The following is a 288,358-nucleotide window of genomic DNA, read 5'->3' as shown; positions in this document are numbered from 1 at the left end:
GAAGAAGAAATAGAGGGAGTTGGGCAGAAAGCTGAAAAGCAGGACCTCCAGAGTAGTAATCTCTGGATTGCTGCCTGTGCCACGTGCCAGTGAGGGTAAGAATAGCAGATGAATGTGTGGCTGAGGAATCAGAGCAGAGGGTTGGGTTTCAGATTTCCAGATCATTGGGATCCTTTCTGGGTAAGGAATGACCTGTACAAAAAGTTTAGGTTACACCTGAATATGAGGCAGACTTGTGGATATGAGAACCCTTGTGGACAGGTTTGCGGTGGGTTTGAACTAATTTGGTAGTGGAATGGGAACTGGAGTGATAGGGCTGAGAATGGGACAGTTAGTGTACAAGCAGATGCAATGTGTAGTGAGACTGTAAGGAAGGAAAGTCAAATGGTAGGAAAAAATTGCAGTCAGTGGGATTAAAGTGCAATGGGGGTCAAAATCAAAAAGGGTGATGAATACAGGACTGAAGGTGCTATATTTGAATGCACACTGTATACGGAATAAGGTAGATGATCTTGTGGCACAGTTAGAGATTGGCAGGTATGATGTCGTGGGCATCACTGAGTCATGGCTGAGAGAAGATCATAGTTGGGAGCTTAACATCCAAGGATACACATTGTATAGACAGGTAGGCAGAGGAAGTGGGGTTGATAGAAAATGAAATCATATCCTTAGAAAGAGGTGACATAGGATTGGAAGATGTAGTATTCTTGTGTGTAGAGTTAAGAAACTGTAAGACACTGATTGAAATTATAAATAGGGCCCAGAACAGTAGCCTGGATGTGGGCTACAAATTACAATGGGAGATAGAAAAGGCATATGAGAAGGGCAATGTTGTGATAATCATTCGGGATTTCAATATGCAGGTAGATTGTGAAAATCAGGTTGGTGCTGGATGCTAAGAGCATGCCCTCTAGGTGGCTTTTTAGAGTAGCTTGTGGTTCAGTCCACCAGTGCAACAGCAACTCTGGATGGATTGAGTGTTATGTAATAATTTGATTTGATTAGGAAGCTTAAAATAAAGGAACCCTTAGGAGGCAGTGATCATAATATTATAGAATTTACCTTGCAGTTTGAGAAGGAGAATCTAAAATCGGATGTAACAGTATTAAAGTGGAATAAAGGGAATTACAGTGGCCTGAAAGTGGAGCTGGCTGGAGTTGTTTGGAAGGGGCCATAAGCAGGGATGATGGCAGAACAGCAATAGCTGGAGTTTCTGGGCGAAATTCCAAAGATGCAGGAAAGATACATCCTAAAGATGAAGAGTTATGCTAAAGGAAAGATGAGGCAACCGTGGCTGAAAGGGGAAATCAAAGAGAGCATAAAAGCATAAGAAAGGGCATACAATGCAAAAATTTGTGGGAATATAGAGGATTGGGAAGCTTTTAAAAATCAACAAAAGGCAACTAAAAACCCAAAAAGAGAGAAAAGATGAAATATGAAGGGAATCTTGCTCATAATATAAAAAAAAGATACAAAAAAGTTTTCTCAGATATATAATGTGTAAAAGAGAGGTGAGAGTGGATATCGGACACCTGGAAAATGATGCTGGAGAGGTCGTAATGGGGGACAAAAAAATGGCAGACAATTTAACGAGTATTTTGTGTTCGTCTTTACTGTGGAAGATACTAACAAAATGCCAGAAATGCGTGATTGTCAGGGGGCAGAAGTAAGAGTCATTGTTATTACTAAGGAGAAGGTGCTTGAGAAGCTGCAAAGCCTAAAGGTAGAAAAGAGACTTGGATCAGATGGATCCAGGGTTCCGAAAGATGTAGCTGAAATAGACATTACTATAGACCTTTTGAGTATCAATAGATTCCGGGATGGTCCTAAGGACTGGGACAATGCAAATGTCACTCCAACCTTTAAGAAGGGACGCAAGCAGAAGAAAGGAAATTATAGGCCAGTTAGCCTGACTTCAGTGGTTGGAAAGATAGAGTCTACTTTTGAGAATGAAGCTTTGGTGTACTTAGAGGCACATGATAAAATAGGCCAAAGTCAGCATGTTTTTCTAAAGAGAAATCTAGTCTGACAAATCTACTGGAATTCTTTGAAATAACAAGCAGGATAGTCAGTGAATGTTGCTTTTTTGGATTTTCAGAAGGTGACATGCATGAAGCTACTTAACAAGGTAAGAGCCCATGGTATCACAGGAAAGGTACTACAATGGATAGAAGATTGCCGACTGGCAGGAGGCAAAGAGTGGGAATAATGGGGGCCCTTTCTGATGGCTGCCAGTGACTAGTTGTGTGCTGCAAGGGTCGGTGTTGGGACTGTTTTTTTCACGTAGTATGTCAATTATTTGAATGAAGGAATTGATAGCATTGTGGCCAAGTTTGCAGACAATGTGAAGACAGGTGGAGGGGCAGTTGCTGCTAAGGAAGCAGGGTGTCTACAGAAGGACTTAGACAGACTGGGGGAATGAGCAAAGAAGTGGCAGATGGAATATAATGTAGGGAAGTGTACGGTCATGCACTTTGGCAAAAGGAGTAAGGACATGGACTATTTCCTAAATGGGGAGAACATTCAAAAAACCAGATGTGCAGAGGAACTTTTGAGTCCTTGTGCAAGATTCCTTTAAGGTTAACATGCAGGTTGAGTCGTTGGTAAGGAAGGCAAATGCAATGTTAGCATTCATTTTGAGAGGACTGGAATATAAAAGCAAGGACGTAATGCTTAAGCTTTATAAGGCACTGGTCAAGCCATTCTTGGAGTATTGTGAGCAGTTTTGGATCTCTTATCTAAGAAATGACTGATCTAGAGGAAGTTCATGAAAATGATCCCATGAATTAAATGCTTAAAATATGAGGATCGCTTGATAGCTCTGGGCCTGTACTCGCTAGAATTTACAAGAATGAGGGGGGATGCTAAAGGCAATATGCTTACTAGACACAAAGTTACACAAAATGCTGGAGGAACTCAGCAGGGCAGGCAGCATCTAGAAAAAGAGTACAGTTGAGGGAACACTTTGCATCGAGTCACAAACGAGAGAAAATTTGCAGATGCTGGAAATCCAAGGAACACACACAAAATGCTGGAGGAATTTGCAGGCCAGGCAGCATCTAGGAAAAGAGTACAGTTGATGCTTTGGGCCAAAACCCTTCAGCAGGACTGGAGGGAAAAGCTGAGGAGTAGATTTAAAAGGTGGTGGGGGGTTGGAGAGAGAAATGCAAGGTGATAGGTGAAACCTGGAGGCGGAAGGACGAAGTAAGGAGCTGGGAAGTTGATTGGTGAAAGAGACAGAGGGCCATGGAAGAAAGAAAAGGGGGGAAGAGCACTAGAGGAAGGTGATGGTGGGCAAGGAGATAAGGTGAGAAAGGGAAAAGGGGATGGGAAATGGTGAAGGAGATCCGTCACGATAGCGGAGGAGACCAAGGATTTCACCCTACGCGACTCTTTTGTCCATTTGTCCCTCCCCACTGATCTCTCTCCTGGCACTACACCTCCTCGCTCACAACCATTCAGGGCCCTAAACAGTCCTTCCAGGTGAGGTGACTCTTCACCTGTGAGCCTGTTGGGGTCATACATTGTGCCCCCGGTGTGGTCTCCTGTATATCGGTGAAACTCGATGTAGATTGGGAGACTGCTTCGCCGAGCACCTATGCTCCATCAAGCAGAAAAACGAGATCTCCCAGTGGCCATCTATTTTAATTCCACTTCCCATTCCCATTCCGATATGTCCATCCTTGGCCTCCTCCACCGTTGTGATGAGGCCACACTTATTTGAGGGAACAGTACCTTATATTCCATTTTGGTAACCTCCAGCCTTATGGCCTGAACATTGATTTCTCAAACTACCGGTAATGCCCACAATCCCCCACTTCACCATTGCCTATCCCCTTTTCCCTCTCTTACCTTATCACCTTGCCCACCCATCGCCTCCCTCCGGTGCTCCTCCCCCCTTTTCTTTTTTCCAGGGCCCTCTGTCTCTTTCACCAATCACCTTCCCAGCTCCTTACTTCGTCCTTCCGCCTCCAGGTTTCACCTATCACCTTGCATTTCTCTCTCCACCCCCCCCCCCCCCACCACCTTTTAAATCTACTCCTCAGCTTTTCCCTCCAGTCCTGCTGAAGGGTTTTGGCCAAAGCATCAACTGTACTCTTTTCCTAGATGCTGCCTGGCCTGCAAATTCCTCCAGCATTTTGTGTGTGTTCCTTGGATTTCCAGCATCTGCAAATTTTCTCTTGTTTGTGACTCGATGCAAAGTGTTCCGTCATACAAACTTCGGTCAACTGCCTAGTCTCATACCCTAATAGAAGATCTAGTAGCACACACTCTCTAGCTGGGACTTCAATGTACTGATCAAGGAAGCTTTCCTGAACACATCTGGCAAACACCTGAACACATTTGGAGTATTGTGTGCTGTTTTGGATGAATTATCTAAGAAGGGACATGCTGGCATTGGAAAGGATCCAGAGGAGGTTCACGAGAATGACCCCAGGAATGAAAGGATTAATATATGAGGAGTATTTGATGGCTCAGGGCCTATACTCACTGGAGTTTAGAAGAATGCGGGTGGAATCTTGCTGAAAACTATCAAATATTGAAAGGCCGAGATAGAGTGGGTGGGGAGTGTATGTTTCCTATTATGGGGGAGTCTAGGGTCAAAGGGCACAGCTTCAGAATACAAGGACACCTCTTAGAACAGAGATGAGGAGGAATTTCTTTAGTCAGAGGGTGGTGAATCTGTGGAATTCGTTGTCACAGATGGCTGGGGAGGCCAATTCATTGGGGTTATTTAAAGTGGAGATTGATAGGTTTTTGATTAGTTAGGGTGTCAAAGGTTATGGGAGAAGGCAGAAGAATGAGATTGAAAAGGATAATGACTGAGCCATGATTGAATGGCGGAATAGACTCAATAGGCTGAATGGCCTAATTCTGCTCCTATGATATTATGGTGCAAAGAATCTTAGCCTGCTTGCTACTGCATGTTGGTAAAGTTATTAAATGCTGCTTCATTCTGCTACTATTAGTGATATCCAGAGTATTAGTTATATTCCTGGTGAAGCATCTTGGCACAAAATGGTCTTGACTGTTCAGTTTCCTTGTGGAGGGGTGGTGCTCGAGAGGAGGTTGATTCTACAGTTGTGTGGTCTGTGAGGCAGCAGGATGCTGGCTAACCTCTTACTGAAGGCAATGGCTAAGTTGTGAGAGTTTGGTGGGGTTGAGAGTTTCCCCTGTCACCATGGATGTACAGGGTGAGGTCTGAGGTTGTAGGCAGGTGGGCGCCCAACTCAGTGGTGAGCCAGATGACCAGGTGAAGTAAGGCTGTGAGTGGAGATCAAAGGATAACCCAAGATGAGAGCCGTGTTGGGTGAGTCAATCAAGAGGAATTGGATGGACTGACGGTGCTCTCCGATGCTTATGTGCACAGGCCATGTGCATGCTCTGGCCGTCCCAGACCCCAAGGGACAGCTGTCACTGGCCGTGATGCTGAAGGCATGAGAAATAGTCTCTGTATGGAGTCCAAGCTGCACCCACAGAGTCCAGACTAGAAAGTTGTCCGCTGCGCCAGAATCCATCGGCGCCTCCAGTGTACGTAGAGCCTTCGGGGTGTGGAGGAAGACAGAGAGAGTGAATCGGGCTGTGATGTTGGAATGAGAGGCCGGAGGAAAGCCTACCAGATAGAAAGCTCTTCATCTCTAGCCGGTGTCAGCATTTCCCCAGACGCAGAAGGCATTTACTGAGTGAGTGATCAGCTGCTCTGCAGTAAGTTATTTCTCCAGTGATGCTCCTGCTCCGGGGGGGGGGAGGGGGGGAGGTTGTTCAGGAAGCTATCCCTGGCAGCATGGGTTGTGGACGTGTTCATGATGAAGGTCGTGTGCAGCCTGAAGTGGTCCTGGGAATCGAACTGGGGCTCCAGCTGATGACCTGGAGGGTCAGTTCATATGACACCTGCCAATTCGGAGGGCCAGAGTGATGAGGCTTTCAAGGCCGGTGGGCACCTCCCGGGTAGACAGGTCATTTTTCAAGTGCTCTGAGAGTAATGGGCTAGCAGCATTTCTGCGTTCCAGCTACACTTCGGCACGAAGGTCCTGGATTCCACGATGCAATCCAACACTAAGCATGAGCCTTCAGGCATCCGACCCACTTCCCAGGTGTTCAGAAACCTGATGCATCTCAGTGCTAAGTTCTTCATATTTTTTGCAAATGGTGGTTTTATTGTCTCTGTTATCAGTGGCCGGGGTCAGAGCCTCCCTAGTCGGGAGAGCGATGATGAAGGCTCCTTTGGCTCAGAGAAGGTTCAGCTCAAAGTGTAAGACATTTGGGGATCCGTAGAAGTGTTCAGGCACCAGAATCCGGGGCTCCAAGTGAGGAGCAGGGTTGCTGAATTGAGACAAAGAGCCGGTTGAGAGCGGGAGCAGATGGTTTCTTGTACTTGTATCAGTGGATAACTTCCTTTTGGTGAGAAAACTCTTCTGGGTCACCCATCCTATCAGGAAATGTAGAAGAGGCTTAACCCAAAAGCTGAGCAGCAGAGATGAATCAGCGATGAACAATAACTTTAATAATAGACTGCAAAAATAACACAGACCACAAGGGGCCACAGGACAAGAGAGAACAGGTACTAAACACAACAGAAAACAAGATAACTGAAGGCTAGGAGCAACTGGTTGAGGTTGGCTGGATTGATGGCTGAACAAAGGACTGTGGATGAGGCAAACATGTCCTGACGAAGGGTCTCAGCCCGAAACATCGACAGCGCTTCTCCCTATAGATGCTGCCTGGCCTGCTGCATTCCACCAGCATTTTGTGTGTGTTGACTGTGGATGAGGGCTGGGTTGAAATAGGCTGCAGGTGATGAGCTGCAAGTGGGTGGTAGGTGAGTGCTGTTAGCTGGGAGGAAACTAGGAGGTGCCTGCGTGTGCAGACCTGACATGTACTTTGGTGATAAATTTACTTTGACTTTGAATCAGCTGTGATCAAATGACAGAGCAGACTCAATGGACTGAGTGGCCTAATTCTGTTCCTGCCTCTTATGGTCCTCTTTGAAGAGCAACCTGAGATTTCTTATATCCATCTAATTTGAAAGTCATTATTTCAAGCCTTATATTTTGCTGTGTGTTATGAGCGCTTTTATCAAACATCGCCCAAGTTTTCTATTCTTGTTAATCTCAAAAAGAATTCAAAGGCAATCATCTACCAATAATTAAAATACTGTATAAGTAAATTAGCATTAGCTTCTGAATATAAAGTCATGGAGTTACAGATTAAGAAGTCATACAGCACAGAAACAGGAGCTTCAGCCCAAATTGTCCATGCCGAACAAATGCCCACCAAAGCTTCTCCCATTTGCCTCCCTCTCTCCATGTGTTCATCCAAATGTCTTTTAAATGTTGCCTACCTTCTACTTCTTCCTCTTCTTCTAGCATCTCATTCCATGTGCTGTACACACCACACCCTCTGTGTGAAAAGGTTGCATGTCAGTTTTCTACAGGTACATGGAAACTTACAGTGAAATGCATAGTTTATGTTAAAAACCAACACACCGAAGAGGACGAATTTCAGGTTGTGTATTGGACACATACTCTGATGTTAAATGTACTTCGAAACCTTTGAAACCTAAGGTTGTGCTGAGGGCAGCCCGCAAGTGCCACCACTCATTCCATCGCCAACACAGCTCGGCAGAATAACGCAGGACACAACCAGTGAGAAAACAGCAACAGCAAAACAAGCCATCATGAAGCACCCCTTCACCTTGAACTTCCGCACTCTAGTTCTTGATCCCCCAATCCAGGGAATAAAGACTGTGTGTATTCACCCCATCTTGATTTTATCCTTCATGTTTTTCTGCACCTGAGATCACCTCACAATATCTTACGCTCCAAAGAATAAAGCACTAGCCTATTCAACATTTCCCTATAACCCAGTCCCTCAAGTATTGGTAAAACCTTCTAAATTTTGTCTGCAGTTTTTCCAGCTTAGAGGTAATTTTCCTATAGCAGGGTGACCAAAACTGAGCACAATATTTCACATGTTGTCTCATCAGCAACATAACATCCAAATTCTTTGTTCCGTGCTCTGACTGATGAAGGCCAGCGTGCCAAAAGCCTTCTTCACCTCCCCATTTACCTATGTTGCTGCTTTCAGTAATTATGTGATTGTGTTCCTAGGTACCTCCTTTCTACAACACTTCCAGAACCCTAACACTCACTCGCTGTGAGTTTTCTACCCAGGGTTGACTTCCCAAAATGCAACACTTCACATTTATCTGAATTCCGTTTGCCATTCCTCAGCCCACTTACCCAGCTGGTCAAAATTCCTCTGTAATTATTGATAACCTTCTTCATTGTTTACAATGTCACCTAGTTTACTGTCATCTGCAAACTTATTAATCATGCCTTGTACATCCTCACCCAAACTGTTCAGCGCTGACAAATAACAATGGGCACACCACCAACTCCTGAGGCACATCACTAGTCACTGTCTGAAAAACAAGCTTCCACCATCACTGTATGTGAGTCTGAGAGCCTGAATCTGCTGGAGCAGTGGTTCTCAGCTATTTTCTGTTTGTGGCCCACATGTGACCTTCATTTACATCTGTGGCCCCCACCCTCCATAGTCTCCATTAGTTGCCAAAGTTTTTTTGGTCAGCTGTACTAATTATTCTAATATACAGTAATATTTATGTTTTTAAAAGGTTATAGGTATTATATGTCAGATATAATGTTACATATGTATATGAACAATAAAACTATTTCAAAGCTCTGAATGGGATACTTTATTTATAATATACATAATATTCTGCAAACCAGCAATGAAAAAGTGTTTAATATTGTTACTTTGGGTATTTAGTGTGATCCTTGCAACTGATGCAAACTAGTGAGCTTTTAAATATCTGGTAGCAACTTGGTTAAATCGAAGATCACCTCATCTCACAACGTCAAGACAGTTACGAGTTTTTGATAGCAGTTGAAGAGCTTGACTACAACTACCTTCAACTAGATAAGAGGTGGGAAATCAAATGCAAAACAACTTTGCTTTCTCCCAGAGCTGTGCAAATTTATTTTGAATATTAATAGTTTGAAGATTCAAAGTACATGTGCCGAATACAGTCCTGAGATTCATCTTCCCCACAGCCACAAAAGAACTATGGAACCCGTTCAAAGAAAAACTTCAACTCTCCCCCGCCACAGGCAAAAAAAAACAAATCAAGCAAATGATAACAAAAAAAGAGTGGAATATAAAACACAAAATTGAAAGAATCCAGGCATATTCATTTCAGCTCAGTGTTCATTATCTGCAGGCTGCACCATTTCAAAATTGCCCAAAAAAAAAGGGACAACTGGATCCAGGAGCTTTTCATAATGTGATGTACACAGTCCAATCTACAGACCGCGTTAATTAGCGGTAGAGATTTTGCTGCCTCATTCACATCATCTAGCAGATTTTTCCATTCATTTCATTCAGGGTTCCAATTAAAATACATGTATATAATTCATTTATTTATTTAAGTAACATTTCATTAAAACAGTAAACTTTTCATGGCCATTAGAAACTCCAATGGCCCCCAGTTTCTCGTTTTTAGCTTGTGGCCCCCATGAAATCCGGCAAGGCCCCTGTGAGGCCATATGGCCTACATTGAGAACCTCTGTGCTGGAGCATGAAGACAGCCTGTCCTGGGGTCAGAGGAACGTGTGTGTGAATGGGTGGATGGGTCTTGATTTGCTGCTGTTGGTTTGTCACTTGTTGTGCTCTGTGTTCTTCTGCTGAGCATTGTGGGCATGCCATGTTGGTGCCGGAATGTGTGACAACACTTGGGGCTGCCCCCAGCCCCCAGCGCATCTTTAAGTGTGCTTGCTATTAACATAAATGACAGATTTCACCACATAGTTCAACATACATTTGATAAATAAATCTGAATTACTCTTTCCTTCCTACCATCAAGCCATTTCTGTAACCAGTTAACTCTCCTGCAAGTGGAGCATTCTAACAACCCAAATCATTGTTGTGCTGATAATTTCACAAAGCAGATGAAATGGGAATAAACACAAGAGATTTTAACCAACGGGTGGTGTAGTGGCATCTGCACCAAACTTCAAAGCGCATGGTGTTGGGTTCGAATCCAGCAGGCTCCTCGTATGCTTTCAGTCCATGCTGGGTTGAACGTCGAGCTAGCAACTCGGCCTCGTAAAAGGCAGACAAATTGCCTCGTAAAATGCAGACAAAAAATGCTAAAGAAGCATTAAGGTTGCCACCTGATGCACCACAAGCCGCAGAGAGGAACAAAGACAATTCTGGAGCTGCTGGAAATGCAGAGCAACACACACGAAAAATACTGGAGGGATTCAGCAGATCAGGCAGAACCTATGGAAAGGAATAAACAGTTGACGTTTCAGGACTGACAAAGTATCCCTCGGGCTGAAATGTCGACTATTTTCCCCTCACCATGGATGCTGCCAGAACTGCTGAGTTCCTCCAGCATTTTTAATAGAAATATAGAAATATAGAGATAGAAATAATCGCAAATTTTATATTTTTCATGAAGAAAAACATTAAATAATCTGCATATTCTGAAAAAGCCACAGAAGGTGCAGAGGCATCTATTTTTTTCACCGCTATATGTGAAGCTGAATGAGGAAAATACTTTGATTTCCCAGAAACCTGTTAAAAATTATGGTTAATACTTCATCGTTATGTGCCTGTCATCCCCTTCTACAATTTAAGTGGTTCATAGAGCCCATATGTCTAAAGATAAGCTGTCTCATTTTTATTTGGATATATCTCCGTATTGTGAAAGCGGTAATAATGGAGAAGCTTCACTAATCCATATGTTTTGGACTTGTCCGAGTCTTGAAAAATATTTGAGGGAAGTATTTCAAAATTTTTCCATGCTTTTTAAAGTAAATTTTAAAACTAATCCTTTGACTACCTTATTTGGTATTGTGGGAGGAAATTATATTATTTTGGAGACACACAATTTGCATATTTTGGCCTTTATTGCTCTTATAGCCAGGAGGGCATTGTTGCTTAAGTGGAAGGATGCCACTCCGCCTACTCATGCTCATTGGTTACATGATGTTATGCCTTGCTTAAATTTAGAGATTTGCAGTTCAACTTCTGAACCTAGACAAGATTTTTTAACATTGTTGGGATCTTTTTTTGAATTACTTTCAAAATCTTTGATTTGCTATTAAGCACAGATGTTGGCTAATAATATGCTTTACAATATGTTAAGGATATTTTCCTTTTCTTTTTTTTTAACCAAACAGCATTTTTTTTCTGGTAGTGGGTTTAGATTTTTTTGTATAATAAAATTATTTCTTTTCAATTTTATGTTTAAATTTAATCTATATGGATAGGGGTAATTACATTTCATCTGTGATTTCAATATATTGTAATCGATATATATTATATATCTTACTGTATCCTGTATTCTTTTATGTAAGAAATTAATAAAAATATTTTTAAAATTTACTTATTTCATTGCTTCTCAGTAATTTTTAACCAATTTCATGTTCCTTCTTTATAACTATATCATTCATCCAGTTTCCAGAGAGTTATTTGTTGCTTGTACCAGCATAATCATTAAGTCACTATGAGTAGTATTTAAAAAGATTTTCTGGAAAGCTTTAAAAAATTAAATAACTATTATTTCTCATAATAGGTTTGGAATAGCATCACCAATCAAATTAAATTAAGTGCAAATAGGTGCCTTTATTTTGACCCATCAAAGAAGAATGATCTGGAGATCTGATTAAGCTCTTCCTGGAACAAATCATGTTGTACATCTGAAGTCATTTTTCTTTGGAGCATTGTGGAGAAAGCTATCTCACAATTATTTGAGAGCATTCATCTTTAGTCACCCCTGGGACACCCATATTTTCACAACAAAGTGCCATTTGGGACCCTGTTAAGGTTAGTACTAGTAACCTTCTACCTTTGGGAGACTTTAACCCCAGAGATTATTCTTATCATTCTCTGTCCTGGACTGTGCTTGACCCCCAACAATCATTTCCCAGCTCCCAGATGGCCTTAACTCTCATTCACCACCACCCCATCCCCAAGACTCTATTGACTCTCTGATACTTTGATGGCCTTGACAAACAGTAGTGGATGCAGCCCAGTCCATCACAGGCAGAGTCCTCCCAGCCACTGGGATATCAACAAGGCATGCTGCTACGAAAAAAGCAGCATTCATCGTCACGGATCCCCATTATCCAGACCATACTCTCTCCTCACTACTACCAAGTAGGAGCCTTAGGTCCTACACCAACAGATTCAGCAACAGTTACTACCCTACAACCACCAGGCTCCCAAACTAGTGTGGATAACTTCACTCACCTCAACACTGAACTGATTCCACAACCTACAGGCACACTTTCAAGGATTTTATGACTCGTGTTCTCAGTATTGTTTATTTATTTGTGTTTGTTTATTTATTTATGTACTGTATTTTTTGTATTTGACCAGATTGTCTTCTTTTGCACATGATTGTCAGGTTTTGTTTATGTGTGGTTTTTATGTGTGGTAGAATATTGATAATATTCTACTTCTTTGGTCTATTGAGAATGTCTGCAAGAAAATGGATCTTAGGGATTTTATATGGTGACATATGTATTTTGATAATAAATTTACTTTGAATCTTTGAATTTTGACACTCCCGTTTTCTGAAACTGCTGGACCATACTCCCCAGAATCCTCGAACTTGGATGGCCTTCCCCCGTGGTACCTTCAATAGAGACTCTAACTGTCTTTGTACTGAATGAGGGTTCCGAATCACACCACCACCAACTCTCCCTCCCCGTCCCCCAAACCATGAATAGATCTCCAATCGCTGACCTGACCCAAATTACCCTCCAACCACAGACTATTTCAAAGTTTAAAGTTCAAACTTCAAAGGAAATTTATTATCAAAGTACATGTATGTCATTATCTACAAACCTGAGATTCATTTTCTTGTGGGCAATCACAGTTAGTACAATAGAATCAATGAAGGACCGTACCCAACAAGACGGGCAACAACCAATGTGAGAAAAACAACAAACTGTGCAAATACAAAAATGAAAGAGAAAAGTATGATCATTGTAATAAATAAATGAGGAATAATTATCAAGAACATGAAATGAAGAGTCCTTGAGAGGGAGTCCATAGGTTGTGGGAACAGTCAGTGATGTGGCGAGTGAAGTTGAGGGAAGTTATCCCATCTGGTTTAAGAGCTTGATCGTTGAGAGGTATTAACTGTACTTGAACCTGATGGTGTGGGTCCTCAGGTTTCTTTATCTTCTTCCTGATGGCAGCAACAAGAAGAGAGCATGGCCTGGATAGGGGGGGCGGGGGGGGGGGGGGGGTCCTTGATGATGGCTGCTGCTTTCCTGCGACAGTGTTCTGTGCAGATGTGCTCAGTGGTGGGGAGGGCTTTACTCATGATGGACTTGTTTGTATCCACTACTTTTTGTAGGCTTTTCCGTAAAAGGGCATTGGTGTTTCCATACCAGGCTGTGATGGAACCAGTCAATATACTCTCCACCACACCTCTATAGAAGATTGCCAAAGTTTTAGATGACATGTAGAATCTTCACAAACTTCTTGGAAAGTACAGGCGCTGCCATGCTTTCTTCTTAATGGCGCTTATTTGCTGGATCCAGGATAGATCCTCGGAAAAGATGACGCTGAGGAATTTGAAGTTGCTGACCCTATCCATCTCTGATCCTCCAATGAGGACTGGCTCATGGATCCCTGGTTCTTTCCTCCTGAAGCCAATAATCAGCTCCTTGGTCTTGCCGACATTGAGTGAGAGGTTGTTTTGTGGCACCGCTCAGCCAGATTTTCAGTCTCTCTCCTGTTTAGTAATTCAGCACCACCTTTGATTTGGCCTACAAAAGTGATATTGTCAGCAAACTTAAGTATAGCGTTGGAGCTGTGCTTAGCCTCACAGTCATAAGTGAGTAGAGCAGGGTGCTAGGCACACAGCATTGCCACGCGCCTATGCTGATGGAGATTGTGGAGGAGATGTTGTTGCCAATCCAAACTGACTGGGGTTTGCAAGTGAAGAAATCGAGGATCCAGTTGCATAGAGGTACTGAGGCCTAGGATTTGAAGCTTGAATGATAGCATTGAACACTGGGTTGTGGTCAGGATACACCAAGATGCATCCTGGTGTATGTATCTTCACCGTCCAGGTGCTCCAGGATGGAGTGACCAGCCGATGAAGCAGCCTCTGCTTTTGACCTTTTGTGATGATAGGCAACTTGGAGCAGGTACACGTCGCTTTTAGGCAGGAGTTGATATGTTTCATCACCAACCTCTCAAAGCACTTTATCATAGTGGATGTGAGTACCACTGCATGACAGTCTTTAAGGAAGGTTACAACATTCTTCTTGGGCACTGGTATAATTAAAGTCTGCTTGAAGCGGAGGTGGGGGGGAGGGGGCTATTATTCCTCTCAACCACATCCTCCACGTAACCTTTGAAACCCTTACTAATCAAGAATCCAACATCCTGTGCTCTAAACATATCCAATGACTTGGTCTCCACAGCTATCTGTGGTAATAAATTCACCAGATTCACCATCCTCTGGATAAAGAAATTCCTCCTCACCTCTGTCCTAAAAGGATGTCCTTCTATTCTGAGGCTGTGCCCTCTAGCCATAGTCTCCTTGACTCTAGGAAACATGCTCTGCACATCGAGGAATTTCAAGCACATGTTCTCTATGTTCTCAATCGGTAAACAACTGCGTGCGCTGTTCAACAAGGAGTGGCATGTCAAGAAAATGTCAGGAGACTGACCTTTCAATGTCAAATGCAGAGTAAATTGGCAAATCATGTTAACATATGGAGCTCAGTATTACACCGTTACTAGCAAAGAAGTAAAAATTGTTGGATCATAGTGGTCCAATCATCCTCCTTCCTGGATAAAGATGTAGCAATACAGCTATGATCACCCATGATTGGACACTTAATTACATTTTAATCATCACTGGAGATGAGTAACCTCCAGAGGAGGTTTTCGAGAATGATTCCAGGTATGATTCAGAGGCCGATGAGCAGAGAACAGCTTTCATAAGGGTGAGCCCTCGCAAGACGTCAGGCCCTTATGGAGTACCTGGAAAATTTGTGCCAGCCAAATGGAAGGAGTGAGCAAAGACATCTTCAATATCTCACTGCTGTGGGTGGAGGTTCTCGCCAGCTTCAAAAGGGCGACAATCATACCAGTTCCCAAAAAGATTAGGTGAGCTGCCTCAATAACTATCACTCTGTGGCACTTGCAGCTACTGCGATGAAGTGCTTTGAAAGGTTGGTCATGACCAGGGTCATCTCCTGCCTAAGCAAGGACCTGGACCTGCTGCAATTTGCCTATTACACAATAGGTCTACAGTGGATGCAATCTCATTGGCTCTCCACTCGGCCTTGAATCACCTGGACAATAGTAAAACACACCTCAGGCTGTTGTTTATTGATTACAGCTTGGTGTTTAAAACCATCATACCCTCAGTTCTAATCTATAACCCTGTGCCTCTGTACCTCACTCTGCAAATGGATACTTGACTTCCTCATCAGAAGACCACAATCAGTGCAGATCAGGAATAACATCTCCTCCTCACTGAAACCCAGCGCTGGTGCACCTCAAGAATATGTGCTTAGCCCACTGATCTACTCACTCTACACCCACGACCGTGTGGCTAGGCACCTCAAACGCCACCTATAAATTTCAGACGACACAACAATTGCTGGCAGAATTTCAGACAGTGATGAGGAGGCACACAGGAGTGGAGTCAACCAGCTGGTTGAGTGGTGTCACAACAACAACCTTGCTCTCAACATCAGTAAGACCAAGGAATTCATTGTGAGCATCAGGAAGGGGAACACACCGTTCCTCATCGAGAGATCAGTTGGAGAAAGCGTGAGTCAGTTTCAAGTCCTGAGCATCAGCATCTCTGAAGATCTATCCTGGGCCTAACATAGTGAAGCAATTACAAAGAAGGCACCACAGTTGCTATGCTTTATTAAGAGTTTGAAGAAACTTGATCTGTCATCAAAGACGCTCACAAATTTGTACAGATGTACTGTGGGGAGCATTCAAACTGGTTGCATCAATGTCTGGTATGGAGGGTCCACTGCACAGGATTGGAAAAAGCTGCAGAAAGTTGCAAAAGTCCAGCTACATGGGCACTAGCCTCCCGACCATCAAGGACAGTCTCAAAAGGCGATGCCTCAAAAAGTCGGCCTCCGTTATTAAGGATACTCATCGCCTAAGACATGCTCTCTTCTTATTGCTACCATCAGCAAGGAGGCACAGGAGAAGACACACACTCAGTACATTAAGCAGTAGTAAATCAAGGCAACTGGATTTTCTGTGTTGCCTGGAAGACCTTTTGCCACTCATCTAAGAGGCTTCTTCAGTCCTAATCCCTGGTGGCTCATTTTCTGGCTTATAAACTCTGTGAGTTGTTTAAAGGTATGGCAATCACATAAGAAATAGGAGCCTATCGAGCCTGTTCCACACTTCAGTAAGATCATGGCTGACCTGGCCATTGACTCATCTCCACTTACCTGCCTTTTCCCCAGAACCCTTAATTCTCCTACTATGCAAAAATATATCCACCTTGTCTTAAATATATTGGGTTGTTAAGAGTCATAGAGGCAATGAGAGGGTTATTAGTCTTGTCTTTGCCTGAATGGAGATGTGAACTGTTGTGGAGATGCTGGGGTAGAGATGTTAGGGCTGTATTGTAAGTAGCTGATAGGTGGTATTGTACCCACCCCCTCTGTTCGGGGATGGGTTTTCCAGTTTGACAAAGATGGCTTCTTTAACCCTCTTTCAAACCACTTGCCCTCCCTGTCCAAAATGTGCACATTGTTATCATCAAAGGAGTGTCCCTTGTTTAGGTGTAGATATACAGCCCAGACTTGACCAGAGGTGTTAGCCCTCTGATGCTGGGCCGACCGTTTCTGAAGTGGTTGTTTTGTCTCACCAATAGACAACACACCAATCAGTTTCTTACAATGCAGTCCCAACATCTCTACCCCATCGTCTCCACAGCAGTTCACACCTCCATTCATGCAAAGATGAGACTAATGACCCTCTCATTACCTCTACAACTCTTAACAACCCTCATGTGATTGTTATACCTTTAAACAACTCACAGAGTTTATAAGCTGGAAAATACCCCTCGGGGATCAGAACTGAAGAAACCTCTTGGATGAGTGGCGAAATGTCTTCCAGACAACACAGCAAGTCCAGTTGCCTTGATTTACTACTGCTTGATATATAATGACCTGGATGACCGAGAACCTTCATAGACACACACACTTAGTGTTTTAGGAACAACTTCTTCCCTCTGTGATCAGATTTCTGAATGGAAAATGAACCCAATACTTTTTTCTTTTTTTACTCTTTTTAATTTTATTTTATTTAATTTTTATATATATTATTGTAATTTATATATTTTTGATTATATATTGCGATGTACTGCTGCCTCAAAAGTAACAAAGTTCATGACATATGCCAATGATATTAAACCCGATTCTGATTTTGTATTCACTGGAGGTTAGAAAAATGAGGAGGGATCTCATTGAAACTTATCGAATATTGAAAGAACTAGACATAGTGGCTATGTAGAGGAGTCTCCTATAATGGGGAGTCTAGGACCAGAATGCACAGCCTCAGAATAGGAGGATGTCCATTTAGAACAGAGATGAGGAGGAACTTGTTTAGGCAGGAGGTGGTGAATCCGTGGAATTCATTGTCACAGACGCCTGTGAAGACAAAGTCATTCAGTATATTTAAAGTGGCTGTTGATTAGTCAGGACATCAAAGGTTACAGGGAGGTAGCAGGATGATGGGGTTGAGAGGGATAGTAAGTCAGCCATGATGGAATGGTGGAGCTAACTCAATGAGCCAAAATGGCCTAACTCTGATCCTATTTCATATGGTCTGCTCCATTCTCAGATTGAGATCAGAAATGGGTTGGGTTTGAAAGGCAGCGGGACGTAGAAGGAATTTCAGAAGGTCCGAATGACCATGAAACCACAAGACACAGGATCAGAATTAGGCCATTCAGCTTATTAGATAAAGGGTCCAAAACGTCTCACAATACTCCAGGTTTGGCCTGATCAATGCTTTAGAAAGCGTCGGTATTATATTCTAGTCCTCTCGAAATGGATGCTAACATTGTATTTGCCTTCCTTACCACCAACTCAAGCTGCAGGTTAACCTTCAGGGAATCCTGTGCAAGGACTCCCAAGTCTCTTTACACCACTGAGTTCTGAATTTTCTCTTCATTTAGAAAATAGTCTACACCTTTATTCCTTCTACCAAAGTCCATGACCATACACGTCCCCACACTGTAATCCATCTGCCACTTCTTCGCCCATCCTCCTAACCTGACAAAGTGCTTCTGCAGACTCCCTGCTTCCTCAACACAATCTCTCTCCTCCCCTCCCACTTATCTTTGTATCATCTGCAAGTTTGGCCACAAAGCCATCAATTCCTTCATCCAAATCATTGACACGTCGAATGAAAATAAGCGGTCTCAACGTGGACCCTTACAGAACAGCACTAGTCACTGGCAGGCAACCAGAAAAGGCATCCTTTATTTCCACTCGCTGCCTCCTGCCGGTCAGCCACTGCTCGCATCCTTCCTGTAATGTCATGGGCTCTTATCTTGTCTTCAGCCTCATCTGTGATATCTTAACAAAGGCCTTCTGAAAGTCCAAGTAAACAAAATCCACTGGGATCCTTTGTCTATCCCGCCTGTCGATTCCTCAAAGAATTCCAAAAGATTTATCAGGCAAGATTTTCCCTTTAAGGATTGAGAAGGTGAAATCTGCCTCTTTGGAGGTAGGACATGTTTTAAGTTTTAGTAGAATGTGTTTTCTGAATGTCATACAGAATTAAAGTCTAGTGGAATTTGTGCTGCAGGAATCCAAGTGACAGGCCGGTTGAGTGATAGCTTGAAGGTCACATGTAGAATCTACACAAACTTCTAAGGAAGTAGAGGGAGTGTTGTGCCTCCTTTGTGATGGCACTTCTGTGCTGGACCCAGGACCAATCCTCTGATATGATAACGCCAATTAATTAGTAGGAGTTTTCACTGTTGAAATGAACAGCATTTAGATCATGTGGTCAGATAGGGGTGACTGTTCATAAGCTGTCTGGGCCCAAAGGAAGCAGGCACCAAACCCTGGTGTATAAGCAGTGCTGCCCTGCATACAGTGCGATAGTTCATAGAGTGTTCTACAGTGTTATGGTGTAACGATGCTTATAGTATCACAGTGCATACAGTACAACAGTAATACAGTTCATACAGTGCTACAGCACGACAGTAATACAGTGCTAAAGTGCTTACAATGTTACAGTGCATACAATACTACAGTGCACAGTTCTATATCGCACACAGCGCTACAGTGTGCAAGTGCATACAGAGATGCAGTACTACTGTGCTACGGGGGGGTCCAGTCATACAGTGCATAGTGTATTTAGTTCATACAGTGCTGCATTGCATTTAGTGCTATAGTACATACAGTGATGTGGGGTTAACAGTGCTACTGTGACACAGGGTAACAGTGATATAGTTCTTTCAGCGCTACAGTGCAATGCTGCATAGAGTTTTTTTAACAAACAGAATATCAAAATAAAAGCAGGCAGCCTGCTTCCTCTGCATAAATCATCTTTATCTTCTTCTAACCCTTGCCTCACCTTAATTAAAACCTCCCTGAATTCAATTCAGTTCCTATTTCAGCAATTTTAGCAATTTACCCTTCAACATTGTCTCAAACCCATTAATTTTTGGAAGCCACAGTTCAAGCCTAGGTAACAGAAGGCATGGTAACTAATAATGAGGCTTAGGTGAAAAGAGATGCCGAGGGCAGTCAGGTTAATGGAGAGCTAGCGGGATGGATTGTGGTTGTGAAGGAATTTACACAGATTTGTGGAGTGTAATTAAGTAAAATATTAAATGAAGAGAAGAGAATTTTAAAAAGGAATCACAAGCCAGCATTGATGAGCAAAGAAAAACATGATATGTGAGCAAGACTCAGTCTTGAATAGACACAGGCAGGACAGTGTATGGAAGAATGGGAGTTTGGTCAGGAGAACGTTATACTAATGAGTCACAAGATGATTGATTGGTTGTTTGTCAGATTCAACAATGAAAGGAAATCTCTGCAGAAGAGTTTTTAAAGTGGAAAAGCTGTTTCACTGGAGCATTTCCACTCTCTCGACCTCAGATGTCCAGGTCCAGTAGAATGAGTAGTTGTCACAACTGGGATCTTCTTTGGTTGTAGTGGACGTCCATGACTTCTTGTGTGCTTTGTCATGCCCCTTGCTCTCTGCAGACCCACCTTCTTGGATCTCACCCTCGATCTCATCTGCCCAGTCTGCTTTGTATAATAATAGAACATAGAACATAGAACATAGAATAGTCCAGCACATTACAGGCCCTTTGGCCCACAATGTAATGCCGACCCTAATACCCTGCCTCCCGTATAACCCCCCCACCTTAAATTCCTCCATATACCTGTCTAGTAGTCTCTTAAACTTCACTAGTGTATCTGCCTCCACCACAGACTCGGGCAGTGCATTCCACACACCAACCACTCTCTGAGTGAAAAACCTTCCTCTAATATCCCCCTTGAACTTCCCACCCCTTACCTTAAAGCCATGTCCTCTTGTATTGAGCAGTGGTGCCCTGGGGAAGAGGCACTGGCTGTCCATTCTATCTATTCCTCTTAATACCTTATATACCTCTATCATGTCTCCTCTCATCCTCCTTCTCTCCAGAGAGTAAAGCCCTAGCTCCCTTAATCTCTGATCATAATCCATACTCTGTAAACCAGGCAGCATATTGGTAAATCTCCTCTGTACCCTTTCCAATGCTTCCAAATCTTTCCTATAGTGAAGCAACCAGAACTGAACACAGTACTCCAAGTGTGGACTAACCAGAGTTTTATAGAGCTGCATCATTACCCTGCGACTCTTAAACTCTATCCCTCAACTTATGAAAGCTAACACTCCATAAGCTTCCTTAACTACACTATCTACCTGTGAGGCAACTTTCAGGGATCCGTGGACATGTACCCCCAGATCCCTCTACTCCTCCACACTACCAAATATCCTGCCATGTTTATAATGTTCTCAATAAACATAAAATATAAGAGTAATTTAATAAAACATCCTGTATAATTAACCGTTTGAGTGTGGGTGTATATACATAAGATTGCCTTATATACATGGACTGATTGTTAGGGGGCTGCAATCAGCATGACATAGCTCAAGGTTTGAGAAGAGCTGTGGTGTTTTGGATCTTTTCAGGGGGCTGTAATCAGAGCGAGAGATGGTTCATTGGTGGTGCAGCGTGAGCTTTAAAAGGAGCTCCAGAGCTTTCAGCACTTTTCGGCAACCTACAACTAGCAGGGGGCCAATAAGAAAAAGGGAGGTCACTGTGTGAGTGGACGATGATAGAGTGGCCAGGCTTTGACCTAGCGTTCTGAGGTGAGAACAGATTTGCGCCAGTGCAGGTGGAGGTTCTCAGTAAGTAAGTAAGTTTCTAGTAAGTTTTTTGGGTATGACATAGCTGATGTGCTGAGAATGGGTCCAGACTTTGTGTCATGTTCCTTGTGTGAGATGTGGGAACTCTGAGTGACCTCCAGTCTCCCTGGAAACTACATCTGGCTGAAGTGCAGCTCCTTAGACACCGTGTTAAGGAAATGAAGCTGTAGGAAGAGGACCTCCGACCCATATGGGAAAATGAGGAGGTGATAGACAGGAGCTACATGGATATAGTCACCTGGGTGACAGTCAGGAGAGGGAAAGGGAATAGGCAACCAATGCAGAGTACTCCTGTGACTATTCCCCTCAACAACAAGTGTATCACTTTGGATTCAGTAGGGGGAGGGACGGATAACCTACTGGAGGAAGCTACACAACCAGATCTGGCACTGAGTCTGACCGTGTGGCTCAGAAGGGAAGGGAGGAGAAGGGGAGTGCAGTAGTGATGGGAGATGCCCTAAATTAGACAAACAGAAAGCAGATTCTGTGGATGTGTAAGAGACACCTGGGTGGCATATGATGCATCCCAGGACCCAGGGCCAGGAATTTTTAAGCTAGGGTCCACAGCATTCTAAAGGGGAAGGGTGAAAAGCTGGACACTGTGATACATATTGGAACCAATGAGATCAGCAGGAAAAAGGAGTTGGTCCTGAAGAGAGAACTTAGGGAATTAGGCAGTAAACTGAAAAGTAGGATCTCCAGGGTAGTAATCTCTGCATTCTCGATTAATCAGGGCATAAAGGTTACAGGGTGAATGCGGTTGAGAGCAATAACAAATCAGCCAGGATGGAATGACAGAGCAAACTTGATGGGCCAAAATGGCCTACTTCTTATGGTCTTTTGGTCTATATGTATGTACATAAAGTGATACTAGATCCAGGAGTATCTGAACAAAAGGTGACTCTGACAGGAAATGTTAAAAGTTCCGAAGTGATTATTGGCAAGAGGAACTCTTCTAGGTAGCAACAGAGCTATGAAGCACAGTAGGTCTGTGAGCGTGTAGGTATGAGGTGTGGAGTGTAAAGTGGCAGCGTAATGGGAGGAGCTGGTGAAGAGCGGCTCATTTGAACGTAGTGGTGATGAGGTGGGTTATTTGGTGGAGGTGTTGATCAGTCTGATGGCTTGGGGGAAGTAAGGCAGGGTGGGAGGGATTCTTCATGATATTGCTGGCCATTTAATGGGACATTTCGGTATATAGGTCCTTGATGGCAAGTGGGCATCGGGTGGTTTTGACTACCCGTTGTACAGCCTTCCTGTCTGCTGCAGTGCAGTTCCCATACCATTCAGTGATTGTCCGCGGCCCATGAGAGACTGTGTGAGATATGCACTCCCAGGAGCTTGAAACTGCTCTCAGTTTCCACTGCTGTGCTGGCATTGGAGAGAGGGGGGATGAGGATGCAAGTTCTCCCAAAGTCAATAACATCTCCTTTGTCTTGCTCACATTGAGGAAGAGGTTAACCCAAGACCAAAACCAAACTCCTGCAGGAACTCAAAAGATCAGGCAACATCTGTGGAGGGAAATATTCAGTCATTGTTCTGGGTACAGACCCTGCATCTGGGCTGAGAGACAGAGGGGAGGTACCCAGTATAAAATGGTGGAGGGAAGGGGGTGGAGCAAAAACTGGCAGGTGATAGATCGATCCAGACAAGGAGGTGTGATAGGCAGATGGAGGAGGGAAGAGTGGAAATAGTGAGAGAGTCTGGGAGGTGATAGGTGGAGAGAACAAAGGGCTGCAGATGATGGAATCTGATAGGAATGGAAGGGGAAGCACAGAACCAAATAAGGGAAGTAAACATAATATATTCTACAGATGCTGGAAATCCAGAATGATACACAAGAAATGCTGGAGGATCTCAGCAGGTCAGGCAGCATCTATGCAAAGGAATACACTGTCAACATTTCGGACCAAAACCCATCAGCCCCGATGAAGGGTTTTAATCCGAAACATTGACAGTTCATTCTTCTCCATGGATGCAAAAAAGGGAGGTCGGGTGAGCAGCTGTGTGTAGTAGGGGTAGGAGAGCCAGTGGCAGGAGTGTGTGGGTGATGGACAGTTGGATTCAGTAGAGAGTGGGGTGCAGAAAAAGAGGCCAGGGAACCGACGTGGGGTGAATAAAGGAGGAATAAATAGATCAAGAAGAGACAGAAAGGAGACAGAGGAGAAGAAGGTTACCTGAAATTGATTCTACAGACTCTTCACTTTCCACAGGCTGTCAGGCTGATCAACAACTCCACCCATGAACCCACCTCACCACACCCACCCCAACACCGCAACTTTATCATTTCCTGTCAGTTACCTTATGTACAGATACTCCTGTGTCAAGTGTTACTCTATCTACATACAATCAGTCTGTGTATATTAGCCTGTCTTATGAGTTCTTTATTATATTTATGCTTACTGTGTTTTTTTATGCTGTGTTGGATCTGGAGTAACAATTATTTCACTCTCCTTTACACTTGTGTACTGAAGAATGACAAACAATCTCGAATCTTGAATATAAAGAATGTTTTTTACAGTCTCACTGTGATATTTGCATTTCCTCACAATATTTACAGAAAAAAATTATCTTGAAACGATAGATTGGGACTGTTAATTGAACCAAGTGAGATTCATATTTACTAAAATGTCATAAAGCGGAGGAGCAGGTGCGTAAGCAGAGGTTTTGGCTCATTGGCCTTCATAAATTAAAGTTTTGAGTGCAGGAGTTGGGATGTTATGTTGAAGTTGTACAAGACATTGGTGAGGTCTAATTTGGAGTATTGTATGCGGTTCTGGTCACCTACCTACAGGAAAGGTAGCAAAAAAAACTGAAAGATTACAGAGAAAAAATATAAGAACCTGAGTTAAAGGAAAAGCTTGAATAGATTAGGACTTTATTTCCTGGTGTGAGGGAGAATGAGGGAGGTTTGATAGGTTTACAAGCTCAAATTCAATTTTATTGTCTTTCAACACCGTACATGTACACTATCAGATGAAACAATGTTCCTCTGGACCAAAGTGCACAACACAGAGCATATAACTGACACACAACATATAAAGTAATATTACCACAAATAATAAAATGTAATCCAGCAGAATGGCATTTATGTCACAAGATAAAAAGTAAACAAAAGCTATTGGTGCTTCCTAAGTGTTGAGGCCTACAGTAAGTGGTGGCAAGGAGTTCAGTAGTCTCACAATCTGGGGAAGAAACTGTTTCCCATCCTAACAGTCCTTGTCCAAATGCTGTGGTACTTCCTGCCTGATGGTAGGAAGAGATTGTGGGATGGATGGGAGGGATCCTTGACAATGCCTAGTGCCTGTGTAGGTAACACTCCTGATAAATATCTCAGATAGGTGGAAGAGATATCGATGATCCTCTCAGCAGTCCTAGCAATCCTTTGTAGGGTCTTGTGTCAGATAACTTGTAAATCCCGTGGCAGACGGTGATGCAGCTGGTCAGGACATTCTCGATGGTGCTCTTGTAAAAATTGATTAAAATGGAGGGGGAGGGTTCCTCACTCTCCTCAGAAAGTGGAGACGCTGCTTGACTAAAGGTAGTGTTGTGGGACCAAGTGAGGTTGTCTGTTATGTGCACTCCCAGAAACCTGGTACTCCTGACTCTCTCACCAAAGGAGTCCCTGTATGTGCAATGAGGAGTGGTCAACCTGCACCTTCCTAAAGTCCACTATCATCTCTTAGGGCTTGTCCACTCTGAGACTCAAGTTCTTATGCCACGCCATTCTACCAGCCGCTCTACCTCCTCTCTGCATGCTCTCTCATTATCATCGTGAATGAGGCAAACCACTGCTGTGTCATCAACGAACTTGATGGTTCACTTTGATGTATATCTAGCAGTGCAGTCATGTGTCAGCAGAGTGAACAGTGGTGAGATCAGCACACAGGACGACAGTGGTTGCCTTGAGGGGTATAGACAGGGTAAATACAAGCAGGTTTTTCCCGCTGAGGCTGGGTGAAACTAGAACTAGATCACTAGGGTAAGGGTGGAATGTGAACTGTTTACAAGAAATATGAAGGGGAACTTCTTCACTGTGAGTGTGGAATGGACTGCCGGTGTAAGTGGTGGATGTGGGTTTGATTTCAACTTTAAGAGAAATTTTAAAAAAAATACATGGATGAGAGGAGTATGGAGGGCTAAAGCCCAGGTGCAGGTTGATGGGATTAGACAGAATGGGCCAAGGGGTCTCTTTCTTTGCTGCAGGGTCCTGTATGACACTAAAGCGTTTGTATCAGAGATCAGGACAGATGTGATAGGAAATAAGTTGCCTGGATTGCTCCAGGATGAGATGATCCATAATTTCTACACACAATGGGAATGAGGCAGCATACACAAGCTTCTTTGGATGCTGGAAATCCAGGGAAACACATACAAAATGCTGGGGTAACTGAGCAGGTCAGGCAGCATCTATGGGCAGGAATAAAGAGTTGGCATTTTGGGCCGAGATTCTTCATCAGGATTCTGTTTAAACAGGAGTTAGAAACAAGGAGTGCAGGGTCAGGGAATGAGATCTCCAGAGCTGATGAGTTTGGTCAGGTCCTGACATTGAATTAATTTCTGTCTGGGTCACCAGAAAGTAAACCGCAAAGTCTCCCTGACCTGCTGAATTCAGTGTTTTGTGTGGATACCATTACGTATGTGATAAATATATTTCTTATTGTCACATGAGCAGAGGTACTGTGGAAAAAGTTCACTGTGCACGTTGTCCATACATACCATTTCATTACAGCAGTTCATTGAAAACAATAACAGAAAGCAGAATGAAAGTTGCAGCTACAGAGAAAGTGCAGTGCAGGCCCTAACGAGGTCGATTATCCATTTTATCTTACTAGAGGATCGTTCAATGCTTTTATAGCCCCAGGATCGAAGCCGTCCCTGTGCCTGGTAATAGGTGCTCTCAGGCCCAACGGGAAGCAGGAGAAGAGGGGATGTCCAGATTGGGCGGGGCCTCTTTTAGCGAGGCAGTGAGAAGTGTGGACAAAGTCCACAGAGGGGAGGCTGGTTTCTGTGATGTGCTGAGCTGGGTCCTCAACTCTCTGCAGTTTCTTGTGGTCATGTGCAGAGCAGTTGGCATACCAGGCTGTTATGCATCTGAATAGTATGGTTTCTGTGGTGCATTCATCAGTATCGGAGATGGTCAAAGGGAACGTGCCACATTTCATTAGCCTCCTGAAGAAGTAGAGACACTGGTGAGCGTTTCTGGTGACGGACAGACTTTCCCTCCTCAGACCTCAAAGCTCTGAGCCTCCTTGACCTCAGCACCATTGATTTAAACAGGAGCATGTGCACCACCCCCCCCCCCCACCCCAAAATCAATGAGTCAAACCAGCTCTTGTTTTGGTGGTATTGAGAAAAAGGTTGTGGTGTCAGTAGACTCTTTCTGTCCTATATTCCAACTCCTTGTTATTGAGACGCGGCCGACTGCAAGAGTATCATCTGCAAAGTGGGAAATGAAATTAGAACAGAATCTGGCCGCGCAGTCTTGATTGTATAGGGAAACACTCACAAAATGCTGGAGGGACTCTGCAGGTCCGGCAACATCTGTAGAGAGGAATGAACTGTCAATGTTTTGGGCTGAGGTCCTTCATCAGGACTGGAAAGGAAGAGGGAAGAAGCCAGAATAAGAAGATGGGGGCAGGGGAAGGTGTACAAGATGGCAGGTGATCGGTGAAACCAGGTGAGAGAGAAGGTAGGTAGGTGGGGGAAGGTGGATAAAGTGAGAAGCTGGGAGGTGATAGGTGGAAAAGGTAAAGGGATGAAGAAGGAGGAATCTGATAGGAGAGCAGTGTGGACTTTGGGAGAAAGAGAAGGAGAAAGGGCACCAGAGTGAGGTGGTGGGCAGGTGAGGTGAAGTGAAGAGGGAAGAGGAGAATCAGAATGAGGAATGGAAAAAGAGAGAAAGAGGAAGGGAGAAATTACCAGAAGTTAGAGGCATTGATGTTCATGCCGTCAGATCAGAGGCTACCCATACAGAATATGAGGTGTTGCTCCTCCAACCTGAGAGTGTCCTCATTGTGGCAGTAGAGGAGGCTATGGACCGACATGTTAAAATGGCAATGGGAAATACAATTAAAATGTGTGGCCACTGGGAAATCACGGTATTCCTCTGATCCTGGATGTTACATCATTATAACACATTTTGGAAAATTATTTAAAAGGCACGAAAGGTTTTACTTTACCCATTGATTTCACAGTGACTACTTGGTATAACAGCACACTATTCAGCTTGTCTATTTGTACAGTTATCCTCATCACTGAGGCTGTTACCCGCATTTGCCAGAGCACCTACTTGATGATAACTCTCAGGAACATAAATTGGTATTGAAGTGACCATGGACAAGTCACTTAGATCACATTTCTTCCTCCATTCTCTTGTTTAGTCTGAACAACAACTGAATCTCTTCACCATGTCTGCATGCTCGTATGCATTGAGACGCTGCGCATAGTTGGCTGTTTAGATATTTGCATTAAGAAGTCGGTGTACAAGTGTACCTAATAAAGTGGTCACCGAGCGTATTGTTCCACCATTGTACTCTGCTGTAGAACAGGTCATAGAGCACTATGGCACAGAAACAAACCCTTTGGCCCATCTAGTCCATGCCAAACTGTTGTTTTGCCTAGTACCATCTGACACGTTTAACATAGCCTTCCATATCCCTCCCATTCATGTTCCAATCCAAATTTCCCTTGAATGTTGAAATGGAACCACCATCCACCACTTCCATTAGCAGTTCAATTGACAGTTGCGCCACCCCGAGTGAAGAAGCTCCTCTCAGCTTCCCCTTAAATATTTCACCTTTCACCCTTAACCTATGATATCTAATTCTAGTCTCACTCAGCCTCAGTGGAAAAAGCCTGCTTGCATTAACCCTATCTATGCCCCTCATAATTTTGTATACCTTTTTCAAATCTCCTCCAGTCTCCTGTGCTCCAGGGAATAAACTCCTAACTATTCAACCTTCCCCTATAACTCAGGTCCTCATGTCCTGGCAACCTCCTTTTAAAATTTCTCTGTACCCTTTCAATCTTATTGACACCTTTCTTGTAGGTAGGTGACCAGAACTGTACACGGTAATCCAAATTTGGCCTCACCAATGTGAGGTCTTACAGCTTTAACGTAACATCTCAAATCCTGTACTTAAGTACTTACAGATATCTCTCCATTTCTCTGCCACTATTGAAAAAGGCACTTTAAATTCACATTTTTACCTAGGAGGTTCTCTGTTGGGCATCTTGCTTCATTTATAGCCCCTTCAAATTTGTTTTTGCCCTCAGTCAATGTTCTCATTGACATATTGTCCCTCCTTTGTACTCGCTGGAGATGAGGGGGAATCTCACTTGAAACCTATTGAAAATTGAAAGGCCTAGAAAGAGTGGAGGTGGAGAAGATATTTCTTCTGGGAGTGGGGGAATCTAGATCAAGAGGGCACAGTCTGAGAATAGAAGGATGTCCCTTTTGAATCTGAGGAGGCATTTCTTTAGCCAGAAGGTAATGAAAATGTGAAATTCATTGCTGTGGAGGTCAAGTCATTGGGTATATTTAAAACCGAGGTTGATAGGTTCTTGATTGGTAGGGGTGTCAACAGTTAAGGGGAGAGGGCAGGAGAATGGATTGCGAGGGTTAGGGTTAGGGTTTAGGATAATAAATCAGCCATGATGGAATGGCGGAGAAGACTCGATGGACCAAATGGCCCAAGTCTGTTCCTATGTCTTATGGTCTTTCTACTCTTTGATTCTGTACAAATTGACTCCTCATTGTAGCATATTTCAATTTTATTTCTTGCTTTTGTCCTCCCTCTTAACTATGCTCCATTTCCTTCTGCTCTCACTAATTTCAAATCCATTAAAAAAAACCCTTGTCTCTATATTCCTGTCCCACCCTTGTCCCCTTTCAGCCCTACTTCTTTCTACTTCACCTTCCAAAATAAGCTCTCCTCTGGGTTATTTATGCTGGTACACAATGACTCATGCTATCTAACCCTGGCTATCCAATTACCAAAATATATCTGCAGAGATATATCAATGTGCTTAACTGCACCTCAGCTCGGTATTTGTTGCCATCACCCCTACAAATCCCCGCTTCTTTCCAAGTCATTCTTATTGATTGGACCCCTATTCACCTCTGTCCTTCTATTCTCCCAGATTATCCCCACCACTAAGCACATCTATAAGCAACATCCATCATTAGGGGCCACGGCCATCCAGGCCATGCTCTCTTCTCACTGCTGCCATCAGGAAGGAGGTACAGGAGCCTTAGGCCCAACACCACCAAGTTCAGGAACAGTTATTACTTTTCAACCATCAGGCTCCTGAACCAGCATGGATAACTTCACTCACCTCAACACTGATTCCACAATCTAGGGACTCATTTTCAAGGACTCTACAACTTCTGTTCTCAATATTACTTATGTATTTATTTTTCTACATAATTATTATTTTTTGTTTTACTTTTTGCATTTACAGTTTGTCATCTTTTGTATATTAGTTGTGTGTCCATCTTTGTGTGTAGTTCTTCATTGATTCTATGGGTTTATTTTGTATCTACTGTGAATGCCTGCAAGAAAATTAATCTTGGGGTAGTATATAGTAACATGCAAGTACTTTAATAATAAATTTACTTTGACTTTGGTGGTGACTAATTCCACCCCTCTCATAAATCTTTGTTTGAATACCTACAACCTAGTTTCCACCTTTGTCTGAGTTATTACGTAAATCCATAGAATCCATAGTTCAACATCTTATCTAAACCTGCACTTCAGATAAAATCCTACTTCCTTAAAATCACATTAAAACATCAGCCAAAATTCTGGTTCAAATTCCACACAGAGCTTTGCCCTTCATTGCCCTGTGATGAGATTGCATTGTGAAGGATTTAAACACTCAGTGGCCACTTTATTAGGTACACCTGCTCGTTAACACAAATATCTAATCAGCCAATCATGTGGCAGCAACTCTGTGCATAAAAGCCTGCAGACATGGTCAAGAGGTTCAGTTGCTGCACCCAAAAGTGACTGGGAAGGATGTAGCTGCCACTATCTTTATATCTGTCTTCTCTCTATAACTGCAGCCCAGCCTCTCCTGCACTCCATCGGTACTATCAATCCATGGTGTCAACCTTGAGTAACACACACAAAACACTGGAGCAACTCAGCAGGCCGGGCAGCATCTATGGAGAGAAATGTACAGTCGACGTTTCTGGCTGAGACCCCTTGTCGGGTCTGTTTATTCCTCTCCATATGCACTGCCCGACCTGCTGAGCCTCTCTGGCATTTTGTAGGTGTTACTCTGCAGAATCTCGTGTTCACACAATATAGAACCAGCCCATCAGCCCACTACATCCATCCTGACTATCATGCACTCTCATCACTGAAATGACACCATTGCTCTTGGTCCATAGCCTTTGTACAGCATCCTCAAACCTAATCTAAACCTTTGACCCCCACCACCCCCCTATACCCCTCACCCTAAACATATGCCCTCTAGCTTTAGATATTTCTGCTACAGGAGAGACTCTCCTTGGTGTGAAGGCAGTACATGGTCACGTACACATACTTGATAATAATACTTACTTTGACTCAGAGGGCTTGGTGTTGGACACTGATTAAGAAAGTGGTGAGAAAGAACTTCTTCTCTCAGAGGATATGACTCTTGGGCCCTCCTGTCCACCGAAAGCTTGTGTATAGTTAAGGAAATGGAGGATTACAGGGAAAGTGCAAAGATAGCTTCATGGTTGTTTCTAACAATGCGATCGACACCAGACACGTTGATGTGAACAATATGTTATTGATGTTGCTTCCCTCACTGACAGTAACCTTCTTCCTTGGTCACATTTGGGTACATTTCAAGCAGAGTTTGATAGCTTCCTGATTAGAAGGGGCATCAATCGTTACGGGGAGAAGGCAGAGGAACGCGATTGAGAGGGATGATAAATCAACCACAATTGAATGGTGGAGCAGACTCATTCGGCTGAATGGCCTAATTCTGCTCCTCTGTGGTCTTAGAGGAGAAGAGCTTTTTTCAAAAATGAGGTCTCTTGTAATTCTGTAGACATCTAACAGTCTGTTCTCAGCCTCCTCTGTTCAAAGGGAAACAACCCCAGTGTTTCTAATCTCTCTGAGCGCGCGAGATTCTAGAGATGCTGAAAGTCCAGAGTATCACACACAAAATGCTAGACAAACTCAGCAGATCAGGGAGCATCTATGGAAAGGAATAACGAGTCGACCATTTGGGCTGAAAACCCTCATCAGGGCTCAGTGCAGATGACGGATGTGGCTATGGGGCTATTTAAAAAAAAACAGACCTTCTTAAAAATTTCACACACTTCACACCATAAGCACATTCACCCTGAAATTTGAGAAGGAGAAGCTAAAGTCAGATGTATCAGTATTGCAGTAGAGTAAAAGGAATTATGGAGGCATGAGAGAGGAGTTGGCCAGAATTGACTGGAAAAGAACACTGGCAGGGATGACGGCAGAGTGGCAATGGCTGGAATTTCTGGAAGCAAATTGGAAGGCACAGGATATATATATATATATATATATATATATATATATATATATATATATATATACACACACACCAAAGAGGAAGAAGTATTCTAAATGCAAGATGATTGAACGGTGACTAACAAGAGAAGTCAAAGTCAGCATAAAAGCCAAAGAGAGGGCATATAATAGAGCAAAGAATAATGGGAAGTTTGAAGATTGGGCGGCTTTTATAAACCAACAGAAGGCAACTAAAAGGTCATTAAGAAGGTAAAGATGGTGTGACAGAACAGGTTGGCAATGCTATTTCTCCTGCTAACCTTGCTTAAGTTAGGAAGGCAGTTAAGAAGAAGGACCGCAAAGGTAGTAATCTCGGGATTACTGCCTGTACCACGCGACAGTGAGAGTAGGAATGGAATTAGGTGGAGGTTGAATGCGTGGCTGAGGGATTGGAGCAGGGGGCAGGGATTCAAGTTTCTGGATCATTGGGACCTCTTCTGGGGCAGGCGTGACTTGTTCAAGAAGGACGGGTTACACTTGAATCCTGGGGGGAACCAATATCCTAGCAGGGAGGTTTGCTAGGGCTACAGGGCAGACTTTAAACTAGTAAGATGGGGGGGCGGAAATCAATTTGAGGAAACTATGGGAGAGGAGGTTAGTTCACCAGTAGAGCAAGTAAGTAGACAGTGTGTGAGGGAGGAAAGGCAGGTGATGGAGAAGGGATGCGCTCAGCCCGAAGATGTAGGGGAGAAGAAAGAAAAGGATAATAAATTTGAATGCATTGTTAGGGATGAAAAGAGAGGAGGAGGTGGAGAGTATCTTAAATGTATCTATTTTAATGCTAGGAGCATTGTAAGAAAGGTGGATGAGCTTAAAGCGTGGATTGATACCTGGAATTATGATGTTGTAGCTATTAGTGAAACATGGTTGCAGGAAGGGTGTGATTGGCAACTAAATATTCCTGGATTTAGTTGCTTCAGGTGTGATAGAGTAGGAGGGGCCAGAGGAGGAGGTGTTGCATTGCTTGTCCGAGAAAATCTTATGGCGGTGCTTTGGAAGGATAGATTAGAGAGCTCCTCTAGGGAGGCTATTTGGGTGGAATTGAGGAATGGGAAAGGTGTAGTAACACTGATAGGAGTGTATTATAGGCCACCTAATGGGGAGCGTGAGTTGGAAGAGCAAATGTGTAAGGAGATAACAGATATTTGTAGTAAACACAAAGTGGTGATTGTGGGAGATTTTAGTTTTCCACACATAGATTGGGAAGCTCATTCTGTAAAAGGGCTGGATGGTTTAGAGTTTGTGAAATGTGTGCAGGATAGTTTTTTGCAACAATACATAGAAGTACCGACTAGAGATGGGGCAGTGTTGGATCTCCTGTTAGGGAATGCGATAGGTCAGCTGACAGATGTATGTGTTGGGGAGCACTTCAGGTCCAGTGATCACAATAGCATTAGCTTCAATATAATTATGGTGAAGGACAGGACTGGACCTAGAGTTGAGATTTTTGATTGGAGAAAGGCTAACTTTGAGAAGGTGCGCAGGGATTTAGAGAGAGTGGATTGGGTCAAGTTGTTTTATGGGAAGGATGTAATAGAGAAATGGAGGTCATTTAAGGGTGAAATTATGAGGGTACAGAATCTTTATGTTCCTGTTAGGTTGAAAGGAAAGGTTAAAGGTTTGAAAGCACCATGGTTTTCAAGGGATATTAGAAACTTGGTTCGGAAAAAGAGGGATGTCTACAATAGATATAGGCAGCATGGAGTAAAGGAATTGCTCGAGGAATATAAAGAATGTAAAAGGAATCTTAAGAAAGAGATTAGAAAAGCTAAAAGAAGATACGAGTTTGGTTTGGCAAATAAGGTGGAAGTAAATCCGAAAGGTTTCTACAGTTATATAAAAAGCAAGAGGATAGTGAGGGATAAAATTGGTCCCTTAGAGAATCAGGGTGGTCAGCTATGTGTGGAGCCGAGGGAGATGGGAGAGATTTTGAACGATTTCTTCTCTTCGGTATTCACTAAGGAGAAGGATATTGAATTGTGTAAGGTGTGGGAAACAAGTAAGGAAGTTATGGAACCTATGACAATTAAAGAGGTGGAAGTACTGGCGCTTTTAAGAAATTTAAAAGTGGATAAATCTCCGGGTCCTGACAGGATATTCCCCAAGACGTTGAGGGAAGTTTGTGTAGAGATAGCAGGAGCTCTGACGGAGATCTTTCAGATGTCATTAGAAACAAGGATTGTGCCGGAGGATTGGCGTATTGCTCATGTGGTTCCATTGTTTAAAAAGGGTTCTAGAAGTAAGCCTGGCAATTATAGACCTGTCAGTTTGACATCAGTGGTGGGTAAATTAATGGAAAGTATTCTTAGAGATAGTATTTATAATGATCTGGATAGACAGGATCTGATTAGGAGTAGCCAGCATGGATTTGTGCGTGGAAGGTCATGTTTGACAAACCTTATTGAATTTTTTGAAGAAGTTACGAGGAATGTTGATGAGGGTAAGGCAGTGGATGTAGTCTATATGGACTTCAGCAAGGCCTTTGACAAAGTTCCACATGGAAGGTTAGTTAAGAAGGTTCAGTCGTTAGGTATTAATGCTGGAGTAATAAAATGGATTCAACAGTGGCTAGGTGGGAGATGCCAGAGAGTAGTGGTGGTTAATTGTTTATCAGGATGGAGGCCGGTGACTAGCGGGGTGCCTCAGGGATCTGTTTTGAGCCCAATGTTGTTTGTAATATACATAAATGATCTGGATGATGGGGTGGTAAATTGGATTAGTAAGTATGCCGATGATACTAAGGTAGGAGGTGTTGTGGATAATGAGATGGGTTTTCAAAGCTTGCAGGGAGATTTATGCCAGTTAGAAGAGTGGGCTGAACGTTGGCAGATGGAGTTTAATGCTGAGAAGTGTGAGGTACTACATTTTGGCAGGAATAATCCAAATAGAACATACAGGGTAAATGGTAGGGCATTGAGGAATGCAGTGGAACAGAGAGATCTAGGAATAACAGTGCATAGTTCCCTGAAGGTGGAGTCTCATGTAGATAGGGTGGTGAAGAAGGCTTTTGGAACGCTGGCCTTTATAAATCAGAGCATTGAGTACAGAAGTTGGGAGGTAATGTTAAAATTGTACAAGGCATTGGTAAGGCCAAATTTGGAATATTGTGTACAGTTCTGGTCACCGAATTATAGGAAAGATATCAATAAATTAGAGAGAGTGCAGAGACGATTTACTAGGATGTTACCTGGGTTTCAGCACTTAAGTTACAGAGAAAGGTTGAACAAGTTAGGTCTCTATTCACTGGAGTGTAGAAGGTTGAGGGGGGATTTGATCGAGGTATTTAAAATGTTGAGAGGGATAGATAGAGTTGACGTGAATAGGCTGTTTCCATTGAGAGTAGGGGAGATTCAAACGAGAGGACATGATTTGAGAGTTAGGGGGCAAAAGTTTAAGGGAAACATGAGGGGGTATTTCTTTACTCAGAGAGTGATAGCTGTGTGGAATGAGCTTCCTGTAGAAATAGTAGAGGCCAGTTCAGTTGTGTCATTTAAGGTAAAATTGGATAGGTATATGGACAGGAAAGGAGTGGAGGGTTATGGGCTGAGTGCGGGTAGGTGGGACTAGGTGAGATTAAGAGTTCGGCACGGACTAGAAGGGCCGGAATGGCCTGTTTCTGTGCTGTGATTGTTATATGGTTATATAGTCACCTGTACCAGATTGTGTACACCCCAGAACTCTGAAAGTGGTGGCTGACAAGATTATAGAGGAACTAGTAATGATCTTTCAAGAATCACTAGATTCTGGAATGGTTCCAGAAGACTGGAAAATTGCAAATGTCACTCCACTCTTCAAGCAGGGAGAAGCAGAAAAAAGCAAATCATAGGCCAGTTAGTCTGACCACAGTGATTGGGAAGACGTTGGAGTCGATTATTAAGGATGAGTTCTCAGAGTACTTGGAGGCACATGATAAAATAGGCCATAGTCAGCATGGTTTCCTCAAGGGAAGATCTTGCCTGACAAATCTGTTGCAATTCTTTGAAGACATGACAAGCAGGAGAATTGGCTGATGTTGTGTATTTGGATTTTCAGAAGGCCTTTGACACGGTTCCATACATGAGACTGCTTGACAAGCTACAAACCCATGTTATTACACGAAAGATTCTCGCATGGATAAAGCAGTGACTGTTTGGCAGGAGACAAAGAGTGGGAATAAAGGGAGCCTTTTCTGACTGGCTGCTGGTGACTAGTGGTGTTCCACAGCGGTCTCTGTTGGGACCAATTCTTTTTACGTTATATATTAATGATTTGGCTGATGGAATTGATGGCTTTTTTGCTAAGTTTGCAGATGATATGAAGATAGGTGGAGGGGCAGGTAGTTATGAGGAAGTAGAGAGGCTAAAGAAGAACTTAGACAGATTAGACGAATGGGCAAAGAAATGGCAGATAGAATACAATGTCGGGTAATGTATAAATAGACATGCATTTTGGTAGAAGAAATGAAAGAGTTGACTATTTTCTAAATAAAGAGAGAATACAAAAAAATTAGATGCAAAAGGACTTGGGAGTCCTTGTGCAGGATTCCCTGAAGGTTAATTTGCAGCTTGAGTCAGTGCTGAGGAAGGCAAATGCAATGTTAGCATTATTTAAAGAGGACTAGAATATAAAAGCAAGGATATAATGTTGAAACTTTATAAAGCACTAGTCAGGTCTCACTTGGAGTATTGTAAGCAGTTTTGGGCACCTTATCTTAGAAAGGATGTGCTGAATCTGGAGAGGATTCAAAAGAGGTTCAAAATATGATTCCAGGATTGAATGGCTTGTCATTTGAAGAGTGTCTGACAGCTCTGGGGCTGCATTCACTGGAATTCAGAAGAATGAGGGGTGACCTCATTGAAACCTATCGAATGGTGAAAGGCCTTGACAGTGGATGTGGAGAGGATGTTTCCTGTGGTGGGAGAGTCTAAGACCAGAGGGGACAACCTCAGAATAGAGGGGCTTCTGTTTAGAACAGATGAGGAGGAATGTCTTCAGCCAGCAGGAGGTAAACCTGTGGAATTCTTTGCCACAGGCAGCTGTGGAGGCCAAGTCTTTATGTATATTTAAAGCAGAGGTTGATAGATTCTTGATTGGTCAGGGCATGAAGGGATACAAGGAAAAGGTAGGAGATTCAGGCTGAGAGGAAAATTGGATCGGCCATGATGAAATGGCAGAGGAGACTCGATGAGCCAAATGGCATAATTCTAGTCTTATACCTTATGGCCTGTTGGTCTTAAATGTTTCTTCCCCCCCCCCCCAGCAGTTAATCTGATCAATCATTCTAGTTTGCTATCATACCTCTCTATCTATTACCCAATCACTGCAATGCACCACAATCATTTTAAACCCCTCTTTGTTTACATTGTAGATAAATATTGGTATTTATGTATTTATGGACATTTTATTCCATATCCATCTGTTATCACCTAGCTTTATTAGCTTTATTTATTTATATATATTTATATAGTTCTTTATTCTTTATAATTGTTAATGCTGTTGTCCTTTATTGCATGTTGCACCCTGACAAACACACCACAGCAAATTCCTAATACGTATAAATGTACAGAATATGATGAACACAGTTGATCCTTTATCCTTGATATGAAGTATTTTGTCCAAATGCCCAGTCCTCACCCAGGAAAAGTGTGGCAAATGCCGGGCAGTCACAAGATGGTTGAGGTATACTGTCATGCCTAATTCACACTAATCACTAGATGAAGGAGGCTACTGTATCATAACCAAAGTCATTTTTAGCACAAATTATGTATACATAGGAGTAACACAGCACAGGCTAAAGAATGGTGTCGAGTTTTTGATTTGTTGTGCCTTTTGATTTTGTGTTTTATATTCTGTGTTTTCACTCGCTTTTTTGTTGCCACTTGCGTGATTTTTTTGCATGCGGGGGAGGTGGGGTTTGACATTTGATGTTTTTCTCTGAATGCGTTGGTTCCATGGTTCTTTGTTTCGTGACTATCTGTGGGGAAGACGAACTTTGGGGTCATATACTACAAATGTACTTTGATAATAAATGTACTTTGAATCTTGAGTTTTGTCATGAGCACCCTCTCTTTTACCTCTGCAGCTCATTAAGACTGTCAGACATAATGGCACAAATGGACTTGGTATACAACTCTGCTCTTTTTTCTTATAATGTCTTTGTATGCTCTCAAAATACTGTGAGAAGCATCGATGCTCTGGTATCAGGCTTCTTCACAGATAAGATCAGCACTTTTCCAGTCTGACCCTTGGTCATTAAACTTTCAGTACTTACCCACGCACAATTAAACTCCTGAGTCATAACCATCCGTCTTCCCCCACAACTAATAGCATCTTCTGACGTTAAAATAATGGATACGCCTATAAATAATTGATGCAGATCATGGGTTAAGGGTGAAAGGTGAAATGCCTGAGGGGAACATTAGAGGGAACTTCTTCACTCAGAGGGTGGTGAGAGTGTGGAATGAGCTGACAGTGGAAGTGATGAATGTGGGGTCAATTTTAACATTTAAGAGAAATTTAAATGTACATGGATGGGAGGGGTATGGAGGGCTATGTTTTGCGTGCAGGTTGATGGGACTATGCAGAATAATAGTTCGGTACAGTCTAGATGAGCTGAATGGTCTGTTTTTGTGGTCTAATGCTTCATAACTATGGCTCTAGGTGTCAAGAACATAGAATATTACAACACAGTAAGGACCTTCGGCCCATGATGTTGTGCTAACCCTTTAACCCACTCCAAGATCAATCTTACCCTTCCCTTCCAGCCTTCAATTTTTCTACTATCCAGGTGGCAAAGAGTTTGTTAAATATCTCTAATGCATCTTCCTCAACCACCACCCCAGCAGGATGTTCCACACACCCACCACTCTCTGTGTAGAAACTTACCTCTGACATCCCCGCTATTCTTTTCTCCAATCACCTTAAAATTATGCTCCCTTATATTTGTGACTTCCGCCCTGGGAGAAAGTCACTGGCTATCCACTCATTGAGTTGTGACATAATGTATGCCAGTGTTAGTGACTGACCTAGACAGACATAGGGGACTGAGTGAATTCATATACAGGGTGTCATGGCAGCATAGCACTTCGTACAACGCCTGCTGTCACTGATCAGGGTTCAATTCCCACCGTAGTCTGTAAGGTGCTTGTATGTTCTCCCCGTGACTGCCTGGGTTTCCTCTGTGTGCTCTGGTTTCCTCCCACAGTCCAAACACACACGGTCCGGGTTAGGACAAGTAAGTTGGCATGCCAGGAGCATGGCAATACTTGTGGGTTGCCCCCCAGAACACAAGACCATAAGATATGGGAGCAGAAGTAGGCCATTTTGCCATCGAGTCTGCTCCGCCATTTCATCATGGGCTGATCCAATTCTTCCAGCCATCCCCACTCTCCTGCCTTCTCCCCCATACCCTTTGATCCCCTGGCTAATCAAGAACCTAAATCTAAACAAGAACAATCCTTGTCAGTGTTGCTTGTTGACACAAGATGACACATTTCACTGTTTGTTTCAAAGTACATGTGACAAATAAAGCCAATCTTTATCTTTTAACTTTGTACTATATATGACCTTGGGTAAACAAAACTATCCTCTCTTATACCATCCTATCTTCCTTCAGGCAGTGTGGCAAACAGCATATAGAGAGCTTTCACTTCATACCTCATCTGTAGCCAAAAGTTGACATGGTCAACAGGCTCAGTTCTTGTTCAGACAAACATCTAAGTGATTTTGACCCTGGAATGATTGTTGGTGCCAGACAGGGTGGTTTGAGTATCTTAGAAACTGCTGATCTCCTGGGATTTTCACGCACAGCAGTCTTTAGAGTTTACAGAGAATGGTGTGGAAAACAAACAAAAACATCCAGTGAGCAGCAGTTCTGGGGGCAAAAACACCTTGTTAATGAGACAGGTCAGAGGAGAATGGCCAGACTGGTTCAAGCTGACAGGAGGGTAACAGCAACTGAAATAACCATGCATTACAATAGCAGTGTACAGAAGAGCATCTCTGAATGCACAACACATCGAACCTTGAAGTGGATGGGCTGCACACAGTATATATGTTACATACAGCACTCTGCAAAAGTCCTAGGCACATATATATAGCTAGGGTGCTTAAGGCTTTTGCACAGATCGGTATTTGTCAATGTGCAGTGGACAGCGAGTTTGTAAATCTGGCAGGGATTGGGGATTGGCAAGTGTTGTGTGCTGCGGGAGGGGTGTGGGACAGGTGGCAGTGAAGGAGTGCCTGGGGAGGGGGGGTCGTTGGCACAGCCTTGAGACACCAGGAAAGGCCTTTTGATTCTAAACAATTGATTTATTGATCATTGCAGAATGTCTCTCTGGTGCTTCCCACTCCCTCACCTCTCCGTTCCCCTTTTCCCTACCATGATTGCCCTCTCCCTGCTCCCTTCCCAATCTCAGTCCACAACAGAAACCCATATCAGAATCAGGTTTATCATCACTCAGGTTTATCTTCCTAACCAGAAGACCATAGTTTGGAAACAACATCTTTATCTCACTGACAATCAGCACTTGTACACCTCAGGGTTCTATGCTTAGCCCACTGCTCTACTGTCTCTACACCTATGACTGTGTGGCTAGGCATATCTCAAATGCTATCTGTAAATTTGCTGACAATACAACTATTGTTGGCAAGTATTTCAGATGGTGATGAGAGGGCATACTGGAGTGAGATACATCAGCTAGTTGAGTGGTGTCATAGCAACAACCTTGCACTCAATGTCAGTATGACCAAATAACTGATTGTGGACTGCAGAAAGGGTAAGATGAGGAAACACATACCAGGCCTCATAGAGGGATCAGAAGTGGAAAGAATGAGCAAATTCAAGTTCCTGGGTGTCAATATCTCTGAGGATTTATCCTGGACCAAACATATCAATGCAGCTACAAAGAAGGCACAATAGTGGCTACATTTCATCAGGAGTTTGAGAAGCTTTTGGTATGTCACCAACAACACTCAAAAATTTCTACAGATATACCATGGAGAGCATTCTAACTGGCTGCTTCATTGTCTTGTATGGGGGAGCTACTGGACAAAATTGAAGTAAGCTGCAGAATTGTAAACTTAGCTCCATCATGAGCACTAGCCTCCGTAGTATCCAAGACATGCTCAATGATCAATGCCTCCAAAAGGCGGCACCCATTATTAAGGACCCGCAAAATCTAAGTCATGCCTTGTTCCTGTTGCTACCATCAGGTAGGAGGTACAGAAGCCTGAAGGCACACACTCAGCGATTCAGAAACAGCTTCTTCCCCTCTGCTGTCCGATCTCTGAATGGACATTGAACCCATGAACACTATCTCATTTTTTTTTATTTCTAAAATCATGTAATTCAGTTTTTTTTACCTCTATTATTACATATTGCTGCTGCAAAGTCAACAAATTTCATGGGTAAATGCCGGTGATATTAAACCTGATTCTGAAATGTCACGAAATGTGGGTTTTTTTGCAGCAGTACTGTGCAATACATAAAATCACTACAGTCCTGTGCAATAGTCTTAGGCTCCCTAGCAATATATATGTGGCTCAGACCTTTGCACAGAACTGTATATCAAAACAATGACAGATCAGGAATGGTTCTGAGTAGCAAGCCACATTGAGTGAATCGATGAACATGCTGTGTAGTTTTTGTGGCAGTGAACTTGATAGTCCTAGCTTGTAGGATTTAAATGTACCATTTGAAACAAATTTTGCATCAGTAATAACGTGCATGAGAACAGTTCTTGAACAAAACAGGCATGAAATGTTCCAAGTGGTTGAAAAGTTGTCATAGTACTTTGCACAATGTTTCAGAGTAGGTGAGAGTGAGTTTGGCTACCAGTCATCAGAAGGTACATGGAACAAGATAACACAGCAATTTATTTTTTATTCCCAAAAAGTGTGACGTTTACAGAACCTCTACAGAACTCCTATTCAGCCACAAAACAGAGAACAGGAAAGGGGCCAAGGACCTTGAATGGATGTGGAGTTGATATAACACAAATTCAAAGTCTAAGTAAATTTGTTGTCAAAGTACATACATACTACCTTGAGATTCATTTTCCTTCAGTTATTCTCAAGAAAATAAAGAAATACAATAGAAGTTATGAAAAACTTGACATAAACAGACTGACAAACAACCAATGTGAAAAAATTTGTGCAAACAAAAAATACTGAGAACATGAGTTGTTGAGTCCTTGAAAGTGAGTCTGTAGGTTGTGGAATCAGTTCAGAGTTGAGGTGAGTGACGTTATCCACGCTAGTTCAGGAGCCTGATGTTGTAGGCTAATAACTGCTACTGTGAGCCAAGTTGTGGAGAGAGAATCTGGGATTGTTTTCCTTAGAACAGAGGAATTTCGAGGGAAGATTTGACAGGCATGATGTTTAGAAAAGGTAGACAAAGGAATGCTGTTCCCATTATTTTTGTTTAAAATGATGTTAATAAGATCAGATAAGGGGGACTTTGAACACCATGCACATGAACCACTTAAAATTGATATGCACATATTGAATGCAATTGTGTACATCTTTATTTTATGGGTATGAGATGCCTTGCTCCATTTATATAGTAGTATAAAGTACCCCTTATCCAAAATGCTTGCGGCCAGAAGGGTTTTGGATTTTGGAATATATAATGAGGTAGCTTGAGATCACCATCATTTCTGGCTCTGAATTTATGTGCTACCAGTAAGCAATCTTTGTCTCACACTTATTCATCACACATATGCACTTAACAGTAAAAATTCTTATATGCCATTAATATAATGAAAATATATTGTGTACAGGGTAACACAAGTAGTGCAGCAGCATTGGGAGAATCAACCTGAATCAGCTGCTGAACGACAAACAATGACAGGCTTTCAGTCTCCACCTACGATGCCATGGTTTGATTAAAATGTTTCAGTACACAGTATTTGTATTTTACTTTTTTTTAAGGTTTTAAATAAGGTATAAAAACAATCAGCTTAGTGTTAAGGCCAAATACTCATATCTGACCACAAGACCTTCATCCACATCTTCACAGGGAATGGATTTTTTTACTAGTCCATTTGGCACAATCTAACACTGTGCATCACCCAGGTAACACCATCCCTACTGTAAAGTATGGTGGAGGTAGCATCATGCTATGGGGATGCCTTTCAGCAGCAAGCACTGGTCAGGAATGAAGGGAAGATGAATGCTGCTAAATACAGAGAGACCTTGGATAAAACCTGCTAGCCTCGGCCAGAAAGCTTAAACTGTCTTTCAGCCATACAACGACCTAAAGCATACTGCCAGAGCAAACATGGAATGGCTTCAAATGAAGAAAACTGATTTCCTTGAGTGGCCCAGTTAGAGTGCTGACCTTAACCCAATTGAATATCTCTGGCAAGACCTCAAGATTGCTGTCCAGTGCTGGTCCCCAACTAACCTGCCACAGCGTAAGCAATTTCACAAGGAGGAATAAGTAAATCTTGCTTCATCACATTTTGCAAAGTTAATAGAGACTTATCCAAAAAGAAGACTAGCTGCAATAACTGCAAGAGGTGGTTCTACCAAGTACTGACCAAAGGGAGATGAATACTTCTGAACTGCTGGCATTTCAGTTTTTGAAGCTTTAGTTTCTCATGCTTTACAATTTTCCCTGTTTTTTGGGCTCTTCTCTTCCTATAATGTGATGACTAACTGCACACAATACTGCAAGTGTGGTCTAACCATAATTTTTGTACAGTTACAACATGAATTCCCTACTTCAATACTCACCAGCCCGACTGATGAAGGCAGGTATGCTGTCTTCCTTCTTTATCACCCTATCTACTTGTGTTGCCACTCTCACAGAGCTAAGGATTTGCACTCTAAGATCCCTCAATTCTCCCAAGAGTCCTGCCACTGACTATATACTTCCTTCTTGAATTTGACCTCCTAAAATGTAACTATTCACCCTTCCCTTGATAAAGAGCCACCTGCAACTTATCTGTCCATATTTCTAGCTGGTCTATATCCCACTGAATCCTTGTTTAACCTTCCTCACTATCCACAAATCTGCAAAATGTTGTGTCATCTGCAAACTTAATAATTGGCCTAGCAACATTTTTATCCAAATCGTGATCCCTACATGATACCACTGATTCTAGATCTTCAATCAGAATAACGCACCTTCACCCTGTGTCTTCTATAGACAAGCCAATTTTGAATCCATCTACCAAGTCACTACAGCACAGAAACAGGCAGTTTGGCCCATCTATTCAGTGCTTGAACTACTATTGTCTATGAGTCTCCATGGATCTCCTGTACCTTAATCTTCTGGGCCGGTCATCCATGAGAGGGTCATGTTGAAGATATATACTGGATCCATTGGCCTGCTATAATTAATTCATTTTTTCCTCAAAAAACTCAAGTTTGTAAGATATAAACTCCCTCAAACATAGCTATGCTAATTATCCTCACAACTCTCCATTTTCTGATAAGAGTAGATGCTACTCCTAAGAATCTTCTCCAGTAGTTTTCCAAATATTGTTCTAAAGCACATGGGCCAATAACTTCCTGTACTTTTTCCTCTTTTACCCTTCTTAAACAGAGAAACAACATTGACTCATAGACAACAATCTCATAGATTTCTGGTAACGATAATTGTTGCATGGTTTCTTAAGAAAGATAAGAAATAGGAGCAGAAGTAGGCCAACCGGTCCGTCAAGCCATTGATTCGATAAGATCATGGCTGATCCAGCCAGGGACACAGCTCCACTCATCTCCTTTCTTCCATAACCTTTAATTCCTCTGCTATGCATAAACCTATCTACCTGTGTCTTAAATGTATTTAATGAGGTGGCTTCCATGACTTCCCTGAGTAGATGCATTACTCTCTGGGAAATGCAGTTCCTCCTCATCTCCATCCTAAATCTATTCCGCCAAATCTTAAGGCTATGCCCCCTAGTTCTAGTCTCATCACCAGAGGAAGCAACTTTGCTGCCGCTATCTTACATATCCCATTCATAATTTTATATGTTTCTATTACAGCATTCTCATTCTTCTGAATTCCAGCAACTATAGTCCCAGGTGCCTCAATCTCTCCTCTTAGGTTAACTCAACTTAACTTAACTTAGGTTAAGCCCAAGATCTTAAGGCACAAACTAACGGAGATGGGAGTAGACTCTCACATGGTGGATTGGATAGTGGACTACTTGACAGATAGACCTCAGTATGTGCGGTTGGGAGGCTGTAGGTCTGACACGGTGGTCAGCAGCACAGGAGAACCACAGGGAACCGTACTCTCTCCGGTCCTGTTCACCCTGTACACATCAGACTTCCAATATAACTCGGAGTCCTGCCATGTGCAGAAGTTCGCTGATGACACGGCCATAGTGGGGTGTGTCAGGAATGGACAGGAGGAGGAGTATAGGAAACTGATACAGGACTTTGTGATATGGTGCAACTCAAACTACCTGCGTCTCAATATCACCAAGACCAAGGAGATGGTGGTGGACTTTAGGAGATCTAGGCCTCATATGGAGCCAGTGATCATTAATGGAGAATGTGTGGAGCAGGTTAAGACCTACAAGTATCTGGGAGTACAGTTAGACGAGAAGCTAGACTGGACTGCCAACACAGATGCCTTGTGCAGGAAGGCACAGAGTCGACTGTACTTCCTTAGAAGGTTGGCGTCATTCAATGTCTGTAGTGAGATGCTGAAGATGTTCTATAGGTCAGTTGTGGAGAGCGCCCTCTTCTTTGTGGTGGCTTGGGGAGGAAGCATTAAGAAGAGGGACGCCTCACGTCTTAATAAGCTGGTAAGGAAGGCGGGCTCTGTCGTGGGCAAAGTACTGGAGAGTTTAACATCGGTAGCTGAGCGAAGGGCGCTGAGTAGGCTATGGTCAATTATGGAAAACTCTGAACATCCTCTACATAGCACCATCCAGAGACAGAGAAGCAGTTTCAGCAACAGGTTACTATCGATGCAATGCTCCTCAGACAGGATGAAGAGGTCAATACTCCCCAATGCCATTAGGCTTTACAATTCAACCGCCAGGACTTAAGAACTTTTTAAAAGCTATTATTAATGCTTTTTGAGATAGTGATTTAGATGCATATCATATTTTTTTTACTGAGTTAAGTATTGTATGTAATTAGTTTTGCTACAACAAGTGTATGGGACATTGGAAAAAAAAGTTGAATTTCCCCATGGGGATGAATAAAGTATCTATCTATCTATCTATCTAACTAACTCTTTCATCTCTAGAATTAACCTTGTGAGCCTTTCTAATTTTACTTACATGAATTTAAATGTCAAAAAGATTCATGTTATAATGGCAGTCTGGTGATTTCATCCAGGTGAAGCCTGGATTAGAGAGCATGTCTTATGAGGATAGGCTGAGCGAGCTAAGGCTTTTCACTATGGAGCGAAGGAGGATGAGAGGTGACTTGATAGAGGTGTACAAGATGATAAAAGGCATGGATTGAGTGAAGAACCAGCGACTTTAGCCCAGGGCTCTTTTAAGGGGGAATAATTTCAATGTGACTGAAAGAAAGTACATGTCCGAGTTAAGTTTTATTCCAGAGAGTGGTGGGTTCATGCAACATCTACCAAGGGATGCAGTAGAGGGAGACACATTAGGGATGTTGCTTAGATAGGCAAATGGATGACAGAAAAATGGAGGGAAGGGTTAGAATGATCTTAGAATACGTTAAAAGATTGGCACAACATCGTGAATTGAATGGTCCGTACTGTGCTGTGTTCTATGTTCTGAAATCAAAATTTTAAAAATTACAAGAATAAACTATGTAATGCCTTTCATTCTTACATTCATAGAAAATACATTAAGCAGTGCTCAGTAACATTTCTTAACACTAATAGTTCTGTTGCCACTCATGTGGTTTCCTGGGGCGGTACTCTATTTGAGAGGCTTCCTCAGCCAGCCCCTGTCCACTCGAGGAAGATCTTCCCCCACTGAGCCCTTGAGGTGCTTACGCTGACCTGCAAGTATAACTGCATCTCCAGGAGAAGAATGGCTTCTTGCCATCGTTGAGTTGCGACAGCTAAACTTGAGACCCATAAGATACGAGGCATCTTTAATTAGAGATGGCAGCCCTTTACGAGCTGCTGACTCACGAGAAAGCACTGTGCTTTCAGCATGCCTGAACGTCTGCCAACTGTGGATAGTTCACAGAAGTAAAGAGCACAGGGTCAGCCGGGCCTACGCGCACATCAAGTGCACAAGCCCTGCCAGTATGTGAGGAATATCAACTCCACTGACCGCCCTCTGAGGCGTTTGCGAAACAGAAACAATGAAACATTTAAATGCAAATTGTTTTAGGGGGCGTTGCATGAGTGAAGAGGTCTTTATAATACCCCTTTGTACACCCAGTGGCCACTTTATTAGGTACAACTGCTCGTTAATCTAATCACCCAATCATGTGACAGCATATATGAGGAGAATGGCCAGACTGGCTCAAACTGATGGGAAGACAACAGCAACTCAAACAACCAAGAAGCAAGAATAAGAAGGTGGGAGGAGGGGAGGGAGTACAAGCTGGAAGGTGATAGGTGAAGCCATTTGGTGGGGAAGGGGCAATGAAGTAAGAAGGTGGGTGGGAAAGGCAAAGGGCTAGGGGGATGGGGGATGAGAGTGGACGATGGGGGTGTCATAAGGTGTGTGTTGGGAATGGACCCAAACGCAAGACACAGACACCGAAGTACTAGGGACAGGACTAGGTGTGTCAAGAAAGCAAGGGAAGTGGGGAAGAAACAACGCTGGACAAGACACAGGCCCTGGGCTAGGACTCGACTAGGAAAGCAGGACCTGGACGAGGAACTTGGAACCTAGACAAGGACTCCGAGCCAGAGACTGGACAGAGACCCAGAACCTGGGTCTTGACTCAGGCTCGGACCCCGGATCTAGGCGAGGACAAGACGTGGTAAGGCAACAGGACTGGCCTTGGGAGAAAGGAACGTGGAACACAGAGCCGGGACCCCTCCTTGGGAACAGGACGTAGGGCCGGGACTCATACACAGAAAGCTGAACACAACGAGACAGTTCCCAACACTAGGTAGCAGCAGACAGCCCGACCTACCTAGCGAAGGTGAGGACACAAAGAGACAGTTCCAAACAACGAAAAATGGTTCCTTATCTGGACACGGCAAGGCTCCAGTCTTGCACCAGCAGTAGAACTTGATGGTGAGAGTAGGCGAGGACACAGGCGAGGCTCCAGGCAAAAGGGAGAAGGCAAGGCCCCAAGCAAAAGGTAGCAGGTAAGGCTTCAGTCAAGGGCTACCAAAAGAAGGGGAAGGGAAGGGAACAGTCAGGGTAACGGCAAAGATGGCCTGGCTTACCCAACAGAGGCAAAGACAGAAAGGGACAGATCCAACCATAGGGTAACAGCAAAGACAGCCTGACTTGCCCCCACAGAGGCGAGGACAAGATACTGACAAGACAAACCAGCCCCCCACACTCTGCCCCAGGGCCACTTATATTCCCAGCCCCAAGACGAACATCAGGTCCCTACGATTAAGCCCAACTGAAGCAAGGAACAGCCGGAAGACCCGGAGTCCAGAATCCACGGACCGGACCGTGAACCGGAACACAGGCTTCACGGACCGGATGATGACATGGGGACAGTAGGACAGGAGTGACATGTAGATGAGGAGAAAGGGTAAGAGGGGGTCCAGAGTGGTGAATAGAAAGAGAGGGAAGGGAATGAGGAAGAATTACTGAAAGGAAACAAAATCAATATTCATGTCATCAGTTTGGAGACTACCCAGACGGACTAGGAGGTGTTGCTCTTCCAACCTGAGAGCAGCTTCATCATGGTAGTAATGGAGGCCATGGACCAACATGTTGGAATGGGATGAGGAGGTTAGCCACCGAGAAATTCTGCTTTTAGCAAATGGAGTGAAGGTGCTTGACGAAGCTGTCCTCCAACCGATGTTGGGTCTCACCAGTGTAGAAGAGGCCACATCAGGGGCATCAGATACACTAGGTGGCCCCAACAGAGTCCCAGGTGAGGCCCTGAATGGAGGTGAGGGAGGAGGTGAATGGGCAGGTGTAGCACTTCTTCCACTTGCAGGGAAAAGTGCCAGGAGGGAGATTAGTGTGGAGGGACAATGGAATCATGCAGGTAGTGATCCCTGCGGAAAATGGAAAGTTGAGGTGGGGAGGTAAAAATCTGTTTGATGGTAGGATCCCATCGAAGATGGTGGAAGTTGCAGAGAATGATATGCTGGGTGTGGAGGTTCATGAGGTCACAGGTGAGGACAAGAGGGGCTCTATCTCTGTTAAGGTGGCGGGAAAGTGGGATGAGGGTGTATGTCTGGGAAATAGGGGAGATGCTGGGGTTGTCTATTGTATCTGGCACTCCCAATGTAGCCCCCTCTCCATTGGTGAGACCCTCCAGCATGCTGCGTGTGTTGAACCATTGTCTGTGCAACCTTAAGGAGATTTCTTTTTTGTAGAAATGGAAAGAGGACGTATTCAATGGTTACAATGAGTTTCATTTCTACTGAGCAATACTCAGTTGAATCAACTCTACTCAATCGGCTTTTGTCTAGAATGAGCAACATAAAACTGCCTAATTTGTAATTCAAAGTGCATTCCAAATTTACTGTAAGAACCAGCCTTGTTTGGAATTTCGAGCATATTCTATTACACAATAAATACATTCAGTGACCACTTTATTAGGTACCCCCAGTTCATGGTCTTCTGCTGCTGTAGCCTGTCCCACTTCAAGATCCGACTTGCTGTACATTTAGGGATGCTCTTCTGCACACCGCTGTTGTAATGGGTGGTTATTTGAGTTACTGTCGCCTTCCTGTCAGCTTGAACTATTCCTCTCTGACCTCTCTCATTAATAAGGCATTTTTGCCTACAAAACTGCCACTCACTGGATTTTTTTTTTGCTTTTCGCACCATTTTCTGTTGTCACTGGGGACTTCTGTGCATGAAACTCCCAGGAGATCAACAATTTCTGAGATACTCAAACCACCCTCTCTGGCACCAACAATCATTCCACACTCAAAATCACTTAGATCTCATTCCTTTCCCTTTCTGATGTTCGGTCTGAACAACAACTGAACCTCTTGACTATGTCTGCATGATTTAACACACTGGGGCTGTTGTCACATTAGACAGAGCAGCTAATTAGATATTTACACTAATGAGCAGGTGTACAGGTGTACCTAAGTGGCCTCTCTGTGTAAGTCTGGCAAATGTATAGAAACAGTATCACTGTGGTTTGGAAGTCATGGTTCATATTAAAATTTTATGCTGTTGTTTGATAATCATGTCATAACAGGATGATTTATTGATGTCAAATTCTAGAAGGAAAATGTTACCATGTGTATGTCATTGGTAATTTTTACCAGATGAATGCGGTGCCCTATCAGGCATGAAATATCCAGAGGTCCTTACGACCATTAGACTGTAAGACATAGAAGCAGAATTAGGCCATTTGGCCCATCGAAAATGCAATTCCATTATAACAGAGTGAGATAATTGAGTTTCTTTTGTTAACCATCCCCTTTTTCTTACAATGCCTGAGCAAGCTTAGTTAGGATCTTGGATCACAGGTTGTCATCACCCAACCTGCTTTTCTTCATGGGTGGAATTCCAGAAGAGCAATCGCCTGTGGAGGAATCATAAAGATTATAAAATCATAAAATCATTTAAAAATCATAAAAATCATAATCATAAAGTAAGTTTATGATCAAAGTACATAGACTGTATGTCACCATACCCTACCCTGAGATTAATTTTCTTACAAGCATTTATAAGAAATACAATAGAATAAATGATAAACTACGCACAAATAAAGACTGATAAAAACCATGTGTAAAGAAAGGCAAATACAAAAAGAACTGAATAATAATAATAATGATAATAAATAATTAAGTAGATATATAGTATTGAGAACATGAATTGAGTTCCTGATGGTGTGGGCCCTAAGGTTCCTGCGCCTTCTTTCAGAGAGAAGAGAGCATGACCTGGGTGGTAGGGATCCCTGATAATGGATGCTGCTTTCCTGTGACAGGGCTCCTTGTAGATCATTAGCATAGTGTGTTACAGCACCAGTGATCCAGGTTCAATTCCCATCACTGTCCTGTAAGGACTTTGTACATTCTCCCCATGTCCGCACGGGTTTCCTCTCACGTTCCAAAAATGTATGGGTCATAGTTAATTAGCCATGTGGATGCAATTGGGCTCATTTGACAGGAAGAGCCTGTTACTGTAAACACAAAGTACACTGCAGATGCTGTGGTCAAATCAACACGTACAAACAAGCTGGATGAACTCAGCAGGTCGGGCAGTCAACGTTTCGGGCCGAGACCCTTCGTCAGGACTGAAGAAGGAGGGGACAGGGGCCCTATAAAGAATGTGGGGGGAGGGTGGAAGGTGCAGGTGAAAAACCAATCAGAGGAAAGATCAAGGGGTGGGGGAGGGGAAGCAGGGAGGGGATAGGCTGGAGAGGTGAAGAAGGAATGTAAGGGGAAAGTACTATGGGTAGGTGAAGAAGGCAGAATCATGAGAGAGGTGATAGGCAGCTGGAAGAGGAGGCAGAGTGAAAGTGGGATGGTGGAAGGGAGAGGGAGGGAATTACCGAAAGTTGGAGAATTCGATGTCCATACCAAGGGGCTGGAGACTACCCAGACGGTATATGAGGTGTTGCTCCTCCAACCTGAGTTTGGCCTCATCATGGCAGTAGAGGAGGCCATGTATGGACATATCTGAATGGGAATGTGAAGCAGAGTTGAAGTGGGTGGCAACTGGGAGATCCTGTCTGTTGTGGCAGACGGAACAGAGGTGCTCGATGAAGCGGCCCCCCAATCTGCGTCAGGTCTCGCCGATGTAGAGGAGGCTGCACCGGGAGCTCCCTCCCCCCACCTTCTTTATAGGGCCCCTGCCCCCTCCTTCTTCAGTCCTGACGAAGGGTCTCAGCCCGAAACGTTGACTGCTCGTTTCAACGGATGCTGCCTGACCTGCTGAGTTCATCCAGCTTGTTTGTATGTGTTGGCCTGTTACTGTGCTGTATCTCCAACAAATGAATGAGTTATTTATTTAATGCTGAGAACATGAGTTGTAGAGTAATTGAAAGTGCGTCCGCAAGTTGTGGAATCAATTCAGATTTGAGGTGAGTGAAGTTATCTGCATTGGTTCAGAAGCCTGATGATTGTAGGGTAATAACTGTCCCTGCACCTGGTGGTGTGGGACCTAAGGCACCTGTACCTCCTGCCAGATGGCAGCAATGAGAAGAGAGCATGGCCTGGATGGTGGGGGCATTTGATGACAGGTGCTACTTTCTTGCAGCAACACTCGTTCGTAAATGTGCTTAATAGTGGTGGGGAGGGTTTCTTTCTGTGATGGACCTGGGTGCATCCACTGCTACCTTCTATTACTTCAAATCTCCGAACATGAAGAATAGTCACTTAATCAATGACTGGCCAAGAGAGACTTGATCATGAAGAAGGACCTGGTTAGTTTATCAAGACCCATAAATCTGTTTAGGAAGTAAATGGAACAAAAATGTGATGTGAAAACAATTGTGAAATGGGAAGAGGGCAGAGGAGGAACTGTAAAGTAAACACATACTATAAATTATGAGAATTGGTGCATTTTATGAAGTGTCTAACAGTACAGTAATTTCTGCAGAATGAGGAACAAGTTATTTACACCCTAAATTTAAAAAAATGCAAAAGGTGAAGTAAACGTATTTTCATTGGCCGCTGAATGTATGGTAATGGTCTTCTGCTGGTGTAGCCCATCCACTTCAAGGTTCGACATGATGTGTGTTCAGAGATGCTCTTCTGCACGCCACTGTTGTTATGTGTGGTTATTTGAGTTATTGTTGCCTTCCTGTCAGCTTGAACTATCCTGGCCATTTTCCTCTGACCTCTCTCATTAACAAGTTGTTCTTGCCCATGGAACTGCCGCTCACTAGATCATTTTTATTTTCACACCATTCTCTGTAAACTCTAGAGAGTGTTATGCATGAAAATCCCAAGAGTTTCTGAGATACTCAAACCACCATGTCTGGCACCAACAGTCATTCCATGGTTAATGTAATCAAGATCACATTTCTCCCCCGTGCCTACATTTGATCTGAACAACAACTGAATATCTTAACCATGTCTGCATGCTTTTATGCATTGATTTGCTTGCCACAAGATTGGCTGATAAGATATTTACATTAATGGGCAGGGGTACCCAATAAAGTGGCCACTGAGTGTATGTACCAGTAAAGGAATACTTTCATTAGGCATTTGACCAAAAGAGGACATTGAACAAGAGCAGATAAAAGATATATAATCCCTTGGATCCATTCCAACATTCAATAATATCTTTGCTGACCTTATCTTGACCGTTCCTGCCCAATCCCATAATCTTTGACATCCCTGTAATCCAGCAATATGTATATATTTGAATGTATATTCAGAGACTCAGGTATGTAACTCTCAAGGATAAAAGGTTCACAGGTTTATTAATTCTTCTCCAACTCAATCTCAAATGGGCAGCCACTAACTATGGCATTTAGCTACAGATTGCCCACGAGCACCAACATCCCCATACCATCAACCCTGCCAGTCCCCCACCGAGCAAAATCAATGATCATTCTTCTAAACTCTGAAGAGTCTAGGCCAAGCCTCTTCACCTTTCCTCATGAGGTAACCACCTGATGTGAGAAGTTAAACTTGTGAGCTTTCTTCCGGCTGACTCCAAGGGAGGGAAATGCCTCCTTAAGTTCAGAAGTATGCACTGAAGGATTGGTTTGGGTCTCCTGCTTTTGTGCTCAATGCCCTTTGTAATACAGGCCAACATTTTGTTTACCTTCTTAATTACTCACTGCGTCTGTGTGATAACTCATTGTGTCTCACTCATGAGGATGTACAGATCTCCTTGTACAGTGGCATCCTGGATTCACTGTCCATTTAAACAAACTCTTGTGGCGACCCACTTTCTGCGCAGGCGAACCGGCTCACAAATAGCCAGCGCGGGGGGGGAGACTTTGGTAATGCACCTCTGATGTCACTTCCGCCCAGAGAAGGCGGGCACTAGAGATTTAAATGCCAGCGCCGCGAAGTTTGAATAAACTAGTCTCGAAACGACTTACCGACTGCGTGTCGTTATTTCAGCGCTGTGTGTAGCACATCGCTACATCGGTGACCCCGACGGTCCAAACGTGATTTGGACCGAAGATGACCGACTCTTCATCTGTTCACGCAGTTTCGCTAAAACTGCCGACTTTCTGGACGCTGCGACCACGCGTGTGGTTTAGCCAAGCAGAAGCCCAGTTCCAGATTCGGCAGGTATCCTCTGATTCCACGCGTTACTACCACGTGGTGAGCGCCCTTGACCAGGAGACGGCCGCCCAGGTTGCGGATTTCATACAGTCGCCCCCGGAAGAAGGCAAGTATGAAGCATTCAAAGCGCTGCTCATTGGGACCTTTGGCCTCTCACGGCGTGAGCGAGGTGCCCGCCTGCTTCACCTGAACGGTTTGGGAGACAGACTGCCGTCAGCATTGATGAACGAGATGCTGTCCCTGGCTGACGGACACAAGCCCTGCCTCATGTTCGAGCAAGCGTTCCTAGAGTGACTGCCCGAGGACATACATCTGCTGTTGGCTGACGCAGATTTCAGCGACCCCCGGAAGGTGGCGGCCCGGGCAGATGTGCTGTGGAAAGCCAAGAGGGAGAGCTTGGCTTCCGACGGTCAGATTACCAGGCCACGCGCCCAACAGCAGACCAGACCGGGCCCGGCAGGGGGGCGCACACAACACAGAGGCAGGAGTGAGGAGGCCAGTGAACAGTGGTGTTTCTACCACCAGCGGTGGGGCACAAAAGCCCGCCATTGTTGCCCACCCTGCAAAGGCCAGGGCCAGCTGGTACTAATGACTATGACGGCTGGCCACCAGGACAGCCTCTTGTACGTCTGGGACAAACAGTCGGGATGCCGCTTCTTGGTCGACACCGGAGCGGAGATCAGTGTCTTGCCCCTGACGGGGTATGACACCCGCAACAGGAAGCCAGGACCCACCCTGAGGGCTGCAAACGGCAGCACGATACGGACCTACGGCACCCGCACAGTGCAGCTGCAGTTCGGCACCAGCCGGTTCACGTGGGACTTCACACTGGCCACCGTGGCCCAACCACTCCTGGGGGCGGACTTCTTGCGAGCTCACAGACTGCTGGTCGACTTGCAAGGGAAAAGACTGGTACATGCCGAGACTTTCCAGACGTTCTCCCTGGGTGAAGCCAAGTTGCCGGCCCCACACCTGGACTCCATCACGCTGTCAGACAACGAATTCACCAGAAACCTGGTGGACTTTCCATCGATTCTGGCACCGCAGTTCACGGCAGCCATGCCCAGACACGGGGTTCAGCACCACATCCCAACCAAGGGACTACCCCTCCACGCCCGCGCACGAAGGCTCCCCCCGGAATAGCTCCGCCTGGCGAAGGAGGAGTTCAAGAGGATGGAGGAATTGGAGATCGTACGGAGGTCTGACAGCCCATGGGCCTCCCCCCTGCACACGGTGCCCAAAGCAGCTGGGGGTTGGGGACCATGCGGCGACTACCACAGACTGAATGAGGCTACAACTCCAGACCGCTACCCCGTGCCGCACATACAGAACTTTGCAGCAAACCTGCACGGAGCAAGAATCTTTTCCAAAGTAGACCATGTCCGGGGATACCATCAAATCCCGGTGCACCCTGAAGACATCCCCAAAACAGCACTCATCACCCCGTTCGGCCTGTTCGAGTTCCTCCGAATGCCGTTCGGCCTGAAGAATGCCGCACAGACGTTCCAGTGGCTAATGGACGCGACCTGGACTTTGCGTTCATCTATTTGGACGACATCCTTATAGCCAGCAGTAGTCGTCAGGAACATCTGTCCCACCTCCACCAGCTCTACTCCCGTCTGCGTGATTTTGGCCTCATGATCAACCCGGCCAAATGCCAGTTCGGGCTTGACACCATCGACTTCCTGGGCCACAGGCACTGTTCGCAACCTGGGTAGCACGCTTCGGGGTACTGGCCCACATTATCTCCGACAGAGGCGACCAGTTCACCTCCAGCCTGTGGTCGGCTGTGGCCAGCCTGTTGGGAACGCAGATACACCACACAACTGCCTACCACCCACAGTCGAACGGACTAGTGGAATGCTTCCACCGTCACTTGAAGTCAGCTCTCATGGCTCACCTGAGAGGACCTAACTGGGTGGACGAGCTTCCCTGGGTCCTGCTTGGAATTCGCACAGCGCCCAAAGAGGATCTGCACACCTCATCAGCTGAGTTGGTGTACAGCGCACCCCCGGCTGTCCCGGGAGAGTTCATACCAGCCCCAAGGGGGCAAGAGGAAGAACTCGCAGCAGTCCTGGACAGACTACGCAAAATGCTCAGCAACCTAACCCCCGTACTGACTTCACAGCACGGACGGACCCTGACCCATGTACCCAAAGACCTGCAGAACTGTAAGTTTGTGTTTGTACGAAGGGGCGGACACCGCTACAGCAGCCGTACGAGGGGCCGTTCAAGGTGATCAACAACAACGGGTCCACGTACGTTCTGGACATTGGGGGGAAAGAGGAGGTTTTCATGGTGGACCAACTCAAACCAGCCCATGTGGACTTGGCGCAGCCGGTCAAGGTTCAGGCACCGCAGCGTAGAGGCAGACCTCCCAAACAGGGGCTGATCCAGACTGTCAACATTGGGGGGTGTAGCGCCGGTTCTGGGGGGGAGGGGTTATGTGGCAACCCACTTTTTGCGCAGGTGAACCGGCTCACAAATAGCCAGCGTGCGGGGGGAGACTTTGGTAATGCACCTCTGATGTCATTTCCGCCCGGAGAGGGCGGGCACTAAGGATTAAATGCCAGCGCCGCGAAGTTTGAATAAACTAGTCTTGAAATGACTTACCAACTGTGTGTCGTTATTTCAGCGCTGTGTGTAGCACATCGCTACACTCTATTGATTTATTTAGAGATTTAAAGTGACAGGACTTTCCAACCCATGAGCCAACCCAATTACACCCATGTGACCAACTAATTTACTAACCTGTGTGTCTTAGGCCAGAGCACTGTGGGAAACCCACGAGTCACGGGGAGAACATACAAATTCCTTACAGATAGCAGCAGAATTGGATCCCGATCGCAGGAGCTGTATTGCATTACATTAACCTTTACGCACTGTGCCTCTCAGGTATACCATATTATTGCACAATTCCATGCATTGTACTCTATCTGTGATTTTCTTTAGCCCTATTTATTTAACCTAAATGTATCCTACTGCAAACTCAGTTGTCAATATATTGAACGGCTGCATTTTGTTTCACTGCCCAGCAATGGTCAAATTCTGGTTTGTGATAATGTTCTGATTTACACCTGGAAACGAAGATTAGCTTTATTGATTTACATTGAACATAGAACATAGAAATTTACAGCACATTACAGGCCCACAATGTTGTGCCGACCATGTAACTACTCTAGAAACTGCCTAGAATTTCCCTGGCGCATAGCCCTCTATTTTACTAAGCTCCATGTACCTATCTAAGAGGCTCTTAAAGGATCCTATTGTATCCGCTTCCACCATCGCCACCAGCAGTGCATTCCACGCACCCACCACTCTCTGTGTGAAAAACTTACCCCTGACATTCCCTCGGTACCTATTTCCAAGCACCTTAAAACTATGCCCCCTCGTGTTAGCCATTTCAGCCCTGGGAAAAGCTTCTGACTATCCACAGGATTAATGCCTCTTATCATCTTGTATACCCCATATCAGGTCACTTCTCATCTTCCGTCACTCCAAGGAGAAAAGGCCAAGTTCTCTCAACCTATTCTCATAAGGTATGCCCTACAATCCAGGCAACATCCTTGTAAATCTCCTCTGCACCCTCTCTATAGCATCCACATCCTTCCTGTGGTGAGGTGACCAGAACTGAACACAGTACTCCAAGTGGGGTCCGACCAAGGTCTTATATAGCCGTAACATTACCTCACAGTTCTTAAACTCAACTGACTTATTTGTCAGATGCACATTGAAATGTAGAGTGGAAAGAGTCATTTTTGTGTCAAATCAAATCAGCGAGGATTGTGCTGGGCTGCCCACAAGTTCTGCAATGCATCCAGTGCCAACATAGCATGCTTACAGCTCACTAACCCAAATGCATACACCTTTTGGAATGTGGGAGGAAACCAAAGCACCCAGAGGAAACCCCGCACACTGTTCCTTCTGAGCTGCGTAGTTGTGCGACGCTACAGTGACTGAAACGCTTCCGTGCACACCGCCTTCGTTGCCGTGCAGCTGGAATTTTATTTTATAAACCGTCAATATAGTTTTGTAATTAAACTAAGATAATTTTGAAATCTATGCTAGTATAATTGTGAAATAACCTGTAATTAATTATGTGTTAATGAATATAATCCATAAATTTTCTCAATAATATTTTATTTTGAAACATTTTAGAGGTTCAACGTATTTACATTGTCCATGTTTCAAGTTACAACACGGTTACAAATTGTGACAATAAACACAGAGTGGAAATCGGTAGCTCATTGTTAATCGACCGCTGGCCTGCTGAACGCCAACGCTGTCTAAATTTACGAAACTTGAAAGGTTTTCTTTGTTGTACTGCATTTCATCATACCCTTCAGTTAATAAATTATAACAAAAGTATGGGAGTTTTCAACTTTCATTCTAATGTTCATAGTATGCATATTACCAAAACCACTCTTTTAAGTGCCATATCACAAAAAAGAGAAAATTTTAGGATGCTGGAAATCAAAGTAATACACACAAAATGGAGGAACTCAGCAGGCCAGGCAGCATCTAGGGAAAAAAGTAAACAGTTGAGATTTTGGGCTGAAACCCTTTATCAGGACTAGGAAAAAGAGATTAGAATTCAGAGTAAGAAGGTTAGAGGGGAAGAGGGAGAGGTATAAGGTAGTAGGTGATAGGTGAAACCGGGAGAGGGGGAGGGGTGAATTAAAGAGCTGGGAAGTCAATTGGTGAAAGAAATACAGGGCCGGAGAAGGGAGAATCTGATAGGAGAGGACAGAAGGTGAGGGAGGGTCAATTTCTGGAAGTATGAGAAATCGATGCTCATACCATGAGGTTGGAGGTTACCCAGATGGAATATATGGCGTTGCTCCTCCAGCCTGGGTGTGGCCTCATTGCAGCAGTAGAGGAGGCCGTGGACTCACATGTCGGAATGGGAATGGGAGGTAGAGTTGAAATGGGTGGCCACCAGGAAATCCGGCTTTTTCTAGCAGACAGAGCATAGGTGCACATCAGCCCTCATTCCATGTAGCTGGCATAGTTAGGACCCATGCAAGTGCCCACGGCTACACCTTTTGCTTGAAGGAAGTGTGAGGAGCCAAAGGAGAAATGATTGAGAGTGAGGACCAGTTCTGCCAGACGGAGGAGAGTGGTGGTGGAGGGGAACTGGTTGGGTCTGGTGTCTAGAAAGAAGTGGAGAGATTTGAGTGTTTCCTGATGGGGGATGGAGGTATATAGGGACTGGACCTCCAGTGCCATGCAGTTTCCAGGCTGTGTAAAAATTTCTTGCTCAGAGCAATGTTTGGCCGATGAAGCTATAAAAAAAATTAGATAGAATGTTGCCCTATGGGTTCATGAGGAGAATGTACAAACTCCTTACAGATAGCAGCAGGAATTGAACCCTGATCTTACAGCTGGCTGCTGTAGAGCATTGCACTAACTGCTACGCTACCATGCTGAAACACGACCTCTGTGATTCCCAATAGGACCTCACCCTAGTTCACGCAATTCCTGGCAACCTGTTGCACACCATTTAGAGAGAGCATTTTGGCCCTTAGAAGGATGCCCGCAAGGCAACCATACAACAGCAGTGCACTGTGTGGCGATCATGGGGAGGCAGGAGAGAGAGAGAGAGAGAGAACTCCCACACACTCTCAAAGGGACATGAGAGAGTTGGTCATTGAGATCTGTCACAGGGCCCAGGCCAAAAACGTCAGCTGTTTCTCCTTCCACAGAAGCTGCCTGGCAGGTTGAGTGCTTCCAGGATATTCTATTTCAGATTTCCCATGTGTGCAGTTTGTTTTTAATTTCTTTGTAATTTAATTCACAGAACACTGCTGTTGCAGTTTGAAAAGGGAGGAAGAGGAGAGCCAATATAAAGTAAACGTTGCATTTTTAAGGGAGATGGAAAATGAAGACGACCCAGCAATTTGCAAATATAATTTTTGCGATGACAGGATAAGTTGAAGCAGCTGCTTAAAAATTAAATGGTGCCTTGGGCTTTCTGAAAAGATGTTCAGAAAAGAAAAGCAAAGATGTCATGCTGAGTTTTGAAAATCATTGACATGTCTTGTACACTCAGAGACTACTTTAGTAAGTACATTTGTACATCTTGTTAACGCTAATATCTAATCGGCCAGTCATGTGGCAGCAACTCAACGTATAAAGGCATACAGACATGGTCAAAAGGTTCAGTTGTTGTTTAGACCAAACATCAGAAAAGAGAAGAATGAGACCTCAGTGACTTTGACCCATCAAATAATCGTTGGTGCCAGACAGGGTGGTTTGAGTATCTCAGAAACTGCTGATCTCCTGGGATTTTCATGTTCAACAGTCTCTAGAGTTGACAGAGAATGGTGTGATAAACAAAGAACTGTAGGCCAAAATGTCTTGTTAATGAGAGAGGTCAGAGGAGAATAGGCAGACTGGTTCAAACTGACAGGAAGGCAACAGTAACTCAAATAACCACACATTACAACAGTGGTGTGCAGAAGAGCATCTCTGAATGCACAACATGTTAAACTTCGAAGTGGATGGGCTACAGCAGCAGAATACCACGTAAAAGCGAGGTATCGGCTTTTATTGACTCAGAGTGAGTTATTGATGGTGCATCAGTACTGCTGCCGCAAAACAGATTTCCCGACGTATGCCAGTGATAATGAAACTGATTCTGATTTTGATTATACATTGAGTTCAGCTTCTCAGGTAACCAACAGTAGCCCCTGAGTTCTATTTGCTCAGACACCTGATTCTTTGTGCGCTGTGGAATTACTTGACCTGCTTTGGTAAGACTGCCATGGAAACAAATAAATCATGCAGTTTCTTATCATAAGTTGTTTAATTTACAAGACAATTGTCTCAAACATACTATTTCAGCTTTAATGACCTGTTCTCAATGGAATAACAAAGAATATACTAGTGGAACATAGTTTGCCTTTACCTTTATTAAGCTTCACAGTCTTATCATGTTTTCTTTCAAAGTATGTCTGAGTGGCACAGACACCCAGGGTGCCAGAGCAAAACGTATCGCAAGCAATTGTCTGCATTATTGCTGAAAACCACAGCAGCCTGTCGATGTAACCACTCCCCGTCTTCTGCTTTGTTCTTGGCTTGTTTGGTGTAAAGCAAGTCTCACAGCATCTGATCGTCTTGTTTTGGTTGACATGACATTCGTATCTAAAGGCCAGACTTGGACTCACACAAGTGAGGCCAATAAATATATTACATAATGTTTAAAGTATTAGCATTGCCTTTTCAAGAACAGAATGGCCTGGATTTGATTATCAACACCTAATGTGCTTGCACACACACTTTGCATGATTTAGATTCAGGTATACTTATCACGTGTACATTGGAGGATATAGTGGAATGCGTTGTTTGTGTTAACAATCAACACACCTAAAGATGTGCTAAGGGCAGCCTGCAAAGGTCGCCACGGATTCCGGCACCAACCTAGCATGCCCTCAAAGTTCACTGAACAAGAGCAAAACTAACACCTTACCTCCTTCCCACCCTTGCATACATACACACAGACAATTGCCTAACCCCAGGAAAGGCCATCTCCAGCAGACTCATGAACCCACAGACACTGGACCTTCGACTTCCCCAGCGGACTTACAGACCTCAGGCTTTGGCCATCGGCCTCGACCTCTGAGCGTCTGATTTACTTCGGGCTTTGATCTTTGATATCAACCCCAGGATCTTCCTCCTGCATTCTAAAGATGCATGGTTAGAGTTAAAGTGTTGTAGCACACTATGTGGGTGCTGGAAATGTGGTCACACTTGAAGGCTGCTTTGCACAATCGGTGCTGATTTGATCTGGTGCAGAAAGTGCAGTTCACTGTATGTTTTGTGTTACAATGTACATGTCACAAGTAAAGATAATCTCTTAATCTCAACTAGATTAAACTTAATCTCAAATTGCCAAAGTGGGACTTGAACACATGTCCTCTGGACCTGTAGTGTGCTATGCATGAATCCTGTACTGGATCTGGCTAGTGGGATAATTCCATCTTGACCACCCCCTCTCTGCATTCTTTTCAGCAATTGTAAATTAATTCCCGCAGGCCATTATGCACTGCAGACTCATACTTTCCACTACAATTATTCTGAGAGTGTATTACAGTAAATCTGAGTCAGATTGAAAAGTCATAATGCTAGGTGAAACCAGGTGACAATGGGAACTGAGGAGATAACCGATTCTTAGTAGGTTGACAACTAGAGAAAGGTTATAGTTTCCTCATTGAATGAATTAATGGTATCAGGAGGGGACTTTGACAGAGTTAGAGATACACAGCATGGAGCCAAGTTCTTCAGCTCACAGAGTCCATGCTGGTCATCAAACTGCCCACCGTTTACATTCCATTTCATTCCTCCCACTTTCTCATCAACTCTCCTGCGATACTTCCACTCACCTACACCAGGGAGAACTTACAGCAACCAACTAATTTGCATGTATTTGTTGGGAGCACCCATGGGAGATCCACGCGGCCACAAGGAGAACATGCAAGCTCCGCCCAGACGCAGCAAGAGGTTAGGATTGAACCAGGACGGCTGGAATTGTGGGGCATCATTGTCAGAGGACCGGCACAGATAATAACCATGGGAATAGACTTTTATTGACAGTTTAACTAATCCTGTTAAACACAGAGAAGCTGAAACATCAGCTATGCAGAAGTGTCAGTCGCCTGTTGTATCTCACACAGGCCCCTTGAACATCCAAGCTAGTTGTAAATGGGCAGTTAGACTATGTTGTTCAAGAGCCAGGAACTTGGAGCCTCTCAGAAAATTCACGTCTTTGCGCAATTCTACTTTACTCTACCCTCTGAGGAAGATGAAGAGAGCTGGTCTGTGCACATCAATATTTATGACCTTCTACAAATGTGCATTTGGGAGCATCCTAACTGCTGCATAATTGTGAGGTACGGAAACTGCACTGGAGCGGACAGGAGGACTCTATAATCAGTAGTTAACCTGCCCAACGCATCAATGGCTCCAGCTAACCTGCCATCAAGAACATACAATATATGAAGAAAAGTGCCAGGAAAGGACATCATTATTACAAAGGATCCCACCCACCCTGCTCATGGACTGTTTGCCCCACTCCCATCAGGGAAGAGTTAGAAATGCGCCAGTATCACCAGACTCAAAAACAGTTACCTCTCCCACGCTGTCAGGCTGATCAACACCTCCACCCATTAACCGCACCCTCCTACCACAACTACTTTATCATTTCCTGCAAATACTGCTGTACCTAATGTCACCTTATGGACATACAATCAGTCTATGTGTAGTATACGCTAATCTTATGTATTTGTATTGTGCTTTTTAAAACGGTGTTCTTTATGCTGCATTAAATTCAGAATAACAATTATTTCAATCTCCTTTACACTCGTATATGGAAAAGTGACAAAAAATAATCTTGCATCTTGAATCCTGAAATGGGCGCTCAGAGTATGTTGTTCAAGTGGCAAGAACTTGGAGCCTCTCAGAAAATCCCGCTCTTGTTCAATTGCATGAGTGGCCCTCTAAAGCGTAAATTGTAAATCCGCCTCTTCCCGTAAAAACACTTCTACAACAATGCTATAGATTCAGATTCATTTATTTAACACATGTACATTGAAACTTACAGTGAAATCCTTGCTTTCACAACCAACACAACCCAAGGATGTGCTGGGGACAGCCTGCAAGTATCACCATAGCATGTCCACAATGTTCAGCAGAATAACCTAAGCAAGAGCACGACAGAACAACAGCAAAACAAGTCCGTAGCCTTCCTATCAGCCACCCACCCAATCACACACAGACCGTAGGCCAGGCTGTTTCTGGGCCCCTGGCCTCCATTAGACTCAGACTCAGAAACACTGGGCCTCTGACTTCTCCAGTACACTCGCATAAATTTGCAGACCCAGGCTCCAGCATTTGGCCCTTGAGTTCCGGACATCTGATTCACCCTCAAGCTTTGTTCTTCGGTATCAACCTCAGGATTCATCGATGACGATGAATGTGGGCCCTGGATAAGGACTCCAAGCTCCAGGCCTTGAACTACGGCCTTGCTGACTTGCACCACCTGCCCACACGGAACTCTGATCCCGGAACACGCCGACATTCGCTGAACTGTGGGGGCAGTGGCCACCAGCCCGCATCCTCACTTGTCTGCCAGCCCAACATCCGACCGTAGATGTCCCACGTCATATGCCCCAAGTTGCTGGTCTTTGAGCATGGAGCAGTGGCCTAGACTCCGGCTTGACCTCTAACTCCTCCACAGACCTGTCCCTAAACCCTATCATGACCCCTAAAGTTGTTTAATATTTCAATAATATTTGAATAATCTTGCGTTAATTGCATTACTCTACCACATAATACATGTGTGTCTCTCTTAAAATAACATCCGCATTCCCAGACTCCCATATTTTCCATTGAATTAGTTTAATGTTTTGAAGTTACAAAACATAATATTGACGACTAGTTATTTTTAAAATGAACTTGAGACAGCTACACACACAAAATGCTGGTGGAACACAGCAGGCCAGGCAGCATCTATAGGGAGAAGCGCTGTCGACGTTTCGGGCCGAGACCCTTCGTCAGGACTAACCGAAAGGAAAGATAGTAAGAGATTTGAAAGTAGTGGGGGGAGGGAGAAATGCGAAATGATAGGAGAAGACCGGAGGGGGTGGGATGAAGCTAAGAGCTAGAAAGGTGATTGGCGAAAGTGATACAGAGCTGGAGAAGGGAAAGGATCATGGGACGGGAGGCCTCAGGAGAAAGAAAGGGGGGGGGGGGGGAGCACCAGAGGGAGATGGAGAACAGGCAAACAACTAAATATGTCAGGGATGGGGTAAGAAGGGGAGGAGGGGCATTAATGGAAGTTAGAGAAGTCAATGTTCATGCCATCAGGTTGGAGGCTACCCAGCCGGTATATAAGGTGTTGTTCCTCCAACCTGAGTTTGGATTCATTTTGACAATAGAGGAGGCCATGGATAGACATATCAGAGTGGGAATGGGACGTGGAATTAAAATGTGTGGCCACTGGGAGATCCTGCTTTTTCTGGCAGACCGAGCGTAGGTGTTCAGCGAAACGGTCTCCCAGTCTGCGTCGGGTCTCACCAATATATAAAAGGCCACACCAGGAGTTCCAGACGCAGTATACCACACCAGCTGACTCACAGGTGAAGTGTCGCCTCACCTGGAAGGACTGTCTGGGGCCCTGAATGGTGGTGAGGGAGGAAGTGTAAGGGCAGGTGTAGCACTTGTTCCGTTTACAAGGATAAGTGCCAGGAGGGAGATCGGTGGGAAGGGATGGGGGGGACGAGTGGACAAGGGAGTCGCGTAGGGAGCGATCCCTGTGAAAAGCAGAACGGCGGGGGGGGAGGGAAAAATGTGTTTGGTAGTGGGATCCCGTTGGAGGTGGCAGAAGTTACGGAGAATTATATGTTGGACCTGGAGGCTGGTGGGGTGGTCGGTAAGGACAAGGGGAACCCTATCCCGAGTGGGGTGGCGGGTGGATGGGGTGAGGGCAGATGTGCGGGAAATGGGAGAGATGCATTTGAGAGCAGAGTTGATGGTGGACGAAGGGAAGCCCCTTTGTTTAAAAAAGGAAGACATCTCCTTCGTCCTGGAAAGAAAAGCCTCATCCTGAGAGCAGATGTGGCGGAGACGGAGGAATTGTGAGAAGGGGATAGCCTTTTTGCAAGAGACAGGGTAGGAAGCGGAATAGTCCAGGTAGCTGTGAGAGTCTGTAGGCTTATAGTAGACATCAGTAGATAGGCCGTCTCCAGAGATGGAGACAGAAAGATCAAGAAAGGGGAGGGAGGTGTCGGAAATGGACCAGGTAAATTTGAGGGCAGGGTGAAAGTTGGAGGCAAAGTTAATGAAGTCGACGAGCTCAGCATGCGTGCAAGAGGCAGCGCCAATGCAGTCGTCGATGTAGCGAAGGAAAAGAGGGGGATGGACTGTTCCAAGACAGCTACTGGCTTGTTAGAGCACAGCAAGATGCTTGAACTAAAAAGAAAACTTAGTGAGGAACAGCAAAGCAGAGTAGCACGTGTTCTTTAGAAGGGAAGACATGATCGAGTAAATGGAAAAATTCACAGGTTCCAGGTGATAATAATCATTTTTTAAAAAATCAGAAATGGCTGGCTGCACTGTAAAGATTGATGAGTTTGATTACACAATGGATAATTGGCTCACTCGCATTGAGCTATTGGAACAGTATTTTGAAACAAATGAAATAGCCAATGAGAAACGAGTGCCAATGTTGCTAAGTGTGTTGGGTTTAAAGGTATACATTTTGCTTCAAAGTTTAACTGCTCCAACCAACCCAACTAAAATGAGCTTTCCTGATATTGTCAAAGTGATGTAGGAACATTTAGAAGCGAAACCATTGTTGATTTCAGAATGCTCTAGGCTTCATAAGCAGGATCAAAAAGAATGGGAGTCCATCTTCAGCTTAATTGAAGAGATGGTCTGAGTGTTGTCAGTTCAGTAATGAGCTGAATGATGCAATGAGATATTGTTTAGTTTGTGAAGAAAGCATGCCAAAATGGCTACTAATTGAAGTACAACTTACATTCAAAAGAGTGGAAAATGCTGTGTAACTGGAAACCGCAGACAGATGAAAGTGAAAGGGAATAAAATTGCAGTGTCTAAACAGAAACTGCCCTGGCCAGATAAATTGTATTGCTGTTGTGGAAGGGGCTCACATACACTAAACAAATGCAGGTTTAAAGGAGAAACTTGCAGCAAATACAACAAATTAGGACATGTAGAAAGAGCATTTTTGGCAGACAATAATAAATGGTCTGCACAGGGAAGAGAAAATGCTAGTAGGTCAAGATGCAGTTTCATAAAGTGCACTAATCTGCATGCTGTTGATAAAAAATCTGATAATGATGAGAGTGATGCAGGAGTGGGTACACTTGAGATTTACAATGTGAAAGCTAACAATAGACAAGCAAAATGGCTTGTACCAGAAGTGAACAGCAAATAAAATAGAATTAGACACATTCAGTTGTTTCAGTCATTCTACAAAATGAGTTTGAACAGCATTTCAAAGATACTGAACCGAAGCCTGAAGATATCCAATTAAGAACTTATACTGGAGAAACAATAGCTCCTGTGTGAATGAACAGTGAAATATAACAAACACCAAGACACATGTGGCAAAAACAAGAGGGGGTGTGATTGGCTGAGACAGCTACAACTTGATTGGAGATCCATTCATCATTTGCATGTCACATCCCCTGCAATGGAGCCAACTGAAAGTGAATTAAGAAAGGTACCAGATGGTGCCACAACTGTCTCCATGCCAAACACCATGAACCGTTGCCCAACAGAAGACAACAGGTGTTGATGCCAACCTCTGTGCCTCTGGTTGGAAAGCAATATTGGAGCTAGGAAGAACCATGCTGCTCAGGGGATTTGTGAAAGTGATGAGAGCTGTGGTCCGACTACAACAGTTTTTGTAGGTAACATATCTGAGAAAGCTTCTGATATGTTAATCAGGCAGTTATTTGCAAAATATGTCTTGGTTTTAAGCTGGAAGTGAGTTCAACAAGCTTTGGGAAAGTTGCAAGTATTTGGTTTTTGTGAGTATGAAGAACCAGGATCTATTCTGTGTGCTTTAAGGTTATTTCATGAACTTCAAGTGGGAGACAAACAGCTGCTTGTAAAAGTAGATGCAAAGACCAAAGGACAAAAATAAAGGAGTCAACGGAGATACAAAAACAGAGGATTCATCAGATGCTGTTGTGGATGAGGAAACGAAGAGTAGAGATCATATTGAAAAGGGAGCAATAGAGGGATTAATAAGAGAATACTCCCGTGAATTAAATGCACATTCCCAAGATCAAGATGCACAAACTAGAAGACAGAGGAAGATGAAGAAAGGTGGCTACCATGGTCAGAACCACTTCTTGCATTCTCAGAGTCAACTCCAACAACCACCACGGAGGAGTCCCATGTTGAAAATGCTTTCACTGTCACAAGACTCACCTGCCAAGCAGAGTGATCCCCCTTGTCAGGAAAGACGTAATCCCACAGGAGTAAGAAATTCTCCACAGCAATTAAATCTTTAAGCCTGAATGGGACAATTTAACAGTTTAATATTATGGCGTTCTGGATGGGGGCATGGTCGACAGCCCACCCCTGTATTTCTAATGACCAGTACTGTTTATTGTTCTTATGTTAAAATGCTTTTGTGGGATTATGGTGGGAAGTTCCAGTTCATTTATTGCTACACTTTAGCTTGGGTTATACAGTTATTTGCTTGTGTATTTGTGCGTCACCCTAACTGTAACCAGGGTGTGTGATGGTCACCTCCCCTGTCGGTGTGAGACTGTTCGGGTTCACTCTCCGAGTCATGGTGCCCGATCTGTTTTGTGTTTATCACAATAAAACTGTTGATGAGTTAAAGAGCTTCCCCATTTGTCATAATAGACCAAAGGCTGATGATGTCTGTATATAGTAGTTGTATTATATCTTATACTGTGTATATAGTTGAGATGCATTCTATATTGAGTTGGAGTTTATAGCTGATTAGGGAGGAGTGTTGTGTATTTAATATTTCAATAATATTTGACTAATCTTGTGTATATACATATTGGTTGATTAAGCATTCTTGTTCATTTAAATAATTCATTACCGGTTATATGCAAAAATATGTTAATTGCTTACATCAATTAACTACCATGTGATACGTATGAGCCTCACTTAAAGTAAAGACAAAACTACATTTGCATTCCTAGACTCCCTGTCTTCCTTTGAATTAATTTAAAGTTTTGAAATTACAAAACATAGCACCTAGCTTCCCAGTCTTTCTCCAAATTCATTCCTATGGACCTAAAGAAACAACTATGTCTGAACTATGACCTCAACAGAGACTGTGGCTCGGTGCCACCTTCATAGGAAGATTGCTTTTAATAGACTACTGATTCATGCTACCTTTCCAGGATGGCAGGTGGCACTGTCTGACACCAGACCTTGGACCGCAGTTTTCATGAGGACAGGGAAACTGTTTTAAGGAGATTCTCAGAGTCTCTCAACGACTTGTGGGAATCGCTGACTCATGGAAACGTCTCAAAGAGGTGAGAAGCATCCGGAAGAACACAGCATGCTTTCAATGGGAGCAGATGGAGGCCAAGAACAAAATGAGTCATGTATATCGCCTGGGAGACATTAGCTACATCAGTACACAAAGAACTGTAGTGGAACAAGTTATCCCCACACCCGAGGGACCTTCGTCATGGAAGTAGAACAAGAGTCTAATCCATGCAAGGCTGTCAAACTAAAATGCAAAAACATGAGATTCTGCAGATGCTGGAGATCCAGATCAACACAAAATGCTGGAAGAACTTATCAGGTCAGGCAGCAGCTATGGAGGGGAGTAAATAATCATCATTTCGAGACCCTTCATCGGAACGGGGATGTAAGGAGGAAGGAACAACAACAAGAAGGTTGGAGGAGGGGCACCAGAGGGAGGTGATGGCAGGTGAGTAGAGAAGAGGTAAGAGGGGAGCCAGAATGGGGAATGGAAAAAGAGAGAAAGGGGAGATTATCTTTCTCTCTTTCTGAGGTGTTAATTCACAACCAAAATATTAAATGTACTTATACAGTTCCGTTGTCGCATGTTTTTCTGGGCTTCCTGCCTCTTTTTCAAAGTGTCTGGACCTTTGAATTCATGGCAGTAAATCTTATTGATGATGCTAAAATTCTCACAATGCATGAGAGTTACTGCTGTCCCTGAACGAAGTTTGACAAAACCTGTCAAATTTGAATGGAATAAAGACATGCAAATTTTGAAGTGAGGCTCATAGGAGCAAAACAAATAATAAATTCTACATGGTTTTGAAAATGTGGAATTGTACTTATGTAACTTCCTTCCAGTAAAAGATTGAGAAGAGAGATTAAAACCACAGAATTCCATTATTGGAATTCATGAATTTCTATTGAAGGGAGAAAAGATAATGTTGAGGCTTTAAATAATAAAAGGAAAGAACGTAAAGCCAAAAATCTCTGGCTATTCTCAGCCTCGAGGAGCAACACTTCATATTCTGTCTGGGTAGCCTCCAATCTGACAGCATGAAAATCGATTTCCTTAACTTCTAATAATCTCTCCCCTCCTCCTCCTCTTTTTCCCATTCCCCACTTTGGCTCTCCTCTTACCATTTCTTTTCTCATCACCTTCCTCTGGTGCCCCTCCTCCTTCCCTTCCTCCCACGGTCCACTTCCCTCTCCTATCAGATCCTTTGCCTCTTCCACCTGCAGCATCACCTCCCAGCTTCTCACTTCATACACTTTCCCCCCACCCACCCATCACACCCCTCACCTGGCTTTACCTATCACCTACAGCTTGCACTCCTTCCCCTTCCCCCACCTTCTTCACCTTTTCCTTTCCAGTCCCGATGAAGGGCCTCAGGCTGAAATGTCAACTGCTTATGGAAATGGCTGCTACTGGTCTCTGCCATGTCTCATGTTTTGTAGCTCATTGTCCTCAAGGAGATGAGACTTCAGTCCCTTTAATGCAGCCCAGAAGATGCAAGGAGAATGGAAGAGGACATTTGGTAGTGTTCCCTTAGTTGCAGAAATTCATTGTCTACAATCGTGTCTTTACAGAGACTACTCTGGCAACCTCGTGCTGGGAGTACCAATCTCTAAGTTCTCTCCAGCACACAAAATTCTGGAGGAACTCAGCAGGTCAGGCAGCATCGAGGGGGAGGAATAAACAGTCGACGTTTCAGTCTGAGGCCCTTCGTCAGGACTGAAAAGGAATTGGGGGTGTGGGATAGAAGCAGGAATAAGAAGGGAGAGGAAGGGGAAGGTGATGAGTGAGACCAAGTGCGGGGGGATGGTAGATGGGTGGGGGGGGGTTTGAAGTGAGAAGCTGGGAGGTGAAAGGTGGAAAAGGTAAAGGGTTAAGTAGAAGGAATCTGATAGGACAAGAGAGTGGACCATGGGAGAAAGGGAAGGAGGAGGGGCACCAGAGGGAGATAATGAGCAGTATGTAGAAAATGAGGGGTAAGGAAAGGAAAAAAGGGGGAGGGGAGAGTAATTACAGAAGGCTAGAGAAATTGATGTTCAAGCCGCCAGGTTGGAAGCTGCCCAGACATGCTGCTCCCCCAGCCTGAGAGTGGCCTCGTCGTGGCAGTGGAGGAGGCCATGGACCAACACGTTGGAATGGGAATGAGAAGTAGAATTCAAATGGGTGGAAATCAAAACTCTAGATTCTTTATGGCCCCTTTGCACCACCTACACCCCTCTAATCCCTGGGAGCACTGTCCTGCACCTTTGCAGCAATTCGTGGCAACATTACCTACAGTTGGAAGAATGGTGCTTGAATTGTGGTATGCTCCCCCGAGACCTGGCTTGCCTCTGTTGAGCTATGCACAGACAACTCACTGTAAAAAATACCAAACCCTGGTTAGACTGCACTTGGAATATTGTGTTCAGTTCTGATCAATGCATTACAGGAGCATGTAGAAGCTTTAGAGAGGGTGCAGAGGTGATTTACCAAGATACTGTCTGGAATAGAGAGTGTGTCTTACGAGAAATGGCTGAGTGAGCTACGGCTTTTTTCTTTGAAGTGACGTACGATGAGAAGCGACATGGCACCGGAGGGAGGCAATGGGCAGGTGAGACAGTTCGAGCAGATTGGGGAATGAAAAGAGTGAGGGGTGGGGGGGGGGGTGTTGAAAAATTATCAGAAGTTAAATAAATCAATGCTCATGCCTTCGGGTTGGAGGCTACCTAGATGGAATATGAGGTGTGATTTTTGTACTTGAGAGGTGTACAAGATAATACGAGGCATAGACTGAGTGGATAACCAGACTTTTGCCTGGATGGAGATGGATAATACCAAAGGTCACAACGTTAAAGTGATTGGAGGAAAGTATGGGGGGGGGGGGCGTTACCCGAGGTAAGTTATTTACACAGAGAGAGAGGTGGATATGTGGAACATGCTGCCAGAGATGGTGGTAAAGGCAGATACTTTAGGAACATTTAAGAAACTCTTAGATGAGCACATGGATAACAAAAAAAATAGAGGCTTATGAAGGAGGAAGGGTTAGATTGATCTTGGAGTAGGTTAAAAGGTCAGCACAACATCATGGGCTGAAAGGACTGTACTGTGTTGACTGGTCTATATCTTATGTAACTACTAAAGCTTGCAGAACATCAAAAGGGAATGTCAGTGTTGGTTCTAGTGTGGTATGTATAACATGGAGAAACTCAACGTTATTCTGGAAGCTCACAACTTTAATCTCCTGCTCTTTACCCATCGATCACAAATAGCAATCGAGTGACCCACTATCCTCTTTTAACACAAACAGTGTACACATTTATTTCTGGCCCACCTCCTACTGTGACGCATCGTTTATGAATTTTTAGCCAAGATTTTTGTGCTTGGGTCTCTTGAATCCTCTGACTCAAAGATGAGAGTCACAACTGACCCACGGCTGACACAGGTGGCCCTTTTGAATACAGAGTCATATGTTAATGCAGTACGGACACAGGCCCTTCAACCCACTGGTCCATGCTAACCACTCTCCCTGCTGGTCCCAGTTGCCTGCATTCAGCATGTAACCTTCCAAATCCCTCCCCTTCATGTACCTATCCAACTGCATCTTATATCGTACCCATCTAGTCACTTGCTTTGACAACTCATCCCAGGTCCTCACTAACCTTTGCGTAACAAAGTTACCCATCAGGTCTCTTTTAAATATCACCTCTCTCATCCCGTACCCATTCCCTCTAGTTTTGGACTCCCCAACCCTGGGGAAAGAGTATGACCATTCACCTTATCCATTCCCCTCCTGACTTTATAAACTTCTATGAGGTTATCCCTCATTCTCCTGCAGTCCAGGGAATAAAGATCCAGTGTGGCAAATCTTTCCCGATAATGCAGGAAACCCAGTCCAGGCAGCATTCTCATAAATCTCTTCTGTACCCTCTCCAGCTTGACAATGGCTTTCCTGTAACAGGGTGACCAGAAGTGTACAGAGCACTCCAAGTGTTTCCTCACCACTTCTATAACTGCAGCGTAGTATCCTTACTCCTAAACTTGCTGCACTGACTGACAAAGGCCAGCATGCTAAATGCTTTCTTCACCATCCTGTCAACTTACACAGCCGCTTTCTGCATACTATATACTCCTACTCCCAGGTCACTCTGTTCCACAACTCCCACAGTTATCCTGCCAATCACTTTATAAGTACTACCCTGGTTTAACTATCCAAAATGCATCAGCTCACACTTACCTAAGTTGAAATCCATTTGCTATTCCTCAGTCATTTCCCTAACTAAATAAGATCTCTTGGCAATTCATTGTAACCTGCTTCACCATTATCAAGACCCCTTAATTCTCATCAGCAAACTTGTTAATTGTGCTATGTTCATTTATGTCCAAATCACTTACATAAATATTGGATAACAGAGGTCCCAGCATAATTCCTTGGGTATCCCCACTAGTCATCAGTCTCCAGTCAGAGAGTCGATCTTCAACCATCACCTTCTGCTTCCTGGTGTTGAGCCATTTCTGAATCCACCTCTCCAGGTCTCCCTGAATTCCAGATGAGCTAATCTTCCAGATCAGACTACCACATGGGACCTTGTCAAAGGCCTTGCTAAAGACTATATACTGTAGACAGCATCCACTGTCCTATCTTCATCTATCCCCTTAGTTACATCTTCAAAAAACTACAAAAGTTTGATCAGACATGACCTCTCATACAACTGGGCTTGACTATCCAAGTGATGGTAGATCTTGTCCCTTAGAATTCCCTCCAGTAACTTCCCTACAACTGAAGTCAGGCTCACTGGCCTATAATTCCCCAGCCTGTCCTTGCTACCCTTCTTGAACAATGGAACAACATCAGTCACCCCAATCTTCTGGAACCTTGCCAGTGGCTAATGAAGAAAATATCTCTACAATAGCCTACAATTTATTTTCTCGTCTCCATAAGGGTCGGTAGTACACTTGGTCAGACTCTTGTTATGACCCTTTTAAAAGCCTCCATCTTATCAACTGTCCCTTTGCCTATAAATAGAGTTACACATCAACCCCAGCTAAATCCTGCCTATTGCCTACCAAATTGGCCTTGCTTCAGCTCAGGACTTCAACTTGTGGACCTGTTCTATCTTTTTCCATAATGCTGCAGTCATCAAACTCAAGGTGGTCCTTAACTGTCACTTCAGTTACTTGGCCTGCATTGTTTCCCAAGAGGAGGTCCAGTATTGCTTATTCCCAAGGACTGCTCTGGATCCCATGCAAATTCCACCCCATCCAGGCTTCAACACTCTGGGTGAGAGAGAGTCACAAGGGTTGGTGCTGATCCTGTAACTATTCACGATCTAGAATCACAGTGTAGAAGAGGACAGAGTGTAAAGTATCTAAGTTTGCTGATGGAACTAAATAGAGTAGAAAAACAAAATGTGCAGAGGATGTGGAGGGTCTTTGGAGGGATTTAGATAGGTTACATGAGTGGGCAAATGTCTGGCAGATGGAGTACAACATTGATAAATACAAGATTATCCACTTTGGAAGCAAATATAGAGGATGAGGTTATTATTTAAATAAGACCATAATATATAGGAGCAGAAGTAGACTGATCAGCCCTTTGAGTCTGCTCCACTATTCCATCACAGTTGATTTAGTATCCCTCTTGACCTCATTCTCCTGCCTTCTCTCTGTAACCTTTGACATCCTTACTAATCAAAAACCTATCAACCTCCGCTTTAAATATACCCCATGACTTGGCTTCCACAGCATCTGTGGCAATGAATTCCACAGATTCACCACCCTTTGGTTAAAGGAGTTCCTCGTCATCTCTGTTCTAAAATGACGTCCTTCTATTCTGAGGCTCTGCCCTCTGGTGCTAGACAGGAAACATCCTCTCCATGTCCACTCTGTCTAGGCCTTTCAATATTTAATAAATTTCAATGGGAGCCCCTCTCACTTTTCTAATCTCCAGCAAGTACAGACACAGAACCATCAAATGCATCAAACTTAACTGGTAAATGATGGCAGCATTCTGTGCAGAGGGACTTGGGAATGCAGGAACATGAATCACAAAAGGTTGGCTTGCCAGTGCAACAGGCTATCAAGAAGGCAAATGGAACATTAGCCTTTATTTCTAGAGGGACTGAATTTAAGAGCAGGGTGGTTATGTAACAATTGTATCGGAAACTGGAGTACTGTGTTCAGCTTTGGTCTCCCTACTTGAGAAAGGATATATTGGCTTTGGAAGTGATGTAGAGGAGATTCACCAGGTCGATTTAGGGGTTAAGGGGGTTAGCCTATGAGGAGAGATTGTCACCTGGGTCTATACTCCCTGGAATTCAGAGGAATAATAAGGGTTCATATAGAAATATATTACATTTTGTAAGGGATAGATAAGATAGAGGCAGGGAAGTTGTTAGTAAGTGAGATTAGAACTAGGGGACATAACCTCAGGATAGGGGGAATAGATTTGGCACAAACATGAGGAGGAACTGCTTTCCCACAGAGTAATGAATCTGTGGAATTCTCTGCCCAACGAAGCAGCAGAGGGTACGTCGTTAAATATATTTCAATCACAATAGGATAGATTTTTGCATAGCAGAGAAATTGTGGACTATGGGGAAAAGACAGGTAGGTGGAGTTGAGTCCATTTCTAGATAATTCATCATCATACTGAATGGTGGAGCAGGATTGATAGCCTAATGGCCTATTCCTGCTCTTATTTCTTATATTTCTGTCACGGCCACAATATACCAGTCCCTAGAGGCAATCCACATCCTCTGTTTGTCCACCTTACCTGTCAATGCGTATTGAAATAGATGCAATATAAAACAGTGGTCACATCTGTACTTTACTATAAACTTAACTATTCTGGATCGGCTGGAAAAGCATACAGTTTGCTTAGTAGTTTAACTACTCCAACCAAACCAGCCAGAATGAACTTTGCTGATATTGCAAAAGTGACGTGGGAACATTTAGAACAGAAACCATTGTTGACTGCAGAACGCTTTAGATTCATAAGCGGAATTAAAAGGAAGAGAAGTCCATTTCGGTGTACATGTACATGGCTGAATTGAAGAGATTGTCTGGCATTGTCAGTTCGTTAGTTGTCTTAATGATGCACTGCGAGATCATTTAGTTTGTTGAATTTTACAAGAAAGCATTCAAAAACAGCTCCTTACTGAAGCACAACTCACATTTAAAAGAACAGATGAAATCGCTGTTTCAATGGATTTGCATTCAGGAATGAAAGTGAGCACAATCAAAATTGCAATGTATAAATGGATTAGTGCAAATTGTGTTACCATTGTGGCAGGGGCTCACAACACCAGACCAATGTAGGTTTAAAGGCAGAAAATGCAACAAAGTAGGACACATACAAAGAGCATGTTGGGCAGGCGGAAATAAATGGTCTGCACAGGGAAGAGGAAAAGATAAAAAGTCAAGTTGCAGTTTCAAAAAGAGCACTAATCTGCATGCCATTGATGAAAAAGCTAATCACAATGAAAGTCTTGAAAGACTGGGTAGCCTTGAGATGTGAATTTTACAAGGTAAAAACTAACAAGAGACGAGCAATATGGCTTACGTCAGAAGTGAACAGCAAATTAATTAAAATGGAATTAGACACTGGCTTGGATGTTTCAGTCATTCTACAAAACGAGTTTGAATGGCATTTCAAAGATACTAAACTGAAGCCTGCAGATATCCAACTAAGAATTTATACTGGAGAAAAGGTAACTCCCATGGGAAAGGCAGCAACCAAGTCACATTGGGTAAAAACATAAGGGACAGCATCGTGGGATTATGAATGGTTGAGACAGCTACGACTTTATTGGAGGTCCAGCCACCATTTGCATGCCGCATCTCCTGCGTCAAATGAAAGTGAATTAAGAAAGGTTGATGCCACAGCGCTGTTCAAGGATTGCATTGGAAAACTCAAACATATCAAGGGTAAAATAGTGTTAAATAAAAATGCCACACTCAAGTTTTGCAAAGCCCATCCGGTTCCTCACACCATCTGTAATATAGTAGCCAGATGTGAGCTAGATCACATGGCGGCTAAAGGAATTCTTTCGAAGGTTAACTGGAGCTTGTGGGCAACACCAGTGGTCCCAGTAGCCAAGAAGAATGTATCTGTCAGGATCTGTAGTGATTTTCAGGTCATCATCAATGCAGTACTGAAAGAAGATCAATACCCTTTGCCCAGGATAGAGGATATCTTAACAAACCTTTCAAGGGGTAAAGACCTTGGCAAAGTGGACTTACCTGAGGCCTACCTACAGATGGAAGTAGAAGAAGAGTCCAATGTGCTCCTGACCATAAACACTCACAAAGGGCTTTATTGTTAAAATGGCCTTCTATTGCTGGAATAACATCTGCACCTGCTTTCTGCTAGAAAGCTATAGACTAGGTGCTACAAGGCTGCCCAGGTACTCAGTGTTACCTGGATGACATCAGTGTTACTGGTAAGGATGGCAAGGCAGTGTTTAAGAGTTTAGAAGATTATGGGCTCAGAGCTCGATGCAACAAGTGTAAAATCTTTAAATCAGGCCTCACTTACTGGGTTCATACCTCTGATGCACAAGAATTACACAATGTGCTGAGAAAATTCAAGCAGTGGTGGATGTCCCAACAGCAAAGGATGTGTTTCAGTTTCAGTCCTATTAAGGATTTGGTAATTACTATAACAGGTTCCTCCCAAACCCGGCTACTATGCTTCACCCCTTCAATGGTTCAATGGTTCCATTTAATATCAGACAATGCATGCAGTATACAAGCTGAAATTCATACTCTTCCCAGACATCCACAAAAACAAAAGAAAACCCTAAAGAAAGAATGACAGAAAAACATTAGAACCTCAAAAGCCCCCTCCACACCTCCCACACACAAGCAGCTCCAAAGCATCAGCCCCCCACTTGTTCCAGCAGAATACAACAGCCCCCACACCCTCGGAGTAAGCAATAGCAAAGCCCCCAAGGAGACCATGATCTAGGTCTGTCAAAAACTACCATCCATAACCCAGCACTTCACCATGCCTCATATATCTATCTCTATATATTTTTCTCTCTCTCTCACTCACTCACACACAAGGGACAGAGAAGTGTCACCCCTTCCACAGTGACCAGCAGATCACCGTTTTGATGTTACAGTTCGAAGCAACGCTTATTTGAGCTCACTCGAGTCAAGGATCAACAGACTAATCCCTGGGGGGGGGGGGGGGAAGAGGGGAGAGAGAAGGAGGGGAAAGGCAGGAGAGAGGAGAGGAGAGAGAGTGAGGAGAGAGGGGGAGAGGGAGAGAGAGAGAGAAAGATTGCCTGAGTGCAGAGGCCTCCAACAGCCTCAGCCACTGTTTTGATGTTCCGATCTCCTGTGACGTTCCGATTGGTGACACTGGTGAGGAATCCAGTCCACAGGGAGCTGCATAAGACCACACTCCAAAGGCACTCGTTTTTCAGGCTGCTCCTGGAAATATCAGAAATGGTGGGTCGACAACCTCCAGGAGCGGAAACCCACTGCCATGAAGAAACACTTTGAGTACAGTTGTAGATCGTGGACTCCAACAGAATCCCAGGCACCTTGAGGATATTACTACAGATCGGAAAGAAATGGACAAAGCAGTGTGAGGTAGCTTTCCAAAGGGTAAAGGAAATGGTGATGTCAGAGACTGTACTCACACATTATGATCCACACCGTACAGTGAAGCTTGCCTGTGATGTTTTGCCTTATGGTATAGGTGCAGTCATGTCAATTGGGAGTGATGGAAGTGAATGTCCCATAGCCTAATACTACAGAGAAAAAATTACACGCGTATTGACAGAGAGACCTCTGACGGACCTAGATCATGGTCTTTTTGGGGGCATTGCATTTGCCTCCTTGGTGGGTGGTGAGCACTGATGCATTACGCTGGAATTTTGCCCTATCCGCAAGCTCTACTCACTACATTTTGCCTCTGTTTGTAAACCACCTACCTCATCTTCAGAGCAAACACGAAGAAATCTGCAGATGCTGGAAATTCAAACAACAACACACACAAAATGCTTGTGGAACACAGCAGGCCAGGCAGCATCTATAGGGAGAAGCGCTGTCGACATTTCGGGCCGGGACCCTTCGTCAGGACTAACCAAAAGGAAAGATAGTAAGAGATTTGAAAGTAGTGGGGGGAGGGAGAAATGTGAAATGATAGGAGAAGACCAGAGGGGGTGGGATGAAGCTAAGAGCTGGAAAGGTGATTGGCGAAAGTGATACAGAGCTGGAGAAGGGAAAGGATCATGGGACGGGAGGCCTCAGGAGAAAGACCGGGGGGGGGGGGGGGGGAGCACCAGAGGGAGATGGAGAACAGGCAAACAACTAAATATGTCAGGGATGGGGTAAGAAGGGGAGGAGGGGCATTAACGGAAGTTAGAGAAGTCAATGTTCATGCCATCAGGTTGGAGGCTACCCAGCCGGTATATAAGGTGTTGTTCCTCCAACCTGAGTTTGGATTCATTTTGACAATAGAGGAGGCCATGGATAGACATATCAGAATGGGAATGGGACGTGGAATTAAAATGTGTGGCCTCTGGGAGATCTTGCTTTCACTGGCGGACAGAGCATAGGTGTTCAGCGAAACGGTCTCCCAGTCTGCGTCGGGTCTCACCAATATATAAAAGGCCACACCGGGAGCACCGGACGCAGTATACCACACCAGCTGACTCACAGGTGAAGTGTCGGCTCATCTGGAAGGACTGTCCTGGGCCCTGAATGGTGGTGAGGGAGGAAGTGTAAGGGCAGGTGTAGCACTTGTTCCGTTTACAAGGGTAAGTGCCAGGAGGGAGATCAGTGGGAAGGGATGGGGGAGGACGAGTGGACAAGGGAGTCGCGTAGGGAGCAATCCCTGTGAAAAGCAGAAGGGGGGGGAAGGGAAAAATGTGTTTGGTAGTGGGATCCCGTTGGAGGTGGCGGAAGTTATGGAGAATTATACGTTGGATTATACCTCATCTTCAGCCCTAGTTCCCCTTCCCCTGGGGAGGGTTGATGCTTTGCTGCTGCTTGTGCATGGGAGGGGAGGTGGGGAGGCTTTTGGGATGTAAAATGTTTCAACCAGTATGGGAGAGAGCTTACCCTCATTTCTGATCATCAACCACCAGTGTCCATTTCAATGTTGCCTCCCTGGTGCCAGGGACAGGGATGTCTCGGATCGGGTCCATGGCATTCTCAAGGGCAAAGGTGAGCAGCTCAAAGTCTTGGTACATATTGGCATCAGTGACATAGGTAGACAAGGTGAGGAGGTCCTGAAGAGAGATTTTAGGGAGCTAGGTAGAAAGCATGTAAAACAGGACCTCAAGGGTAGTAATCGCTGGATTGCCGCCGGTGCCTGATACTAGTGAGGGTAGGAATGGGATGATTTGGCAGGTGAATGGGTAGCTGAGGAACTCATGCAGGGAGTAGATGTTCAGATTTATGGATCATTGGATCTCTTCTGGGGAAGGTATGAACTGTACAAAAGGGATGAGTTATGCTTGAACCAGAGTGGGTCCAATATCCTGTGGGCAGGTTGGCTAGAGTCGTTCAAGAGGGCTTAAACTAAGTTGGCCGAAGAGATCAGGCTGAAGATGAGGTAGCTGGTTTACAAACAGAGGCAAAGAGGAGAGGCTGTTGACAGAGCAAAATTGCAGGCAACAGGATGAATTGGAACATTAAAGGCAGACAAAATCAAAAAGGGTGAATACTGAAGGTGTTATACTTGAATGGACGCAGTATACAGAATAAAGTAAATGAATTTGTAGCGGGCATCACTAAATCATGGCTGAAAGAAGATTATAGCTGGGAGCCTAATGTAGAAGGATACACATTGTATCAAAAGGACAGGCAAGCAGTTAGGTTGGTGTTGCTCTGTTGGTAAATAATGAAAGTAAATCATTAGAAAGAGGTGTCATAGGGTCAGAAGATGTTGAATCATTATGGATAGAGCTAAGGAACTGCAAGGGGAATACTATCCTGATGGGATTTGTATACAGATCACCAAACAGTAGTAAGGATGTGGTCTACAGTTTACAATGGAAGATAGAAAATGCATACCAAAAGGGCAATGTTACAATAGTCATGGGGGATTTCATTATGCAGGTAGATTGGGAAAATCAGGTTGGAGCTCGGTTCCAAGAGGGAGAATTTCTAGAATGCCTATGAGATGGCTTTTAAGAACAGCTTGTGACTGAGCCCAATAGAGGATCAGCTATCCTTGATTGGGTGTGGTGTAATGAACTAGAATTGATTAGAGACCTGAAGGTAAAAGAAACTTTAGGGGAAAGTGATCATAATATTATCAAATTCACCCTGAAATTCGAGAAGGAGAGGCTAAAGTCAGTTGTTTCAGTATTACACCAGAGTAAAGAGAATTACAGAGCCATGAGAGAGGAGTTGGACAGAATTGATTGGAAAAGGACACTGACAGGGATGAAGGCAGAGCAGCAACAGCTGGAATTTCTGGAAGCAATTCAGAAGGCATGGGATATATGCATCCCAAAAAGGAAGAAAGATTCTAGCTATGGCTAACAAAAGAAGTCAATGCCAACTTAAAAGCCAAAGAGAGGGCATATAATAGAGCAAATATTAGTAGAAAATTAGAGGATTGGGAAGCTTTCAAAAACCAACCGAAGACAACTAAATAGTTATCAAGAAGGTAAGGATGGAATATGAAAGTAAGGTAGCAAATAATTTTAAAGAGAATACCAGACATTTTTTCAGAGACATAAAATGCAAAAGCGAGGCAAGAATGGGTATCTGACTGCTGAAAAATGATGCTGGAGAGATAGTAATGGGGGACAAGGAAATGGCGGACAAACTGAATAAGTATTTTGCATCAGTCCTGACTGTGGAAGTTCCAGATATCAGGGTTCATGAAGTGTGTGGCTATTGGTACAAGAGAGAAGGTTCTTGGGAAACTGAAAGGTCTGAAGGTAAATAAACCACCTGAACCAGATGGTATACACCTCAGAGTTTTGAAAGAGGTGGCAGAAGAGATTGTAGAGGCATTAGTAATGATCTTTCAAGAGCCATTAGATTCCGGAATGGTTCAGGAATACCGGAAATTTAAAGAGTCACTCCACTCTTCAAGAAGGAAGACAGGCAGAAGAAAGGAAACTATAAGCCAGTTAGTCTGACCTCATTGGATGGGAAGATGTTGGAGTCGATTATTAAGGGTGAGTTCTCAGGATGCTTGGAGGCACATAATAAAATATGTCATAATCAGCATGGTTTCTTTAAGGGAAAACCTTGCCTAACAAATCTGTTGGAATTCTTTAAAGAAGTAACAATCAGGATAGACAAAGGATAATTGGTCAATGTTGTGTACTTGAATTTTCAGAAGGCCTTTGACAAGGTGCCACACATGAGGTTGCTTAACAAGCTGCAAGTCTATGGTATTACAAGAAAGATTCTAGCGTGGAGAAAGTAGTGGCTTATTGGAAGGAGGCAAAAATTGGGAATAAAGGGATAAAAATTTCTGGCTTCCTGTGACTACTGCTGTTCCACAGGCATTTGTATTGGGACCAGTTCTTTTTACATTATATGTCAATGATTTGGATGATGGAATTGATGGCCTTTTTGCAAAGATTGCAATGGTATGAAGGTAGGCTGAGGAGCAGGTAGTTTTGAGGAAATACAGAAGGACTTAGACAGATTAGGAGAATGGGCAAAGAAGTGGCAGATGGGATAGTGTCAGAAAGTGTATGGTCATGCACTTTGGTAAAAGAAATGAAAGGGCTGACAGTTTTCTAAATGGAGTGAAAATACAAAAAATTGAGGCGCAAAGGGACTTAGGAGTCCTTGTACAGAATTCCCTAAAGGTTAATTTGCAGGTTGAGTCTGTGATGAGGAAGGCAAATGTGATGTTAGCATTCATTTCAAGAGGACTAGAATGTAAAAATAAGGATGTAATGTTGAGGCTTTATAAAGCACTGGTGAGGCCTCACTTGGAGTATTGTGAGCAGTTTTGTATCCCTTATCTTAGAAAGGATGTTCTGAAACTGGACAGGATTCAAAGGAGATTCACGAAAATGATTCCACGATTGAAAGGCTTGTCATATGAAGAATGTTTGATAGCTCTGGACCTGTATTCACTAGGATTCAGAAGAATGCGGGGTGACCTCATTGAAACCTATCAAACAGTGAAAGGCCTTGATCGAGTGTATATGGTGAGGATGTTTCCTATGGTGGGAGAGACTAATACCAGAGGACACAGCCTTGATATGGAGGGCTGTCATTTTAGAATGGAGATGAGGAGGAATTTCTTTAGCCAGAGAGTGGTGAATCTGGTGAATTTTTTGCCACGGCCAGCTGTGGAGGCCGAGTCTTTATGTATATTTAAGGCAGAGGTTGATAGATTCTTGATTGGTCAAGGCATGAAGGGATACGGGGAGAAAGCAGGAGATTAGAGCTGACAGGAAAACCACTAACAGCGGCAGCACAAATTCAGAGATGGGCCCTGTATCTTGGAGGACACAGTTACAAGATTGAATTCAAGGGGAGAACTAATCATGGAAATGCTGATGGATTGTTCCATTTACCTTTGGAAAAGTAAATACCTGAAACATTTACAAAAGAGGACACACCTTTTGGTAAATTCTCACTAATACAAATCAAAAGGCTCCATACCTGGGCAGAGATGCAAATCAGAAAATTTCTGACACTGCATGGCCACCCAAAACAACTTTAATTTTGCAGCAGATATTCCAGTTGCTCCATCTTTGCCATCACTGGGACAAACTTGCTCTTAATGGAAGTTACCTTATGTGGGCATTGAGAATTGCTGTACCATCAAAGCTGAGAGTTAAAGTGTTGCGGGGGGGGGGGGGGGGGGCTAAGTACATGACAGTCATTTAGACACGATGAAAATGAAAGCATTGGCTCAAAGCTTTGGCTGGTGGCCTGGGATGGATCAACAGATTGAGTGGCTTGCCAAGCTCTGTTTGGGATGCCAACACATACAGAAGATGCCAAGAGATGCTTCTCCATTCCTGTGAATGCCCTGCATTGCCCTGGCAGAGCACTAATGTGGGTATTACCAGACCGTTCAAGGGCACACACTTCTTGGTAGTAATGGATGCAGCTACAAAGTGGCCGGAAGTGTTCCCAACAGTCTCCATTACAACCTTGCAGACTGTTGGTGTGTTGAGAAGCATCTCCTCAAGGACCAGTGTTCCAGAATGCATAGTCATTCCTGAAAATGAATGGAAGAAGACATATTACATCTGCACCATACCACCGAGCTACAGATGGCTTGGCTGAAAATTCTGCCCCGAGTCGAAAGAATACACTGCAAGCAATGTCAGCAGAACACACTACTCCAACACTGAATCAGAAACTCACCAGTTTCTTCCTTGTGCATCACAATGCAGCACACTCTCCAGCCAAAAGCTCATTAGCTATCCTGTTCCTGAGTCATCCCTTGCACTTATCTTGGATCTGCTCATGTCCAATCTCAGAAGGAGTATTCAAGACAAACAGCTGAGACAAATTAAGGGCTCCTCAAACAAGGAGGTTTGATGTTTCACTTCTGGTGAAGGACTACAGAAATGGTTCTACAGCATGACTACTTGGGTATACAGATCTGCCAGAACCACTTCCTGCAGTCCCAGAGTCAACTCCTACAACCACCATGGAGGAGGCCCCCAAATCTGAGATTGTTTCACGTCTTACCAGAGAGTGACCCTTCCCTTCACCCCCCCCCCCCCCCCCGCCCTTGTCAGGAAAGGCATTATCCTCCAAGAGTAATTAATTCCAGAGGCCTGAATGGGGCAATTAAAAATTTACTATGCTGTGAATGTCTATATATTAGTTGAATTATATAGTATACTGTTTTATATATATATATATATATTTACACACACATACACACACTGTATATGTTGAGATGTATTCTATATTGAGTTGGAGTTTTTAGCTAAGCAAGGGGAAGCTGTTTTTAATATCTCAGTAAGAATATTGTTTGTATTCATTGTTGTTTACGTAATTTATAACAGTTTATATGTTAAAGTACAAACGTTTGTATATGAATTGTATTACACGACCACATTATACCTGCTTGCCTTGCTAAAAGTAAAATGAAACTAAGACATGTTATTCCTGGCTCTGTGTTTTTCTTTCAATTAGCTTTATCTTTGGAGTTACAAAACACAACATTTACTATACCCATGCATAGCTTAATTATAAAGTTAACAAATCTGGTAGCTACAGGATGGTCACATAGTTATATATATATATATATATATATATATATATATTGTTTATTTCTTATTGTAATTTATAGTATTTCTTATGTCTTACACTGTACTGCTGCCACAAAACAACAAATTTCATGACCTATAATAGTGATATTAACCTGATTCTGATCCTAATCCATCTAACATCATTTAAGAAAAGGGAAGCATTTTTTTCATTTTAGATTAAGCTAATTTGAAACTGAATATTGAATTCAACATTTTTAAGGCAACAAGCTTACTTTTTACTTTGCTGATTTTCATGATGCTGCCTTAATTAGAGGGCATGTCTTAGGAGGGCAGGTTGAGTGAGCCACGGCTTTTCTATTTAGAGCGAAGGAGGATGAGAGGTGACTTGATAGAGATGTGCAAATTCATAAGGGGTATAGATCGAGTGGGCAGCCAGAAACTTTCTCCCAGGATGGAAATGGCTAATATGAAGGGGGCATAATATGTCAGAGGAAATCTTTTTATTTAAACACAATGTGTGGTGGGTGCATGATAAATCTTGCCAGTGGTGATGATAGAGGCTGATACATTAGGGGCATTTCAGAAAGTCTTAGACAGACACATAGATGACAGAAAAGTGGAAGGCTATGTAGGAGAGAAGGGTTAGGGATTGATCTCGGGGTAGCAAAGAGATGCTTCTCCATTCCTGGGAATGTCCTGCATTGCCTTGGCAGACCGTTAACATGTATTACCAGACTGTTAATATCCACATACTAAACATCGGCAGAACATGATGGGCTGCAGGCCCTGTACTGTGCTGAAACGTTCTACGTTCTATTTCAGTTTCAATTCCTTTACTTGTTCCTTTCTCTTCTCTCTCTCTCTCTCTCACTGCAAGTATTTAATGTGGTAGTTACCATGACAAATTTGGCCTACACTTGTACCGTACCATACCACAGACGTTTCCTCTGTTCTCTCCACTTCTCAGAAACTTAGCCCATGCTTAAACGCCGGAGGTTCTGCAGATGCTGGAAATCCAGAGTAACCCACACCAACTGCTGGACAAATTCAGCAGGGCAAGCAGTATCTATGAAGAGGAATAAACAATCGATGTTTTGGGCCCAGATCCTTCTGCTTAATAACCCATGCTTGTATTCTCACTCTTCCATGCCTGGTGAAGGATTCATAATTTACTCTGTTTTTCTCTCCACAGATGCCACCTGATTTACTTCCACCATTTTCTGTGCACATTTCAGATTTACAGCGGCTGTAGTACAATAGACAAAAGCACTGGAAGAACTCAGCAGGTCAGGCAGCATCTGTGTAAAAGAAGAAATTGTTGACTTTTTGGGGTCCAGATTAATGAGTCGATGTGGATGAAAGTTTGAGTCTTTCTGTAGTATAACCACCAGGCACTTCCTGGTTACTGTTTGGTGCTGACTTGAGCAGATATCAGAAGGAAACTGACAGAGCAGTGGCCATAGTAATAGACCGGGATCAATGGTCAATCAGAGTTTCAAACAGAAAAGGTGTGAAACTAAATTCAAGAAAATTGGCAACTTAGAGGCTGGCATCAAAAGAAGAAAGATTACCATGGAAGTTCATCAAAGTTCTTCAGGGGAAACTTATGACTCCAAAATGAGGAGTCAAACTATCCTGATAAACACAATTACAATCATTTCTCAGAATGACTGAAGCCTGGAAATGTGTGCGTAAACCTAGAACATCTTTTTATAAAACGAATGAAGCAACACTCAGTGTTAGAAAGTTAGATACTTGTAGCTCGGTCGTTTCAGATCCATCATCACTAATTAGTAAAATTACGCTCAATTGCAAACTATAGAAGTAGGATTAAGTAAATCCATCTGTTGTACAATATATCAAAGTTAAACACAGATCAAATTCACTCAGTGGCCACTTCATTCAAAGATTGCTTAACGTCATTTCCAGTACACAAGTGTAAAGTAAAAACAAAATAATTGTTTCTCTGGATCTGATGCAATGTACAAACAATAGGATAAAGAATACTATAATAAAAAAACCACAATAAATATAAATACTTACTCAGATAGCTTATATACATAGATTGATTGTATGTACATAAGGTGATGCTTTGGCACAGGAGAATCTGTACCTAAGGTGACTAACAGGAAATGATAAAGTAGTAGTGATGGGAGTGTGAAGGGGTGGGTTAGTGGGTGGTGGTGTCGATCAGCCTTACTGCTTGGGGAAAGTAACTATTTTTAGGTCTGGTGACCCCAGTGCGGACGCTACGTTGGGATGGGAATGGAACAAAAAGTCCATGAGCAGGGTGGGTGAGATCCTTCATGATGTAACTAGCCCTTTTCTGTATATACATGAGGGGGTTTGGGAAGGTTAAAGATTTACAAAACAAGTACTTGTTTTTACACAGAGAGTGGTTAGCTGCTAGAGGACTGATGGAATAGGAATATTTAGGAGGCAACACACACTAAATGCTGGTGGAACGCAGCAAGCCAGGCAGCATCTATAAGGAGAAGTGCTGTCGACATTTTGGGCTGAGACCCTTCGTCAGCATCTGCAGATTTCCTCATGTTAATGCTTAAGAGGCAGTTAAACCTGAAGATGAAAAGCAGGGAATGGCAGGATATAAAGATTAGCTAAATTTGTTGAACGTACATTGAAACATACTGTAAAATGTGTCATTTGCATCGAATCAAATCAGTGCGGCTTGTGCCGGGGCAGCTTGTAAGCGTTTCCACACTTCTGGCTCCAACATAGCATGGTCACAACTCGCTACCCCTAATTGTGCATCTTCGGAATGTGGGAGGAAACCGAAGCACCCGGAGGAAACCCACCCAGCTGGAGGATATGGGGAGAACATACAAACTCCACGCTGACAGTGCTGGGAATTGAACCCTGATCTTACAGCTGACGCTGTAAATCGTTTCGCTAACCACTATGCTACCATGCCACCCCATAATATTCTGGCAGATGTGCAGCTTGATATGACAAGCAAGCTTGGCACAGAAACTATGGGCCAGAGGGCCTGTACTGTAGTGTTGTACACCCAGTGGCCACTTTACTAGATACATCTGCTTGTTAATGCAAACATCTAATCAGCCAATCATGTGGCAGCAACTCAATGCATAGAAACATGCAGTCATGATCAAGAGGTTCAGTTGTTGTTCGGACCAAACATCAGAATGAGGAAGAAATGTGATCTATGTGACTTTGACAGTGGAGTGATTGTTGGTGTCAGACTGGTTTGAGTGTCTCAGAAACCGCTGATCTCTTGGGATTATCTTGCATTACGGTCTCTGGAGTTTACAGAGAACGCTGCAAAAAAGCATAAAAACATGCCGTGAACAGCAGTTCTGTGGGTGAAATGACTTGTTAATGAGAGAGGCCAGAGGAGAATGGCCAGACTGGTTCCAGCTGACAGGAAGGCGACAGTAACTCAGATGACCACATGTTACAACGGTGGTGTGCAGAAGAGCATGTCTGAATAACCATGAAGTGGACGGGCTTCAGCAGCAGAAGACCACAAACATGCAAAGAAAGCAAAAATAGTCAAGTGATGTTTGTGGGTTCAGAAATCTGATGGTGGAGGGGAAGAATCATGAATCCCAAGGCTCCAGAAATATTTGCATTTTAGCTGAATTATGGGAACGGTATGTCCAGAGAGAAGTAAACAAACAAAAATAAAGCAAACGTTTTAAAATCGCTGTTATGAAACCTTTGAGCAAATGTTTTAAAGGGATGTGAAACAACTTAAAATATGTTGATGTCAGAACAGGAGGATGGAGAGAATGAGAAAAGAGGGGAGAGTCAGTTTATAATTTCAAAGGGTCCAATACCAAGTGAAAGAAACAAAAATCCAAAGTTTCTTTTGGTGGCCAGACTGTTTATTATGGCTCAATATACAACACAGTGTATTGCTTCATCGCATAACATCTCAATTCAAAAGATAATAAACATCCAAAGTGAACAATGTCAGAGCTTCGGAGCTGAAGCACTCAAGTAACTCCATTTTATGAATCATCGTTTAAAAAACTGTGTTTGACTATGTGCTGTGTGATTAAATATTCCACTTTAACTATGACTCACTTTATTGGAATTCATATGCAGTCCAACATATGTTAAAATGTTTTATCAGTTCTTTTAATATCTAATGGTGATCATCACAATCAAAAACATTGCTGAAAATGCTTGGACTTTCATATGTGTACTTATTCCTTGTCTATATTGGCTTTATGATACATTGCAGCAACACCACAGTGATAATTATTCCATTTTTTCATCCAAGTAACCAGTTCCTTGGGAGAAATTAGATCTCCCAAACATTATCCCTATTAAGTATTGAGAGAAGACAATGTGTATCTTGATCCCTTAAGACATCTGAAGTTGGTGGCCCGAAGTACGGTCAGTCAGATAGGGTACTGCACCAAAGAACCATGTTAATGCTGTACTTAATGTTTTTGTCCATGGTCACAATTGATCATCAGCTATGTCATCAAATACACTTGCATCACATTTTCTTATCACTGCCTTATACTGATTTTGTTCTGCTGTTCCGGCATGTTTACTCTGGAAAATGAAACAGAATTATTTGCGTTCAGATTTGCACAAAAACATTTATAATCATGCATAAAATGTATATGCTACTAAAAAATTCTGTGATGACTTTTTATGAAGTAACAAAATCTTCAACACAAAAATGGTAATTTGGTAATTGGATACATTTTGGAAAGTTTGTGCACCATCTATTTTAACAACTCTGATCTGGAAATGTTAATTAATTCATTGTTTATACATTTGTAGATTCAAAGAGATACATAGGGTGGAAATAGCCCAACATGCCCTTGCTGAACCAAGATGCTCAGCTGTGCGAATCCCATTGTCCTGCATTGGGCCAGTGTCTCCCTCACCCTTTCCTATCCATGTACCCGCACAAACATCCTCTAATCATTCTAATTGTACCCACCTCTACCACTTCCACTAGCAGCTTGTCCTATATACCCACCACCCTTGTCCTTTAAATGTTTCCTCTCTTACCCTAAACCTAAAATTCCCCTACACTGGGGAAAAACTGACCATCCACCACCATCAATGTCAACCAGAAGACATTGGAGCAGAATTATCCTCCAAGCCACATTTAGCTGTCAATGCCTTCTATTTGAGTGGTGGGTTCCCCCTCCTACTGAGGAGGAGATACTTCCAGCTAACAAAGTAGTTTAACACACAGTTCATTTATTTTTTGTGATACACATTAAATCCAAACTAAATTCTTCAGCATCATTTGGAGGTGCCGTGCATGCTGCTTGCAAACTGTGAATAGTCGAAGGTCCAAAAACTTGGTGGAACGTTTGTACTGGTGAAGCTGCAGTGGCTCCTACAGGGTACAGGAACCTACCCAGTATTCTTTTTTTTACTGGATACAAGTCAATCTTTTTGGTAGTTCTTGTACATATTCCCAAGCATCTGTTCTACAGACTTCATTTGTACCTCTAGGGTTTGCTGGTGAGGGTGCTACCTCATGTGAGCCTGGAAGGAATACGCAATATCCCATGCACTGGGACTAAGATATGGGTCACCAGGTGCTATCATGTAAGCATGTAGTCCCAACGTGGGTGTTTGGTTTCTATCTGAAAAGGGGATACAATTCTTAAAAGCTAAAAAGACATACCAATAATGTAGATGAATGAATCATCCATTGCAGAAATCAAAAGCAGAAGAATGGATTCTAGTTCTAAGTTTCATCTTCTACTTTTCTACTATTATGCCACCGATGTAAAGAGAGGGGTGTGAGTGGTGCAAGTTCTCCCGAAGTCATCTCCTCTATCTTGTTGATATTAAGGAGCAGGTTATTTGCCTGGCACCAAGCTTTGAGTTCTTCCAGCTTCTCTCCTCAAAAATCATCAGCAAACTTGACAATGTGATTGCTCAGGTGTTCGGCAGACTGTACAGCAGTGGGCTCAGCTCACAGCTCTGGGAGGGCACCCAAGCTGAAGATGATGGGGAGGGAGGAGTGGTTGTGCACCTTGACTACCTGAGGTCTGTTCATTAGGAGGTCCAACACCCAGTTGCATGGTGGTGTATTTAGACCGAGGAGTAGGAGTTTGTTCACCAAGGTCCCCCCGGTGAACTTTAATGCCTTTACTAATCAAGAACCTATCAACCTCTCTACTTTAAATATACCCAATGATTTGGCCTATACAGCTGTCTGCGGCAATGAATTCCACAGACAGATTCACCACCCTCTGACTGAAGAAATCCCTCCTCATCTCTGTTCAAAAGGGACATCCTTCTATTTTGAGGCTGTGCCCTTTGGTCCTAAACTCACCACTACAGGAAATATCCTCTCCACATCCACTCTATCTAGGCTGCTCAATATTTGATAGGTTTCAATGAAATCCCCCCTCATTCTTCTAAACTCCAGCAAGTACAGGCCCAAAGCTATCAAACACTCCTCCTATGTTAACCTTTTCATTCCTGTGATTACTCTTGTAAACCACCTCTGGACCCTCTCCAACATCAGTACATCCTTTCTTAGTTACGGGGCCCAAAACTGCTTCCAATTCTCCAAGTGCAATCTGGCCTTATAAACCCTCAACAACACATCCGTGCATTTATATTCTGGTTCTCTTGAAATGAATGCTAACATTGCATTGGCTCAACCTGGAGGTTAATCCAGCACAAGGACTCCCAAGTCCCTTTGCATCTCCGATTTCTGAATTTGCTCCCCATTTACACCTTTATTCCTTCTACCGAAGTGCATGACCTACACCCCCCTACACTGTTTTCCATCTGTCACTTCTATGCCCATCCTCCTAATCTGCACAAGTCCTCTGCATACTCTGTTTCCTCAACACTACCTGGCCCCGATCACAAGTCTTTTACTCATTCAAGGACCTGTATAGAGATACACTGGATGGTGTGGAGCCCAATGGGCACTGCCAGCTTCCATCCATCTCATTTTCCATGCAGAAAAATGCACCCATGGGTAGTGCCAGATTACACTTGACTTGAGTACATCAGCTCCACAGAAAGGAATGGGAGAGATCAGCCATTGCGTGAAATGTAATTAGAGCTTTTTAAAATCTGATTTAATTAAGTTTGCTTAATTTTTGTAGCTGTTCTTAATTTTAAAGAAATGATAGTTCACATGTGAATTTTAATGTCTGTGATAGCTTTGAAGCTGGGGCTTGGATTGCGCTCTGTTACAGCTGCTGTCAGCACAGACAGAGAGCTTTGCTGGGAAAGGTGTCTTATGACAAGACGTCGCGCAGAGAAACCCTGATGGGGGAAGTCTACATTTGGCAACAAGTGGCCCATTTCAAGAGCAGTCAGCCAGTGATATCAGGGCAGAAGAAAGTGCAAAGTGTGATGGAGGCTTGTTTAAGAGAATAGACACAGCAGATTCAGTGAAAATAAACTGAATTTAGTTCATTTTAAAATCTTGGGCTTGACAGCTTGCACCCTGTGTAAGGCCACTAGTGGACTATCACTCATTCCAAGCATGGACATGAATGCTAAGTCTGTTTAATACCTTAAAGTAAAGAAATGGTAGCATAGCAGTTAGTGCAATGATACTATAGCTTGAGGCAGAGATCGGATTTCAATTCTAGCACTGTCTGTAAAGTTTTATATTCTCCTTGTGACAGTGTGGGTTCCTCTGGATGCACCAGTTTCATCCCACAGTCCAAAGATGTACCGTTAATTGATCATTGTAATTTGTCCTGTGTTAGGCTAGTCTAAATAGGCAGATTGCTGGGTGGTGCAGCTTGTGGGCTGGAAGGGTTTGTTTCGTGCTGTATCACTAAATAAATAAATCTGAAGTGGCAGTGTTGTTGAATTAAGAATTTACATGGAATAGGAAGTTGCTACAAACATTGATCCAGTTTTTGCAACGAGTTCTTATTTTACTTAAAATGGAAAGTAAATATGTCTTGGTTAAGCCAGCAGTCGGATGACATTTGCAGACTGGCTCAAGCTTTCAAAATCAAATAGCAAAATGGAAACTTTGAAAAGTATAACACTGTTTCGACAAGAAATGGTGCAACTTGCATCGCAGAGGCAAAGCGATAAAAAGATGCTTTTGCATCTGGCTTCACTGAAGGTGCTAATCTGTCAAGTTACAGTATAGAACACAGAACATAGAAAATCTACAGCACAATACAGGCCCTTTGGCCCACAATGCTGTGCCGAACATTTACTTACTTTAGAAATTACCTCGGGTTACCCGTAGCCCTCTATTTTTCTAAGCTCTTAAAAGACCCTATCGTGTCCGCCTCCACTACCCTCGCTGGCAGCCCATTCCACAAACTCACCACTCTCTGCATCTTAAAACTGTGCCCTCTCGTGATAGCCATTTCAGTATGGAGAGCAAGAGGAGCTTCGCAGACTTAATATCTATTCCAGATAGACTGTATCTTAAATTACTATGGGAAAGGAAGGAGGCAGTGCGATCTCTCGATTGAGTATGATATTCATTTAATGATGCATGGGCAGCTACCACCATTGGTCCATGACAGTTCGAGGTCAGGGTCCAGTGGCAATGAACGCAGGACGACTGGGGCCCCTTCACTGCCGTTGTGAGGTATCATCATCTTCTGCCAGCTCCACCGTTGAGGTCTTGGTTGAATCACTCTTTGTCTGGAACCTCCACCCTGACCTCACTGCCATGGGTGACCCTAGCAGGAGCTAAACTCTGGACAGCACTTCTCTGGAGATCTCAGGAACTCACAAACCTCTTTATCCCAATGTAGAACATGTAGAGGCTCTGACCACATTTCTCCATTTCTCGGCAGTAAGAAAGTGGTAGAGGACAGCAAATGTCATATTCCTGTTTAAATGATGACTAGGAATTTAAAGCATATGAGTCACACATAGTGAGAGACTAAAATCTGGGGCAAAATTAATTGTATTTAGAAAACCCATTGCTGATAGGTGAAATTTACTAAAGATTTGTTAAGGTAAATAGTGTCTGACTGACCATCCTTGACAAATTATTGGAAAAGATCCATATGAGCATTTAGAGTTTTTAAAATAGCATTTTAAAATAATAGGCTTGTTAGTAAGGCTAAAGCCCATGGGATGTAGAATCAGTAGTTGCTAAGATATGAAAAAGCTAAGGGGAAAAGACTAATGAACAGCTCTGTTCAATCTGAAGCAATGTGTGCACAGGTCTTCCTTGGTTATTAGGACTATTTCTATTGTTAGATTGAAGTTCATGACCTATATATGTTGAGGAAGAATAATTTCAATATATGCCGATGACACACAAGTCAAAAATGAGGACAACGGTAACAAGATTTCAGAAGAACATGGACTGGTTGAGGTGGAATGGGGAGGTGGAAGGAAGATGAATTTTGAAGTATTAATGGGAGTAAAATGTTTAATTTTTATTTAGAGATACAGCATGGTGGCAGCCCTCTTGACTCATCAAGTCCATGTTGCCCAATTTCACCCAAGTCACCAATTTACCCAGCTGACCTGTACGCCTTTGGAATGGGGGAGGAAACCAGAGCACCTGGTGTAAAACCACGCAGTCACAGAGAGAATGTACAAACTCCTCACAGACAGTGGCGGGAGTGGAAGCTGGGTCCCTAGCACTATAATATTATATAGCATTACACTAACTGCTACACCACCTGGTAGCAATACAAAATAAATGCTACAATTATATAAGAGTTCCAAGAACAATGGTGTATATCCAAAAATCTTTCAAGGTAGGAGCAATCCCTATTAACTGAATACATCTAAACTTAAATAAGTCATCTTGTGCATCATTCAATGCAATTCCTTTTCCAATAATTTCCCCTGAAGGTATTACTAGCATTAAAAAAAAATCACAACTTTCATAAACACGGGAGATTCTGCACATACTGGAAATCCAAAGCAACACACACAAATGCTGGAGGAACTCAGCAGGTCAGGCAGCGTCTATGGAAAGGAATGGTTTGGCCAAGATTCTGAGCCTGATTCCACGCCAGAAAAGTAGAATTGAAGAAAATCATAATTTCCTCACCTGCTCCTGAAATTCTGACTCTGATCATGAACTTACCATTGTGGTCTGAACACTGCAGGGCTTTGGTTTACAATCCAATACCACACTCTCCAACTGCTGTTGAATGGAAGTTCATAGATTAACTTACGTTCTACCAAGTTACAAGTTATTAGAGAGATTTGATTAGCTCAAGGTACAACTTCTAGTCTGGAATAGCTTATGGCAGGTTTATTAAATATATTTCATTCTAGTCATATTTTAAACAGCCCTAAAAGGACCTGTCAAGTTAGCAGTATGTAATCGTTTGAGACTATAGAAAATGGAGAGTGACAAATGCTAAGAACTGAAAGCATTGTTTCAGCAGAGGCAGCACTTAATACAGTAAATGGCGACAGTGCCTCTACTTTCTTAGAAGTTTGCGAAGCTTCGGCATCTCATCTAAAACACTGACAAACTTCGATAGGTGCACAGCGGAGAGCATCCTGATTGGTTGTATCATTGCCTGATATGGAAAAACCAATGCCCTTGAATGGAAAATCTTACAAAAAGTAGAGAATACAGCCCAGTCCATCACAGGAAAAAAGCCTCCCCACTATTGAGCACGTCTGCAAGGAGTGCTGCCACAAGAAAGCAGCATCCATCATCAAGGATCCCCACCATCCAGGCCAAGCTCTCTTCTCACTGCTGCCATTGGGAAGGAGGTACAGGAGCCTTATGTCCACCACCACCAGGTTCAGGAGCAGTTACTACCCTTCAACCATCAGGCTGTTGAACCAATGTGGATAACTGTTATGTTCTGTAACTCCAAAACATAAAGCTAATCGAAAGAAAAACCCGGACCTGGAGATACACAAGTGGACTTTGTTTTTATTTTTCGTGAGGTGCACAGATATATTGTGGAGGCATGATGACGCATGCCATTCACATACTTTTACATATAACCCATAACGAATTATATAAACAAAGATTGCTTAAACAACAACAACAATATTACTCAAGTATTACTTAAATATTAGATACATAATAACTTGGCTCAACCCTACACTGAACTAATTCTATTACCTATGCACCCGCTTTCAAGGACTATACAGCTCATGTTCTCAACATCATCTATTATTTATTCATTTATTTTTTTTCTTTTTTTATTTGAAGAAGTTACTGACTTTTGCACATTGCCCATTTTTGTGTGTAGCTTTTCTGTTGATCCTATTCTGTAAATGCCTGCAAGAAAATGAATCGCATGGGTGTGTATGGAGAAATATACTGTACGTACTTCGATAATAAATTTACTTTGAACCTTGAACTTGTTCTGGAGAACATGTATATCAAACGAGTATAATCTATAACTAAAAGATTTAGAGTCATGGATCAGTGTATTACATTAGTAGTTTCAGTGCAGGGTTAGAAATATCAATAACAAATCGTTTAAATGAAAATCCATCAGGTAGTTCAAGCCAATTGCAAACTCAGCTAGTGCTGAAATTTTCTTGGGTCTCTTCAATACTTAAGAACGATAAAGGAGGAGACATTCCAAAAATCAAGATTCCTGTTTTTAACACAATGTGTCACAGCGTCCAGCGATAGACTTCAGTATTAACTTCAATTAAGTTAGATGAAACTCCATATCCTTATTTTAATCATGCTGCCTAATTAGTTGAAGTCAAAGTAAATTTATTATCTAAGTATGTATATGCATATGTCATCATATACACAGAAACATCTGGAACTCCAACATTTTGTGTGTTACTTCAGATTTGGCTAAAATGGCTAGCACAAGAGGGCACAGTTTTAAGATACTTGGAAGTAGTTACAGAGGAGATGTCAGGGGTAAGTTTTTTTTTAAACGCAGAGAGTGGTGAGTGCGTGGAATGGCCTGCCAGCAACGGTGATGGAGGCAGATACAATAGGGTCTTTTAAGAGACTCCTGGGCAGGTACATGGAGCTTAGAAAAATAGAGGGCTATGGGTAACCCTAGGTAATTTCTAAGGTAAGGACATGCTCCGCACAGCTTTGTGGGCCGAAGGGCCTGTATTGTGCTGTAGGTTTTCTATGTTCCGGTATCTGCAGAATCTTGTGTGTTTATGTAATCATAGACAACCTTGAGATTAATTTTCTTGCAGGCATTTATCTGAAAATGAAGAAATACAACATAATTTATTTTAAAAAATTATACACAAGTAAAGACCAACAAACAACCAGTGTAGAAAAAAAGAGAAATTGTGTGAATAATACTGATAAAATGAGTTGAAGAGTCCTTGAAAGTGAGGCTGTAGGCTGTGGAATCAGGTCAGTGTTGAGGCGAGTGAAGTTACCCATGCTGGCTCAGGAGCCTGATGGTTGTAGGGTCATAACTGTCCCTGAACCTGGTGGTGTGAGACCCAAGGCTCCTCAAAGCTAAGGCTATTAATGGACAGAATGGATGTGCTGGCATTGGAGAGGAGGTCCAGGAGAATGATTCCAGGGATGAAAGGGTTAATGTATGAGGAACATCTGAAACCTATCGAATATTGGAAGGTCTAGTTACAGTATTGTGGAGAGGATGTTTCCTACAGTGGATGAGTCTAGGACCAGAGGGCACATCCTCAGAATAGAGGGGTTTATATTTAGAAAGCAGATGAGGAGGAATTTCTGTAGAATTTATTACCACAGAAGTCTATGAGTTAATTTGATTGGATATTTTTAAAGTGGAATTTGATCATTTTTCATTAGTAAGCATGTCAAAAGTTACAAGGAGAAGTCAGACGAAAGGGGTAGAGAGGGATAATAAATCAGCCTTGATGGTACAGTGGAGCTGACAATGCACCAAATGGCTTAGTTTTGCTCCTATGTCTCATGATCTAATGAAAGCAGAGAAGATTATTGGCCAGAAAGTAGTTCAATGACTGACTTGAACACAAAAACAATGATGAGGGATGGGCAGAAAATGTCAGAAACACTCAGGTAGGGCAGCAGCTTTGGAAAAAAAATCAGATTGAAGACATAATGAGGTTACCTTGAACATTAATTCTTTTTATCTTTCCACAGATTCTGCCAGATCTATCGAGCGTTTCCAGCATTTTCTGTTGTTAGTTCAGACTCCTGGCATCTGCATTTCTTTAAATTTCCATGAGGTAAAAGAGTAGGAAAATATCCACTGGATAAACCAAACAGTAAAAGACAAAGCAAGGGCACCTCACTTTCAAGGACTCTATAGCTTATGTTCTCAGTATGATTTCTTTCTTTATTATTTTTTGTTGTATCTGCACAGATTGTCTTCCTTTGCATGTTGGTTGTTTATCAGTCTTAGTGTGCAGTTTTTCATTGATTCGACTGAATTTCTTCATTTACAGGGTAGCATATGATAACACGTACACTTTGATAATAGATTTACTTTGAACTTTGTAGAGTATTCTGCAACAGTTTGGTGGGTTACATGCCAAAAAAAAAAAATTCAACAATAGATTGGTCATAGGCTTGTATACCAAACCAACAATGAGATTTCTATACAACGCTGAACCTATTAGATGACCTAAAACTCACTTTAAAGGACTCTTTACAACTCATGCACTCAGTATTATTCTTCATCTTCATAATTTTGTCTTCTTTTGCACATTGGTTGTCAGTCTTTGTTTATGCATAGTTTTTCCATAAATTCTATTATATTTCTTTATTATCCTGTGAATGCCTACAAGAAACTGAATCCCAGGGTGGTATATGGTGACATACACGTTATTTGATAATAAGTTTACTTTGACTTATTGTCAAAGGCAACTATATGTTCTCAGCAGATGCAAGATATCAAATTTACTTGAGATTCATTTTCTTACAGAAAGATTAAGGAATACAGTTGATGAAAACGTGTACGCAAGCAAAGATTGACAAACAACCAATGTGCAAAAGACGACAAACTGCGCAAATTAATAAATAAATCATACTGAGAACATGAGTTGTAGAGTCTTTGAAAGTGAGCCTGTAGGTTGTGGAATCAGTTCAGGGTTGAGATAAGTTCAGGGGGCTGATTGCTGCAGGGTAATAACTGTTACTGAACCTTGCGGAAGGGTGCTGACACTTGTGCCTCCAATACATGACAGATAAATCTTTGTTTTCATTAGCCCATCAGCAAATTATACCACTATATGTGTATGTTAGGTGTGACAGGTAAAATAATAAATTAAAAGAGAATAGGTACTGAACTATTGCACAAAGAACCAATGCAAGGATGATTACAATCATTCTGGCAGCTCAGCTCCTACGTCGCCTGATATGTCGGCAGAACATTTTAAATGACTAAGGACAGAACTCACTGGCCTCAGCAAGGTTTTATTTCACACTATCTGCAAGAAAGCAGAACTGATAGTAGTTGATCAAAGCATTGAGGAAATCGCTTGAATTAGTACTTTTATCTTAGAAGAAAGATGTAAAAAGGCTTGAAGCGGTGTTGCAATCTGTAACTGTTGCGAAATGCGGGTGTACCAGTAACCAATCATACCAATTCCGCTTAATTGTTTACAGTTTTTAAACGAGGCCTCGAGAATTGGTAACAAGCAGCATTTGTAGACATAAACATAACACAAGCAAGTTTCGTTTCCACATATTGGCGGACATGAATCTGACAGGATTTGACAAGGTGATACCGAGGGGCTGTTCCTTAGACTAGATGGTCTACAATTTGAAGGCAGACACTGGATAAGAAGCAGGGCTGAGGGTCTTTTATACTGAACAGTATGGTTTTTCACCTCACTTGATATTCAGTCTTTGAGCATGTTCAGTGCCAACAGTAAAGTGTGTTGCTTCAAAGTACATATTCTGTATCCCACAATACACCACCATGAGATTCATTTTCTAGCAGGCATTCAGAATAGAACTGAGAAGAACAATAGAATCAATGGAAAACTACAAAGACTGACAAACAACCAATGTGCAAAAGAAGAAAAGCTGTACAAATACAAAAAAAATTCATAAATAAATCAGTAAATAAATAATACTGGGAACACGAGTTGTAGACTCATTGAAAGTCAGTCTGTAGGTTGTGGTATCAAATTCAGTGTTGAGGTGAGTGAAGTCATCCACACTGGTTCTGGAGCCTGGTTCAGCAATGTGATCATTTGTTATCCTATGAGGAATGGTTGAGCAGGCTTTGGCCTTTTTCTTTGGAGCGAATGAGGATGAGAGGTGTACAAGATGACAAGAGGCATTGATAGAGTGGATAGCCAGAGACGGAAATGACTAATACAAGGGGACATCATTTTAAGGTGGTTGGAGAAAGGTATTGTGGGGATGTCAGAGACAGCTTTTTTTAAAAACACAGATATCAGTTGGGTGAGTGAAACACCCTGCTTGGTTCATGGTAGAGGCAGATATATTAAGGTCATTTAAAAAGACTCTTAGATAGGCACAGAAAAGTTAGAAAAACTGAGGTTAGAGTAGGAGGGAAGGGTTAGAGCGGGGGAGAGAGCTGGAGAAGAGAGCGCGCACAAGGGAGAGTGCAAGAGAGAGAGAGCGTGAATGAGGGAAAGCGAGAGGGAGAGCACGAGAGAACGCAAGAGAGCACTCGACAGAGAGAGTGAGACAGCATGCAACAGAGAGAGTGGCAGCAGAGTGTGAGAGACAGAGAGAGCGTGAGAGAGTGCGACAAAGAGTGAGAGAGAGCATGCAAGAGAGAGAGAGCATGTGACAGAGAGAGAGCATGCATGAGGGAGAGAGCGCAAGTGAGTGAAGTAGCAGTGTGAAGGCATGTGGAACAGAGAAAGGAAGGAATTGAAAATAAACAAGATTATAGGATGGAAGATATTTTTTAAGCATGCATTAACAGAATCAAACACTCTGGATCTGTTCCACCTGGCCCCAGAGGCTAATTGGCATTTAATTATCTTTTTAGTAAACAGTTTCAGTGGGAAGTACCAGGAAATTTACTGGTACTCCAAATATTTCCTGGTACTCCATGTACTTCCTGGTACTCCATGATTAGAATCAGAATCAGGTTTAACATCACCAGCATATGTTGTGAAATTTGTTGTTTTATAGCAACAGTACAATGCAATACATAATAATAAAAAATTAATGACAGTAAATAGAGGGGAAGAGACTGTTCCTGAATCATTGAGTGTGTGCCTTCAGGCTGCCGTACCTTCTTCCTGATGGTAGCAATGAGAACAAGGCATGACCTGGGTGATGGGGGTCCTTAAGGATGATCTGAGACATCACTTCTTGAAGTTGTCCTGGAGACTACAGAGGTTAGTGCCCATGATGGAGCTGACTAAGTCTACAAATCTCTGCAGCTTATTTCGATCCTGTGCCATAGCACCCCCCCCCACCCACCCTATACCAGGCGATAACGCAGCCAGTTAGAATGCCATGGTGAAACTTTCTGTGGTAAATGGAACATGCAATTATGTGCCACCCAGAAAATTCTCAGAATAACTGACTGGGCGAAACAAAGAGAAGGACAGCATGTATCGACTTGCAAGCACCAAACAACTCGCCCTGCGTCCTGATCTGTTGAATCTGGAGTAGATTTCTCCTGAATTCACGGCAGGTTAAACTAAAACAGCAGGCATTGTTAGTGTGCTGGAGGAATTCAGCTGGTTGAGTAGTAGTGTGGGGGTTGGGGGGGGGGGGGAAGGAATTATTAATATTTCATGTCAAAAATCCTGAATCAGTTCTGAGAGAGGGGGGAAGGGAGTGGTGAGTCAGGAACTCAGCAGGACAGGCAGCATCTATGGAAAGGCATAAGGTGTCAATGTTCTGAACTGGGACCCTATACCAGACCTGATGAAGCGTCTTGGCTCGGAATGTCAACTCTGTATTCCATCATCTGCAGAATCTCTTGTGTTTGTGTTGAGACGGGTCAGAAGGTGATTGGAGGGGCTGAGGAACAGTGAGGAATCACAGGCAGATGGGATGAGGTGGAAATTCCAGATGGAATTTGTAACAGTCAGCATACGGCTTTGTGTGGGGCAGACCATGTCCTACTAACTAGGCTGAGTTTTTGAGGTGACAGGTGATCAATGAAGGTTGTGCTATGGATGTTACCATATGAATTCTAGTAAGGCATTTAATGGGTTATGGGGAGACGGCAGGAGAATGGGGTTGAGAGGGATAATAAATCAGCCATGATGGAAAGATGGAGCAGTGTTGATAGGAGCAGAGTTAGGCCATTCAGCCCAAGTCCTATGGTGAACCAGGTAGAGATGGGGGAGAGTGGAGTTACAGTACAGAGGCAGGTGTATGATAGGCGAAGGCTGACAAAATATAAGGCAGGTGGAGGGAGGGGAGGGTGAAGGTGAAGTCAGCTGCACTTACTGGCCACTTGGCTAGGTACCGCCTGTACCTAACGAAGTGGCTGCTGAGTGTGTTTGTGGTATTCTGCTGTTGAAGGCCATCCACTTCAAGGTTTGACATGTTTTGCACTCGGAGATGCTCTTCTGCACACCACAGTTTATTTGAGTTACTCTCGCCTTCCTGTCCGCTTGAACCAGTCTGGCCATTCTCCTACAACCTCTCTCATTAACGAGGCATTTTTGCCCACAGAACACCACTCACCAGATGCTTTTTGTTTTTCACACCACTGATGTGCATGAAAATCCCAGGAGATCAGCAGTTCCTAAGATTAATCAAACCACCCCACCCGGCAACAACGATCATTCCACAAAGTCACATTTCTTCCCCCGTTCTGATGTTTGGACTGAACAACTGAAACTCTTGACCATGTCTGCATGCTTTTATGCATTGAGTTGCTGCCTCATGATTGGCTGATTAGATATTTGCATTAACAAGCATATGTACAGGTGTATCTAGTAAAGTGACCATTGAGTATAAAAGGGGTGATAAGCAGGAAAACAAAGTCTACCAGAAAGGTCTGCTAACAATCATTTTCTCAGCTGAGCTCAGCTACTTATTTCAGCGCTTACCGTTTCTGCATGGTTCCCAGATAACTTTGGTCGATGTGCTGAGATTTCCTTAATGCAACTTCCCAGAAGAAAGGCCTGCAAAAAGGTTTAACAATTAACAAAGCATGAAATAAAACAGACACTCCACAAACAACACCTCTATGGTGCATACTCTAGCCACTGAAATATTTTGATCTAATGGAAACAACTGAAAAGTCACTTGGAGAATTTGTGTGACAACCAGGCTTTTTTGGCAATAATAAACACAGGAGATTCCACAAATATTATAAATCCGGTGCAACAAACACAAGTGCTGGAGGAACTCAGCGGGTCTGGTAGCATCTATGCAAATGAATAAACATGTGACATTTAGGTCTGAGGCCCTTCATCGGAAAGAAGGGGGAAGACGCCTGAATAAGACAGTGGGGGAGGAGGGGAAGGAAGGCAATGATAGGTGAAGAAGCCAGGTGAGAGGGACGATTTGGGTGGGGAAAATGAGATGAAGTGAGAAGCCGGGAGGTGTTAGGTGGAAAGGGTAAAGGGCTGAAGGAGGAGGAGTATGACAGGACAGCAGAGTGGACCATGGCGGAAAGGAAAGGAGAGGCAACAGAGGGAGAGGATAGGCAGTTGCTGAGGAGTAAGAAGGGAGTCAGAATGGGGAACAGAAAAAGAGAGAAGGGGGTGGGAAGAAATTACTGGAAGTTAAAGACATCAATGTTATTGCCATCAAAATGGAGACAGAATCCCAGACAGAATATGAGGTATCGCTCAGCAAGTAACTCAGTGAAAATTATGCACCATCGCCTTTTGAATGGATCACTTGGCATTTAAAATGCTCATATAGACCATTGACCAACTCACATAGACCATTGACCCTTTGTGGAACATGGTCATCTGTTCTGCAATGGTGGTTAAAACGAAAAAGCCAAAAGAACAAAGGTGCAGGTGGAAATAGGGTAAGAAAAAAAATCATTCTAGGGTATAAGAAAGTAAATGAATAATTTACAGAAAATATAATTAGGGTAAAGATAGAACTATGACAATTAATGATTTAAGTTCAGTTAAGCTTTCTAACAAACAAAAGCTTCCTTAGGGAGTGACGCGGTAGGGTAGTAGTGAGGGCATCGCTTTACAGTGCTGGTGATTGCTGATCAGGGTTCAATTACTGTCTCTATGTGTAAGGAGTTTGCATGTTCTCCACATGACCGTGTAGGATTCCTCTTGGTGATCTGACTTCCTCGCACAGTTCAAAGATGTACGGTTAGGGTCAGTGACTCGCGGGCTTGCGACGTTGGCACGGATGCAAGGCAACACTAGCAGACCGCTCCCAGCACAATCCTCGCTGATTTGATTTGACACATTTCACTATATGTTTTGATGTAAATATATCAAATGAAACTAATCTTTAATCTCCTTAAAATCTTTAAACAGTAATTATGTATCTATTCAAGTTATCTAATCTGATCTGTAGAGAACAAAAGCTGATGGAGTTATGATTCTTATAAAAGAAAAATTTTACCAAACACTAATAAAGTCTAAAAGAGCTTCTGCAACAATAGCAAAAAGTCCAAGCCTTACTTCTCTTCAGTACTTACACGGCTGTATTAATGAGAACTTCATCAGTGACTTCATCAATGACTTAGCTACTTCAATACGAGGACAAGCAAAAACAGACCAGTTGATTTGCATTTGACTGTCCTCTGTGGGGGACTGTGGGGGTATTCCACTGGTGCATTAAAGTATTACAGGCTCATCGACTTCAGCTATTTTATGACAATAAATTTCAAAAATAACTCTGTTATGGACGGTCCCAAGCTTGGCTGTGAAAGGAGGAAGGCTGGGCATGAGGCTAGCAACTCCATCCCGTAAAAACCCAGTGCCACAGAAATGCCAACAGAGGTTCCAAAGACCTCATCCCTGGCAGAGGAGAGATCTAGGCCTACACAACGTATGAAGTCGTGTGCCGAAAGCAGAAGCTGCAGGGCCGATCAACTTTTGGCCCAGGTCAGAGGTCTCTGGTGAGCTGCAAAGGCCCCAGAAAAAGAGGGGGTGATGTGCTTAAGAAGAAGAAAATGCTTTGACCCTTGTCCTAGCCTTGCATTTGCTCGCCTCTTCATTGTTTGTGGTGATCATTTACCATAATTATTTTTAATAGAAAAAAATGTTATTAATAAAGTATTTAGTTGTATTCTTTGTTTGTTAACCACCAGTAAGTAGTCACTCACCCTCTTAAACTGGAAGTTTTATGTTTTGGAGTTACTAAACAACAGTGGCGATGAGTAAGTTTTAAACAAACCCGAGACAACTACCTATATATTGAAGCACAGTGAGACGTTAGAGTTAAAAAAAAAAGCACAGCAAGAAATGATTGAGTAAAAAAAAAGCAGCTAACAGACAAATCCATAGATTTATAAACAGTGAATACCAAGTACTGTTTGATAATCATTAATAAAAAGCAGCAAAAATGGCTGGCTGCATCAGAAAGACACACATTTGATCGCACAAGGTATAACTGAATATTGTATACTGTGCAAATTAAGTAGTATTTTAAAGCAAATGGAATAGCTGATGAGAAGCAAGAGCCAGACTTGCTGAATGCTTTAGGTGGATGAGCATACAGTTTGACTGCTCCAACCAAACCAGCCAAAATGAGCTTTGCTAATATCGTGAAAGTAATGCAGGAACATTTAGAACCAAAACCATTGTTAATTGCAGGATGATATAGGTTTCATAGCTGGAATCAAAAGGAAGGGGTGTCCATTCCAGAGTATATGGCTGAATTGAAGCTGTTCAAGCATTATTAATTCAGCGATGGGCATAACCATGCACTGAGAAGCTGTTTAGTTTGTGAAGTCTTTCAAGAAAGCATTCAAAAATGGCTTGAAAGGGCAGTTGAAATAGGTCTATTAAGGGAAACAGCAGACAGGGATGCATGTGAGTTGCAGTCAGGAATGAATTTACTGTGAACAAAACTGCAACATCTAAACAGAAATGGGCCTGGTCAAACAAATTGTGTTACTGTTCTGGCAGGGGCTCTCATACACCAGACCAATATAGGCTTAAACGTGAAACTTTGCAGAAAATGCAACGAAGCAGGACACATAAAAAGAGCATGTCAAGCAGTCAAAAATAAATGGGAAGGGAAGAGAAAAAGATAAAAAGTCAAGTTGCAGTTTCAAAAAGAACACTAATCTGCATGCCATTGATGAAAAATCTGATAATGATGAGAGTAATACAGGACTGAGTAGCCTTGAGACTTACAATGTGAAGACTAACAATAGACAAGCAAATAAGAGAAATTCTGCAAATGCTGGATATCAAAGCAATAAACAGAAAATACAGGAGGAACTCAGCAGGCCAGGCAGCATCTATGGAAAAGAGTAAACAGTCGACGTTTCAGGCTGAGATCATTCATCAGGACCCTTCATCAATAGACAAGCAATATGGCTTATACCAGAAGTGAAAAGCAAATTTATTAAAATGGAACTGGACATTGGCTTCAGTTTCAGTCATTCCACAAAATGAGTTTGAACAGCTTTTGGAAGATACTGAACTGAAGCCTGCAGATATCCAACTATGAACTTGTATTGGAGAAAAGATAACTCCTGTGGGAATGACATTTGCAACAGTGAAATACAACAACCAACAAGCCACATGACCTTGTAAGTAGTAAACACAAGCGGGCCAGCACTATGGGGTCGTGAGTGGTGGAGACAACTACAACTCCTGCCATTCAATTTCCAAATGGACATTGAACCTATGAACACTACCTCACTTTTTTTTTTCTTTCGTTGCGTTGTTTTTAATTTAACTATATATTTCCATTCTGTAATTGATTTTTTTTTTCCTATGTTCATCATGTATTGCATTGTACTTTTGTTGCTAAGTTAACAAATTTCACGACATTTGCCAGTGATATTAAACCTGATTCTGATTCTGAACTTGGTTGGAGATGCATCCACCATTTGCATACCACATTCCCTGCAATAGAGTCAACTGAAAGCAAATTAAGGAAGGTACTGGATAATGCCACAGCAGTGTTCAAGGATGGCATTGGAAAACCCAATCATATTAAGGGTAAAGTAGTGTTAAATGAAAGTTTTACAAAGCCCATCTGGTTCCTTATACTATCCGTCATAGAATAGCCAGTGAGCTAGATCGCATGGCGGCTGAAGGAATTCTTTCCAAGACTGAGCAGAGCTCGTGGGCAATGCAAGTGGTCCTAGAGGCCAGGAAGAATGGGTCTGTCGGCATCTGTGGTGATTTTAAAGTCACCATCAACCCAGTACTGAAAGTAGATTGAAATACCTCTGCGCCCAGGATAGAGGATATCTTTGCAAACCTTTCTGGAGGAAGATGCTTCAGCAAAGTGGACATTGCTGAGGTCGACCTACGGTTCGCGATGGAAGAAGAGTCCAAAGTGCTTCTCACCTTAAACATTCACAAAGAGCTTTATCACTATAATGGGCTTATTTGCGGAGTAACATCTGCACCCGCACTCTGGAAGAAAGCTATGAAAACTGCAAGACTGCCCAATGAATCAGTTTTACCTGGACGCCATCATTCTTACCGGTAAGGATGATAAGGAACATCTCCAAAACCTCAAGACAGTGTGAAAATGATTAAAAGATTATGGGCTCAAAACACAATGCAACATATGTGAACTCTGTAAACCAAGCCTCACTTACTGTGGTCACACCATCAAAGCACAAGATTTACATGTCTGATGAGAAAATTCAACCAGTGGTGGATGCCCCAAGGCCAAAGGGCATGTCACATTTGCAGTCCATTTCAAGATTTGGTAATTACTGTAACAGGTTTCTGCCAAATATGGCTATTGAGCTCCACCTTTTCAACACATTACTGCAGATCAGGAAGAAATGACAATGGGCAAAGCAGTGTGAGGTGACTTTCCAAAAGGTTAAAGAAATGGTGACGTCAGACACTCTACTCACACATTATGATCCACATCATCCAGTGAAACTTGTCTATGACGCCTTGCCTTATGGCATAGGTGCAGTCATGTCCCGTGCTATGAGTGATGGAAGTGTACATAGCCTTTGCATTACGATCCCTTACCGCTGCAGAGAAAAATTACACACAGCTTGACAGAGAGGCCTTGACTCTGGTTTGGGGGGTAAAACGATTTAACAATACTTGCATGGGAGAGATGTTACCCTCGTTACTGATCATCAGCCACGATTGTCCAGTTTAAATCCACAGAAGGGTGTTCCACCAACAGCAGCAGCACAAATGCAGAGATGGGCTGTTTTTTTGAAGGACACAATTACTAGGTTGAATTCAAAAGGACAACTAATTATGGAAATGCTGATGGATTGTCCCATTTACCCTAGGAAGAAGAAATACCTAAAATATTTACAAAAGAGGATACTCTCCTTGAGTATTCTCTCTAATACAAATCGAAAGTCTCCCCATTACAGCACACCGTCTCAGCTCTGCATGATCCACACATCGTCTCAGATCTGCATGAACCACACATCGTCTCAGATCTGCATGGTGACTCAAAATGGCTGGAATGTGCAGCAGAAATCCCAGTTCCAAGATGAATTTGCCCTTAGCAGGGGTTGCCTTATTTGGGGATTCAGAGCTCTTGGACCATCCAAGTTGAGAGCTAAAGTGTTGTAGCAGCTACATGCCAGTCATCTAGGCCTGGTCAAAATGAAAGCATTGGCTCGAAGCTTTGTCTGGGGGCCTGGGACAGATCAGTAGATCAAGCAGCTTGTATACACTGGTCGGCTTGCCAGTACATCCTGAAGAAAGGTACTCAGAGCTATCAGAACCACTTTCTACAGTATCAGAGTCAACTCCTACAACCACCATGGAGGAAGCCTCAGAACCCGAGAATGTTTCACAACCACAAGTCTCACTTGCAAAGAGAGTGAACTCCTTGGTCGGGAAAGATGTTACCCCACAAGAGTAAGAAAAGCTCCACAGCAATTCAGTCTTTAGGCCTGAATGGGTTAATTTAAAATTTACCGTCTGTCGTGTTCGATACTTGGAGACTCTCTGTTCCAGCCTAGAGGAAAAATCTAACAAACTCCTTTCCAAAATGGTGGATCTCAAAAATCGCAGCAGATGCTGCAATCTTAGAATTCTTGGATTGCCAGAGGCGACTGAACAGGGATCAACCGTGAAGTTTTTTGCCGAGTTTCTCTGTGAGATATTCAGGAAAGATTTGCTTCCGAACCCGCCCAAGCTCGAACGGGCACACAGAGTTTACGTTCCCCCTGGAATTCTGGGCTCCCGTCCGCGACCAGTAATCTTGTGTTTCCAGGTAAAACACAGTCTGATTGTAGAGGCGCGTTGCAGGGGGTCTCTTCCTTTCAAGGATACAACCATCTGCTTTGTGGAAGATTTTGCACCCCAGACCTTAAAGATGCGCGCTGAGTTTAAAGGCGTAATGAAAGTGATAGATAGATAGATACTTTATTCATCCCCATGGGGAAATTCAACTTTTTTTTTCCAATGTCCCATACACTTGTTGTATCAAAACTAATTACATACAATACTTAACTCAGTAAAAAATATGATATGCATCTAAATCACTATCTCAAAAAGCATTAATAATAGCTTTTAAAAAGTTCTTAAGTCCTGGCGGTTGAATTGTAAAGCCTAATGGCATTGGGGAGTATTGACCTCTTCATCTGTTTGATCGTGGTTTTAAACCTTCCCTTCGCAACCCTGCTGATCTACGAATCAAGCTTAATACTGGAAAATACAAATGGCTCAGGTCGGTGAAGGAAGCTGAGGCATTTGTGGCAAGTCTTCCGGCTATCCAGTCATCTTCGGAATCTGATCGGACCTCCTAAAATGGTGGATAAGTACTCCTCGTAGTAAAATTACTTTTTCTGGACTCAGACTTCACTTGAATCACTCAGACACTATTCATTAAAACTCTAAGGGCTGTTGACAATCTCTCCCGGGATTTGGTGTGTGTGTAATCTATTTTTACTCTTGTATAACCTTATCTACAGAGTTTTACAACTGACTCTAACTTGTTTTGGAGGTTCGAAGTTTTTACTGAAGGCCTCCCTGTTTGTTGGTTCACAGTTTAATTGCTGATTTATTTTTCCCCTTTTTTTAATATTTACTTATTTTATCTTTTTTTTCCTTTCTTCATCCCTTTTTTTCTAATCTGAATTTTTTTCTCTCCTCTCTGTAAATGGTTGATAAATACTCGTCTTGAATTTATAATTTTCCCCTTCCTCTCCTTTTTTTCTTTACTTTTTTTTCCTTTCTCTTACTTTATTCTTCTATAATTTTTCGCGGGTAAGTTAGTTTTGGTTTTCTTCCGATTTTCTCTGTATTAAGTTTTATATTTCCGCAGAAGGTGTTCTAATCTGTAGTTATGTTTTCCAGTGCATAAACTAGTTACTATTTGCTATAGTATTTATACAGAACTGTTGTCAATGACACAGATCTGGAAGTTGTATTTGGGTTAATTTTTTTGGTAGAGCTAGCTACTTGTTTTGGTAGCCGTCTAGTTTTGGGTTGTGTGGGTGGAGTGGATTTTCCAGTTCCAACATCACTCACTGTATTTATTGTTTCTCTTTATTGCTCAGGACATGTATATGTTTTGATTTTACAAATCTATGTTTACATTTCTGCTCCCAGACTGCTAGTGTACTGCTTGACTTTTTATATGCCTGCTGCCTTTAATGCATTAGTAATTGATAATGGCTAGTGCACTTAAATTCGTGAGCTGGAATGTAAAGGGATTGAATCACCCTGTTAAAAGGAGGAAAGTATTCTCACATATCAAACAACTCAAAGCTGACATTGCTTTCCTTCAAGAAACTCATATTCGTTGTTTTGATAACTCCCGGCTTCTGTCAAAGTGGGCGGGTCAGCATTTTCATTCATCCTTTGCCGCTAAAGCTAGGGGAGTCTCCATTCTTATTAACTCAAATATTCCTTTTGAACTCCATAATAAAATATCTGATACAAATGGCCGTTTTATTATTGTTTCTGGTAAACTATATAACACTAAAGTTGCACTAGCAAACCTGTATGCTCCCAACTTTGATGATGTTAACTTTTTTGAACGTTTTTTTTCCCTCACTACCAGACTTAAACTCATACTCTCTTATACTGGGTGGCGACTTCAACTGTTGGTTGGATCCTAAACTGGATCGATCGTCCTCTGTTACCAGATCACCTACTAAATCTGCCTTAGCTATCCAATCGTTTCTCTCTAATTTTGGTATCTCTGATATATGGCGTTTCCTCCATCCTATGGAGAGAGATTATTCTTTTTTCTCACATGTTCACCATACCTTCACTAGAATTGACTATTTCTTACTCGATAACCAACTTATCCCATTTGCCCACTCTTGTGACTATCAGAGTATACTGATTTCTGACCATGCCCCAATTACCCTCTCTCTGAACTTTCCTGGTCTCCCTCAGAGGAATAAACACTGGCGGTTTGATTCAACTTTATTATCGGATGATGATTTTGTAAAATTTATTAAGGATCAGATAACCTTTTATTTTAACACTAATACATCACCTGAAATGATTGTCTGGGATGCCATGAAAGCATATCTGAGGGGTCAAATAATCTCTTACACAGCAAATCTCAACAGAAGATCCCGTGCAGATTGATCAGACCTCATTAACCAGATTAAAGATTTGGATCAAATATATGCCCAAACTAAGAACCCTGAATTATACAAGAAGCGCGTTGAACTCCAAACTAAATTTAACCTTCTGTCCACTCAACCTATCGAACGCCAACTTCTCGAAAGCAAGAGTCGCTTTTACATTCATGGGGATAAGTCTGGTAAATTCCTGGCCAATCAGCTGAGGCGCTCCAAAGCCAAACAACACATTACAAAGATCCGGAAGGAGAACGGAGACTTTACATCGGATCATTTAGAAATTAATGACGCATTTTAAAAATTTTATTTTCGGCTTTATTCCTCTGAATCCCTGAATGACAATATCTCTGTTGATCAATTTTTACATAATCTGAATATCCCCTCACTCTCATCTGATTTTAAAGCCAATCTCAATGCGCCTATATCACCAGAAGAAATATCTTTTGCAATTTCTGCACTGTCCTCAGGGAAATCTCCTGGACCTGATGGGTTCCCTGTAGAATTTTATAAATCATTTTCCTCACTTCTTTCTCCTCAGTTACTTTCAGTATTATCTGACTCGTTTAAATACGGCAAATTGCCACCCTCTTTCAATGAGGCATCTATTATTCTTCTTTTAAAAAAGGGCAAAGACCCAACAGAGTGTTCCTCGTACAGGCCGATCTCTCTGCTCAATGTTGATGTAAAGATCTTAGCTAAAGTGTTGGCTCATAGATTAGAAACCGTTATTCCCTCCATTATCTCTGATGACCAAACAGGCTTTATTAAAAACCGTCTCCCTTTTTTTAACATTCGGCGTCTATTTACTATTTTATACTCAGTTCCAACTGGGACTCCAGAATGTGTTATCTCCCTTGATGCGGAGAAAGCATTTGATCGTATAGAGTGGAACTACCTTTTTGCAGTCTTAGAAAAATTTGACCTCGGCCAAAGTTTCATCTCTTGGATCCAATTGCTGTACCTGTGTCCTACTGCTTCTGTTCTAACTAACTTTCAGAAATCCCAAGTATTCAATCTCAAACATGGCACCCGTCAGGGATGCCCCTTAAGTCCCTTTCTCTTTGATTTGACTATAGAACCTCTGGCGATAGCATTTCGAAAATGTCCTGAACTGACCGGGATTTGGAGAGGGGGTGTTGAACATAAAGTCTCTCTCTATGCTGATGACTTACTACTCTTTCTCTCATATCCGTCTACATCCTTACCTCTAATGTTTTCACTTCTTGACCAGTTTAGCCAGATCTCTGGCTATAAACTCAACTTACATAAGAGTGAACTTTTCCCAATTAATAAAGAAGCACAAGAACTAATATTTCGAGATCTCCCTTTTAAAGTAGTCCATAATCAATTTACTTATCTTGGAATTACAGTCACAAGGAAGTTTAAAGATCTCTTTCGTGAAAACTTTGTCAACCTTTCATATGCTACAAAACAGAGTCTGGCACAATGGTCACCTCTATCTATGTCCTTGGTAGGTTGTATCAATGTCGTCAAAATGTATGTTCTCCCCAAATTTTTATACCTATTTCAATCTATCCCAATTTTTATTCCTAAATCTTTTTTTGATTCCTTAGACTCTATTATTTTGTCATATCTGTGGCAGAATAAGCACTCTAGAATTAATAAAATCCACCTCCAAAAATCTAAAAAAGAGGGTGGCATGGCTTTACCTAACTTTCACTTATATTATTGGGCAGCTAATATACGTTGTGCTACCTTCTGGTCTTTCTTCCACGGCCAACCCGAATGCCCTAACTGGGTGGCAATGGAGTTGAGCTCCACTAAAGAATTATCTATATCTGCACTTCTTGGCTCTGCACTCCCTAGCAGTCTGCCCAGATCAATAGCTAATCCTCTGGTTAGACACACTTTGCGTATATGGGCTCAGTTCAGGAAATGCTATGGTTTCCAGGGGTTTTCCATTTTTAGCCCTGTCGCACACAATCACCTTTTTTTACCTACTACGTACGATTCAGCATTCCATGTTTGGTATAGGAAGGGCATTAGACATTTTGAAGATCTTTTCATCGATAATCGCTTCGCTTCTTTTCAGCAGCTCTCTGTAAAGTTCAACCTGCCTAACGCTCACTTTTTCAGATATCTCCAAATCCGACACTTTATTGCTCCTTTAATTCCTAACTTTCCTGAAATGCCTGCAAAAAATGCTATGGACCTATTTCTTTCCATTAATCCACTAGGTAAAGGTTTAATATCAATTATCCGAGATAAACTAGCAGCCTTACGACGGGCCCCTGTGGATAAAATTAAAATGGCCTGGGAGCAGGATTTAAATATCTCCTTATCCGAGGAGAGTTGGGACTCAGTTCTCAAATCAGTTAACTCAACCTTTCTTTGTGCTCGCCATTGCCTTTTACAGTTTAAGATTGTTCACAGAGCCCATATGTCTAAATCTAAACTATCTCGATTCTACCCTGGCATTAGTCCGCTCTGTGATAAATGCAAGAGGGGCGTGGCCTCTCTCATCCATATGTACTGGCTCTGTCCTAGCTTGGAGAAATTCTGGAAAGATGTCTTCACTACATTATTGGGTATTCTGAATCAGCACCTAGAACCAAACCCCTTAATTGCTCTGTTCGGTTTTTGGGGCGAGACAGATTTATGTCTGGGTCCGACCAAATGCCGAATACTATCCTTTGCCTCTCTCCTGGCTAGACGCTTGATCCTCCTTAGATGGAGAGATGTTGCCCTGCCCACTCATGCGCAATGGCTTAACGACATTACGGCCTGCTTGGACCTCGAAAAAATTCATTATTCAGTTCTTAATTCGGATCTAAAGTTCCATAAGGTCTGGGGGCCTTTTATCGAGTACTTTCATAACCTTCCTCCTGACTAGGGGTTTTTTTTTTCTTCTTTTCGGTCCCTTGCTTTCAGCTCCCTTTTTTTTCTGGTAGTAGGCATTATTATCCTCTGCTGCTAAGTGTATTCACAGTCTGGGAGTTTGACTGTCCTGACCTATACTCTTTATACTGTGTTGTGGTCGGTCTGGAGTTGTTGTTGTTTTTTATCTTGTGTTTTGGGGCTTGGGGAGGACACTAAGCTTACCTGTCTTTAATTTAGGTGCTTTTTTGTTAAATTCTCTTCCTTTGTAGCATATTGTTATTGTACGCTTAATTTTGCACTGTATTAATGCTCCTCATTGGGATTTGGGGTTTTTAATTTGTAAAATGTTTTGAAAAACTAATAAAAAAAATGTTTTAAAATTTACCGTCTGTATGTCTATATAGTAGTTCTATAGTAGCAATATACTGTGCATATAGTTGAGATGCATACTATATTGAGTTGGAATTTATAGCTAAGCAGGGAGAAGTGGTGTGTATTTAATATTTCAGTAAACTTGTGTAATATTGTAAATATATTGTTTGATTCTTTGTTTCAATAATTCACTGTGGGTTATATGTAAAAGTACGTGAATGGCATATGTTATTACATCATGTCACACGTGCACATCTCACTAAAGTAAAAATGAAACTAAGACATGCATTCCCAGTTTGTATTTCCTTTCAATTAATTTTACATTTTGAAGTATAAAACATAAGAGGTCCCACATCAATAAAGGAGGTTGCCTTGCCCAATATCAGTGCAGGGAATGAATAAGTCAGAGTCATTGGGAGATTTTGCACCAGAACACTCTGTTCAGTGACAACTATCCACGATCTACTTGCACTAACCCCATATTAATCCTTTCTCCATTCTTGCCCCACTCTCGTCAACTTCTCCAGATTCTTACACTCAGCTACAGATCTTAAGTTACAGCAGCAGAATGGGGGGTGGGGGGGCAGAGGGATGGTAGTGTAGTGGTTAATGTAAAACTATTACAGAGCAGTGACACGGATTCCATTCACGTTGCTTTAAGGTGATTGTATATTCTCTCTGTGATTACGTTGGTTTCCTCTGGTTCTCACCCACATTCCAAAAAGCCGTCCCTCAGTAGATTAATTGGTCACATGGGTGCAATAGGGAATTGTGTGCTCATTGGGCCAGAAGTGCCTGTTACTGTGCTGTATTCTCTACCTACATGAACTAATCCTATATATTAATTCTTAATTAATATAGGGCCCTCTCCTTGTTACGACCATCAGGGACTAGGCACAGGAACCTGAGGAACCACACTCAGTGATTCAGAACCAGCTTCTTCCGCGCTCCAACATCAAATTTCTGGATCGTTCAGGTTCGCTACCTCGATATTCTTCTATTTTGCACTGTTTATTTATTTTGTAATTTTTTGCAATGTTATACTGTCACAAAAATAAATTTTGTGACATGCACAACAGTGGTAATAAGACCGTAAAACATAGAAGCAGAATTAGGCCATTCAGCCTATCAAGTCTGCTCTGTCATTAGATTATGGAAGATTTATTATCTCTTCAACACCATTCTCCTACCTTCTCCCCGTAAGCTTTGACACCCTTACTAATTAAAAACCTTGCAACCTCTGCTTTAAATATACCCAATGATTTGGCCTCCACAGCCTTCCGTGGCAATGAATTCCACGAATTCGCTACCCTGCTGGCTAAAGAAAAATCCTCCTCATTTGTGACGCAGTGCCCTCCTGTCCTAGACTCTTCCACTGTTAGAAACATCTTCTCTGTGTCTACTCCATCGAGGCCTTTCAATATTCCACAGGTTTTAGTGAGATCCCCTCTCAGTCTTCTAAACTCCAACGAGTACATGCCCAGAGCCATCAAATGCTCCTTTTACGCATAACCCTACGTTCATAATAAATCTGATTCTGGTGCAAACTCAACAATTAGGACTGAGCTCAAATCTCTATATTTCCCCAGTTGCCACCCATTTTAATTCCACTGTCCATTCCCATTTGAACATGGCAATTCACGGCCTTCTATACTGCCATTATGCCACTCACAGGTTGGAGGAGCAACACCTCATATTATAGCCTCCAAACCTGACGGCATAAACATCGATTTCAAAGTAAACTGCTTAAGGAGAAGTATCTTACAGGAGAGGATAGTGGACCGTGGGAGGAACGGAAGGAGGAGGGACACCAGAAAGAGGCGATGAGCAGTTGAGGAGAAGAGGAATGGTAAGGAGTGAACCAAAATTGCTTTGCTGCTGCTTAAGCATGGGAGGGGAAGCGGGAGGTGTGGTTCTAACATGTAACTGTCATTCATTTTTGGGGGCACTCCTCTGTTTTCATGGATGTTTGTGAAGAAAAAGAATTTCAGGATGTATATTGTATACATTTCTCTGACATTAAATGTACCTATTGAAACCTATTGAGAATGGGGAACAGGTAAAGAAAGAAAGGGAAGGGGGTAGAAATTACCGAAAGTTAGTTAACCTGCGTCAGATCTCCACTTGGTCTCTGCTGCTCCAGAGTAATCAACCCAAGTTTGCCCAGCTTCGTGCTGTAACAAAGCCTCTCTAATCCAGATGGTATCCTGGATCAGCAAATCTTTTCTGCACCTGCTTAAAAGCCTCCACATCCTTCCTAAAATGTGGCAATCAGAATTGAATGGAACACTCCAGATGCGTTCTGATGAGAGTTTGATAAAGCTGCCACATGGTTTCAGGGAAAAGTACACCCATTGTGCCACTTTATTAGGTACACCTGCACACCAGATCATGAATACAAATACCTAATCAGCCAATCACGTGGCAGCAACTCAACGCATAAAAGCATGCAGACATGGTCAAGAGGTTCGGTTGTTGTTCGGACCAAACATCAGAATGAGGAAGAAATGTGATCTAAGTGACCTTGACTGTGGAAGGGGATGGGCTACAGCAGAAGACCACACCAGGTTCCACTCTAGCCATTTTATTATTCTCCTGTACCTAAAAAAGTCGGCACTGAGTGTAATTCATGAAAATAAAGAGCAAACTAAAAAAAACACCTGGTTCCAGTGCAAAATCCATCATTCTTACAATATAATATCATGAGTACAACAGCAGAAATCTTAGCTCAAGTATTTCCACATGCTCAAAGTAGCATGGGAAAGACAATCTAACTGACAAATTTACTGCAGCTGGAGCACAATTGATTGATTGGTTGTCTGTTGAACCCAATGACGACAGTCTTGTTAACCTGTGCAGAAGAGTTTTGGACGTGGAAAAACCATTGCACCGAGCAGTTCCACCCTCTTGATATCAGAAATCTGGGTTCAGTGGTACAAGTCATCCTCAAAACTGGAGTCTTCCTAGTGGATGACCATGAGCCTTCTGTGTGTTGTCATGTCCTTCGCTCTCCATGAACTGCCTTCCTGGCCGTTGGATCTCACCATTGATTTCATCCACCCAGTACGCCAGAGCTGACTTTTCATGCTAGGACAGGCCAGGGTATAAGGCCTATTGGCTGCCCATACTTCACATAGCCCGCCTGTCGAACTGGTGTACCAGGACGTGGCTGCTGTCACATGTATACAGCTGTTTGGAGCCACAGGTGAAAGGTGGGTGTCCAGTGGGGACCAAAGATGATGACCTGACCCAGAATGGACACGACAAGCCCCTTCACTGGAAGGAGCTATACCAATTATACAGAAAATACAGTTTCCTCATCAACTTAGTTTTAAAAGGAACCAACAAAAGAATTACAGGAAGTCACAGTGCAAATGATTTGCTTCTTAAATTTTCAAAATAGCATTAAGTTGTTGATACCATAAAAAGCAACCAGTATGTGATCAAAAAATTACTGGAATTCTCAACTTTAGTATGTTCACTACATAAGAGTTTTAAGAAAAATCTTGATGCCAGTTATTCTGCAGATGCTGGATATCCAGAGCACACACAGAAAACACTGAAGAAACTCAGTCTGTCAGGCAGCACCTACGGAGGGGAATAAACAGCTGATTTTTCAGGCTGACCTTTCATTATTCAGATGACTATTTGGTGGCTTTTCCTTCATCAATATTTAGTGGTGATAGAATTGGATCCATACAGGAAATGGTTTCTTTAGAACAAATGGTTACTTTCCTCCCTTTAGAACATTGATGAGGAGGAATTTCTTTTAGCCAGGGTCTTATGGCTTCCTTCTTGAATATTTTTTCTTGTCCCATCCTCCTCTGCCATGCGTGACCCCCGTTAAACCTAACGGATTAGCTGCTGAAAGGAAGGACCACAGTTGGAATAAACCAGTTGGGCTCAATCGACTTCTTTACCTGTAACTTTTCCCTCAGACAACTGAACCTCCTGTTGACCGCTGCCAAAGCATTTGGTGTCATTTTTAACATATTCAGGGCAAATGTCACTATGGATTGCTCTGCACCTTGCAAGTCAACTCATAAGGAGCCTGAAGACACACACTCACTGTTTTAGAAACAGCTTTTTCACCTCTGCCATCAGATTTCTGAACAGACCATGAAACAACCCATGAACACTACCTCATTATTTCTTTGCTCTTGTTTTGCACTATACGTAACTAATTTATAGTTTTTAAATGTATTGCACTGTACTGCTGCTGCAAAGCATCAAATTTCATGACACCAGTGAGATTAAATCTGATTCTAATAAATTGAGAAATTAAATTTCCTGCTTTCCCAGCAGTAGTTATGCTGGTGACCGTTACTTCAAATGATATTGCAATAAGCAGAGAAAAAGAACTCGAACAGAGAGTGCTCTCATTAACTGCTCAACAGCAAGGCAAAAAGCTTTCATTTCCTCTATCCATGAGCTTCAAAAAAATCTCTACCACTAACTGTTCTAACAGGCTCTGATCTGCACTCAATGACTTGAGCAGCTGGGGAATAAACATTCTTCAGAAGGTTTGTGCGATTATTCTGTTCGTCTGGATTCCCAAGTCTTAACTCTATGGCAAGTCCCAAGTCTGCACCAACCTGACGTGTGCAAATTGTGACCCATCGCCATGAATCGGGGCTGTCTTGAAATTCAAAACTCAGCTCCAGTTTCAGTTCCGTATCTTCCTCTTGTGGTATCTGTAAAGGAAAACACAAGTGAGAAATAATTTGTTTAAGTCAAAATTAGACCTTTAAGATCAGACCTTTAAAATCAGACCGAGCTACACTTTGCTGTGATGACTAGGTAATCCGAAATCCTATATTCACATTCAAATTAGTTTATTGTCGCTTGTACCAGGAAACAATTAAATTCCCTGTTCATGTAAAGCTCACAGTGGACCTAATAAATGCAGCAACAAGTGCCAAGAACAACAGAATGGTGCGCAGCATGCACGCTGAGGTAGTGTAAAAAGAAACGCTGAAGTGACCCAAGAGGTGGAGTTGAGCGTTTGAGAACATGGCAGGAAGAGGATAAGAAAGAGGTCAAACCCTGAATATAACACCTATTATTTTGGTGTGGTGATGGGCAGATGGAAACAGCTGGGGGAAAGGGATAGGAAATTTTGTCGGAAAAGAGTGAAGATGAGGTCTCTGCTTAAGACTATGAATGAAAGCAGGAACCACACATTGTATAGAAGAGTATCCCATCATCAAGGAACCCCCACCATCCACGCCATGCTCCCTTCTCACTGCTGTCATCAGGAAGGAGGTACCAGAGCCTTAAATCCTACACTACCAGGTTCAGGAGCAGTTATTACCCTTCAACCATCAGGCTGCTGAACCGCCATGAATAACTTCACTCACTTCAACACTGAACTGATTCCACAGCCTATGGAATCACTTTCAAGGATTCTACAACCCATGTTCTTAGTATTACAGCACATCTTATTTAGTTATTTATTACTGTTTGGTTTTTTTTTTAATTACACAGTTTGCCTTCTTATGTATGTTGATTGTTTTTGTTTGTGTGTAGTTTTTCATTGATTCCATTGTGTTTCTTTCTATCTACTTTGAATGCCTGCAAGTAAATTAATCTCAGGATAGTATATGGTGACATATACGTACTTTGATAATAAATTTACTTTGATCTGCCCTGCTGTTGCCCCTGGCTTAAATTCTCTGCAAAGTTTGCTTGCCTAAGCTCAGGATGACCTCAAGAGCAATTGAACTAGAAAGTGCAATGTATCAGATCCCAAAGCAAAGCAAATGCAAGAATATCATAAACATATTTACCTTCCATGTGCTTCCTTCATGTTTCAAGAGACAACCTACAGATAAGGGTAGTACCAGTCTTGATCTCTGATCTATGCTGACTTTTCAGATTCTGATGGTCATAACTTGCAGGCTGCCCCTGCACAATCCTTGGACTGTGCTGGCCATTAACTGAAAATGACACTGTTTCTATGCGCATGTGACAAGTAACGTTAATCTCATAATCTCTTCTCTCTCCCCTTGCTGCACTTGGCCCCCTTTGTCCATCACCTCCCCCCCTCAACTGGTTCCACCCATCGTGCATCAACTTGTGCTTCACTCTCACCTATGCTCTCTCAATCTTGATGAGGGATCTCAACCCAAAGCCTTTGCCCGACAGATACTCCTCAATTCACTCTGTTCTTGCAGCAGTTTACATTTTTGCTCTACAGTACAGCATCTGTAGGCTCTTGAGTCCATATTCCCATACAACCAACCACCCGCGTCAACACCTTTCAGCAGCCTAACATGCACTGACAGGCTTGGAATGTTAAAGCTTGTGGAGCTTCCTCTTTACAACAGAGGCTTACATGCCCAACATCAATGCATGGCTGAAAGTGGCAACCTCGATCTGCTTTGTTGGTCTTGGGGAGCAAATTCAGAAAAAAAAAGAGGTGAAAGGGGACTTGGGAGCCCTCATGCATGATTCCCTGAAGGTTAACTTGCAGGTTAAGTCAGTGGCAAAGAAGGCAAACGCAATGTTAGCATTCATTTCGAGAGGACTAGATCATAAAAGTAGGGATATAATGTTGTGGCTTTGCAAGTTATTGGTCAGCCTGCACTTTGAATATTGTGAGCAGTTTTGGGCCTCTTATCTAAAAAGGAGAGGGCCCAGAGCCCGGGAATGAAAAGGTTAATATACGAGGAGTATTTGATGGCTCTGAGACTGCCCCTGCTGCAGCTTAGAAGAATGAGGGAGGAATCTCATTGAACCCTATCGAATATTGAAAGGTCTAGATAGACCGGACGAGAAGATGTTTCCAAAAGTGAGAGAGTTTAGGACCAAAGGCCACAACCTCAGAACAGAAGGAAGTCCCTTTAGAACAGAGATGAGAAGGAGATTCTTTAACCAGAGGGTGATGAATCTGTGGAGCCCATTGCCACAGGCGACAATGGAAGCAAAGTCATTGGGTATATTTAACATGGAGGCTCTGATTAGTAAGGGTGTCAAAGGTTACGAGGAGAAGGCAAGAGAATGGGGTTAAGTGGGATAATAAATCAGCCATACTGGAATGGCAGAGTAGACGCGATGGGCTGTATGGCCTAATTCTGCTCTATGTCTTCTGGTCTTCTATCTACAGCATGCTGGACTTTGTCATTCAGAACACTTGCACACCTTTGCCATGGTTGGCAGCTCTTTTTCAGATCCCACGTGTTCATCTGTGCCGAGCCAGGGTCGGTCTGCTTTCACCATCAGAATCAGAGTCAGGTTTAATATCATCGGCATATGTCATGAAATTTGTTAACTTAGCAGCAGCAGTACAACACAATACATGATAATAGAGAGAATAAAGAAAACTGTGACATAGTTACAGGAATTAAGTAGTGCAAAAAAAAAGGAAATAAAAAAATGTAGTGAGGTAGTGTTCGCGGGTTCAATGTCCATTTAGAAATTGGATGGCAGAGGGGAAGAAGCTGCTCCTGAATCACTGAGTGTGTGCCGTCAGGCTTCTGTACCTCCTTCCTGATGGTAGCAATGAGAAGAGGGATGAACTGGGTGATGGATGCTGCCTTTCTGGGGCATCGCTCCTTGAAGACGTTCTGGAAACTATGGAGGCTAGCGCCTATAATGGAGCTGGCTGATTTTACAACTCTTTGCAGCTTATCTCAATCCTGTGCAGTAGCCACATACCATACCAGATGGTGATGCTAGTTAAAATGCTCTCCATGGTACATCTGCAGAAATTTGCGAGTGTTTTTGGTGACATAGCAAATCTTCTCAAACTCCTAATGAAATAGAGTTGTCTTGCCTTAAGTTGTTGGGTCCAGGTCAGGTCCTCAGAGATATTGATACCTAGGGACTTGAAACTGCTCACACTCTCCACTTCTGATCCCTCTATGAGGACTGGTGTGTGTTTCCTCGTCTTACTCTTCCTGAAGTCCACAATCAGTTCTCTGGTCTTACTGACATCGAGTGCAAGGTCATTGCTGCGACACCACTCCACTAGTTGTTATATCTCACTTCTGTATGCCCTCTCACCACCATCTGAGATTCTGCCAACAATGGATGTGTTGTCAGCAAATTTATAGATAGCATTTGAGCTGTGCCCTGCCACACATCATGGGCGTAGAGAGTAGAGCAGTAGGCTAAGCACACACCCCTGGGGTGCGCCAGTGTTAAGTGTCAGCAAGGATTCTGAAGGTAAAGTGAAGATTAGAACAAGTCACTAGGTTCCAGACTAGAATCGGCCTTTTATTCCCTCTTGCCCAAGGATTTATGAGTCTATTTATGAAACGTGTACAAAACGATAACAAAGGTGTAAAGGGGGTTTCTTCTTTTTCCTTTGTTACTGTGTATGTAATCAAAATGACGTCCTTGTTTTGTTAAAAGTAGGAATGCTGGCGTCTTTGTTATGATAAGTGCTGGAAGCTTGTTTGGGACTGTGAACTGATTGTTGGGGGGGATTTTGGGGAGTTGGCGCGATGGAGTGAGAGAGAGAGGACGGGATGCTGGAAGCTGGGCGACGGAACGGACCCCAAGCGGGGGTCCCCGGCCCAAGGTTTTCGGTGATGAGAGGAGACGGAGACAGAGGAGTATGGAGCGTCTGGTCGACCACCGTGGGGGTCCCAGGAGGCGGGTCGAGGAATTCGGAGGGGATCGAATACCAGAAGACTTCAGTAATTGAGCTCCAACGGTTGTGCACGAAGTGGTTTGGACTTTGATAAGTTTGGCGCCTTTTCTTTTTTTCTCTTATTCATATATACTGTATCGTTAGTAATCGCTTAGTTATAGTAATCTTTATAAATTGTACTCATTTAATCGCATAAGGTGTACTGTCTGGTTTTTTTTTGGCGAGGCGGGGACATCACACAGCATCCACACCAGCTGATTACCCAGTTTGGCGGGGCCGAAGGCTGCTCCCCCTAGACTAGAACGAGTTTGAGCGATGTCTGAGGCGACCCAGGGGTTACAAAGGAATTCCAGCACACCAAATAAGACTGGAAAATGTTGCTGAGACCGGAGTTCAAGCCTAGTGTTTGAGTTCCTTCTGTTGGCAATTCTGGATTCAAGGACATTGGCCAGACCAGATGCTGTAAACGTCTGAGAGTCCACAGGGGAGGTCGAAGCCCAGTGTCTGCAGGAGGATAAGGGCCTGTGCTGGGGCTATACATGTCTGGCTGGAGGGGTGAAGGGAACTTGTTTTTGCTGTTGTTGTCTCTTGCCTGTGTAGTACACTGGTTTATTTTTTTTTACTGTTATGCTGTTCTGTATTTGATTTTTGTGCTGTTCTCTGCAAGCTGCTTGTTTGGGTTACTGCTGAAGATAAGAGATAGGAGAATTGTGAGCCATCCAAGTAGGATGGCTGGATTAAGGGGCGGTTTCTCTGGTGAGGGACACTAAGGCTGGGCTTGGGGCTTTTGTTAAGGAGATGAAGAGAGAAGACACCAGAGAGAAGAGGTTGTAGGATTTGACCTGGAGTGGGGCCGTGATTTGATGAAGCCCGGGGTGAGATCGAAGGAGGATCAGTGAAGGGGAAACCGTGAGCTCCAACTTGTGCACATTAGATTGTTTCATTAAAAACCGCCCTTTTCTTTTTCTGTTCTTTCTTTACTAACCCTTCAGTCAAATTAAGAATTATAAAGCTAAATCGTTTCATTGTATACAGTGTACTGTCTGTTACTTTGTGGCATTTACTGTATTTGTAACAGGGTAACCAATCACGTGCCATCCACACAAACGGGGGGTTCGGGTGGGCTCCTGCCTCAATCTCACACGTTTAGCGAAGCCGGAGATTGTCTTCACTAGACTTACGCAGCCGATGGAACCAGAGTGTTTCCCTTGTTGTGTTCATTGCTGTTCTGCAAAGCATTGTGGATGTGCGATGTTGGTGCTGGAATGTGTGGCAACATTTACGGGCTGCCCCCAGCACACTCTCAAGTATATTGGTTGTTAATGTAAACAATGTATTTTGAAAGTCAAGTGACAAATAAACTTGAATCTTGAAAACAAAACTTTCCTTTGCCTATTGAATATTTAGTCTTAAGGAACACCTCTTGCCAAATCCCACACGTACCACTAAAAAAAAGCGCACCCTTGCCATAAAGCCATTGTAAAGTGTCACTTAGAAGATACCGTAGAGATGTGGAAGAAGTTCTTGTGGTCAGATGAGACTAAAGTGGAACATTTTGGCCTCAACACTAAGTGGTACATGTGGCTAAATCTAATATTGCTCATCAGCCTACTAACACCAACCCTACTGTAAAGTATGGTTGAGGTAGCATCATGTAATGGGATGTTTTTCAGCAGCAGGGACTGGAAATCTGGTCAGTACTGATGGGAAGATGAATGCTGCTAACTATAGAGAGATCCTGGATAAAAAACCTGCTAGCCTCTGCCAGAAAGCTTAAACTGGGGAGGAAGTTTATCTTTCAGCAGGACAACGACCCAAAGCGCACTACCAGAGCAACCACAGAGAGGTTTCAAAAAGAAATCTAATGTCTTTGAGTGACTCAGAGACCTGGCCTTAATCTGATTGAACATCCCTGGCAAGACCTCAAGATTGCTGTCCACCCCTGCTCCCCAGCTAACCTGGCACAGCTTGATCAAAGAGGAAGAATATTTTTGAACTGCTGTCATACCCGTTTTTAATTTTTACTTTTCATGCTTTTCATCCCTGGTTTTTTTTGGGCTCCACTGTGAAAAAAGGAGCATGTGATTCACAAAAATTCTCAGTTGAATTGATCAAAATCTCTGATTGCAAGACTATATGATACGATTACCATATAGATAGCAACAGCATAGTAAAGTTTAAATTGTCCCATTCAGGCCTGAACATTCACTGTAGAGGATTTCTTACTGTTGTGGGACAACTTTCCTGACAAGAGGGATCGTTCTACTTGGCAAGTGAGACTTGTGGCTGTGGAAAAATCTTAGGTTCTGGGGCCTCCTCCACGGTGGTTGTAGGAATTGACTCTGGGACTGCAGGAAGTGGGTCTGACATCTCTGGACACCTTTCTTCTCTGTTTAAAATGATTCTGCCCTCCTCAACTGATCAATGTGTCACCTCTAGATGATAATAGGCACAATAACCATTGTGCCGGACAGTGATCCAGCCCTGTCCTAAATCTTTCCAGGTACCTACTTTTGTCCATATGGTAGTCCCTTGCAAGAACTGCTTGTCCAGGAATGAAACATCAAACCCCCTTGTTGAGGAGCTTTCAATCTGGATTAGTTGTTTGTCCTGCATACTCCTTCCGAGATCGGGCTGGAGGAGATTCGAGCGTGAACACAAGGAACGACCCAGGAACAGCACAGCTGGTGTGTTGTTGGTTGTGGAGTGGGCTGCATTGCGATTTGCACGGAGGAGATTGGCAAGCTTCTGATTCAGTGTTAGTGCAGTGTGTTCTGCTGACACTGCTCGTTGTGTGTTCTTTAGACTCTGGACAAACACTTCCGTCAGGCTGGGTGGTACGGTGCTGATGTAATACGTTATATTCCGTTCATTTTCAGGAATGACTGAACTTGCTCCCCCACGAACTGTGGTCCATTGTCACTGACTGAGTGTTCTGGAACTCCAGTCCTTGAGAAGAGGCTTCTCAACACATAAGAAGTGTGCAAGGCTGTGTGTAGGGGAGGCTGTTGGGAACACTTCAGGCCACTTTGTAGCTGCACCCACTACTACCAAGAAACGTGCCCATGAATGGTCTAGAAAAATTAACATGAATCCTCCGCTATGGCATTGCAGGCCACCCCAGGGATGGAGAGGCGCTGCTCTTGGCATCTTCTGGACATGTTGGCATCCTGAACAGTGCATGGCAAGCTGCTGGATCTGCTGCTCTTTCCCAGGCCACCAGACAAAGCTTCGAGCCAATTCTTTCATTTTGACCATGCCTAGATGACCAGCATGTAGCTCCTTCAACACTTTAGCTCTCAGCATTAATGGTACAACAACCCTCAACCCCACATAAGACAACCTCCATGAAGGGCAAATTCATCCCAGTGATGGTAACAATGGGGGAACTGGGATTTTCTGCTGCACCTTGGAGCCATTTTGGGTGGCCATGTAGACCTGAGACAGTGTGGGGTCTTTTCTGGTTTCTCTTTGGATCATCTCTGCTGTAGTTGGGTGACTTTCAATTTGCATTGGGAAGAATACATCAAGAGGAGTGGCCTCTTTTGTAAATTCTTCAGGATTTTCCTTTTCAAAGGGTAAATGGAGCAATCCATCAGCATTTCCATGACTATTTGTTCTCTTTAATTCAATCCTCTAATTGTGTCCTCCAAGAAACAGAGCCCATCTCTGTGTTGATGGTTGAAACGTTCTACACTCCAAACCAGACTCAATGCCTCTCTGTTAAGCTGTGTGTAATATTTTCATTTAGACTGCTTTACACCTCTGTGCCCATTGCCATTTCTTCCTGTTCTGTAGTAATAAGTTCTAGGTGTGGCGCACAGTAACCAGGTTTGGCAAAAACCTGTTACGGTAATTGACTAATCCTTAAAAAGGACCACTACTGTAACACATCCTTTGGCTTTGGGGCATCCACCACTGCTTGAATATTCTCATCACACTTGTGTAGATCTTGTGAATCAATGGTGTGACCACAGTAAGTGATGATTGGTTTAAAGAATTCACATTTGTTGCATCATGTTCTGAGCCCATAATCTTCTAATCTTTTTAACACTGTTTTGAGATTTTTGGAGAAGTTCTTTGTCATCCTTACTGGTAACGATGATGTCACCCAGTTAAACTGAGTGCCTGGACAGCCTTACAGCACCTGGTCCATCGCCTTCTGCCAGAGTGAAGATGCAGATGCTACTTCAAAAAACAAGCCTATTATAGTGATAAAGCCCTTCGTGAGTGTTTGTGGTGAGAAACACTTTAGACCTTTCTTCCATCGCCATCTGTAGTTAGGCCTCAGCTGAGTCTACTTTGCTGAAATATTTTCCTCCCGAAAGGTTTGCAAATATATCCTCCAGCCTGGATGCAGGGTACTGATCTACTTCCAGTACTGAGATGATGGTGACCTTAAAATCACTACAGATCCTGACAGACCCACTCTTCTAGGCTACTGAGTCCAGAAGCATTGCCCATGGGCTCTGCTCGACCTTGGAAAGAACTCCTTCAGCCTCCGTGCATTCTAGTTCACTGACTACTTTATCACAGATGATAAAACAGACTTTTTAAAAACTTGGGTGTGGCATTTTCATAATACTATTTTACCGTTGATATGTTTGAGTTTTCCAACACCAGCCTTGAACACTACTGTGGCATCATCCAGTATCTTTCTTAATTTGCTTTCAGTTGATTCTATTGCAGGGGATGTGGCATGCAAATAGTGGATGGATCTCTAATCAAGTTGTAATTGTCTCTGACAATCACGGCCCCATAATTCTGGCCGTCCTGTTTTTACCACATACAAGCCCAATGTGGCTTGTCACATGTTGCATTTCACTGTTACGAATGTCGTACCCACAGGATTTATCTTTTCTCTAATATAAGTTCTTAGAAGCATATCCATGGGCTTCTGTTCAGTATCTTTGAAATGCCGCTCAAACTCATTTTGTGGAATGACTGAAACAGCCGAACCAGTGTCCAATTACACTTTAATTAATTTGCATTCACTTCGCATGTGAACCATATTGCTTCTCTCCTGTTAGTTTTCACATTGTAAATCTCAGGGCTACCTAGTCCTATGTCACTCACCAATGTCTCGCTATGCTTCAACAGGCAGGTAGGCAACTCAGGTTTGTTTAAAACTTCCTCATTGCCACTGTTATGTTTTATAACTCTAAAACTTAAAACTAACTGAAAGGAAACATTGTGCTGGGAATGCACGTCTTTGTTTTTTTTAAAACTTTAAGTAAGGCATGCACATGATGTGGAGCCACACGGGGCAGAAGCCTGATTAAGCAGGGTGCTGTCTATGTGAAGTTTTGACTTATGCCATTCATGTACTTTTACATATAACAGGTAATTACATAATCAACAAAGAATGCTTTATCAAACAATATATTTACAGTATTATTTAAATATTACTGAAATATTAAATAACAGCAACATTCTCCGTTCAAATACACTCCTTCTCATGATTATTTTTGTCAGTAGATTTAAATAAATCCCAGCCTGGTCTGATAGTAAAAGCATTAGTAAGTTGGTGCTTATTTTAACATTTTCTGGTAAAGCCAAAAAGGGCCTCTGTTCCTCACAGGATGCAGCTGTTTTCAATGTGGTAAATAAAAGATGTTCTGCAGAAGTTTTACAGATGGGACACAGGATTTGTTTTTCAGAAAGGAAACAATATTTTCAAAAGCACATCTTAAACAGACTTTATCAGTTATTGCCATTTGTAAAGCATACAAGAATACTAGGGGTCAACAGTTCAAAATATATTACTTGCCTGGATACTGATCTGCCAACATCGTATTCTGTTAATCTTGAAACTGAACTCTTCGATGTGGTTCTTTGGTAACTGAACACAGCAGTTAATTTCATAATTGCCCACACGAACAGTAGCAGGACAGTTGGGCTCTGGATAATCACAGGTGCAAGCCTCAAACTGTAGATGCCCATAGAACTTCACTTCCCTCATAAGTTCGAGGAACTGAAGAAGAACAATTTTAAAATAGATGAAAAGTGATTAAAAGTGAAATTCTTTCTAGGGTTCTCACCAGTGCATCAGTTCTTACTTCTAAATAATAGTAGTTAATCCAGGACCAAAGTCCTGCTATTCAAAACTTATTTTAATTAAAAAGGTTGAAGTTTCGTTCTTTTAACTTCAAATCTCTCTGGGATATTTGTTTACAGGAAAATGAGTATGTTTTGTGCATATCCATATACAAATGATTCTAAAGATTCAAAGGACATTTATTATCAAAGCATGTTTGCAGTATTCAACCCTGAGATTCATCTGTACCACAGACAGCCATAAAGAAAACCATGTAACTTGTTGACAGAAAAACATCAACCTGCCCCCAATCAAAGTGCAAAGAACAATTGCACAAACAGCAGAAAGAGCAAAAAACATAGAATATAAAACAATAACCTGCAAGGTCATTGAAAGAGTCCAGATCTATTCAGTTCAGCTCAGCCTAATGCAAATGGTGATAAAGTCACAGGAACAGACTAATTCAAAGATTGCTCTATGCATCAGGACGGTGACATCGCCAATATTATCATAGCATGGATTCCAGTGTGCCTCTTGGCAACATTATCAAGCAAGTTTTATCACTGAGCCACACAGGGCAGATATCTGATCAAGCAGGGTGCTGTCTACGGGAAGTCTGGTAGTTCTCCATGTCACCATGTGGGCTCCACTGTATGCTTCCATTTTCTCCCATGTCCCAGGTTGGTATGTTGTGGTAGAATCTGGGGATGGGGTAGGGGGGAGTAGAGGGAATGTGAGGAGAATTTTTTTTTAAAGGAGCTAATATTGTATTTGGGCATGGATGCAGTGGGCTATTAGGCCAGTTTTCTACTCTTCTCTCACTCCAAGGTAGGGCACATTTTAGAGAAAGACTTTGCTTTTATACAGCACCTTTCAAGACTTTAGATCATTCATTCCAAACAGCCAGTGTTCGCAGGGCAAATGCCCACAAGCGGCACTGCAGGAGTGATCAGATGTTTTTGAGATCCCAAGAATTAAGAAGTGAATCAGAATCAGGTTTATTATCAGTGATGTATGTTATGAAATGTGTGGCTTTGAGGCAGATGGTCACTGAGATACAAAGGAATCGGTGCCAGTTCAGAGAAATGCCAGGCAGATGCCTGAGAGCGGAGGAGAAAACAGCAGAAATTCAATTCCTGAAAATGACATGAAGAAATCATTCTTCACACCAGAATCCGATCCAACTCGAACTAGACGGTTTTGTTCAGGCAGTGATCTCATTGGTTCTAAATGAGGAAGAAGAGGAGTATTGCAAGTAGGATAATCCGTAACCAGAATCAGGCTTATTATCACTGACTTATAGAACACAGAAAACCACAGCACATTACAGGCCCTTCAGCCCACAATGATGTGCCAACCATGCAACCTACTCTAGAGACTGCCTGGAATTTCCCTACCGCATAGCCTTCTATTTTTCCAAGCTCCAGGTACCTATCTAAGAATCTCTATTGCATCCACCTCTACCATCATTGCTGGCAGTGCATTCCACACACCCAACACTCTGTGTGAAAAACTTACCTCTGACATCGCCCCCTGTACCTACTTCCAAGCACCTTAAAACTATGCCCCCTTGTGTTAGTCAATTCAGCCCTGGGAAAAAGCCTCTGGTTATCCACATGATCAGTGCCTCTCAGCATCTTATACACCTCTATCAGGTCACCTCTCATCCTCTGTTGCTCCAAGACGAAAAGGCTAAGTTCAAACTATTCTCATAAGGCACACTGTCCAATTAAGGCAATATCCTTGTAAATCTCCTCTGCACTTTCTCTATAGTATCCACATCCTTCCTGTAGTGAGGTGACCAGAACTGAACAAGAGTACTCCAAGTGGGGTCTGACCAAGGTCTAATATAGCTGTAACATTATCTCACGGCTTTTGAACTCATTTCCATGGTTGATAAATGCCAACCAATCATACACCTTCTTAACAACACTGTCAACCTGTGCAGCAGCTTTGAGTGTCCTATGGTCACTGACCCCAAGATCTCTCTGATCATCCACACAGACAAGAATCTTACCATTAATACTATATTCTGTCTTCAAACTTGACCTACCAAAATGAACCACTTCACACTCATTTAGTTTGAACTCCACCTGCCAAGTCTCAGCCCAGTTCTGCATCCTACAGATGACCTGCTATTACTTCTGACAACCCTCCAGATTATCCACAACACCCCCGACCATTTGTGTCACAAGTCATTAAATTTGTTGGTCTGCAGCAGCAGTACAATGCAATACATAAAATAAACAATAAACTGCAATCAGGGCAATGCAAAAAGAGAAAAAAATAGTGAGGTGATCTTCATCGGTTCGATGTCCATTCAGAAATCTGATGGCAGAGGGAAGGAAGCTGTTTCTAAATTGGTGAGTGTGTGACAGTAAATTGAAGGAGGTTCCTCCATTCCTCTTCAAAACAGTGTGATTGGGAACCTAACTATCCTCCTGACTTGAACGTCTCATCTGAATGACAAAGTGTCCATTTGTGAAGCACTTGCTCCACAATGCACGATGTCTCTGGACAGATTTTTGTGCTTACGTTTCTGGGGAACTTAAGGGGTAGAACAACAAAAATCAGAATGGCCCATTAGCATAAGCTTATTACAACAGCAGCATTTGTAAGACTGGGGTTTGATTCCTGCCACAGTCTGAAAGGAGCTTGTATGTTTTCCCTGTGAACACGTGGGTTTCTTCTGTGCACTTCCCCTCCATAGTCCAAAAGCACGTTATGCTAGGTTTTAGTAAGTTGTGGCCATGGTATGTTGGCGCCAGAAATGTGGTGACAATTGCGGGCTGAGCTTAGCATTTCACAAATGATAACGCAAGCGATACACTTCCCTGCATGTTTCGATGTACACCTGACAATAAAGCTAATCTTTAAAATCAGTGTGCATGGGTGGAGAAGGAATGTATGTGACATCCAGGTCTATTAAGGAACTTAAAAATTAGGATAAAAATTTTTTTAGAGCCCCAAGGAACAAGTTACTCAGAAATAAAATGGCTCTGCAAATGAAATGAAACACCAATTTAGTTTTTAAAATCTTCTTGAATTTGGGTTCTTGTTTTAAAATTCTTCTTTATAAAAGCAAAATTGCTTACATTGAGCAACAATTGTGGATGATACATTTCAATAAATCATTATTTAAAGTTAAGAGATACTGAACCCTAACTTGTTAGATTTTAGCAGGGTACCATTAATTACAGACGTACTGGTTGAAAACTCATTAACATCTATGCAATAACTCATCTGGGTAAGAACACCAGCAAAAAATAAAAATAAGTTCTGTTTATTCAGACCAGTAAATTCCGGTTGCATTTTTCAGGTTTAATCAAGTCTATAGAAGTATTGTACGCTTTTTCTATCTAATAACTTGATCAGTATCAACTTTGCACAACAAAATGCAGTTTGATTTTTGATAACAAGAAAATAATGTGAGATGCTACAAGAGTGATATACGTGAATCTGAATATGAACTTGAGTTTCTTGCAGGCATTACAGGAAAGTAAAGGAATGCAATAGAATTTAGGAAAACTATACATAAACAAAGACTGGCAGGCAATCAATGTGCAAGACAAATTGTGCAGAATGTAAAAATATATATCCATAAATAATACTGAGAACATGAGAGAGGCAGAGCGAAGTCAAGATGGCACTAAATGGTGATTCCTTTGCTTGCACCTTTGGAAACAGATCTATTTCTAATCTCTGATAACTCTTTTTTCACTTTTCAAGGTTTTTCTGAAGACCCTGACCTGGAGTTACACTCTGAGTTTGGTTCTCTGCGGGAATGGGACCCAATCTCAGGGCCTCAATAACTGCCTTTTTTTGATATCCCAAGAATGTGGCCGGGAAGACTGGCGCTCCTTCAGGGCTCTGGAATTCTGTGGCTCTGGGGACGTGCTGATTCTAGGCCGGTACCCCTGACTGAAGCGTCGCGGGAGAACACGGAGCATCGGGAGCAGCGGGTTAGTTGCCGGGGGTTGTGTCCCTGAAGACCTGCGCCTTTCTGGTGCCGACTCTCTGGTCGCAGAGCTCAGAAAAAAACAACACAACAGACTTTTAACACCGTAAATCAACAAGTTGTTTGTTATGTCTCTCTTCTTGCTGTGAAACAGCGACACCTCTTTTTCCCATATTAGGGAGAGAGAGAGAGAATCTCTATGTCGAATGACCGGGTGAACTAGTAGTCTTTGGGGTACAGCAAGTCTGTGTCTTTATTGATGCTTTGCTGCCCGCTTGAGTGATCGGTGGGGGGTGCTGATGCTTTTTGCTGGTGGGGGGAGGGGGAGGGGTCATTGCCTTGCTGCCTCTTGTGCATGGGAGGGGGGAGCTGAGGGGGGAGGGGACTTCAGGGTTCTAACATTTTAACTATTATTCATTCTTTGTGGAACCCCTCTGTTTCGTGGATCTTTGCAAAGAAAAAGAATTTCAAGATGTATATTGTACACATTCCTCAAACATTAAATGTACCTATTGAAACCTACTGAACCTACTCTCTCTTTGGCATTACAGGGGCTGCAAAGAAAAGAGCCATCAGGACCGCCACAGAGACTGCTGAGAGAGCCCGGATCCGGATGGCTGTGGATCAAGAGGCGTGACTCATGGACCAATGTCACTGGGACACAAACCAGGGCCAGATCAACCCTGGCTGGGTCGCCTGGGTGAGAGGGCTTGACGTTGAAAGACCAGAAACACCCGATCATCCCAGATTACATCACTGATAACGTGTTCCAGAGCACACTAGGTTGTATCTCTGCATCGAAGAGCCCTTGAAAGTGAATACAAACAACATGAGCCCTTGAAAATGCAAGGCTCTGTTAATTGTCATGGAAGTGTTGGTGAATGAGAGAATCGGGGGTGGGGTGGGGTGTGGTGCGGTGTTATAGGGAATTGAGTAGACAAGCATTGCAAGGTCTTCTCATGTCATCGAATAACGTGGCCCCCGATCGTTAGTAGCAGAATAGCCTTTGCATAACACAATGCATTCAATCTGATTTTTGACATGAGATGCTACACCTGGTGATATACCTGAATCCAGGTCACTCTTCCTACACTTTCCAGTGCCAATGTATTTTGCTTTCATATCGCTGAACTTGCAGACTGATAATGGAGCAGGGCAAAAACAGAGAACGTGGGACTTTGGTAAGCCTTGGAACAGACAGTGCCTCCTTAATCAATAAATACTCAATGCAACTTTATTAGGTACAGTTATACACCTGAAATGCTGGAGGAACTCAGCAGGCCAGGCAGCATCTTTGGAAATGAGTGAACAGTTGACGTTTCAGGCCAAGACGCTGCATCAGGCCGTTTAGGTCCTGCTGAAGCGTTTCAGGCCGAAACCTCGACTGTATTCTGTCCTATAGATGCTGCCCGGCCTGCTGAGTTCCGCCAGCATCTTGTGTGTGTTGCTTGGATTTCCAGCATCTGCAGATTTTCTCAATTGTGACAGTTGTACACCTGCTTGTTAATGCAAATATCTAATCAGCCAATCATGTGGCAGCAACTCATTGCATAAAAGCATGCAGACATGGTCAAGAGGTTCAGTTGTTGCTCAGACCGAACATCAGAATGGGGAAGAAATATCATCAAAGTGACTTTCACTGTAGAATAATCGTTGGTGATTTGAACATGTCAGAAACTGCTGATCTGGGATTTTCATGCACAAGTTTCTAGAGTTCAGAGAGAATGGTACAAAAAACAATAAGAATAGTCAGTGAGCAGCTGTTGGTGGGTGAAAATACCTTAATAAGAGAGGTTAGAGAAGAATGGCCAGACTGGCTCAAACTGACAGGAAGGCGACAGTAACTCAGATAACCTCACGTTACAACAGTGACATGCAGAAGAGCATCTCTGAATGCACAACACGTCCAACCTTGAAGTAGATAGGGTGCATCAGAAGTCTACCTAATAAAGTGGCCACTGAGTGTAGAATGGGCCAGTGTTAGAACCAGAGGAGAATAAATTAAGGTAATCAAACCTGGCATTACTTAGAAAGCAAAATGAAAAGAAAGAGAGAGCCATTAGGCTAATGCCAAGGGTTGAGGCCCGAGGGCCAATTGGAAATCCAGAAGTCGAGGCCTGATGGCCAGGGCCCCATGTCTGCAAGTCTGTGGGGAATTGAAAGCCCAATGTCTGTGAGTCTGAGTCTGAGTCTGCCGGAGGCTCTAGGCCGGGGAACACGGCCTGTCCTGGGTTGGAGGACAATGTATGTGTGTGTGTAGGTGGGTGGGAGGATAGGAGGAATGGGACTTGTTTTGCTGTTTGGCGTGTTCTGTTGTGTTGTGTTCTGCCGAGCGCCGTGGGCATGCTACGTTGACATCAGAATGAGTGGTGGCACTTGCGGGCTGCCCCCAGCACACCTCAGTTGTGTTGGTTGTTGATGCAAATAATGCATTTCACTGTATGTTTCAATGAACACAGGATAAATAAACTTGAATCTTGAAAAGTAAAGAGCTGTAAAAACTGAACAGAATTCCCAGGATCACAGATTCCTGACCAACATAAACATTAATAATAATTTGCATTCTTGAACGGCCATTTATTTTTCAAACAAACTCTGACCAACACAACACAGTAAATATTACCTCTCTTTTCTTAGCAGACTCCTGGAAAGCCTTCAGTTTTCGGATCTGATCTGGAGTAGGCTTCACCCAGCCTCTCTCCAGCTCATAGGTAGCCTAAAATTGGAGGAGAAAGGAAGAAATGGTGAAGAAGAAACATTCCTTTTTTTTTGACTTTTGTAGTCATCCAGGAGGAGATTTTAAATTAACTTTAAATTCCTCGGGGTTTTCATTTCAGTGGACCTGTCCTGGGCCCAGCACGGAAGTGCAATTACGAAGAAAGCACGGCAGCTTCTCTACATCCTTAGAAGTTTGTGAAGTTTCTGCATGATAACTAAAACTTTGACAAACCTCTATAGATGTGTAGTGGAGACTGCATTGACTGGTCGCATCATGGCCTGGTATGAAAACACCAAAGCCACCGAAAGGAAAATCCTACAAAAAATATTGGATACGGCCCAGTCCATCATGGTTAAAGCCTCCCCCCCCCCCCCGCCCCCACCACCACCAAGCACATCTACACGGAGCATTGCCACAGGAAAGCAGCATCCATCATCAAGCACCCCCACCACCCAGGACGTGCTCCCTTCTTACTGGTGCCATCATCAGCAGGAAGGTACAGGAGTCTCACGACTCACACCAATACTTTCAGGAACAGTTACTACCCCTCAACCATCAGGACCAGTGGGGATAACTCACTGAATCCCATCACTAAGCTGTTCCCACAACCTATCGACTCACTTCCAAGGGCTCTTCATCTCATGTTCTTGATATCCATTGCCTATTTATTTATTATTTCTCTTTCCCCTTTGTATTTGCAGTTTGTTGTCTCCTGCACTTTGGTCCTTTGTCCAGCCGGCTTGTCGGGTGCAGTCGTTCACTGATTCCATTACAGAACTTGGATTTGCTCAGGATGCCCATTAAAAAAAATGAACCTCAGGGTTGTATATGGTGACATATATGTACTTCAATAATACATCTACTTTGAACTTATTATATTGGGAACGTGATGTTTGCTCCAAGTTCATTTCGGTGTTCCTAATGATTAGAAAAACCAGAAAGCAACACAACGGCACAGTCGCTGCCTCCTGCTCCAGCAACTGGTGTCTGATCCTGCCCACCGATGCTGTTTACATGGACTTCACAAGTTCGCCCAATGACAACATAGGTGTCCGCTAGATACTCCAGTTTCTTCCCACATTCAAAGTTTAATAGTTAACTCAAAGTCAAATCAAATTAAAATTTTGTTATCAAAGTGCATATTTGTCATCACACTATCTTGAGATTAATTTTCTTGCAGGCATTTACAGGAAAATAAAGATAATCAATAGAAATTACAAAAACTATACATAAACAGAGACGGGCAAACAACCAATGTAAAAGACAAATTGTACAAATAAAAATATAAATAAACATATTTTTAAAGTAAGTAAGTAAATAAATATTGGCTGTTGTTCCATAAGACAGAGGCGCGCTCAGATGCAGCGGCCATTCTGAGTCTAATCAGAAGTGTCTTTGCTCGTCCTTTACATCGTTTTCACTATTTCAAATCATTGCTGTACACTAAGATCATCAAATATGGCAGGATTATCCCATCGGCAAGTTGCTCAATAGCGAGGGAGCTGGACTTACTGTGCATCACTGCTGTGTCGTCACCTGGATTAGTTGTGTACCTTTGTTACTTTGAGACGGTGAGTGGTGCGAGTGATTGCCTTGGACAATTTTATTGTGATCGCAAGACCCTGTCGGATATTGTTAACCTAGAATACCGCAAGTCCAGCTCCCTGGTTCATGGTGAGACAGCAGCACGAGAGCTGTGTTGCCTCGGTTGTGGTGAGGTGTAGGGGTCGCTTGTCACAGTTGCCCAGGGTAGGAGGCACTCGAGGCAGTGTGGCAGAGGCTTCTGCAGGAGGACGAGAATCCGTACTGCACCTTTTCCACTGGTGCTGCCCTCTAGTGTTTGCTTGGTGGAAGAACAAGCTGGAGCAAGGCAACTTGCCACCAATCATGCCACTCAGGAACTTGGGCTGTATACATCTTTCTTTGTGACTGTATGCTTTTCTGCAATCCTAACTGGATGTGCTATTTGTGCAGCATGTTGTGTGCTGCTAGTAATGTGCTTTGCACCTTGGCCCCAGAGGAATGCTATTTTGTTTGGCTATATTCATATGTCGTTGAATGATAATTCAAAGTTCAAAGTAAATTTAATATCAAAGCATACACATGAATTCATATGCTTATGGAGTACATATATATAATTAAACCTGATTATTAGTTCTAGAGTCCTTGGAACTGGCCATTGTAAATCCTGTTCTGACAAAGGGTCTCGGCCCGAAACGTCGACTGTACTTCTTCCTATAGATGCTGCCTGGCCTGCTGCGTTCCACCAGCATTTTGTGTGCGTTGATTGTAAATCGTGTGTTGGTGAATGACAGAATTGGGGAGATGAGCCGGGGGGGGGCAGGGTAGAGTTGGAATTAGTGGGAATGATGTGGAGCCGAAAGGGTAAGAAAACAAGATGGAATTAGGATAGGGCTAGTGTAAAGTGATGCATCACAGTGGACTCTATGATACTTAACCTCTTTGACAGGAAACACATTATGAATTTGCCATTACCTGTGCATCCCTGTGAAGAAATTACCTCTCAGGGGTGATTCATACCTAGATGTGCCCAGTTGTTGAGGAAAAAATAATAACATTCAAAGCAACATTTCAGGGAAAAGCTAATCCCTTCATTCAAAGTTTTTGTTTTAAACACTTGTGAAAAATTTGAATCACATGGAACTTGCTTAAGATTCTACAACTCTTTGCACAATTGGCCTTTTCAAAGCACACATTAAAGCAGCACAACAAAGTAGAAATGTGGATTCTGCATGTTAGCTATTTGTTGGAAAAAGATCAGATGAACTCTTTCATCATCATTTGGTTTCCATCATCATTTTCCAGTAAGAAATCCCAGAGCTACAATTATTAAAGGAAGTGCTGGAGTAAATATGTTCTCTGGCCAGTAGAGTTGCTGTTGTGGGAGGAGCTCTAATTTCGGAATGCCAATATACCAAAGCAAAGTTTCAATAATGTGGACAATGGAATTTATAGGTTGACATAACACAGGGCTGGCTGTTCGCTCAGCCCAGTGCTGTTCACGCTGTTATCCCATGACTGGACTGCCAGATCCAGCTCAAACTGTGGCAAGTTCGCTGATGATACCAAAGTGGCTGGCCTCATCGGCAACAATGATGAGTCAACACGCAGAGAGGAGGTAGAAAGGATCATCAAAGGATGTGAGAACAACAACTCGAGTCTCAACATGGACAAGACAAGAAAGATGATTCTGGACTTTACACAAAGGGCTGGAGGAATTCAACAGGCCAGGCAGCATCTATGGAAAAAAAAAGGGTCTTGGCCCAAAACATTGACTGTACTTTTTTTCCCATAGATGCTGGCTGGCCTGCTAAGTTTTATTATTATTATTGTATTAATTTTGTAGATGTTGCTTGGATTTCCAGCATCTGCAGATTTTCTCTTGTTTGTGATTTGATTGTGGACTTCAGGAAGGCAGAGGTCAGCCACTCTCCATGGCACATCGATGGCTCTGCCCTAGAAAGAGTGAAGAGCACAAGGTTCCTTGGTGTGCACATAATGGATGATCTAACCTGGACCAACAATACCTCCTCATTACTTCTGGGCACCACTAACAAGGTGACTCGTGCATGTGTCTCTGATAGATACCATCAAATAACTCAGTCTGCTACAGCTGAGAACCACAACTACATCTAAGGTTTGTACAGTTAGTAACGTCGTTTTAAAGCGACTAAAGATATTTATAATGGACTCTGGTTGATGGTGCACTTCCTCTTCAGGTCAAGGGAAAAGGGGGTGCCGAGCTAAACGAATAGAAGCGTAGCTTTCGACTCCCATTACTGCCTACCTTGCTGGCAAACGTACAGTCTCTGGGAAATAAAATTGAAGATCTCAGAGCCAGGGTGCTGAATCAGAGGGACATTAGGACTATTTGCATCATTTGTATCACGGAAACTTGGTTAACTCCTTCCATTCCTTTCGCAGCGATCCAGATTGATGGGCTGACGATATGCCGCCAAGATAGGGCAGCCGAGTCCTTCGAAGGCAGGGGAGGAGGAGTACGCTTCATGATCAACTCCTCAAAGTGTACAAATTTGGCGATGCTGTCCCAGTCCTGTTCACCCAACCTGGAACACCTTGTGAGCAAGAGCCGCCCATTGTGGGAGACTCAGCGATCACTTTGGTAGCAGTGTACATTCCACCTCAGGCCAATGTCAAACAGGCTCTAGACCAGCTGAGTGATGTGACAACATGCACAGAAACAGCACACACTGATGCCTTCACCATCATTTTGGGGGATCTTAACCAGGGCGGCTCGAAAAAGTCTCTAAATAATTATTACCAACAAATCACTTGAAGTACCAGAGGAAACAATGCACTGGACACTGTTATACCACCATCAAGAGTGCCTCCCATGTTATTCCACAACCTCACTTCGGGAAGTCTGATCACCTGGCTGTACTTCTACTCCCTGAGTACAGGCAGAGACTGAAGACTGCAGCACCAGTAGTGAGGACTAAGAAGATATGGACAAGGGAGGTGCAGGAGCACCTACGGGACTGCTTTGAACCGATGACTGGACTGCATTCAGAGATGCATCTTTGAGTCTGAATGAGAACGCCACAGCTGTCACTGACTTCATTAAAACCTGTGTGATGAGTGTGTGCCAATGAGAACTTACTGTACATTCCCAAACCAAAAGCCATGGATGAACCAGGAGGTTCACAGACTGCTGAGGGTTAGATCTGTGGCATTCAAGTCTGGTGACCCAGGTCGGTACAAGAAAACCAGGTATGACTTGCGGAGGGCTATTTGAAGATCTAAGGAACAATTCTGAACGAGGTTGGAGGCGGAATCGGATGTCAACTCTGGCAGGGTTTGCAGCCCGTTACTTCCTACAAAGTGAAACCCAACACCATGAATGGCAGTGATGCTTCACTCCCAGGCAAGCTCAATGCCCGTTATGCTCACTTTGAAAGGGAGAGTAAAAAAAAACAGCTCTGAGGATCCCCACAACACCTGATACCCTGTGAAGGCACACACTCTTCGAATCAGGAACAACTTCTTCCCCTCTGCCCTCCAATTTCTAAATGGACATTGAACCTATAAACACTATCTCACCACTTTTTTATACTAATTAATTCACTATATGCGCGGTGACATTAAACCTCATTCTGATTCGGATTAGTCAAGAAGGCACAGCAGTGTCTACACTTGCTGAGGAGAATGAAACGTACAAAGCTCCCTGCCCTCATTCTAACAACTTTCCACAGGAGCACAGTCAAGAGTGTCTTCTCTGGCTGCATCGTCACGTGGTATGGAAATGGCAGAGATGCTACAGAGGACAGTAAAACCCTGCCGAGGGGCTGATTGGGGTCTCCCTCCCCACTATTTGTGGCAATTACTGGGAGTGCTGCAGACGAAGGGCCCAAAGCTTGGCTGAGGATTCCTACCACCCGCCCCACGACCTCTTTGACCCGCTACCGTCAGGAAGGAGGTACAGGACCATCAGGACTAGGATTGCCAGACTGGGTAACAGCTTCGTCCCCCCCAGGCTGTGAGACTAATGAATACCCTGTCAGCACTGAGGTCTCGTCACTAGCACAGCAAACTGATTACTGTTTACCTTTTACCTGTGCTGTTTACCTTTTAACTGTGCTGCAGAATTCTCAAACATTTTAAATTATGTTTTATTAACTTGTTTGTGGTAAAATTTTGTCTGATGTGCTGTGTGTGATATATGTACTGTGGGCGCACGGTGGTCCACCTACTTGTAAATATGTGCAGGCAATAAACTTGAACTTAAGCTGATGAAAAACCCTTAAAGAATGGCTATCTACACACATACTGTACAAAAGTCAGACACGTACACAGCCAGGGTGCCTAGGGATTTTGCACAGTACTGTATTTGTCAACGTGGAGTGGAGAGCGAGCCTGTAAGTCGGGCAGGAGCAAAGGATGTTGGGAACGGCGAGGGTGGATACCACAGGAGGGGTGTGGAGCAGGTGGCAGAGGAGGAGTGCCTGGGCCTGGTGGGTGGAATGGGGGCAGACACACTGTGGTGAACTACATATACCTGTCTGGACTGCTCCTGTGGCTCCTCCCAAGACCCTGCTGACTACCCCTGTGGCTCCTCCCACAGACCCCTGTATAAAGGCGACTGTGGCCTGCTGCTCTCCCTCATTTTCCCCAGGATGTAGTGTTGTCCTTCAGTCAATAAAAGCCGATATCTCACTTCCTAAGTCTCGGCGTGAGTTATTGATGGTGCATCAATTTGATAACAAACTATTAGTTTATTGATCATTACAGAATGTCTGTGTAGTGCTTCCTGTTCCCTCCCCTCTCCCTTCCTCTTTTCCCAATGATGATTCCCCACCCCCTGCCCCCTTCTCTCAGTCCACAATACAGAGACCCATATCAGAATCAGGTTTATCATCACTCACGTATGTCAGGAAATTTGTTATATTTTTGCGGCAGCAGTACAATGCAATGCATAAAATTACTACAGTACTGTGCAGAAGTCTTAGACATCCAAGCTGTAGATATGTGGCTAAGACTTTTGCACAGCTGTGTACACTCATGCACTGGAATGTGTGGTGACGTCTGCGGGCTGCCCCCAGCTCATCCTTACTCTGCGTTCGTTGCTGACACAAATGATACATTTCACTGTATGTTTCAATACACCAGCCTGAATCTGACACACAGAATGAGACTCATCTTGCAGTTTCAATCCAATTTTTTTTCTTAAAAAAGGGTTATTTTATTTAGAGACACAGCACGGTAACGGGTCCCTTCTGGTCCAATGAGCCCGCGACACCCTATCACTCCCATGTGATCAATTAACCTACTAATCCGTACGTCTTTGAACCGGGACACCTGGAGGAAACCCACACGGTTACGGGAAGAACATCCAAACACTACTGCAGCGAGGGTTCTATTTATTTTGCGATCCAGTGCAGAACAGACCCTTCAGTCCCTTTGAACCGTGCCACCGAGCAGTTCACCAATTTAACCCTCACCTGATCATGAGACAATTTACAACGACCAGTTAAGCTACTAGCTGGTACATCTTTGGATTGTGGGAGGAGACTAGAGAACCTGGAGGAAACCCATGCATCCCGCGGGGAGGACAAACAAATTCCTTACAGAGAATACTGGGATTGAATTCCGGACTCTCACGCCCTGAGCTGTAACTGAACCCGGTTCACCGGCGCTACGATAGCATTACACTGACTACTATGCTACCATTCACAACGCCTCCCCCTCAATTCTGCTCCTGTGTCTTAAAGTCTCAATCTGTAGGTGAGGGTTAGAATCTGGGGAAGCTGATGAGAGGGTGGGGAGAATGGAGAAAGGATTAATATGGGGTTAGTGTAAGTAGATAGTGGATAGTTGGGACTGAAGAGAGTGTTCTGGCGCAAAATCTCCCGATGGCTCTGACTTATTCACTCCCTGCACTGACATTGGGCAAGGCAACCTCCTTTATGGATGTGACCCCACCCATAAAAAGAGCACAAGAAAAGTTACTGTGCCTCCACGAAGCATTGTTTAGCAGAAGTGAAAACTATATGAATGTAATACAAGAACATAAGAAATAAGAGCAGGAGTAGGCCATCTGGCCCGTCGAGCCTGCTCTGCCATTCAATAAGATCATGGACTCATCTTCACCTGTACAATTAGATATTCTATCCATAACATTGAAATGTATTTCATTGCCTGGTGTTCTTCTCGACTTAGCAGAATGCAGAACATCTATCTGAAGTTCACCATTTCCTTGAATAAAATGGACAAGTCAACATTGCAACACACATTATTTAACTTCTACTCATTGTAGAGATAAATCTATCTTCTTTTTCTGCTGTGAAATGTCAAAGTTGTATTTAGAGGCAGAAAAAGTAGCGTTATCTTTACATAGTATTATTAGAACTAGGCATCCATGACAGAATATTAAACTCAGTCTCCACGAGGCCACATATTGTGCCAGGTTCATGCAGGAATCTGTCTTTTTGTTCAATATTTTCCATATCCTTTTTATATTCTTATTGGCCTTTACACAACCCGTTCTAATTGTAGTCACAGTATTTATGCCATAGCTGTTGTGTGCAGAATTTTAATTCCCTTACCTGATTGTACAATAGGAGGACTCCAGCAATACTTCCCATTAATAGTCTATCCTTCAAAGGATCCAAGTAACTGGAAAAAATGGATAAGTTTCTCAGTGATTCAGCCAGAGGGGCAGGTCAACTGCAAGGCAAAACTTCAAAACACAAAATAAACTTGCCTCAATCACAAACAAGAGAAAATGTGCAGATGCTGGAAATCTGAGCTACACACACACAAACTCAGCAGGCCAGGCAGCTTTTATGGAAAAGAGTACAGTCGACGTTTCAGATCGAATCCTTTCGGCAGGATTGAACAGAATACATTGAATCTAAAACTCCAAGGCTCCAGCTGGAAATTTAATATGACTTTGCAACCAGCATAAAAGTAGATAATTTGACAGCAGCTTATTGAGAAAGTGCACAAATAGAAGACTTACTTACCTCTACGATTTCTTTCTGCAGTTTTTCACCATGTGGTTTTATTTTCTACTTTGATTCTGCGAGCTCTACTTTAAAATATTTACAATACTTTGAGAACTCATTTTATTTAAATATTAGATTAACAAGCAGGAACTGAAGGTGGGCTGCAGTTCTTCAGTCCACTTTGTACTTTGGTTTGGAAGGTGCAATTGTTTTGTCTAAATCTTATTTCATACTTTCTTAAGAGGGCTGGCAGACCAGGTGCTCCCATGTCAGCAAGTTGTCAGTGTGTTCTGGGATTAGAGTTCAGTGTGAGCAGGAGGCACGAGGGGCGGTGACCACCTAGGTACGCGAGTTGGCAAGACTGACTTTCAAGGCCTAGCATTTGGGATCCTGTCATCGGTGAGTCCAGAGCTCTGGGCTGGAGTTTGGGTACTGACCCAGGGTGCTCACTCGTTGTTGTCAGCGAGTCCCGGTTGATACCGAACATCGAAGACTGAAGGTTGATTGGAAGTCGCAGACCAAAGCCCAGAGGTTGATTGGAAGTTCAGAAGATGAATCCCAATGCCTGGAGCCCTCAGTCTGTGAATTTCTGCAAGACTGCTGAAGAAATCGAAGACCCAATGTCTGAAAATCCATGAGTCCACTGAAGATAGCCTGTCCTGGCTTTAGAGGATTTTGTAAGTATGTGGGCTGGGGGGGGGGGGGGGGGTTGCAAGGTGAGAGGAATGTAGTTTGTTTTGATGTTGTTATTTCATTGCTCGGTACGTTCTGTTTTGTTGTGTTCTCTGTCGTTCTGCTGAGCACGGCCGACACGCGACATTGGCAAAAGAATTGGAGGCGACACTTGTGGGCTGCCCCCATCACGTCCCCAGTTCTGTTGGTTGTGAACACAAATGACACATTCCATAATAAATAAATCTGAATCTCAATCGGTGCCCCATGTCTCTGTGCCAAAGAGAAATTTTATCATGAAGGAAAAATTTAAGAACTATACCTTCCTGTTTACAGAGACACGCAAAATTATCTTCAATCTCCCGAACAGCCATTAGGTTACACACTACACCCACGAACAAGTATGGATTTTTTTTTTGAGGACACCTTCAATGGAACAGAGTAGTTCATTTGGCCCAGGGACCTATTCCGCCAGTCACTGAGATCGCAGCTGACCAACCATCTGTTATGGATCTACACTCAGTGACCACTCTACCAGGTACCTCCTGTACCTAACAGAATCACCACTGAGTGTACTGATCCCCAAGGTCAGCCACTTGGTACAGATTTCCAGACAGAAAAGCACCCATCCACTCCCACCCTCTTCCTCCTACCACTCAGGCAAATGTGGATCCAGGTTGTGCAACGCAAGAGATGAGAATGAGAAAATACTCTTTGCCTGAATTTGCTCATGGGCAGCTTTGGGAGGGTAAAAATAGTAAAACTGAATTTCTTCAAATTTAATTTGGCTTTTTTGACACTGATCAAGAGAAAAAAGACTCTTCGATGTCAAAGTGCAAAACAGATTTCTATAAAGTGATGCAAATTAATTACAAATATAAAACACAAAGTAATTGAGTGTATAAATATCCACCACCAAGTCATCACTGGTGCAGCCAATTGGCTTTAGGAGACATATCATTAATTAAATGGAGATCCCCATGCTTAGTCAAGGTGCTTCAATTCATTATAGCAAAAAGACACCTGTATCTGGAAAGGCCAACTGCTGGTGAGTCAGTATCCTGGCAAAAACTACACCATGAAGACAAAAGAACACTCCAAGCTACCCACAAAAAGATTATTGAAAAGCACGTCAGGAGATGGATACAAGAAAGGAGTGCAGTTAAGTCAACCAACAAGAAATGGAAAGAATATGGCATAGCTGTAAATCTGCCAAGAGCAGGCCATCCTCAAAGACTGAGTGACCCTGCAAGAAGGTGACTAGTGAGGGAGGCCACCAAGAGATCTATGACAACTCTGCAGGGGTTACCATCTTCAGTGGCTGAGATGGGAGAGACTATGCATGCAGCAACTGTTGCCCAGATGCTTCACCAGTCACAGCTTTATGGGAGAGTGGCAAAGAGAAACCCACTGTAAAATAAAAACTCACATGAAATCTCAGCTAGACTTTGCCAGAAGGCATGTGGGAGACACCGGAAGAAGGCTCTATGGTCTGATGAAACCAAAGTTGAGCTTTCTGGTCATCAGACTAAATGCTATGTTTGGTGTAAACCAAACACTGCATATCATCAAAAACACGCCATCCCTACCATGAAGCATGACGGTGGCTGCATCGTGCTGTGGGGATGACTCACTGCAGCAGGCCCTGGAAGGCTTGTGAAGGTAGATGGTAAAATTAAATCAGCAAAATACAGGGAAATCCTGGAGGAAATCCTGATGCAGTCTGCAAGAGAACTGCGACTTGGGAGAAGATCTGTTTTCCAGCAAGTCAATGACCCCAAGCATAAAGCCAAAGCTACACAGGAATGGCTTAAAAACAACAACAGTTAATGTCCTGGAGTGGCCAAGTCGGAGGGCAGACCTCAATCCAATTGAGGATTTGTGGCTGGATATGAAAAAGGCTGTTCACTCACAATCTTCGAGATACAAACAAAATGGTTGCCTCAATCTGTTCCCAGAGGGGCTCTGGAGCTGACTGCTTGTAAACTTAATGCCTTAATCGTGTGGCACAAACAGCAAAGAGAAGCCAAGCAGTATCGACAAAAGACAGGCTTTCTAACCAAGGCGGAAGAGTGTGTCATAAATACAAGAGATTCTGCAGAAGCTGTAAATTCAGAACACAGATTGGAGGAACTCAGCAGGTCAGGAAGAGGAATAAACAGTTGGCATTTTGGGTGGAGATCCTTCATCAGGACTGGAAAGGAAAGAGGAAGAAGCCAGAATAAGAAAGTAGGGGAGAAGGGAGAAGTACAAGTCCACCTTCTTGTTCCAGCTTCTCCCCTCTTCCTTTCCAGCCCCGATGAGGTGTCTTGGCTCGAAACATCAACTGTTTATTCCCCTCCAGAGATGCAACCTGCCCTGCAGAGTTTCTCCAGCATTTTGTGTGTTCAATGACTACTTTGTTCACTTTGCGCTAAAATTGACCTTTATGTTCTAAAAGAGCTCTTGTTTGTAGAAGTCCTGTGTTATTTATCTTTCTAGACTTCTAGTGGATGATGCCCATCTAATGCTCTATGCCTACGATGTTTCTGCAAGTTACATTTTTCATTGCACCTGTTCATACATGTACATGTGCAGATAACAATAAACTTGACTTTGACTATGTTCCCCTATCTATGTTTTTACACCCACTCACTCACTGACCTTGTTCACTACCGATCTCCAGTTCTACCCCATCACAGATACCAACCCCTCACTCACATTCCCTGAAGCACAAGATTCAGGTCTCTCCTTCCCTAAAGGGTCTTTGACCTGAAACATTTACTCTGTTTCTCAGCCAGACCTGCCCGAGCATTTCCAGCCTTTTTCTGTTTTTTTATTTGAGCCAGACCAAAGATCGATTTATTTGCTGGGAATGCAGATAAACTAGGCTTTCATCATAACCTTCAGACTGCACTTAAAAGTGCAGCACCTCTTGGTTCTGTGGGTAAGGTGGGGTTTGTGAGTTCAAACTAAGTACCCGACAAGGTAAAAACTCGCCAGTCTACGAAGAAAACGAATAACCAACACTCAAATTAACTCAAAAACTAATTGCAAAAATCTATGTAGATACAGTAACTTCATTCTGACTACATTTTTCTGCAAACCAGGACAAGCAACCCAGATCAGTAGAACAGTGCACCTGAATTGAAACTTACTTGGTTTTCTTTTCTTGAAAATGTAAAAGCTACTGTTCTGCTACAGAAATCAAGATCAATATTTCTAAATCCTCTTTTTCAGTTCTCCATTTTACTTCCTTAATAACCAAAGGCACTGCTTCTCCTTTTTTAGTTTAGGCATATAGTTCCAGTTTGCGCTGTTACTGAATTACTGAGCGGCAATTTACAATAACCAATTGATAAGAAAATACTAGTTGTTAGACTTTAATTTTAACTCATATGCTATAAGTCATACCTTAATGTGTCAAGGTAATGCAGTACTGTGTTAATTTAACAAAAGCACTCTTTAAATTTCAAAACAGATTTCCCACAGATTTTTTTTCTTAAATCAAGGATCAACTTTATTCCTGGGTGGAAGGACAAAGATACATTTCTACCAGAGGAGGCTCCTTCCCTCCACTAGCCTGCAGGTCACCCTTGGGCAAGGTGTAGCACCTGCCCAGTGCCCCGATCAGGGTTGAATGAAGCCATGGGAACAGGTGTTGGATGGTTGTATGAGCAGCTGGTGCCTATCACAAGTCCTGGCTATGTGACCACTGACGCCAGGCAGGTAATCCTTGAAGAGTATTGATCATGGCTGGGGTCACCCATCTTGTAAAGTCACTGCCCAGATGAAGGCAATGGCAAACCGTTTCTGTAGAAAAATTTGCCAAGAACAAACATGGTCATGAAAACAAGTTCACCTTCTTGTCCTGGCTTTTACCCCCTTCCTTTCCAGTCCCGATGAAGGGTCTTGGCTCGAAACATTGACTGCTTATTCCCCTCGATAGATGCTGCCTGATCTGCTGAGTTCCTCCTGCATTTTGCGTGTGTATCTCTGCATTTCCAGCATCTGCAAAATCTCTTGAACTTTTGAGAGATTAGATGGACTAGGTTCGTTTCCCTTGGAGCAGAGGAGGTTGAGGGGAACCTGACAGATGTCTTCAAATAAGAAAAAAAACCTTCTCTTCTATAAGGCCATTTGATATAGGAATAGAATTTGACCATTCAGCCCATCAAGTCTGCTCTGCCATTCCATCATGGCCAATTTATTATACAGTACCTCTCAACCTCTTCCTCCCTGTAACCTTTGACATCCACACTAACCAAGAACAACTTCAAATATAGCCATAAGTGACTGGGAAGGATGTAGCTGCCACTATCTTTATATCTGTCCCCTCTATAAAACTGCAGCCCAGCCTCTCCTTCACTCCATCGGTACTATCAATCCATGGTGTCAACCTTGGTTCAATGACGAACGTGGAAGGGAATGCTGGGAACAGAATTAAACATTCATAAAAATAAGATGCCAAACTAAAGAATCTGCAACACATAATGCCCTGTGTGCTAAACAGAAAGAACAACCTGTCCTGTCACAATTACACACCTAGTACAGCGTCACTGACACAGAGGCAGAGTCATACAAAATGCTGGAGCCACTCAGCAGGCCGGGCAGCATCTATGGAGAGAAATGTACAGTCGACGTTTCTGGCTGAGACCCCTTATCGGGTCTGTTTATTCCTCTCCATACGCACTGCCCGACCTGCTGAGCCTCTCTGGCATTTTGTAGGTGTTACTCTGCAGAATCTCATGTTCACACAATATAGAACCAGCCCATCAGCCCACTACATCCATCCTGACTATCATGCACTCTCATCACTGAAATGACACCATTGCTCTTGGTCCATAGCCTTTGTACAGCATCCTCAAACCTAATCTAAACCTTTGACCCCCACCACCCCCCTATACCCCTCACCCTAAACATATGCCCTCTAGCTTTAGATATTTCTGCTACAGGAGAGACTCTCCTTGGTGTGAAGGCAGTACATGGTCACGTACACATACTTGATAATAATACTTACTTTGACTCAGAGGGCTTGGTGTTGGACACTGATTAAGAAAGTGATGAGAAAGAACTTTTTCTCTCAGAGGATATGACTCTTGGGCCCTCCTGTCCACCGAAAGCTTGTGCATTGTTAAGGAAATGGAGGATTACAGGGAAAGTGCAAAGATAGCTTCATGGTTGTTCCTATCAATGCGATCGACACCAGACACGTTGATGTGAACAATATGTTATTGATGTTGCTTCCCTCACTGACAGTAACCTTCTTCCTTGGTCACATTTGGGTACATTTCAAGTGGAGTTTGGTAGGTTACGGAGAGAAAGCAAGAGAATGGAGTTGAGAGTGGTGAAGCAGACTCGATGGGCCAAATGGCCAAATTCTGCTCCTATGTCTTATGGACTTCGAGAAGTTTTGTTTTCACTAGGTCATTTATTTTATTTATTGACTGAGATACAGTGTGGAATAGGTCCTTCGAGACGTGCTGCCCAACAATCCCCGATTTAACCTTAGCCTAATCATAGGGCAATTTACAATGACCATTTAACATAGTAACCGGTGCATCTTTGGACTGTGGGAAGAAACCAGAGCACCTGAAGAAAACCCATGCGGTCATGGGGAGAACGTACAAACTCCTTACCCAGGACACTGGTACTGTAAATACACCAATATAGACACACACACATACAGTATGTATACTGTACAGACCTCAATCAGACCTCCCCTCAGCCTCAAGGAAAACAAACTCTGCTCATCTAATCTCTTTTCATGATGGAAACCTCCCCCACCCCACTCGCCCCCCCCCCCCCACTAAAATTCAGGCAGATCTTCTCTCCACCTTCTCCAATGCATTCATGCCCTTTCTGTGGAATACTGTAGCAACCAATAACTGCATACAGGGCTTGCCATTGTTTTAAAACAGAACATCCCTGCTCTTTCATTTTGTGCCTTGACTAATGAAGGCAAGCACTCAAGATTGTTTAATGCCATTTCCAGTACACAAGTGTAATGCACACACAGTGCTTGAGGAACTCAGCAGGTCAGGCAGCATCTATGCAGAGGAGTAAACTATCTATAGATGCTGCCTGACCTGCTGGGTCCTCCAGTATTCTGTGTGTGTTACTCTGGATTTCCAGCATCTGCAGAAGCTCTTCTGTTTATGATTCTTCACCTCCTTATCTACCTGTGCTGCTGCCTTCAGGGTCCTTGGACTTGTTCACCAATTTCCATTGGGCCCCTGTTGGCAGACTCTTCACTTGTGTTTGTCCTACCAATATTAGTTCTCCCAAAGTGCTGATCAATATCGTGGTGTGGCTCATGATGATCCTCCTCAGTGTATTAAAGTTTATGTACGAGGATATTGCCGAGCTCGGGAAGTGATGGTGGTTTCGCTTCTTCACTTGCTACCACGCCCCCCCCCCCCCCCCCCACCGTACCGCTTAGCCAGTGATCGGAGCTCTTGACGCAGCTGGTGTATTTTGGCCAACCTACAGTACATCGTGTAGGGCGCTTTGCTTGCTTTCTTCTCCACTAGGCCAAATCTCGCAGAAGCAAAGCTGAAAATGATAGTTGACATGGTGTGGAGTCGTCCGTTGACATTTCCTTTGGCTATTGCCTCAGTGATAGGGACAACATCCTCCTCAACTGAAGCCACTCCTTCCAATGGTCTGCTGGAGGCCACTTAACCTGCCGGTGATCTGCTACTCTGCCTAGAGTGGGAGCTTCTGGTGCTTGGGAGGTTCTGGGCACTGTGGGGTGTCTCGGGGTTGGGCTCCTCCTGTGTCTCACCATGAATAAATCCTGTGCGCTGTGTTGCTCTCTCCTGCTCCCGTCTTTCTACGTTCCTCCAGCTACTTTGGCAATCCCTCGGGGTTATCAGGCAGAGGAGAAACATCGTGGGCCAGCAGAGGAGTGCAGAGGGAGTTGGGATCTCAAAGAGGAGAACTCCAAGGACATTGAGCAGTTTAGATCCATGTATGGATCGGAGCAGTTCAGCTGCTCAGTGTGGAAAAGAAGATATTTTTCAGTATCATTTCTCATTGCCTGACTGAGCTTCTCCTCAAAAATGGCTACATTGCTACATCTGTACAGAAATTAGGGATTCCCAGAGTGCCCAGGGATCTGGAACACACAGATGAGGTTTCCCAGTGAAAATCCAGTGAGATCAGCAGTTTCGGAGATACTAAAACAACCCTGCCTGGCACCAACAATCATTCCACAGTCAAAGTCACTTAAAGCACATTTCTTCCCCATTCTGATGTTTGGTCTGAACAACAACTGAACCTCTTGACCATGTCTGCATTAATTTATTCATTGATTAGCTGATTAGATGTTTGCATTAATAAGCAGCTGTATAGATGTATCTAGTAGCATGGCCACTGAGAGTAAATCAGCATTAAAAGCATGAAAGATAAATTTATCAGGTGTTCAGGATACAGCAAGGGAATAGACGAATATAGATCTAGTCTCGTGCAATGAGAAGGAACTAATTATTAATCTGAGAGTTAAATAGTCTTTAGGGAATAATTACTGTAATATGATAGAATTCTATGCAAATACTCAAAATGATCTTTAAAGAGATTAAGTTTAGCTTTTTTTGTGACATGTACATCAAAACATACAGTGAAATGTGTCATTTGTCTCAAAACAAATCAGTGAGGATTGTGTTGGGCAGCATGCAAGTGTCACCAAGCTTCCGGTCCTAACACAGCATGCCCACAACTTACTACCCCTAACCCGTACCTCCTTGGAATGTAGTAGGAAACCGGAGCACCCGGAGGAAGCACATGCGATCATGGGGAGAACATTCAAGCCCCTTACAGAGAGCATCAAGAATTGAACCCTAATCCATGAATGTTGTAAAGTGATGCATTAACTGCTTCACTGGTTACAATGGAAGATTGGGAAACTAGATTAAAACCTATGATAGTAACTGAGTACTGGCTAACATTAAAGAATTATTCCAGCTTATTCAAATATATACTCACTGAAGGCAGTAAAACACAAAAAGTTAAGGTGGTCCAGCCATGGCTAAGAGAAGTTAAAGATAGTATTATTTCAAAGGAAAATATTTATAATGTTATAAAGATTCATAAGCATACGGACTTGAAACATTTCAGAATGCAGTGAGTTTTATTTCCCCTCTTGACATAGAGATCACAGCCTCAGAATAGAAGGTCGGTCCTTTAGAAGAGCGATGAGGAGGAATTTCTTTAGCCATCAGGCGGTGAATCTGTGGATTTGATTGCCACGGATGACTTTGGAGGCCAAGTGATCAGGTATATTTAGAGCAGAAGTTGATAGGTTCTTGATTAGTCAGGGTGCCAAGGCTTATGGGGAGAAGGCAGGAGAGAATGGGGTCAAGAGGGATAATAAATCAGTTGATGGGTTGAATGGCCTAAGTCTGCTCCTCTGCTTTATAGTAACATAAAAATAATAAAATCCCAGACATTAAATGAAGGAACACTGGCTTGCTACCAAACCCAGCGTGAAGTGAATAGAAACTGATAACAAGCATGATTGCCAGGCATCTGTTGTGAAACACAATGTACAGACAATAAGGAAATTCGAGGGTAAAATGCCAAATAATAATGTTTACATCCAAAAAGATGTATGTGTGAAAGGCGCGATCCTCTCTGAGGTAAAAGCTAAAAGTGATTCAGGAGCCAGTTTGGAGGAAAGAGTTTGCTAAATCCATTCAGCGTTGATATTTCATTGGAAGAATGCAAAGAGAGCAAAAACATAAGAAATTCCTGGAAAATAAGGTATCTATGGGCACACAATTCAGTTTGACTTCGCTCCCCCACAACTTATGAAGCGGATTGCTCGACTGTCAGATTAGCTTAGAACATATGCCAGCAATAAAATACCAAGCCCAAGTAGAACATTCCCTGTGTTGCTAGCAACTCACAAGCAAATGAGGTTCGCCTGTGAGGCTTAAAAAAATCTATTTCAAATATTTCGAATTTAGGTTGAAACTAGTCAGACTACCACGAAAAGTCTTCTCTCACCAACCACACCCCCAACACAGAACTGAACTTCTGAACAGTAAAAAAACAAAGGAACTTCCCTGTAATCGTCTGCAAAGATCTTGCAGTTCTGGAGTTACTTAGTATGAGTCATATTGCTACAGACAGGCTCAACCTCTCCAGTTTTTAATTTAAGACAGGAAGATAGCAAGACCCGAAAGAAAACACATGTTGTTCAGCAAGAGATCTGATAGGAAAAGGGCCCATACTAGTGATGCTCTAGTTCTGCCGTTTCAGACAAAGCCTAGAGGTCTAAAGGTCACATAGAATTATAGAGCACTACACAGAAACAGGCCCTTCGTCCCATCTAGCCCATGCTGAAATATTATTTTACCTAGTCCCATCAACCCACAGCTGGACCACAGCCATCCATGTGCTTATTCAAACTTCTCTTTAAGTATTGCAATCAAACCCACATTCACCACTTCCGCAGGCAGTTCATTCCACAGTCTCACCACTCTGAGTGAAGGTCTCCCCCTGCCCCCATGACCCCCTTAAACATCTCACCTCTAGTTCTAATCTCACCCAATCCCAGTGGAAAAAGATGAATGACTTAAACCCAGAAGCCTATTGCAATTTATTTTTATTGTGAATGAGCCACCATATACTTCAAAGCTGGTTATCAAAATGTAACTTTGAACAAGACAAAAGTACTAAAATAATTTTACACAAACTTCCAAGTCTCCATTCTCCAAACAAAAAGAAGATATAAAACAATCACTTACTGTGCTCCGGATGCTGCATTATAACGATTCACCAGACTGTGCTCAGTGTTAAGCTAACTTGGATGTTCGTGTACATTTTTATTAAAAAGTGAAATCATTTTAGTGTCCTACTCAACTCTGAACTCAATTCCACAACCTAGAGACGCACTTTCAATGACACTAAATTTATGTTCTCAGTATTACCATTAGACCTCAAGACATGGGTACAGAATTTGGCCATTTGGCCTATTGTGTCTGCTCCACCATTCCATCATGGCAGATTATCCCTCTCAATCTCATTCTCTTACCTTCTAGTCTTAACCTTTGATGCCCTTTCTAATCAAGAACTTATCAACCTCTGCTTTAAACATACACAGTGACTCAGCCTCCACAGCCATCTGTAGCAATGAATTCCACAGACTCAGCACCCTCTGGCTAAAGAAACTCCTCATCTCTGTTCTAAATCAATGCCCCTCTATTCTGAGGCTGTACCCTCTGGTCCTAGACTCCACCAGTATAGGAAACATTTTCTCCACATCCACTCTATCTAGCCTTTCAATATCCGGTAGGTTTCAGAGATTCCCCACCCACCCCCCACTCTATTAAATTTTTTTTTTCACAATTGGCTTCTTTGGCACACTGGCTGTTTGTCACTCTTTGTTTAAGCATAGTTATTCATAAAATTCTATTGTACTTCTTTACTTTCCTATCAATGTCCACAAGAAAATTAATCTCAGGGTTGTATATGGTGACAAATATGTACTTTGATATATTTATTTTGACTTTGATTTTGACTTTATTCTCTGCAGATTACCCATGGTCCCTTGCTTCTCTCCAAACAATGATGGGCAGAAGAACAACATGGAGCTAAGTCTAACAAGTGTGGAGATCTGCAGATGAAACAGCTGGTCACTAGAAACAGTCTGTAGGAATTCCTTGCAATGAACTGCCCAAAGAACCACAAAAATGCCTGCATTCTGCAAACTGCCATTTCCCCATGTATCCCACTGGAAAATGACTGCAGACAACTTGGATGAACTTCTTTGTAATTCTTTGAGGCTTTTGCCTGTGTAAATAGTTTTGAAGAGATTCACATTGAAAGTATAAACTTCAATCAAATCACTGGTTTTCAAGTTCAGCTCCCTACTCTCAAGGAGGCTACCAAGGTCATCAAGTATTTTATTTCCTTTATATTGGATGAATGTAAGACACAGAAGCAAGTTAGGCCATTCAGCCCATCAAGTCTGCTTCGCCACTGCATCCTGGCTGATTCATTTTCCTTCTCAGCCCCATTCCCCTTCTCCCAATCCCTTTTACACCCTGACTGATCAAGAACATATCAGCCTCCACTTTAAATATACCCAATGACTTAGCCTCCACAGCCACCCATGGCAATTAAATCCACAGACTCACCATGACTGACTAGTCCATTGCCAAATTTTCTGTTTTCAAGTATTTATGAAAAGATACAGTTTATTAAGTTATTCAACCAGCCATAGCAAGCATTGAGGTACTATGGAGGTGGCCTGCTTAGGCAGCGATAAGTACATTTCTTCTACTCCCCAAAACCCACAGTATTTCTAAGCACAGCTACCATGCAAAATAGCCCATTCTCCAGCACACCATTGTGCTGTTTAGTGCTCGTCTTTGTGTTTATTGCTGTATTTCCATTTCCTGTTGCCATGTGTAATCTTTACTCTGTAAGCTTCATGTGAACAAGGATTTTCATTGCACGCTGGTGTAATAATTGCAGTAGAACCACTCGAGTCGAGTATGAGGTCGAGTATCCTAAGGGGCTGTCTGTTGGTGGGTCCTCAGCTGGCTGCAGAGGCTGATCCGGGATCCACAGATTCTGAGGAGTTTGCAGACCTCACGATTCTGCTGTCTTTATCACTTGCTGATTGCCACAGGACTTAATTCGGGATGTTAGGGAGGATTCCTTTACTGGAGAACCGCTGTGCGTGACTTTGATTAACGAGGGGAGGCTGATGCAGAGGGCAGACACCACACAGGGTCAGGGTCCAGAGGCATGGCCGGGGATCCTTCAAGTCAACCCTATTTCAATTCAAAGTTTTCATTTTTGATATGCCCTTGTCACACTCATCACCAATAATGAATTCAATCATATTCGCAAAGTCCCACAAAGGAGGAAGCCACTCTGCTCATTTTGCTTGTTTAAGCTCTTTGAAGAACTATCACATTCCTGGCTCTCCACGTAGCTCTGAAAAGAAAACCTTTCTCAAACACATTCAGTTCCCCTTTTGAAAACCATTGCTGGATTTAGTTTCATTGCTCCTGCAGGCAATGCAAGCCAGATCATAAACCTGCAAGGTGCAACACTGACAAACCCTCACAAGACAGGAGGCCACGTCTGTTAAATGCCCTCCTAAATCCTGTCTGCTCTTAGGAGAACCAGACCATAATGCCACGAGACATGGGAGTAGAATTAGACCATAGGCCCATTGAGTCTGCTCCGCCATTCCATCATGACTGATTTATTATCCCTCTCAACACCATTCTCCTGCCTTCTCCCTGTAACCTTTAACATCCTTACTAATCAAGAACATATTAACCTTTGCTTTAAATTTAGAAACATAGAAACCTTACAGCGCAATACAAGCCCTTCCGCCCACAATGCTGTGCTGAACATGTACTTACTTTAGAAATTACCTAGGGTTACCCATAGCCCTCTATTTTTCTAAGCTCCAAATATACCTAATGACTTGGCCTCCACAGCTGTCTGTGGCAATGAATTGCACAGATTCATCACTTTCTGGCTAAAGAAATTCCTCCTCCTCTCTTTCTATGTCCTTCTATTCTGAGACTGTGCCCTCTGGTCCTAAACTCCCTCCACTATAGGAAACACTCCCTCCTTGCCCACACTACCTATGGCTTTCAAATTTTGATCCGTTTCAAAGAAATTCCCCCTCCAAACTTCTATACTTCAGCCAAGTACAGACTCTGAGCCATCAAACAATCCTCTTACTTTATTTAAATCCTTTCATTCCCAGGGATCATTAGCATGAACCTTGTCTGGACCCTCTCCAATGCCAGCAGGAACAGTCCTAGATAAAGGATCCAGAACTGCTCACAATACCCCAAGTGCAGTCTGACCAAAGCCTCAGCGTCACTTTCCAGTTTTTAAATACAAGTCCACTTAAATAGAATGCTGGCATGTCTACCCTCTCCATATACATGAGGTTCCTTATCCTTGGTAGGATTGTGACCAATTCCCTTTGCTTCCCACACTCCCCAAGGCCCAAATATAGGACAATATACTGAGGCCAAGATTAACCAATGTATTGCTATAGTTTGCTTGCTTTATGCATTCTGCCTATAACTAAATCCACTTAGCTTGTTGCTATTTCGACTTGCCCTGCATATATGAACTCAGAACCTCAGGTCTTTTGTTCCATATTTATTTTTAAATATCACCAATTAGTCTATGCTTCAATCCTCATTACTCAAAAGTTTCCTGCAAATTTGGCCTTAATGCCAGAAAGATTCCAAGCATCCAATTTTATCACGTTATCAGTCTTTCTTCCCCACCACCCTACAAAGCAAACATTGTCTCCAGTCTTGATTCTGTTCCCACGCACTGTGGCCTGTTTTTTGTTCAGCTAGTCTCCATAGTAAAGGTGAAGGAAGGTCAAATACTCAATTTAAAAATATCAGAACATTTTCTGGAGATAATCCTCTGAAATCTCTTGTAACGACCCAGGACATATCCAGTGCAACCTCCTTACCCGTTCCTCTTTAAGCTATTCGTCCTCCCCATCACTTCGGTAACATCATCCATCTTCAAACCTGCCCTAGAGCACTTGTGGCCAAAGTCATGCTTTGGTCATCTTCAGAGATAATTGCTCCACCGCTCTGCCCAACATCCCAAGTCATCTTACCCAAAGCTCCACTGTCTATATTCAAATTCACATCCAATCCAGTTTACCCATCATCTCTTCAGCTATTTTTAGGAACTGCTTCTTCCCCTCGCCATCAGACTTCTGAATGATGCATGAACCCTTGAAAACTACCTCACTAATTTTAATTGTTTTACACTTCTATATATAACATTGAACTATTTTTCATGTATATATATATATACACACACACACACATATAGTGTGTGCATATATATAGTAACTTATAGTCTATTTATGTATTGAACTGTACTGTTGCTGCAAAACAACAAATTTTATGACATGTCAGTGATAACAAACTTGATTCTCCATCTTCCATTCCCTCAGAGTTCAACTGCCTTGCCACTGCTTTCCCCTCAACCCCCCAAAAAGTATACAGTTCTCCTGTTTCTGTTTCATACGCACACCACTTCCCTCCTTCAACACTGAACAACACACACACACACACACACACACACACAAAATGTTGGACAAACTCCGCAGGTTAGGCAGCATCTATGAAAAAGAATAAATAGTCAATATTTTGGGCTAAGAGCCTGAATCAGGACATGCCTTGCTTTCAATTGCCTGATCCCAGCCTGCTGATAATCCCTCCCTACACCTTACAGCCTCATTCATCTCCTTAAATGTGTTATTTAGTTCCCCTTCATCTTTCTTTTATATGAAGTTAGCTGTGAGCTTACCTGCCCTTACCAAGTGGTAACAGTTAAGGTGAAAGGAGAAGCCATTTGACTTTGCACGATATTGCACTGTACTGCTGTGACGGAACAACAAATTTCACAAGATACACTCGGTGCTCCGTTATTATATATGTGGTCTTCTGCTGCTGTGGGCCATCCACTTCAAGGTTCGAGGTGTTGTGCATTCAAAGATTCTGTTCTACACACCACTGTTGTAATATGTGGTTACTTAAGTTACCATTGCCCTCCTGTCAATTTGAACCAGTCTGGCTGTTCTCCTCTGGCCTCTCTAGTTAACAAGGCATTTTTTGGATTGTTTTTTCTTTTTCACACCAATCTCTGTAAACTCTAGAGACTGTTGAGAGTGAAAATCCCAGAAGGTTAACAGCTTCTAAGATACTCAAACCACCCATTCTGGCACCAACAATCATTCCACAGTCAAAGTCACTTTGATCTCCTTTCATCCCCATTCTGATGTTTGACCTGAACAACAAGTGAACTTCTTGACTGTGTCTGCCTGCGTTTATGTATTGAGTTACTGCCATATGATCAGATGATGAGATATTTGCATTAACGAGCAGGTGTACCAGATAAAGCGGCCACATAGTGTTCAGTACATTATCTGAAGGAATTTAAAATATTTAGAACTGACACTGAATCATACTGTTCCTCTCAATAAACTTGCCAGGTCACCAAATGTTTTGGCAAATGACTTTAAACAGGATGAAGTGTTGGGGAAGATGATCCACAACAGAATTTAAGGGAGGGAATGGAAAAATAATTGAATCAAAAATATTTTAAGAATGTGGAGAGAGGTCAGTTAGCTCTTTCAGGAAGCTGTTACATGCAGAATGCCCATCTCTTCAGCATTATCGTTTTTTTAATTTATGTTATTTTAACTATTACAAAGAACTTAGAGGAAGTCTACTAAAAGGGAAATCAAACACAGTTTCATTATAAACAAATCTCAAATTAATTATTGTTTTAAATTGTTCAGCTAAATGAAAATAGAATATTTATTATTTTTGAATGGCCCAGTGGAAAATGCTTTTCCTTTTAGAGCCATGAAACAGGCCTTTTGGCCCATCCAGTCTATGTTAAACTTTTATTCTGCCTAGTCCCATTGACCCACACTCTCCACACCCCTCCCATCCATTTACTTACCCAAACTTTACTTTATTGTCACCAAACAATTGATACTAGAGTGTACAATCATCACAGCAATATTTGATTCTGCACTTCGGGCTCCCTGGAGTACAAATCGAAGTAAATATAATAAAAATTTAAATTATAAATCATAATTAGAAAATAGAAAAGGGAAAGTAAGGTAGTGCAAGTCAGGTCCGAATATTTGGAAGGTGCGGCCCAGATCCGGGTCAGAATCTGTTCAGCAGTCTTATCACAGTTGGAAAGAAGCTGTTCCCAAATCTGGCCATATGAATCAAGCTCCTGAACCTTCTCCCAGAGGGAGAATATAACAATATATCCAAGTATGCACTTTAAAATCATATTCAGTACTGTCCATAACTTTGCCCCTCACTTTTTCCACAAGCTACACAGCCCTCCAAGTTCTGCCTCTTGTGTATCCCCAAAATCATTAAATTCGCACAACATATCAAACCTTGAAGCGGATGGGCAGCAGAAGACCATGAACATGCACTCAGTGGCCACTGTATTAGCAGGAGGTACCAAATGAGTGTACATTTGTGGAGGCCCCAGCCACACTGGCAGCTCTACATAATTGACCACCCTTTGCTCTACACTTGCTCCTGCTGCCGGTGACCAAGCTAGATCGAGTCACGTTTAGGAGACTGGGAAGAACATCAATACCAAACAGAGTCTGGACTGGGTAGAAGCTTTTTGCTACATCCCTTCCTCCCTCACCCTCTTACCTTCCCCAGCTTCCTGTAATTTCTCTCCCCAACTTCTCTCCCTTTTCATTCCCCAATCCAGCTCCCCTCTTACCCCTTCTCTTCTCTTCACCTGCCCATCATTTCCTTCTGGTGCCCCTCCTCTTTGTCTTTCTCTCATGGTCCACTCAGATTCCTTTTACTTCAGCCTTTTACCTCTTCTACCTATCACCTCCCAGCTTCTTAATTCATCCTCCTTCTTTCACCCATTGACCATCCACCTCACCTAGTCTCACCTACTGTATCACCTTCTAACTTGTACTGCTTTGCCTACCCCCAACCTCCCAATGAAGGGTCTCGGCCCAAAATGTTGACTGCTTATTCCCCTCCATAGATGCTGCCCGACCTGCTGAGTTCCTCCAGTATTTTGTGTTTTCTTAAATGTAAAAAGGTGATACATCCCCCACCACCTAATATTCCAGAAATTAAAACTGAGAATGACAGAACAACCTGTGAGCTGTACAGTTGTCTGCAGCTCTCGCCCCGAACGTTCTACTTGGCAGAGTAACTAACTACAGTTTTCACACTCTCAGTTACCGGCCAGCCTTCAGTATAATCCTACAGGCATTTCCCAGGACACCCAATGCACATGCTCTACTAACAACGTCACTTGCAATGGCCATTTCTTCACTCGATATGCCAAGCAAACATAGAACAGCACAGCACAGTACAGGCCCTTTAGCCCATGATGGTGTGCCAACCATTTAACCTACTCCGAGATCAATCTAACCCTTCCCTCCTACATAGGCACATGGATGACAGAAAAATGGAGGGCTATCTAACAGTTTCTTAAATGTCCCCAATGTATCTGCTTCTACCATCACCCTTGGCAGTGCATTCCTTGCACTCACCACTCTGTGCAAAAAAAAAACAGCTCAGTTCTTGACATTCCCCCTTCACTCCAGAGAGAAAAGCCCTAAACTCACTCTTCCTATCCTCATAGACTTCAAATCAGTACAGCACCAAAGAGCAATATTTGATCCAGTCAAACCACCTTTTAAAACATTCATTTCTGCACCAATGTTGCTGGTGAGGCCAACATTTATCATCTGTCCTTAGCTGCCCCTGAACTCAGTGGTTTGCTAGGCAATTAATTGTGACCAGCATTGGTAGGTCCGGTATCACACGTACTGGGGACTGAACTGACCCAGCCACTCCAACTGTGTGCAGTATTCAACACTGCAGGTGGAACCTCCACCATGATCTTCCAGCATCTACACATAGAACTGCTCGGGGGTGGAGTTTGAGGCCTAGTGCTCAGGCCTTGTCATCAGCAAGTTGGGTGCTCGAGGTCTAATATTCAGAGATGAGGATAGAGGCCGGGAGTTCAAATCAGAATTCGGGGCCCATTGGCTACAGCCCTGTGCCTGTGAATCCCTGCAAGTCCATTGGAGCAGTTGAAGGCCCAATGCCTGTGTGCACTTGTTTGAATCCAAGGCTGGAGACTGAAGATGACTTGGGATTAGCGGACTGTGTATGTGCATGAGTGGGGAGGAATGCAGCTCGTTATGTGTTGTTGTTGTTGCTTTGCAGCTTGTTGTGCTGTGTTGTTCTGCTGAGCATTGTGGGTATGACATGTTGGCACCAAAATGTGCGGTGACACTTGGGGCCGTTCCCAGCACAGTGTGTTGGTTGTTAAAGCAAATGGCACATCTCACTGCATGTGATAAATCATCTTGAATCTTGTGCACCTGAAAGCTTCCACAGGTAAACTACTGAGTTGGCCTGCTGTTGAGGCCTTTCTGAATCCAAAAGAGGTGGGAGGCTGCTCAGTGTAGGGGCCTTGTCCCCTCAGGAGTTCTGCACCTGCCTGCAAATCATGCTAATTGTGTATGACTTAGACTATCCAGGCCTCTCTTCAGAGTGAGGTCAGACATACCACAGTGGTCAGTTGTTCTGGTAATCTCATTGCTTTGCAACCCCAGATCAGGGAAGTATCTGCTTCCACTTCTCCAACTGTCCACAGAAACAATTCCGCTCCCTGCTCTGTGGGTTCACTTTGTTCACTGGCGCAGCTTCTAACCAACAGTTCACTCCAAAGGTTGAAGAACAGACAAATTTCAAGGCTCACAGCGGGGTTTACATAAAAGGTGACAATTTGCTGACCAGCAGGGATTTAATACAAGGCTAAAAAGGTGTACCACAATATGACACGGTTCCTCCCCTCTTCCCATCACTACCAACACAGAGGTATTGGAGCCGGAAGCCACATGCTCCACAATTTAGGAACAGCTTCTTCCCTTCCGCCATCAGATTTCTGTATGAACAATAAACCTATGAACACTATATCACTATTGTTGATCTTTTTGTTTTACTCATTTAGTTTCCAAAATATATTTATTATTGTAATTTAAAGTATATTTTATGTTTTGCACTGTACTGCTGCCAAAAAACTCCAAATTTCATGACATACATCAGTGATAATAAACCTGATTCTGACTCAATTATTTGTTGTGATGTATGGGTACTGTTGGAAAGAGCTGCATTGTCTACCCCTGATTACCCAGTACTCACCAGGTTACTGTGTTATTTGAAAGGACAATTTAACATCATTCATTTTGCCTTATCTGGAGTCGCATATAATGAGGACCATAAAGACTTGAGAGCAGAATTAGGCCGTTCGGCCCATTGAGTCTGCTCTGCCATTCCATCATGGATGATATTTTTTAACTCCTCTCAACATCATTTTCCTGCCTTCTCCCCATAACCTTTGACACCCTGATTAATCAAGAGCCTATCAACCTCCACTTTAAGTATACCCCATGACCTGGCCTCCACCTCAGCCAGTGGCAATGGATTCCACAGATTCACCACCCCCTGGCTAAATGAATTCCTCCTCATCTGGGGCAATTCCTCCTCCCTTACAGTACGTGGGGGGAGGGATTGTTTGAAGGAGGTGTGCAGGACGTTTTTTTATGCGGACAAGTCTTTTTTTAAACACAGTAATGCTTGGAACAGGCTGCTTGGGCAGTTGTGGTGTAAGGTAACATAACTGAGAAATATGTACATAATTTACAACTACCAACATCGAGTTGGGGTTTGGCTTTAAGAGGCTAGTCAGACGTGATTACGTTATTACATAAAAGCTTTTTAAGCATGCTCTTGTGTAGGTTTTGGGAGTTCAATAAAATGTGTTACGGGTTTCGTTAAACATATAACCATATAACAATTACAGCACATAAACAGGCCATCTCAGCCCTTCTAGTCCATGCGGAATGCTTACTCTCACCTAGTTCCACCTACCTGCACTCAGCTCATAACCCTCCATTCCTTTCCTGTCCATATACCTATCCAATTTTTTTTAAATGACAATACCAAACCTGCCTCTACCACTTCTACTGGAAGCTTGTTCCACACAGCTACCACTCTCTGAATAAAGAAGTTCCCACTTGTGTTACCCCTAAACTTTTGCCCCTTAACTCTCAACTCATGTCCTCTTGTTTGAATCTCCCCTGCTCTCAATGGAAAAAGCTTATACACGTCAACTCTATCTATCCCCAACATAATTTTAAATACCTCTATCAAGTTCCCCCTCAACCTCCTACGCTCCAAAGAATAAAGACCTAACTTGTTCAATATAATGCGTAAACCTACATTGGTGACCCCGATGCTCTAGGAGGATTGTGGAGTTATTGAATATGTCAGCCAATGTGGTCACTTTGGAAGTGTCAGAGTTTTGGGAGCAAAATGCCATCGCTTGGTTTGGACAAGCTGAGGCCCAATTTGCGCTGTGAGAAATCACTGCCATAAATACCAAATATTTCTTTGCAATAGCGTCGCTCAGTAATTACACAGCTGCAAGACTGGTGAATCTACCAGAACACCTGACTGAACACGATAACTACCAATCGCTGAAAACTCATCTTTTACAGACTTTTGGACCATTGGAATATGAGTGCACCAAACAGTTGCTCTCCTTACCCAGCCTCGCCAATGTTAGGCCTTCAGAGCTAATGGGCCACTTGCTGTCTCTCCCAGGAAATCACCATCCTTGTTTTATTTTTAAAAGATCTCCTAATGCAGCAAATGCCTGATCAAGTTCACATAACACTCGCTAATGAACCCTTGAGGGACTTTAGGAAGCTTACTAAAATAGCTGATAGTCTACACTCAGCCAGGCAGCAGTATGTAATTCCTCCTCCTTTCTGTACCTCAGGAAGGCCCCCAACACAAGGACGTCCATGGCTGTGAGACAGACAACGCTGGGTCTATGCTTTTACCACACTCGGTTTGATAGAAATGCTAGGAAGTGCCAACCGCCTTTCAGCTTCAACAGTGCCTACACATTGGGACATCAGAGGTCTGTGAACACCGTGGGTTCCAGCTGCCAGGATTGTCTACTGTTCATCACAGACACCCTTTCAGGGCCATGCTTCCTGTGTGACACAGGTGCTCAAGTAAGTATGCTACCGGCATCACTAATAATAATAATAATAAGTATTTCATTGATCCCAAGTGGGAAATTATTTTGTTACAGCAGCATTTAAAAACACACTTAGCAATAATAAATAATAGTAATAAATATAAATATTAACTAATAATAAAATACAGAATAATAATTTAACAATGTACAATAATGTATAAAATAATAAAACAGAGACTATTGTACTATGATGTGTGTTCTCTCTTCACACAGAGATGAACTGTTGTATATGCTTATTGATGAGACAGCAAAGAGTGATGAAACCTCGCTGGAGGCCGCCAACGGCTGCAAGATCCAGACTTACGGGACACAACGGGTGACGCACTGCTTCAGTGGGCGACATTACACTTGGGGCTTCAAGTAGCTAGACCTCTGCTCGGTGCAGATTTCCTGTGTGCCCAAGGACTGTTAGTCGATCATAAGAACTGCCGGCTTGTGGATGTCAAGGACTTGGGTCATTACCTTGCTTCCTCAGCAAGTTCCTCACAAAGACTCCATCAAGTGCATGCACCATCGCATGTGAGTTTACTCGACTGCTGGGCGAATTCCAGAACCTCACCGAGCCCACATTCTCCACCGCACTCACAAAACATGGGGTGAGCACCACATTTCCACAACTAGCCCGCCAGTTCACCCCTGCTTGCGTAGACTGGAGCCAGAAAAGCTGGCAGAGTTTGCCAACATGGAGAGACTCTGAATTGTACACCAGTCGAATACCCCTGGGCTTCACCCCTCCACGTGGTCCCTAAGTGTGATGGTGGTTGTCACCCATTAATGAAGCCAATTGTTACCTAGTCCCAACACGTTCAAGACTTTTTGGCATGTCTAGCCGTAAAGTTAATTTTCTCCAAAGTTGATCTAGTTAGGGGCGACCCTCAGGTGCCTGTGTGCTTGGAGGACATTCCCAAAACAGCTGTAATGACCCTGTTTGGCCTCTCTGAGTTTCTGCACATGCTGTTTAGACTGAAAACTGCAGTGCAGACTTTCCAATGGCTGATGAACTCTGCATTAAAAGACCCACATTTTCTTTTTGTTTGCCTGGATGACATACTTGCCGCCAGTGTGTCCAAATCTGAACACGCATCTCATCTCCGCATGCTTTTCAAGCGCTTAAGCCAACTTGGGTTGATTATTAACCTTGTTAAATGCCAGTTTGCATTGTCAATCATTGACTTTCTCGGCCATCACATCTCCGCAGAAGGTGTGAAACCCCTCCCATCAAAGGTAGCTGGTATTATGGATTTCCCACTGTCCTGCACTAATAAAAATCTACAGGAGTTTTTAGGCATGGTGAATTTCTATCACCACTTCATTCTGCAAACTGCTGAACTTATGCTCCACCTGTATAGTGTGCTTAAAAGCAATACCCTTAATCAAGTGCTTGACTGGTCAGTGGACACGACCAGGGCATTTGATGATACCAAACGAGCTCTTTCTAACATGGCTGTACTGGCACACCCATGGCCATTACAACTGACGCCTCAGACTATGCTGTGGGTGCTGTGCACGAACAGTTGGTTGGAGGCGTGTGGCAGCCATTCGCCTTCTTCAGCCGGCAGCTCCGTCCCCCGAAAGGAAGTACAGCACGTTTGACCGTGCGTTTCTCAGTCTCTATCTGGTTGTCCTCCATTTTTGTTTTCTTCTCGAGGGTCACGATTTCACAGCGTTCATTGATCACAAAACCTTGTGCACCCAATGTTCTGCAACGCTACCTAGCCTGTATATCTGAGTTTACAACTGATATACAACGTATCAAGGGGGAAAATAATGCCGTGGCCGATTGCCTCTCATGGCCAGACACTGAGATTGTAACACAGGGGATGATTATGCTGGCATTGTAGCCGACCAAGTTGCTGACCCAGGGGTCCAGGCTTACTGAACAGCAGTCAGGGGCCTGCAGTTGGCTGACGTTAAGTTCAGGGAGGTTGATGTTTCTCTTTGTGCCATGTCTCAACAGTTGCCCTTGCTCCATTGTGCCTGCAAACTGGGGACAAACTCTTTTTAACTCCATACAAGGTCTCCTGTATCTGGACTGGAAGGCCTCACAGAAACCAGCTGCACCTGCCTCAGAAAGGACGTGCGTGATTGGACTGCAGCTTGTGTGGGGTGCTGACGGGCAAAAATTAACCACCACGTTCAGGTGTCACTGGCAACTTCTGAGGTCCCTAAGTGATGGTTTGACCATGTCAACGTGCACCTTGTTGGTCCTCTTCCTCCCTCCCTCGGTTTCACACACCTTCTTACCATGGTGGACCGTGTCATCAGGTGGCCAGAGGTCGTCCCTCTAGCATTGACGACTGCTGCAGACGTGGCTTGGGCTTTCATCTCACCTGTGTTGCTCTGCTTGGCACCCCATCTGATATTTCCTCCGACCGCGGTCCCCAATACATTTCAGATCTCTGGGCTGCGACGGCCCAAAAGCTCAGCGATCATGGCCTACCTCTCATCATGGCATTCCTATCTGAGTCCTTATTGATGGACATTCCACTACATTTGTTTCCGTCCACCATGATGCACACTAACGTCCCTTTACAATGACCCATTTCACGTTTTGGAACGGGGAGAAGACTTCTATCATAAATAAGCGTGGGGTAAACTTGAACTTATTTTGGTTCATAGCCTTAAAGCAGCCCAACAGGACTTGGAGTATTCCACTGCCATGCCCCCCGGTGTCATAACATGAGCGTGAGCGTGTCAACACACCTCTGGACGAGCCAGAGGCCCCTTGCGGTTCCTCCACCCATGGAACACCGGACCTGAGCCGGGTTGCTCGCCTGAGCTCTAGACAGGCTCACAAGCCAGTTTTAAGTGAATTCGGGAGGGTGGCTGTGTGAGGTAACGTAATTGGGAGGAAGGTACGTACATCATTCACAAACACTGGCACTGAGTTAGAGCTTCGATTTAAGAAGCTGGTCTGACATGATGACGTTATTACGCAAAAGGTCTTTAACACGCTCTTGCTGTGTAGGTTTCTGAGTTTAGTAAAATGAGTCATGGGTTTCGTTAAACACAAGACGCCTCACTTCACTTTATTTACAGAAATCTACAGGGTAACAGATACCCTGGTGGTACTGAAGAGGCTTTGAGTCAGTCACATGAGTATGTAAGGAATGGAGAGTTACGGATCATTTGTAGGCAGAATTGGCAGAGTCCCCTCCCTGAAAAGCACTGGAGAACAAGGTGAGCCTTTAATAGAAATTTGGTACTCTGACAGTTGTTGAATGTCACTGGGGAAGCTGGGGCCTCCAGAAGGTTTTCTCTGCACAGTTTCTGTCACAATGTCTTGATCGTTCAAGCAATAGTTGAGGTATCTTTCCTTCAGGCTGACAATATTACTGACCTGGGGAAATTATTGCTAAGCAGGGGAGGGGAACCAGTAGAACACTCAACAAGCAGAATCTCATGACAATAAAGCTAAGGATTAGCTTTATTTGCCAAATGAACATCGAAACGTTCAGAGAAATGCATTGTTTGCGTCAAATCAGCAAGGATTCTGCTGGGCAGCCCATCACGCTACTGACACCGCTGTCCACACCTTACTAACCCAAACCGCGAGCCTTTGGAATGTAGAGAGGACATCAGAGCACCCAGAGGAAACCCACGCGGTCACGGGGAGAATGTACAAACTACTCGCTGACAGCGGGCAGGTTTTGAATCCAGATCTTAGAGCTGACACTGTTAAGAGTGTCACGCAAACTGTTACACTAGTGCCATCCACCTTCTGGGCGGCGGCAGGAATGGTACTCTGATCCGACAACGCATGCTGCAATAGTGCTATGCTAACTGCTCGACCGCCGGGCTGCTCCGAGCGGCGCGGTGACGCGGCAGTTTACATAACACTTGTTACAGGACCAGCTGTAAGAACGGGGTTCAGTTCCTGCTGCTGCCCTTATTAGAAGGCTCACAATTCCTGACAAACTTCAACTGAAGATCCCTGAATCAAGATTCCAAGGGCAAGTCTGTGTATGTCATGAAGCAAACTCTTTTTGGAAAATGAGCTGTGCTCTGAATACAGTCACTTTTTTTTTACTTCTGCTACTCTCTGTACACAACAGGTGAACTCGCAGAGGTGCCTGAACATGTGCAACCTTGTCTGGATGATGGAACGTATTACTGGGAAATCTAATTGCACGTTGCTAGACCGTGCATCTTTCATTAAGAGGCGCACCTGCATGGGAAATGGGAGGCCTGCCATGACAACATCCCTGGCACCTGCCATTTCGAACTAGCTACAGGTGGATGCTTACTACTCTCAGCACAGGAGGTACAGGAAACTTGCGTCCCACGCCACCAGGTTCAGTAACAGTTATTCCATTACAACTGTCAGGCTCCTGAACCAATGTGGATAACTTCACGCACCTCAGCCCTGTACTGATTCCATAACTTACAGGCTCATTTTCATGGACTTCACAACTCTAGTACGCTGGCCTTAAAGCCAGTTGCTTTGGGCAGATGGGGCTCATCAGCTGTGGTTGGCAGCTCTTCCAGGAGAAGGAAAACTCTGATCTCAAACCTCCCCTGCCTTGTGGCTATATCCACTCATGGGGAGGGCTTCGGGAGTAAATCTCGAGGGGAAAAATCCGAAGCTGGAGTCCCAAAGCAGTCCTACATCGAGTTCAACGCTGACTGGCAACTCCTGCGTCGCTGCTGGTACCAAACTGTATCGGTCTCTGCTGTTCCTTTGGGTTCAGTTGTGTGGAGAGAGGGGGCTTGTCACATGGGCAACAGTTTGCTCTCCATATCATACTGTCCAAGCTTGCTTATCTAGACAGCTAGGTCACAACATCCTTGATCGATGGAAGCCTCAGACAGACAGTCCCAACTCTAGTTCTCACTATTATTTATTTATTTATTATTTGTTCAATTTGTCTTATTTTGCACTCTGATTGCTTGTCAGTCTATGTTTAGAGATAGTTTCCATGAATTCTATTATATTCCTTTAATTTCCCGTAAATTCCTGCAAGAAAATGAATCGCAAGGTAGTACATGGTGACATCTACTGCACATATTTTGATAGTAAATTTTGACCTTGACTTTGACTCTGTTCCATTAAGTTAAAATTTACTCTTTCCTATAGATCTCTCTCAAGCAACACCCATGCCCCACCGTGAATCGGAAGTAATCCTACCAGGCAGCTGATCACAGATCCTCCCTGACATTCCAATCCCAATTTCCACCCATCATCCAATACAACACTCCAAACCTCCCCTCGACACCAGAAAAAAGAAGAAAGACCTTTGTGTACGTTGAACATGTAGGACTGTATCGAGACTCATGAATTCATGCCCAATAAAATTTTAGACTCGTGGTGTTCCAACCTATGAAATCTCAATTTCCATCCATCACCCAGTTCAACACTCCAAACCTCCCCTCGACACCAGAACAAGAAAACTACACCTTTGCGTTCACTGAACATGCAAGGCTTGTTCTGCTACTTGTGAATTCACGCACAATAAAATTTTACACCAGCTCCAAAACATGCCACGACTTTCCTTATATTACCCATCCAATACACTTGTCCTTTTGGGAGGATTTCTAGGCCTCTTCCTTCTTTCGAGGTGATGATGTAATTGGATGTTGCTCCCACAGACCAACCAGGAAGAGAGTTGGAAACGTCATCAAGTTCTGGAATTGGTGCTTCATCCGGGCAGGTGGAACAAGAGCTGGAGACCCCCTAGGTCTGTGAATCCTGAGATCAGAGTTTGAGGCCAAGGGTTTGAGGTCCCACCGTTGGCGGGTCCAGAGCTCAAAGCCTGGAGTTCAGGTCCTCTTCCATCGCCATTGGGAAGTCCTGGGGTTGATATTGAAGATTGGAGCCTGAAGGTTGATTGGAAGTCCAGAGCTCGAGGCCTGATAGCAGGGCTTGATTTGCTGTCGTCATTTTGTTGCTTGATGGTGGAACAATTAGGAACCAAAAACCCAAACCCGCAACGCAGCAACGTGCGCAGGATGTGCACAGCTATAGCTGACTGGGAGGGTAACATCTGCCATAGCTCAGTAAGAGGGTGTCATCTGTTTTGGCTTGGCTCTTCAGGCAGCTATCTGACCAAGCAGCTTTACCTGCTCTGAAACCACAGTTTCAAAGTGGCAGCTGAGACTCCCATTCCAGCTGGTGTCCAGTGCTCTACATCAAGCCACCCATCTGCTTTCATCTGAAACCAACGGATGTACAGGCAATTGAAGAAAGAGTCTGTAGTGAGATGCTGAAGATGTTCTATAGGTCAGTTGTGGAGAGCGCCCTCTTCTTTGTGGTGGCATGTTGGGGAGGAAGCATTAAGAAGAGGGACGCCTCACGTCTTAATAAGCTGGTAAGGAAGGCGGGCTCTGTCGTGGGCAAAGTACTGGAGAGTTTAACATCGGTAGCTGAGCGAAGGGCGCTGAGTAGGCTATGGTCAATTATGGATAACTCTGAACATCCTCTACATAGCACCATCCAGAGACAGAGAAGCAGTTTCAGCGACAGGTTACTATCGATGCAGTGCTCCTCAGACAGGATGAAGAGGTCAATACTCCCCAATGCCATTAGGCTTTACAATTCTACCGCCAGGACTTAAGAACTTTTTAAAAGCTATTATTAATGCTTTTTGAGATAGTGATTTAGATGCATATCATATTTTTTACTGAGTTAAGTATTGTATGTAATTAGTTTTGCTACAACAAGTGTATGGGACATTGGAAAAAAGTTGAATTTCCCCATGGGGATGAATAAAGTATCTATCTATCTATCTATCTATCCCTGGTGATTAATGTTTTAAATCCTCTTTGCATGCCCCTGCATTTTCTGCACTACCTACCACTACTCCTGGCAGGGTGTTCCACACACTCCACCGCTCTCTGTGTTAAAAAAGTACTTACCTTTGACATCCTCCCATGTGCTTTCCTCCAATCACCTTAAAATTATGCCTCCAGGTAGCAGCCATTTCTGTCCTCGGGACAAAGTCTCTGGCTATCCACTTGTACCCCTCTATCAATTCACCTCCAGGTAGCAGCCATTTCTGTCCTCGGGACAAAGTCTCTGGCTATCCACTTGTACCCCTCTATCAATTCACCTCCAGGTAGCAGCCATTTCTGTCCTCGGGACAAAGTCTCTGGCTATCCACTTGTACCCCTCTATCAATTCACCTCCAGGTAGCAGCCATTTCTGTCCTCGGGACAAAGTCTCTGGCTATCCACTTGTACCCCTCTATCAATTCACCTCCAGGTAGCAGCCATTTCTGTCCTCGGGACAAAGTCTCTGGCTATCCACTTGTACCCCTCTATCAATTCACCTCCAGGTAGCAGCCATTTCTGTCCTCGGGACAAAGTCTCTGGCTATCCACTTGTACCCCTCTATCAATTCACCTCCAGGTAGCAGCCATTTCTGTCCTCGGGACAAAGTCTCTGGCTATCCACTTGTACCCTTCTATCAATTCACCTCCAGGTAGCAGCCATTTCTGACCTCGGGACAAAGTCTCTGGCTATCCACTTGTACCCCTCTATCAATTCACCTCCAGGTAGCAGCCATTTCTGTCCTCGGGACAAAGTCTCTGGCTATCCACTTGTACCCCTCTATCAATTCACCTCCAGGTAGCAGCCATTTCTGTCCTCGGGACAAAGTCTCTGGCTATCCACTTGTACCCCTCTATCAATTCACCTCCAGGTAGCAGCCATTTCTGTCCTCGGGACAAAGTCTCTGGCTATCCACTTGTACCCCTCTATCAATTCACCTCCAGGTAGCAGCCATTTCTGTCCTCGGGACAAAGTCTCTGGCTATCCACTTGTACCCCTCTATCAATTCACCTCCCAACCTTCTCCGTTACACAGAGGAAAAATCCTAGCTCGCTCTATCTATCCTCATAGGACATGCTCTCTAGTCCAGGCAGAATCCTGGTGAGTCTCCTTTGCACCTTCTCTAAAGCTTCCTCATCCTTCTAGTAATGAGGCAACCGGAGCTGAACACAATATTCCATGCATAGTCTAACCAGGGATTTACAGAGCTGCAACATCACCTCATGGTTCTTGAACTCAAATCACTTGACTAATGAAGGGTAACACACCATACGATTTCTTATGCTGTAATTATGACAAAGCTGAAACTTATCGAATATTGAAAGGTTTGGATAGATGTGGAGAGGATGTTTCCAAAGTAGGGGAGGCTATGACCAGAGGGCACAGCCTCAGAATACAAGGATGCCCCCTTAGAACAGAGATGATGAAGAATTACTTTTGCCACAGTGTGTTGAAACTGTGGAATTCATACAAACAACTGTGGAGGCCAAGTCACTAGGTACACTTAAAGTGGAGTTTGACAGGTTCTTGATTAATAAGGGCATCAAAGGTTAAGGGGAGAAGGCAGAACAGGATTGAGAGGGATAATATATCAGCCATGATGGAATAACAGAGCAGTCTCATTGGGCCAAATAGACTAATTTTGCTCCTATGTCTTATGGTCTAAATTATGATTTGGAGGTCTGGAACAGTGTTTTATCTAAGAAACCCTGCCTTGGGCCATTTGATGGTTTTCACAAGTAAACCCCAGCGCTCTGAAATCACAGTGGAGTGCAGACAGTCGACTGCCTGGAAAACACTGAACTCTTTTGTGCAATGCTGGTCTCTGAGATACAAAGGAATCACTGCCAGTTCAGAGAAACGTCAGGCAGATGCCTGAGAGTGGAGGAGAAAGCAGCAGAAATTCAATTCCTGAAAATGACATGAAGAAATCATTCTTCACACCAAGTGGGAATCAGAAACTGAGCCAAATGGTTTTGTTCGGGCAGTGAGTGCTTTGCTTCTGAATGAGAAAGAAGAGGAGTATTGCACGTAGGACAATCCATAACCACAATCAGGTTTATCATCATTCACATACAGTACGTTGTGAAATCTGTTCATTTGTTGCAGCGGTACAGTGCCATGCATAAAATATACTATAAATTTCAATAACATGTATAAATAAACAAACACACAATAATATTTAATAATTTTAAATAAAATAGTGATAGTGTTTATGGGTTCAGAAACCTGATGATGGAGGGAAGAAGCTGTCCCTAAAATGTTGAGTGTGTGTCTTCAGGCTCCTGTACCTCCTTCCTGATTGTAGCAATGAGAAGAGAGAACGTCCTGGGTGGTGGGGTTCCTTCATAATGGATGCCGCTTTTTTGAGGCACTGCCTTTTGAAGGTGTCCTTGATGATAGGGAGAACCCATCTGGTTGAACAGCTGGAAGCGAGAGAGGATGTACAGTGCACCACATTCACAACAACCATCGCCTGTCTTTCCCAGGACACTTACTTACAGAGCAACGTTGTCATCGTCAGCCCTCCACCCACCCGACATCTTATCCCCTCAACTCTGTAACAAAATAACACGGCCTTTGAAAATCCCTGCGCTATGTCTACAATGAGCAGGGCTACAGATGCATTCTTTCAATGCACCTGCTCCCACCAGCTTCGCATTTGAAGAAGAAGAAGTGTTTTAAGCATGTAACAGCACACACAAAATGCTGGAGGAACTCAGCAGGCCAGGCAGCATCCATGAAGGGGAATAAATAGTTAATGTTTCGTACCGAGACCCTCCATCAGGACTGGAAAGGAAGGGGGGAAAGCCAAGATAGGGTGTGGCGGAAGGGGAAGCAGTACAAGCACAGACTGAGGTCGGCAGGAGGAGGCTGGTGATAGGTGAAACCAGGCGAGGGGGAGGTAAGAGAGTGGGGGACGGGGATGAAATGAGAAGCTGGGAGGTGATAGGTGGAAGAGGTAAAGGATTGAATCTGATAGGAGAGGAGAGCAGACCATGGGAGAGAGGGAGGAGGAGGGGAACCTGAGGGAAGTGATAGATAGGTGAGGAGAAGAAAAAGGGTAAGAGGGGAACCAAAATGGGGAATGGAAAAAGACAGAAGGCGAGTTGGGAAAATTACAGGAAGTTTAGAGAAATTTATGTTTTTTTATATTTGCATCCTCCTGCCGACCTCACTCTGTGCTTGCCTTTCCTGGGGGTAGAAACCAGAACCAAGGGTAAGTACACACACTAGGAAATGTCCTCAGTCTCTTTAGTTATATTTGTGATTTTTAAATACTTTTTTCAGGCATGGGTATTGCATGCTGATTTTCAGGCCTTTGACTAATAGGAAAGACCAGAAATGGGGGTCATAGATTTAGGGTGAGAGGGGGGATGATTTAAAAGGTACCTGAGGGTTACCTTTATCGTGCAGAGGGTGCTGAATATGTGGAATAAGCTGCCAGAGGAAATGGTGAGGCAGGATCATTTAACAAGTACATTTGAAAGTACATTTATTATCAAAGTATTTATACCATGTAAAACCTTGAGTTTCACCTTCTTGCAGGAGGCCACAAGACAAAGAAGCAGGATACAATCCATGAAAAACCACACACAGCAAACACCAACAAAGCTCTATCGTGCAAAAGAGGACCATCATGCAAACAATAAAAAATGTACCACGTAATACACAGAACATGAACAGCAGTGTCACGGAAAGCAAGTCCCCAGCTGCGGAGTCAGTTCAGCGCCGAGGGGAGTGAAGCAGGCCCAGGAGCCTGAAAGCTGTAGGGCAACATTGCTCCCGAACCTGGCGGCGTGCGACCCAGTACTCCTACACCTTCCGCCCAGCAGTAGTAGTGGGAAGGGGGGAGGCAGGTCAAACACAGGCAGGCGAGATTGGCTGGCAAGGAGAAATGGGGTTGAACACCTGGTGGTATGGGGCTGAGAGCTGGGGTTCCCAGCCTGGGCTCCATGGAGAACACCTGGCATAGAGGGATAGGGGCTGAATGCAGGAATTTGGGACCAGGTGAGTTGGTAGCATGGACTTCCCTGGCTGATGGGCCTGTATCCTCTGTAATCTCTATCACTTCACCTGTTAAGATGCACAGTTCAGTCTTGGAGTGGCCCTGTACTTCCTGCCTGTTATACTGGAGACTTGGGAGCTCACACACCACAGAAGAAAGCAGATGCTCAATTTTAACTGTTATCTCTCCCATTACAAAGGTTGTCTGCTCTCCATTTGCTCTGAATTACATAGAAAACTACAGCATAGTCGAAGCCCCTCGGCCCATGATGTTGTGCTGACTATTTAACCTAACCCCGCCCTCTGACATAGCCCTCCGTTTTTCTATCACCCACATTCCTATCTAAGAATTTCTTAAATGTTCCTAATGCAAATGCCTCTATCACCAACCCTGGAGGGGCATTCCACTCACCCACCACTCTCTGTGTAAAAAAAAACATGCCTCTGACATCCCCTTTTACTTTTCTCCGATCACCTTAGAATCATGCCCCCTTCTACTAGCCATTTCCACCCTGGGAAAAAGTCTCCGGCTGTCCTCTCGATCTCATCATCTTGTACATCTTTATCATCAGCCCTTGCTCCAAAGAGAAAAGCCCCAGCCCACTAAACCTACCCTCTAGGCCCCATCCTGATAAATTTACAGACATAGTAACTGATAGAAATCCTGCTTGAAGTTATCTCCCCCTCAGGAGATCTCACTCTCTACTTCAATGAACAACAAGTGTAATTCACCTCAGAGGAGGGAACATTCCAACCTATTACATCAATAAAAGCTAACTTGATTCATGGAAAACCTTTGTTGTAGTTTACAGCCATCCCCTGTAACCACACGCCTTTCGAACTCAGCAAAGCATCTCAAAGGACCACTCTCCCAACTTAACACTGACATTGAGGAGCTCTTGGGATTTGTTGTTGGGATTCTGGAGAAGAGTAATACAAGAAGCTGGAAATCTAAATCAACACAAACAAGATGCTGGAGGAACTGTGGGTCAGGCAGCATCGATGGAGGGAAAAGAACAGTCCTTGTTTTGGGCCAAGACACTTTATCAGGCCGATGAGATGGTGACAAGTGGGAAATCGACGGAACACACACCAGCCCTCATCGAAGCATCAGCAATGGAAAGAGTGAGCAGTTTCAAGTTCTTGGGTTTCAACATCTTTGAAGATCTACCCCAGTCCCAACATATTTATGCAATTACAAAGAAGGCGTATCACTGTATTTCATTCGGAATTGAGGAGATTTGGAATGTCACCAACGACTCTAGCAAATTTTTATAGATGTTCCAAGGAGAGCATTCTGATTGGTTGGAACACCATCAGGTACGGGACACAAATATACAAAATTGGAACCCATGAACCAACTTATTTTTTATATCCCTTATTGTAATTTATAGAAAGTTTTACATATCGCACTCTACTGATGCCGCAAAAGAACAAAGTTCACTTCGGTGATAAAAAACCTGATTCTAATTTGGTAAAATGCTTTCACCAATGACATGCACTGCCATCTAGAGGCGACAGAATTAACCACAGGAAGTTTCAGATTTCAATTTGTTTAAAAGATCAACTTTAATTTTTTTTAAAGAGTTTTAAAGAGATTCAAATGAATTGTGATCATTTTAAAAAATAAAATTTACTTCCTAATGATTTTAATGCTCCTCCAAGTTGGCAGGTTCAACAAGTATTTAATAAGCTATGTATTTAATGAAAAGCTGATGGAATTCAGTGAGTGAGGCTGTATCTGTAGAAGGAAATAGACGGTTGATGTTAGGATTTGGACTCTTCATATGGGTACTCAACGATTTAGAAACAGCTTCACCCCCACCCCCCGACATCAGATTTCTGAATGGTCCATACCCTATGAACACTGCCACACCATCTTGATTTCTTTTTGCTTTACCTATTTATTGGCCTCAGTGGCCACTTTTTTAATTATACCTGCTTATTAATGCAATTAACTAATCAGCCATTCACGTGGCAGCAACTCAATACATTAAAGCATGCAGGTCAAGAGGTTCAGTTGCTGTTCAGGCCAAGCATCAGAATTGGGAAGAAATGTGATCTAAGTGACACTGATTGTGGAACGACTGTTGGTGTCAGACAGGGAGGTTTGAACATCTGAGAAACTGCTGATCTCCTGGGAATTTCACTCACAATCGGTCTCTGGAGCTTACACAGAATGGTGTTAAAAACAATGGAAAACATCCAGTGAGCAGCAGTTCACTGGCAAAGATGCCTTGCTAATGAGAGAGGAAAGCACAGAATGGCCAGACTGGATCAAGCTGACAGGAAGGTGACAGCAACTCACATAACTACTCATTACAATAGTGGTGTGCAGAGGAGCATTTCTGAACGCACAACACATTGAACCCTGAAGCGGATGGGCTACAACAGCAGAAGACCATGAATACACACTCAGTGGCCACTTTGTTGGGTACAGGAGATAATTAATAAAATATCCACTGTGTACTTTACTTAGTTTCTAGTAGGTGGAATGAACAAGCAAACAGAGTAGGGCAGAAAACTTCAGAATACTGAAAAAACTTCATTAAAGCAATCATTTTACTGAATATATACTGAAGATAACCAATGCGACAGATGCATAGAAACAGAAATGTACAGTAAAGAAACGATACCTTTTAGAAATTGCTAACAAGAAAAATACTCTTTTCCTACCTTCTCCGGATCATTATTCTGCTGTTTCCATTCTGCGGGCTCCACAGTCTCACATATGGCAACTCAAAGGCATGCAGCTTTCTCAGCACTGCTCCGAGATAATGAAAAAAATAGTCACAACAGTGTCTTTTTCCAAGATATATTATAATACTCTGAAATGGTATCAATGGGAGTCTATAGAGGAAGAATAGAGAAGTGGAGCATATAGATAACGTAAACAATAGACTCAGTGGAAAAACTCAGTGGAAAAACTCAAGACCACATACCACCCAAAGAAACACATCCTCAACAGCTCGAGTTAACTGTTCTTTCACCCATTAAAAATTTTCTCTGCCATTAATTTTTTTTCTGATTCACAACATAATAACATCTAGAGATCACACATGGAATATATCTTTTGTGCATTGGTTTTTGGCAGTCATTGTTTATGTATGGTTTTGCATAAATTTTATTGTATTTCTTTATTTTCCTGTAAATGCCTGCAGGAAGATGAATTTCAAAGTAGAATATGGTGACATATGCTTACTTTTACTTTCCCTTGGGAAGAACTTGGGAAGTCTCAGTCACTTTTTCAATGAACAATAAACAGGAAAGGGAAAATGGCAATCTATTACATCAATAAAAGCTAACTTGGCTCAATGGATAAACTTCATTGTGGTTTGCTGATTACAAATTTGCACAAGACAAAGGAGCAGAATTCGTCTATTGGCCCATTGAGTCTGCTTCCCCATAACCACATCTGATCACAGCAAAGCATCTTGATGGACCTCCCTCCCAATTCCAAGATGTTAAATAGCTTAAACACTGGGAAGGGTTTGATTTTAATAATGTCATCAAAATTATCAATGAAGATTTGAGGTGACCCTATGTACAGACCTACATTTAGGACACTTTCAGTTTGAAATCTGAACTCAACATTGGGTTACTTACAGAAAGTTAAAATAACTGCAGGTGATGAAATATGAAACAAAGCAAGGAAATATTATAAACTCAAGAGATTTCTGTAGATACAGGAAATCCAGAGAAACACACACCAAAATGCTGGTGGAATTCAGCAATCAGAAAGCAACAATGCAGAGGGATAAACAGTCAATTTTTCGGGTCAGTATCCTTTATAAGACCATAAGGTACAGAAGCAGAATTAGGTCATTTGGACCATCAAGTCTACTCCACCATTTCATCATGGCTGATCCTAATTCCCTCTCAGATCCAATCTCCTACCTTCTCCCCTTATCTTCTCACACTCATGACCAATCAACCTTTGCCTTAAAAATACCCAATGAGTTGACCTCACAGCAGCCTGTGGCAATGAATTCCGGATTCACCAATCTCTGGCTGAAGAAATTCCTCATCTCCGTTCTAATAGTCTGTGCTTTTATTTCTTCCACCAAAGTGCATGACCATACATTTCCCTACACTGTAGTGCATCTGTCATTCCTTTGCCCATTTTCTTAATCTGTCTAAGTCCTTCTGTAGCCTCTCTACTTCCTCAAAGCTACCTGCCTCTCCACCCATCTTTGCATCGTCTGTGAACTTTGCCAAAATGCTATCAATTTCATCATCCAAGTCACTGACAAATAATGTAAAAAGCAGTCCCAACACAGACTCCAGTGGAACACCACAAATCACAGGCTTCCTTTGTTCTTTGCCTTTGCCTTCTGCCACTCAGCTGATCTTCTATCCATACTGGTATTTTTCCTGTAATAAGAACATCAGAAATAGGAGCAGAAGGAGGCCATCCGGCCCATCCAGCCTACCCTGCCATTCAATAAGATCATGGCTGATCTGTCCGTAAGCTCAGCTCCATCTACCTGTCTTTTCCCCATGATCCTTAATTCCCTTACTATGTAAAAACCTATCTAACTGCTCCTTAAATATATTTAGTGAAGAAGCCTCATCTGCTTCCCTGGGCAGAGAATTCCACAGATTCACCACTCTCTGGGAAAAACAGTTTCTCTTCATCTCTGTCCTAAATCTTCTCCCCGAATCTTGAGGCAATGTCCCCTAGTTCTAGTCTCACCTACCAATGGAATCAACTTTTCTACTTCTATCTTATCTATCCCTTTCAAAATTTTGTATGTTTCTATAAGGTCCCCTCTCATTCTTCTGAACTCCAGAGAGTATAGCCCCAGGCGACTCAATCTCTCCTCATAGGTTAAACCCTTCATCCCTGGAATCAACCTGATGCACCTCCTCTGCACTGCCTCCAAAGCCAGTATGTCCTTCCTCAAGTACGGAGACCAGAACTGCACACAGTACTCCAGGTGCGGCCTCACCAGTACCCTGTATAATTGCAGCATGACCTCCCTGCTCTTGAATTCAATCCCTCTGGCAATGAAGGCCAACATTCCATTTGCCTTCTTAATAACCTGTTGTACCTGCAAGCCAACTTTTTGCAATTCATGAACAAGCACTCCCAAGTCCCTCTGCACAACAGCAACCCCTGCGGCAACCCACTCACCACAGACTGTCAAAGGCCTTCTGAAAGTCCAAGTAAACAACACCCATTGACTCTCCTTTGTCTATCCTGCTAATTATTTCCACAAAGAATTCCAACAGATTTGTCAGGCAAGATTTCATAAGGAGATCATGCTCACTTTAGTTTACACGAGGGAATCTGCAGATGCTGGAAATTCAAACAACAACACACTCAAAATGCTGGTGGAACACAGCAGGCCAGGCAGCATCTATAGGAGAAGCACTGTTGACGTTTCGGGCCGAGATCCTGGCAAAGGGCTAACAGTCCTATAATTTTCTTTCTTCTGCCTCGCTCCCTTCTTGAAAAGTGAGTGACCTTTGTAAATTTTCAGTCTTCAGAACCATACCTGAATCTCGTGTTTCTTGAAAGAACATTACTAATGCCTCTTCAATCTCTTCAGCCGCCTCTTTCAACTCCGTGTTATCTTTCAGTTTGCTCCCACAACGTGCAATCATTTCCCCAGTAACAGTGTAATAAGTGGAGTCACCCATTGTATTACACCCTTCATTTGGAAGTGCATCTAACATTACAATGTGCTTCAATAAATACAAGAAACTTGCAACTGAAAGCTAAATTTCTGAAAAATCATATTCCATTTCAGGGAAAGTGAAAAAGACTTTCATAAGTGTGGTGCTGAGAGAAAACTGACCACACTTCAGAATTTCCAGGCTAGTGGGTGATGAATGAAAGAACTTCCATTTGCATGGGGTGGTGATAATATCTTTTGAGATTGTATAAAATCTCTGACAGATAAAAAAGTAGAATTACTGTTTGAATAAATCTTGGCTGAGACATTGAAGAGCTGATTAGATGGGGTCACACAGAGTTGCTTCATGGAAGCAGGAAATGAGGACAACCTCGTCCGCTCTGTCTATCAAGCCTCCGCTTTTAGATTAGGGTTGGTGTAAAAACCAAGCCTGACCTAAAGCATTTTATTCTCTCCACATCCTCATCAATTCAAACTGAATTCTGCCGGTCAGCAGCACATTACAGGTAAACCTGGATTAACTAGCCACTATAGTCATGCAGTCATGGGGTGAGGGGGAACTGGAGGGAGAGGAGCAGGGGAAGGAGAAGTTGAAGAGGCAAGGGCAAGTGAGGGAAATAGACAAAGAAACATTGCACCATATGTAAATATCTTCCACCTCTCAAGTAGATGCTTCTCGCATTACTGCACCTCCGAATTGCCTTTTGGAGTGAAATTGAATTTGGAACTCACCAGAGTACCCTCCTTCGGGCTGTTCACAAACGAGATACAAGGTGAAATATTCCAAAAGGTGCCTCGGTAGTTCAATTTCCCGGGCTGCAATCTTTTAAAAGCAAATCACCTCATTACTGAAGTACATTTGGCACAGAGGAAAAAAATATTTTAAGAATTAAGAGAAATTTGACTCAATTAGCTTCTGCGAGGGAAAGTTATTAAGAAACAGGAGAAGGCCATTGGAAGCAATCTCATCAACAAGAATCAATAACTAATAATTTATAAGAGTTGACTAGGAGTTAATTTATGTAATATTCTGAACATAGGAGACAATGGGATAAATCTTTTGTGATTCTAACATACAATATATAGAAGCCTTTGCTGTTTATGAAGCAGAAGGTCCAAACCAGCATCACAGACCGTCAAGTATGCCTTTGCTATTTTCTCCCTTCCCACAACTTTCCAATATTAAAAGGGTTTTTTTTGGAACATTCCTCCAGCAGATTACCAAGTGAACACCCCCATTTAAACTTGGGAATCTTTGGTTCATAATCGCTCAAACTGGAGAAGAGTTGTTTGAGATGGCACTGAGAACTTTGGGTCCAGGCATCAGAGGTGTACAGAAGTGCAGTATAAGCACTGAAAAAAACTCACCATTTCCCAAACCACCACACTGGTGAAACCACCAAGCTCCTCCAGCTGGAGCAAATATCTGCAGATCCTACACTGGCCTCAAGACTCAAGCCTCTAGATTATTTCCATGCTTCAGTACACAAGTGTCAAGGAGAACAAAATGATTGTTACTCCAGATCCGATGCAGCATTAAAAAAAACACTGAGCATAAAAAATAGAATAAATACAATATAAAAACAATCCTATAAAACAAATACATAAGTAACTGTTGATAGTGGCCATATACACATAAACGATACTAGGTGCAGGAGTAGTCAAACACAAGGTGACTGACTGGAAATGATATTGTCACCTCAAGACCTGAAATGGAAGTAGATCATTGTTGATTCCAATGCCCTGGTTAATAAGTACCAAGACTAGGTCAACACTGATTCCATCTCCATAGATGCTGACTTGCTGAATATTTCAGATGTTTTGGTTTTATTACAGATGCTCACCTATATGCCTTTGGGAACTCTGCTATTGAGACTAGTCTATAAGCCCACACTGCCTGCAGGTCCTTATTGAAAATGAACACAAAATATGGCATGTGTCAATTGTCATAGTCTTAAATGATCACAAAGCTAAATATTTCAGAGCCATCATAGACTTCACAGGGAGAGTAGACTAAACACAAGTCTGCATGTCTCCATTTGCCAAGCTCTTGTTGCAGGCAGCAGCAAGCATCAGTGACCATCTCTTCTCAAAACTTTGGCCTTTGTATATCTTCCTTTGTAAACAGACAGGAGCATTTCTCCCAGAAGGCTAATGGCAGACAGACAGATCAAAGATGGTGACATATTGGCATATTGGAGAGAGATTACAAATCTGGTTGAACGGTGCCACAACAGCAACCTCTCACTCATAGACAGCAAATTCAAAGAGCCAGTTATCAACTACAGAAGGAAAAAGCTAAAGGTCTCTGAGCTGGTCCTCATTAGGGAATCAGAGATGGAGAGAGACAGTAGCTTTAGATTCTGTGCTATTATCATGTCAGAGGATCTGTCCTAGGACCAGTATTTAAGTGCCATCACAAAGATGGCTCAACAGCATCTCTACTTTCTTAGAAGTTGTCACCGAAAACTTTGTCAAACTTCAATAGGTGTACAGTGGAGAGTATCCTGCCTGGTTGCATCACAGCCTGGCATGGAAACAGCAATGCTCAGAAACGGAAGAGTAGTAGATACTGCCCAATCAATCACAGGCAAAGCCCTCTCCATCAATGAGCACATTTACAAAGAGCACTGCTACAATAAAGCAGTATCCATCGTCAAGGACCCTCAGCATCCAGACCACGCTCTCTTCTCACTAGTACCATCAGATAGGAGGTGCAGCAGCCATAGGTGCCACAGCACCTGGTTCAGGAACAGTTATTACCCTACAATCATCAAGCTCCTGAACCATCATGGATAACTTCACTCACCTCAACTCTGAATTGATTCCTTAACCTATGGGCTCACTTTCAATGACTCTACAACACATGTTCTCAATATACATGTATATAGTATGTATATTTATATTGAGAACAAGTTGTACCATTACACACACACACCACACACACACACACACACACACACACACACACACACACACACACACACACACACACACACACACACACACACACACACACACACACACACACACACACACACACACACACACACACACACAATGTCCACTTTATTAGTTACAGGAGTGGAACTCAATGTGGTCTTCTGCTGCTGTAGCCCATCCACCTCAAGGTTTGATATGTTGTTCATGTAGACATGTTCTTCTGCACACCACTGTTGTAACATGTAGTTATTTGAGTTACCGTTGCCTTCCTGTCAGATTGAACTAGTCTTCGCCCAGAGACTGCCACTCACTGGGCGTTTTTTGTTTTCACACTGTTCTCTGTAATCTCCGCAGACTGGTTTACATGAAAAGCCCAGGAAATCAGCAGTTCCTGGGATTCTCAAACTACCCTGCCCGGCACCAGAATCATTCTACGGTCAAAGTCACTTAGATCACATTTCTTCCCCATTCTGATGTTTGGTCTGAACAACAATTGAACCTCTTGACCATGTATGTGTGTTTTTATGCATTAAATTGCTGCTGCATGATTGGTTGAATAAATATTTGCATTAACGTGGTGTACAGGTGTACCTAATGAAGTGGCTATTGGGTGGGGGGGCAGTGTGTGTGTGTGTGTGGGGGTTCGGTCGCTTGGCATTCACAATGAATTGCTTGGCGTTCAAGATGAGGCAGTAAATAGGATTCAACATTGGCTTTGTGGAAGAAGTCAGACAATGGTAGTAGATGGCTGCCTCTTAGACCGAAGGCCTGTGACAAGTGGTGTGCCACAGGGCTCAGTGCTGGGTCCATTGTTGTTTGTCATCTATGTCAACAATCTGGATGATAATGTGGTAAACTAGTTCAGCAAATTTGTGGATGAGACCAAAATAGGGGCTGTAGTGGACAACGAGGAAGACTACCAAAGCTTGCAGCAAAATCTGGATCCAGATGGTGAAACTGGCTGAAAAATGGCAGATGGAATTTAATACAGATTAAGTGTGAGGTGCTGCACTTTGGGAGAACCATCCAGGGTAGGTCTTACACATGGTGAATAGCACATGTCACTAGATGTTTTGATGTACATGTCATATATCATCCTTCTCCTCTGTTCTTCAAATGTTAGTAAAACAGTGATTGGTCTTTTTAAGGACTTAATTCAATGTATTAGTGGAACCGAATTGATATTGACCTCAGTTTTGAGTCGAAGGAGTCCATGCCAATGATACAGCTCAATCATCCCAATATCCAACGACCATTTCTGTTTAAAAGTGGTGATAAACTGCAGTATCAATATGACTCCTGGCTAAACAAATATTTGTGCACCCAATTAACCAATAACTCAGATCAAACAGGAACCAAGTTAAATAACAAACATAACAGGTCAAGTTCTGACAAACCTATTTAATCATAATTGACTGGTTTTATTCAAAACAGATCTGTGGAAAATGTAAACACAAATCCACAAATTGTATTTATATTGTTGGTGTATTTCAATCAAACATTTTACCTACAAAATATGTATGGACAAAATATCCAGTGGCTTGGCGCTACAAAAGAGGTGGAAAGCACAGTTGTCATGGACTCGTTGGGCCAAAGGGCCTGTATCCATGTTGTCCCACTCTGTGACTCTAAGTGAAAACACTTGTGACAAATTTCTAACACAACTGTTCAGTCTGAAGAACACATTGATGACAGCCAGCATTAAAGTTCCTACTCCTACTGCCTCAGAAGGCAGTGGAGGCCAATTCTCTGGATGCTTTCAAGAAAGAGTTAGATAAAGCTCTTAAAGATAGTGGAATCAAGGGATATGGGGAGAAGGCAGGAACGGGGTACTGATTGTGGATGATCAGCCATGATCACAGTGAATGGCTGGCTCAAAGGGCCAAATGGCCTAGTCCTGCACCTTTTGTCTATTGTCTACTTGGCTGAAAATGGGTCAGTATTTGCTTCACATGCCAATTATGAATTCAAATCTAATCCTGTTATGCAAAGCTTTCAACATAATTGAATTTTGTTAGCAGAAAATTTGACTTGGCATTGGTATCTGTTTTTATGTTGACAGCTCTTCAGTTGCATAGTTGAAACATTTCATGCATCACGAAAGAACAAACACAATTTGGTCACACATTGAGTTGCTGTGGGACATGTCTGCATGCTTTTGTGCACTAAGTTGTTGCCACATGATTGGCTGATTAGATATTTCCATTAATAAGTACAGGCGTACCTAATAAAGTGGCCACAGAGTGTATATTCAAACATTGTAACAGTGGAAACATGACAAACAATGTCTGCCCAGCAGAGCCCCACGAATAACAGTTCAACAATAACCAGATAATCCTAATTAGTAATGTTGATTAAGCAATAAATATTGGCCAGGCCACCAGAGAGAACTTTATTCCTCTTCAAATTAATGTCATGGGATTATTTTTAATTTATGAGAGGGAGCAGCCAAAAGATCTCTGTTCCATGCTTTTTAACTGACAGCAACTGTCACAATAGACAAGGGAACTTGCCGCTGAGAATGTATGGCACATATGGCATTTTAGTCATACTCCTGTCCTATTAAGCTATGCAATACACGTTCTTCCTCCCAACGATAAACTCAGTGGCCACTTTATTAGGTATGCCTGATTGTTAATGCAAATGTCTCATCAACCAGTCATGAGGCAGCAACTCAATGCATGAAAGCATGCAGACATAGTCAAAAGGTTCAGTTGTTGTTCAGACCAAACATCAGAATGAGGAAGAAATGTGATCTAAGTGACTTTGACCATGGAATGATAGTTGGTGCCGGATGGGATGGTTTGAGTATCTCAGAAACTGCTGATCTCCTGGGATTTTCACACACCACAGTCTCTAGAGTTTACAGAGAGTAGTGCAAGAACATAAAACATCCAGTGGGGGTCAGTTCTGTGCGTGAAACACCTTGGTAATGAGACAGGTCAGAGGGGGAATGGTGGTGTGTAGAAGAGCAACTCTATACGCACAACACATCAAACCTTGAAGTGGATGGGCTACAACAGCAGAAGATCACGAGCATGCACTCAGTGACCACTTTACTATGTACCTCCTGTAGCTAATAAAGTGGCAGCTGAGTGTATGAAGAGGAAACTTACCGCCAGCATCCTTTCTGCAGAGTCACACGTATTGGTGTCAATGAGAAGTTTTGTTCCATCTGCAAGAAAAATCTCCATGTGGATATCTCGAGGATGAATTTTAAATGTTTCCTGCAATGAAAATTAAAAAGCCTTAGTGGTCTTCTGGTATTGAGTGTGCAGAAGAAGGCTTTAAAATTTCTTTTAATCAATTATATTTCACCTATGTAACAGCTAGAGCTTCGCCTCAATATTGAACTGGGTTGTGCTGGACCTGACCCCTGATTTCAGTGTCCTTCCACACTCTCTAATTAAGTGGCAAGGTCTCAGTGACGGCTCAGCCTTAGGCAGGCCCCACCCCCCCACCCCAAAAAAGGTTGACAGTCTTTGACAGGAGGCAAAGCCAGGGGAGGAGATAGGTCTTTTGCCAATGCTGTCAGGGACTTGAACAGTAGTTATACATTTCTGAAACCCAGACACACTTATAAAAGTTAAACTATCCATAGGTAAATCTAATTTATGCAATTGGTCCTCACAATTTAGCCAAAAACAAAACCCCTGTGCCTCAGAAGTTCATGCACTCATCGAGAAACTCCCTTAATACAGTATTATGAAAGTATCTACTTCCATTACCCATCCAGACAGAGTGTTCCAGATTCCATCTGCCCCCTAAATAACCTTACTCAGATCCCTCCACATCTCTTAACCTAAACTATGCCCTCTAATTTAGGTAGCTGATATTCTGTCTTCTCCATTTATGCCACTCCCCCATACTTTTTTATACCTCAGCATATCTGCTGCAAGGAAAATTAAGGCATCTTTGCTGTCTTTCTTTTCTGCACTCATCTTCTCACCCTGTCAAAGAGTTTCTCCTCACATTTCTCTCTCTTCTGAAAATATTCATCATTTATTGTGCTTGTACTCTATAGAGCCACCCATCAGAATCCCACAGCTTGTTGGCACTAACAGATGCAACCGCCCAAGTACTTCCCACTAATACTAATTAGATTCAGATTCAATTCTATTCATCACATTTACATTGAAACATACAGTGAAATGTGTCATTTGTGTTAACAAACAACACAACCTCAGGATGTGCTGACAACAGCCCACGAGTGTCGTCACATCCAGCAGCAACATAGCATGCCCACAATGCTGGGCAGAACAACACAGAACACAAGCAAGAAAACAACAGCAAAGCGAGCTGTCACAGACACGGACAGTCCTCCAAGTCCAAGACAGGACCTCAGCTCTCCAGTCTCCAGGCATTGGCCATCGGGCTTCCAATCAACCATCAGACTCCAACTTCCTGTATCAAACCCCAGAGTAGCCAGTGATGGGAGCCCCGAACACGAGTCCACCTGCCTCTTGCTTGCGTGGCCTTCAAGTGTGGAGCAAAGGCCTGGACTGTGGATCTCCTTTGTCACCCATCCATGTCGCTGGACTTCAAATGTGGAGCGGAGTCCTGACCTCTAACTCCTCCACATCATTGTCCCTATACCCTACCCTGACCTCTGACTCCACATTCTGTCCCAAAATCATCTCCACAAAATTAAAACAACTACATCTGTGCTACAATCTGGACAGAGACCACAACTTGGTGTTTCCTTGAAAAAGAACACTCCATCCACATTACATGGAGACTGCACCTAAAAACCACGTAATACAATTTTAACTATTAAGTTATTTGAACTATCTAGTTTTATCACTGCTGTCACACTAAATACCTTTCTTAAACGTACTTGCCAGCTAGCTTGGTAAATGGATGTGCGTACTGTGACAAACTGAGCCAAGATGATCCAGACTTAGAACAGTGATTAAAATATGAATGCTCCTTTAATATTAATTATGGACCTGATAGCACAGAAGGTGGCTTGAAAGAATTTGACAAGGTCCTTTGGACACCTGAAGTCCTTCCAAATCGAGTGAGGCTTTCAAAGGTGGCTGTGGAAGCCGAGTCATTGAGTATACTTCACGCAGAGGTTGATAGGTTCTTGATTAGTCAGAGTGTCAAAGGTTATGGGGAGAAGGCAGGAGAATGGGATAGAAAAGGATAATAACTCATTCTGGTGCAGAACCAATGGCCCAAATAGCCCAATTTTGCTCCTATGTCTTATGGTCTTAACATACAGTAGATTGTGAGGTCAAGAGTCCATCTTATTGTAGGAAGAAACTGTTTTATAACAGTGGGATAGAAGCTTTTGCTGAGCCTGGTGGTTTATGCTTGCAGGTTTGTTGTACCTTCTGGCTGGGGGGGGGGGGAATTGGGGGGAAGAAAAGGTAATATCAAGGGTGAGTGGAATCTTTGATTAAGTTGGGTGCGTTACTGACTCGCGGACAGCTTCTGGTGGTAGTGACATAAGCATCTAGTCTGACTGCTCAGTCTTTGAACGTGGATCAGGCTACTGACTCAAACAGATTAGGAGGAGTGGCTGGCACACCTGTACCTCAAACTTGTGTATGGTGGGCCAGTCTTTCATTTGTATGGTGCTTTCCCTCTTTTTGAAAATAGTCTATGCCTTAATTCCTTCTATCAAAATGCATGACCAAACACTTCCCTGAAAGATATTCCATCTGGCCCTTCTTTGCCCATTCTCCCAATCTGCCCAAGTCCTTCTGCAGACTCAATACTACCTGCCCCTCCACCTATCTTTGCATCATCTGCAAATTAGACCGCAAGGCCATCAATTCTGTTATCCAAACCATTGACATATAACAGGAAGAGAAGCAATCCCAATATCAACCCCTGTGGAGCACCACTTCTCACTGGCAGCCAACCAGAATAGGCCCCCTTTATTCACACTCTTTGCCTTCTGCCAGTCAGCCAAACCTTTATGCATGCTAGCATCTTTCTTGTAATACCATGGGCTCTTATCTTGCTAAGCAGCCTCATGTGCAGCACCTTATCAAAGACCTTCTGAAAATCCAAGTAAACAACATCCACTGACTCTCCTTTGTCTGTCCTGCCAGTTACTCCCTCAAAGAATTCCCAAAACCACGCTGACTTTGGCCTACATTATCAAGCGCCTCCAAGTACCCCAAAATCTCATCCTTAAGTAATGGATTCCAACATCTTCCCAACCATTGAAGTCAGACTAATTGGGCTATAATTCCCTTTCTTCTCCCATCCTTCCTCCTTAAAGAGTGGCATGACATTTTCAGTTTTCTAGTACTCTGGAACCATTCCAGAATCTAATGGTTCTTGAAAGATCATTACTAATGCCTCCACAATCTCTTCAGCTACCCCTTTCAGAAACCAGGGTGTAGTCCATCTGGTCCAGGTGACTTGCCTACCTTTAGATGTTACAGCTTCCGAAGCACCTTCTCCTTAGTAAAGGCAACTCCACTCACTTCAGTCCGCCCCTCCCCACCCCCCGCGACACTCTTGAATTTCTGGCATACTGCTCCTGTCTTCTACAGTGAAGATTAACACTAAAAACTTATTAATATTTAAGTGTATAATACTATTGTTTTTGGGTAATAAAAGGAAATTCTGAATGCCTTAAAATTAAGAAGAATTAGTGTTTTTGTAGAAAGAACATGGGATGTCAGAGGTAATGGATTTGTTAGGTGGAATTTTTAACATGAAGCAGTAATTTTATTCTGGCATTGGATTACTCCAGATCATTTAGTAAATTTAAATTAACACTTGGGTGGTGTTTAAATTCCTGCGTCCTAATGATTCGGTCTAATTAATGGCCCAGAGCAAATCCACCGTCCTGTTGCTCACAATTAAAAGGACTGAGCAGGCCAGTTGACTATTTCTCTTCTGATAGATGCAGCCTGACCTGCTGAAAACACCAAGCAGTACAGTACAGGCCATTCAGCCCAAATGATGTGCCAAAATCACATTTTATTCTACTCCAAGATAAATCTAACCCTTCCCTCCCACATAGCCCTCCATTTTTCTTTAACTACATGCCTAAGAGCATCTTAAATGCCTCTAATGTATCTGTATCTACCACTACCCCCGACAGTACATTGAACACACAAACCACTCTGTGTAAAACGTGCCTCTGACATTCCACCTATATTTCCCTCCCAATACTTCACAGTTATGACCCCTTGTGTTAGCCATTGACACCCTGGGTCAAAGTCTCTGTATCCACCCAATCTATGCCTCGTATCATCATGTACACCTCTGACAAGTTACCTCTGATCATCCTTCACTCCAAAGAGAAACAGCCTGGCTATCATCCTCATAAGACATGTGCCCTCATCTGCGCAGTAAATCCCTTCCAAACCCTCTCTACAGTTTCCACGCCCTTCCTACAATGAGGTGACCCGAACCAAACACAGTATTCCAAGTTTTATAGAACAGTAGCATTACCACACGGCTCTTGAACTCAAGAGTTCAATAGATTTCAATATTCTCATCTCATTTTTCCAGCATTGTTTTTTAGTTTTTATTGTACATTTTTTTATTTTCTTTGATTGCCTTTTTCAATCCAAAGAACTTGGAAGAGATTCCTTCTGGTACACATACATTGGGTGCTTCAGCACTTATATTTGCTGTAAATTGCATTGTACAAAACTCTAATTCAAGAACAGAAGATCTGAAATTGTTCCCTACCTGCTGCGCCTTCTTTAATAAAGTGGTGAATATTTCACTGGCAGATAGAACAGGATCCTCTCCAACTGCAAAGGCAAGATAGGAATGTTAAGCATTTGTTTGTAATGGCAACTATAAAACAAAAACTATTCACCAGGTTTACATCTCTGATAACGAGGAAGAAGTTGCAATGAAAAGTTCATTGAAAATTGAAGAACTACAAACGTTTGTGTACTTTGCTTTTTGGAAAAATAAGATCAACTCAGCTGCTTGCAGGAAATTCTGATATGGACACTCTGATGATAGGTCTGCAAGGGAAGAGTTAAATTTGATTCCTCCTTGGTACATGCTAACATAAAATGGATGATTGAAAGTCAATATTGTGTTAGCCTGGAATGTCAGAATGTTTTGAGAAAATAAATGGAGTATCAAAGGAGTTCAAGTGGTACAGACTTGAGTAGCTAACTATGAATATAAGTTTGTCTCGGATTGTGCAGGAAACATGCGGTACTGTATCATGGGAAACTACTAGTATAAGGGGTATTGAAGGGTAAAATAAAGGGACAACATTTTTGTGTGGATGGGAATCTTCTCTCAGGCTGGGTCACGACTAACGCCAGAGTGAAGATTGGAGATAGGGGCAAGGAAGGGGGAGGGGTGAGGTGGAGAGAGATAGCGATAGAAGAGGGGGGAGAGAGATATAGAAGAGGGAGGGGAGGAGGGGAAGGGGAGAGAAAAGGGGTGGGGAGAGGGGGGTGGGGAGAGAGAGGGGGTGGGGAGAGAGAGGGGGTGGGGAGAGAGAGGGGGTGGGGAGAGAGAGGGGTGGGGAGAGAGAGGGATGGGGAGAGAGAGGGATGGGGAGAGGGGGAGAAGGGGTGATGAGAGGTTAGAGGTGGTGGGGGTTGGAGAGAGGGCGGGAGAAAGTGGGAGGGGGAGGCAGAGGAGAGAGAGAAAGGGGAGAGTGAGAGAAAGGAGAGGGAGAACGGGGTGAGAGATAGTGAGAGAAAGGAGGGAGAGAGATAGGGAAAGGGGAAGAGAAAGGGAAACGGAAAGAGAGGGAAAGTGGGAAAGTGGGAAAGGGTGGAGAGTGGGAAAGGGTGGGGGAGAGAGAAGGGGGGAGAGAGAGAAAGGGGGGAGAGAGAGAAAGGGGGAGAGAGAGAAAGGGGGGAGAGAGAAAGGGGGAGAGAGAGAAAGGGGGAGAGAGAGAAAGGGGAGAGAGAGAAAGGGGAGAGAGAGAAAGGGGAGAGAGAGAAAGGGGAGAGAGAGAAAGGGGAGAGAGAGAAAGGGGAGAGAGAGAAAGGGGAGAGAGAGAAAGGGGAGAGAGAGAAAGGGGAGAGAGAGAAAGGGGGAGAGAGAGAAAGGGGAGAGAGAGAAAGGGGGAGAGAGAGAAAGGGGGAGAGAGAGAAAGGGGGGAGAGAGAAAGGGGGAGAGAGAAAGGGGGGAGAGAGAAAGGGGGGAGAGAGAAAGGGGGGAGAGAGAGAAAGGGGGGAGAGAGAAAGGGGAGAGAGAAAGGGGGAGAGAGAGAAGAGGGGAGAGAGAGAAAGGGGGGAGAGAGAGAAAGGGGGGAGAGAGAGAAAGGGGGGGAGAGAGAGAAAGGGGGGAGAGAGAGAAAGGGGGGAGAGAGAGAAAGGGGGAGAGAGAAAGGGGGAGAGAGAAAGGGGGAGAGAGAAAGGGGGAGAGAGAAAGGGGGAGAGAGAAAGGGGGAGAGAGAAAGGGGGAGAGAGAAAGGGGGAGAGAGAAAGGGGAGAGAGAGAGAGAAAGGGGAGAGAGAGAAAGGGGAGAGAGAGAGAAAGGGAGAGAAATAGAGAAAGGAGAGAGAGAAAGGGGAGAGAGAAAGAGGGAGAGAGAAAGGGGAGAGAGAGAGAAAGGGGAGAGTGAGAGAGAGGGGGAAAGGAGAAAGAAAGATGTATGAATCTTCAAATCTGTATTTCCCAACATTGTGCAGATGAGCTCATTAAGTGGATGATAAGTATCATTTTATTTCACTTTCTGTACCACAGCCTGAGTAATGATTTGCCTTTTGTCAGTATTCTGTACTTTATATAACTCTAATGACACGACTTCCTTTGTCTTTTAATACATGTACAATGCCTCCTTCATTTGCAAACATGTTTGCAAATATCTTGCTGCTGAATCAGAGAAGAACAATGAACAAATTTTGAAATATTTTCATTACATCATTGTCTTGAATGCTTTACTCTGTTTCTCTCTCCACAAATACTGCCTGATCCATCGAATTGATATATCTTCCTTTGTCTTCACTTCTATATTAACATTCCTGGTTTATACACTGCAAATTGTGATCTGGGGAATCTCCCTCATCCATATAAATGATACATTTTAAAAATATCAATAAGAGAGAAATATGGACACCAAATTGAGAAATTCCTCATAGTATTGTGCAGTTGGGCAGATCTCACAAGTTATATTACAATTGCCTTTATTGTGTATGTAAAGCACCAGTACAGAGTGGTTGTTCATAATTTATGGAGCTGCACACGACATGTTCAGAGTTTCATGCTTATATAGCTAACACCCTCTACAAACACAATCAATCATGGTGTTTTAACATTTGAGTGAAAGATATAGCCTCCATGTACGTAACTTATTACCTGGCACTGTCATTTGAATCATAGGTAGGTGAAGCTGAAAATCAAGGCTTACATTTATCAATTCTGATGCAGCGGACTGTCAGGTCAGCTGAAAAGGTCATTGTCTGCAGTCTGACCATCACTGCAGGATTTGTATGTGCCCAGGACAAGGAAAGTGGGTAGGAAAATCATTGTGGACACAACCTACACTGCAAACTGTCTTTGTCAAAAGCTCCCTTCTGGAAAGCGCTGTAGGGCAATTAAACCAAGAACTTCACACAATCTTTTTTTTAAGATCAGGGGTGAGAAATTTAATGGTTCATCAGAGACAGCTTTTTCTTTTATTAGTTTTTTATACATTTTCTACATAGCTACAGATAAAAAAAACCCAGATCAAAATGAACATTGATACAGTGCAAAAATAAACATACAATAATAATATGATACAAAGAAAGATAATTGAGAAAGCACCCAAATTGAAGACATGTAAAATTAGTATCCTCCCCAAGCCCCGCAACAAAAGAAACTCCAGACCAACCACAACACAATATAGAGAATATAAATCAGGACAGTCAAACCCCCAAAACTGTAAATACACTTAGCAACAGAAGATATTAATACCTACTACCAACAAAAAAAAAAGGAGCTGAAAGCAAGGGACCGAAAAAAAACCTTAGTCAAGAGGAAGGTTATGAAAGCACTCAATAAAAGGTCCCCAGACCTTATGGAACTTTAAATCCGAATTAAGAACTGAATAATGAATTTTTGCAAGGTCTAAGCAGGCCATAATATCGTTAAGCCATTGAGCATGCGTGGGCGAGGCAACATCTCTCCATCTAAGGAGGATTAAACGTCTAGCCAGGAGAGAGGCAAAAGATAATATTCGACACTTAGTCGAACTCAGACGTAAATCTGTCTCACCCCAGAAACCGAACAAAGCAATTAAAGGGTTAGGTTCTAGGTGGTGATTCAGAATATGCGATAACGTTATGAAGACATCTTTCCAAAATTTCTCCAAGCTAGGACAAAGCCAGTACATATGAATGAGAGAGGCCTCGCCCCTTTTGCATTTATCACAAAGTGGACTAATGTTAGGGTAAAATCGAGATAGTTTAGATTTAGACATATGGGCTCTATGAACAATCTTAAGCTGTAAAAGGCAATGGCGAGCACAAAGAGAGGTTGAGTTAACCGATTTGAGAATCGAGTCCCAAGTCTCATCAGATAAGGAGGTATTTAAATCATGCTTCCATGCCATTTTAATTTTATCCACAGGGGCACGTCTTAAGGCTGCTAATTTATCACAAATAAATGATATTAAACCTTTACCTAGTGGATTAATAGAAAGAAATAAGTCCATAACATTTTTCTCAGGCATTTCAGGGAAGTTAGGAATTAAAGGAGTAATAAAGTGTCTAATTTGGAGATATCTAAAAAAATGAGCATTGGGCAGATTGAACTTAGCAGAGAGCTGTTGAAAAGAAGCGAAGTAATTATCAATAAAAAGATCTTCAAAATGTCTAATGCCCTTCCTATACCAATCATGGAATGCTGAGTCATACGTAGTAGGTAAAAAAAAAAAGGTGATTATGTAAGATAGGGCTAGAAAAGGAAAAACCATGGAAACCATAAAATTTCCTAAACTGAGCCCATATACGCAGAGTGTGTCTAACAAGAGGATTGACTATTAATCTGGACAAACTACTAGGGAGTACAGAGCCAAGAAGTGCAGAGATAGATAATTCTTTAGTGGAGCTCAACTCCATTGCCACCCAATTAGGGCACCCAGGTTGGCCATGAAAAATAGACCAAAAGGTAGCACAACGTATATTGGCTGCCCAATAATATAAACGAAAGTTAGGTAAAGCCATGCCACCCTCCTTTTTAGATTTTTGGAGATAACCTTTATTAATTCTGAATATGACAAAATAATAGAGTCTAAAGAATCAAAAAAAATCTAGGAATAAAAATTGGGATTGATTGAAATAAATATAAAAGTTTAGGGAGAACATACATTTTAACAACATTAATACAACCTACCAAAGACATAGATAGAGGTGACCATTGTAACAGACTCTGTTTAATAGTATATGAAAGATTGGCAAAATTTTCACGAAAGAGATCTTTAAACTTCCTTGTGACTGTAATCCCAAGATAAGTAAATTGATTATGAACTACTTTAAAAGGGAGGTTACAAAATATTAATTCTTGTGCTTCTTTATTAATTGGGAGAAGTTCGCTCTTATCTAAATTAAGTTTATGTCCAGAGAGCTGGCTAAACTGGTCAAGAAGTGAAAACATTGGAGGCAGGGATGTAGACGGATTTGAAAGAAAAAGTAATAAGTCATCGGCATAAAGAGAAACTTTATGCTCAACACCCCCTCTCCAAATCCCGGTCAGTTCAGGACAATTTCTAAATGCTATCGCCAAGGGCTCTATAGCCAAATCAAAGAGAAAGGGACTTAAAGGGCATCCCTGACGGGTGCCACGTTTGAGGTTAAATAACTGGGATTTCTGAAAATTAGTTAAAACGGAGGCAGTAGGACACAAATACAGCAGTTTGATCCAAGAGATAAAACTTTGACCGAAGTCAAATTTACTTCACACCATCTTAAAAGTTCTTTCCTACGGGAAGTTAATCTGATCAACCATTCTAGTTGGCCTCCTCCCACCCCCCTCTATCTATTAACCCTGTCTCTGCACTGCACTGTGAAAACACTTTTTAATAATGTAATTTGCATAGTAAAATGCATGATGGTATTTATGTATATTTGAGAAAAGGAAACAGTCCTGATGAAAGGTCTTGGCCCGAAACGTCGACAGTGCTTCTCCCTATAGATGCTGCCTGGCCTGCTGTGTTCCACCAGCATTTTGTGTCTGTTGCTTGAATTTCCAGCATCTGCAGATTTCCTCATGTTTACAAGATTCTCGTCGTTTATTTGGGACATCATGCCACTTAATTGGGACAGAAGACTGCCACCAAACTGTTTCTAACTAGCATCAGTCATGTGCACTTGTGTGGCAGTTAAACACAACACCTTGCTTCGAGCGATTAGTTCTTAAGCAGCATCAATTGCAGATGTCTGTGTTCAAAAAGCTGTGATTTTTGTTAGCTGGCAAGAAATAAGCAGAAATACCATTCAGAACTGCAGTACTCACTGCTGTTTCAAGCATGCAGGCTTGGAGGTGAAAGAAAAGATGCAAGATGTATAAGATGATGAGAGGCACTGATTTTGTGGAAAGTCAGAGGCTTTCTCCCCCAGGGCTGAAATGGCTAACACGATGGGGCATAATTTTAAGGTGCTTGGAAGTGGGATACAATAGGGTCTTTTAAGAGACTCATAGGTACATGGAGCTTAGAAAAATAGAGAGCTATGTGGTAGGGAAATCCTAGGCAGCTTCGAGAGTAGGTTACATCATTAGCACAACAATGTGGGCCGAAGGGTCTGTAATGTGCTGTAGATTAAATTAAAAAAACAGCTGCGAATGAAAATGGAGCAATTTCACTAATTCCACAAGTTAGGAAATGCAAAGCTTGAAATATGAAGGTAACAAAAATCATCTTGACTGTTACAACGAAAATGAAGATTTGGAGGATGCAGTTGTTGAAAGCATTTTATGAAGCCTGCCATTATCTGCACTAGGTGTCTGCAATGATTTTGTTCATCTATTGTCAATCAAATGAACATGGCATTACACACTGGATAAATTCTTCTGTGGGTAACTATTAGGGACTAATACAATTTTACAGTACTGTAGTAATATTGGTAGTGTTCTAATTTGTTCTGTATTTCATTTAAATATGTAACTTGCTACTCAGTTGTACATCAGTCTGTTTTAGTTACACCTTAACTATTTCCATAAAAATAAACTCTTCTCAGGCTTCCAGCCGGGTACAGGTATTGATTTTAACTGGTGGAACACAGCAGGCCAGGCAGCACCTATAGGAAAGTACAGTCCTGACGAAGGGTCTCAGCCTGAAACGTCGACTGTACTTCTCCCTATAGATGCTGCCTGGCCTGCTGCGTTCCACCAGCAGTTTGTGTGTGTTGCTTGAATTTCCAGCATCTGCAGATTTCCTCGTGTTTGCGCTATTGATTTTAACTGATGTTTTGATGACAAACCCTGCCATCTTCATCAAGGATTGTTTTTATTATTATTTCCATGAGACTTCGACTAATTGGGGCAGCTGCTTAGTTGTGTCAAAATGCACTGGTCCCAATGTGTCCAAATTAACTGGAATCGACTATACATGTATATGACAAATAAAGTCAATCTTTGATCCTTGGTCAGAGAATGCAAGATTCTAGCTTTTGTCATGATCCTAATAAACTGAGGCTGTGGCCTGCAACTAGTGATGCAGTGATATCTGTGTCTGAATGCTGCTTGTTTGCACCATTTGCTTTTCCCCTTCACACTACACACTGGGTATTTAACAGTCTTATTTTGCTTTTAATGGGTTCTATTGGGTTTCTTTGCTTCCTGGCTGCCTATAAGGAGACAAATCTCAAAGTTGCATAAAGTATACCTACTTTGAATGAGTGTACTTTGAACATTTTGAAACCAACCATCAACCACAAGTAATTTTTCAAAGCTGGCTGTGCTGATTTTAGCAACATCAATCATTTTTAATTAACACGGGTACAGCAGCTGATGGTTCATTCGCAGGAATTTCAAATACACCATCTCAGTAACTTGCATCAAAGGTTCATTTATTATCAATGTACACAGCCTGACATTCATATTCTCCAAGTAGCCAGGAAACCCAGCAAAAGAAAGGCAGCACAATCATCAATCCCCAAATTCCTTCCTCCCCACACAACATAACAAGCAAAAACAGAACAGACACATTGACTCCCAAATTCCCCCCCCCCCCCACATAAAGAAAAACAAGATCAGGCAAAAAACACAGAATATAAAAAATACTCTAAGACTGAAAGTCTATAGTCCAAGTCCACATCCAAAATGCAGAAGACCTGGGGAACATTCTCCAGGCCCAGCAGGAGACCTTTCCCTCTCCAGATCAGATCGATCAATAAAAAGGGCAGCCAGCACTCATACCCTGCACTCGCCTCGATGCTTTAACCTCCCTTGTCACTTCAATTGGTGAAGAATGGAAGCTTTAATCGGCAAAATGGAGTGAAACAATGCTTTGTGCCCCATCCCGCAGCTTTGCTGCCACGAAGTTCACGCACGCTACCCTCTGTCTCCCAGAATCCTGAGACTGCAGAGCACTGAAGCACCCAGACGATCTCCAAGATTCTGCATTCGGCTTGATGTTTCCATCTCCTTCATCACTTTAATCGGTAAACAATGGCAGCTTTGATCGGCGAAATGGAGTTGAACATCGGCTCACAGCCTGCCCACCTTGAGGTTCCTGCACGCTGCCTCTGCCTCCTAGAATCCTCTCAGAGACTGCAGAGTGCTGGAACACCCAAACAATCTCCAAACATCAAATCACAGGCTCCAGCACATCCGAGATGAAAAACAAAAGACATAAAAGATGCGAAATATACGATTTAATGATCTAACCAGAAGATGCCGACCAAAGGAGCGTTGCATACAGGCGCCATTCTGACCAGATTCAGTATTACAAAAAAATTAAATCATTGGCAGCTGCACATCCAGAGAACTCTCAGGCAACAAAGGAAGAGCAAGCTCCCACAGCTCCTTCAATGGTTTGCACTGTGCCACATGGAGAGTGAAACCCATGCCGGGTATGGCCGAGGAATGAATGGGTCAGTGGGCTGATTCTCTCTTCTCACTACTACCATCGGGTAGGAGGTGCAGGAGTGCTGGATCGCACACAGCCGGTTTCGGGAGCAGTCACTGCCCTGTAGCCATCGGGCTCCTCAACTCAGCGCTGAACTGACTCCGCAACTGTGGGTTCATTTTCGAGGACCCAGCAGCTCACACTCCAGGTGCTATTTGTATATATTTCTTTTACCATTTGCACAGCTGGTCCTCTCTTGCAATCTGGACATTTGTCAGTCATTGTTATGCGTGGCTTTTTGGGGATTCCGTTCCGTCTCTTTGCGTTGTGGGTGCCTGCAAGAAGATGGATCTCAAGGCATAGCTACTTTGATAATAAATTAGAACTTTGATTTGCCACTGTATGTTGCCCAGGTGGGTAGATCCAGAGGATGTTCATTGGAATGATCCCGGGAAAGAAAGAGTTGACATAAGAACGTTTGATGGCTCTGGGCCTGTACTCACTGGAATCTGGAGTTGAAACCTATCATCTCATTGAAACTGGAAGGCCTACATGGAGTGGACATGGTTGGGATGTTTCCTAGGACCAGAGGTACAGCTTCAGAATACAAGGACATCCCTTTGGAACAGAGATGAGAAGCAATATCTTTAGCCAGAGGGTAGTAAATCTGTGGAATTCATTGCCACGAAAGGCTGTGGAGGTCAGATCATTGGGTACATTGACATGATAGAATGGTGGAGCAGACTCAATGGGCCTAATTGCCTAATTCTGCTCCAGTGTCTTATGGAATATTGGGTATATTTGGTGCCACTGTAGTTAGATACCAGTTAGAGCAGCATATTTATATAACTCGGGGCATGGAGTTCAGCATTCTATTCAGATGCTGTCTTTAAGGAGTCTGCACTGCCTCCCCATGGAATGCATGAGTTTTCTCTGGGTGCGCTGGTTTCCTCCCACAGTCCAAACACAGACTGGCTAGTAGGTTAATTGGTCATTGTAAATTGTCCCATGATTAGACAAGGGTTAAATCAGGGATTACTGGGCTGTGTGGCTCAAATGGCCGGGAGGGCCTATTGTAACTATATAAATATTTAAAATGGGGGGGGGTTGATAGGTTCTTGATTAGTAATAGCATCAAAGGTTACAGGTAGAAGGGGATTGAGGGGGAAAATAAATCAGCCATGATGTAATGGCAGAGCAGACTCGATGGGCTGAATGGCCTAATTCTTAATGGGTGCTTGATGGTAAACATGGATTTGATGAACCAAAGGATTTTTTTTTTCCTGTGCTGTCGACTCTGACAAAGCATTAAAAAAGACTGAAGATTTTTGAAATTGCTGCATATCAGAACCACACTGGTAAAAGTTGATTAGCAGGCTCATCAAGAACAGAGTCGGTCTTTGGGTCTTTGCTCTGCTCAATATTTAGTTCAATAAACTTGCAGTATATAGTCAGTCACTGTATTGCTTTCACACATACACTCGGTGGCCACTTTATTACGTACACCTTGTTTATGCAAATACCTAATCAGCCAATCATACGGCAGCAACTCAATGCATAAGAGCACACTGACATGGTCAAGAGGTTCAGTTGGTGTTTAGATCAAACATCAGAACGGGGAAGAAACGTGATGCAAGTGACTTCGACAGTGGAATAACTGTTGATGCCAGATGGAGTGGTTTGAGTATCTCAGAAACTGCTGATCTCCTGGGATTTTCATGCACAACTGTCTCCAGAGTTTAAAGAGCCAGTTGCAAAAAAAAACATCTAGTGAGGAGCGTTTCTGTGAATCAATTGTCTCGTAAATGAGAGAAGTCAGAGGAGAATGGCCAGACTAATTCTAGCTGACAGGAAGGTGACAGTAACTCAGATTACCATGCTTTACAACAGTGCTGTACAGGAGAACATCTCTGAATGCATAACACATCGAACCTTGAAGTGGATGGGCTACAGCAGCAGAAGACCACAAACATACACCACCTGTACCTAATAAAGTGACTACTGAGTGCATAAGAGAAGTAGGAATTATGGTGGCATAGTTCATCTCTTTGTAAAGTGTAAATGAAAATATGTACATTAACTAAACACAGAAACTGCAGGTGGAACTCAGCAGGACTCAGACAAACAGTCTCAGCCCCAGAGGTCGACTATTTATTCCTCTCTGTGAATGCTGTCTGACCTGCTGAGTTCCTCTAGCATTTCTATCTGGTTCTGTGACATACTTAACCATTTACACCACGGAAAGAAACTATGCAAGTTGCAGAGCAAAGCAGGTGCAGCCTTGTGTATGGGAACTGTCCTGGTGCTGAAAGATTGGTTAGCACACTGACATAACATGAATCAAAACTGCAAACATGCGATAGAGGAAGTCACGATGGCTCCACAGTATTGCTATTTCAGCAACAGCAAGAATTTGTCCAACCGAGGAAAAGGAAGGGATCTTTAGGATAAGTTACCAGCATTGAGCCCTGCTGCCAAGTCGATGATATCCACAGCAGGTAGTATAAAAGCCCCTTATCATCTTACACAAGATGACCAGCGGCACAGATCGTGTGAACTGCCACAGTCTTTTTCCTAGGCTGAAAGTGGCTAGTACAAGGGAGCATAACGTTAAGGTGTTGGGAAGTAAGCCCAAGGTGATGCAGAAAGATTTCTATTTTTTTTGGTTTTACACAGAGTGGTTGGAACTTGAAACACACTGGGTGGTGGGACAACCAGATACATGAGCCATTTAGGAGTTGTAAATAGCACTGAAGTTTGTCACAGATTAAAACAGGACATTGATAGGATTCAGAGCTGGGCTAAAAAGTGGCAGATGGAGTTCAACCCGGAGAAGTGTGAGTGATTCACTTTGGAAGTCAAATTTGATGGCAGAGTATAGGGTCAATGGCAGGATTCTTAGCAGGATAGAAGAACAGAGGGATCTTGAAGTCTGTGTTCACAAATCCCTCAAAGTTGCCAAACAGTTGATCGAGATGTTGGGGGGGGTGGTATAGAGCTGAACCACGAGGTAATGGTTCAGCTCTATAAAACCCTAGTTAGACCACACTTAGAGTACTGTGTTCATTACAGGAAGGATGAAAAAGCTCTAGAGAGGGTGCAGGTGAGATTTACCATGATGCTACTTGGAACAGAGAGCATATCTTATGAGGAAAAGTTGAGTGAGTTTGGGCTTTTCTGTTTGGAGTGAAGAAGCATGAGAGAGCCTTGACAGATGTACAAGAGGCATAGATCTAATTGTCAGCTGGAGATGTTTCCCAGGATGAAAATGGCTAATACCAAGGGGCATAATTTTAAGTGGACTGGAGGGAAGTATGGGGGGAGGGGTGCAGTGGTTGTCAGAGTAGGCATTTTATACAGTGAATGATGAGTATGTGTGGAGGCAGATACAGTACATGAGGGAAATCTAAGACTCTCAGATAGATACATTGATGAAAGAAAAAAAAATTGGCTCTGTCGGAAAGAAGAATTAGATTGATCTTGGAGTTGGTTAAAGGGTCAGCACAACCCTCATTGGTTAATAAGGGCCAACCCATTAACCTACTCCAAGATCAATGAATCCAATACAGACTGTTTTCATGTCTATTAACTTTTTTTTGTTTTTATTAGAGAATTACAAAAATAATTGTTGAAGTTTCTGGGGTATACTTGTGTGAACTACAGCAGCTCTCATTTTCCAGGTGATTATTTTCATATGTAGCATAGTGAATAAGCAACAGAAGAGCACATGGGCTCAGGGTGGGATTTGCCAATCCTGTATCTGGATTTGAAGGAGCAACACTGGCCAAAATGTCCTCAACCATCCGTCCTATTGTTTGAGCCACGCCAATCTATTAAGTTTAATGGTTTCTCCCTCAAGGATCAAGGGTCTACTTTATTCCCTATTTTCATTTCATGTATGAGGAATTTGCTGTGATGTGTTAGTCAGGGCGTGACATGCAACAAAACAACTTCCAACAACCATAAAGAGAAAAGCAATTATATAAAAATAAAGTACGGATAGAGAATAAAACATCCATAATACTTAAATCTAGCATGTAAATGGCTAGATATGTGTATAATATGAATGAATTTAACCGAAAAGACCCACCTTTCTGAAGGTACTCCTGTAACTTAAGTCTTCTTTCTTCAGCCATAGACTCAGTTTGCGCAAGATAATTCTTAGGCGGAAAATCCGGAACACAATTCTTCCCAAAATACCTCTTCAGCTAAAATTAGTAAAGAAAAATACTAAATGCTGTAGCATTTGCCAAGATTCTCATGTCAGCTGAGAAGATCATCCTGCCATTATGGACATTTACACTACATGCTGCATCCGCAAAGCAAACAGCATTATGAAGGACCCCATGCACTCCTCATACAAACTCTTCTCCCTCCTGCCGTCTGGGAAAAGGCACTGAAGCATTCGGGCTCTCACAACCAAACTATGTAACAGTTTCTTCCCCCAAGCTATCAGATTCCTTAATACCCAGAGCCTGGGCTGACACCTTACTGCCCTATTGTCTTGTTTATTATTCATTGTAATGCCTGCACTGTTTTGTGCACTTTATGCAGAACTGTGTAGGTCTGTAGTCTAGTGTAGTTTTTCTTTCCTGTGTTGTTTTTTTTACGTAGTTCAGTCTACTTTTTGTATTGTGTCATGACCACCATGGTCCTGAAAAAACATTGTCTCATTTTTACTATGTACTGTACCAGCAGTTATGGTTGAAATGACAATAAAAGTGACTTGACTTGGAAAATATTATGTTCAAATGAGACATAGACCTCAAAACCTCGAAACATCATTTAAAGTATAATGCAGAAGATCGGGCAATTTCAACGTTTAAAATAAATTTACTATCAAAGTAGGCATCACCATATACTACACTGAGATTCATTTTCTTGCAGGCATTCACAGTAGAACAGAAAAATACAATGGTATCAATGAAAAACCACACACAAAGGCAATCAAACTGTTCAAATATTTTAAAAAAACAAATCATAATTGTGTTGCCTTTATGGCAGTTATTTAGTTTATAATATTTTCGCTTAGTAATTCATTTGTTAGCATTTTTTAGTTAAAGTTAGGATTGTTTAAGTAAATTCATTGTCTGTAATATATCGCGGCATACGATGACGTCACATCCGGTTTCGCCGCGTCTCGTGGGAAAATACCGGTTTGGGAAAAACGGAACGGAGGGGGCTCACACATGTGAGATCAGTGCAAGAAAGTTGTCTCTCTACGCATTAGAAATCACAGTGAAGCAACGCTGTAAGTTCATAGATAATCGATATGTTGAATTAAAATGTTACCGCTGATTCTGTTAAAAGTAACGACGGTCAATAAGGTTTATGTTTTCGTTAGTTAAAGAGTTACGGATAGTTGCATTGAAGTGTATTTAAAGCAGTCAATGGCGTAGGTAGATACTGACTGTATGCTGCACTTTAATGTAATGTAGTTGTTGTAGTTTATTTTTGCAAGCATTTACAATGTAAATGTGATATCAAGAAAGGAACAAATACTGTACAAATCTTGTATTGTTTTATCAACAGTTTTCACCATACTTTAATGTGGAAGAGTGAACAGTAAACAGTTAATCTTACTGCGACCTTGTTTTCATTGACTACGGTTTACCTCGGTGTTTAGTTCGGGTTCCGTTACACCCGAGCAAGAACATTACAGTGAAAAAGCGGCATTATCAGGTGTTTCAAGTGCAGCAATGACAACTCGGTCCAGCATCAAGTCGTTGCCATCCAGCAACAGAGGCAGCAGGTCAATGGACCACACGACGCCCCCTTTGCGCAACGCCTGGATCTGGGCTGGGTGGTGATAGGAGAGGTGTGTCTCGGCAACGTACACAAACCAACAGTTAACACACTCAAGACCAATGTGCTAGAGAGTGGCCGCCATTCAATTTTTCAACTCTGCACAAGTTTCATGTGTATCAAGGAAGCACGACAAGGCTTCAACAAGTGTAGTAAAGTAACCGACAAGACGCTGTGTCAGTCAGTCTTCGCTCAAACTGAGCATGATAATAAACTTGCTCCATTAGCACAAGACGCCATTTTCCTAAAAATAATGGACACCAAAGTCTTCAGAGATGAAGCAAATAATTGGGTCGCCCCACTACCTTTCAGAGAACCACGCCAGCGCTTGCCAAACAACAAAGAGCAGGCAGTCAAGCGGTTCACGTCCTTGCAAAAAACCCTGAAAAGGAAACCCGAGATGCAGCAACAATACGTAGCATTTATGGAGAAGATCTTCGCTAACAGACATGCTGAAGTAGCACCGCCACTGAGGGAAGGCGAGGAGTGCTGGTACCTCCCAACGTTTGGGGTTTACCACCCACAAAAGCCCAATCAGATCAGGGTGGTCTTTGACTCCAGTGCTCAGTGCGCTGGTGTCTCTCTTAATGATGTGCTCCTTACAGGCCCCGACCTAAACAATACCCTTCTCGGGGTCCTGCTGCGCTTCCGGAAGGAGAAGGTCGCAATCTTAGCGGACATCCAGCAGATGTTCCATTGTTTCTTAGTAAAGGAGGACTATCGCGATTTCCTCCGTTTCTTATGGTACAAGGACAATGACATTAACAAGGAAGTCATCGAGTACCAGATGAAAGTCCACGTTTTCGGCAATAGTCCATCACCTGCCATGGCCATCTATGGGCTGCGAAGAGCCATCAGAGAGGGCACACAGGAGCGCGGCGACGACACCGTTCAGTTTGTAGAAAGGCACTTCTATGTCGATGATGGCTTGATATCACTACTGAAAGAAGACGAAGCAACCGATCTGCTCCGACGTACACAAGCCTCACTCACTGAGTCAAACCTCCGTTTGCACAAGTTCACTTCAAACTGTCAGGCAGTAATGGAGACCTTTCCACATGATGACTGTGCTCCGGCAATCAAAGACCTAGATCTAGATGGAGAAACCATACCCACACAAGGGAGCTTGGGTCTCCTCTGCGAGATTACGACTGACTCATTCACGTTCTCTGTGCCGACCGTGATCAAGCCATTCACCCGCTGTGGAGTTCTCTCCACTGTCAACAGTGTTTTCGATCCCTTGGGTCTACTGGTGCCAGTTACGATCCAAGGAAGAGTCCTTCTCAGAGAACTTACCTCTGAGCTCTCTGATTGGGATACCACCCTACCAGAAGACAAGCTAAGCAAATGGGAAGCTTGGAGAGATTCACTTCAAGATCTAAAACAGCTTCATATCCGACGTAGGTACACTGCGACCTCACTCACCGAGGCTGCACACAGAGAATTGTGTGTTTTTTCGGATGTGTCTACCAAGGCCATCGGTGCTGTGGCTTACTTGAAAGTGGTCAGGAAGGGTGGTCAAGTTGAAGTAGGATTTGTAACTGGTAAGGTGAAACTCACTCCCCAGTCCGAGCCAACAACTCCAAGGCTTGAACTGTGTGCAGCTGTCCTGGCTGTGGAAATAGCAGAGCTTATCCAGTACGAGCTAGACCTAGAGTTCGACGAGGTCAAGTTCTACACAGATAGCAAAGTAGTGCTTGGTTATATTTATAATGAATCAAAACGCTTCTACGTGTACATTCATAATAGAGTTCAACGTATCCGCCTGTCTTCAAAGCTCAAACAATGGCATTATGTACGCACTGAGGATAACCCTGCAGACCATGCATCGAGATCCTTACCTGCATCCCGCCTGGCTCAGACATCCTGGTTCACCGGACTCCACTTCCTGTATCAGCCACCAACAGAAAAGACTCAAATGAGCGAGACATTTGAGCTGGTCGAACCCGAAAGAGATTCGGAAATTCACCCGCAAATACAAACAGGAGCCACCTACCTCGAAGAATCGATACGTACTATCGAACGCTTTCAATGGTTCTCCACTTTGCATTCTTTAGTGAGAGGACTTGTGTTCCTCATTCACATGGCCAGATCACACAAACGTTCATCCCGAAACAATAAATGTAGGGGATGGCACAAATGTAACTTACCTCGCACTGCGGACGAATTGGCCCAGGCAAAGGACGTCATCTTTAAAGCAACTCAAAGAGCGGCTTTTGCAGGGGAGTTTTCAGCTCTCCAAGTTAATAAACCAATACCAAAGGACAGCCCCTTGAGGAAATTCAGCCCGATCCTGAAGAACGATATCATCTGCATCGGAGGCCGGTTAACCCACTCCCAACTTCCAGCTGCAGAAAAGAGTCCAGTAATCCTGCCCAAAGACAGCCATGTGTCCTTACTGCTCACTCGCCATCACCATGAACAGGTAATGCATCAGGGGCGTCACCTGACGGAAGGAGCAATAAGGGCAGTGGGACTGTGGATCTTGGGAGGTAAAACACTGATCAATTCAGTACTTCATAAGTGCGTAACCTGCAGGAAACTGCGAGGCAAGTTGGAAGCTCAACGTATGGCGGACCTCCCACCAGAACGCCTCAAAGCCTGTCCTCCTTTTACGTATGTGGGGCTCGACGTATTTGGTCCCTGGACTATCACTACGAGACGTACCAGAGGAGGACAAGCAGAGAGCAAGCGGTGGGCTACCATGTTTAGCTGCATGAGTTCAAGAGCGGTACACATTGAGGACATCGAATCTTTAGATACATCCAGCTGCATTAACGCTCTCAGGCGCTTCTTTGCGCTAAGAGGCCCTGCAAAACAGTTAAGGTCTGATTGCGGCACAAACTTTGTTGGAGCATCAAAGGAGCTGGGGATGGACAAAACAGTGCAAAAATACCTCAGTCAGCAGGGATGCAACTGGGAGTTCAACACACCACACGCCTCTCACATGGGAGGCGCATGGGAGCGCATGATTGGTATCGCCAAAAGAATTCTTGATTCAATGTTTCTGCAGCAACGCACCCGATTGACCCACGAGGTACTGTGCAGACTAATGGCAGAGGTCACAGCCATTATAAATGCACAACCACTCCTACCTGTGTCTTCTGACCCGGAAAACCCCTTCATACTCTCGCCATCAATGCTCCTTAGACAGGACCCCCTCCCCCCCCACCAGGGGACTTCTCCGATAAGGATTTGTACGCAAAGCAATGGAGACAGGTCCAGGCTCTGGCAAATCGGTTCTGGTCTTGTTGGAGACAGGAATATCTACCTTTGTTGCAACACAGACAAAAGTGGACAGAACCCGGCAGGAATCTTCAAGTTAGAGATTTAGTCCTGCTCAGGAACAAGCAAATCGCCCGCAACTGCTGGCCAATGGCCAGAATCACTGCCACATTCCCTAGTAGGGAGGGACATGTCAGGAATGTCGAGTTGAAAACTACCGACCAAAGCGATGTGAAAATTTACCAAAGGCCAGTTACAGAAGTCATTCTACTTCTACCTAATGACTGATTTAGAGACTAAGTTTTGTATTATGTTCCTTGTGACCTTACAAAGGTCAAGCAGGGAGTGTGTTGCCTTTATGGCAGTTATTTAGTTTATAATATTTTCGCTTAGTAATTTGTTAGCATTTTTTAGTTAAAGTTAGGATTGTTTAAGTAAATTCGTTGTCTGTAATATATCGCGGCATACGATGACGTCACATCCGGTTTCGCCGTGTCTCGTGGGAAAATACCGGTTTGGGAAAAACAGAACGGAGGGGGCTCACACGTGTGAGATCAGTGCAAGAAAGTTGTCTCTCTACGCATTAGAAATCACAGTGAAGCAACGCTGTAAGTTCATAGATAATCAATATGTTGAATTAAAATGTTAACGCTAATTCTGTTAAAAGTAACGACTGTCAATAAGGTTTATGTTTTCGTTAGTTAAAGAGTTACGGATAGTTGTGTTGAAGTGTATTTAAAGCAGTCAATGGCGTAACTAGATTCTGACTGTATGCTACACTTTAATGTAATGTAGTTGTTGTAGTTTATTTTTGCAAGCATTTACAATGTAAATGTGATATCAAGAAAGGAACAAATACTGTACAAATCTTGTATTGTTTTATCAACAGTTTTCACCATATGTTAATGTGGAAGAGTGAACAGTAAATGGTTAATCTTACTGCGACCTTGTTTTCATTGACTACGGTTTACCTCGGAGTTTAGTTCGGGTTCCGTTACACCCGAGCGAGAACATTACAATAATAATAAAACAACTAAGATTGGGAACACAAGTTGTAGAGTCATTGAAACTGAGTCCATTGATTGTGAAATCAGTTCAGAATTGAGTGAAGTTATCCAGGCTGGTTCAGGAGCCTGATAGATAATGGATATTAACTGCTCCTGAACCTAGTGACATTTGGTCTTTTAAGGTCAGTGCAGATTCAGATTTATTTATCACACGTAATTGAGTAATATTGTAAGTATGTTGGTTGATTAAGCATTCTGTTTGTTTACATAATTCATGATGGGTTATATGTAAGAGATACGTCAATGGCTTAAGTGATAACACCACCATGTCATATTTTAGTGCAGCACTAAAAATAAGTGGAAAAGATAACTAAATAGTGAAGTATCCTGGCTCCTGTGTTTATCTTTTGATTAGTTTCTGAAGTTACAAAACATAACAGTGGCAATGAGCAAGTTTCAAAATGAACCTGAAATGACTACCTGCCTGTTGAAGCAAAGCACATTTTTCTTTGGAAGGAGTGAAAGACGTACAAGTTTTTTTTTAAAAAGGCAGAAAACAAACTCCAATACTTTAAAATCACCTCTAGATTACTTATAATACCTAATACAATGTAAATGCTATGTAAATAGTTGTTATACTGTATTGTTTAGGGAATAACGACAAGAATTTTTTTTTACTTCCAACAAAACCATTCACTAAATCATAAAAATACACAGCTTCAAATGAACCAAATCAAACACATGGTAAATGACTTATTGGAATAAATGTAGAACATCACTGTCACTATAAAACTTCAGTAACTTGTCTTTGTTTCTTTAAATCATATACAGTAGTAGTTCCAACACCATATTCTTCAGTAAGACGCCACACAGACACACCACGATCAAGCTTCTGCAATAACTCCACTTTCTGCATTATTGATAATGATAGATGCTTCCTTCTCTTTTCTCAATGTTACCCATAGGGGTATCTGCAGCTCTTTTTGACATTTTCACAGTGAAATTAAACACAAAGTCAACAGTGAACACAAAATATCAGTGAGCAGGAAATGCACGTGTAACCAGTACGAGCACTGAGCCACAACTGATGTCTGGCGGCCTCTGCTAGTGCTGCCATGTCACACCTGAGTGATGTCAGCTGTTGGCGAAAAATACTTCAGTTTTTGGAGCTTTTTGGATTTCAGAATTTCGGAGAAGGGATTGTGGACCTGTATTGTGAATGTAACGCACGAATGTTCAGAATTGAAACCATCGTTGACTGCAGAATACTTGGGTTTCTAAGCAGAACCAAAAGGAAGGGCAGTCCATTTCAGTGTACTTGGCTGAATTGAAGAAATTGTCCCAGCATTGTCAGTTCAATAATGAGTTTAATGATGAAATGCAAGATCATTTAGTTTGTGGAATCTTACAAGAAAGCATACAAAAACAGCTGCTAACCAAAGCAGAACTCACAGTTGAAATTACTGTATCAATGGACTCAGCAGACAGAGATGCAACTGAGTCGCTGTCAGGATTGAAAGTCTCCACACCCTTCCTGTAGTGAAGCGACCAGAACTGAGCACAGTACTCTGAGTGGGGTCTGACCAGGGTCCTATATAGCTGCAACATTACCTCTCAGCTCCTAAACTCAATCCCGTGATTGATGAAGGCCAATGCACCGTATGCCTTCTTAATCACAGAGTCAACCTGCACAGCAGCTTTGGGTGTCCTATGGACTCAGACCCCAGGATCCCTCTGATCCTCCACATTTTAGAGTTACAAAGTATAACATTGTCCTTCTGCTTCCATTCACCCCTACTGGGCAATTAACATTGTACTTCTCGTTCCATTCACCCCTACTGGGGAATTAACATTGTCCTTCTCGTTCCATTCACCCTTACTGGGGAATAGGATGCTGACAGCAACTAACCAGAGTTTTCTGTCCTGGGCCAAAGGTTGACTGGCCCTGTGGTTTCCACTTTCCCCACATGACTTCATATGTCACCGAGGTGAAGATCCTTCCTCTGCCAGGGGTGTGGTCTTTGGAGCTCCTGTTGCCATTTCTGTAACTCTGGGTTTTTGCGGGGTGGAGTTGCAGGCTGCATGCCCCACCCTCCTCCTTTCACAGTTGAGCTTGGCACAGTTCATGGTGGAGTTCATCCATTCTTACTTCTAGCTAAATAGCTGGGCAGTCATTGACCCAAAACAATAGCTCTGTTTTTAATTCTCTCCACAAACATTACCCAATTTTAGAAGCATTTTCATTCCATATAGATAGAGCTCCTCCCAACTTCCCTTGAGGGAAGTTTGAAACTAGTTAATGATTCAGCCACTGTGAGAGATTGCAAAAGATAAAGTTTCACTGGCAGGCTTGTTAGCACTTGAAAGAATTCATCAACATCAATGGAACCTTTTGTCCAAGTTTCTTCATATTGCCTTTTAGAATGACACATTTAATGTAAATGAGGCATTTCACTGTATGTTTTGATGTACACGTGACAAATAAAGCTAATCTTTCATCTTTAAACACAGAACACAACAGCACAGTACAGGCCCTTCAGACTATGATGCCCTTAACCTACTCCAAGATCAATCTAACCTGCTCTCCCACATAGACCCCCATTTTTCTTTCATCCGTGTGCTGTGAGTCTCTGCCTCTATCACCACCTTTGGCGCATTCCACACATCCACCGCTCTGTGTGAAATACCCACCTCTGGTCACTCTCCTATTCTTTCCTGCAGTCACCATAAAATTATTCCTTGATATATTATCCATTGCCACCCCAGGAAAAAAAAGTGCTGGCCATCCACTCGGTCTATGTCTCATCATCTTATACACTCTGTCCAGTCACCTCTCGTCTTCCCTTGTTTTCCCTGGGGCTCACTCAACCTATCCCCATAAGACATGGTCTCCCATAGAGGCAGAGAGCACTACAGCACAGAAACAGACCCTTCAGCCCAAAGAACTGTTATTCTGCTGAGTCTCATCGACCTGACTATACCTCTCCTGTCCATATCCAAAACTTCTCTTAAAGTTTGAAATTGAACCCACACCCACCACTTCCACTGGCAGCTTCTTCCACACTCACACCACCCTGGGAGTGAAGATCCCCCTCATGTTCCCCTTAAATATTGCACCATTTACCCTTAACATATGACATCATTTCTAGTTCCACCCAAGCTCAGTGGAAAATGCCTGCTTCCATTAACCTTATCAATACCCTTCATAATTTTGTTTACCTCTATCAAATCTATCCTCATTCTCCTATTTTCCAGGGAACAAATTCCTAATCTATTCAACCTAATCCAGGCAGCATCCTGATAAATCTCCTCTGCTCCTTCTCTAAGGCTTCCATGTCCATCCTATAATGAGGCAACTAGAAGTGAAAACAATATTCCAAATGTAGTCCAACCAGAAGCTGCAACATTACCTCATGGCTCTTGAATGCAATCCCCCAATTAATGAAGGCTAACGCACCATTCGCTTTCCTAACCACCCTATTAACTTCCGTGGCAGCTTTGAGGGATCCATGGACGTGGACCCCAACATCCCTCTGGTCCTCCACACTGCTAAGATTCCTGCCATTAACCCTAAATCGACCTTCTGAAGTGAATCTCTTCTCTAGATTAAACTCCAACTCCTACTTCTCAGTCTAGCTCTGCATCCTATCATTGTCCTGTTATGACCTATGACAACCGTCTAAATTATCCACACCACCAACCTTCGTCACATCTGAAAGCTTATTAATCAACCCTTCCACCTCCTCCTCCAAGTCGTTTATAAAAATCACAAAGAGCAGGAGTTGCAGAACAGATCCCTGTGGAACACCTCTGTTCATAACCCGAGCAGCTCATAAGTTGGAAATGCAGACACCCAGAAACATATATAAATGAAACCCAGGTCAGCTAAGGGAGGCATGTAGTTAAATGAGTGTGTCTAACTCAAATCATTCGGATTTCCCACCCTGTTTATGTCATAGACCAATACCATTAAGCAAGGGATCCATAGACCCCATGTTGGGAACCTCTGTGCTAGTAGGTGCTATGATATTGTCACGAAGTAAGTTCCTACAAAGTAGAAGATGCCTGCAGTCACAGAGCAGCCAGAAAATCCACCCACTGTTTTCCCAAACTCCAAAAGTCAGCCGCCCCAAACATGTCTTCCGTTTGCTAGATAGCCTTGGCTATGATTCCGACGTTCTTTGCTAGCCTCAGGACACAATCATCTGATTCACCCATCTCTCCATTGAACTTCCCGGTTAGTTTATCAACCTCAGCAAAGTTGATTTGAATGAAACCATGGTCTTTGGCCCCAATAATTCAGTTGCTAGCAGAGCATTTGCATGGAACATGAAGATCAACAAATTCTCCTGCGTCATTCGGCGTGTTGGATTTAGTTCAGTAGCAGTACATTTACTCATTTGTGATAGTGATCTGCATCCAACTGGGCAACCTGGGTTCAATTCCCACTGCTGTCTGTAAGGAGTTAGCACGTTCTCCCTCTGAACACATAGGTTTCCTCCAGCTACTCCAGTTTATACCCTCATTTCAAAGATACAAGTGTTTGTTGGGCACATGAGTGTAACTGGGTGGTGTGGCCTCACTGGGCCTGTTACCATGCTGTATCTCTAAGTATATAAATCAGGCACTTGCAACTCAGGGAGGACCTGTACATGCAAATTCTTTGCCTACTCAGCAAGTCTTACTCGCCTTTTCCAGTTCAAGGATGTATGTTTAGCCATTGCTGTGCTCCCTCTCCCTACACCCATGATGGTGTGGCTTGGCACAGCGTAAACACTCTCTATTGATTCACCGATGACACAACTACTGTTGGCAGAATCCCAAGTGGCAATGAGGCAGAGTACAAGAGTGACACACGTCGGATGGTGAAGTGGTCTTGCAACAACAACCTTGCACTCAACGTCAGTAAGAACAATCGCGTACTTCGAGAATGGGTAGTCGAGGGAACACACACCAGTTCTAGAAAGGCTAGCATTGGAAAAGGTGAGCAGTTTCAAGTTCCTGGGTGTCAACATCTCTGAAGATCTATCCTGTCGCAACATTTTATATATTATGAAGAAAGCATGCCAGTGACTATATTTAATTCAGAGTTTGAAGAGAATTGATGTTAACAAAGACTCCAGAAAATTTCTACAGATGGAGGGCTTTCAAACAGGTTGCATCACCAACTGGTAAGGAAGCACCAATGGACAGGGTCGGGAAAAGATGTAGAGGTTTGTAAACCCAGAGAGTACCTCTTCTTTTACAAGGCAATAACTTCAAGAGCAACAACATATACTGGTAAATCCTGTCTGGACTGGATGAATAAAACCTGTTTTTATCAACAAGAAATTCTGGTTACAACTGGAAGGCACTGCTCTTAACTACTGCAGTCACTGTTCAGTTTTATCTGTTCACCTGAATCAGAACACAGTTCTGATTTCACATTTCACGCACATCTGCTCTCACCCCATCCTCCCGCCACCCCACTAGGGATAGGGTTCCTCTTGTCCTCACCTACCACCCCACCAGCCTCCATGTCGAACATATAACTCTCCCTAACTTCCGTCATCTCCAACCAGATCCCACCACCAAGCACATCTTTCCCTCCCCTGCCCCTTTCTGCTTTCCACAGGGATTGCTCCCTACATGACTCCCTTGTCCCCCCCCCCCCCCACCCCTTCCCACCAATCTCCCTCCTGGCACTTATCCTTGTAAACAGAACAAGTGCTACACCTGCCCTTACACTTCCTCCCTCGCCACCATTCAGGGCCCCAGACAGTCCTTCCAGGTGAGGCAACACTTCACCTGTGAGTCGGCTGGTGTGGTATACTGAGTCCGGTGCTCCCGGTGTGGCCTTTTATATATTGGTGAGACCCGACGCAGACTGGGAGACCATTTCGCTGAACACCTACGCTCTGTCCGCCAAAGGAAGCTGGATCTCCCAGTGGCCACACATTTTAATTCCACGTCCCATTCCCATTCTGATATGTCTATCCATGGCCTCCTCTATTGTTGAGATGATGCCACACTCAGGTCGGAGGAACAACACCTTATATTCCCTCTGGGTAGCCTCCAACCTGATGGCATGAACATTGATTTCTCTAACTTCCTTTAACTCTCCTCCCCTTCTTACCCCATCCCTAATTTTTATTTATTTATTTATTTTTCTCTCTTTCCCTCTCATAATAACTCTTTGCCTGTTCTCCATCTTCCTCTGGTGCTCCCCTCCCCCTTTCTTTCTTCCAAGACCTTCTATCCTATGATACTCCCCCTTTTCCAGCCTTGTATCCTTTTGGCCAATCAACTTCCCAGCTCTTAGCTTCATCCCTATCCCTCCTGTCTTCTCCTATCATTTCCGGTCTCCCCCTTCCCCTCTCAAGTCTCTTACTATCTCCTTTTTCCATTAGTCCTGATGAAGGGTCTCGGCCCGAAACGTCGACTATACTTCTTCCTATAGATGCTGCCTGGCCTGCTGCGTTCCACCAGCATTTTGTATGTGTTGACAGTTGTTTCATGTCCCATTCCAAAGTCTTAAACACAGAATCTCCCTTAACCCTCCCTGTATTATGCTGTCGAAAGCCCTACATTTCAGATTAGATATTAACTGAATTGCAAACAGACATTATAAATTCCAAGGCATTATTTTAACACGGGGGGGGGGGGGGAGTGAAGAAAGAGATCTTCCCTGCTGTTTTGGACATGCTCATTTCTCAATCAATTCTTTATACATACACTTGATGGTCACTTTATCAGGTACACCTGTTCATTGATGCAAATATCTGATCAGCCAATCATGTGGCAGCGACTCAATGCATATAAGCATGCAGACACAGTCAAGAGCTTCACTTATTGTTCAGACCAGACATCAGAACGGGAAGAAATGTGATCTAAGTAACTCTGACCGTGGAATGATTGTTGGTGCCAGATGGGGTGATTTGAGTATCTCAGAAACTGCTGATCTCCTGGGATTTTCACACACCACAGTCTCTAGAGATTACAGAGAAGGGTGCCAAAAACAAAAACAAAAAAATCCAGTGAGCAGCTGTTCTGTGGATGAAAACGAGAGAATGGCCAAAGTGGTTCAAATTGGCAGGAAGGTGACAGCAACTCAAATGACCACTTGTTAGAACAGTGGTGTACAGAAGAGTGTCTCTGAATGCACAACATGTCTAACCTTGAAGTGGATGGCTACAGCAATAGCAGGTCACACTGCTGAAGCTTTTGAAAAGCATTTAGTTACATAAATCACCGGGACCAGATGAGATATACCCCAGGCTACTATGGGAAATGAAGAAGGAGATTGCTGAGCCTCTGGCGATGGTCGTTGCATTGTTAATAGGGATGGGAGAAGTACCAGAGGATCAGAAGTCTGCAAATGTTGTTCCCTTGTTCAAGAAAAGGAGTAGCGATAACCCAGGAAATTATAGACTAGTGAGTCAGACTTCAGTGGTGGGCAAGTTATTGGAGAAGATCCTGAGAGGCAGAATTTATGAGTATTTGAAGAGACATAATCTGATTAGGAATAGTCAGCATGGCTTTGTCAAGGCCAAGTCGTGTTTCATGAGCCTGATTAAACTTTTTGAAGAACTAACAAAACACATTGATGAAGGTAGGGCAGTGCATGTAGTGTATATGGATTTCATTAAGGCAATTGATAAAGATCCCTATGCAAGGCTCCTTCAGAAAGTAAGGAGGCATGGGATCCAAGGAGACCTTGCTTTGTGGATCCAGAATTGGCTTGCCCACAGAAGGCAAAGGATGATTGTAGAGGGTTCATATTCTGAATGGAGGTCGGTGACCAGTGGTGTGCCTCCGGGATCTGTTCTAGGATCCCTCCTCTTTGTGATTTTTATAAATGACCTGGATGAAGAAGTAGAAGGGTGGGTTAGTAAGTTTACTGATGACACAGAGGTTGGGGGTGTTGTGGATAGTCTGGAGAGTTGTCAGAGGTTACAGTGGAATATCGACAGGATGCAGAACTGGGCTGAGAAGTGGCAGATGGAGTTCAACCCAGATAAGTGTGAAGTAGTTCATTTTGGTAGGTCCAATTTGAAGACAGAATATAATATTAATGGTAAGACTCTTGGCAGTGTGGAGGATCTGAGAGATCCTGGGGTCCATGTCCACAGGATATTCAAAGCTGCTGTGCAGGCTGACAGTGTTGTTAAGAAGGCGAATCGTGTATTGACATTCATCAACCATGGGATTGAGTTCAAGAGCCGGGAGGTAATGTTACAGCTTGGACCCCACTCGGAGTACTGGGTTCAGTTCTGGTCACCTGTCTGCAGGAAGGACGTGGATACTATTAAGAGAGTGCAGTGGAGATTTACAAGGATGTTGCCTAGAATGGAGGACGTACCTTATGATAATAGGTTAAGTGAATTTGGCTTTTTCTCCTTGGAGCGATGGAGGATGAGAGGTGACCTGATAGAGGTGTATAAGATGATGAGGGACATTGATTTGTGGATAACCAGAAGCTTTTTCCCAGGGCTGAAATGGCTAACAAGAGGGGGCATAAATTTAAGGTGCTTGTTAATAGGTACAAGGAGGATGTCAGAGGTAAGTTTTTCCACACAGAGTGTGGTTGGTGTGTGGAATGCACTGGCAACGGCAGTACTGGAAGCAGATACAATAGGGTCTTTTAAGAGCCTCTTAGATAGGTACATAGAGCTGAGAAAAATAGAGGGCTATGCCGTAGGGAAATTGTAGGCAGTTTCTAGAGTCGGTTACATGCTTGGAACATAATGAGCCAAAGGGCCTGTAATGTGCTGTAGATTTCTATGTTCTTGTTTAATCAGTTTCTCTGTGTTACTGAGAGATCCAGCAGAGAAACAGGTCCTTCAGCCCACCGAAGTCAGTAGCCACTAACATTAATCCTACATTAACCTGGTTTCTGGGATCAGAGTTTTGAGTCGGCAGCAAGCACAAGAGCTGGTGACCTCCACCCTCCCACAGGTATGCAAGCTCCAAAGCTTGCTCAACCTATCCTCGTGAGGCACGCTCTCCAATCCAAGCAGCATCCTGGTTAGATCAAAGCTAATTTATTATCAAAGTACATACACTGTGTGCCACTATACATTACCTTGAGATTCATTTTCATTGCAGGCATTCACAGTAGAACGAAGAAATACAACAAAATCTATGAAAACTACAAACACAGACTGAACAAACAATGTGCAAAAGAAAAAAAAAGTGCAAATAATACTGAAAACGTGAGAGTCCTTTAAAAATGAGTCCATAGGTTAGGTGAGTGAAGTTATCCATGCTGGTTCAGAAGCCTTCAGATTGAACCTGGTGGTCTGGAACCAAAGGTATCTCCTTCCTGATTGTAGCAGTGAGAAACATAGAAACCTACAGCACAATACAGGCCCTTCGGCCCACAAAGCTGTGCTGAACATGTCCTTACCCTAGAAATTACCTAGGGTTACCCACAGCCCTCTATTTTTCTAAGCTTCATGTACAAAGTTTGTACCTTTCCAGGAGTCTCTTAAAAGACCCTATCATATCCACCTCTACTACCGTCGCCGGCAGCCCTTTCCATGCACTCTCTGCGTAAAAAAACTTACCCCTGACATCTCCTCTGTACTTACTTCCAAGCACCTTAGAACTGTGCCTTCTCGTGCTAGCCATTTCAGCCCTGGGAAAAAGCCTCTGACTATCCACACCATCAATGCCTCTCATCATCTTATAATGCCTGGATGGTGGGGGTCCTTGATGAGGGATGCTGCCTTCTGGTGACAGTGCTCCTTGTGAATGTGTTTAAATGGAGAGGAGGGTTTTTCCTGTGATGGACTGGGCTGGATCCACTACTTTTCCAAGGTTTACCTGTTTCTGGATTTTGCTCTGTCCATACCAGTCAGGATACACTCCACTGTGCACGTGTAGAAATTTGTCAAAGGTTTAGATGACATGTCTATAATGAGGTGACCAGAATGAACATTGCAACTGAAACCTCTGGTATTAAAGCTACAAAGACGAGAATCGAGGAAGTTATTTTAACCAGACCAACAACTGTCCAATGCAAACGCTACAAAGGAACTTAACTCTGTATTACGTGGATGGGACCAGGCAGTGAATCCATCCAGGGTCATTAGCCCGTGGGTTGCTATCTAACTGGCAAATACATGAGTGATACCAAGTTGATCCTTCAACCCCACACCAAACAAATACAACATTGGCAAGATGGAAGACTAATCAATCAGTAATGCCCAACATGATTCATCACTCTTATTGGTAAACGCAAGATTATCCACTTTGGAAGGAAAAAATGAAAGTGCTGATCGTCATTTAAATGGTAAAATATTGCAGCATGCTGCTGTGCAGAGGGATTTGGGAATGTTTGTGCATGAATCACAAAAGGTTGGTCTGCAGGTTCAGCAGGCTATCAAGAAGGCAAATGGAATGCTGGCCTTCATTGCTAGAGGGATTGAATTTAAGAGCAGAGAGGTTATCTTGCAACTGCACAGGGTACCTGGAATACTGCGTGCAATTCTGATCTTACTTGAGGAAGGATATACTGACTTTGGAGGCAGTGCGGAGGAGATTCAACAGGTTGATTCCAGAGATGAGGGGGTTAGATTATGAGGACAGGTTGAGTCGCCTGGGACTGTACTCACTGAAATTCAGAAGAATGAGAGGAGATCTTATGGAATATATAAAATTTTGAGAGGAGTAGATAAGATAGAGGCAGGAAAGTTATTTCCACTGGTAGGTGAGACTAGAACTAGGGGACATAGTCTCAAGATTCGGGGGAGTAGATTTAGGATGAAGATGGGGAGAAACTGCTTTTCCCCGAGAGTGGTGAATCTGTAGACTTCCCTGCTCAATGAAGCGGTGGAGGCTACTTCAATCAATATACTTGAGACAAGGTTAGACAGATTTTTGCATAGTAGGGGATTTTAAGGGTTATGGGGAAAAGGCAGGTAGGTGGAGAGGAGTCCATGGCCAGATCAGCCATGATCTTATAGAATGGCGGAGCAGGCTCAATGGGCCGGATGGCCTACTCCTGCTCCTATTTCTTGTGTTCTCTTACGCAAGAAAACAAGTATTTTTAAGAAATGAAACAAAGTTGTATTTGCAATAACTCAGCTCTATGCCTACAGGTAATTACACTCAAATATGCCCAAAAACTCTAATATAGAAAGATTATAAACATTTCTTTGATATACAGTTATTGTGCGTTCATTATTCCAACTTCCATCTCAAGTTCATGTTCATTGTCCTTCAACAAAACACGTGCTAAACGAAACATGGTTCCTCTGGGGCCAAGGTGCAAAACACAGTGAACGTAGTCGCACATGGTCACATACGGCAGGGCTACGATCCAACACATACACTCACACAATTAGCACAAGTCCCTGTGCCGTGGCCTGAAGACTGACAAAGTGAGAGAGCAGATTTATGTAAGACAATATCATGTTACCAGCACTATTAGAATAAAACAAGCACTCGTGTGTATATGAGAAACAACAGCAGCAGATGAAAAGTGACCAGTGCAGGAGGAGAGTGCGTCTATGAGTTGAGGGAAGAGATGGGGAAAGCAGGACATTTATACAGGGTGTACATGTGTGCTGGGTGGCAGATTATTCAAAATTTGGAATATTGTGTACAGTTCTGGTCACCGAATTATAGGAAAGATATCAATAAATTAGAGAGAGTGCAGAGATGATTTACTAGGATGTTACCTGGGTTTCAGCACTTAAGTTACAGAGAAAGGTTGAACAAGTTAGGTCTCTATTCATTGGAGCGTAGAAGGTTGAGGGGGGATTTGATCGAGGTATTTAAAATGTTGAGAGGGATAGATAGAGTTGACGTGAAAAGGCTGTTTCCATTGAGAGTAGGGGAGATTCAAACGAGAGGACATGATTTGAGAGTTAGGGGGCAAAAGTTTAAGGGAAACACGAGGGGGTATTTCTTTACTCAGAGAGTGATAGCTGTGTGGAATGAGCTTCCTGTAGAAGTAGTAGAGGCCAGTTCAGTTGTGTCATTTAAGGTAAAATTGGATAGGTATATGGACAGGAAAGGAGTGGAGGGTTATGGGCTGAGTGTGGGTAGGTGGGACTAGGTGAGATTAAGAGTTCGGCACGGACTAGGAGGGCCGGAATGGCCTGTTTCCGTGCTGTGATTGTTATATGGTTATATGGGTGGCAGCAGGATGTTAAGAAGTCTAACAGCCTGACACGGCAGCTGTACAGAGGAATACATAAAATATACTATAAATTAAGAAATATATATATAAAAATAACTAAACAAGTTGTGCAAAAAGAGAGTAAGAGTAGTGAGTGAAAATAACAGAGCTGCATTTGTGAAGAAGAGATTTATTTTGTCGAAATAATGCGCAATGTTCATCAGCACCACAGTCTGAGTAGTAATCTGCTTTCAGGATGAGGCTTTTCATTCCAGAACTAAGATGATGTCCTCCTTCTTCAAAGGAAGGGGCTTCCCTTCCTCCACCATCAATGGTGCCCTCAACCTCATCTCCTCCGTGTCGTGCACATCTTCCTGCCAGCCCACCAGAGATAGGGTTCCTCTTGTCCCCAGCTACCATCCCACTGGTGTCCACGTCCTGCATATAATTTACACCATCTCCAACAAAATCCTGCCTCCAAACACATCTTTCCCTCTTCCCCCCACTTTCTGCTTTCTGCAGGGATCACTTCCTATGCAACTCCCTTGCCCATTCGTCCCTCCCCACTGATCTCCCTCCTTGCAAGCAAAATAAGTGCTATACCTGCCCCTACACCTCCTCCCTCACTACCATCCAGGGCCCTAAACAGTCCTTCCAGGTGAGGCAACACTTCACCTGCGAGTCTGTTGGAGTCATATACCATGTCTGGTGCTCTCGGTGTGACCTCCTGTATATTGGTGAGACCCAATGTAAATTGGGAGACCGCTGTGCTAAGCAACTACACTCCATCTGCCAGAAAAAGTGGGATCTCCCAGTGGACACCCAATACAATACCTCTTCCCATTCCCACATGTCAGTCCATGGCTTGCTCTACTGTCGTGATAAGGCCACACTCAGGTTGGAGGATGGCGTGAACATAGATTTCTCAAACCTCTGGTAATGGCCCCCCTCTCCTTCCACATTTCCATTTCCCTCTCTTACCTCATCTTCTGACCTGCCCATCACCTCCCTCTGGTGCTCCTCCACTTTTCTTTCTTCTATGGTTTTCTGTTCCCTCCTATCCGATTCCCTCTTCTCCAACCCTGTATCTCTTTCACCAACTTCCCAGCTCTTTACTTCATCCCTCTCCTCCCAGTTTCACCTATCACCTTGCGTTTCTTCGTCCCCTCCCTCCTAACTCTGACCCCTCATCTTTTTTTCTCCAGTTCTGATGAAGGGTCTCGGCTCAAAACATAGACTATTTACTCTTTTCCATTGATGCTGCCTGGCCTGCCGACTTCCTCCAGCATTTAGTGTGTGTTGCTGAAATCTGAGTGTGCTGGAATGTGCAATACACTGGCATTTTTACACCAGAAGGATCGAGTTAAAAACACAAACATACCAACTAGCTGCAGTCATCAGACAAGTGAAAAATAAAAATAAAAAATCAGAATTGCCTGAAGCAGGTAAAAGTCACTTAGATTTAACTCTCTGTTAAATCCAAGTTATTTCTAGGATAAGACAAAAATATAAGAGTGGTCTGCAATACCCCTTTACACACCATTAAACAAATTAGTGCTCAAAACTAAGTATTTAGCTTTTAGCACATTGGCACTGAAGCCAATATCTCCTTTGCCAAATTGTTACCTCCCTCAGAGAGGGGGGGGGGAGGAGGGGGGTGTGTGTGTGTGTGTGTGTGTGTGTGTGTGTGTGTGTAATGGCAGGACATTCAGTGTCTTCAAAGTGTTAAGAAGTTGAACAGCTTGGGGTAAGAGGCTGTTACACATCCTAACACGACAGCTGTACAGTGCAATACATACAGTATACTATAAACTTTATATATAAAACAAACAAGCAGTTCAAAAAGAGAATAAAAGTGGTGAGTAAAAATAACAGAGAGCAGCATCTGTGAAGAAGAGTTTTGTCGAAATAATGCACAATGTTCATCAGCACTACAATCTGAGTAGTAGTCTGCTCTCCGCATGAGGCTTTTCATTCCAGAAAACCACCATCCTCTTCTCGCAATTCATCCGTCTCCACCACACCTGCTCTCAGGATGAGGCTTTTCATCCCAGAACGAGGGAGATGTCCTCCTTCTTCAACGGAAGAGGATTCCCTTCCTCCACCATCAACGCTGCCGTCCAGCATTTAGTGTGTGTTGCTGAAATCTGAGTGTGCTGGAATGTGCAATACACTGGCATTTTTACACCAGAAGGATCGAGTTAAAAACACAAACATACCAACTAGCTGCAGTCATCAGACAAGTGAAAAAAAAATCAGAATCGCCTGAAGCAGGTAAAAGTCACTTAGATTTAACTCTATGTTAAATCCAAGTTAATCCAAAAAATTTCAATGGTCTGCAATACCCCTTTACACATCATTAAACAAATTAGTGCTCAAAATTAAGTATTTAGCTTTTAGCACATTGGCACTGAAGCCAGTATCTCCTTTGCCAAATTGTTACCTCCCTCAGAAAATTGAAACTGCAGATCTGAGATAAAAGCAAAAGCTGGAACCTGCTGGATGCTGCCTGACCTTCTGAACAACTGCAGCACTTCCTGTTGTTATCTCCTTCAGCTGCTGCAGCAAATGCTGTTTCGTTAGAATTTCAGCGTGGCCATCGTCCTTTGAATAATGCATTGCATGTAAATTACAGCTGCGACACTGAAACTCAAAGTCCAAGTGAACTTATTATCAGAGTACGCACGCACAGCGGCCACTTTATTAGGTATTCCTGTTCAGTAATGCAAATATCTAATCAGCCAATCATGTGGCAGCAACTCCAAGCATAAAAGCATGCAGACATGGTCAAGAGGTTCGGATCAAATATCAGAATGTGGCAGAAATGAGATGCATGTGACTTTGACCATGGAATGACTGTTGGTGCCAGATGGGGTGGTTTGAGTATCCCAGAAATTGCTGGTCTTCTGAGATTTTCATGCACAACGGCCTCTAGAGTTTACAGAGAGTTGTGTGGAAAGCAAGAAACATCCAGTGAGTGACAGTTCTGTGGGTGAAAATGCCGTGTTAATGAGAGAGGTCACATGAGAATGTCCAGACTGGTTCAAACTGACGGGAAGGTGACAGTAACTCTAATAACCACACGTTACAACAGTGGTGTGCAGAAGAGCATCCCTGAATGCACAACACATCGAAACTTGAAGTGGATGGGCTACAGCAGCAAAAGACCACACTGGGTTCCACTCCCGTACCTAATCAAGTGGCCACAGTGTCTATATGACAACGTATACTGAACTACATTGAAATTCAGTTTCTGGCAGGAATGTACTGGAAAGTAAAAGAAATACAGCTCAGTACCATTCAGCCAGGTTTTCAACCTCCCTCCGATATGCTGATCCATCACGTTTGATCCGGCCTACAACACAGGTGTCATCAGCAAACTTGAATGTGGCACTGGAGCTGTGCTCAGCCACACAGTCATGGGTGTAAAGTGAGCAGAGCAGAGCGTGGGTGTCCAACAACTAATTTGGTGAAACATTTCACCATCATTCATTGATGTGTAGAGACGTGCTTGTTCTGTGGCCAGTTCCTTCAAAACAATTTGGAAGGGTGCAGTGATCACAATGTTGTTATTAACTTTGATCCCTAACACAGAAAATGATCCAACTGTTCAAACAGATTAATATCTCACTACTTGAGATCACTTTAGTAATTTCAAATGAAGTTGATGGTCCAGGAGTCTTAGGTTCCACACCACCAGAATCAGGAACAGTTCAACCATCAGGCTCCTGAACCAGTGTGGATAACTTCACTCTCAACAACTCTGAACTGATTCCACAACCAACAGATTCACTTTCAAGACAACTCAACTCAGTATTATTTATTATTATTAGTTTCTCTTTATGTTAGCACAGTTTGATCATTTCTCATAGCAATTGATTCCCTTGTCACCACTCCATAAGTAACTTGCATTTATTTATCTATCTTATTTAGAGAGACAGCACAGTAACAGGTCCTTTTAGCCCAATAAGTCTGCACTGCGCAATCAACCTATTAACCCATACATCTCTGGGTTGTGGAGGAAGCCAGAACACCCAGAAGGAACCCACATGTTCATGGGGAGAACAGAGAAAATTCTTAGAGACAGTGGTGGGAATTGAACCCAGGTTGCTGGTAACAGTGTTACACTAACCACGAAGCTACCATGCCTCCAAAATGTTCAATCCAGACAACACAAAGCACTTCACCAATAACTACCAGAGAAGGAACAGGGGAGGCTTAAGCGGGTGGTCAAGAATTACCTTGAGAAGAAATAAAGTGAAGTGGCTTCCAGTGGTCAGCAAGCAGATGACATAATTTTAGGTACTGATTGAGCAGATCCAGATGAGGATAACTCTTTAAAAAAAAGTTTTCATCTGGAAAACAGAGGCTGGAAATGTTGTAAAAGTATAGGATTTTTAAAATGGATCTGGACAAATGCTGAAAAACTGAAGGCCTTTGGGAAAAGAGCAACAGAACAAGATCACGAAACATCCTTTTAATGAGTCAACATAAACACAATAGGCAAAATAGCTTTCATTTTTACTGTACTCACCAATATTTGGGCAGTAAAATGAGATGAGGGCCCAGAGGAGGTTCACAAGAATGAAAAGGTTAATGTATGAGGAACGTTTGATGGCTCTGGGCTTCTACTTATTGGAGTGTAGAAGAATCAGGAATGGGGGAATCTCATTGAAACCTATCAAATATTGAAAGGACTAGATGGAGTGGATGTGGAGAGGATCTTTCCTATAGTGAAGGACTCGAGGAGCAGAAAGCACAGAATGGTATGACATCCTTTCAGAACAGAGATGAGAGGAGTTTCTTTTGCCAGTGGGGAAATGGAAACCAGATGGCTGTGGAGGCAAAGACATAGGGTATACTTAAAGCATAGGCTCTTGGTTACTAAGGGCATCAGTGGTTACAGGCAAGAGAATAGGGTTAATAAATCAGCTGCAAAGGAATGGCAGAGCAGACTCAAGGAGACAAATGGCCTAATTCTGCTACTATGTCTTATGGTCTAAATTATTCTATGATTCAGAACATTAATACAAATCATTGCTGTAATGGAGGAAACAGGCAGCCATTTTGCATAATGCCAAGACTGACTACACTGGGTGACAAATTTTTTCGGAGTGTTGCTCCACAGAAATGTTTTGTTTACGGTAGACAGCTTGAAGCTGAACCCAAATATAATTTCAGAATTCTTGTAAGACATAGGAATTTGGAGAAACAAGAAACTAACATTTACTGAATATAATGCATTTAATTGCATAACAGTGCTGACACTTTGCAATAGTGGTTAATTTAAGCTAAAAATGATTTGCTGATGATTTTCATTTGTAGTCAGTGTCAGAGGGTTCTCACTTACTGATGGATTCCAGTTGTTCTGATACCATTTCTCCATGACCACAATGCCCTGGTGAAACCTTCCACCATGTTTGTCACTGACAGCACCAAGATTTGCAGGGAAGAAGTCTAACTGGGAATGCAGAAAATGAAGCTTTGGTGATATGTTGCACTTCATGGTTTTGCATGCTTGAAGCACGTTGTCATCAGCTGCAGGTAGTTTGGAGCTCTGTAGTTGCCAAGAAAATTTTCAACAACATCCTTGAATGCCTTCCATGCAATTTTCTCCAATTCCACTAGAAGTTCTTCAAATTGCCTTTCATTGATTTGTGGACCTACAAAAATGCCTTCCTTAAACATGACATCAGTTATTCTGACTTGAATTATGAATTGAAATAACAAATATAGGTAATTTCAAAAAATGGTGTATGATTGGAAAATTTCATGGTGATGTTCATGATCAGAAGCATAAAATTCATAAATACACCCAAAATATTCAAGAAGCAAAATCTGTTGTCCAGTGCTATCAGTTACGTTCAAAAATCAGTGATCTTTTTCTCTGATGGCTGTTGAGAAATAAGCAGCAAGACATTTCAGAACTGTTTTACTCACTGTGGTTTCAAGCATTCAGGCTTGGCGCTTCCAGAAACAGCCGGGAGTGAAAATGAAATAATTTCACTAGTTCACCAGGTTAGGAACTATGAAGAATTTGAAGATACTGTCAATCACCTCGAATGTTACAATGAAAGTGATGATTTGAAGGTTACAATTTTCGATAGCATTGTATGAAGGCAGCCCATTATCTGCACTTAGTGTTTTTGTTCATTGCGTACACCAGATGAATTTCTCTGTCAATAACTGTTAGGAACTAATACACAGCTTTATGGAACTATGGTACTAGGCCAGCTGGTGGCGTAGTAGCATCAGCGCCAGACTTTGGAATGAAGGCTCCTGAGTTCAAATCCAGCCGGCTCCAAAAACCCAGAGAGGGATGGGCTCTGCCAAGTTTCAGATGCCCAAGACACGCCGTACGATGAGCAATCACCAAAAAGATTGGTGCAAAAAGCTTGTCATGACAGTGCCCCGATGACTCCACCAGGAGTTAAGCGCTCACACACACAGTACTATTGGCAGTGCTCAAATTTGTTCCACCTTTCATTTAAATATGTAATTTGAAACTCTGTTTATCTTTTTTATAGCTTTTTTTAACTATTTCCATGAAATTTTGGCAAATTAGGACTGCTGCTTAATTGAACCAAAATCTACTGATTCTGATGAGTCCCAATTAACTGGAAACTACTATAGTGAGAACATGAGTTGCAGAGTCCTTGAAAGTGAGTCCATAGGTTCTGGCATCAGTTCAGTGTTGAGTTGAGTGAAGTTATCCATGCTGGTTCACAAGCCTGATGGCTGATGAGTAGTAACTAATCACAGCATAATGCCATTTCCACTGCAGGACCAAATCCATAACTCACTAATTCAGTACAAGTGTGAACAACTGAGACAAGACTTACATTTAATCCAACCCAGGGAGGGATCTTCTTTTCTATGAAATTAAGATTTATTCAATCTGAACACAATTTAGACCAGAAGAGTTTATTTGTTTGGGGGCTGACTTGAACCTGACGTGTAATTGGGTTCCATCCGATTCAGGCTGGGTAGCTAATGCTATGAGGCCTTCTCCCCCAACTACTGGATGTCATAAGGCCATATGGGTTACAGAATGGATTCCCATCTTTTCACTTAGTTCCTTTGGTCTAACACAGTTCACATTGAACATAGAACAATGCGTCGTAGAACAGGCCGTTCAGCCCACCCATTCCCTGCTGATTGTCGAGGATGTTAATCTCTGATGGGCAACTCAACAAAAACAGAATAAGCTTAAGATTCTTTTAATGCACTAATGTTCAGTGTCACAGACAGAACAAAATTGTACTGGGAAAAAATCTCTACAAACAAGTCCATGACTGTAAATTGGAACCATAGTACAATTTAAACAAACAATTGTAGCAAGGCAAACCCTTTCACTGTGCAAGTTTAGATTCTAAAAGCAAGTCAATATTGATCCGGTATTTTGCAGTTTCATAACAATGAAGATAAACAGATTTTTAAAAAGACAGAAACAGCTGGAAATACTCAGCAGGTCAAGCAGCATTTGTGGAGAAAGATAAAGGTAATGACTCAGGTGGCAATAATTGACCAGGTCAAGCAGCATTTGTGGGGGCAATAACAAGTAATAGTTCAGGTGGGCAACATTCCCTTAAGAACTTCTGCCCTTTCAGCTTTTTGATACATTCACATGGAGGGGATGGGCAAGGAAGTTAACATTGAAGATATCACAGTTTCTGCATTGACCTTAGTTACACGGATTTTCCTTCAGATTTAAAGCTACTAAACAGGCAACGTTAGCCTTTCAGGGCAGATGTAATTAGGTCAATAAGACATTTTAATTATCAGTTTAGAAATATTAGCTCCCTTTTAAGAATAAAATTAAAGTACGATTAGTACTAGCTCTCCACTATGCAACAACACCTAGCCCATACCTCCAAGCTGTTTTAGTCCACAAGCACCTACGATATACTCTGACCCACCACACCCCGGTCTCTCCAACAGTCCCCTTGCCTACCTTTTCATTCCATTTGTGCAATTGGCTGTACCTCATTTTGCAGAGAAGAGATCCCTCCAAGTGAATACCGTATACCTGGCACAAATGAGGGGGAAAAGTCGGAACTTCTATTAAAGTGATTCAAGAAATAAGTACCGCATGTGCTTATTCGTTTCGGTGGAAAGAAAACATTCTTTACCACATAGCGCGCTCCCAGAAAGTTGCAGCTTTCCTCTGTTTCTCCGATAGTGAACTGCATCTCTGCCCAAACCGCGGGCGAGGCGAGCGCCAAATGCTCGGCGAACGAAGCAGGGCTCAAGGGGGCGGTGTCAGGTGAGGAGATTTCTGGGACGGTGTAATTCATCTTCGCAAATACCACGACTTCTTCGGATACCGTGCTGTGGTTTCCAATCCTTATGCAAGATGGTCCTTCGCAACGCACGGTAGAGACTTCCCTCCCTCTCGCAGTCCTTGCCTTCAGGTCTAATTCTTGTCACCGTTCCCCAGGACAATGCAGACTAGGTGAGTCGAGAGGTTACTGACGTGAGCAGTGTTTCCCAGCCTTAGTTTAGCCCATGGCCCCACTAAAGCACTTTCATACTTACCAACGCCCCCCTAAAGCACCTTCATACATTCCGTACACCCATTGTGTAAAAATATGCTAATATGAGAAGGATGATTCTGCTTTAAATTTTTGTTCGTCTTTAAACCTGGCTTACACAGTACCTGTGCGCTGTACAACAGCTTCAATATCAATGTGATCCTTGAGCTTGGTGGTTTTAGCAAGAGTTGAAATATCTGGTTCAAGTTGTGAAAGCAAAAGCCTTTAAGTCCCCACAGATAACAATGTCCAAGTGGTTTCTGTCTTTTGTGAGTATGTGGTTCCCTGGACTGAAATCTCTTTCAACAAGTTAGGAGGATGGAAATACAATGAAGAGCAGGTTGGCTCTTCCCCAAAGACCAGGGAACTTCATATGACAGTGTAGCCACACACCACAAAAGCAGACATTTTTGGAAAACATTTTTTGCTTCTTCACCATTCTGAATTTCGATAATTTCTTCTTGCAAGCTCTGTTCCTGTTCTTCTGCCTTGCAAAGAAGTGGGTTAATTACCTGGTCTGGAATTTCCAGATCGTTCTAATCCTTGAATTAATTCTGAAAATCCTTCTTCAGTGACTGCAGGTATAAGCAGCACTCTTGCAAATCGCCATCTGTGAAAGTCACTGCCATACTTCTCATGCAGTAAAACAGTAAGAATATTCTTCTCCCAATATTTTGCTTATGTATTTCCAATTTTCTGATAAAAGTGGACACTGCTTTGTTTTGCCTGGATAAAACTGAAATCCTCACCCTGCAGTTTCATATTTAAAATGTTCATTTTGTCATACAGATCGGTTAGGTATGTCGCATCTCCATGTAGAAGTTCAATCTTGTTTCCCAAGCTCTTGTTGACTTTGAGCAAAAATTAAACCACAAAGTCAAAAAGGTCAGAGAAACGTTTTAAGCAACAGCCTTTTGACAGCCAACTAACTTCAGTGTGAAGAACCAAGCATTAAAACTCCTCATTGTTATGTTAGAGTGGCCAGCTATGTATGGAGCCAAAAGAGATGGGGGAGATTTTGAACAATTTCTTTTCTTCGGTATTCACTAAGGAGAAGGATATTGAGTTGTGTAAGGTAAGGGAAACAAGTAAGGAAGTTATGGAAACTATGACGATTAAAGAGGAGGAAGTACTGGTGCTTTTAAGGAATATAAAAGTGGATAAATCTCCAGGTCCTGACAGAATATTCCCTAGGACCTTGAGGGAAGTTAGTGTAGAAATAGCAGGGGCTCTGACAGAAATATTCCAAATGTCATTAGAAATGGGGATGATACCAGAGGATTGGCGTGTTGCTCATGTGGTTCTATTGCTTAAGAAGGGTTCTAAGAGTAAACCTAGCAATTATAGGCCTGTCAGTTTGACGTTAGTGGTGGGTAAATTAATGAAAAGTATTCTTAGAGATGGTATATATAATTATCTAGATAAACAGGGTCTGATTAGGAACATTCAACATGGATTTGTGCGTGGAAGGTCATGTTTGACAAATCTTACTGAATTTTTTGAAGAGGTTACGAGGAAAGTTGACGAGGGTAAAGCAGTGGATGTTGTCTATATGGACTTCAGTAAGGCCTTTGACAAGGTTCCGCACGGAAGGTTAGTTAGGAAGGTTCAATCGTTAGGTATTAATATTGAAGTAGTAAAATGGATTCAACAGTGGCTGGATGGGAGATGCCAGAGAGTAGTGGTGGATAACTGTTTGTCAGGTGGGAGGCCGGTGACTAGTGGTGTGCCTCAGGGATCTGTACTGGGTCCAATGTTGTTTGTGATATACATTAATGATCTGGATGATGGGCTGGTAAATTGGATTAGTAAGTATGCAGATGATACTAAGGTAGGTGGCGTTGTGGATAATGAAGTAGGTTTTCAAAGCTTGCAGAGAGATTTAGGCCAGTTAGAAGAATGGGCTGAACAATGGCAGATGGAGTTTAATGCTGATAAGTGTGAAGTGCTACATTTTGGTAGGAATAATAGTCCAAATAGGACATACATGGTAAATGGTAGGGCATTGAAGAATGCAGTAGAACAGAGTGATCTAGGAATAATGGTGCATAGTTCCCTGAAAGTGGAATCTCATGTGGATATGGTGGTGAAGAAAGCTTTTGGTATGCAAGCCTTTATAAATCAGAACATTGAGTATAGGAGTTGGGACGTAATGTTAAAATTGTACAAGGCATTGGTAAGGCCGAATTTGGAGTATTGTGTACAGTTCTGGTCACCAAATTATAGGAAAGATGTCAACAAAATAGAGAGTACAGACAAGATTTACTAGAATGTTACCTGGGTTTCAGCACTTAAGTTACAGGGAAAGGTTGAACAAGTTAGGCCTTTATTCTTTGGAGCATAGAAGGTTGAGGGAGGACTTGATAGAGGTATTTAAAATTATGAGGGGGATAGATAGAATTGACGTGGACAGGCTTTTTCCATTGAGAGTAGGGGTGATTCAAACAAGAGGACATGAGTTGAGAGTTAGGGGGCAAAAGTTTAGCAGTAATACGAGGGGGAATTTCTTTACTCAGAGAGTGGTAGCTGTGTGGAACGAGCTTCCAGTCGAAGTGGTAGAGGCAGGTTTGGTATTGTCATTTAAAATAAAATTGGATAGGTATATGGACAGGAAAGGAATGGAGGGTTATGGGTTGAGTGCGGGTCAGTGGGACTAGGTGAGAGTAAGTGTTCGGCATGGACTAGAAGGGCTGAGATGGCCTGTTTCCGTGCTGTAATTGTTATATGGTTATATAACTGGTGAAATATTCTCCTATTTAATGGATGAGCTTTAATTTTGTTTATAGCAGATAATACAAGAGTCATGCTTGAAAAAAATCACTGGCTGGGGGTTTGGCTGTGAGATATGGTCGATGAATTACACAATGGATTGCAAACAGACTTGCAATTTTGTTTTTCATAAATGCCACTAAACTTGCATGATGCTCCATCTGTTGCACAATAAATCATGTTCTTAATTGGAATACTTTTATCCTATATATACATTTGAGCTCATCATAGATTGATTCACTGTTGATATTTGTTTTTAACTTTATGAAAGAGAATCTCTCCAAAAACTTTTCCATTTTGATAAACCATACATATGCCATTGACAATACCTCGTCTCGCACAGTTGTATTCCAAATTCTACATTTTGAAGCTCTGTTCATAGTTGATACTCAATGTGTTAACTCATTTTGTCAATATGATGAGCTACAGAGGAATTGATTTTAAAATACTGGTATCCAATTTGAGGACAGTAGTGAGCACTTCTGATGCAGCAGGCATTATTAATTTTTCACCAATTGTATGAGATTTTCCACACTTTGCGATCATTTTGGAAATGTTACAAGAAACTGTCAAGGTCATTTTTTGCTGTCTTGGCAAATGAGTGTGCAACACTTTTCAAATGCTGCTTTCATCTTCTGGATCTGAGTAATACCGTATGTAGCCTTTTCAGGGTGTCTTTTGAGCTCACTTTTCCTGCAATCTTGATGGTTTCATGGCTTCATTACAAATGAGACACGTGGGGTGTAGCTGATCTGATGAGAACAAATAAAACCATACTCCAGGTTTGTAACATTGTATTGACGCACTTTCTGCAGTGTCTGTTTCCTGGCAGGATTAGAATTCAAGGCTACACCACCTTCAGACTTATAGAGAATGTACCGTAAGTATTTATCCATCATTAACGGGTTCAAATAAAAATAGAAAATTAACACAAACTGGGAATGCCTATTGGAATTTGAGGACAGCAGCGAATTGACACAGATGGAGCGATGGTAGCGGCAGCAAAGGAATGGCGAGGCGAAGATGAAGACGATAACAACAGTGAAAAATATGTTGACAAGGATTCAAATTGGAACAGCTGGTGTTCGGCAAACTATCTTAATTTTATTCCAGTTCGGGCCATTGACCAATAACATAAGGTCTCATAATCCCCAAAGATGGTTCTTGGCTGCACATATGCAGCCGAGGTCACTTTGAACACTTCATGAGGAATCCTCGGGGTCGGCAGGTGCACTGACTGACTCACCGTTTGGTTCCGGCCAGCGCTGTACCATTGCGTGACCTGTTTTCAGTAGATCTGCGGAGAAAGTTCAGAGGGTGTACTTGAACTGTTGGGCACCCTGATTGCTAATGTTTGCATCCCCAATAATGTCTGTTTGGTTGGTAAGCTCGGATGAGGTTGCCGGGTTTCAGACGTGTTGTGACAATGAGCGTTCACCGCTAGCAGAGCTATAGATCTTCCTGTGTTCCAGTGCCTCATTTTTTTTCAGGAACTGCCTGCTCTACTAATGGTTGTCAGGGTCTCACGCCTCAAGATAGGGTCTTGCTTACCCAGCCCCCAAGAATCTTGAATGCCACCCCCCCAATGACTTCTATTTCCCCTAACACCTGCTTAGGACAGGTAACTACCCTTGGGAGGTGGTACCACTCCCATTGGGAGTAACTGAACTAGACATAAAATGTCTAACAGAGGTCTCCTCAGCCCTGGAGTGCTGCAGCAGAGTTCCTGGGTCATCAAAATTGTTAGATGCAAAAATAAATATGTTGCTCTCATGGTTGGGCAAGAAGAGGACATCCCACATCACCAGGAGGCAGAGAAGCTCCAAGTCCCACATCACCAGGAGGCAGAGAAGCTCCAGGTCCCACACCACCAGGAGGCAGAGAAGCTCCAGGTCCCACACCACCAGGAGGCAGAGAAGCTCCAGGTCCCACACCACCAGGGGTCAGAGAAGCTCCAAGTCCCACACCACCAGGAGGCAGAGAAGCTCCAGGTCCCACACCACCAGGAGGCAGAGAAGCTGCAGGTCCCACACCACCAGGAGGCAGAGAAGCTCCAGGTCCCACATCACCAGGAGGCAGAGAAGCTCTACGTCCCACATCACCGGGAGACAGAGAAGCTCCAGGTCCCACACCACCGGGAGGCAGGGAAGCTCCAGGTCCCACACCACCGGGAGGCAGAGAAGCTCCAGGTCCCACACCACCGGGAGGCAAAGAAGCTCCAGGTCCCACACCACCAGGAGGTAGAGAAGCTCCAGGTCCCACACCAGCAGGAGGCAGAGAAGCTCCAGGTCCCACACCAGCAGGAGGCAGAGAAGCTCCAGGTCCCACACCAGCAGGAGGCAGAGAAGCTCCAGGTCCCACACCACCACCACCAGGAGACAGAGAAGCTCCAGGTCCCACATCACCGGGAGGTAGAGAAGCCCCATGTCCCACACCACCGGGAGGCAGAGAAGCTCCAGGTCCCACACCAGCAGGAGGCAGAGAAGCTCCAGGTCCCACACCACCACCACCAGGAGACAGAGAAGCTCCAGGTCCCACACCACCAGGAGGTAGAGAAGCTCCAAGTCCCACATCACCAGGAGGCAGAGAAGCTCCAAGTTCCACACCACCAGGAGGCAGAGAAGCTCCAAGTCCCACATCACCAGGAGGCAGAGAAGCTCCAAGTCCCACATCACCAGGAGGCAGAGAATCTCCAGGTCCCACACCACCAGGAGGCAGAGAATCTCCAGGTCCCACACCACCAGGAGGCAGAGAAGCTCCAAGTCCCACATCACCAGGAGGCAGAGAAGCCCCAGGTCCCACATCACCAGGAGGCAGAGAAGCTCCAAGTCCCACACCACCAGGAGGTAGAGAAGCTCCAAGTCCCACATCACCAGGAGGCAGAGAAGCTCCAAGTCCCACATCACCAGGAGGCAGAGAATCTCCAGGTCCCACACCACCAGGAGGCAGAGAAGCTCCAAGTCCCACACCACCAGGAGGCAGAGAAGCTCCAAGTCCCACACCACCAGGAGGCAGAGAAGCTCCAGGTCCCACACCACCAGGAGGCAGAGAAGCTCGGAGACCCATATCACCAGGAGGTAGAGAAGCTCCAGGTCCCACACCACCAGGAGGCAGAGAAGCTCGGAGACCCAGATCACCAGAAGGTAGTGGAGCTTACAGCCCGACAGCACCAGGAGGTAGAAAAGCTCCAAGTCCCACGCCACCAGAAGGTAGAGGAGCTTACAGTCCCATAGCACCAAGTTCACTTATTTTCCTATTCAAAACATGTTTTTCAGGAAACCTTCAAGCACCTTAGTAAGATACACAAAATCGTTGAGAAACTGAAAAGGTCATGCCGCATCTATGGGGAGGAGTAAAGGGCCGATGTTTCTACCTCAAAGCTGATCTAGAAGGGTCTCAGCCTGAAACTTTGGTTCTTTATTCTTCTCCATAGATGCTGCCTGACATACTGTGGATTTCCAGCATCTACAGTATCTCTTGTGTTTCAGATATTTAAACCAACCTTTAGAATTTAATGCACTGTGATTCAATGTAACACGAAAACTTCCAAGGGCGGTGAATACTTTTTATAAGCACTGTATATATACTAGTTAAATTAAATAAGTACTGTAGTGCAAAAAAAGTGAATGGGTTCAATGTCTATTCAGAAATCTGATGGCAGAGGGGAGGTGCTGTTCCTGGATCGTTGAGTGTGTGCCTTCAGTCTCCTGTACCTGCGTCCTGGTGGAAGCAATGAGAACAGGGCGTGACCTTGGTGACGAGGGTCCTTAATGATGGACGCTGCCTTTTTGAGGCATCACTCGTTGAGGATGTCCCCGGTGCTCTGGGGCTCGCTGTCGTATTTGGCGCCGGCGGATTTTAAAACTTAAATATTCTGTACTCGTGCATGTTATGTACTGGAATGCAATACATGTGAATTGAAGAGGTCTACGTGCAACGATTTTAATAAAGGTCGTGTTTCTGTTTCTCTGCCTGTGAGTTCTAAGTCTCATTTTCACCTTACTAGGTGGACGAACCTTGCCCCCACGCGTTTTCCGCTGAGTAATGCGACCACGTCACTCATGTCTCCAAAAGCATTTTAATTATTCTAAGTGCTGACTCAGGGTGCAGTTGTCGTAAAGAACTGACCCCCGCCTCTGGTAAGCTGCTGGGAACTGGGCTGTGACCTGCGCGTCTCCCATCCGTGCAAACCCTTTCTCCTGTTAAAACGGTCAGCACAATTGCAGAAACGTGCCGAGTGTCAGTGACCGATGACTAACGCCAGCCTCTCTCCATTTCTCAACGTCCTGCGAGTCTCTGGAAACGTTTGCAAAGCGGAACAAGGTAGAAAGGATCGTGCATGAAGTCACTCCACTGTCACCAGAACGTCTAGTTCGAGACAAGTACGAAAAAACACTGGGGCCACACTGATACAATCTCGGCAGCTTGTTCCGCGGGCTGTGTTTAGTGCGTCAGCCTGAGGATTAATATGACTCTGATCACATTGTAAAGTACAAAACTGTACCTTATTGTATCAACCACTGATACAATCTACCTTCTGAGAATCATAAACACTAGATATTCTGCAGAGGCTGGAAATCCAGAGCAACTCACACAAAATGCTGGAGGAACTCGGCTGGTAAGGCAGCATCTATTGAGAGGAGTAAAGCGTCCATGTTTTGGGCCAAGACCCTTCCTCGGGACTGCAAAGGAAGGGAGAAGTCCCCTCCCCCTTACCTGGCTTCACCTATCACCTCCTAGTTTGTACTCCATCCACTCCCCACCATGTTAATCTGGCATCTCTCCCCCCCCCCCCTTCCTTTTCAGTCCTGATGCTGCCTGACCTGCTGAGTTCCTTCATCTGAGCATTATCTTGGTCTTGTTACTGAGCACTTCACTCCACTGCATCTCGTTCCATATCTTCTTGGCAAATACTCCTTCCACAAAGAGACAGGTGACAGCACCATCTGCACCACCGCCACCTTGAGCGACTAAGGCCGTGGCTGTGCATTAAGTGACGTCTAGTCTCAATATATGTTCAAAGAAATTATTGGTACCAGGTACTGTCAGATAGCATCTCTGGCACTGAAAATGCTGTAGACGTTATGAACGTGTATCCTAAGCAACACACAACATGCTGGACAGACGCAGTCAATCGACATTTCAGTCTGAGACCCTTCATTAGGACTGGAAAGGAATGGGGAGGAAGCCAGAATAGGAAGATGGGCAGAGGGAGGGAGTACAGGCTGGGAGGTGATAGGTGAAGCCAGGTGAGAGGGAAGGTTTTTGGATGGGGGAAGGAAGATTAAAGTAAGAAGCCGGGAGGTAATAGGTGGAAACGATAAATGGCTGTAGAAGAAGGAATCTGACAGGAAAGGAGAGCGGACCGTGGGAGAAAGGGAAGGAGAAGGAGCATCAGAGGGAGGTGATAGGCAGCTTAGGAGAAAAGATGAGGTAAGAGGGGAACCAGAATGGGGAATGGAAAAAGAGAGAAAGGGGAAGGGGAACATAATTACCAGCAGTTAAAGAAATCTATGTTCATGTCGGGTGAGCGGAAGATATACAAACTGGCAGGTGAGCGGCAAGGTGGGAACTTTTCAGATTTAATTGTTAGAGAATTTTGAAATGTAAAATATAAAAAGTTCAGTATTTTTCCTGCTCTCCCTCATAATTCAACTTTTCTCTCTGGTTTTCCCTTTCTGCGCTTGTTTTTAGGTTGAATTCAACTGGTCTAATTAGCATTTTCATCGCAGTGTGTCACTGCAAGCTCAGCCATTGATTGGCTTGTTAACCAGAGATTGTGGTGGCAGCCCCTGCATCCCCTCGTTAAACAGGTGTCCTCCGTTAAGGGAATACCCCTTCAGGAAATTGTCATACTTGACTCGAGTGATTGAACCACGACTTGAGATTGAACAGGCCATTAGATGGCACCAAATACATCTCAATTGCAAAGACTTCTCTAACTTCCAGTAGAAAACATACAGATTCTGGAAATGAGGTGAATGCGAAGATGCTGTCTCACCTGTTGGGATATCTAGAGTTATGTGGCACAGATTCAGAATAATATGTTGCCAATTTCCTAATATGTATGTACACGTAAATGTATATGGTGAAAAATGTATATGAGTTGGTTAGCAAGACGTTTCACTGCGCCAGCGACCTGGGTTCAATTCCCGCCGCTGTGACTGTGTGGATTTCTTCCAGTTGTTTCATTCCGAAGACGAACGGATTAGTAGGTTAATTAGTCACGCGGGGGTACTTGGGCAGCTCAGTCTCATTGGACCAGAAGGGCCTGTCACTGCACTGTATCAGTAAATTTAAAAATAAGTTGATCTTTGATCCCTGATTTCTGATGTCAATCGGAGAGAATGTCTTCCCTCATAACGTCAGACACCTGTTCGATTCTCCTCTCTGTCTGGCTGTGGGTGCAGAATCTTTGAATATATTGAAGACAGTGACTGACAGACATGTACACGACGTGGAACTCCAGGGGAATGGGGAAAGGGTACTGTTGAGGTCACGGTAAGCTAAACCATGATCTTGCTGAATGGCAAATCAAGGCTTGAGAGGCTAATTGGCCTTCTCTTCTTCTCTTGCACCTGTTTGTCATGTTCCCTTTCTGATTCTATCACAAAATAGTATATGGTGACATAAACGTGCTTTTCAGCAACTCGAACAAACCAGTGTCGCTGCTGGTGTTCCGGGGCCAATGTGATGGCATCTGTAGGAGTGGATCCAAGTCGCCTCTCAGGATCTCATTTAGTCGGGGTGCCAAAGGGAAGAAAGCAGGAAAATGGGTTTGAGAGGGATAATGAATCAGCAATGTTCGAATGCCAGAGCAGACACAATGGGCAGAATGGCCTAATTCTGCTCTTATTTCTCATGGTCCTATATGTTGAAGGACCTGTTTCTGTACTATCTGATTCTATTAATCACACTTTTGAGCAGAGGGTATACCAGCAGAATGCAAATATCGAATACAGTCTCCAGTCCTGTTATGTTTTAATTCAACTAAAATCCATGCAAACAATTCATTTCATATTAACATCTGTGGACCATTCTTTCCCTTTGTCATTCTGATGGCTACACCCAATTGTTACTCCTTGAATGCGTGTCAACATTTCTACTCCTGATTACTCAGTGACCTGTTACAAAGTTTACACATGGGTGTGGATGCAGTATGAGACCAGAACAAATTTAAGATGATTAGACCATAAGACATAGAAGCAGAATGAGGCCATTGAGCCCATCGAGTGTGCTCCACCATTCCATCATGGCTGATTTTTAAGATGATAGGACCATAAGACATGAGAGCTAATTAGGCCATTCGGCCCATTGAATCAGGTCTGCTATTCCATCATGGCTGATTTATAATTCTTCTCAACCACATTCTCCTGTCTTCTTCCCATAACCTTTGACATTCCTTCTAGTTCAGAACCTATCAACCTGTGCTTTAAATATACCCACTGACTTGGCCTCCACGGCCACCTTTAGCAATGAATTCCACAAATTCACCACCCTTTTGCTAAAGTACATTTATTATCAAAGAATGTATAAATTATACAGCCTTGTGATTTGTCTGCTTACAGGCAGGCAACCACAAAGCAAATCCAAAGCCCCATTTTAAAAAAAAGGCCAACACCCAGTACACAGAGAAAGAGGAAAAAAACACAAATCAGCCTCCAGTCCTGACACCTTACTTTTCTAGTCTATCTGGGGCTGTGTTTAGATTGTCCAAACAGCGTATCATACCTCGCGTTAGGACTCGGGCCCTGCCTCAGTGAAATCTCCAGCCTTGGACCATGCCATCCAGCCTGAAGTCGTTCTTAACCTCTCCAGATCAGCTTGGCGCTTGGAGTAAACAAGGATAAGTGCCAGGAGGGAGATTGGTGGGAAGGGATGGAGGGGGGGACGAATGGACTTGTAAGAGCAGGTGTATGACTTGTTCCGCATTCGTTCCCCCCCCATCCCTTCCCACCGATCTCCCTCCTGGCACTTACCCTTGTAAGCGGAACAAGTGCTACACCTGCCCTTACACTTCCTCCTTCAGCACCATTCAGGGCCCCAGACAGTCCTTCCAGGTGAGGCGACACTTCACCTGTGAGTCGGCTGGTGTGGTATACTGCGTCCAGTGCTCCCAGTGTGGCCTTTTATATATTGGTGAGACCCGATGCAGACTGGGAGACCGTTTCACTGAACACCTATGCTCTGTCCGCCAGAGAAAGCAGGATCTCCCAGTGGCCACACATTTTAATTCCATGTCTCATTCCCATTCTGATATGTCTATCCATGGCCTCCTCTACTGTCAAGATGAAGCCACACTCAGGTTGGAGGAACAACACTTTATATACCGGCTGGGTAGCCTCCAACCTGATGGCATGAACGTTGACTTCTCTAACTTCCATTAATGCCCCTCCTCTCCTTCTTACCCCATCCCTGACATATTTAGCTTTCCCCCCCCCCCTCCTTGTTTTTCTCTCTCTTTCTTCCCATCACTCTGCCTGTTCTCCATCTCCCTCTGGTGCTCCCCTCCCTCTTTCTTTCTCCCTAGGCCTCCTATAGTCTTCTCCTATAATTTTTCACTTTCCCCTCCCTCTCCTACTTTCAAATCTCTTACTGCAGTTTCCTGTTCCATTTCGCCAGTAGCGTGTTGTACCTGAGTCCGCGGTTCTTCGGTAGAAGTAGGCCTTGATTCTTTTCGAACTTGAGCTGTCTTCGCGGTAGTGTTTTTCTTCGTCCTCTGTCTATGAGGCATAGCTTAAAACAATCCAGAGTAATTTATAAGTAACCTTATGAAAGCATTGGCTAATTTTTCTTCATTTAAGCATTGATTTATTGATTTTTTACGGGAGGGCTGGGTTCCAGCGTCTCGATCCTACGTCATCACGTGACGTCCCCCTCAAATCTCTTACTATCTTTCCTTTCAGTTAGTCCTGATGAAGGGTCTCGGCCCAAAACGTCAACAGTGCTTCTCCCTATAGATGCTGCCTGGCTTGCTGCGTTCCACCAGCATTTTGTGTGGGTTATGTTAAGGAAGGGTTAAGTTGATCTTAAGAGTTAAAACGTTTGCACGTTATGGGCCGAGGGGCTTGTACTGTGCTGAAATGTACCATGTTTCATGTTTAATCATGCTCTTCTATGCCTGACAGTAAGTGCTCATCTGGACACAAAATCCTGTAAAAGGAACTCTGCATCAACCACTAAGGCAATGTACTCCAGGTTCTCACTAGAGCGAAAAGCCCCAGTCTATTACCCCTAGATTTTTTTTTTAGGTCTATTAAGAGGAAATTTTTCCTGTAGTCTATCCTATCAATTTAGAAATTTAAGAATAACAACTAAAAGCATCCTCAGATTAAATCCAAAGTGATTCTAAAAGTGCAGATTTATCCAACCTGAGATGGAACATTTTACTTTGAGGAACGTTTGCAAATAAATTGCTTCCATCCCTCTCCAGTATAGAACAGACAAAAGTCTTTTATTCTGAAGACTTGAAATAGTTTGTGACTACGTATAAAGAAACCCATGAGCAAAGAATACAGAACACCAAGACATTATTCAGCATTTTTATTACGGCAAGCATTCTATAATACAAATATTCAGTTTCAGCTTTTAATGCTTAACCATCAAAAATACTGTTAACAAAATATAGTGTGGGTCTACTGAACATCTCCAAAGTAATGGATTACAAAACTTTAAAGGAATGAATGCATCAAATGTTTCTGTGCATAAAACACCTACCCGGGTCTAGAAAACTTTTCAATTTACTTTTTTTTGTAATTTTCCCCATAAAAGTCTAGGACTAGCAGCACTTAAGCCAGACCTGGTAGTGACTTCGTTTCATAAGCTTAGAGGTTTCCTTTCTGATTTTTTTTTTGGTATACATTTTTTATGTTTTAAAGTTTTAAACATGTTATGTTTTAAAGTTTTTTTTAAACTTTATCCAATGTTTAGATTTTTTTCTTCTGTAACGCAAGCTTCATTGACCTCCTGTCCTGCAGAACAAAAACAAAATTTTACATTTATCGTTCCAAATATATTTCTTGCAAAAAGAATTTAAAACATTCATGTGTAATAGACTTGAACTCCGCCAATAGGTGAGCAGTACGTTTTGGGTTACTTCAGAGAAAAGGAAATTGATGCAGAAAAAGTACAAATGTATATTTTTGCATATAAAAAAACTACCAATTTATTGATAGTAGAAAGCCAATTGCCCACTATGACTGCACAACTTAACATGTTTAATTGTTTGCAATCTGATTAGGGGAGAACAACATCTGCAGTCAGGGAATCAAAGGACACTGTACATTTTGTCATTCTAACTAAATTAACCTCAACAGAGAACAATAATTGCTAAATAGAATTCTATTCTATACTAACTCCTTCACTCCACCCCACCATCACCACATACACCTTACCCAGTGTCACTATATGGACACATGATCAGTCTAGGTATTTAACAGTTACTTGTACAGTCTGTTTTTGAGGATTGATCTTGTATTTATATTTTGCATTTTTATGCTGCATTAAATCCAGAAGTAAAAATCATTTTCATCTCCTTTACACTTATGTATGACAATAAACAATCTTGTATCTTGAATATAATAGTCATTTAGCCAATTATGTCACTTTTGTTAATGATTGTTAAATTTGGGCCAAAAATTAATAGTCAACTATTAATATTCAACTTAATAGTCATCAGCTTTTTTTGAATTATGCTCCTAAACTGTAGGACTTAATACCTAAATTGACAAGGGATGCAGCCTCAGTTGGCAGTTTTAAACACCAGCTCAAAAGCTATTTAACCTGGCTTTTAACTAACATCATTTTGTCTTTCATTTTCACGTTTACACTTCATTCAGTTGAAAGCACTTTGACCTATATCATTTATATGCAAAGTACTCTTTAAATAAGTTATATTATTTAGCCCATTATATCCTTACCAAACTTGGCTGTTCAACCCAATAGCATTTCCCACCCCGCAGCATTTTATAGCTAATGGCAATTGTTCTTAACGTGTGGTACGCAAGCCCCTCAGGAAAACAATGCCAAAGATCACAGGAAATCCAAGTAGTTTTAATAAGGGGTAATTAAAAAGTGTATCTCCAATATATTTGCCTTGGATTATGTTTAAAATATCTTGTTTCTACAATCTATCACTGCAAGTTGCCATACCTAAATTGTTCAATAACATTAATCTGTATTCTTGTTCCAGACTCCACTGTAAACTTTAGATCCTTACCCAGCATCTGCTTCTGTTCTTGGGGAGGGGCAGCAGCCAGCATGGAAGCAGTCAGGGGTTCCTGGCCTTGTACATGAACTGCAGGCTGAAATGGGACAGCATGTATTAAATCCTGCTTAACATAAGAACATAAGAAATAGGAGCAGGAGTCGGCCATCTGGCCCATCGAGCCTGCTCCGCCATTCAATAAGATTCATGGCTGATCTGGCCATGGACTCATCTCCACCTACCTGCCTTTTCCCCATAACCCTCAATTCCCCTACGATGCAAAAATCTTTCCAACCATGCCTTAAATATATTTACTGAGGTAGCCTCCACTGCTTCATTGGGCAGAGAATTCCACAGATTCACCACTCTCTGGGAAAAGCAGTGGAGGCTACCTCAGTAAATATATTTAAGGCATGGTTGGAAAGATTTTTGCATAGTAGGGGAATTGAGGGTTATGGGGAAAAGGCCTCATCTCTGTCCTAAATCTACTCCCCCAAATCTTGGGGCTATGTCCCCTTGTTCTAGTCTCACCTACCAGTGGATATGACCTTCCTGCCTCTCTTCTTATCTATATCTTTCATAATTGTATATGTTTCTATAAGATCTCCTCTCATTCTTCTAAATTCCAGTGAGTACAGTCTCCGGCAACTTAATCTCTCCTCGTAATCTAAAAATTAGGTCACAATGCCAATTTTCATCTTGAGATACCCACATCTCAACTGTATTTGAGATTTATCTGATACAAGGAGTAGAACAGGATCTGGAATTAATACATGCGCCCATGTAATCCGGGAGCATTATTCTGCTGGCAATGATTGCTACTTTCTAGTAATGAGATCATGTGTAGAGTACCACACAAAAACAGATTGAGAAGTAGCCTTACCTAACCAATGCCTACAATGCCAATGTGTAACCTTCTTTACAACACCACTGTGCCCTTGCTTAAAAGCCTTGCACACAGCAATTAAAATGCAAATCCAATGAAAAGAAACTTCAAAATTACATTGAAAACTGGCACAGTATGCAAACCTTGAATTGATCAGTAAATCTGAAGTTTGCATAAGAGTTCCCGTATTATTGTTTAATCTACATATCAGCAGTTCCATTTTGAAGCAATATATTTCATAAAACATTAGCAAGGTACCTAATTAGATGCGGCTAAAATCAAGACCATGAACTTGCATGGCAGTTTTCATCTTGGGACATTAAAGCCTCTCCCTAACACATTTACAGTCTGTGGGTAATGATGACAGGGCTATCACTTATTGATCATCAGCCCTTCGGGTAGTAATGAGGTGAGTTCCAATCCACTTAGTTTGCGATATATAGTAACAATAGATAGGAAGTTTCAGTGTTTAGACCCAGTAACAATCAAAGAATGGCAATGGAATTCCATGCCAATTAAAACCAAGTTTTAGATGGTGTTTTTATGTACATCTTGCCTTTTTCCTCGCTGCTGGTGGACATCAGAGGTGCTTTCATCATAGCCACAAGTAGCTACAGGGCATTTTCTTGACTGTACACAATACAGACATCATTTGATAACAATGGAGGACTGAAAGCTCAAAACAAGGATGCCATTGAAATAGACTGCTGTGTTCTGAACAGTTCCTGCGTGTTGGAGCTGTACTCACGAATAGGAATAACAACCTTACTCATGTGCATTCAGTTGGTGGAAAGGCTTTAAGTTGCAAGGAATTAAATCAATCATAGGATAAGAAATGCCTCTGCTGCTATTAGAGCCAAAGAATCTGTGTGGCTTAACTATCTGGTAGCCCCCAGACATTGGGGGTTGCTCTCAAAGGCAATGGCAATGTTATGCTTGGGTATTCTCCTTGGAGATGATCACTGTTGGCACTAATGCAGCACAAACCATACCTGCCAAATGCCTCAACACCTGGATATTGTCCATTGCTTAGACTGGAGTCATTCATTTCCAGAATTGGAAATAGAATGGAATGTTACGATCTGCAGTCGGCATTTCCATTTCTAATCTTAAGGTACAACATTGGAAAAACAGCTAAAGATTATTGGGCCTTGGACAATGCTCCCAATGAATTCCTGAGTGTTTTATTTTTCTTACTTTTTGGGATAATAACCACACCAGCTCCCTTTATGTGTTGTAAAATGCAAGGGAACTTACCACAATTAACATTAGGCTTCTAAGTCTATGTGCTCTTACTGTGACAATTATTTTCCCCATTAATCCATTTTAACCTCTTAGTACAGGCATTTCCTTTGTTCTACATATTCCTCCCCCAAGTTCCCTCATACTGAAAATTTACACTTGTGATTAAGCTACGAACTCAAAAATTGAACAACCCTTTTCTGCAGCTGCTGCCTGACCTGCAGAGTTTCTCCAGCACTGTTTTTAATTCCCTCCGATTTCAATGGACTGCAGTTGTTCTAATTTTCAATGTGAATGATATTCTTATCTTTAAACCATTATCACCAAGACAAGATTGCCTGATCCTGATGTCAATTTCTCATTCGCATCCGGGTATCTATCTAAACTACAATACTCGTATAGACGCATCAGACTCAGATAGACGCTTGACTGAGTAAGTTCCGGGTACACAAGATTCACCAAGTTGAAGCCAGAACAATGAAACTGCATGAAACCAACTCTTCTGGTGAAATTATTCTACAAATTTCAATATTGAAAATTATCGTGTTCCAGAGCACAGAAATGGACTCTTTGGTTTATCACATTCATGCTAACCCTTTGCCCATCTACAATCTGATTTGCTCACTTTAAGACCATCTTTCTTTGCCTTGTCTAAATGTCTACTTCATTGCTTTTCAAACGTACTAATCATATCCAATTTCACCATTTTCTAGTCATTAGCTCTCTGCAAAATATACTCCTTAAATCCGCTTTAGAATTCCCTCTTTTCATCTAAAACCTATGCTCTTGTTTCTGACCCCTTGAGAAGAGATTCTGACTGGCTATACCTCAATTATTATATATCTCTGTTGGCTCACCATTTAGCTTCCTTTGTTCGAGGGAAAACAAGCACAGCCTATCCAATCTTTTCCTCAAATCCAAGCAACATCCTCATCAATTCTTCCACACTCCCTCCAGCATAATCACACCCTTCTTATCATGATGTGATCAGACCTCCAAGTGCAGCCTAACTAGTACTCCAATGCTGTTTGCAAAATCTGAATAGATAATGTACCTGTTGCATGGCAACCGGAGGCTGGGTATTTAGAATTTGTTGAGGATTGTGGACTCCTGCGGCATATTTGCATTGTGTAAGTGAACAAGCACCAGGAGCTGTAGCACCAGGGTGAGGTTCCATTGTCTGCGTTGCTGTGTTAGCTTTAAAAAGAAATTCCCAAAGTTCAAAAGTCTGAAAACTTGCAAACTGTTAAACCACAGTCAGATAAAATATTTCCATACCTTAAATATTACCTAATTTGTGCTCCAAGTTGCACAGCTAATTTATGTAAACATTTGACTAAATTTTACTGAACAGCTCACTGAAGGAAAAGCTGACTCCATAACTATTTTCCCACACTAGTATACAATGTGCAACCTATCTTCCTTCTGCAGTGTAGGCAATGGAAATGACACGTTGGTGCTTTAGAAAAAAGTTTGCACAACTCTGTATATCCCAAAGTAATTCAGAGCCAACAAAAAGCATCCAGTTAAGTTGTGCACATCCTCCCCCTCTGGTTTGTGAATTATCCAACCTGACAAGCTTATCAAATGCTTCCCAAATGACCCCAACTACACCATCACCCTTGTGGCATGGCTGTCAAAGGGGAAATGCAAAGGAACCTGCCATGATTAACACTGCACAATTGTATAAACAGCAAAGTTAGTGACAAAATATCATTTATTTATTGATTGCAATACAGCACAGAGTAAGCCCTTCAAACTGCACCACTTAGCAACCGTGATTTAACCCTAGCCTAATTATGGGACAATTTACAATGACCAGTTAACCTATCAACCGGTACGTGTTTGGACTGTGGGAGGAAACCAGAGCACCCAGAGGAAACCCACACCATCATGGGGAGAGCATACAAACTCCTTACAGTCAGCAGCGGGAATTGAACCCGGGTCACCGACACTGCAAAGTGTTGTGCTAACCAATATGCTACCATGCCACCCTATTTGATTTGAATGGTAATGATTTAACAATAAATTGGTTTAAAATAATTAAACTGGGAAAAAGTGAAAATCAAGTGTAAATTTTATATTTATACCTCATTGTCCTCAGTTTAATCTGACACGTTTCATTAAGTGTAAGTACACTAGGCAATTGCAGCAGATCACGTTTGTCTCTAGAGTCAAGAAAAGCTTGGTTATCAAGCTCAGGATTTCCATACATGTGTAGGAATCCCATATTTTAAGGAACTTATAGCAAGAAATATGCTAGCAGAATTGAATAGAACTGTCAGACTTGCTGTACAAGTACCAGCCTAATTAAACAGTTCACTGTAAACACGAGTTCAAAATGAATGCAGCTTTATTACCATAGTAAGAGCCCGGTATTATGAATGACTAGCTGGCTCTGAATTCTTTGCAATATATTTGTGAAAAATTGCTAGCAACTATGAGTGGTAAACTATGTATACCTGTCTGGACACGCCCCTCTGCTGACTGCTCCTGCGGCTCCTCCCACAGACCCCTGTATAAAGGCAATTGGGGCACTGCTCCTCCCTCAATCTTCGACATGGTCGTGCACCCTTTTCGCTGTTAATAAAAGCCTATCGTTCACTTCCAGTCTCCTAGAGTTATTGATGGTGCATCACTATGGCAAAGCTTTAATATCAAAATGATTTCTACATCAATTGAACAACCAATGTTCTCCCACTTTCTTTAAGCTTCAAGTCATCTTGCCATGAGGCTAAACTACCTGTGGTATTACCAAGAAATGAAAGGAGCAGTTTCCAGAATAGATCAACAATGCAAGAAAATGGAATTGCAGTTAAATAGTGGAACATGCCTAAACTATTAACTCCCTGATTTTCATGAGGTTTTGATGCACCATCAATAACTCTCTGAGACGTGAGGCGAGATATCGGCTTTTATTGACTGGAAGAAAGAACAAGCAGCAATTGACCACCACACTACATCCTGGAGACTGAGGGCCAGGCTCAGGCCTCAATCGCCTTTATACCGGGGTCTGTGGGAGGAGCCACAGGAGCAGTCAGCGGGGGGGGGGGGGCGTGTCCAGACAGGTATATGTAGTTCACCACAGGTTTAAAATACATTCTTATGAACAGACAACTCACCAACACACTGAGTGCTCATAACACGAGCAGAGGTTGGTCTCATGGAGCTGATGGTTGGTGGTCGGGGACCTGTTGAACACATGCTACCAGGCATACTCTGGAATGCTAACAAGGAAATCCAATTTTATAGAAATCAGGGGGGAAAAAATCAAAGTTAGGATGCAATAAAACTACCCAAATAATAACTGACAGTTAGACAGAAAAGTTTACCTTTGCTTAAAGCATTCTACTGACCTTGGGGTCTGACACTTTGAGCGCTGGGTCGAAGCTGTGCAAGCTGACCTGTGGGGTAATATGCAGCACGGTTGTGAGCCTGTAAATAATTCAGTCGATTACGACAGTTACAATGTTGTGATTACATCAAAAGCTCATTTATGTTCATTTCAAAAATAACAACAGCCTCTTAATACAAAATCCACCTCTACTTTTAGCGTACAATAATTTACCTGAGGGATTGCTGCCATGAAATACCCAGATGGTGGAGCTGGTTGATAAGGATTGATGACAGGATTTGGAACAGCTCTGCCACTCGCCATTCTCTGCATGTATTGGTTTGTTAGATGAGCTTGTCGTTCTTCTTTGCGCTGAGCCAGAGCAACATACAAAGGCTTGGTGCTAACAATCCGGCCGTTCATCTCTGTTACAGCCTTGGTAGCTTCCTCTGGTGAAGAGAAACAGACAAATCCAAAGCCTTTACTGCGCCCATGCTCCATCATCACCTATATAGATAAAAGGGAGAGATTTCATTCTGATAAACAATCAGTTATCAATTATTACCTGAACAATACAAAATTCAACAAACTTGACATTCTCGTGTTTGAAACTTAATGTTTTCTTTTAAATTTCATTTAGGTGATGTCCATTCAACAATATGCCAAAAATTGTTAAGTTCTGATGCTTAAGCAAAACATTCAGACAAGATTTTTGTGTTAAGATGCCAATTTACCATTAATCTACTTCTACAATTCTGACAAAGTTATTCTTCCTCAGACATGGTAATGTATTATGCACAACGTAACAATACCTTAGCACTTGTAATTGTGCCGAATGGTGAAAATTCTTTGTGCAGGCGCTCATCATCAATACAGCTATCCAGATTTTTGACATAAAGGTTGACCCTCTATAATCGAAAAATATCCAACTTTAAAGTTATATTAAGCCATATTTATACACAAATGTACTTTAAAAATCATTAAACTGACATACTTCATACAGAAGCAACAGACAGAATTATGCAATCCCTTAATCAAATCATAACTCAATCATCCATACATAGTAACCATAAATGGAGATGGCAAATTAATGGGGAATAGATGATTTGTGAACATCTCCATTACTAGTAGCAGAGCTGAAGCCTGACAATAAAAGCCAGGAAGATAAAATTGCATTTAGCAGCATTGTTGATAAGGATACTCCAAGGCAATTTTTGGAATGCAGAAACTGCTCTAATGTATAAAACAGCCATTTCAAAACAACAATTCCACTAATCATTGTGATAACCAGTATACTGTCAATGATTTTGTCTGAGAAGACAATTATAATGCTGAGGTACTGCTCTCTTCATGAAAATAGAAGCACAGAATGTTATTACATCAACCATAGAGTGAAGATAAAAGTTAAAGTCCGTCCCGAGCCTTATAGGCCCAACAGGCCAGTGCTTATACCGGTTTCCATGGCATGAAGCGACTGAGAGTACGAGACTCCTCCCGCCCCACCCCCGGATAGGATGCCAGTTTGTCGCAAGGTTAACCCCCAGTATTTTGCCGGTACCCATTTTCAGCTGGGTGGACTGGAGCAATGTGTGGTTAAGTGGCTTGCTCAAGGACACAACACGCTGCTCGGCTGGGGCTCGAACTCAAGACCTTCAGATCGCTAGTCCAACGCCTTAACCACTTGGCCACGCACCACACATAAAATGGAAGATGGGGCTTCCAGAACATGGCATCTCTGTACTAGTCTTCCAGTGTTTATCAGAAAGTTTGTTCATTTTTTGGTGATCAGCTCTGAAGAGTTCAGAACCACCTGCCAGAGATGTCAAGTAGATAATCCATCTAGTCTTCTCCAGAGCACTCTGCATCAAATGCCACTATTCCATCACTATTCACTAGCCAAACACACCCCAGATAAACCATTGAAGACCAATGCTCTGCAGAATGAGTAATCCTCAAACCCAAACTGTTCCAATACAACTAACTCCTGTGTGACTGTAAGGAAAAAGTTAAATGTGCATCCTCCTTGGTATATGCTAAAATAAAATGGAAGTCTGTAAGAGAAAATGGTGTTGGCTTGGAGTGGGATTGGAGAAAGTACAAGAGAACCAGTTCACAGTAAAGTCTGAGAAAGTTAAGAGAGTAGAAGTCTATGACCCTAACAGTGGAAGATGGTGAAAAGCGTATTTTTTTCCCACAGAAAGGCAGGGTCATTGTGCAGAGGCAGGTGGCAAATGCATGAGGAAGTATTAGTGTAAGTGGTTTTTAAGGGTATAAAAAGGGGTATCTTCTTGGTCCAAGGAGAGAGTTTTGTCCTAGGTCATGGCTGACGATGACTGCTGAGATAGGGAATGGTACATCCATCAAGCAAGTTGGAGATAGACTTAGATTTTTGAGATAGAGAGAAAGGGAGGGAGAGAGGGGAGGCTGTGTGGAAGCATTCTGCAGATCAGCTCATTCAGAGTATGATAAGTATTATCTTGATTTCTGTGCTACTACTACTTACTGCCGTAGAGATTTATTTTTGCTTTTGTATTGCATTTGTGCTAGTTCTAATAAAGTGTGAACATGTGTGTCCTCTCCTTTGTTTGCGTATACGTGCGCAAATACCCTGAGCTGAACCAGAAGAGAACACATAACAAATCTCAAAATAATTTTTATTTACAAATCCGCGCTGCGAGCGGGGTTCAGCATAATGGGTGCAATGTTTTGCAACCAACAGGGTAAATCTGGGAGTGAGACTGAGATTAAGGTACCGGGGTCGAGGGACAACACCCATGGACTTGTTGCAGTGGCCAGTCTGTTTTCTGAAGGTTACCCTCCCACATGTTGGAGAGCTGAGATGAAGAGCAGTAGCTAGCGGTGACAGCCTGGGTTTGAAAGCCACTCTGCTGAGGTAGGGTTTCCCAAACGGGAGGCGAGTAAGGGAATGGCCCGTTGGATTTTGCTGTACACTTTGAAAACTAAACTTGATGTGTATAGGGTATCAGAGTAAAGGTTGTTTGTGACTAATGACAGAATCGGAATCAGGGAGCAGCTGAATCTGAATCAGCTTGGTCAGCCCGTGAACGAGCGGACAGGGCCGAAACCCAGCCAGCCACCCGAGCATGTGAATTGCTTCCAGCATGGCCGGAGTACTGGGCGAGGCTGAGTGATCAGCAGCGGGATCCTACCAAAATGAGACCATCAGTGGCTAAGGGGTGGGACCACAACAGTTGGGATGGCGGTATCTGCCGTGACGCTGATGGCCCTTAGGAGCTCCCGCCAAGACCCGAGCGGGACATTTCATATGAGGATCCAGCAGTATTGGCTCGCCCAGTGTGAAGTCATAAGACTACAAGCACACGGGGGTGAGGGGCAAATAAACGATACAGAAAGAAAGGGTGACTGGGCCATGAAAGACTGATGAGAAAGGGGCCATTCGAGATAAACACGTGCAGAAGGGTGGAGAATATCTGGCTGTACGGTTGGTTCCGTTGTGGGATATGGGTGCTGGCATGGTGCATTTGACCATGGAGGAGGCTAATAACTCTCTCCCACTCTCTACACAAAGTGGTTTCAGGTACGGAAGGACAAAGGTGACTCTGCAGATTTGTTCCCGCAGTATTAAGGATTTATCCCTCGGCAGTAGATCAGGGACAGCAGGGTGCGGCTTGGCTCAATGTAAATGAAGGGATTGCAATGCTTCGAGCTATAGTCACACATACAGGTGTTACCGCAGGTTGCCTTGGGATGGCTCAGATGAGGCATGTGAACAGGATGACTCACCATGTGCCCTCACATCTAAAGGGCAATCTGGGACACCCCATGCGTAAGGCAGTAGAGAAGATGGGGATATTAGGACATATTGATGAGGGGAAAACAAAAGTTAAGAGTTTTGAAGTCAAGGAGGGGACGGGAATCATTAAAAATTATGCGGGCAGTGGACCCCATCCAACTTTCAAGGAAATGTTTCAAGATCTGTTAAAGGCAGGGGTGGACAAGTTGAAGATTGATGGTGTGCCCACGGGAGCCATGTAAACCTTATGGAAATATCATTGTGATAACACAAACGGTGTGCCTACCTCCCCACTCCTAGAAGGCGAGTCCATCACCCGGGCTGAGGTGTAGGTAATGATAAAGGGAGGGGTGGGGGGGGAGAAAGAGAGAATGAATATAGAACATAGAGCAGTACAGCACAGTACAGGCCCTTTGGCCCACAATGTTGTGCCGACCCATAAACCCTGCCTTCCATATACCCCCCCCCCCACCTTAAATTCCTCCATATACCTGTCTACTAGTCTCTTAAATTTCACTAGTGTATCTGCCTCCACCACTGACTCAGGCAGTGCATTCCACGCACCAACCACTCTCTGAGTAAAAAACCTTCCTCTATTATCCCCCTTGAACTTTCCTCCCCTTACCTTAAAGCCATGTCCTCTTGTATTGAGCAGTGGTGCCCTGGAGAAGAGACGCTGGTTGTCCACTCTATCTATTCCTCTTAATATCTTGTATACCTCTATCATGTCTCCTCTCATCCTCCTTCTCTCCAAAGAATAAAGCCCTAGCTCCCTTAATCTCTGATCATAATGCATACTCTCTAAACCAGGCAGCATCTTGATAAATCTCCTCTGTACCCTTTCCAATGCTTCCACATCCTTCCTATAGTGAGGTGACCAGAACTGGACTAACCAGAGTTTTATAGAGCTGCATCATTACCCCGCGACTCTTAAACTCTACCCCTCGACTTATGAAAGCTAACACCCCATAAGCTTTCTTAACTACCTTATCTACCTGTGAGGCAACTTTCAGGGATCTGTTGACATGTACCCCCAGATCCTTCTGCTCCTCCACACTACCAAATTTCCTGCCATTTACTTTGTACTCTGCTTTGGAGTTTGTCCTTCCAAAGTATACCACCTCACACTTCTCTGGGTTGAACTCCATCTGCCACTTCTCAGCCCACTTCTGCATCCTATCAATGTCTCTCTGCAATCTTCGACAATCCTCTACACTATCTACAACACCACCAACCTCTGTGTTGTCTGCAAACTTGCCAACCCACACTTCCACCCCCACATCCAGGTCGTTAATAAAAATCCCGAAAAGTAGGGGTCCCAGAACCGATCCTTGTAGGACACCACTAGTCACAACCCTCCAATTTGAATGTACTCCCTCCACCACAACCCTCTGCTTTCTGCAGGCAAGCCAATTCTGAATCCACCTGGTCAAACTTCCCCGGATCCCATGCCTTCTGACTTTCTGAATAAGCCTACCATGTGGTACCTTGTCAAATGCCTTACTAAAATCCATGTAGATCACATCCACTGCACTACCCTTATCTATATGCCTGGTCACCTCCTCAAAGAACTCTATCAGGCTTGTTAGACATGATCTGCCCTTCACAAAGCCATGCTGACTGTCCCTGATCAGACCATGATTCTCTAAATGCCCACAGATCCTATACTAAGAATCTTTTCCAACAGTTTTCCCACCACAGATGTAAGGCTCACTGGTCTATAATTACCCGGATTATCCCTACTTCTTTTTTTGAAAAAGGGGACAACATTTGCCTCCCTCCGGTACCATTCCCGTGTACAACGAGGACATAAAGTCCCTAGCCAGAGGCTCAGCAATCTCTTCCCTCGCCTCGTGGAGCAGCCAGGGGAATATTCCATCAGGCCCCGGGGACTTATCCGTCCTAATGTATTTTACCAACTCCAACACCTCCTCTCCCTTAATATCAACATGCTCCAGAACTTCAACCTCACTCATATTGTCCTCACCATCATCAAGTTCCCTCTCATTGATGAATACCGAAGAGGAGTATTCACTGAGGACCTTCATACCCATTCACTGAGTATGAATGAATATGAATGTGAATGATGGTCATTAGTGTCCTGAGGGTCAACTCAGAGTGGCCGGAAACCCTCTCCACCCCAGCCTCTCACATGGAGTGGGGCCAGGGTCCCCAAGCAGTCTGAGTAATATGCTTTCCATCAGGGAAACACAAGGCCTCACACACATGTAACTGTTACTTTGTGGTGGGGAGGTGGGAACAGATAAAAGGTTAATGCTTTTCTGCATTTGGTTAGAAGTGGAAACCCTGACCGGCATCAGGAGGCTCTGGTGCCAGTGGACAGTTTAGGAGCAAGTATGATAAAAGTACAGGAAACAACAGGTCGATTGGCTCTTGGGGAGAGACAACCGATGGAAGCCGGAGTACTGATCGCCGCGTTACCTGAAAATATAATTGGAATGAATGTACTGCAGGGACAGATTGGGGAAGCGCACATTAGGCCTCTTAAAAGCCACTGTTTTAGTGGGGCAAATGAAGTGGGAGCTTCTTACAATCCCGCCACGGAGTGCCGTGGTTTGTGTGAAACAGTACTGAAAACTGGAAGGACATAACGAGTCTCAGACACCGTGGCAGAGTTATTAAAACAAGGTGTGATCAGGCCTGTCTGGCCAGTAAAGAAATCGGACGGCAGCTGGATGAGGACAGCTGATTATCGCCAATTAATTAAACACGCCCCTCCGTTAACCATTGCTAACCCAGACATAGTGACCTTAGGGGAAAGAATGTCACAGGGAGACAAGAAATGGTACGCTGTAATAGACCTGGCCAGCACATTCTTTTCCATTCCCCTGTCATCAGGATCAATTTGCCTTCACAGGGGAGGTGGACGGTACACATTCACCTGATTGCCTCAGGGGTATGTGCACAGCCCCACCCTGTGTCATGGTCCGATGGCACAAGTCCCCGATTGATTACTCTCTTGCCTGAGATATGGGTAGTCCACTATATCGATGACATCGTGCTTAGAGGATCCACCGGCGGTACAGCTGAGGTCCTGGATGTGCTGGTAAGCCACATAAGGATCTTGGGCTACCTACTGGAGATGGCACATACCACTGCCAACTGGCCTGTTATGACCCTTATATATAAAAAAAAACTAGGAAGAAAGCAATGAATGGCGTCCAAAGCAACAACGGGCATTTGAGGTTGCTAAGGAAACAGTGGCTCAGGCCCCTCATTTATCTGGTTTGCCCTTTGAGCTACAGGTAACCGTTCATCAGAATACCGCTGTGTGGAGCTTATGGCAAAGACAGACTGGGGTGAACATTCCCTGAGGGTTTTGGTCCTGCGCCCTATGAAAGAGAGCTGCTAGCCTGCTACTGGGCCTTGACAAAGGGAAGGGAGGAAGTCATGAGACTTGACCTCCCCATTATGATGTGGGTGGGGAGGGCGCAGCAAGCTTCTATTGTGAACTGGAAGTGGTACGTCGCAGAATGGGCAAAGAAGGGCTCAGAGGGGATCAGCAAATTACCCGAAAGTGTAGCCCACGTGCCGGAGGACAGAAATGGTACCGAACGTGCTGGCATGCTCCCCTCTCCTGTTAGGTGGGGTGAGCCCAACGAACAGTTGTCTGAAGCCTGGGTTACGGGAGGCTCCAGTCGCTGGAAAGCCAGCGTCCCGGGATGGGAATCTGCCAATGCTGAACAGTCACAGGTGTGGCAGGGGAAGGGTGGTTCCAGCCAGCTAGCTGAACCGGTAGCAGTCACCTTACCATTGCAGCTGTGCACATAACCAGACAGGCAGGCAGCTGCGAATGGAATGGCTGTGTGAGTGGCAGACAAGTAAGCTGGCAAGAACTGGGAAAGCCCCTGTGGGGACAGGCACTTTGGGAAGTGGCCCAATAGATGAAGATCACTGTTTTCCATGTAGATGCTCACCAGAAAGATGCCTCTCTATCCACCACCTTTAATAATAAAGTGGACCAGTTGTCAGGTCAACACCCCTGAATTCCAAGCGATGGGACAATCGGCACGTGACGTGGCTGGTCATTTGGGGGTGCAAGGCACAATGGAATGGGTTACACAACAAGGGATATGACTACAGCAGACATGACGAAAATAGTTATTGCTACATGTGATATTTGTCAGCAAGTTCTAAGAGAACTCCGAGAAGCCGACTGCCCACAGTAAAAGGGAGGCAGATTGATTTACAGTGGATCCCTGCCCCAGCAACGATTTACATATTTGTTTCCCATGGTTGACAACTATTCAGGTTTGGAATGGCAAACCCTTGCACAAGAGCTGACCAGGATCACACACCGAAGGGATCGCATAAGTTCTGGGGACCCTCAAGAAATAGACTCAGATAATGGGTCCCACTTCTCGGGACAAGCCATGAAAGACTGGGCTGCCAGTAGAGGAACTCATGGGGTACATCAATACCCTATTATCCTCAAGTATCGGAGCTAATTGAAAGAATGAATGGACTTTTAAATCAACAGACTCGTTTATTGATACCAACTTGCATCTTACAGGGGTAGCTGTCTGTACTATCCCATGCCTTATACAATGTAAACAACAGACCTTTACCCCAGGAATCACCAAAGAGCAGGATGATCAGGTGTACCCCAGAACGGGAGAGGAAAACAGGCATGGAAGAATGGACTCCCACAGTGGGAGGAAAGTATGGGTGCACATTCCAAACTCTCTGGTTTGCAAGGGGGAGATTGTAGCAAACGGATATGGTAACACTTAAGTATAAGAGAAAGACCACCTGGTATGTTTGAACAAGGAGAAATCGACCAAATGAGAATGATTAAAATTTTTGAAAGATTGATAATAACAGATGCCTTGTTTTCTCCCAGGTGAAATAACAGCCCTGTAATTAATTTTATGGATGGCATGGACTTTACTTAAAAACATTCTACTTACGTTGGGGTTGGACCTGGACGGAAGCTGTGTAAGCTGACCTGCTGGGCAATGTGCAGCACGGTTCTGAGCCTGTGAATGAATGTTGTGATTACATTAAAAGCTCATTTATGTTTATTTCATAAATAACTACAGCCACTTAATACAAAATCCACCTCCACTTTTAGCGTACAATAATTTACCTGAGGGATTGCTGCCATGAAATACCCAGATGGTGGAGCTGGTTGATAATGATTGATGACAGGATTTGGAACAGCTCTGACACTCACCATTCTCTGCATGTATTGCTTTGCCAGATAAGCTTGTCGTTCTTCTTTGCGCTGAGCCAAAGCAACATACAAAGGCTTGGTGCTAACAATCTGGCCGTTCATCTCTGTTACAGCCTTGGTAGCTTCCTCTGGTGAAGAGAAACAGACAAATCCAAAGCCTTTACTGCGCCCATGCTCCATCATCACCTATATAGATAAAAGGGAGAGATTTCATTCTGATAAACAACCAGTTTCAATTATTACCTGAACAATACAAAATTCAACAAACTTGATATTCTCGTGTTTGAAACTTAATGTTTTCTTTAAAATTTCATTTATGTGAAATTTATGTAAAATTTCAATCTGCCAAAAATTGTTAAGTTCTGAAGCTTAAGCAAAACTCTCAAACAAGATTTTTGTGTTGAGATGCCAAGTTACCATTAATCTACTTCTACAATTCTGACAAGAAGTTATTCTTCCTCTGACATGGTAATGTATTATGCACAAAGTAACAATACCTTAGCACTTGTAATTGTACCGAACGGTGAAAATTCTTTGTGCAGTTGCTCATCATCAATACATTTATCCAGATTTTTGACATAAAGGTTGGTCCCCTAAAATTGAAAATTATCCATCGGATTTAAATTTATATTAAACCATATTTAAATACAAAAGTACTTTAAAAAATCATTAAACTGGCATACTTCATATGGAAGCAACATAGATAGAATTATGCAATCCTTTAATCAAATCAAAACTCAGTCATCCTTAAATATTAACCATGAATGGAGATGGCAACTTAATAATGATTTGTGAACATCTCCATTACTAGTAACAGAATAAATTCAGCGCCAGCCATTTCAATCAGTTAATTTCAAGTATTAACTAACTGGCAACAACTTGCTCACTGATGCTTAGCCCACCTTAGACCTTTTCTGATAAACAAGGAGCACCAGATTAATCTAAGTATAGGGAAGCAGTGAAGATTGAGGTTACATTTACCAACAAATTGATAGTCAAAAAAAGTGATAATCTATACCCAAACTAATTACATTCTCATTTTTCATTGCAGGTAAAGTAAAAGCACAATACAAGCAAGTTAAACTTCTGTGTGTTCAGAAAAAAGGGGAAGTGGCACCAATATGCACTTTAGGAAAAGCAATAAAAGAACAAAATAAGATGACCTTCAGGCAAGGTCTACGTGAAACGTTACATGCATCTCTCCACAAATACTTCTAAGCTTGCTGAATATTTTCACTTTCTGTATTACATTCTGACTCAAATTGATAAGATTCTTGAGCATACAAGAATACTGGAAGGACTCAGCAGGTCAGGCAGCATCTATGGAGGGGAATAAACAGTCGACATTTTGGGCTGAGAACCTTAATCGCCATGTGAGTCCTGATGAAGGATCTCAGGCCAAATCATCCTTGGATGCTGCCTGACCAGCTGAGTTCCTCTAGCATTCTGTGTGTGTTGCTCTGGAATTCCAGCACCTGCAGAATCTGTTATGTTTAGATAAGTTTCTTCATGCTTTAGGTCAATGACTGAAACACCAACAGTTTCACTGTTTACCTGGTACTTTGTGACTTGGTCCTGTTTCATCTGTTCAAATTGGTGCTTCAGCTCTGCCTGTCGCTCAACCATTTCCTGGGCCCGATGCCAAACAAATGATGTTGCAATGCATGATCACCTGTTTGCTGAACAGAAACCAACCACACCTAATATGCACTCACTGACACAGAGGCAGAGTCATACAACCTTGAGTAACACACACAAAATGCTGGAGCAACTCAGCAGGCCGGGCAGCATCTATGGAAAGAAATGTACAGTCGACGTTTCTGGCTGAGACCCCTTGTCGGGTCTGTTTATTCCTCTCCATATGCACTGCCCGACCTGCTGAGCCTCTCTGGCATTTTGTAGGTGTTACTCTGCAGAATCTCGTGTTCACACAATATAGAACCAGCCCATCAGCCCACTACGTCCATCCTGACTATCATGCACTCTCATCACTGAAATGACACCATTGCTCTTGGTCCATAGCCTTTGTACAGCATCCTCAAACCTACTCTAAACCTTTGACCCCCACCACCCCCCTATACCCCTCACCCTAAACATATGCCCTCTAGCTTTAGATATTTCTGCTACAGGAGAGACTCTCCTTGGTGTGAAGGCAGTACATGGTCACGTACACATACTTGATAATAATACTTACTTTGACTCAGAGGGCTTGGTGTCGGACACTGATTAAGAAAGTAATGAGAAAGAACTTTTTCTCTCAGAGAATATGACTCTTGGGCCCTCCTGTCCACCGAAAGCTTGTGCATAGTTAAGGAAATGGAGGATTACAGGGAAAGTGCAAAGATAGCTTCATGGTTGTTTCTAACAATGCGATCGACACCAGACACGTTGATGTGAACAATATGTTATTGATGTTGCTTCCCTCACTGACAGTAACCTTCTTCGTTGGTCACATTTGGGTACATTTCAAGCAAAGTTTGATAGGTTGTATATATGTGTATGTATATATATTATAAATTGTCTTTAGATGCTGCCTGACCTGCTGAGTTCCTCCAGTATTTTGTGGGTGTTACTCTGGATTTCCAGCATCCTGTGTGTTTATGATTTAATATTCCATGTGCCTGCTTCATCTCCTTATCTACTGTACATGTGCTGCCACCTTCAGGAATCCTTGGACTTGTGCACCAATTTCCATCAGTCCCTACTGCTGTGTATTTAATATTTTAGTTATATTTGAATATTCTTGTATATATACCTGTATATTGTTTAATTAAGCATTTTTGTTCATTTAAGTAATTACAGGTTATATGTATAAATACGTGAATTGCATACATTATCATGCTACCACACAATACGTGCACGCCTCACTTCAAAGGTAAACCTGTATCCTTGGACTCCCTGTCTTCCTTTGAATCAACTTAATGTTGTGAAGTTACAAAATATAACATTGATGATGAGGTATTTTTAAAAAGAACCCAATATGACTACCGACCTACTAAAATGCAACAAAGCGTTCAAGCTTGAAAAAAACGAGCGAGGAATGGTGGGTATGCAGCACTGCATGAGGAGACCGCCGGGTCTAAGCAAAAGGTAGCACACTTTGAAAGGGAAGACATGAATGAGTTTAAAAAGATGTTATAAAACAGAAGAATTCACTGGTTCATAACAAATGAGTACTGGGTGATAGAAATCTGAAATGGCTGGAAAAATCGGATTGGCTCTTGTAGACTGAGCTATTGGAACAGTATTTTGAAACAAATGAAATAACTAACAATAAGTAAGTACCAATTTTGCTAGGTGTATTAGGTTTAAAATCATACAGTTTGCCTCAAAGTTTGACCACTCCAACCACATCAGAAATAAGCTTTGCTGCTATTGTAAAAGTGATACAGGAACACTTAGAACCAACGCCATTTTTGACTGAAGAACATTTTAGCTTTCATAAGTGGAACCAAAAGGGATGGGAGTCCATTTCAGCATATGTGGCTCAGTTGAAGAAATTGTCTGAGCATTGTCAGTTTGGTAATGTTCTTTATGGAGCGTGACTTAAGTTCAAAAGAGCAGTGGAAATCGCTGTTTCAATGGAAACCTCAGACAGAAATGCAATTGAGTTGCAGTCAGGAATGAAAACGAGAGAGAATAAAATTGCAGCATCTAAACAGAAACCAGACAGGTCAAACAGATTGTGTTACTGATGTGGCAGGGGCTCACATACACCGAATAAATGCGGGTTTTAGGGTAAAACTTGCAGAAAATGCAGCAAAGTAGGACACATGCAAAGAGTATGCTGGGCAGACAAAAACAAATGGACTGCACAGGGAGGAGAAAATGCTAAAAAGTCAGATTGCAGTTTCAAAAAGAGCACTAATCTGATTTCCATGCTGTTGGTGAAAAATCTGATAATGTTGAGAGTGACACAGGATTGTGTAGCCTTGAGATTTACAGTGTGAAAATTAACAATAGCCAAGCAATATGGCAAATTAGAAGTGAATAGAATAATTCACAATATAAGTGAACAGCAAATTAATTAAAATAGAATTGGAAACTAGCTTAGCTGTTTCAGCCATTCCACAAAATGAGTTTGAATGACATTTTCAAATATACAGGTTGGCCATCGATTTTCCAGTACTCTTGGTTCCTGAGCCTTGCCAGATCAATGTTTTTGCTGGATTAAAAGTGGTTACACAATAATAAAGGCAAAAATGGAATGTAGGTTAAAAAGGATTATTTATTTAAACAAAAATTAAATAGAAGTTTATTAATTACTGTGCTTACAAAGAATGTTGCTTCTCGGTTATATTTTAAACATTTTATCCAGGCGAAGTTGTTTCATGTGTTTTGATCTCTCCCTGTGTAATTTTCCTTGCATCAAATAAAAATTCATTAGCTCTTGTTCTGTGACAAAGGTACATTTCTCTAACCCTTTGATTAAATTACTCAATAACTCAATAAACTTGTCAATAATAAATCTTTCATCTGTTTTATCATCATCACTGCCATCTTCATCACTTGCAGTGTTCTTATCAGCATTCAGAACACTGTCCATCATTTCCGAGTCTGTAAGGTGATGCACAACAGGTGTTTTGTTGTTGACAATCATCCACTCACATAGATTTTCTTCATTAAGACTACTTGCTATATCTTTGAAAGCAGGTCCTATAACACTTTTTGCATACGCAAGCAAATTATGAACAACTGCTTTCTCCTTTGGTACACGAATTCCTGTAAAATCATCATCAAGCTTTTCTTCAGGCGCATTATCAAACACCAAAGCAGGCCACAACTTATGCCAGACATTCTTTAGTGTTGAAGGTTCTACCTTCTCCCTCCTTCCCTCAGTGGTAATCCAGCCACTTTTATTTGTGCGATATGTTACCAGGCAAATTTTAACACCTTTCAAGGCCCTAGGGCATTGATTTTTTCCAGTCACTAGTGGTTTATATCTGTGAGTACCTGCTGCATTGGTAACTCTGTCCTTAGATTGTTTGAATCCTGTGGGATCTTCTTAGTCTTCTGTTGTTAATATTTTCCTTGCCAGTATAATGCAGTTTCATCTGTATTATACTCCTGCACAGGACCGAGGTTTTCATCAGCTATGAGTTTCACAAATTTATCCATGTACTCGGTAGCCTCTTCATAATTTGCAGACCGTTCTTCTCCGTACACTTTATGCATGGAAATTCTGTGGCGCTTCTTAAACCTTTGAACTCATCCTCCACTATAGTCGCACTCGCGTTCTAATTTAAGTTCTTTATGGAACAACTTAGCTTGGTTCATTATCATATTGCCCGACAAGTCGACTCCTTCACTCCAATGCTGGTGAAACCATTCAATCATCATTCAATCATGCTCAGTGCTCTTACCAACTTTCATAGTTTTTCTAATGCTCATTTGCTTCTGTGAATCACTGTTTGCATCGAGTTGCAAATGTTTTTCTCTTTGGTGCTGTATATCACACTTAATTGATAAACCAATGCCATACAAGTCACACTGCTTATGCGTAGTTATTTCATCAGTTCAACCTTCTCTTGAATTGATATGGACTGATGTTTACGTTTGACACCACCACTGGTACTTGCACTTATCTTAGAAGCCATAGCTAGGGTTAAATTTACCTAAAATAGACAAAAATAAGCACAAAATATTGTGATTCCCACCCGATAAATGCAAAGTAAATAATAAAAGTAGTATGCTTTTGTCAAAACGAGTCTTGCCACAAATGGTGCTGCATGGGCTACACACAGTGCCACCTGGTGGCCGCTGGTAAACTATGTCTCTCAATATCATCTGAATTAAAAGATTTCTGGAAAATCGGTAGTTAACCTGTACAAACTGAAGCCTGAAGATATCCAACTAAGAACTTATACTGGACAGAAGATAACTCCTGTGGGAACGACGTTTGTGACAGTGAAGTACAACAACCAACAAGCCACATTTAGCTTGCATGTGGTAAAAACAGGAGGACCAGCATTGTGGGGGTGTGATTGGCTGAGGCAACTACAACTAGGTTGGAGATCCATCCACCACTTGCGTGTCACATCCCCTGGAATGAAGCCATGTGAAAGGGAATTAAGAAAGGTTCTGGATGATGCCACAATCGTCTCCGCGTCGAACGCCATGAACCGTTGCCCAACAGAGGACTGATAGGTGTTGGTGCTAACCTCCGTGCCTCTGGCTGGAAAGCATGTTGGACCGTGCTGCTCAGAAGAATCATGAATGTGATGGAACAGTGGTCCGACTACAACAGCTTTTGTAGGCAACATATCTGAGGAAGCTTCTGGTATGTTAATCAGGCAGTTACTTGTGAAATCTGGCTTATAACTGGAAGGGAGTTCAATAAGCTTCAGGAAAGTTGCAAGCATTCAGCTCTTGTGAGTATAAAGAACCAGAAACTACTTTGTGTGCATTAAGGTTATTGCATGAACTTCAAGTGGGAGACAAAATGCTGGATGAATGGAAAGGCAAAAAGAAAGGAGTCAACAGAAATATGAAAATAGATGATTCATTGGATGATGCTGTGGATGAGGAAACCAAAAGGAAAGACCAGATCATAAAGAGAGCAATGGTACGGTTAATAAGAGAATATTCCAGTGAACTAAATGCACCTTCCCAAGATCAAGATGCACAAACTAGAAGATGGAGAGAAGGAATGTGAGAAAGAAAAAAGAAATGGATCAAAGTAGATCCAGAGAGAGAAAAGGAGACAAAAAAGCTGCCCGGCCCAAGCTGCCTCTCAACTTGGAAGTCTCTTAATTTAATTCCCAGTCCGGAGATGCAAGAGCAAAACTCTAGGCCATATATGTCAAACTCAAGGCCCGCGGGCCAAATCCAGCCCGCAGTGGAATTATCTTTGGCCCGCGAGATAATATTTAATTACTATTAAAGCTGGCCCCAGTAATCGAAGCGCCTATGGCGTATGATATGGCTAATGCTGAGTTTATTCAGGTACCAGGTTTTCAGGGTTTTTAGTGTTTATTCGGCAGTCTTCTTCATAAGAAACGGAATTTGTAAAGTGAAACACTTTGTAGTTATAGCAGAGACTGAGACACATGAGAGCAGGCTGAAAAAATGGAGGCAACGAAAGCTGCGTTCGTACGCGTCTGACTGATCCGGCCCGCATGAAGCTGCATTTTGCTCAATCCGGCCCATGACCTAAAATGAGTTTGACACCCCTGCTCTAGGCTGTCACTGTTCCGCTGGGGTTACCTTCTTTCACATAAGGTTACGTCAACACTCAGTCACCACCTTATCAGGTACACTGATACACCTGCTCCTGCATGTAAAGATCTAAATAGCCAACCATGCAGCAGCAACTCAATGTATTAAAGCAGGCAGACATGGTCAAGAGGTTCAGTTGTTGTCCAGACCAAACATCAGAATGGGGACCATATGTCATCTAAGTGAGTTTGACAATGGAATAATTGTTGGTGCCAGATGGGGTAGTTTGAGTATCTCAGAAACTGTTGATCTCCTGGGATTTTCAAACACAATAGTCTTTAGAGTTTACAGGGAATGATACTATGAACATCCAGTTATTGAGAGAGTTGAACCTTTAAGTGGATGGGCTACAGCAGCAGAAGATCACAAACATACACGCAGTGGCCATTTTATTAGGCAGAGAATGTATAGCTCAGTGGCATTGTTTTGAAAAAGGCCTTATCTAAGACATCCTGATCAATATTTAACCCCAGCTCAATATTTCCTAGTTAAGGTTGATAGGTTCTTGATTGGTAAGAGCAACAACATGCACCCAAAGCCGTTTTCTTGGGTGCCTCCTGTATCACACTACTGAGTGTATGTTCATGGGCTTCTGCTGCTGTAGCCCATCCCCATCCACTTAATATTCCAGAAATTAAAACTGAGAATGACAGAACAACCCGTGAACTGTGCAGTTGTCTGCAGCTCTCGCCCCGACCACTTAACTTGGAAGAGTGGCTAGCCAGTTTTCACACTCTCCGTTACCAGCCAGCCTTCAGTATAATCCTACAGGCATTTCCCAGGCCACCCAATCCACATGCTGACCTGTAGCTCTGCTAATAACGTCACTTAATGGCCATTTCTTCACCCGATATGCCAAGCTAACATAGAACAGTACAGCACAGTACAGGCCCTTCAGCCCATGATATTTTAAGATCAATTTAACCCCTCTGTCCGACATAGCCCTCCATTTTTCTATCATCCTTGTGCCTATCTAAGAATTTCTTAAATGCCCTGATGTATCTGCCTCAACCACCACCCCGTTAGGGTTTTCCACGCACCCACCATTCTGAGTAAAAAATAACATGCCTCTGACATCCCCCACCATACTTTCCTCCAATCACCTCAAAATCATGCCCCCTTCTACTAGCCATTTCCACCCTGGGAAAAAGTCTCCGGTTGTCCTCTCGATCTCATCATCTTGTACATCTTTATCATCAGCCCTTGCTCCAAAGAGAAAAGCCCCAGCCCACTAAACCTACCCTCTAGGCCCCATCCTGATAAATTTACAGACATAGTAACTGATAGAAATCCTGCTTGAAGTTATCTCCCCCTCAGGAGATCTCACTCTCTATTTCAATGAACAACAAGTGTAATTCACCTCAGAGGAGGGAACATTCCAACCTATCATATTAATAAAAGCTAATTTGATTCAATGAAAAACCTTTGTTGTAATTTACAGCCATCCCCTGTAACCACATGCCTCTCCAAATTCAGCAAAGCATCAAAATGGAACTTTCCCCCAACTTAACACTGACATTGAGGAGCTCTTGGGATTTGTTTGTTGGGATTCTGGAAAAGAGTAATACAAGAAGCTGGAAATCTAAATCAACACAAACAAGATGCTGGAGGAACTGTGGGTCGGGCAGCATCGATGGAAGGAAAAGAACAGTCCTTGTTTTGGGCCAAGACTCTTTATCGGGCCAGTGGATGGTTGTGAGTGGGTGGATGGGGTGGTGGGGAGAGTTCTAGAAACACCAGAGAATAATGGGTACTTTTAAAATAGAATGGAGCTTGCTTATTCTTGCCCAGAGCCTCACATCAGCCAAAGAACATATACACCTTTCAGCCACCCTGCCTCAAGAACCTGCAGCTGAGGCCCTGGATTTGTACTGACAGAAGGCTGCAGTCATGGACATGAACACAAGAGATTCAGCAGGTGCTGGAAATGCAGAGCAACACCATCCTGTAGGGGGCGTGGCTTATTCTAATCGTCAAAAGTTGCTTCTGTTGTGATTGGTTAGTTTAGAAACCGCGGCTGCTTTGCCCATTGGTTAGCTGCCTGGTATCCAGTTTCAAATATCCTGTGTATATAAAGAGCAAGTATGAGAGGTTCTCTCCCTTTTCTCTTGTTTAAGGCAAGTGGTGCACATAGCCATTAGGAAGGTATGTTCTATGTCTGCTTTTAACTAAGCTTTTTGTTAAATGTACATATACCTGTTGAATATTCAGTTTTTTATTGTCTGTAACTCGGGGAACTTGAATGTTTGGTTGAACTTTTATAGTTTGTAAATAAATGATTAATATTCCTATTCACAGTCAATGTTTTCTGTCTCACTTGCCAGACCCGCGAATCTGATTCAACTTTACAAACACACACAAGATGCTGGAGGAACTCAGCAGGGCAGGCAGCATCTATGGGGAGGAATAAACTGTTGACATTCAGGCCGAGATGTGTCCTGATGACATCTACCCTCTTTTACATTCCATGGCATCAGCTCAGTGTAGAGCTCAGGGGTCCCTCAATATCCCTTCCAGAACAATACTTACTTTTCAACTATTAGATAGGCCATAATCACTTTCTTGTTGTGGGATCTTGCCATATATGCCAGTTGCCTACATTGACCACACTTCATTGCAGTATAGCTGTTTACTACATAAACACGTTTACCCTTAGTTATTTAAGTACTCATCACTAAACCTCTTTTAATTTATAAATGTCCTCCATGCCTGGAGAAATTGATGAAATCTTATTATTTCTTATGATCAGTGAGATAGATTGGCTAGCTGTGTGGTGACACAACAACAGCCTTGCACTCAACTTCACTAAGACCAAAGAACTGATTGTGGACTTTAGGAAGGGGGAATCAAGGGAACACATACCAGCCCTCATTGAGGCATCAGCAATGGAAAGTGCGAGCAGTTTCAAGTTCTTGGGTGTCAACATCTCTGAAGATCTATCCTAGTCCCAACATATTTATGCAATTACAACAAAGGCATGTCAGTGGCTGTATTTCATTAGAACTGGTATGTCACCAAAGACTCTCACAAATTTCTACAGTTGGACCATGGAGAGCATTCTGATTGGTGAAGTCACCATCTGGTATGGGTCACCAAAGTACAAAATCTGAAAAGGCCATAGAGTATTGTAAACTCAGCCAAGCTCCATCGTGGGTACTGACCTCCCAACCATCAAGGACATCTTCAAGAGCAGTGCCTCGAGAAGCTGGCATTTGGGACTGGGAAGCATAGAAACAGAAAAATACAGTGGAAAAAATTATCCTTTTCAGAAATTGCTAACAAGAAAAATATGCTTTTCCTACCTTCTCCGGATCATTATTCTGCTGTTTCCATTCTGCGGGCTCCATAGTCTCACATATGGCAACTCAAAGGCATGCAGCTTTCTCAGCACTGCTCCGAGATAATGACAAAGATAGTCATGGAGACTGCCTCTGTCTGTCGATGGAGTAGCGGTAATTTTGTGCTGCTCTTAGTTTTCTCTCCCCCCCCCCCCCAGCTTAAATTTTGAATTTAAAATTTTTAATTGCTGATTCTTGAAGGGGAGTAATATGTCTATGTCTACGAGAAGTGGGAAGAATCCGCATGAACCTACCGACAAAGGTAATGGAAAAGGAAAGATGCCAAAAGAAAGATCTGATGAAATGACATCACGGGCTGAAGATATCATTCGGACACTGAATTCAATTCAAGATCAGAATAGGGCAATTAAAGATCAACTGGAAAAGAATAATAATGAAATGAAGTTATTTAAGGGAAAACTTAAAGATGTGGAAACTCAAGCTACTAAACATGAAGAAGAATTGAAGTTCACTAAGCAAAAATGGTCTGAAACTACAACATGTTTGGAAAAATATCAAAATAAAATTATAGACCTGGAAACTAGGTCTCGCTGAAACAATATACGAATCGTTGGATTGCAAGAAGGAGCTGAAAATGGAGACTTAACGGTTTACTTTGGTAAGCTCTTTCATACTCTATTTCCGACTATTTGATCACAGCCGCCTGCTATTGAAAGAGCACACAAACTGTCCACTTCGAAATTTAAAGATTCAAGCAAACCAAGATTTATTTTGGTTTGTTTTCACCACTTTAAAATTAAAGATCAAATAATGCGACAGGCAAGAAAACAGAGAGTTTTCAGATTCAATGAGTCTCGGCTTCATTTTTATGAAGATTATCTGAAAGAAGTAATGGAACAAAGATCAAGATTTGCTTTGGTAATGAAACAAGCATATGAAGAAACTATTTCCTTCTTTGAGTTACCCGACAAGAATGAAAGTTTTTCCTCCTAATTCTTCCTCACGTACTTTCTTTGACCCAAAAGTCGCGCTGGATTTTGTTCAGGCTATACCTGTTACCGTCACTGACATGAAATATCTGAAAAGCTGTTTGATTATCTGTATATTACTTACATTTCGAAAAGAAGATATATGAAGTTATATGAAGGCTATTTGGATATTTCATTGAGAGATTAATAAAAGAAGATAAGAAAACCTGCTCATCATTACATGCTATTGGATTTTTTTTTCGAAAGAAGATTTACGGTTCAAGTTTGACTTTTTTCCTACTAATAGTGTTTCTTTTTATATATATATATCTATCTATCTCTGGGAGGGTTTAGTTACTATGATATTACTAATTAATATTTTTGTAAATTTAGTTCAGTTAAATATACTATTAACCTTTTTTATCTGTTTTATTATAGCATCCTATAACCGAATTTAAAGTTTTCTTAGAGATTTAAAGCTAAATTTAAGATGGCGCTGGTTTTTCTCTCTAAGAGATTATATTATTTTGGTTCTTTTTTTTGTTTAATACATGATGGAATGTGAACACTCTCCTTTGTTGAGACATTACTGTCTTTCTTGCAAGGTCATTTTATTTTTTGTGTGCTGGCTGGGGGGAGGGAGAGAGGAAACCGACGGAGCGGCCCATGGCTTCGCTTGCCTTTTTTTCGGGCTTTTGGGAGGGTGAGTGGGTTTGGAGTTAGGAGTTTTTTCCCATTGGGTGGTTCCGAAGCATGCGTGTTTTCTATATGGTTGTACTCTTCATCGCCGCCATCTTTGATAATCCCGTATTGGTATGTGTTCTGCGCATGTATAAAGTAAATTATAATAAAATTCGAGTATGGCAGTTAAACGGATTAATGTAATAAGTTAGAATGTACGTGGTCGGAATCATCCTATTAAATGAAAAAAGACTTTTAAAATTATTAATCGATTCCAACCTGACATAATTTTTCCTCAGGGGACCCATATCAGGGCGGGAGATCAAAATAGATTTTTTCTTTGGTGGAATGAATTACAGCTCCATGCTACTTCTCAGAGTAAAACTAAAGGAGTATCTATCTTTATTAAATCTAATATATTTACTCAAGAGGATATTGAATCAGATTCTAATGGTAGATTTTTAATTTGTAATAGAAAGTTTGTTTTGGTCAATTCGTATGGTCCTAATATAGATGATCCTTTTTAAAAAAAAAAAGTATTTGCTTTATTGCCAGATTTAAATGAGTATATGTTGATAATGGGTGGGGATTTTAACTGTTGTTTAAATCCTATGATTGAAAAGAGCTCAACTAATCAGCGACTTCCAAATCGTTCTGCATCAGTTATCAACTCCTTTTTGACCGATTTTGGGTTGATCGAATTATGGAGGCATTTACACCCTGATAACAGAGAATATTCCTTTTTTTGCATGTTTATAAAAAATATTCGAGGATTGATTATATTATAATTGATCCCTGCCTTTTGCCTAATGTTAAAAACTGTGAATATGATGCTATTGCTGTATCTGATAATGCACCTTTGAGTTTGTCCTTTCAACTTGATGATGTCATTTTTGCCCGTCCACCATGGCGCATGTCTCAGACTTTATTGCAAGACTCTGATTTTATCAGTTTTATTGAAAGCCAGATAAAAGAATTTTTTCTTTTTAATGATATAGGAGGTATGTCTAAATTAATTATATGGGGTACATTCAAAGCATTTTTATGTGGTCATTTTATTTCTTATTCAGCTAAACTTAAAAAACAGACTAAAGCAGAATTAGATAAAATTTCAAAACAAATTAAAGATTTAGATAATATCTATGCAACTTCCCATAATATTGACTTATTTAAAAAAAAGGGTGGAACTTCAATCACAATATAACCTATTATTAACTCATCCAATTGAAGGTTATCTACTTAAGTTAAAGAGCTAATTTTATATGTTTGGAGATAAAAATAATAAACTACTTGCATCTCAATTAAAATCAGCTGGAGCCAAGAGGCAAATTTGAAAATTCGTAGAAGGATGGTACCCTGGCTCGGGAATATGAAGAAATTAATAAGATTTTTCAAGATTTTTATACTGAACTTTATAAATCTCAATGTCCAGTAGACTCTTCTGAAATGAATACTTTTTTACGAAAGATTGCTTTTCCTAAAATTTCTGCTGAGGATCAAAAAACTCTTGATGCCCAAATTACTGAATCTGAAATTCATAAAGCTATTTTTTCAATGCAATCTGGTAAGGCCCCGGGACTTGATGGTTATCCTGTAGAATTTTATAAAAAAATTTGGAAAATTGCTTTCTCCATATATGTTGGAGATGTTTAAAGATTCTTTTTGTGAAAAGTGATTTACCCTCTACTTTTTATAAGGCTCCTATTTCTTTAATTCTCAAAAAGGATAAAGGTCCTACTGATTATGCCTCATACAGACCTATTTCATTATTGAATGTTGATGCTAAGATTCTCTCAAAGATAATGGCCAATCGGTTGGAGAGTTTTTTGGGTGAAATTATTTTTAAAGATCAAACAGGCTTTATAAAGGGTCATTATTCTTTTTCAAATGTTTGGAGATTATTTAACATTATATATTCACCCTCTTCTAAAACTCCACAATGCGTTGTATCTTTGGATGCTGAAAAAGCATTTGATCGAGTTGAATGGAAATATTTATTTAATGTTTTAGAAAAATTTGGTTTTGGTATTAATTTTAATAATTGGATTAAAATGGTATATAAAGCTCCTATTGCTACTGTTGTCACTAATAACTGTAGGTCTCCTTCTTTTCAGCTGTCACGGGGGACAAGACAAGGTTGTCCATTAAGTCCTTTGTTATTTAACTTAATATTAGAACCCCTTGCTATTGCTCTTCGTGAAGCCAAAAATATTCATGGGATTTTTGTGAATGAGACCATGCACAAGATCTCTCTTTAGGCTGATGATTTATTGGTATATATATATATAAGCCTGAAGAATCGATTCCTGCTTTGCTAACATTATTTGACAAATTTGAAGATTTTTCAGGATATAAAATAAATGTTAGTAAAAGTGAATTACTTCCTTTAAATGAATCTGTCTCCATATATGATAATATTACTTTTAAAGTTACGATTCTTTTAGATATTTAGGTGTCATAATTACAAAAAAAACTGTATAAGGATCTTTATAAAGCCAATTTTCCTCCTTTAGTGGACTCTATGAAGTATTCATTTAGTAGATGGAGCCCACTTACATTTTCACTTGTTGGTCGTATTCATGTAGTTAAAATGATGATTTTACCAAGATTTTTATATTTATTTCAGAATATTCCTGTTTTATTGACTAAGAAATTTTTTGATTGGATTGATTCTATTATTCTATCTTTTATTTGGGATAATAAAAGACCAAGAATTGGTAAATGTCATTTGCAAAAGTTGAAAAAGGATGGAGGTCTCGCTTTAACTAAACTAAGAATGTATTATTGGGCTGTTAATTTGCAGTATATGTCCTTTTGGTTATATTGGGGTGATAGGAATGATCGGCCAATTTGGGTAGACCTGGAACTGAGAGCTGTGAAACAGTTTTATTTAACTTCGTTATTAGGAGTTGCTATACCTATACAATTAGCTAAAGTTGCTAAGTTAACCTTATATCCTGTGGTTAAGCACTTTTTACAAATTTGGCTCCAGTTCCACAATTTTTTTAATCTTAAAAAATTTAAACTTTGTAGTATAATTTATCGTAATTACTTTTTTAAATCTTCTTGGAGTGATTCTATTTTTTTACTTTGGAAAAATAAAGGTATTAATTCTTTTTTGGATTTATTTAAAGAAGGCAGATTGATGTCTTTTGAACAATTAGTCAATAAATATTCTCTCTCATATTCACACTTTTTACAATATCTTAGAGTCAGACATTTTTTACAAAAATAAAGTAATTTTCCTTACATATTGGAGGCTGAGTTATTAGATACTATTATGAATATGAACCCCTTGATGAAAGGTTCTATTGGAAGAATTTATAATTTATTATTTCAATGGGATAAGCATTCTTTACTTAAGATTATACAGGATTGGCAGAAGGAACTCAATTTGACTTTTATATGGGAGGATTGGACGCAGATTCTGAAGCTGGTTAACTCTTCTTCAATTGTGCTACTCATTCACTGATCCAATTTAAAATTGTACATCATTACCATTTGACGAAGGAGAGACTTTCTAAAATATTTCCCAATGTTGACAGTTATTGTGATAGATGTAAAACTGAGATAGCTACACTGACACATATGTTCTGGTCATGTTCTATATTAAAACAGTTTTGGAAGTCAGTCTTTTTGACAATTTCTGATGCACTCAGAATCAACTTACAACCTAATAAATTGACTGTGCTTTTTGGAATAATTCCTCAAAATATCCATGGTATTTCTGTGTCTGACCAACATGTTACTGCGTTTGTTACATTGATAGCTAGGAGGGCCATCTTGTTGAAATGGAAGGATATATCAGCTCCTACTTTGTCACAATGGTTCTCTCAAGTGATGCTGTGTCTTAGCTTGGAGAAAATTAGAAGTCGAACCTTTGAACCTTGATTTGATTTTGAGAAGGAATGGGGCTCATTTGCTCGTTATTATCATTTCAGTTAACTGATAGATTTCCTCCACGATCTAAGTGTAAATTTTTTTTTGATATATCTTTCTTTCTTGTTGGCGGTTTGATGTTTATTTTTAGAAGCTTTCTGTATGACGCATGGCTCCGGGGTTGTGCCCCCAGTGGGTTTCTTTTTTTTCTCACTTTTCTTGCTCAGTAGGGTTTTTTTATTCACAAAATATTCAATCTTTAAGATAATTTCTTCTTTATTGAGGCATTGTAAGTGTTGTTACTTCAATGTACCTGCGCTATTTTTGAATAATAATAATAATAATAAAGATTTGTAAAGAGACAAAAATAGTTACAACAGTGTCTTTTTCCAAGATATATTATAATGCTCTGAAATGGTATCAATGGGAGTCTATAGAGGAAGAATGGAGAAGTGGAGCATATAGATAACGTAAACAATCAGGGAAGGCACAATAGACTCAGTGGAAAAACTGGAGACCACATACCACCCAAAGAAACACATCCTCAACAGCTCGAGTTAACTGTTCTTTCACCCATTAAACTTTAGAAAATTTTTTGAGTTCAACATAAATTTTATTATCAAAGTAGATATATGTTACCATATACAACCCTGGGATTCATTTTCTTGTGAGCATTCTCAACAAATCTATAGAATAATAGCTATAACAGGATCAATGAAAGACTGTCCAACTAGGGCATCCAATCAGAGTGCAGAAGACAACAAACTGTGCAAATGTAAAAAACAATAATATGAATAAATAAATAATAAATATTGAAAACATGAAACAAAGAGTCCTTGAAAGTGAGTCCATCAGTTGTGGGAACATTTCAACAATGGGACAAGTGAAGTTGAGTGAAGCTATCCCCTTTTGTTCAAAAGCCTGATGGCTGAGTGGTAGTAATTTAACTGAACCTGGTGGTACAAGTCCTGAGGTCCTTGAACTTTCCTGATGGCAGCGAGAAGATAGCAAGTCATGGGTGGTGGGACTCCCTAATGATAGATGTTGCTTTCTTGTGACAGTGCTGCATTTTTTTATGATTTACAACATAATGACCTCTAGAAATCATGCATGGAACATATTGTTTGAACATTGGTCGTTTGTCAGTCTTTGTTTATGTATAGTCTTTCATAAATTCTAATGCACTCCTTTATTTCCTGTAAATGCCTACAGGAAAATAAATGTTAAGGGAGAATATGGTGACATATGTTTACTTTTACTTGCCCTTGGGAGATCTTAGTCACTCTTTCAATGAACAATAAATGCTAGTTTGCCTCAGGAAAGGGAAAATGACAATCTATTACATCAATAAAAGCTAACTTGGCTCAATGGATAAATTTCATTGTGGTTTGCTGATTACAAATCTGCACAAGACGAAGGAGCAGAATTCGTCTATTGGCCCATTGAGTCTGCTTCCCCATAACCACATCTGATCACTAGCAAAGCATCTTGATGGACCTCCCTCCCAAATTCCAAGATGTTAAATGGCTTAAACACTGGGAAGGGTTTGATTTTAATAATGTTATCAAAATTATCACTGAAGATTTAAAGTGACCTTATGTACAAACATACCTTTGTACATACTCAGTATTTCAATTTGAAATCCAAACTCAGCACTGGGTTCAGATCAAAATAAATGCAGATGATGAAAAACTAAAAAAAAAACAAAGAATATTATAAACACATGAAATTCTGTAGATGCTGGAAATCCAGAACAACACACACACACAGTGCTGGAGGAATTCAACAGGTCGGGCAGCATCCATGAAGAGGATAAACAGTCAGCATTTCGGGCTGAGACCCTTCATCAACACTGGAAAAGAAACGGAGAAGAAGCCAGAATAAGAAGGGAAAGAGTATAAGCTGGCAGGTGATAGGTCAACCAGGTGAGGGTTGGGTAGGTGGGATGAAGCAAGAAGCTGGGAGGTGATAGGTGAAGAAGATAAAAGGCTGAGGAAGAAGGAATCTGATAGTAGAGCAAAGTGGACCATGGACTGTGGGAGAAAGGGAAGGATGGGCACCAGAGGGAGATGATGGGCAGGTGAGGAGAAGAGGTAAGAAGGAAGTTAGGATAGGGAATGGAAAAGGGGGCTGGGACAGAATAAAAAATATTGTTGGAAACACTCAGTCACACAGCTTCTGGGAAGAGAGAAGGAGATTTAACTTCTCAGATCAAAGAGCTTTTATCATAATCCAACATAATTTCTAAGTAGTCTGTATGTCCTCTCCATGGAATGTGTGGGTTTTCCCTGGTGCTCAAGAATCCCCCTGGAGTCCAAAGATGTACTGTTTAGCAGGTTAATTGGTCATTGTATATTGTCCCGTAATTAGGCTAGTGTTAAAATTGGATGCTGCTGGGTGGTGTGGCTCAAAGGGAGCCTATCCCACTGTGTTACAGTTTGTGTGTTAGGGGAAAGAATAGTGAAGGCTAATAACTAGTAAATAGGGGTGTGAGTTGTGCTAACGTGGAAACAAGGAATTGTGGATGAAAGTGGAAACATGGAATACAACAGTGATAACACTTAAGCTTCAGGAACCTCACAATAACATAATTATGTTATAGTATGCAGCCATTATTATAACAGAAAATTGAAATTACTGTTAGTCCTGCGAATAATCATTTTATTCTGTAATCAGGACCTGGTCTGTTACTTAATTAAGTCTTCCCATTATTCTGTTGCCATTCTGTTATCAAATGCAGTTCTGCTGGTAATCTCCTCAACTGAGAATGTAAAAGCTCTATCATATTCATGCTCAGGTAGATCAGCTGTGACTGGTTTCTAGGTGCTCACCTGATTTTTTTTTAAATAAACCCTCCTGTTATTTCGAATACCAACTCCATGTTATCTTTCAGTTTGCTCCTTCAACATGCAATCATTTCCCCAGTAACAGTGTAATAAGCGTAGTTACCCATTGTATTATACCCTTCATTTGGAAGTGCATCGAACATTGGAATGTGCTTCAATAAACACAAGAAACTTGCAACTAGAAGCTCTATTCCTGGAAAATCATATTCCATTTCAGGGAGAATGAAAAAAAACTTCCATAAGTGTGGTGCTGACAGAAAACTGACCACACTCCAGAATTTCCAGGCTAGTGGGTGATGAATGAAAGAACTTCCATTTGCATGGGGTGGTGATAATATCTTTTGGGATTGTATAAAATCTCTGACAGATAAAAAAGTAGAATTATTGTTTGGATAAATCTTGGCTGAGACATTGAAGAGCTGATTAGATGGGGTCATACAGAGTTGCTTCATGGAAACAGGAAATGAGGACAACCTCGTCCGCTCTGTCTATCAAGCCTCCGCTTTTAGATTAGGGTTGGTGTAAAAACTAAGCCTGACCTAAAGCATTTTATTCTCTCCACATCCTCATCAATTCAAACTGAATTCTGCCGGTCAGCAGCACATTACAGGTAAACCTGGGTTAACTAGCCACTATAGTCATGCAGTCATGGGGTGAGGGGGAACTGGAGGGAGAGGAGCAGGGGAAGGAGAAGTTGAAGGGGCAAGGGCAAGTGAGGGAAATAGACAAGGAAACATTGCACCATATGTAAATGTCTTCCACCTCTCAAGTAGATGCTTCTCACATTACTGCACCACCGAATTGCCTTTTGGAGTGAAATTGAATTTGGAACTCACCAGAGTACCCTCCTTCCGGCTGTTCACAAACGAGATACAAGGTGAAATATTCCAAAAGGTGCCTTGGTAGTTCAATTTCCTGGGCTGCAATCTTTTAAAAGCAAATCACCTCATTACTGAAGAACATTTGGCGCAGAGGAAAATAAATATTTTAAGAATTAAGAGAAATTTGACTCAACTAGCTTCTGCAAGGGAAAGTTATTAAGAAACAGGAGAAGGCCATTGGAAGCAATCTCATCAATGAGAATCAATAACTAATTATTTATAAGAGTTGATTAAGAGTTCATTTCTATAATATTCTGGAACATAGGAGAGGTAACACTTGCCCACATGGACAACAATGAGATAAATCTTTTGTGATTCTAACATACGGTATATCGAAGCCTTTGCTGTTTAAGAAGCAGGAAGTTCAGACCAGCACCACAGACTGTCAAGTATGCCTTTGCTTTTTTTTCTGGACCCTTCTCACAACTTTCCAATGTTAAAAGGTTTATTTTTAGAACAGTCCTCCAGCAGGTTACCAGGTGAACACCCCCACTGAAACTTGGGAATCTTTGGCTCATAATCGCTCAAACTGGAGAAGAGGTGTTTGAGATGGCACTGAGAACTTTGGGTCCAGGCATCAGGGGTGTACAGAAGAGCAGCATAAGCACTGAAAAAAGCTCACCATTTCCCAAACCACTGCTTTCAACAAGCTCCTCCAGCTGCAGCAAAAATCTGCAGATCCTACACTGGCCTCAAGACTGTTTATTGCCATACATCAGTACATTAGTGTAAAGGAGAACAAAGTGATTGCCACTCTGGATCTGATGCAGCATAAACAAAACATCAAGAATAAAACATACAACAAATACAAATATAAAAGCAATCCTAGAAAACAAGTATACAAGTAACTGTTGATAGTGGCCATATATACAGTGCCTATAAAAAGTATTAACCTGCCCTGGGAAGTTTTCATGTTTTATTGCTTTACAACATTAAATCACAGTGAATTTAATTTGCTCTTTTTGACACGGACCAACAGTAAAAGATTCTTCGGTGTCAAAGTGAAAACAGATCTCTGCAAAGCAATCTAAATATTCTCAGTTCATCTGCCATATCCCTGTCCTCTGTTATTATTTCTCCAGCCTCATTTTCTAGCAGTCCTACATCGATTCTCATCTCTCTTTTATTTTTTACATACTTGAAAAATCTTTTACTATCCACTTTGATATTGCTTGTATAGGGTTCTCAGATTATTTACCGTAATGTTAACTGTTAACTGCATATATAAAATGGCTTCTCTGTAGCGTTATAATGAAATGGCTTCTGTGTATGTATCTGATGAGGTAATGCTCTGTTTAGTTGAAATGTTTGGGTTATAATTACTGATAACGGAGAACTAACCAATGGAAGTGATGTTGTTCTATCTGTATATGAGGGAACCTGGAGTCAGTGGTGGGCTTTGGGTTATAATTATTGATAACAGAGAACTAACCAATGGAAGCGATGTTGTTCTATCTGTATGTGTGGGAACCTAGAGTCTGTGGCGGGCTCGTCGGGAGGAGAACCGGAGAGGAAGGACGTGTTGGACACGCTCTGGTCGACCACCGAGGTTGGTCCCAGGCGGCGGGTCAAGGAGGTTGGAGAAGATCGAATGAGGACTGAAGGCTTCAATAACTGAGCTCCAACGGTTGTGCACAAACTGATTGAACTTTGATACGTTTTGGTGTCTTTTTCTTTCTTTTTATATTGTATCGCTTTTAATTACCTAGTTCTAGTAAGATTTATAAAGTGTAATCCATAGAACGTACATTGTGTGCTGTCTGATATTGTATGTGTGAGTTTGTTCCAGTGTGCATAACACCACGTCTGTGCAAACAGGAGACACGATCTGGGTGGGTGGACGGCTTTTCCCCTAGACAAACACACGCCATTAGCCCCATGCGTTACATTTGCTAGCTTGCTTTTGTTACATACTCACAGTTTGAACACGGGACAGTGGGATGATGTAATGGTCTTGTGAGTGGGATGATGTAATTTTCTCATGACCGTGGGGTGATGCTATCTCAAGTGATAGTATGTTCCAAATGGTATTTAAAGCACGCCCACGGTCTGTGACGCAGTTCTGATTTTTATTTTTGTGCAACGTTGTTGTTGCCGGTTGGAGGTGTGGAGGCACCACCGGTTTTGTTTGTTGCACGTTTATTTTTCCCTTACAGTCCAGTATCGGAGAGTGAAGGCATTACCGGAGTTATCCGAGTTCAAAGGATTGGATAAAGTTAAGGTCGTACAGCGTCTTGGGAATGATTGACCTTTTTCTTTGAATCCGTTCAGGAATTGCAGCATGCACATTTGAGTTAAACCCCTGCAAGGTGGGGAAGGTTTGTGCAGTGACTACCCTCCAGTCAAAAGGTCAATTCCTTTTATTTCCTTGTGATTTCTTCGAACAAGGCATCTCTCGGTTGAGGGATCGGCAGATTCATTGTTACTTTGAAGGAATTGTTGTTTCAGGGAAGTCGCTCCTTAATGACTGTATAAATCACATGGACTTTTGAATTTACTACTTTAAGTCTGGGCTTGGATAAGAACTCGTTAAGAAGTTTCTGCGTTTGACTGTTTGTTAGATATTGCTGCCTAATTGTTAACTTCTGGTTAAGTTAGGCATTTGTTTACTTTTCTAAGTTTTGAGCAGAGGTTAACAAATCTCAGGATTTGTTTATAAACCCTTTCTCAGTTTCATATTGATTGCTGCTGCATCCCTAACACTTTCATAGTTCATCTTTTCCCTTCTAATTATTCTTTTAGTTGCTCTCTGTAGGTTTTTAAAAGCTTCCCAATCCTCTGTCTTCCTGCTAGTTTTTGCTTTGTTGTATGCCCTCTCTTTTGTTTTTACATTAGTTTGTCTTTCCTTCTCAGCCACGGTTGTACTACTTTACCATTTGAGTATTTCTTCATTTTTGGAATACATCTGTCCTTCTGTCCTGCACCTTCCTGATTTTTCCCAGAAACTCACACCATTGCTGCTCTACTCTCATCCCTTCCTCATACCGCTGTAATTTCCCTTACTCAACTGAAATACTGCTATGTAGACTTAGCCTTCTCCCTATCAAATTTGTGATCACATTTGTCAATCATATTGTGATCACTGGGTCCTAAGGGCTCTTTATCCTTAAGCTCCCTAATCGCCTCCAGTTCATTATATAACACCCAATCCGGTACAGCTGATCCCCTAGTAAGCTTAATGACAAGCTGCTCTAAAAAGCTATCTCATAGGCATTTAACAAACTCACTCTCTCGAGATCCATTACCAACCTGATTTTCCCAATCAGCCTGCATGTTAAAATCTCCCATGCCTACCATAACATTGCCCTTTTGACTCGCCTTTTCTATTTCCTGTTGTAACCTGTGGTCCACCTCCCAGCCACTGTTGGGAGGCCTGTATAGAACTGCCATCAACGTCCTTTTACCCTTGCAGTTTCTTAACTCAACCCACAAGGACTCAACATCTTCCGATCCTATGTCACATCTTTCTAATGATTTGATGCCATTAGCAGCAGAGCAATGCCACCTCCTCTGCCTACCTTCCTATCCCTCAGATACAACATGTAACCTTGGACATTCAGCTCCCAACTACACCCATCCTTCAGCCATAATTCAGTGATGGCTACAACATCACACCCAACCATCTGTAAAAGTGCAACAAGTTCATCCATCTTATGTCATAGACTCTCTGCATAGAGATATAACACTGAGTACTGTACTTGCTACTCTTTCTGTGTCCCTAATGCACTGATACTCACCCTTCTGGCTGCAATGTTGTCCTATCATCTGCCTGCCCTTCCTGACGGTCTGACTGCACGCTACCTTTGCTCTTTTACCATCCGCCCTATCCTGAGTCCCTTCATTCTGGTTCCCATCCCCCTGCCAAGTTATCTTAAACCCTCCCCAACAGCTCTAACAAACCTGCCCGCGAAAATATTGGTCCCCCTTGGGTTCAGGTGCAACCCGTCTCTTTTGAACAGGTCAAAAGATCCCAGAAGAGATCCCAATGATCTAAGAACCTGAAACCTTGCCCCCTGCACCAGCTTCTCAGACACGCATTTATTGGCCAGATCCTCCTGTTTCTACCTTCACTGATGCGTGGCACAGGCAGCAATTCAGAAATTACTCACCTGGAGGTCCTGCTTCTCAGCTTTCTGCCTAGCTCTCTAAATTCTCCCTTCAGGACCTCTTTACTTCTCCTTCCCATGTCATTCATCCGGCTGCTCGCTCTCCCTCCCTCCCTCCCTAAAATACCGTGGACCACCATCATATCATGGATGCGGGAAGATGTGGCATATGTCAATCAACACAGTCTTAATGATCCCAAGGCTGAATAGTTCATAACCATCACAGACTCCACAGGGAGAGCAGACTAAACACAAGTCTGTATGTCTCCATTTGTCAAGCTCTTGATGCAGGCAATGACCACCATCGGCGACCATCCCAAATCTTTGCCTTCTGAATACCTTCCTTTGTAAACAAACAGGAGCTTATCACGCAGAAGACAGCTGGTGGTGACGAATCGGCATATAGAAGGGAGATCGAAATTGAAAATCCGGTTGAACGGTGCAACCGTAACAACGTCGCACTCAAAGTCAGCAAAATCAGAGAGCTGATTGTCGCCCACAGGAGGAAAGAGGTGACCAATAGGCACCGGCCACCAAAACCTAAACCTAAGATGGAGGAGGCAGAAGCAAAAAATGGAAGTGGATCCTCCTCACCCTCCCACTCTGTTTCTCTCCCCGGGGGACTCCTTCCTAGGATTCTCGACGACAGGCTGCCGGAAGCTCCTGTTATGGATATAGCAATGGCCGCCGCACAACATAGAGGGGCCTGGCAGCTGCAAGGACAGATACAATTGTCTCAGTCCCATCACGGGAACACGCTTCCCTCTTATGGACAGGCTTCCCCATCCAGTGCCTCGAGCACACGGGGTCCTTCTGCAGCCATGGAACGGGAACAGTCACCACTGTGGACATGACACAGGGTGGAGGGATACAAACGCGGTCACAGACCGGGAGAGAACAGGCTACGGAGCAGCGGGCAGGACCTAGCGATAGCCATAAGGAGAGTGAGCTAGCTGACAAGTACAACCCATAGGCAGGTACCCCGAATAATGATAGGAGATATACAGATCCTCAAGCCCTGGACCTCTGCAGAGATTGGGAGTAGGATCAGTGACTCCCTTAACCCCATCAGGAAACCTATCGCGTTCCACAATGGGTTAGTACAAACTTATGGAACGTTTAACCCTTTACCCTGAGATGTGCAGCGACTCCTATGGCAGCGCCTGGTCCGCCCTCGGGAGCAAATGGCGATTGGGTCCCGAATAACGGTGGAGGTGAAGTCAACTCCAGTATGCAGACATGGTTAGAACAGGCCAAAGAGACAATCCTAGCAGGGGCCAGACAGCATAGTGATTTTGGGAAGGTCACGAGATGTCAACAGAAAAAGGATGAGCCCGTAACAGATTTCATTTCCTGGTTTAAAGATGCGTGGGAAAATATTCCAGGAATACAATTGAAACAGGGTGGACCTTTGGCAGTGCAAACCTTTTTAAATAGTTTGCTGGAAGGAGCACACTCATTCAAATTGTCTAACCTGGAGTGACAAATTAAGGCATGGGGAGAAGTCTAATTAACGTGGGGCGCAATGGATTGTTTAAGAGTACTGGGGAAGCGAAGGGGCAGTGTGTTTAGCAGGAAAGAGGGCACAGGAGTGGAAATGGGGGAGGAAGAGTAAGAAAGGATAAAGATCACAATGCATGTTACCGGGAGTGTCGCACCCGTTCTGAGGGAAATGAAAGGCGGGGAAATAGCGGAGATGAAAGGAGAGAGAGAGGGAGGGAGAGGGAGAGAGAGGAGGGGGGAGAGGGAGAGAGAGGAGGGGGGGAGAGGGAGAGAGAGGAGGGGGGAGAGGGAGAGAGAGGAGGGGGGAGAGGGAGAGGGAGAGGGAGAGGGAGAGAGAGAGAGAGAGATATCCTCTCTTGAGTAAACACTCTGAGTAATCCCTTTTCCCGGGATCAGCACGAAGGCTGGGCGAGAGTAAACACTCTGAGTAATCCCTTTTCCCGGGATCAGCACGAAGGCTGGGCGATTCAGGCTGCAATGACCAGGCTTTCTGCAAGACCCGTAAAAGACCCCATAGCCGAAATACAAGTAGGCCTAGAGAAGGGTGTAAGTCCTGATCGATTCCGGCGCTACCCTATCATCCTTATCCCCCTCTGTGGACTTGCCAAAAGGAGGGGAAAATGTTACGGCTGTGGGGATAGGCGGAATCCCCATCATAGAACCTTTATACGAATCTGTTAATATTAAATTGGGAGACCACACGGTGCAAGAATCATTTGCAGTGGCCCGAAAGTCACCCGTTAATATATTGAGTCGTAGACTTTTGGGCAAAGTACAGACAGATTGTACCTGAACCCAACGCGCCACGATTTCAGGCAATGTATTAACGCAATCTGCGGATCAAAAGCAGTCGCCTGTCCCCTATATAGTTGGCAGATAAAGGGGATTCCCTGGGAAAAAATATACTGCAATCTGTAATTGAAAATGAAACCACATCAGGGGAGTTTTTTGGTGGGGCTAATTACCAATTACTAAGGAAATTACATTGGACAGCGGCTTTCCGGTTTCCTGGTGTTGATGGTGGATACAAGATAACAGCCGTGGCTCGGGACAGACTGCGTTATAATCTATTTTTAGCCCTGAAGGGATGGCCGCCGGAATGCAGCTCCCTTCTCAGATAAATTGCTTCCGGGAAGGAGACCATGTATCGCTGGGAATAAAGGCCCCTCTTATCCCAAAGATCTGGGTCCGATGGTGAAGCAGTTAAAAATGCGAATCCGGGGCACCTTCTGATTGGCGTATCTTATTTTGGTCCCGATACTGGAGTGGTGGTGACAAATCCTCTTAAGACTCTCCCTTCCAGGATCCCTTGTATCTTTAGACGGGAAAGCCCAACCCCTTCTCCTCAGTATGACTCGCCACTTCGACTGAAAGTAGCCGACCCGTTCTTCCGAGCCATGCGGGTCTGGTTTCCTCTGCGGGACCTCACCGAGACTCCCTTGCAATACCCCCACATTGCCAATTCCAAAACCGGGCAGGACGGACGAATGGCGGCTTCTGCAAGATTTGCGGGCTGTCAGCCAGATAGTACAGCCCACCTTCCCGGTTGTACCGGACACGAATGTCATTTTGGCCTCTATACCACCCGAATCTCGATGGTATGCGGTTATTGACCTCTGCTCCGCCTTCTTCTCGGTCCCCTTGCACGAGGACAGTCAATACCTGTTCGCCTTTAATGGACAATACACCTGGACGAGTTTGCCTCAAGGGTGCACTGAGAGGCCAGCGCTATATGGAGTTGCTGTGCGGGGCGACTTGAATACATTACTGTTGCCAGGCACTAGTGTCAGTTTACAATATGCTAGCCTCCGAGACAATAGCGATTTCCAGAAAGACTCTGTAATGCTGTTACACCAGCTGCCAGCCCGTGGGCATCTAAGTGACAGTTCTGCCAAACGTCTGCTACCTATTTGGGCTGCGTTCTGCGGCAAGCCACTAGAAGACTTGGTCCTGAAGTTCGCAATTGCACAAATTACCTAGTCGAGAAAATATTTTTTTTTTTAAAAACAGATGTTTGCATTGCTCGGAATGACAGATTACTGTCGATGTTGGGATCCTGAATACAGAGCCTATAACGCTGTGATGCGCCCAGCTATGTACAGGACGCACCGTCTCAAGCCCAGCGGAGCCCGGAAATGGAACAGGCACACGAGGCTCTGAAGAAGGAACTGCGCCACGCACCAATCTTGGGCATTCTTGACTACTCCAAATCCTTCCAGTTACACACTAATGAAAAGGGGAGATTTGCCGTCGCCGTGCTGACTCAGGAACACGGTGGCTTGAAAAGACTGGTGGCATATTACTCCACTCAATTACCACCCGTGGTAGGTGGTTGCCTACGAGCTGTAGC

General features: G+C 42.9%; 2 protein-coding genes and 1 pseudogene across 3 annotated transcripts; all 3 read right to left on the bottom strand.

Moving 5' to 3' along the window:
* Positions 1–89,295: 89,295 nt before the first annotated feature.
* On the bottom strand, positions 89,296–232,070 carry LOC140730677 (sorting nexin-31-like). Of its 2 annotated transcripts, XM_073051441.1 has the most exons (14): positions 231,817–232,070; positions 231,639–231,713; positions 205,629–205,746; positions 193,256–193,320; positions 188,704–188,814; positions 183,377–183,467; positions 179,679–179,766; positions 144,513–144,582; positions 136,333–136,425; positions 129,485–129,688; positions 119,711–119,809; positions 103,300–103,374; positions 95,468–95,527; positions 89,296–89,988 (listed from the first exon to the last, which is right to left on the bottom strand). In XM_073051441.1, the coding sequence occupies exons 1-14, from the start codon at positions 231,979–231,981 to the stop codon at positions 89,890–89,892; spliced, it is 1,413 nt and encodes a 470-aa protein (XP_072907542.1). In that variant the 5' UTR covers positions 231,982–232,070; the 3' UTR covers positions 89,296–89,889. The 2 variants fall into 2 exon arrangements, with proteins under 2 accessions (XP_072907542.1, XP_072907552.1); XM_073051451.1 differs by lacking the exons at positions 231,639–231,713; positions 231,817–232,070 and adding an exon at positions 229,625–229,656.
* LOC140736248 (small ribosomal subunit protein eS21-like) lies at positions 215,725–215,952 on the bottom strand (annotated as a pseudogene).
* A 12,445-nt stretch (positions 232,071–244,515) lies between the features above and the next one.
* Positions 244,516–262,277, bottom strand: LOC140730684 (polyadenylate-binding protein 1-like). Its single transcript, XM_073051465.1, has 11 exons — positions 262,182–262,277; positions 261,125–261,220; positions 260,628–260,813; positions 260,362–260,430; positions 252,468–252,563; positions 251,890–252,162; positions 251,678–251,756; positions 251,444–251,548; positions 249,376–249,518; positions 246,206–246,290; positions 244,516–244,958 (listed from the first exon to the last, which is right to left on the bottom strand). The coding sequence occupies exons 1-11, from the start codon at positions 262,251–262,253 to the stop codon at positions 244,903–244,905; spliced, it is 1,260 nt and encodes a 419-aa protein (XP_072907566.1). The 5' UTR covers positions 262,254–262,277; the 3' UTR covers positions 244,516–244,902.
* Between the last annotated feature and the right edge of the window lie 26,081 nt (positions 262,278–288,358).

This window comes from Hemitrygon akajei, chromosome 1 (genome assembly GCF_048418815.1).
Source record: "Hemitrygon akajei chromosome 1, sHemAka1.3, whole genome shotgun sequence".
NCBI classification, from domain to species: domain Eukaryota; kingdom Metazoa; phylum Chordata; class Chondrichthyes; order Myliobatiformes; family Dasyatidae; genus Hemitrygon; species Hemitrygon akajei.
The sequence above is the reverse complement of the archived record's forward strand: the minus strand, read 5'-3'. Positions and strand labels throughout refer to the sequence as shown.

Bases quoted from the DNA above. Each gene is read 5' to 3' on its own strand.
- LOC140730677 (XM_073051441.1), bottom strand. From the start codon at position 231,981: ATGAATTACACCGTCCCAGAAATCTCCTCACCTGACACCGCCCCCTTG. The intron at 183,468-188,703 runs GTAAGTTTCCTC...TGCTTTTAAAAG, and splicing joins CTGCAGAAAGGATGCTGGCG to ATTGCAGCCCGGGAAATTGA. The intron at 103,375-119,710 runs GTTGGTGCAGAC...ACCTTTTTGCAG, and splicing joins TCACAATTTGCACACGTCAG to GCCTTTCTTCTGGGAAGTTG.
- LOC140730684 (XM_073051465.1), bottom strand. From the start codon at position 262,253: ATGGTTGAGCGACAGGCAGAGCTGAAGCACCAATTTGAACAGATGAAA. The intron at 260,814-261,124 runs GTATTGTTACTT...TTATCTATATAG, and splicing joins GTACAATTACAAGTGCTAAG to GTGATGATGGAGCATGGGCG. The intron at 251,757-251,889 runs GTAAATTATTGT...AATTATTTACAG, and splicing joins TCATGGCAGCAATCCCTCAG to GCTCACAACCGTGCTGCATA.